This window comes from Marmota monax, unplaced genomic scaffold (assembly GCF_021218885.2).
Source record: "Marmota monax isolate L192 unplaced genomic scaffold, Marmota_monax_Labrador192_F-V1.1 WCK01_AAM20220418_F8-fsc00086, whole genome shotgun sequence".
NCBI classification, from domain to species: Eukaryota; Metazoa; Chordata; class Mammalia; order Rodentia; family Sciuridae; genus Marmota; species Marmota monax.
This window is the reverse complement of record NW_026693086.1, coordinates 2,111,009-2,365,768: the sequence shown is the minus strand read 5'-3', so window position 1 is coordinate 2,365,768 and position 254,760 is coordinate 2,111,009. Positions and strand designations below refer to the sequence as shown.

General features: G+C 41.4%; 2 protein-coding genes and 2 long non-coding RNA genes across 10 annotated transcripts; 2 read left to right on the top strand and 2 right to left on the bottom strand.

The window, feature by feature from the left end:
* Nucleotides 1-13,622: 13,622 nt before the first annotated feature.
* Tnrc6a (trinucleotide repeat containing adaptor 6A) lies at nucleotides 13,623-194,183 on the bottom strand. 6 transcript variants are annotated; one of them, XM_058582631.1, is made up of 25 exons: nucleotides 100,903-101,143; nucleotides 100,408-100,455; nucleotides 80,359-80,449; nucleotides 72,258-72,279; nucleotides 55,939-56,379; nucleotides 43,665-46,250; nucleotides 42,080-42,256; nucleotides 41,060-41,235; nucleotides 39,879-39,911; nucleotides 38,250-38,330; nucleotides 37,887-37,938; nucleotides 31,981-32,123; nucleotides 31,452-31,598; nucleotides 31,155-31,292; nucleotides 30,091-30,219; nucleotides 29,649-29,726; nucleotides 29,165-29,375; nucleotides 26,857-26,988; nucleotides 22,069-22,227; nucleotides 21,305-21,445; nucleotides 19,477-19,584; nucleotides 17,781-18,002; nucleotides 16,769-16,839; nucleotides 16,147-16,286; nucleotides 13,623-15,650 (listed from the first exon to the last, which is right to left on the bottom strand). In XM_058582631.1, the coding sequence occupies exons 1-25, from the start codon at nucleotides 100,905-100,907 to the stop codon at nucleotides 15,275-15,277; spliced, it is 5,907 nt and encodes a 1,968-aa protein (XP_058438614.1). In that variant the 5' UTR covers nucleotides 100,908-101,143; the 3' UTR covers nucleotides 13,623-15,274. The 6 variants fall into 6 exon arrangements, 5 of the variants coding, with proteins under 5 accessions (XP_058438614.1, XP_058438613.1, XP_058438617.1 ...); XM_058582630.1 differs by lacking the exons at nucleotides 39,879-39,911; nucleotides 100,408-100,455; nucleotides 100,903-101,143 and adding exons at nucleotides 164,878-165,003; nucleotides 193,984-194,182 and having other exon boundaries at nucleotides 17,781-18,005; XM_058582634.1 differs by lacking the exons at nucleotides 39,879-39,911; nucleotides 55,939-56,379; nucleotides 72,258-72,279; nucleotides 80,359-80,449 and having other exon boundaries at nucleotides 17,781-18,005; nucleotides 100,903-101,069.
* On the top strand, nucleotides 193,325-196,456 carry LOC124099501 (uncharacterized). Its single transcript, XR_006853969.2, has 2 exons — nucleotides 193,325-194,067; nucleotides 194,448-196,456. It is a non-coding gene; the product is annotated as an uncharacterized LOC124099501 (long non-coding RNA).
* A 17,208-nt stretch (nucleotides 196,457-213,664) lies between these two features.
* On the bottom strand, nucleotides 213,665-245,227 carry Rbbp6 (RB binding protein 6, ubiquitin ligase). Of its 2 annotated transcripts, XM_046454421.2 has the most exons (18): nucleotides 243,967-245,227; nucleotides 239,192-239,291; nucleotides 236,834-236,870; nucleotides 232,444-232,488; nucleotides 230,299-230,387; nucleotides 230,083-230,179; nucleotides 229,561-229,700; nucleotides 226,601-226,773; nucleotides 224,980-225,083; nucleotides 224,528-224,865; nucleotides 222,827-222,923; nucleotides 222,656-222,734; nucleotides 222,464-222,518; nucleotides 220,944-221,012; nucleotides 219,037-219,399; nucleotides 218,641-218,742; nucleotides 216,032-217,789; nucleotides 213,665-215,664 (listed from the first exon to the last, which is right to left on the bottom strand). In XM_046454421.2, the coding sequence occupies exons 1-18, from the start codon at nucleotides 244,130-244,132 to the stop codon at nucleotides 214,080-214,082; spliced, it is 5,397 nt and encodes a 1,798-aa protein (XP_046310377.1). In that variant the 5' UTR covers nucleotides 244,133-245,227; the 3' UTR covers nucleotides 213,665-214,079. The 2 variants fall into 2 exon arrangements, with proteins under 2 accessions (XP_046310377.1, XP_046310378.1); XM_046454422.2 differs by lacking the exon at nucleotides 218,641-218,742.
* A 224-nt stretch (nucleotides 245,228-245,451) lies between these two features.
* Nucleotides 245,452-246,409, top strand: LOC124099574 (uncharacterized). The gene is made up of 2 exons (XR_006853989.1): nucleotides 245,452-245,820; nucleotides 246,178-246,409. It is a non-coding gene; the product is annotated as an uncharacterized LOC124099574 (long non-coding RNA).
* Nucleotides 246,410-254,760: the final 8,351 nt, after the last annotated feature.

Here is a 254,760-nt window from a genome sequence, read left to right as displayed (position 1 = left end):
GGGAAAGTATCGCCAACGTCTTTACCCGATGCTCGGGGCATCCCCAGCATTTTAAATTAGTGACTAGCATCTGCAGACGAAGAGACTTAAAAACGCAATTCCGAATTGCCCACATTTCTTGAACCATCTGAAAATCTGGCCAGACCAGGCCCCCATCACCACTGGGCAGCCGCTGTCTGGAAACGAGTCCTGGCCACTCCCTCTTGCTCCATCACTTGGCCGGTCTGGACCCTGGGGGGTCCTCTGTGCTTCCCTGTGTCCTGGCAAAGATGAGCCCAGAACAACAGGAGAAGACAGCCTGCGTCCATCCTGCCGAGCTCGGTTCCAATGCTCAGTGTGTCTTGACTTGCTTTCCAACAACCTGGTAAGACAGGGCCTGTTATCATCCGCATTTTCCTGATGAGGAAACAGCCTGCTCGTGAGTGCAGCAGACCATGGCGTAGCGCTGCAGCCAGCTGGACAGAGGGGGTTTGGGTGAGCAGAGACCTTCCGCTTAGTTAAACACTAATCCAGGCCCAGGAAAGCCTGCAGGGAGATAAGGAGGTCTCTAAAGAAGGTGGTCAGGAGGGAGGTGGGGGGAGGGCTGGCCACGCCCCTAACTCTAGTCTTGAGAGAGGATCTGCAGGGAGGGCACGCACCCCATCCAAGATCTCCCCCAGTTCGCAGGCCTCTGCCCACAGCCAGTGAGGAGTGTGTCCTAAAATGCCCGAGACCTCTCCACTGTGTGCTGGGGCCTTTGTAGCCGTGGGGTTGACCAGTTGGCTCAGGATCCCAGAGGGCAACTTGTCGGGTTGACTTCATTGTTGGGAAAGGACATGGAGCCTGCAAGGGGTAGACCCCGGGGACTGGCCGCAGCCTTGATGCCAGTTGAAGGTGGCTTCCCAATGGGAGGGGTGGGGACCACCAGTGTGAGCATGGGGGACACCTGGAAAATGCAAAGAGGGGTGCTGCAAGCCTTAGAAGCAGGGTCCAAAGCAGTCCTGGTAAAGCAAAAAGAGACCATGGCACCAGAGTGGCCACAGGGACCCTGCTGTGTGCGTCACCAGGAGCTGCAGACCAGGAGCCAGGCCGTCAGGCTCAGCCCTGCACAGTACAGCAAGAGCCAGCCTCTGGGAGTGCTCACCCTGAGCAACGTCATGGATTTGTGCCAGAGCCACAGGTGAGAGTGTGGGTCCTTGCCTAGGGCTGAAGAGGGTGGCTTTTACTCCTGGGATCACGAATGCAGTATTCCATGCAGCCTCTGTGTCCACTGATGGTGCCTGGTATCAATATCGGTCCCACTGGCTGCGCCCTCCAGCAAGCAGCCCGACTGATCAGATCTAGGGGAGGCAGAAGGCTTGTGGCACAAGGCTTGTGGTATAAAACCTAGCCCAAGGGCTGGGGCTGGGGCTCAGTGGTAGAGAGCTCACCTAGCATGTGTGAGGTACTGGGTTCGAGTCTCAGCACCGCGTATAAAATAAATAAAGAATAAAGGTCCATCAACAACTAAAACAACAACAACAACAACAAAAAAAAAAAAAACCCAGCCCAAACTCTCTGCATTCCTAGTCTCCTGTAGACAGATGCAGGTACACTGAGTTACAACTGAGGTAGGTGAAAGGAAAATAGATAAAAAATTTGATGCCACTCTGGTAGAGTTATGGAAGCAGTTGCCCAAGGACAAAAGGTTTCAGCCACAACATTTCAATAAGAAAACAAAAAAGCAGGCAATCAGAAAATGAGAAACGAACTCAAACTCCAAAAAGAGGCAGAGCCCAGCCAGGCGTGGTGACACACACCTGTGATCCCAGCAGCTTGGGAGGCCGAGGCAGGAGGACCGCAAGCTCAAGGCCAGCCTCAGCAACTTAGCGAGGCCCTGAGGAACTTAGTAAGAGATGGTTTCAAAATAAAAAATAAGAAGGGCTGGGGAGGTGGCTCAGTGGTTAAGCACCCTGGGTTCAATCCCTGGTACCAAAAAAAAGAGGGAGAGACAGAGACAAGACTAGCCTCTCTCATTAGGAGATGTCCTGAAGGCAGGTTCCCCCTCGGAGGAGTCTTTGAGCCCTTGGTTGTGGGACAACCAGGGGAAAGGCCAAGGCTCGGGGTCCAAGCCTGGCTCTGGACCCGAGACTGTGTACGGACTTGGCAACACATTGGTCTTCAAAAGACATTCAGAGAGAAACTGCTATTGGGGCCCACGGGGTGGGGGGAAGAGTGAGAGTCCGAGCCTTAACATTGACTCTGAAGAACCCCGACCCGTGTCCATAGCCTCCGTTTCTGCACACAGAACAGGTGCTGGGGTCTCGCGGGGCCAGTGTCTACAGGGTACCGCAGGAGAGGGCCTGGCCATCAAGCACGGGTCAGCCTAGCACCAAGGGCCAGCTAGACCCCTCCTGATGCTTCACCTGCCGCCTGCTCAACTGTTGCCACCAAACAGGGTCGGCTCCCTGGTAACCACCAAGAGATAACAGCCCTTACACACCTTGGCTAAAGGAAATATAATTGGCCCAACCCACGGTCCTTTTAACTCCCCCGTGTGTGGCCGGTCAGACAGCGGGAGGAACCTGCAGGGATTTAAATAAATTGATACTCTATTCCTCCCATGCATTCTGCTGTCATGCCTTTAAAAAAATAAAATCAATTAGAAAAAAATGAGTTGATACCCCACATCAAGCAGCATGGCCCCCAATGCAGAGGGGCTCAGACCCAGCCCGGAAGACACCACTGCGTGCTGGATCTCGCTGATGCCTTCTTTAGCATAGACCCAGGGTCAAGAACCTCTGGGCTTCATGTGGGAATGGACATTTAAGGTTTAACTTTAAGGACATCTCCAGGGCCACTCTGTGTGACATGGTATAGTGGTGCAAGACTTGGAAAGCTGGTCCTGATCTCCACAGAGAGTTGTTTTGTTATGTTGGTGACATTGGTGACGTCCTCCTCCCTTCTGAGTCTCCTTTGGCGCCCCGGAAGCAGCACCCATGCTCCTACTCACTTGCCGGGGGCCAGGGGAGAAGACGGGCAGGGCCCGGGCTCCTCGGGAAGCTCTTGGTGTCACTGTCTGTCGGATAGGACGAAGGTCACACCCACCCCCAGGCTGTGATGGGAAAGGTCCGGTGATTCCACTTCCAGACACAGTAAATGACACAGGTGCGGGCTCAGGTGGGTCCTGGGATGTCGGAAGGCTGTCCTCCCTCACCTGGCTCCGTTATCACCACCCCTAGATAAGTCGTGGAAGAGGGGGACAGGATGGGACTGGGACAAATGGGACAGGATGGGACTGGGACACATGGGACAGGATGGGGCTACTAAGGCCTTCTTTGACATTCAGGCCCAAACGGAGAGTAAAACAGTCACAAGCGCTTGGGACACTAGACACGTAGAAACCTCCTGTGCTTACTGTCCATGTCATCCAGGTGGCTTTGGAGGGGACTTATGCCAGTGGATTGAGGGACATAGGCCCCCATGGGATTGTGGTCACTGTTAAGGAAAGTGGGGGGCAGAGGAATGTTCTAGCTTGTTGGGAGGACAACATGTGCCACTCACGCTGCTCTTCCCGCCACGGAGCCCGTCACCAGGGAAACAGGTGATGAGGGGCGACAGGAAGGCCTGGCGGAGGAGACTGTCACTTGGCTGCGTCATAGATCAAAGCATGCAGAAGTCTACGTGGGCAGCCGTGGCACACTGGGAACTGCCCAGGCAGATGTCACTGCTGCCCACCATGATGACCAGATGCCACCCAAGGGTGTATCAAGGAAGGGATGGAGACATCCCTCTTGGATGGCAGATAGACGAGTCCATTGGCCCTCTCCAGCTACCAGAAGGGGCCAAATATGCATCGACCTGTGTGGACAGTTCCCAGCCTGATGCAAGCCTTCCCCAGCCAAAGAGTCAATCAAAAGGCTACACAGTGTGTGTGTGTGTGTGGGGGGGGTGCACTGTGGTGCACCCCTGTAATCCCAGCTGCTTGGGAGGCTAAGGCAGGAGGATCAAAAGTTCAAGGCCAGCCTCAGCAACTTAGTGAGACTCTGAGCAACTTAGCGAGACCCTGTCTCAGAATAAGACATAAAAAGGTCTGGGAGGTGGCTCAGTGGTTAAGTGCCCTGGGTTCACTCCCCAGTGCCAATAAATAAACAAATAAATAAGGCAACTATTAAGTAACTCACCACATGCATGACACACCACAGGTGATTAAGAGTGACAGTCATGGGCCATGACATGCCACAGTGGGCTCAAGATTAGGTTATACAATGAATCTTCCACCTGCCATGCGATGTGACAGGAGCTGGCTTGATTGGCAGATGGGCCCACGGGAGCAAGCCCTAAGGACAGAGAGTGGCTCTCAGCAGGGTGGCCGCTCCTCTGCCTGAGGCACTGAGGACAGTAGGTGAGAAATCCAGACATCAGCGAACTACAGACATTTCTATGTCATCTCACCATGGCCACCACGATAAGGTGACAGATAGAGGACACTTGCACTGAACATTTTCTTAAACTGGCCCCGGGGACAAGTCACCGCTTATTGCTGCTGGTTCCTCAAGAGGCCACCTCATCACGTTGAAGACTGTCTGTGAATTTGCAAGTAGAGCCGGCTGCCCGGGATCCTGGCCCCCCCAGGACAGGTGGTGTTACCTGAGGGGTGATAACCCCGAGGGATGACCGTGCTCATACCCTAGGGAAATTTCCACCCGGTTAAAGGAGGAAAGTCCAGACTCACCTGACACCAGGAGTGGATTTCAGAACCGTGCAGAGCCAAAGAAGGCTCAAGGACACACATTCGGGTTCTATCTGTGACCTGTATCTCTGAGTCTCTGTTCTGCAAGTCGCTGTTCAGAGAACCTGTTCTGCAAGTTCCAGGCTGAACCCGACCCCTGGCGGCTGTGATTTCTTCCTGATTATCAGTAGCGCCCCCCCCCAACCTTTTTTTTTTTTTTTTTGGATATCAGGGATTGAACCCAGGAGCACCTTACCACGGAGCCATCTCCCCCAGACCCTTTTTATGTTTTATTTGAAACAATCTCTCTAAGTTGCTGAGGCTGGCTTTGAACTTGTGATCCTCCTGCCTCAGCATCTCAAACTTTTTTAAAGACACCCTTCAGGGCTGGGGTGCAGCTCAGTGATAGGGCCTCTTACCTAGCATGCAGGAGGTCCTGGGTTGCATCCCCAGCACTGCCGCGAATGAAGTAAAATAAAATACAAAACGCCGCCTCCTTACCCAGGCACACTGGCACATCTCCAAACGTGGCTGTTTATTTTAACAACTGAAAAGAGTAAACAAGTGTTGGGACAGAGTCCCAGCTTTGGAGCAAGATGAGACATTTCTTTTCTATTTAAAAAAAAAATTTTTTTTTTTTAGTTGTAGATGGACCCAATCCCTTGACTTCGTAACTGGGAGCCCTGGTGCAAGTCTCTCAACTCCTCTGAGCCTCGTTTTCTTCTATACAAGCAGATGCTCGGAACCCCACTGTGCAAAGGGGGTGCTCCCATAGGGCCCCTCTGCAAACAGGTGCTCAGGACGCCCTCTGCAGGACATGAGATAAAGATTAAGTGAGAGGCGGCAGGTGAAGGACTGTGGTAGGTGCCCAATTATTGGTGGCGCCCTCTCTCGGAGACTCTCAGGTCCTGTTCTTTCTCTTTACGACAGCTTCCAAGAGGCAAAGATGACCTCTCAACTCCCAGCCTGCCACGGAAGCCAGTTTGAATCTCTCTCTCTCTCTCTCTCTCTCTTAGTTTGACCCCATCTTCCCAGAGTCACAGTTGTCACAAAACTTCACCGGCAGCCGTGGGAGGGCAGAGGCGGTGAGAACCTGGAGATGACAGTCAGGTGGGCCCTGGTTCCTGCTTCTCTGCCCCTAGCTGTGCTGTGTGTCTTTGTGCAACTGACTTCAGTGCTCTGAGCCTTGATTCTCATCTGCAGAACAGCCGTGCCCAGCTCTTTTATCAGGAAGATTCAAGGAGATAACACGATGACATTCCCCCGCCCCAATACTAAGAGGCTGTTTTTCTTTCTCCCCTTGTTTGCTCATCACTGTTCAGTGGAATTTTCCAGTGGCTACAGAAGTACATGGGAGAATCCTGCCGTCTTCTGCTAAGCCAAGCAGGAAGGAGAAGATCCGCAAACATGTAGAATGATTGCTATCATTTTTTTTTTTTTTTACAAAAATCGTTTGGGGAAAATGTTATTTATTTAATGAGCAGTGGGGTTGTTATTGCTACTTTAAAATCAGTAAATATTTTAAATGGATTCTTAATTTAAATATCTAATACAGGAACGTCAACTAACAAAAGTTCTTTGGGGTCTTTCTGGGTTAGGGGGTCCTGAGGCAAAATAATTTTTTTTTTTGAGAAATGCTGCTCTTTGCAACCGTGTATGAGCCTGGGCACCCGCCAAAACCCTTGTAAATCAGGAGCAGTGGCACACGCTTGTAATCCCAGTGACTTGGGAAGCTGAGGCAGGAGGATCGCAAGTTCAAGGACAGCCTCAGCAACTTCGTGAGACCCCCGTCTCAAATTTAAAAATAAAGAGATCTGGGCATGTAGCTCAGTGGTTCACTTCTAGCACTAAAACTAAAATAATAACAACCACCTTTTAATGTTCGGTCTAAACCCAGAGTCACATAATGTGTGTCGGAGGTGTCTTCGGATGAAGTGTGCCTTCCCCGGGAGCTCCATTAGAGCAGTAGGGTCTGTCATTACACAGCTGTTTACATCTCCATAAACCTCCTCTAGCAGGCTGCTAATGACTCCGGAAGGACCCTTTAAACTGGTCACTAAACATTTTAACAGCAGGTCACCGTGGCAGACAGGCTGGAGTTTGGAATGAGACTTGAAGACCCGTGGAGGTTATTAGGGAGGACAGCATCCTGCGCAAGCCCGTTGCTGGGTCTCAACGTGTTGGAAACATCACCCCCAAACTCATGTGTTAATGATATTTGGAAGGGGGACCTTTGAGAGGTGATTGGGTGGCGAGGGCTCTGAGTGGGCCAGTGAACGGATTCATGGGTTATCTCGAGATGGTTCTTTGCCAGACCCAGCCCCTCGATCTTGGACCTCCCAGATTCCAGAATCATGAGCTGAATAAACCTTCATGCTTTATAAATCACCCAGTCTGTGTTATTCACTTACAGCAACAGAAAATGGCACAATACACCTATCAACCCTAACTTGTGCCAGCACTGGTTTACACCAGCCCAAGTGGCTTACTGACAACACACTGTCACTGGCGCAGGTGATGAGTTCCAGAATGGCACATGGGTAGGGACCTGGTTTCTGCTTTCAGCATTTGCTTCAGTCTCGTCTCTCCTGGCTTTGTGATTTATGGCAAGTTACTTCACCTCTCTGTGCTTTAACCTGTTGGTCAAATAATTAGGATTGTTGTAAGGATTAAAGATGGGAACTAGCTGGCAAAGTCTCCCTCTCTCCCTCTCTCTCTCTTCCTGGGTTCTATCCCCGACCAGCTCTGCCATGTGACCAGCTCTTGTTTATGGAATGAGATGGGATGTGATCTATGAGATTTCTGTCCCCGTTTGCTTAGAAGGGAGCTGCTGACCTTCACTCTCTCTTTCCACCACCAACATGGTCTTGGAGGCTGTGTAGGGAAGACAGTGGGGCTTTCAGAAGCCTGGGATTCTGAAAGAGCAGAGAAGCCACCAACTTGAAGCCTCCAGACTGGTTGCTGGACACTTGTTACAATGTCACAGGTTTGTCGTGCAAAGCCTTTGCAAGAGCATCTGCCTGCAGAAGCCCTGGGTGAGATTTGCAGTCAGGGTGGAGCAGTTTTGTTCTGGGAGGACCCGGTAACTCCATTCCTTCAGCCTAGGAAGATGCCCACGACCTGCTTGACTTTGCTAGTACCTCCACGACCCAGCGGGTGTGTGACCTGAGAGAGCTCCTCTCCCTCCCCAAACAGCCTGAAGCTCCTCATCTGTTAAACCAGGAGGAAATAAAACCACTCTCTCTCACAGGGTAGTGGCGAGGCTTTGGTGAGAGAATCCATGCAAGCTCTTGAGCTGTATTTTAAAAAATATTTTCCAGTTATCAATGGATCTTTTATTTTATCTATTTATATGTGGAGCTGAGGATCAAACCAGGGCCTCACACATGCCAGGCAAGAGCTCTACCACGGAGCCCCAACTGCAGCCCCTTGAGCTGTATTCTGTAAGTGCTAAATAAATGTGTACCATTGTTTTAATGACCATTTTTAATGTTTCTAGTAGATACTGTCTCATATATATCCAGCTGTGGGTTTTTCCTGATTCTTGTTCCTTGGGCATCTTGCAGGTGTTTTGTCCAACTGGGGGGAATCTTCTGACGATTAAAAACATCTGGTTGCTGGGCGCAGTGATGCACACCTGTCATCCCAGCGGCTCGGGAGGCTGAGGCAGGAGGATGGCGAGGTCAAAGACAGCCTCAGCCAAAGTGAGGCTCTAAGCAACTCAGTGAGACCCTGTCTCTGAATAAAATACAAAATAGGGCTGGGGATGGGGCTCAGGGGTCAAGTGCCCCTGAGTTCAATCCCTGGTACAAGAAAAAACAACAACAACAACAACGACGACAAAACTCTCTGGTTTCCTGTTCCCAGCCCCTTCCTGTCCTCACAGCCACAGTCCAGACCGGAATAAAGTTGAGAAGGCAGATAAATGGGGGACCCCTGGCCACACCTGGGGGATGGTCAGCTGCCACACCCCAGATCTTGGAAGCCAGATCCTACATTTTAACAAAGTGCCCAGACCAGCCCCTGCACGAGGAAGTCTGAGTCTCCTGTCACCTTGGTTTGACCTTGGCCTTGAGCCCCTGGGATCACAGGCGGGCGCCCCCTCGCCAGGTTTCAATTTTAGAGGTTGAAGACCTCAGGGGGTGGGGGAGATCCCGGCCTCCCGAACCTCCTCCAGGAAGGCATCTCGGGCGCCCCCCAGTGGCCGGTTCCTCTACTTACAGGCAAGAGGGTCCGGGGACCCAAAGACCTCGCAGCCCTCAACTTGAACTCCTCAAGGGACAGAAAGCAACGGCTCTGGCCAGGGCTGCCCGGCACCTTTCTGGACGGGAAGCTTCCTGCGTCCTCCCCTTCCCTTTGGCTCCTGGCTTTCAGAAACCTGCCTGCTGCCTCTGCCAAGCCGAGCTCCTTGTCACCAGTTTCCAAGAGATGCCACCTCCTTTCCCTGCCTTCGCTTGTCGGCTTTAAGAGTGGTTCTCAAAGGTGGGCTCAGCTGGGTTCGAGCGGTGAGGGGCTGTGAAGGCCAGCAGGCCATGTGCTGGACGGGGGACTCTCTTCCTCACATTCCCAGCGAGGGATTCAGGCAAGAGGACGAGCAAGGGTCCTGAGGCAGGCGCCAGGGGAGGGGTCCTGGAGATGACGGGGTGACAGCCTCAGGCCTGCCGGCTTCCAGGGTGAGGTAAGGTGATCTGGTTTCCCCTAATGGCTGCAGGGAGCCTCTGGGGGGGTTTGGGATGGAGTCAGAGGGTGAAGTATCCACAGCTGTGTCTCTGTTGGTGGGAGGCCAATGTTGAAGGTCACTCTGGATTGTTTAAGGAGGATGGCTTAAGGGGAAGGCGAGGGAGGGATGTCCAGGCTGAGCACTTGGGGCAGGTGGGCCGGCCATGGGGCAAGGGGCTGGACGTGCAGACGGCCTGAGAACGTCAGGCCAAGCTGCTCTGACTCCAAAGGCCACGCTGACCAGTAACCAGCAGCAGCTCCCAAGGTCAAAGACGGACACGTGGAAGGAGCTTTTCCTTGGCCCTGCTCCCTGACCCTGGGCACCCACAGCTTCTGCGGTTTCTGCGAGTCGCCCACCGTCGTTACGTGGAGGCTGCTTTAAATTCGGTTCCCTTAAAAAGCAGAACTCAAATGTATTCGTTTAAAAGGAAAACTTAGCAGGCAGTATTGTTTGTAGTGTGTAGCAGGGGGTGAGAAAAACTAACCCAATAAAACCAGACAATGTTATTAAATCAGAAATTAAAATCACTCCCAGGGCCGGGGAAACACACCTGTTAACCCCAGCAGCTCTGGAGGCTGAGGCAGGAGGATCACAAGTTTGAGGCTAGGCTTAGCCACTTAGCAAGACCCTGTCTCAAAAGAATCAGATAAAGAAAAAGAAAAAAGGGCTAGGGATGTAGTTCAGCGGTTAAATACCCCTGGTTCAATCCCCAGGACCAAAATTAAGTAATTCAATTTAATCTAAATAAACTTAAATAATTAAATTAAAAGACATCTGTTTATTTAAACACCCCAAATGCCTGAAAAGTAAGTGTCCAAAGAGAAGAGGATTTTTGATGCTTAGGCATGGAGGGCCCACGAGTTGTTAGTACTCAGAATTTTTGAGATAAATGTTTGAAAAAACTCATTTTAATCCTTCACCTGTATTTCAGGGGGAAAAAGTGTTGAAGCAGAGACTGGAGGAAACGGTGACTCTAGGATGGGTGGAAATGGCAGCCAGGGGTCACTACCAAGCCCTGGGGACTAAGGGTCCGGCCCTGGCAACCCCACCACACAAGCTGGTCTAGGAGGACCTTGGGGATCACTGGACCTTTTTACTTTTACTGTCACCTCACTACTCACTCCATTGCCGATCTTCACATTCCTCTAAAACAGCCAGATAATCTGTTTTTAGCCTCAGTTACTTGTTAGGAACCTGGAAATCAGAAGCCTTGGTATTGGGTCCACAGAAGATTCACAAATAGCTACTGTATCAAAGGTTACTTAGTAAGACCTTGCTTTATACTTTCTTTTTTTGGGGAGGTGGGGACCAGGGATGGAACTCGGCGACACTTCACGACTGAGCCACATCCCCAGCCCTGTCTGTTTAAATCTACTTTTAAAAAATATTGTTGAGTTGTCAGTGGATCTTTATTTATTTATATGTGGTGCTGAACTGAATCCAGGGCCTCACACGTGCTAGGCAAGCGCTCTGCCACTGAGCCCCAGCCCCAGCCCCACCCCCACCAGCCCCATTTTGGATTTTATTTAGAGTCAGGGTCTCACTGAGCGGCTTAGCGCCTCGCTTTCGCTGAAGCTGGCTTTGAACTCGAGATCCTCCTGCCTCAGCCTCCTGAGCCTCTGGGATGACAGGCGTGTGCCACGGCGCCCGGCTCTATTCTCCCCTTTTTATCGTTGACAGTTAGGTCTCGATCCAGAAAGCAATGTGTGTATGTTCCATGAGTTTCTTTCTTATTTGTGGAAAGTGATCTTGATTTTCTGTAAAGATTAATGACATCAACTTTCCTTGGAAAATACATTGATCTAAGAAGTTGAATTTAAAGACGATAAAGTCAATTGAAGCACAGTTGGTCTGGGATAAGGTCACACGGTAACAAGGTCCGAGAACCGGATGCAGGTCTGCAGACTGCTCCAGTCCTGGGGTCACTGTTTACAGCTCCCCTCTGCCAGGAGACAGGCCTTGCCCCATCAGTAGGTCGCACACTTCTCTACCTAGAGGGCCACCATCATTATGTGGGACAGGGGCGTCCTGCTCTCTGGGGACTTGGGCAGGGTCCACAAGGCTGGCTCAGCCAGCAGGGAGGTTTCTGGCTCCTTGGCCAGAGCTCAGTAACTCACTCCCTGCCACCCCTCGCTTGTCAGCAGTCCCCATGAAGCTTTTCAGCCCTGCAGGGTCCTGACTGTACCCTGCTGTGGGTGTGGCCCACCTTTCTGAGGCATCAGTTTAACTGTCGACTTAAAAGCAGAACTTTTAGACCCGGGTGCAGTGGTGGCAGCACACGTCTGTAATCCCAGACTCGGGAGACTGAGGCAGGAGGATCACAAGTTTGAGGCCAGCCTCAGCAACTTAGCGAGACCCTAAGCAACTTAGTTGAGATCCTGTCTTGAAATAAAAAATAAAAAGAGCCAGGGATGTGGCTCAGTGGTTAAGTGCCCTGGGTTCAATCCCTGATCCAAAAGAAAAAAAAAAAAAAAATCCGGTATTTTTAGGTAAAGTCAACCTAATATTAGAGTTGAAAACTCTACTTCTAGATCCTGAGGGGATCCACTTCCTCCTTTCTCTACTCAAACTTTGGGGTGATGTTGGTGAACCGTTTGGGAAACGTGGCCAGGCTGGTGTGCTCTCAAAGCGACGTGAGCAGACACCCAAAGCACCTGTCCTGCAGAGAACCCCTCCCTCACACACCGCGACTGCGCTCCTCCCGCAGGAGGTCGCCAACGCCTTTCCAGAGCTCCCTTCCAGAGCTCCCGAAGGACCCAAGACCTGGTCTCTGCAGGGGGTTCAAGGTTCACTTGGGTTCCAGTTCTGGCTCCTGTTCAGAAATGCCACCTCTCACGTCCAAAGTGTAAGGATCAGCAGGAGCAGCCCTGAAGCCCGGCCCCAAGGTGTGCAGTGTCGGCAGCCCAAGGTCATGCTCACCCACTCACCACAGCCTTCGCTGGTCACCTCCGCCCTTCACTGCAACCCCCGCCTTTCTGCCACTGCACCTGACGGTGACCTCCACATCTTTCTCGGCTCATCCACTTGCAGAGCTGCAGCAGGGACAGCTGGGTGAGGAAGGGCCAGGGAAAGCTTGCGCCTCACCTAGGGGCCCAGGCTAGGACCTCGGGCGTGTGATCAGGGGTGATCTGTGGCAAGCCCTGGGAGAGGGGCCCGTGCACAGGAGAGCCCTCTTGTCTCGGGTGGGTCCCCTGGGGGACCAGGGCGGGGCCAGCGGGGCCAAGCAGAGCAACCTGGGATGTCCAGAGCTCAGGGCAGCAGAGCTGCGTGGACAAGGTTTAGACTCTTGCAGGCTGCGAGGGCCTTGAGGTCCAGAGGCGGGTCTGGAGGAGCTGATGGCCCAGATCCAGGTGCAGGCAGTGGGACGAAGTCAGGAAGACCCCGAGGTATCGGTGGCTTGGGGGAAAAGAGCCGCTGTTATTTAAGGACGAAGAAAGAATCAGGACCACTTGAAAGGGTTTTTGTTTTTTTTTTAAATCAAACACTTTATTTCCACATAACAAGCGCAAAAATCTCCCAAACACTTTAACAATACAATGAACGAAGTTATGAAGTCAATTATATACTACTCAAAGCCCCAAAGGTCATCAGCTTAACGTTAGTTCCAAACATCTCCAGACGTGGTTTTTCAAAGCTACCTTTGGTTTTTGGAAAAACCAGTATGGAAGTCAACACACACTGAAAGCACTGAACGACATTTGCTTAGGTTACGTGTCCAACATTAGCTCACCCCTGGCAAGCGGAGCTGATTTGAACCACACACTGAGATACAGACACAGGTTTTGCCCTGGGCTCCTGCAGCGGAGCGCGGGCCGGGAGGGGGAGAGAAGGCCAGTCCAGGCTGCGGCGTTCCTCACTGTGTGACAGAGGTATGGAAGTTTAACACTAGTACACGTCAAGTCATTAAGCTTCATGTTCCAAACGGTCTCTTGCTGAGGCTTGAGATGGGCACAAATGGTGGGGAGATGAAGTCACAGAGGAGGTTTTGAGCAACAAGATCCCAAAGATGCTCAAAGAGGGTAGGAAGGAGCGAGCTACAGTTTCCCATTGTTCTCACATTATTTCAGGGTGAAATTGTGGATAAGTTCAGATAAAATGTTCAAATATTTGCTTAGATTTTTAATCAGTTGCTCTGTGAGAACCCTCACACACAGCAACTCTGCAAATTTCATTATAAAAAAGAGCCTACAAATAAATCCACAAAAAAGACAATTAATGTTGAGCAGCCAAAAAGTCATGGTTTATTATATCTGAAGAAAGTTCATAATTCAACACAACCGAACTGTACATTTACAATCACATTCTATTTGTAAACAGTTAAAAGCCACTGACTTCTTTTGCATCTTAGGACACAAACAGTTAGAATCAAGGCAATGAAATGATGGCAAATTCTGTACTGTTAAAATTTTTACCCTTGTTTAGTCTCTCTTCTTTGACTAAGCAAGCATTATAATACCATTTGTGGGCGAAAAAAGGGGGGGGGGAGAAATTTAAAAATGATGTAACTCGTTAGTTTGCAACAACATTTAAAATTTTCTTTATACAACAAACAACTCTGTAGGCCCAATACCTTGGTTACAGTATGCATAGTTACTGATTTCGGCTTTAAGGTACAACAGTTAAACATTAACACAGTCACAAGAGAGCAGAAACAGAGAGCCACTTGATGGGATTACAAAAATCATTACCTATTGATTATTAGCAAACCATCATCACTAAGAAAAAGACAGCATCTGAAAGCAGAATGTCCAACTCCAGCTTTAAGCATTTTTTTCTTTTTTTTCTTTTTTTGGCAGAGAAAATTCTTTAACAGAGCAATACGTAGTATCAGTGCTAAAAGTTGGGGGGGGGGTCTCTTTTTTTCCTATAAGAAACTACAAGGATTTTTTTTTTTTTTTAAACTGGGGAACTGGTTTTCCTGAGAACCATGCTCTTTGATTTAGGACAGGAATAGAAAAACGAAAGAACATGGCCAAATGCTGCTCCTTTTTTCCCAGAGATAGAAAGCATCTTTTAAATCATCCTCCATTTTTTTTTTGTTTTTTAATTTTTTTTTTTAAATGATGGAAGAGTAAACATTTTTTTTTCTCAAAAAACAAACAAAAAAATCTGTAAACAAGAAGGCTCAGCGTGAGAACCTTCAAAACAAAATGGAAAGCCTATTCAAAGTGCAGGGCCCGTCCTGGGTGGCAGGTGGGCTGCAAGTCACAGCTGTGGCCACAGTTTTTCAAACTGCAGAGCGAAATTCTTTAGTTTTACAACATGAAAAAACTGGTGCAATACTTTCATTAATAATCCTAAGTCAGTATCATAACTTGATCTTTTAAACTCCACGATACCACAACAAGGTAGGCAACATCAAGGCATAGTAGAGAGCGCACACCTTTAAGAACATCCTTGAGTAAACATTTACACTGGAACAGCTGCCCCCCCATATTGCCGATTAGACGGAGAGAACATCATTCAGTGCAAAGGTAAAAGCTCATACATTATCAGCCCAAAAAATGGTTTTGCAAAAAAAGGAAAGGGGGGGGGGTGGGGAGGGAGGAGAAAAAAACAGAAAGAAGAAAGGAAGAATGAATCCAAGGCTAAACATGATGAATATACACAAGTGAGCTCATTCTATATGGTCTAGCATGTATGGCGCTACTTGGGAGTGTAAATAGATAGATACCTTTTCACATTATAATATTGGCCTGCATGATTCAAGTATTCAAACTGATATGTTTTGGGGAAAACAAAGTGGAAAATGTGCAGAGAACAGCTGTTCCCACAGGTGGCCCCTGGCTGCAGGCGGCGAGCCCAACTTAGTGCTCCATCTCTCGCATCTTGAGGTCACAGTTTGTGAGTCTACAACTACACCCTTACATGGACTCCCCACCCCCACCCAGGTGGTCAACAGAAAGGAAAGCGTTAATGGGGGATGGGCTGCTAATTCCCCGGGGGTCGCTGCTGCTTGGGGGACCCCACAGGCTTGTGGAATAATGTGGGGTCCCCCAGAGGGAAGTGCCGTGAAGGTCTCCACAGTTAGTTCCCGACAGCCCAGCACCATTCCAGTGATTGAGATCGGTCCGGCTGGAGAAGGAGTGGGAACAGTCGAGGGAGCCCAGCCGGCTCTGGCTGGACCCGAGGGACTGCCAGCCAGGAGAAGGGGTCAGAGACTGACTTTGTGCAAAGAAACGACTGATCTCCTCTTCACTGGCAAACTCAGCAAGAATAGTCGTGTTCCCCAGGACGCACCTAGAGCAGAAGGCAGAGAGCGTGAGGGCCTCCCGTGGGGGAACTTCCTTGTCACAGTCACGGGGGTGGGGGTGGGGGTGGGGTGGCACACACCACGCGCTGGTGTGCCCTGCCTTCAAGGAGCGCGGGCCCTGGAGGACGGCCGGGCACAGGCTGTGGGGCGACACCTGGCCTGTCTGTCTCTCGTGGGCAGCACAAGGGACTTTCCAGTTGTTTTTTTTTGGAGACAGGGTGTCTCACTATGTTGTCTGGGGCTGTTCTCAAACTCCTGGCCTCCACGAGCCTCCTGCCTTGGCCTCCTGAGTAGGTGCACTGCAGGTGCCTGGCTCCAGGGCCATTGTGACCATGTCGGATTCTCCTCCTCAGGAATCCCGACCTTGGATCCCAGAGAACCGGGAGGCAATTCTGGGGAGAAGCCCCTCAGGAGCGGCACCCAGGACCAGGTTGTGCTTCCGCCAACTCCCAGGCCTCCCCAGCAGGAGCCTGGGGCACTTACATGTGCAGAGACTTTTGTGCCTTCACTACCTCTTCTTTTGAACTGTAGCGGACCAAAGCGTTTCCGTGTGGGAGGTTCAGGTGGAATGTGATCAGCGGGCCATGCTGCATGCACAGGGTACGCAGAGTGGAGCCATCGATCTGGAAGAGTGGGAAGGGCAATGAGAGGGTTGTGGGGCCAGCGGGGAAGACGTCCCAGACCGGCACTCTGTGACCTGTAGCTCCTGGAGGTGCCCCCAGCTCCTCAGGTGGTCATGGTCCCTGCTGAGGCTCCTCTCCTCTCAACCACCTCAAGGAAGGGCTCATCAGGGCGCTGCTTCTGGGCAGCGTGGACCAGGGGCCAAGGAAACTAAAAGGGCAGAACAGCGTTTCTCCACGAGCAGGACAAGGATCGCCTGCACTGATTCACGTGGACACACTCACGGGAGCCCCACTGAACCAGTCCAGGGGACGCCGAGGAATCCCTGTCTTTGGTTGGCTTCCCTGAACCCAAGACCTGTGAAACCAGGGGACCGCGACGGCCTGCCACCAGAGGAGCTGGAGACTGCCTGGCTCTCCTCCGCTAGGCCCTCACTACCTCGCAGGCCCTGCTCGCGCCCTGCCGGCCCTCCACCAAGCCTTACCTGAGGTGTAAGGTTTTTCAGAACAAGCCAATTTGTTATTCTCCCTGAGCTGCTCTCACCCCAGCTGGAACCTAGTGGGGGGCAGGGGCGGAAAAAGGGACAAGTCAGTTTTCCAAGACCATGGCCTCAAACAGCCCAAAGGAGTCACTCAACAGATGACCCGAACACCCAGCCGCCGCCTCTGCCGACTGCTTCCTCCTCGGCCAAACAGGAGCTCTTCCACCCAGTCCAGGCGCTACTCCCGGTGCTGGCGGCTCTGACCTCTGGGAGGTCTGGTCTGATGGCTTTGCAAGTGGGACCCACTCAGGGTGTGAAGGGGAGTGGGTCACTGCAGGAGTCCCAGCTGGCCTTCCCGCCGGGCCCTTGGCAACCAGGCTCCCCGCAGAGGAGCTCCCCACGAGGGTTGAGACCCCCACCCACCTCCTCTGGCTCAGGAAGATGTCCCGGGATGAGCTCGAGCCTCGGGACACAGCCCTGCCCTGTCCCCGCAGAGGCCCCTGCCAGAGTCTCTACAACCCAACAGGGAGCGCAGCTCTCAGGCCTCTCGGCCTCCACGGAGGCTGTCCCCTGCTCTCTCGGCTTCCCTTCAAAGCTTCCTGACTCTACTCAAGTCCACGAACCCTGCAGGGTGGGCTCTGGGGTCATTTTTTCATTTCCCCTCATTGTGTTAATTTGCATTTGGTAACGCAGAATGACCTCAAGTGTGTTTTTTTTTTTTTTAAACATGATCAACACTTTCCCCCCAAAAGCCGAAAGTTTTATTGCAGCCGTTCACCTAAGGATCAGAAATTACAAATCAGATCAGATCAGGAAACATTATGAAGTGTTATTAGTCATGTTCAGCTCAGAGATGAGACTGACTGCTCTGGGTCTCAGGGAGAACGTTAAGGACACTGGATCAAGGCCCCAGAGACGGGCGTCAGAGAGGCTGAGGTCTCGGTAAAGCTGGGCGGCTGAACGGCTGAGTGTTCAGCAAAGAATCCCCGACCCCACCTCACACACTTCCTCCTACCTGGGGTATATCTGGCGTCAGAATTTCCCCATCCTCCACCTACACGAAGGGGAGAATTATCCCACGTAGACAAGGGCGGCTTCTGACCAGTCAGTCCCGGAGGCGGGCGGGACGGAGCAGTGATGTTCTTAGGTGGCAAAGGGACCTTCCACAGCTCATGAGCCAGAGAGGTGTTTGTGACTGAACCAGGAGACCATGTCAATTTGGAATCACTATTTCTGGCTGCTTTCAAAGGGGGTGGGGGAGAGCAGAGAGGGTGGAATAATGTTGGAGAAATAAGAATATTTAAATAACATCTATTGTCCCACAAAAGGCAAATCAAACAAACGCACACAGACATCTAAAACCCCAAATCAGCCAGGTATGGTGGTACCGTGCCGTGAGCCCAGCGACTCAGGCAGCTGAGGCAGAAGGATCCCAGGTTTAAGGACAACCTCAGCAACTTGGTGAGACCCTGTCTCAAAGTAAAACAAAAAAGAACTGGGAACATACAGCTCAGTGGTAGAGCATCTCCCAGGGTTCAATTCCCAGTGCCAGAGAAGAACAAAACAAAACAAAATGCAAAGTCCAAATGAAACTAAGCTGCTAAAGAAAAACAAAAAGCCCAAAGGAAACTGTCCCTCCTCTCAGACACTTACACTGTCATGTGCTGTTAACAGTATAGGACCTAGGAGATTCCACTGTATAAATGAAATTAACACATGAAAGGCTCTGAACTGCTCTAAAGTGGCAACTGTGAACTCCTTACCTTAATAATAACCACAGGCAAGCCCCTCAAGACAGCCACGCAGCCCATTAAACACACTTTAGAACTTTGTCAATAATTTGTGGGGAAAAAACTGCATAAGTGGCCCCAACTCGAGGAGTCATCCAGCAGATATCACCAGCTGCAGCCTTGATGCCAAGCCCAGGCCGCTAGGTGCTTTCAGATGCTACCTCTGACCCTGGCACACCTTCTGAGGACCTGAGAGGGCGAGTGTTTGCCTTTGGGTCCAATGGGGAGCCAAGATCCAAATCTAAGAGTCTGTTTTTACTTAGGGAAAAAAAAAAAAAGTTCCTGATGCATGCTCAGTGCCAAGTGGGTATGTGGGGACCAGGCACACGGTAAGCTGAGGCAGGAATGCAAGTTCAAAGGCAGCCTCAGCAACTTAGCGAGACCCTGTCTCAAAACAAAAAATAGAAAGGGCTGGGGATGTGGCTCGGTAGTTTTTGTGCTTCTGAAAGTATATGGCAGGAAGAGTGGCCATAGTGGCCCAGTTCCTTCCTGGGCTGAAGCAGAAGCAGACTGAGCATCTGTGAACGGTGACAGCAGCTCAACTCTACCCGACTCTCAAGTACATCAACAGCCCTGGGACAAGCTGAAATCCATGTTCACCCTCTCCTACACGAGTACCAGTCTGTGAAGTACCGGAAATTAAAAGGTCCTTCACTGCAGACAGCCCAAGAGCTGCTGTGGAGTGCTGAGAGCCAGGTGCTGCTTGGGGAAGGCCCAGTGTCTCAGGAGGCGACTGCAGTGCACGGTACGGTTAAACAGGGACAAACGCTGCTAAAGACACTGTCCCAGGATCATAAATATAGTCTCCTACCTCCCGAAAATAAGAGACTGGTTAAAAGAAGAAGGCATTAACACAACGGCCTCAGACTGTGACCACAGCACACCCTCCTCCCAAGAGGGGTGCCGGGCCGTGTGGCCCACCTGAAGTGCTTTGTGCTGTACTGCTGAGGGGAACGTTGTAGTTGGAGGCACGAATGGATGACCAGGCACTAGTTGAAGGCAGCGTGGTGTTCAAGGATGAGGATGACCCTAGAGAGGGAGAGTTCCATTAGCGGCCAGAGCAAGGGACAGTGCTTGAACATGAGTAAAGGCACCCAGAGAAGTCCAGGTGCCCCAGCCTGCCCCAGGAACGGAGCAGGGGGCTTGGTGAGCAGGCCAGACCCCAGACTGCGCCTCCTGCCTGCCTTCAGGAGAGCATGCCCAGAGCTTGCTGGCTGTTTTCACCTTGGCTCAGAACAGGCATTCCCCTGCCCATCCCCACCTGACGGGGGGACATGCTCTTGGCAGTGAGCAGCGGCCAGGCAACAGCCGCTCTGCTTCCCAGCAGGCTCTGAATGGAAGGCCATCCTCACTCCTCAGCTCCCGCCCTGAGCTGCGTGACCCCCCGGGGCCGGCCAGCCCACCCAAGCTCCGGCCACTGGCGCTTCCTGAGCCAGTGGGTGTGACCCTCTCCAGCAGGCCCCAGGGGCAGGCTCCAAAACCCAGTCTTTCTTCCCACTTGAGGAAAAAAAAAAGCCCTTTCCTCAAGTTCAGCTTCGACCTCATAAGCACATGGTCACCAGGACAGCCCCTAACTGGCCCCCACGTCCAACCCACGCTGTTCACCACTCAGATCACCCCCTCCAAACCATTGCTGGAGACCTCCTCCACCCCACCTCCGGAACCCTCTGCAAACACACACAAACAGAAGCCCGTTTCTGTGAGCTACAAGCAGCGAGGGCTTCTGCTTGGTTTCATGCCTCCTGATATTTTTTGTGAAAGTACCAACTTTACCTCTGTGAAGGTCTTTTAAATGCAGCCATTCTGGAATGATGAGGATTCTTTTCTGACCACTGTGACGCACAAACACTTGTTATTCTTAACAAATTATATATTGAACGTATTTTTCTTTGTATACTGAAGGAACAGTGTGTGTGCGTGTGTGTGCACGTGCATGCGTTATGTATGTGTGCATACACACATACTTTTTTTCTTGCACATGCTGGTCAAACACTCTACCACTGAGCTACCTCTCGAGCCCTTTTCAATTGTATTCTTTAAGACAGGGTCTCACTAAATTGTCCAGGATAGTCTCGAACTTTCAATCCTCCTGCCTCAGTCTCCTGAGTAGCTGGGATCACAGGTGTGTGCTACCATGTCTGCCTGGGAGACTGTATTTTATAGAAACAAAATATTTTTTGGTCTGGGGAGGCAGCTGGGTAGTAAAGCTTGCCTAGCATGTGCGAGGCCCTGGGTTTAATCCCTGGGGGTGGGGGCGGGGGCAGGTATTAGGGATGTAGCTCGGTGGTGAAGAGGCCTGGATTCAATTCCCAGAACAAAAACCAAAACCAAAACAATTAATTCCATTCACCTTTCCTCATGAATGGGTTACCTGCAGAAGCCCTGAGGTGTGGTAGGTAACCGGGTGATTTTGCGCCTGGGTTACAGTGATCCTGAGTGACTTGTGTTCAAGCCAAGCCTGCTCCCCAGGGCGGCCCTTCAGTATGTGGAGTATACACATCCCACGAGGATGCACCTCCAGCTGCTGGCACTGCTGCTGCAGAGCAAGTGCTGACAAATCCTCATCATCTCAAAAGTGGCCGCGGTCACTCGGGAAACCCGAGAACCCTGTTCCACGTTCACGATCCCCGTGGGTGTCGGGGCTGGGAGCTCAGAGGGGCTTTTGGTGCCCAAAGGTTCACACCCACTCAAAGCCTTCTCAAAACCTGCCTCTGAGCATCACAAGACAAGACTTGTGCCCTGTACGTACCACTGTTCCTGTCCCTGAGGTGGTCAACTTCCCGCACAGTATTAATTGAAAGATTGTTTATGACACTGCCAGGAGTGACGTAAGGGTCAGTTTCGGGGTCAATGTTTGGATAACCTTTCCATGGCTCACCAGGGCGAAATTCTAAAAGCAGAAATGTAAAATTAATTCAAGGCTTAATCATCACTTTATAATACATTACTAAATATCCAAATCTTACTTCTAAATCCTATACAATTGTCAAATATTTTCCAATTTATCCAACACCTTAAAAGATGAGTGTGATAATATAATTATTGTAATATGAGTTATTCTCTATGATTAGCTTGTAAATTTTTTGTGACTGACATAACTTCTCTAGTTTATATATTTTTAAGCTGTAAAATAAAGTGCTTCATGATAAAATGCAAAGCCACAACTCAAGCAGGACCAAGCAGGGAAGGGATTCATTTTTGGTAATTTCTTAGTATAACCGAACACCCTGGCAAGAGTCCCCGACACAGTGAGGAACAATGACTGCAGGCTTCCTCTGGGACTCTTCATGCTGGTCAGAGGCTCATGCCACAGTCACTAGTGGAAGCAGAGGGTTGGGACCACACAGACTGATTCGCTGACTCTACGTCCCCCTTTTCTTCCATCATCTCCGCGCTCCTCGTCAGATGGCAGAGATGGCCCCAACATGCACTGGGCTAGACCACTAGGAAGCCTACATGCAAGGAAACCCCAACAGGAGCACTGTCTCACAGAACGGGCCGTCCGCACTTTACCTGGTGGCCAGTTAACACTGCTAGAGCCGTTGGGCGATTTGGCACGTGGCCAGCCATCTCCTACTGAACCTGGAGGACTGGCTGGTGAAGAACTGCTGTTCATAAAGTCATAGGGAACAAATGGGGATTCCTCCAGCCTGAAACCACTTGAAATAGCACCTAAGAAATGAAAAACAATAGTGAACGTGAGCAAAACATACTACAAAATTTACCTCTTAGAGTTTCTCAAATATGGTAAGAAAAATTCCGACTGGAGTTCTACGTGGGTCCCGAACTGCGTCTTGGAGACTCTGTGGGGAGGCGAAGGTAAGGCCGGCTGTGCGCCGCTGACAGAGGCCGGACCCTTCTAACTCCTACTTACTGAGATGGCAACATCTCACTTGAAGAACGCCTGAAAATGGCCACAGCGGGTTTCATCTCAAGGGCCTGGGGACCACAACCGTCGGTAAGTGACAGAACGGAGCACGGAATCATTCAACACTGGCATTGTTGCCTAGATGAGAACTAGTACAGTGAACCCTTTGTCAGAGAGACTCGTGTTTTTGGAGGTGAGGAGTACAGAGAGTGGAGTAAAAGAATCCTGACAAAGATGAAGGACGGAGGTCAGGAATGCCTACAAGATGACATACAAGCAGGGAAAACAAAGCCACAGCCTTTGCCATTAGGAGGAGTTCCAATGCCACCCTGCACGCCCTGCTGTGACTCACGGCTTCTAAGATACGCTGCTACGATGAGCGTGAAGTCCCATGGCAGCAGAGCTCAGCCTCACCAAGAAATGACTGTTTTTTACGATTTATTCTTCGCACCCATCTTAACATGAGCTCGACTTACAATGACTAAAATCTTACTGCAAGTGGTAAGACACATCATTTCTCACCAGAACAGTGCCAGCAGCTGGGCTGAATGCTGGACATAGAAAGTTAAGTATTCTATTAATTAATGTAAAGGAAAAACATCAGAAAAATTACGTGGTAGACTTAGTTTCAGCATTGGAAGTGAATTTACTGGAGAACTTTCATTCTTTGAGCAGGGAGCCTCATGAGGTAACAGAGAAGGCAGTAATAATGACGCTAAGACCTAACACTCACTCATGGGCCCAACCCTGCTGGAGTGCTCAAGGCTTGAGACTCACCCTCAACACACCCCAACAGGAGCTGCTATGGTTCATGTTTTGCATATGAGAATCCTGAAGTTCAGAAAGGTGAAGTTACTTGCCAGCAGCTAATTAATAGCAGAATTAATTAGTAGCAGATCTAGGTCTAAAACCAGGGTCTATGTTTATTTTGCCATTCACTTCTCCATAGTTTGAACTCTCTATTCTCATCCTTAAGAAAAATTCCAGTGTGATATTCCATAGTGGCAAATCAACCTAGAATCTAGGTCTGTTTGTAATAGAATATTTCTCCTATTATATAATAACTTCTGATAATCATCAACCTGAGAAATAAAAAATCTACAATCTAGGGGCTGGGGTTGTGGCTTAGTAGCAGAGTGCTTGCCTAGCGCGTGCCCTGGGTTCGATCCTCAGTACCACATAATAAATAAATAAAAATATTTTAAAAATTAGACCTGAGGCTGCGTAAGCTGGGACACAAGTGCCTCTCCTGGCTCTGCTGCTCCTGTTATCTTTGGAAGTGACCAGGTCCTATCAGTTCTGTGCTCAGGCAGCTCCTGAGCCATGCCTGTGCTAGGTCAGGCTTCTCTTCATGGGACTCAGCACTGGATTAGGCCAGAGAAATTTCCCAACTGGTCTCCACACGGCAGCCAGGCGAATCTTCTGAGCATGTCACCTCCTAGCTTAAAACTCAAGTTTCCCATCATACAGGAGATAACACTCAAACTGTTCAATAGATTATAATTAAAGTACTTAAAAAGTTCCAGCCTCTCCTACCTGCCACGGTTTCCGTTCCTTTCATTCCCTCCCTGCCTGGGGCCTGGCCAACTCCTGTTTATCTTTCCCATCTTGACTTAAGAAATCATGGACCTCTTGGAAATCTTTCCTTAACTTCTCCCCAAATCCAAGATTAAAATGAAGGGAAAAGGTTTTTTGTTTGTTTGCTTTTTTGGTGCCGGGGATTGAACTCAGGGCCTTGTGCATGCGAGGCAAGCACTCTGCTTTTAAAAAATTTTTTTTTGACAGAATGCCTTTATTTTATTTGTTTATTTTTATGTGGTGCTGAGGATCAAACCCAGTGCCTCACGCATGCGCAGCAAGTGCTCTGCCACTGAGCTACAGCCCCAGCCCAGGAAAGGGGATTTTATAAACTACCAGAAGTCCATCTCTTAGACCCATCCAGTGTCCCAGACATCCTGGTCCAACCCTTCCTTGATGTGGAATTTCCTTCTCAATTGTCCTTGCTTCAATTTCCCTTAATAAATGTGCTCTTTCTCACTGTCATGTACATGAGGGTCAGCACCAGGCCCAGACTGCACATTTCTATGTGCTTTTGGACGCACCCTTATTTGGCTTCTGGGATCTTCTAAGCCCGCAGAATGAAGGGCAGCTCTGTACACCTGAGGTCTGGGTCCTCCCAGACACAGCAAGACAACATGACTTCTGGTGAACACTTGTGTTAGGCCTGGGGCTCAGGGCCAGGCAGTATTTGCCTGGCCTCTGAGGGTCTAGAGATAGGAGCCAAGACTCTGCAGGCCTATATGAACGACCCTGGTGGAAACTCTGGACACCACGGCTGGCGGGGTGGTATCTCTTATTAGCAGTGTTTTGGGCATGTGTCACACGTCCTTGCCGGGAGAATGAAGTGCTCTCTTGCATCTCCTTGGGGGAGGAAGACAGGAAGCCTGCTCTTGCTTTCTCCTGGATTCTAGTCTAGGTGCCCTTTTCCTCTGCTGATTTTAACCTGTGCTCTTTTGTGTAATCAACTGTAACTGTGAGGACAAAAGCTTTTCTGAATTATGTGATTTCTAACAAATCACTGAACCTAATGTGGGTCCCAAGAACGTCCGACAGAGGAGGTCTCTTGGACTTACCCTTTCTTCTCTGATCAACAGTGAATGTACTAGCTGCCTGAGCTTCAATAAAATGGGGGTAAGAAGTGAACCCACTGAAGATGGCGTTGCACATGTGCATGTTAAGGACTGCTGCCTGTAATCAGCTGTTCTCTGACGTGAGCCTCCCCAAGGCTACCAGGTCCCCCCTTCTTACAACTACTCATACTACTCTACTGGGTGGAAAAGCAGCCTATTCTGTGTTCCCACTTCTACCCCAGGGGCACACAGAATTGCCAATGAGATTAATCAGGATAGCTGCCGAAAAAATTCTATGGTCCTTCAGAAATATGAATTAACAGAGATATTTCTCCAACAATTAGAGGAAGAAAGAAGGTTAAGGGGCATAAAAAGAAAAAAGAACATTCCCAAGCAGAGCAAAGCAAAATGGCAAAGGACTGTGGCAGAGAAAGCAAGAGACAGGCGTGGCACTGAGGAAGCAGCCCAGGGAGGGGCCTGGAACATCTCAGCCTCTGAGGACGTGGCTTGGTATCACTAGACCTTCACATTTCAGAGAGAGGACAGAAAGCTCAATTTCAACATGGCATTTTCTGTATGTTTTAATAGATGTTGGTTTAAAAAATTATTTTCAATATGATAAGAGATAACATCGGGGCTGGTAGTTTAAGGATCTCTCTTGGATATACAGTGAGATGCTAGTATTTTTTTTAACAAAAGAGTGAAGGCCATTCCACAATATACACATGTTAAAATGTTGAACACTAAAAATATACAACTTCTGTTGTCAATTAAAAAAAGAGTTAAACATTCATCTACTCTATGGATGTGGTATTTCACTCTTTGGTATTTATGCAAAAGAAACAAAAACATGAAAAAAACCAATAAACTAATAAAATATCCAAGTTCTATTAGGGTACCTCACTCTAGTAAAAAAATAATAGTTTTGTTCAAATGTAAGTAAAATCAACACTTGTGGAAGAACGCTGCCATTTTCCTGCTCACTGGTTGTGCAGGTTGAAATTGCTCGTCGACGGAGGGAATTTCCCAGATTCATGCCGCATCATGCATCAATGTCTACTAAGCAGTGAGGCAAACAAAAATTACTGTATCCTAAAAGAAAAGGGAAGATAGCTGGGCTCCGTGGCACACACCTGTGATCCCGGTGCCTTGGAAGGCTGAGGCAGGAGAACTGCAAAGCCTGCCTCAGTAACTTGGCAAGACCCTAAGCAACTTGGGGACACCTCTCTCAAAATGAAAAATAAAAAGGGCTGGGGTTGGGGCTCAGTGGTTAAATGCCCCTGGGTTCAATCCCCCATATGAAAAATTAACTACTGAAAAGACAATAATACTAAATCTATTACTTTATTCCCATAGCAACATATATAAAGAAAATGTGTCAAAAGAAAATAAACTAGTTCTTATACCCTACTGTGAACATATCAGGGTAAACCCAGTAGATGTTTAAAAAAAGAAAAAAGAAAAAATGTAGAACAATAAATCACTTAGAAAAAAAACCTAAATGATCATCAGAAGGGAAGTAGTTTTTTTTTTTTTAAAAGCACCCATAATCTCTCTCCCTTACAAAACAGCATAGTAGAGGTGAATTTTACTTTTCATTTTAAAGGCTCTTATTTTTTACTAAGACTTAATAAAGCACAGTCTTTTTTGGTTTTAAGTTTTAAAAAAATCTAAGATAATTTGGCTTTGAAATATACAGAAAAATAAAATAAAGGTCTAAATTTAGCTGGTTTACAAATATATATATGTGTGTGTGTGTATATATATATATTTTTAATAAAAGTATAAGAACATAATATATACCATGTTTGCTGGAATTTTGATCCAAAGATGTGTTCACAGAAATGCTGTCCACTGTAGTCCACTTCCTTAGTCTTGACTGTGGCTCTTTAATACTGTTCATATCCATATTTACATTCAAGTTCGAGTTCAAGCCTTAAAAATTAAAAAAAAAATCTTATAAAATATAGCATATTTTCCTTTTGGCAAGACACTATTTTTCTAGAAAAACACACATAACTAATCTAATATTTCAATTCCGTTTAATGCTCCTTAATAAACAGCATTATATAAATGTGGGAGTCAAATAATAAAGGCCCCATAGGCAGAAGAGATGCTCAGGACTCTTGGCCAAGGTCAAGCATACACAAGGCTGGGAGCAAGAGATCAGCTAGGTCAACAGAAAGCACACACAAGTAACTGTGGAGTAGCCCTTCCAACAGCACAGTTCAATGTTTTCAACCCATGAAAATGCTCATACCATGTCATCTATGGAATAACTATTTTCCATATAATTTCGATCATGTTTAAATCTCGGCAAAATGAGAGAGAGAAAAGTTTCAGGGAACTGAATTATAAAATTTCTAAGTTTACCACTGATAGGAGGTAGCTATTCAGTGATTCCCCAGGAGGATCCTGCATGAAGAACATGTCATCACTTTCAGTTGCTATCTTCTAACTCGCAAACTAAACGATTTTCAGCTGGCTAACCAGTCAAAGGATACTGTCATTTAAAAGTAAAATGTCCTACTCTAACATCTAGGGGGAGACTCTCAGGCTGAGACACAATTTACTTGCAACTTGCTGATGAGGCCAGGCCAACTCAGATATTCTCTTGGAATAAGGCCAGAAGTTCATCTTAGGCACTGACCAGTAAGCAGTGTTTTAAAAGATGTGACCCAGGGACCATTAACATCAGAAACTTCTAAAATGCTTGTTAAAAACTGAAGACTTTCCAGCGAGAGTCAAAATCCTTATTTAATACACTACTCCAAGTGGCTCTTATTCTAAAGTTTCAAATTAAATGTCTTTTAATTCTTTGGTTTGATGAGTGTTCTTGTGGTATTGGTTCTTCAATAATCTGAATTCTTTAAAATCATCCCCATTTTTGCAATGACCAAATTTATGCTCTTATACCCAGTGATTAGATCAAGAATTGGCAATTTTTTGAGAATAAAGGTTCATATAGTTCGTGGGTTTTACAGGCCACATGGTACCTGCACTTCAATGTAACTCTGCTATTATAGCCCAAAAGGTGCCAGAGATGTTAGTCACCTAGTCACCATCAAAAGTATCCAACCACAGAGGTAATGGACAGAGGAACGGTTCCTAGAAATGCAAACTGCTAATGATCTTAAGGACTCGGTGCAATTTGTTCCCTGAGAGCCCACAGCAATATCAGTCCAGCCAAAGTGAAGCAGAGGCGGGGCAACAGCATGCCCTAACCTTTGTCCATGGCCCAGACCACACTGATGAACTAACAATTAGGTTTTCAACAGAGTTGGCAAGCAACCAACAAAGACGGTTTAAAAGGAACTGTTGTGGGCTGGGGATGTGGCTCAAGCAGTAATGTGCTCGCCTGGCATGCGCGAGGCGCTGGGTTCGATCCTCAGCACCACATAAAAATAAAGATGTTGTGTCCACCGAAAACTGAAAAATAAATATTAAAAAATCCTCTTTTCTCTTCTCTCTCTCTCTTTAAAAAAAAAAAAAAAAAAGAAACTGTTGTTCAGGTAAAGAGAGAGGAAAAGCAAAACAAACATGGTACGAACAATCACAAGCTGAAATTCAACCAAAGGAATAAAAAACAAAACAAAACAAAAAAACCCACAACCCCGGGGACAAGAAAAAAACGAGGGGGAAGCTGCCGCCTGTGACAAAGGCCTTCTCCACTCCCAGTTCTTATTTACACCACCAAGTACTTACAAATCCCTGGTCTGACAACTAGCAAACCAGGTGACTACTCTCAGTCATTTCCCCAAAGCAGTAAGTGCTCAAAAATTCTCTGGTATGCCGTTTCTAATAACAATTCTTGTCAGCTCTCCACCTCCTCATACCCCACAATTAAGAAAGCTCGACTCCTAAAAGGAAATGTTTGCTTTATTCTAACTCTACATGAGTTCAAACTTTCAAACAGGTGATTTTCTTGAATGGAGAGAGACCTTCCCTGAAGCACCCAGATGGGCTGAACCTTGAAGAGGGCCCGGCAGCCCTGGGAGAGGCACCTACAAGACACAGCCAGCTTCTGTGAAGGGAGGCTATAAAGGTGGAGGAGAAGGACGCATGCTATGGCACTCAGACACCAGCGCACACTGGCCCAGGAGAGACCCACCTATAGGAAAGTTGCTGAAAGCATTTATTGGTGATGGCCCTTTTTGCAGCTCCGGTGTAGTGTGAGGCATGACATTGTCAAGGAAAGACTTCATGGCTGGCTGATGGAGTGACTGCTGCTGAGACGGTGGAGTCGGCTGCTTCACCAACACGTTTGGATCAAGTTGACGAGATTGCTGCATCATTTGCTGCTGTACACTAAGAGGTCGACCCTTAAAATAGCAAGACAATTGGGAAACACTGTGTGGGGGGGGAAGCCTTTGCAGATATATCCATATTCCTTTCATTTTTTAATTCACTTCCTTCTCAGCAGGAAAGGGAAGCATCATGTATAATAATTAACACGACTCATGGGCAAATTGCAGGCTTGACAATATATTTCATTATATTTTAATAAAAGAATTTTCAGATCTCTTGTCATAATGGAAGCGATAGGAGTTCACTGAAACACAGGACAGCATAGCACATGGAAGAATCGGACCTACCTGCTGGTCTTGCTGCTGCCGGTTACCAGAAGGCACGCTTCTCTGACTCTGCGCCCTTTGCTGCTGCGCTAACAATCGCTGGGGGAAAATGGCAAAAAGGTCGTCACTGCCACACCACTCTACAATAGACCCACGACACGCCAATGCCGACGGGCCCCACCCCCCCTCATCTAGTAGAGCCTCTTCCTTGGACTCTGGTTTCCAGCCGCGCTGCTCAAGCTGAGCTTTCAACTCAGAAGGAACTGACTGATCCTACCCCCTACCATCTTAGACGTGGTCAGGTCTCCTCTCAAAGCATCTGTGCAAAACACTCCTCTCTGGTGTTCATCTACATGCAAGCTTACAACTCTGCCCACCTTATTACTGCAGGACTCCCACAAGGAGCCCAGTGGTAGGCAGCACGGCAGACACTCAATAAACGTGTGCCTACTATTCTGCTTACCTGTAACTGGGAGATCTGAGAAAGCTGGTTTAGTTGGGATAGCTGGTTCAGCATGGCTACCTGCTGAGGGCCGAAGAGCGGATTCAGGCCACCGTTGTTTGGTGCATACTTCAGCAATGAAACTGGAACCTTAGGATCACAACGGTAGATTTATAATGTTGATAACATAACTCAGACTAGCTAAATAGACCTTATGTTTTGATTATAACAATTAAATTAGTGAATTATTCACGGAGGGAGGGTGATAGCTTTCTCCCTTTATTTGTCTAATTTATCATTCACATTATGTATAAAGTTTATGTTCTCTTTCCTGTCAAAGTTAAACCTGTAGTTTGAGTTTCCTAATATGTAAAAGCAATGTGTTTGCTGTGATCTAAAACTTAAATTTCGTAGTGGGTAGGTGGGTGGAGCTGATTTTAAGTCACAAAACCATGCAGTTGAAACAGCCATTTTGAGCACTCCCCTCTCCCTTTGTCCTCTGTCTTCCAATCATAATGCTCACATTGTGGGAGGGGATCCAGTCATAACTACAGCTCTTTCCCTTGCCCTCCCCAGTTTTAAATTAGTCACCATGTGGAGACTGAAACCCTGAACTCCTCCTGGCAGAGCAAGGGCAGTGCTCCCTTAGGGGTAAACCCTGGGCGGGCATCCTGCCCAGGGGCGGCCTGCTGGCTTCTTTTTGGTAGCGCAATCTTCCGCAGAAGTCAACTTTGCCCTGCCCAGTAGCTTTTGAGCACGTATCTGATTTCTTGTGACACGCTGGTATTTTTAACACATACTTTTTCTTGGGGTAAGTAAAGATGAGAGATGAATTTTAAATCAGTCAACTTTACTTTGTTGCTATCCTGCTCCCAAGGTGTTCTAAAGAAAAATGGTATTCTAGATTTGAACAAATCTTTGACTCATTTTCTTCATTCTTGTAGTAATAGCTAATCAGAATTTATAGCATGTCAAAGATGCCAATAAATATTATGATGCTTGACTAGTCACCCCATTCACTATCAAATTATTCAAGGTTCTTCTCCAGGTGTAAGTGGAGGAGACTATAATAGAAGTCTACTTACCTGAGGGGAGAGTAATGGAGGAGGCACTTGAGCACGGAGATTAGGCTGAGATGAACTAAGAGGTTGTGCTGGAGGCTGCTGCAGGCCCCGGGGTTGTGCTGCTGTGTTTCCAACACCAAACATACTGGGATTGCCATTCTATGAACACAAAGGGCAAAGCAACAATGGGACTCTTTAGGGATAGGCGTCACATGACCATATTGTACTACTGATTTAAACAGTAACTACATGTAAGAGAGATCTTATCACTAATACAAATCATACAACAGAGAGCCTGAAATACACATCTGGACTTACCTGTCTAACAGAATTCAAGTTTTGCATACCCAGCCCTGCTATGGAGCCAAGGGCCTGGTTAGGTAGTGCACTATTTGAAGGGGGAAGCTTCATGCTTTGACTGGACATAAACTGCATGTTTTGGGATTCATCTGCTACAATGCCATCCTGATTGGACAGACAGAAAGATGTGCACACCAGCCAAGCAAACAAGTGGAAGGGAGAAATCATTGCAGGAACAGAAGAGAAGTCACATGACATCCCAGCACCAACAGGAAACAGGTAGAAAACAGAAGAGATCAGATTAGTGTTGGTTCTAGAGGACATAAAAAGAGCCAAACAATTTTATGGGATTAAGAAGGAAATATAAACACAACCCTATGCTAAATTGAGGCATAACTGGGACAATGAACTATAAATCTACTAACAGATTTGGCATTAAATTATAACATTTCATATCACATTGAATGTTCTAAAATATTAACATAAATATTAGGCTAGTAAGTATATTGGTTATTAGTCACAGAGATAAAATCAAAAACAATCCTACCTTATCAAAATAAGGATTGCGCTCCATGGAAGACTCTTTGGAAATCTGAGGCCGAGAACCAGGGCCTTTCCCGACCGTTCGATTGTAATCACCAATATTCAGGCTATGTTTATCTATCTCCATTCGTTTGTCTTGTAACATTCCTAATAAATGCAGGACACTATGTTATCCACAGGAGGACAGACAACCTAACTGATTTCAGATAAATTTACAACATAAAACAAAACACTTTCCAAACTGAAATGACTTCTACCTTGATAAGGATGTGAGAAATGCAGTATTTATGCATTTCATAAATATTGTACTCCTCACAGGTGAAGCGGAGTTTTAGCAGATACTATTATTATTATTATTTTGGTGCTAGGGACCAAACCCAGGGCCTTGTGCATGCAAGGCAAGCACTCTACCAAGTGAGCTATATCCCCAGACCAGATACTATTATTATGAACTAATTAACTTAAAAGTAAAATTAAAAGTAAATTAGTCAACAGAAGGTGGCTGATAACCTCATTTTAAAAAGAATTCTTAAGAAACATACTTTAAGACACCTTCATTTATCTGCTTAATCTTATTTTTTTAAAGATTTATTTTAGTTGGAGATGGACAGAATACCTTCATTTTACTTATTTACTTTTATGCGGTACTAAGGATCAAACAAGGTAGAGCACCTGCCTGGCAAGTGCTCTACCACTGAGCTACAGCCTCAGCCCCTGCTTAACCTTACAATAAAAACATACTGTCCATTAACAAACAATGAAAATAAAAACTACCCACACTGACAAGCCACCATTTAGTAAGTGCTCACTTCACATTGGGTCCCACTCGGTGTGTACACTAATTTAAATGATTTTAACTCTTTGTTATTATTGCCCCTTTTTGGCAGACGGTGAAACTGGAGACCGGCCAGGGCAACATTCTGCCTTCCCTAAAGCCTTCTCTGTCGATCATCTCCTCGTTATATGACTGTTCCAGAAATAAAGACAATCTTTTCTAATGAAAACTTCTGCAAAATCTTGGCTGGAAATAGCCAGTGCCTAGGCTACCATCCTATTTCAACCAATCTTTTTAAAAGTGGACAATGCTCTCGCTTCCCCAGCTCTCCCTATGCCAGGCTGGACTGGCACTTTTCCACTTCTCTCCACTTCAAGACTCTTCAGCACGGGAACACACTAAGACTTGCTGTCTGCCTTTTCACTACCTTCCTGTAAACTTGCTGCCTTTAGACTTTTCTCACTACCAAGGCATCAAGTCACCCCATTTAAGTGACCCCATGACTCCATGCTGCGGCTCAGCCTCAGCCTTTCACGGCCTGCTCAGCACACCCACATCAGGGCCCCAGTCCCCTCCAACAGATTTCCATTTCCCTCTACTTCATTCTACACATTTTCTCAATCCACAAACCATCCATTCTTTGCAGTTGCTACTTTTTGAGATGTCTTCCACCGTCAGAAAACATACCCTTATTCCTGGCAAGTGGAAAAGACAAAACTTTGAAGAAAGGAAAAAATTCTTAAAATAGGTACATTTTGAAAATGCCGTTAGTGTCTTTTCTTGGTACTGGGAAATGAACCCGGGGCACTTAATCACTGAACCATCTCCCCAGCCCTCCCCACTTTTTTGAGACAGGGTCTCGCTAAGTTACACACTGCATCACTAAGTTGCTGAGGCTGGTCTTGAACTTGTGATCCTCCTGACTCCACCTCTTGAGTACTGAAAATGCTTCTGGTTTCTTGAAGTACTGTTCCAGCTGTGGGTCAGATACCTCAGCAACCCACCGTCAGAGCTCCCCGGAGTGTCAATAATCCTTTGCAATAAACAACTCCTCTGTTTCCTTTCCCCATGAATGGCACCACTATTCACTCACACACTCAGCCCAGTCATTCTGAATTCTTGGCCTAACTCTCTACATCTACTCCTACAACCAAATTCAACCAACTCTTTTTTTTTTTTAAGTCTTCCCAAGTTGTTCCTTCCTGATAATCAACATTATTCTGTGCAAATAATCTTCTAAAATTTTATTAAAAGATTCTCCACAAACCATTCCCCAACACTTCCACATCCCTTTCAGAATCAACTCGGTGCCAAACGTGGTGATTTCCCCTCAGTGCATCACTCCATTAATAAGGCCCTTTAGAAACCAATGATTTACCCTACTGTCAAACTTACTCCATGACAGCCATTTTCTTTTCAAGACTCTATGCTCACTTGGCTTCTCAAAAATTACTCTAACTTCTCCTGCTTCTCTCAGGATCATTCCTTAAATGTTATTTGTTATTACTCAGGATTGCGTCTTTGGTCCATTACTCTACATCTCTCTCTGATCAATCCTGTGGCTTCACTACCATCCATGTCCAGGTAATTACATGTCCTATCTACTCTGGCTTGACATCCAGACTTCTGCTTACTAAACATGGTCTTGACAGTAACTTCAAACTCAATATCTTATTGAACCTGCTATTTCTATTATATTCTTATCTCAAATAATTTCCAGCTATTGGTCTGTTGTCTCTCAGTTCCAGATTCATCCTTTTTGCCTCTTCTATGAACAGACAGACCCCTTGGAATCGTTTTTCCTTTGCCATCTGGCACTGAGGTTTGGTCAGTAGAGGGCGCTGGAGAGAGTGCAGGAAAAAGTGTGGCCTCCTTGGCCCAGCGCTCTCTGGGCAGGCTTCAGCTGCACTCCCAGCTTCTCCAGGGCCTGGGTGGTCAGTAGCACGCAGTGGTCAGCTTCTCCCAGCATTCTTCCAAATCTCCAGTCTCGGAGCAGTGTCTCTGGTGAGCTGTCTCTCCATGAACAGCTTCCCCCAGCACCTCAGAGGACAGATTTCTAGCAAGTTCCATTAGCATGACATCTGAGCTACTTCTGTCATTCAGTGAGCCGTGGAAGAAGTAGAAATTTGTTCTCACAGGGCTACATGCATCTTCTGGATGTGGATTTTTCTAGTCTATAAAGCTTCTGCCATCTAAGGTCTCACAGAGTACCTTGTCCCTTGTCAGAGAACAGTGTCAAATCAAGCCACATTTCAGGTCAAGAATTCTTTTCAGCTGGGTGCGGTGGTGCACACCTGTAACCCCAGCGGCTAGGGAGGCTGAGGCAGGAGGATTTCGAGTTCATATGCCAGCCTCAGTAAAAGCGAGGCATTAAGCAATTCAGTGAGACCCTGTCTCTAAATAAATAAAATATAAAATGGGGCTGGGGGGTGTGGCTCAGTGGGCAAGTACCCCTGAGTTCAAAAACCAAAAACAAAACAAAAAACTAACCCCACAAACAAAAAGATCAAAAAGAATATTTTTTTTTTTCCATAGCAAAGGAAGTACAATAGGGGAATTAACTGGCCTTACTACCTATACCATCATCTGAAGGTGGCTAGCCACGTGATGGGTAGGGTGGCCACTGAAGACTCAATACAAAGCAAGTTAGGGGACAACATGCTCAGCGGAGGGCTTCTGTCTTGCAGGAAACAAGTATGAATCTCTCCCACGGCCAGAATCCACAAACAAAAAGATGAAGGCGGGAGTGGTCTCCCTCACAATCACACCTACGAGGCCACTTACAGAATTCTTGCTTCCTGTCTGATAGCTCCATTTGGAGAACTTAGTCCTTGAGAGAGAAAATGCTTCCTCCAAAAGACACAAAAATGGTTCCACACAACAGAGGACGGCGATGGCCGCCTGGACATGGGGACTCCTATGACGGGCAGAAACAGGCTGGTTCTGACTACCAAGGGGAGAGTGGTTTTCTGACTCAGAATGAAAGCAGTGAAGACTGTGGAACCCAGAGGTTTCTCTGGGCGCTGTGCACAGTCCCTTGCCCAACATTATAGGCAACTAAAAGGGACAGGGAGAAATGCAGCTCCAGTCCTTTGAACATAAAGGTTTGGATCATCCAACCCGTTAAGGGGCCTAGAACAGTCAAGGTTCAACTTGAAAGCAGAGTAAATAAAGGATAACAATGAAAGAAGGAAGACACTGACACTAACGGCAGGTTGTGACCAGCTATTGAATAAGGACGGCACAGGGTAAGTCACCCCAATCTGAAAACCCCAAATCTGAAACTTTTTGCGTATGTGATACTCAAGAAATTTTGGATTTTGAAGCATTTTGGATTAGGGATTACATAAACCAGTAGTTTATGTAAATATTCTAAAATCCAAAACACTCCAATACTTTAAGCACTTCCACCAGAGGAAGGGACCTCAGCCCTGGAGTGGCCTGACATGGTTTCCACTGCTTGTTCCAGGTTTGTGGTAATCTGTTTGGGTCGACCGTTACCTTTCTTCTCTTTCTCATTTTTACCTTACTCAAAAGTTAAATAGAAGAACTTTATAATTTAGTGTTTTTGGCAAGAAACTGTGGCTGAACTCAAGGGGAAATTAATAGGGCCAACACTGGTACAATGACAACTGGGACTGCACAGCTTCTCATCTTCGTCATGTTTAAGAAAGAAAGCTGCATTCTGTTACACAGAAAGAGCAGTTTGCCACTGTGAGCAGAGTTTCCACGTGTACAGAAGGATGCACGTGGAAGGTGAGTGGTCAGAGGGGGGCTGAACTGTACTGATTACTCAACCTTTCTGGCTGCTTTGTGAAAGTATGGATTCAGCCTGTTACATATTTTTTCCTTTGCTAGCTGGCACTGAAGCCACGTCAACAGAGTGTGCAGAAGAGACACTGTAAGAAGACCTGGCTCCCGGGCCTGGTGTGCTCTCTCCGGCCTCACAGGCAGCTCTCCCAAGCTCACCTTGCCAGGAACCCGTGGCTTCCACCAGGCACCCCTCTGGCAGTTTTGTAGTGGAGTGCCACTAGTGAGACGCCTCTCCTAGGCTGTCACTCTCTGTTTGCTATCCTGAAGGGTACACTTCCCACAATTCCTCTGGGGTGGCATCACAATGACTACTCTCTGCTCAGCAGTAAGCCATGGCTGTGCCCAGGAGACGGGAGTTCAGCAGGGGGCAGAATGCATGCCATCTCCATCCCAAGGTTGGTGACTTCTTCTGTGTGCTACTCATAGAATCTTCAGAGTTCTTTCACCTTTTTCTGACCAATTCCTTGCTATGCTAATTCCTCGCTAGAGTTAATAATTCTTAAAGTTCCTCTCTTCTGCCCAGACCACCCACGGCACTGCGCAGGTGAGGAAGCTGAGGCAGCTTTCGTTACAACTCCCCTCACCCTCTGCAACAACATCAGCGACAGCTGATCATCAATTTCTGATGATTCCAGTCCTATATCACCACGGGAGTAGGTTTTTTCCAGGCACTTTCTCAGTTTGGAGCTTGGAAGGCAACACAGCTACCGCAGCAGGGCTCTGCCCAGTGCGTCATCTTGAGGGTCTTCGGCGCACCCTTTTGCTGCTGCTGTTTTCTGTCCTGAGCTACTTTCAATCTATGCCCAGGGTTATTTTTTCTAAAACATAAACCTAAATCATGCAATTCTCTGCTTAAAACTCTTAATCTCATATTTTCAGAAGAAAGGTCAGGCCCCCAAGTTCCCCCCGATTTAGTGCCTGGCTCTCTAGGCATCTCTACCCAAGGGGAGCTGCATTATCTGCCACTCACACCACCCTCTTCTGACCATCACTTTTGTATTTCTGGCCTCATTACAGGGAACTACTTGCCATTTCTCCAGTAAGGTTTAAGACACCCCGGTCACATCTAGGCCATACACGTGGTTCCCTGATTGAGAAAATCCAACTCCCTCTGGGGAAAACCCACTGCTGATAGGACTCTAATAACAGGCTACCATCGCCACTACCTTAGACCCCCACTGACGTGCGTGTGTGCACTCATTGAACCATGCCCAGGGGGTCTCTCCTGGGATGGGTGAGGGCTCCCTGAGGAAGGCCGTATTTTAGATACACTTGTTCATCAGAGATCAACATAAACTCAAACTGATTTAATTTTCTCTCACCTCCAGAAAGGTCCATCTTATTGCTCTGTACATTTTCTTCTGGTGAGTCTCTCTGAAATAAGAAAAAGTAACATGTTAGCAGAACTTAATGTTAATGAAAACAAATAAAAGTGAATTTTAGTGTATTTCACAAAAGCTTCATTTTTCATTATATTTTAATGTAAAAAACTTTCAATGAGATGTGATCTGGGTTTTTAGCTTAAACTATAAAAATTAAGGTTTAAAGGTCAATTTTACTCTAACTGCAATGATATTTTAAGGTCCCAAGGATGAGGAATGACTTTTAAGAAAACAAAAATATGAAATTGGGATAAATTATGGACCACTACCAAAAGGGGAGGGGCTACTGGAAAACACACTTACCGAAAAACTGATATTTGAAAACTGTTTAACAAATGGATTTATCCATGCTTCTTCTTGTTTGTTTCCACCTTTCATCATTCCCTTTGTAAAATAAAAGAGTAGAAAAGATGCCATGGCCATCTCTATTTATCTGGGTATAGCAATGGATTAAATAAAACTTCAAGACAATTCTCAACTCTCATTTTTAGCCAATAATTTCTCCTCCAACCAACTCTTATCAGAGTTGTTGACATTATAAAAGCAACTTATTTGATTTTCAACTTCCTTTGCTCCAGTCCTCTGATATAGCTGTAATGTACAGAGAAATCTCTAAAGGCAGGCAGTCAGAAGGAAAAGACAGAAGCAAAGGCCCTGAGGACCCCCTAAATGAAAAAGGGGCCTCTGAACAATGAGGACCTGTCCACTGGGCAGTTCTCAATCTACAAATGGACTCTGTTCTGTAAGATTTATTATAATTTGGATTTTTAGAATTCTCATACCAAAGTGAAAAATAGTGATTCACTTCTCAAGTTAGTCCAAAAAACATAATTTAACCTTTAATTATGCTATGTGTACTATACTGAAGAAACACCATGTGTTTCCCCATGAAAAGATATTTAAACTTTCTATTTGTGTTGCCAAGAACACAGCATCTCCAGCAGCAGTGGAAGCTGGATCCCTCCCGCTTCCTGTTGGCTCTCTGAGGCTGGCTGGGGTACGGAAGGTACAGACACCACCCTGACACCGGGGCTGAAACAATGAAGGCACATGATCAGCAGCAGCCTGGTAGACAGAGGCCGGAGTCTCAGAAACCGAGGTCTCCAGTCCATGTGAAGACTGCAGACCATCCTCAAGTCTGTGGCCTGAATTTCCCTTTCCCATTGCTACTACCTGTTCCTTCTGACTGTGAAACAGAACCCAGCTTCATAATTAACCCCCTAAATGCAGGTCTCTGAAGCAAGCACCTAACCCTCTCCAAGGCTCTCAAGTAGTCTTTGATTCCTTTTCCTTTCACTCCCGCCCCCTCTAACTAGGTGCCAAGTTTTCTGTCCCTTGAATTCTAAAATGTCTTTCAAATTAGTCCCTTCAACTACACATTTATTCTAATTTCCCAAATCAAACCCTCCTTTCTAACTTGAATTAATGGAAAAGCTTCCTGCGATTCCTAAATCTGGTCTCTCCTGTTCCAATTTATATTTCATACTATCATTGGCTAGTTTTTAAAAAATTCACTGATGTTCTCTTCTATTCTTTTTCATTGGCTCCATATTTTATGTAAAATAAAGTTCAAATTCCTTGGCATGATACTGAGAATACCTTAATAATCTCTCTAATTTAACTACAGAGCCAGATCTCCTACCACTTCTTTCTAGAAAGTTGCCTTTTAGTAATGTCAGGCTTCTATTCTCCTTAATACATCCCACCCCAAGCATCTTCCAAATTCCAGCTGACACTCTTAGGAAGCTCTCCTAATGCCCCATATGAAATCATGAGCTCCTTGAATGCACAGCTCATCTCTTAAGTGAATTTCAATCCCCAGCACCAAGCACAGTACCTGGCACACAGCAGAAGCTAAATAAATGTTTGCAGTTGCTTTCTAAAGAATTTTACTAGTAGAAACAAAGGAGAAAGAGTAAAAAGGCTACACACCCTTTCCCTTCTCCTTTTTTTGCCACTCAGACCCTGTAAGGAAAGACAAAGTCACAAAACAGCATGGTCCAGTGGGAAGAACACAGGGTTTGGAATCGGAAGACCTAAGCTTAAGTCCTTGCTCTGTCACTAGTTATGCAAATTTGGGCAAGTCACCACCTTTTGCAGCCTCAAATTCCTCATCAGTATCCTATCTTAGAAGGTTGTGAGGATCAAATGATTCATGTAGAAGCGTTTCATAAGCCATATGGCAAGGCAATAGGCAAACTCAGCCAAATGAAGAAAGTATGAGGTAAAAAATGGCAGGTCCTAGACTGCGAATCCCAGGATGAAAAGGGGAACTCTGGCAGCCAGCCAGTCCAGCCACCCACTGGATATCTGACTTCTAAGGTCACCCAGAAGTCAAATAGGGTGGGAAGGACATGTTAGAACCACCTGGGAGACTAGGCACATATTTTGAAAGATGTCCCCAGGAGAATCTGACACCAGCCCCAATATCACCTCTTAGAGAACCAGTGCTCTAAATTAGAGGTTCCTAAACCTGGATCTGTATCAGAGACATCTGGGGAACGTTTAGGACAGGACACTTGACCCTATTTCCAAAACTTCAAGAGACCTGGGGTACAGGAAAAGATACTGTTAACAAAAGCCAGATGATTCTGATATAAACCAGGTTTGGGAATACAATCTGTCCACATATTAAAACAAAAATCAAACTCAGCCCATATCTAGGGATTTTTGTCATAGGACCTTCTGGGATGAGGAAGGGCCAAAGGTGGCAGATGAATAGGAGAATGGTGACTTGGGTAAGGGGGATGTCAGGGGCTCTGGTGAAGAGGTGGAATGGGAGGACTGGCAGTGGGATGCCAAGCGTCACCATGGAGATCTGCCTTCTCTCCATCCTCACCACTGGGGGCACCACCCTGGGAGGCAGGGTCGCCCCGGGCAGCGCTAGTGGAGGGGAGTCAGAGAGAGATCCCAAGCTGTAGCAGTGGGGAGAAAGGAAGTTCCTGTGGGCTTTGGTTTTCCTAGGTGGCTGCCCATATAAGAGGCTGTACCTAAGTTGGGGACTGCCTGGACTACACTGATAGCCATAAATGGGCAGGCAGGAGGTTAATTTTCTGTGGGTAAACTACCTTTGGAAATGAAAGTTTCAAGGGCTTTGCCCTTGAAATGTTTACCTTCGATGACATTTTCTTGGTATATGGTGGCCAATTTAAAGATGAGTTAAGCTCTTGAGATGAGTTACTATTCCACATTCCAATCTCTACATCCTCTTCCTCTTCCCAGCCAGTGGGGCGATTTCCAGGCAATGGCATATCATCACCACACCAGCCATCTTGCATAGATTTTGGCCCTGATTATGGATTTGTGATAGAAACAGACTTTTAATAAAACAATTCTTTCTAGAAGAAAGTATACATTAAAGAGTGGAGAGAGGGGACCTAAAACAAAAGAAAACAAAACACTATTTCTTTTGCCAAATTTGCATAATAGGAATGTACATTTTATACTGAGCTAAAAGTCCAATTAAAGAAGAATTTATTTTTATTAAATTTTTTTCATTAAATCTTCCCCTATGCCTTTACCAATTATAGGGTCCCTAAACACAGACAATGGTGGCTTTCATGGGCTCCCAATTAATCTGCATAGCGACACAAATGAAATTTGAAAAGATCAAATTGATAAATATTTTCAAAGAGTTTTAGAACTCAAAGGCAGAAAGCAGTTTCTCCCTATACACGGCCTTTGGGATTCCAATAAGGTCTAATATACACAGTGAGTGGGACAGTGACAGGGTTGATCTGAATCTTAGGTGTCTCTCAAATTAAATGAACTTTTTGAGAAACATGTGGCAGTTTGGAGATGTGTCCCATGTTATATTCTTTCAGCCTCTCAGGTTGGATGGCACGAAAGATGTCAGACTATTTATAGATTGTCCAATTTGGTAAAATATAATTTAAACTTGGTAAGAAGTATGTAAATCATTAATGATTACAATTTGAGGAAAATGAACATAAAAAAAATTTAGACAGGAATCAGAAGAATAAATCATGTTACAAACTCAAAGAGCCAAGTGCTGAGTATCATCTTGTATACCACAGTACACCCACACATCATCAACAATGTACAAATATTATCCAATTATTCAACAGTAGTCAGTGCTACATACTAGCTTCCAGGGATCAAGGGTAACTTACCAGATTTGCTTAACGCTTGTGGACCAACAGAGCTGGAGCCCCAGGTGGATGTGTTGGATGCCGGAGCAATGGGTTCCCCCCAGCTGGGACCACTGTCTATGGGTTTACCCCATGCTGAAGTACCATTATCCACAGTTGTGGCTGGAGTAGAAGGCTCCCCCCAGGGCTCACCCCAGCCTTTAGAAAGTATGGGAAAAAAGTCATCAGCATAGATGTTAAGAAAGTACAGTGGAATAAGGGGCAATAAAGAATACTTGGGAATCAAGGATGAAGAATTTCACATTTACATATAAATAATGATTCTGCGGTAGGCATTTGTTTTATAAAAAGAAGACAAACCACTTCCCAATGACAAATTTAACTTCATGTTTTTTTTTTAAACCTCTTCTTTCAAAATTGCCCTATGGGCCTATAGTAGATCCTTTTGAATAACCTTAATCATGGTACCCCCCCCCCCAAAAAAAAAAAATCCTCCTTTATGGATTAGCTTAATTCCTAGTAAAATATTTCTAAACCAAACCTAGTGAATTTAAGGTGATTAAGTTGGGTAATAGTGTAAAAATTTATACTATTAATTACATGACTATAATTTTTTACCAATGACTAACAATAGCTAAGTATCCTACTTTTATATATGTTGGATAATACTTATTAAATATTACACCGAGGGGCTGGGATTGTGGCTCAGCGGTAGAGCGCTCGCCTAGCACGGGCGGGACCCGAGTTCAATCCTCAGCACCGCATAAAAATAAAGGCATTGTGTTGTGTCCATCTACACCTAAAAAAATAAATATTGAAAAAAAAAATATTACACTGAAGTTGTCCAAAGCCAACAACATCAAAGCCATAAACATTTTGTTAAAAGAACCTCAACAAGGAGAGGCTTTCCCTTAGATAAATAAGTGTTTCTTCTAAGAATTAAACCTAAGACTCAGACTTAAAAAATTAGGTGCTGACTGACAAGTAAGTTCATGAAAACATCCCTATCTCTATGTATGATAAGACTATTCAACAAAAAATCCATTAACAAAGACAGTGCATGTCAATGTTGTCAAAATAACTTGTAGAGATAAGAATTAGACCACTATATGGAAATAGGAATACACAAGAAAGTTATTACCAAAATGTTCAATCATACACACCTGCACCTAAACAGACCTGGACTGCATACCTACCTAAACAAAACCCAAAACCAAACAAAAGAAAACCAGCTGAAGGGCACTTGACTGTCAATCGCCAGCACCCTAAAACATACCAAAAAACCTTTCTTCTTAGGCCAAGTACAATGATGTCTAGAGAGCACAGTATTCAGAAAACTGTTTTACTTCCAAGGTATTCTAGTCAAATAATAAAACCAAATGAAGCCCTGACTCAAAACAATGAGAGAAGTATAGCATACTCCCACCTGACCCCACTTTTCAGATAATACACTCCCAATAGGGAACAATATTGCCAAGGTGGAGCTCAACTACCTGGGTGAACATCACCCCTCATCTCCCCGCCAAGCTTTTCCAGCTTAGAGGAAAGGCCTTTTTGCCGCTATACAGAGCCTTTGTAAAGGAGACTCCACAAAGTGGAAGCTTACCAGAGCCGCTGCTTGCCTCTTTGCTGGAGATGGCACTTGCAGAAGGCAGCAGCTGATGTACCTGTGCTTGCTGGTCTGAACGGCTGCTGCCATTTGGGACGTTTTTGTTCCACATGTTCACATTTTTGTAGTTGTATTTGCTTGGATCTCCCCAGGCAGAAGTTCCATCATCAATCTCCATTTTGCGTCGTATGGATTCTGGGGATGGTTCCTCCCAGCCTGTGGGCTCTTCTTCTTTTGCTGGGGCTGGTATGGGTCCCCCCAGCCAGCCTGTGCCAGGAGGTTTGCCTGTAGCTGGTGGGATTCCCCAGGACCCAACAAGGTCTTGTTGCTTGTTCCAGTCCGGAGAACTGACTGGCTTTGATGAATCTCCCCAACCTAGAGACTGATTAGACTTTGGAGGGTCTCCCCATCCCTGGGAAGGATTAGGTTTAGCAGATTCATCCCATCCTGATGAATTATTTGGATTTATGTTATTTCCCCAAGTAAAAGAACTAGTTTTACCAAGTTCATTCCAACCAGAAACGGACCTATCACTGTCACTACCTCCTGAGCTGGACTTTTTATTAGCCTCCCCCCAATGGTTACTCCTTGAGGTTTCTCCCCAGTTGTCACTGGCAGAAACGGACCAACCTTGGCTTGCCTTCTGTCCATCACCCCATCCCTGTTTGTTCTTTTGCGAATCATTCCACGCGGACTTCTCCTCTTTGCAATTCCCCCACTGATTGCTCTTGATCATTCCTGTAGCAGCAGAATCATCTTCCCACCCCCCCTGGCAGTTTGAGCCTTTGGAATCTCCCCACCTCAGAGCAGGCTTGGGATCGCCCCACCCCGATACAGCTGAGGTATCATTACCGTTAGGGCCAGTCTTCTCCATACATGCCCCTGAGTTAAGAGTCTGTGCTGCAGAGCTTCCCCAGGCCTCGGTCCCATTGTCAGTCTTTCTTTCCCCTCTGGGTGATGTTTCGGTATCCCAGGCAGTATTCTGCTTAATAGGAGTCTGTCCCCAGCCAGAGTTGGACAGGACACGTGGATCTAAGTCAGTTCTGTTCACGATGCTTTGGAGTAATGTGTGCTGATCAAGTTTTCTTCTGTCTCGACTCTGACTGTCCCCAGTTGCTTTTTCCTCTAAGCGTCCAGTGCTTTCTGTGCTACCCTCACTCTCCACTGCACCTCCTGTTTTGGCCCACACGCTGCTTTGCTCATTTGTCTGAGATGTGGCAGAACCCTGATCCTCTTCCTCAGTAGACTTCCATCCATTTGTAAACTTCTTTCCATTGCCGTTTGCACTGTCACTGGAATGCTGATTGCTAGGCAGTTTGTTCCACTCGACGCTGGGTATATTAGTGCCAGTGTTTTGTGCAGGGGTTCCCCATCCTCTTCGACTTCCTCCAGAATTCGCACCATTTCCACTTCCCCATGACGTACTCTGGGAATTTGCTGCCCCAGACTCCCAAACGCTTCCTCCTTTATTTGTGTTAACTTGAAAGTTAGTGCCCACAGGCCCATTGATGCCAGGCTGCATTAGAGTTGCATTCACAGTGTCACCATTAGCTTGGCCATTAGGGCCGGAACACTTGTCTCCAGAGTAATTAGAACCATAGGCACCCCATGTAGTACCATAAGAGCCCCCACTTTTTGACTCTCCATTGCTAAGATGAGAAAGGGAAGTGCCATTCATAACTGATGGAGCCTGTATTTGAGGATGATTCATTGTGCTCACACGCCAGGCCCCTGTATTACTACTAGGCAGTTCATTATTCTGTACTGAACCGGAGTTTGGTAAACTAGAGGTCATAAAGTTAGTAGTGTTATTTGGTCCAGTCATTTCAGTGGTAATATTTTGAGGTTGACCACTGAATGAAACCTTCTGTGTACCACTTACTTCAGATTCACAAGTTTCCTGAAGGTTTCCCCAGGTACCATGGGTAGAAGAACCACTCACTTTAGAGTTAATACTCTGATTGTTAGGCATCTGGCCTATGGTACTGCACTGAATATTGATGCCAGAATTACCACTCCCTACAGGCCCTTTTAGGGCAAGTCCATTGTTCTCTAATACTGGCCAGGCACCATGGTTGCTAGCTGAATTCAAAGTGCTTGGATTTAACCCTCCATTTGATGAAGAACTTACAGTGCCCCAAGCATTCATTCTATTGTTGCTACTTTCTGATTTGCTTTCAGGAGCATCCACAGAGACCTGACATGTGCTTATTATGGCTCCATGGGAAAACCCCCACGGTCCAGTACTGCTTCCATGGCCCACATTATTGCTGCTGCTACCAACCACAAACTTGTTTTGGGAACCAAGTCCAGTGCTATTCCGAAGGCTATCTTTTTCACCACCTGTGCTCCCTGAAGCCATGATAGTGATGTTTCTCTCTGATTCAGAACTGGAGGCAGAATCAGCATCCACACATTCTGAAGCCAATTCTGGGTCACTGCCAGGGACTGAAGGCCATACTTCTTTTTCCAACAAGTCGCTCACAACAGCATTCTTACAGTTTGTGCTGGAGTCACTCGTAGAAGACACAGGTCCCCGCTGGGAATTTTCATAATGGGATCCTGAAGTATTGTGGTTTATATCTAGAATAAAGGAGAAAGGCACAGTTTATAAAGTGCTAGTCATTTTCAAAATGACACAAAACAGTCTCAGAAAAATGGCAAGTATGTCAAAACTACATGTGGTTCCTCAACTTTAATAAGATAAGGCGCCTGGCAGGATGGTTACAAGAACACTGCTTATCTTTTAGCCACCAACTTTCCATATCCAGTAAGTTTACACAGACAGAGGATTTTGCAGCTTTGCTCATTAATATTATCCTACAGCCCTGGAACATAACAGTCCCTCAATAAATGCTGGATGAATGAACTGTTAACACATCAGCCAGAAAAGAATTCTGATGTCAGAGGGACTGGTGGCAGTGATGTGTTATAATAATGGAGCAACCCAGACTCAGAGGCTGGACTTGGGAAAGAGGAGGCTGAGATGAAGGCAGGTAAAGATAAATAACCTAAACTTGATAAAATATATTAGCAATGTATTAGGGAACCTTTTCCCATTCTGCTTCCTAGAATAGCCTGTCCATACAACTCTTTTCAGTTTATAAGAATTCCAAAGTTTTATCCATTATATTTCCATTTCTTCAGTGTTTACATTCAGCTAAAATATTGCACACAAACAAGAATTATTTTTAGTTTGACTCAATAAGATTTTTACCTGCAAAGCCAAGTTTATTAAAAGAGACAACAAAAAAACACAACGATTGACATATGAAAGATCACCAAATCATTATGATAAAAGTCAGCTGCTGACATTAAGAACCACAAATGATCAGCCATATAATCCTACAATCTGAGATTCTCTGCTATGTATTATTATCTAGTTACTTCACCACAGGCTGGGCAATCTGAACATTTCTGATAATTCCCAGGTTCTTTATTGTCATTTGGTTTAAGGCTCTGGAAGGTAGAAATTCCTCAGGGATATTAACTACAAAAGATGTTGGCATTCAGCCCGTCTCGAGGGGGTTGCTTATGTTGTAGTTCTCTACTAGAGTAAGAATCAGAATTACATGTAGAGCTTTTAAATGCACACATCATGTCCCATGGAGGGTTTTTTTTTTTTTTTGGGGGGGGTGGGGGGTGGGTGGATACCGGGGATTAAAACCAGGGTCGCTTAACTAGGGCCACATCCCCAGCCCTTTTTTATATTTTATTTAGAGACAAGGTCTTGCTGGGTTACTCAGGGTCTCACTAAGTTGCTGAGGCTGCAATCCTCCTGCCTCAGCCTCCCCAAGCTGCTGGGATTACAGGCATGCACCCCCATGCCCTGCATGTCCCATACTTCATGGTTATAAAGCCTAGGAAATAAATGTAAATTGCTACTAGGGAGTTTTGCTAATATGGAAAATCAGATTCTGCTTGTATCATTATTTCTCAAAGTATACACTGTTAGGAAGTAACAGATGATAAGCCAGAAAGAGTGGCAGGAAAAGGGACTACAGAGACCAGAAATGTATATGTAATTCACCAAATATATACATTAAAGCTTCATAGGTGACTCTAATCTCTACTCCCTGCTTAGGAATCATTTTGTTAAGTTATCAGATGAAAAGTTTGTTATCTTTCAATGCACATGAAAAGAATTTCTCATGAAATAAAGGGTACTAAAAAGTCAATCTCACGGAGTAAAAACAAATCAGCATACTGACGTCCGCACCAGCCCATCAACAGATGTTCAGCTACATGTCGTGAGCTTTAACACACTTTCATAACCCCACAGGATAGGTATTACCTTTGCTCTCCAGATGAGAAAATCACCATTCAGAAGTTAATTTGTAGAAACCAAGAGAGATCTGTCAGAATCCTTCATGAAGCAAGGTGACTACATGGCTGAGTCTATAGAGGCAACTTGACTCAAGTCTGGATTCTATGCGGTAGACTTGTGACAAAATCTGTGAAGCAGGGGTACTTCCTAACCTAGTTACTTTGCTGACTGTACCATCTTATGCAAAACGTTTAGCTCACACTGTCAGCAAGGTAAGTAGTGATTAAAAGCACAGAGTCTGAGACATTTTACCATCTACTATCTGTATGATCACAAGCAGGATCTCTGCCTTAGTTTCTTCATAGTACCAATCTAATGCAACTGTTATGAGGATTAAATGATTAACAACTATAAGCCATATCTGATTCATATAACACTTAAAAAATGAAGGCCATTATTATCATTAATTAATGCATGCTAAAGATTATTATCATTTTTCATTCTCCAGAACATATTTTTCATTCTACCAGGTCTCCCTGATGAAGAATATGAGAACTCATAGAACTTGCTTACTTAAAATCTCCTCCTTGATATCATGCACAGAATAACTGGACTTTTATTCCCAAGAGATGTCTCCTCCCAAAAAAGGGGAGACAGAACTCTCCTAGCTTTCCTCAACTCAGTGAGTTTCTAAAACCCTTTATCCTTTATTCCTTGCTGTGTACAGAAAATCCCAAACATAACCAAGTCCTGAATCCAGACTTTTCTTCTAAATCTAGAATACTTCCTTCAGCCATCACTTCTGTCCTCTCCTGGATTACTGCAAAAGTATTTCTGCTGCCATTATTTTCCATGTGTGTTGTCACTTTTATAAAGTAAGAAAAAGAGATTGGGCATCTAAAACAAAACGACTCAAGTAAAAATAAAAGAATGACCCAAAATTTAACAATGAAGTGTCAGCAGCATTCCCACAATAATAGGAGAAAGACAAGGACACTTGTCATCAACAGTCTTAAACTCTACCCTGGACATGTGAACCCAGGAAATAGGGTCCAAAATGAGAGATAAATTCATGAAGATCAAAAAGACCAACATGTGAAAAACAATAGTTTTCCAATATCCATTTTCAATGAGAAAATGTGATAGAAAAAAGATCCTAATCAGTACAACTCATAAAATCACTTGAACATACTAATAAAAATATTTAAATTTCATTTTAATTTTTATATATGTAATTTCTAGATGTATGTGGTGCTGAGGATCGAACCCAGAACCTCGCATGTGCTAGGCGAGCGCTCTACTGCTGAGCCACAACCCCAGCCCTCGTTTTAAATTTTATTGTAAGTCACAGAAGACAACTTGATTATGTACAGAAACTTGTTCCTAGATAGGAAGATCTAACAATTTTAACATAATTACAAGGAACTGTTAAAACATATTAACCATGTATGATGATTAAAAGTGATTTTAAGATTCATGTTAAAAAATGGGAGTCTCTACTCCACTTCCCCCAATAAATCTCAAACAGAATTTATGAGGGAGGGAATTCACATTATCAGGCAGTACTGCACTGAGAGAATATGCAAACATACTGAACAGAAAATCCAGGAATAGTCCTAAGCATATGTCAAGGTTAGTGTTTTGGATGTGGGGGAGGTATTCAGTACTTGAAAAATATTTTCGAATGAGACAATATATTCAAAATAATACCAAATGATTAATATTAGAAGTAAGTCATGCCTAAAACCCTGGGTTCAATCATGACCACCATTTAAAAAAAAAAAAGGTGTAATGGCAAATGATGAAACCATGAAGTTATAGAATTTTTTATACACAAATCATAGAAACTACAAAAGGAATGATAGGTTAGACTACTTATTTTTAAAGTGGAACCTTTTAATATCAGAATGAAGAAAAGCAGAAAAACAAACACTAGAATTCACTCTGCAAAAGAGTTCTGTTGCCTTTAACACTAGCAAAAAATGTTCCCACATTCTAGTCTAGTCCTGATTTTGGAACCAGTGGTAGTGATCTAAGACTGTCTTTTGCTATATTTTCTTTTAGGAAAGTAAGGAGAGGTACCATGAATAATTATTAGCTAAAATTCCATTTTAATCTGGACCCTACTTTAGTTTCAACAAAACCTAAATTAAAGACCATTCTAAAAACTGTACATCAAGGATAAGTCACAAGGCATTTTTAGTTATGAAAAGAGTTATAGTTTAGGAAGAAAAATTAAATGGTATGGAGGGGAAACAGACACAATTCCAACTAAAGGAGAGAAAAGAAAACGCATCCTCAGAAATCACAGGTGCAGAAGCTATTTCAGAGTTGAAGAAGTTAAATAATATATTTCCCCTTTCAGACAAGGGGAACACCGGTGTTCAAAATATCTGAGGATAAACATACAGGAATACCATTAAGTAGATTATCACTACTTTTTTTAAAAAAATATTTATTTAGTTGTAGATGAACACACAGTATCTGCTTTTGTTTGTTTTTTATGTGGTGCTGAGGATTGAACCCAGGGCCTCACACATGCGAGGCAAGCACTTTACCACTGAGCTACAGCCTCAGCCCTATCACTACTTTATTCCCCCAGGAAATAGAAACATTAAGGCTGTAAATCTCTGTGGTAATGCAAAGAAAAAGAGCAGGTTTTTTTTTTTTTTTAAATTTAATGCAAATCTTTACAAACCATAATGCTATAAGCAAACTAAGATTTAGAAGGTTGCATGTTACTTAGAAACATCTGGAATCCAGAATGGCATCAGCATCCTATGTTTACACAAAATCATCAAGAGAGAATGGGGGCAGCTCTAGTACTACACCTCAGGAAGAATACAGTCAGCCCTGGTGGTGCACACCTGTACGCCTGGCAACTTGGGAGGCCTAGGATCACAGCCTCAGCAACTTAGTGATAGCCTGTTTCAAAAAATAAAGGACTGGGATGTATATCATTGGTCAAGCACCCCTGGATTCAATCCCCAGCACTGGAAGCAAGCAAACACACACACACACACACACACACACACACACACACACACAATTGCATTACTGTACTTCTATTCAGAGAGATTATGTAGGGAGCAAAGACTGGTGATAATTCAAGTGGCTAATAAACAGCATGTGTGGGAAGAATTTAGACCGTTGTAAGTTCATGAGCAAGTTTTTTCTTACAAAATATATGACACATAACAAAACAGTCGAATTATTTGCTTTTCTACCTTAGACTTAATTTCTATAGAAAGAGAAGAGCTTAATAAATAAGTAATCTTTAGGTTTAACAGTGTTTCCATGGAGTGTGAGATAGACCACCAAGAATATGAGAGAACCTTAAATGCACAATTTCAAATAGCTCTTAAAAGTGACAAAGTCCATGATGTCTCTTTTGGTTATTTCAGCCTTTGGTGCTGGGTCACCAAACATTTTATGTAAAGGTCTAGTTAATAAATATTTTGTGGGCTAGATAGACAGCTTTGGCAACTACTTAAGTCTGGCACTGTAGCTTGAAAGCAGCCACAAACAACATGTAACCCAACAGGCATGGCAGCCTTTCAATAAAACTGGACTAATGGAGGTTTGGTTCTGGAATAAAGACAACAAAGATAACAACACACCAGATGCAACACATGGATCATGATTGGCTTCTGGTCTGACAAATTGGGGTGCGGGTGGTAGAAAAAAAGATATTTGGGGGGATTTTACTTTAGACCAAATGGTGAGTACCTCAACCATGGCAACTGGCAGGAGACAGAAAGGAGTTCAGTCAAACAAAAATAAAAAACCCAGTATTTGAGGTTAAAAATTATACAGCGCAGTGAACCACTAGCTTATGAAACACTAAGAAAGGAAGAGTCTGAGCCTGATTTCAGGATTTTGGAAGGGCTACTGGATGAACGGACAGGCTGGCTTTTTTGAGCAAGGGAATCCAGACAGAGGAAGTGGTATGGGGCAAGGTAATGAGTTTAAGTTTGAACACTCTGAGTCTAAGGGTTCCAACTTCAGTTGAAGACATGCAGGAGAAAGACAGCCAAAATTTGGAAAGATATGCAACAATGATTCGGCAAGTAATAAAATCTGAGAGCTGGTCAAAGAAAAACGGTAAAATACAGAAGAGGAACAGAAAGGTATGAGGAGAACAAGAGCTACATGGTGACAGAGGCCACACAATGAAAGACCTTCACTTAGCAAAGAGGAGGCAGATGGCAGGGGTGGGGCACATTATGATAGAAAAGACTGCTTTTGAACTATGATTGTGATTTTTTAAAAAGTCTTGATTGGAAATTTAGAAGATCAGTGACTTTAATAAGAGCTATTTTAGTCAAGTGAGCAGGAGTTGGATTCCAGAGGATCAATGCAAATGTATGAAAGATTGCAAGCACAGATTTCAAGAACTCGGAAAAAGGAGAGATCCTGCAAGAACTCAAAAGTACAGGACTTACCAGATTGTTTTGTCAAAGAGAACAGAGACGTGAGCATGTTTATAGACCAAATGAAAGGTGAAAACTGAGAGCCAGACATAAGTTACAAGACAGCAAAGATGTTACACTATGCTGAAAAAAAAAACAAAATGGCAGGTGCATGGACAGTATTCTAGTGATTCTCCAAAAACTTTTAAGCTATTCCAACAGATCCCCCCTCATAATTATACACATGTACTTCACTGGTTTTAAAATAATAATAATACATAAAACGCTCATGTATCCCCCCTGAAGAAATACATTGCTAGTCTACAGGAAAAGACTCGCTGCCTCCTCCTCTGATTTATAGCTCCTTCATTCCCTTTAGATCTCCCAGTGGTAATCACTCATGTAAATTTCCGTATTTTATTCATCCCTAAATGACATGTAATATTGTTTTATAGTCTTTGTTTTACAAAGGGATCATACTGTGAACAAACAAACAAAAATACATTCTTGGAACAACCGGCAGGAAGGTGAACATGAACTATTAGGAGACATTGTTGAATTGCTGTTATTCTTTTCCTTTAGGGGTGATTATGATATTGTCATTGCACAGGAAATCATCCTTATACTTAGGGTAGCTACCAGGACATGTTTGCCATGTACCCTCCAATGACTCAACCATAATGAACTTGTGTGGGAGGGGGTCAGGATTTAACCCAGGGGCTATGCCTGAACTACATGCTCCCAGCCCTTTTTTATTTTTGAGACAGGGTCTCACTAAGTTACCAAGGCTATCCTTGAACTTATGATCCTCCTGCCTCAGCCTCACAAGTCACTGGGATTACAGGTGTGCGCCACCACACCAGCACATGTGTGTCTATGACACATATGAAAGAAAAAAGAGACACTGAGTGCCCTGTGTGTGTGATCCAGATGGGACTGTGCTAACAACCACTGGATCTGGGGGGAAGGTGAACTAGTGGTCACTATTCTAGTCTAACTGATTTCTCTATGGATCTTGTTGGATGACAAAAAGTGAAATAGATCATTTTGGCCCAAAAGACTATTGCTACTGTCCAGGTGGCTGAGCATATTAGTCCTCCTGAAATGCCTTATTACATGGCCCCTAATTCAGGGTTATTTGGGCTCGTCAGGGCACTAAGAAGTCAACTGCAAAAAAAGAGGTCTTAAGTCTAAGTTAAAACAATTAGGGGCTGAGCTTGTGGCTCAGCGGTAGAGCGCTTGCCTTGCACGTTTGAGACCCTGGGTTCGAACCTTGGCACCACATAAAAATAAAATAAGCGAAATAAAGGTATTGGGTCCAACTATAACTAAAAAATAAATATTAAAAAAAAAAAAAAAACGATTAATAAGTGTTTCAAGCACAGTTACAAAATGGCAGGTCAGGACTCAACCTGCAGAGCTGTCTATTTGACCACCACAGGGTCTAACAACAATAAAAATGAAAAGGTGTATTTAGCAAGGGTACAAAATCAAAACCCACTGACCACCGTCCCCATCACCCTTTCCACCATTTATTCCACTTACCTGCCAGCCCATGAAGGCATCCATTTGTGACTTCTGATTTACAAACTATCTAATCTCATCTAGGTACAAAACTTGCTCTGCCCACACTGAATAAATGAGAAACATATTAAGGGACGAAAAGGAAGTCTACCTAACACTGCTCCTTTTTAGCATGAAAACCTGAAATAAGTGAATTTCCATGTACCATATTCAGTAATTTAAATGCTAAATCCACTCCATTAACCATCTCTGTTCAAAAAGAGCCAAATACAAACAGACAAAAACAGTGAAGATGGTGTTCTCACAATCCTGAACTGCCTGTAGTTACCGTCAACAGAGTTCTCACCTCTCTGGGCTCACGCTATTTACACTGTTTGTACACTGTTCTCCACGGACCACTTGGCTGCTGTTAGTCTGTAAGATGGCCCCTGGCCTGTGACATGAGAACTAAATAAGCTATCACAGCATTTGGGTTAGAGTAAGCACCCCATGAAAATCAGTCAGGGGATCATCATTATTCGTACTGATGACTCTTCAGCGTGGCCCCTCCGAGGTTCACTGAGTCCTACTGGCCCACTCTGCAGCTAGAGTTTCCACTACCATTGCTAGAAGCACACGTAAGGGTATTTTAATGTAAATATGTGAGATACGCTGATAGACAGGAGGAGAACCACAACCTTTATTAAAAGATAAAACTGCCAATCTGGTTCTTCAGGATGCCTTGGCTTCATCACCTGCATTCTCTAACTGCTTTAGCATTTAATTTCAAACTGATCCCTGCACTCTCCTGACTTCCATCTCAACCTCCACATTAATGCTGTCCACCTTGTAAAGTTCTTTTAGAAATGGGCAGGATGTTTTTCCCTCTAGGGTTTTTTTGAAGACTTTCTCCTATACCCACACCTTAAGTCTTCTCATCTGAACATACGCCTACAATGCTTTCAGGATTTTTTGGATCCATACTCATTTTTGAGAAGTAAGATTCTTATATTTCTGTTATTTCCATTTCAAAAACAGCTTTGCTCTTTCATTTCCCAAACTGAAGAAGCGCACTGGACAAGTTTCTAAATGTACTGCGCCACCTTGCTGTGTGCATTCTTAATTATGCTATCTACCAGCTCTCAGTAAAGCGCACTCCAGCATTTATTGTATAAATCATCTCCCAAGGTTTTAACGACATTTTTTCTTATGCTGATGACCAATATGTTAAACCTGATTTCCCCAATGAAATTCAAATTACTAACTGCCTACTTATTGGCATTACATGTAATATTTAGACCTCAAAGCAATCACAGGATTGGGTACTACTGTCAACCCTAGAGATTAAGAAAGAAGGTCACTATCTGGCCAGTCTCACATAGGTACTGCGTGACCAGGGGAGTGGGGATTAGAGATGAACTCAGGATGATAAGTTTGTATCATTCCCAACGACAATGTGCTGCTGTAAGTACCTACGCTAGAAAATTCACATCTGTGTCCTCTTCCTCTTTACCTAACACTTCCAGTATGTCGCCAAAGCACAGTATGGTGGTCATGAGCAACAGCTCTGGAATCACATCTCGGTATGGGTCCAGAATCTGCTACTTATTATCCGTGAAATGCCATAATATATAGTACAATGTAGAGGGCGACACTTGGTGTATACATAAAGTAGCGTGGAGGCTGAAGTAAATAACTCCTCCTGGGGCAATCAGGAGACAGAGTAGTAAGAAAACAACATCTCACAGGGTTGCTGAAGATTAGATGCAATAATATGCATAACCGCACAGCACATGACTGGGTGGGGGAGAGAGCGCAAGTTTAGCTGGAGTCTTACAAAGTCTACTTTAGCTAAAAGCTTCTTGTTAAAGTGGGCAGAACCTAAAGGGCGAGAAAGTTATTAAAATATTCATTTTCAAGTAGGATGGCAGGTACCTTACAGGAAACATTTTAAGATTCTCCACTTGTAACTCCCTGTACAGGACTTTAAAATTAAAGCCCAGATCTGAGAAACACCAAAACAGCTGTCAATCTGTAAACTTGCTAATGATGCTAACGTTTGAGTCTTGTAAGAAGGGCCTTCTCTCACCTGACTCGGTTCTGCTGTTCTGCACCTCTCCGTTATTTTGTGGCTGCTGATTTATTACAGCACTGCTTTCTGACTGGCTGTTTAACACCTTAACAGCAGATCCCAGGTTTGCTGCTATGACAGGAAAATGCTGACCCCTCTTTAGAAGCTGCTTATGTTCCTGGTGGCGAAATCGTGGAGGTACTTCTCGAGGATACCGAGGCAAGGCCTGTGGCTGCGGCGGCTGCTGCTGCTGCTGCTGCTGCTGCAGTAGTGGTGGTGGCGGCTGCTGCTGCTGCTGCTGTTGCTGCGGCTGCTGCGGCTGCTGCTGTTGCTGCTGCTGCTGCTGATTGTTGGCTGTAGCTCGCTTGGCATTATTATTAGTGCTGGTTGCTGTGGAAGTGCCGTTATTAGAGTTGGCAGGCTGAGGCTGGCTTACACTGGGCTTTATCTGTTCTGGCACTAATCCCAACAAAAGAGAAGGGGTGGAGAAGATTAGCCAGTAAAGTACACCTTCATAGGAAGCCACCTAAATTCAAAGGCACTACAAACAACAATCCTAACAGAACAGAAGCTGTATGTGTGCAGGAATAGCCTCATTCACATGCTTGAGTTTTCTTAGAAGACATCACTGCCAGGAGTCAAATTTTATTTCCACTAACTACTTATTCAATAAGGGTATGGAGACTGTTGGCCTTCCAGACCAGGATAACGAATCATGCTCACCATCTCCTTCTCATATTACTCTGTGATCAGCAAGCAAGTACTCATACATGACCGTGGAATCTTGACTAAAATAATCAATGTGCTGCTGGGCCCAGAGGCGCAGACCTATAAGCCTAGCTACTCACTTGGGAGACTGAGATAGGAGGATCACAAGTTTGAGGCCAACCTTGGAAACTGAGTGAGATCCTGTCTCAAAATACAAAATAAAAAGGGCTGGGGATTCAGCTCAGTGGTAGAGCACTCCTTGGTTCAATCCCCAGTACTAGAAAAACAAAATACACAAAAAAACCAAAAACAGAATAAATGTGCTAAATCAAGTCTGTGTCCTAAAAGAATCATTAATTCTCTGGTAACTATTCTTATTCTGCTTCATTTTTAATGTTTGTCCCTACTGTACATCTGGGGAAGACAAGAACAAAGTTATGAGAAAACCTGCTGGTTTCCATTAAAAAAAAAAAAAAGAGAAAATTTAACAATGTCTTATTGATAAACTATAAAGTCTGAACCAAAGACAAACTCATGATACATACATAAATACAAAGATAACAGAATGAATCTGTAAGACTAATCAAAATTGGAGAAATAATTTGGATACTGTTTTGCAAATCTGAGAAACAAACACTTGTCTATGGAGACAGCGTGGTGTATGAGCTTTGGTGCCAGATGAACCCAGGTTTCAGTCTCACCTCTGCTTCACTAAGCTGTGGGTCTTCAGTTCAAGTTGTACAAACCTGACTGTCTCTAATCCCCACTGTGCAGTGGGGAGGGTGCTATGCCTTACACAGCTCTCCAAAGGCTAAAGGGTTAATGCTTACAAAGCACAGAACATAAGACTATACAAATACTGGTTATTCTTTAAGGACTGGCACAATACAAACTTATACATTTGTAGCAGTTAAATATTTCTGTGAAATCTGCACCTATCTTCTAGACACCAGTCAGGTAAGTGGAGTGAAACAACTCCGTGCTACTGTGAGCATACTTGAAGAAGACTCTCTGTTCCAAGGTTAAGGTTCTAGTCCTGGAAATTCGCTCTACTCTCACTCCCAGGATAACCTCTGTGTCTTCTCTATAAAGTAGGGATAATCTTGGTCAAGCGTCCAGTATACTGTAACCACTCAGTTAATGACAACTACTACTGTGGCCTATGTTATTTACAAATGCCATAATGTACAGGTTGCTGTACAACCTGGTCACCTGTGTTGTTTACCATGGTCACCAACTTGCTCTTGCCCACCCTCAGCTCTACGCCTTCACCTTCATCATGAACAACCTGACCTTCTATCCTCTTCCTTCTCAGAATACCTGGTGGATTCAGTCTACCAACATATTTTTTGAGATGGGATCTTGCTAAGTTACCCAGACAGCACTTAAACCATGATCCCCCTGCCTCAGGCTCCCAAGTAGGTGAGATTATGGGTCTGAGCCACCACACCCAGTTTACTATTTTTAAATATATAATCTTAGCCTCTTATTTGCTTCAATGTGACTTTCATTTTCAAGGAATATAAGCAAACTGCAGTCCAGATTTTTAACAGTAGAAAATTACTAACATTCTTCCTATTGCTTGGAATCCTTTCTATTCTTCCCAATGCTCACTGACAAGCCTCTTATAATGTTCCAAGTGCTTTCTGGTTCTAATAACACTGTGTATGGAAATTGTCACCCAGACAATTTAATGTTCCCAATATATGCAATATGCAATGACTCATATTCTCCTTTGTATCTCACACATGGTAATAAGCAAATATTAGTTATCAAAAACACATTTAATAAGAATAAGGCACTAGGGGCTGGAGCTTTAGTGCAGTGGTAAAGTGCTTGACTCTTATGTGTGAGGCACTGGGACAGATCCTCAGCGCCACATGAAAATAAATAAAGATACTGTGTAAAGATACTAAATAAATATTTTTTAAAAAGAATAAGGCATTAGAATATTCTAAAGTGCCTCAAAAGGAAAGAAAGATGAAGTATATGCAACTATGAAATCATGGGAAACATAAAAGCTGACTCAGGCTTTACATGCTTAGCAGTGGATCTGGCCTGGTTCCAGGCAGTTACATGTAAGTTGAAGGTGGTACAGTTAGCTACTACTGCAACACAGCCTTGTTTGACATTTATTACTGAGAGAATGAAGCATTCTTTAAAACAAAAGCAAAAAACATTGTGACAATAATTTTATACTCCCCAAAATGTGGTACTCAGGAAAGAAGGCAACAAGAAAATGATCTTTAAATATTCTAGGAATGAGAAGACAGACTATTTGCTAGCACTGTGAAGGCATGTATAAGAACCCTAACACGAAATCCAAAGTGACCAGGAACTCAGAGCAATACCTACATCTGTCACTCAGCCACCCCATCCCCACCTCAAACTCAAATAAACGCTGCCCTTTTCAGCAGTAAAGTACCATATGGAAAACTAGGCTGAGAAAGGGACTCATTCCTGAGTCCAGAAAAACTCACTAAAACCAGCAAAGAAATTAAGACAGTGTAACTACTGGTCCTAAATTTTAACTACATATTCTGAAGTAGAATCCCAGATATAAAATGGGATATAATAGTTATGGATAAAGGAGAAGCTAAAAGTAGATAAAGATAGGGGATAGAGTCACTGGGTAACATATAAACAGTGAATAATTCTAGCTATTATATTTTGCACAGTTAATTTTTTAATTATAACAGTAAGCAACTAAATCATTAGTAGGAGAAAAAATGAAAAATCAGAAACTTTTCATTCAATAGACAAAGAAAATGGAATTTAAAAAATTCAAAATTGTGGTTAATTCAAAATACAAAAGATGTTAAGAATTAGCTTCAAAATACCTAAGTCACAATAAACATAAAGGAGTTAAAGTCATTTGGTAAAAGACAAAATTTCTTTAATGGGGTTAAGAAAAGAGAAACATACTTAAAGCAAATACTTTGCAAAAAGTACTTTTAAAATAATGCAGGAAGTGGGGCGGGAAGCACAGAGAAATATATACCACCAAGAAATGCTAAAAAAAAGCTAAATGAAAACAGAATTAACATCAGACAAGAGAAAATTCCAAGGAGAAAAGCATTATAAAAGATACATTTTATATTAACAAAAGGAATAAGTAAAAAAATGAGCAATTAAGAACTTATCAAAGTATCGAAATATGTAAATCAAATGGAGACAAAAAAAGAGAAAACAGTAAAACCATGTACCTCGACAGCAGTTAGTATAATATCTTTTTGACAAGCACACATGAAAATCATAAAAAATTACACACACACACAGTACTAAAGAAAACATCAATATAATGCAAGAGAATAAAAATACAGGTAAAGTTTCTGGATTGCAATACAATGTCATCAGAAATAACAAAATTTGCAAATAAAACTGCCTTAAATAAATCTGAGTTGAAAATAAAATAAATATGAAAACCACGGGATTATTAAAAAAATAACAGTAAAACACTAAATACAGCTAAATCAATGCCCAGAGAAAAATTCATAGCCTAATTATTTCCAACAGACAAAAAACGATAAAGCATCTAACTCAAGAAGGTAGAAAGTGAAGTAAAGAAGAAGAAAGAAGGAATCAGTAAAGATGAAAACAGAAATCAGGTGCTTTAAAGATGAACCTATAAGCCCGAGGCATGGTTATATGGAAAATAGTTAACATTTTTAAATAAAAATGATAAAAAAAATCTGAAATTAAGAAATTTCCTTATGTTCAACTCATTATCTGCTATAAGTCTGAAAAGCTACACAGCAGACAATGATTTTCCTGAAGAGGCAGGAAACCTAAACTGATTAATTAGCATAGAAAAATGGATTTATGAAAGTTCTCATAAGGACCAGAAAATCTTTTCGGTCAATACAATATACTTTTAAATTTACTTTTTACTAGAGTAGTTTTAAGACCCATGTATCTTTCTTTACATATTTAAATTGGTACAGAGCACAGTAAAACACATGGATACCAAGGTAACATTTTACCAGTAAGTCAAATGAAATTTTAGTAATCCCAAGCAATCGGAACAAAAAATATTAAGAGATAAAATAGTACTAGGAATGAAACAGGAAGGCAAAATTTCAAATCTAGACATCATGGAAAGACAAGAAATACTGTGTACAATTTATACAAATAAAGCAGAAAATCCAGCTAAGCTTTATGCATAAAATAAGACAGTAAACAAATATTTTAGGCTTTGTGGACCACACAGTCTCTGTCACAACTACTCCATTCTGCCATCTTAGCACAAAAGCAGCAATGAACAACAGATTAATAAACAAATGCGACTGCGTTCCAATCAAATTTCATATACAAAACCAGGTGTGGCTGTAGTTTTCTAGTCCCTGGTCTACAAAATGTAATTTACCAAAATAGGCTCACAGAAGAATAGAAGGTTTTACACTATAAGACACTGAAAAGGTCCTCCAAGATTTATCCTTCTAAGAGGCACTGGGCTGGATGACTTTGGGGGGTGCGGGAGGTGTTAGGCAGGCAGACATACACAGAAAGAGGAGGGTGGGGGGGAACACCTTTAGGAATCCCTTACACCACAGTAGATATGCACTGTAAAGTGCTGGTTCCTTATTTCTCCTCCACTTCACCACTGGCATCCCTAGTACCACCAAACACAGCAAGTGCACAAGATTCCGCAATGCAGAACTGTCAGCACGTGCGGAGAGCAGTGGAGAGCAGTACTGAGGAGGCACCCTGTGGAGCACCAACCTTCAAGAGGTGGAACACGGAGAGCTAGGAAAGAAGACGGGCACAAGAATGACCAAAAGGAAGAGGATGGTGACAGCGACTGGTCAGCAGACTGCTGAATGAGTCAGTAGCTGTAAATAAATCTCTGCTCCACAGAAAATCTAGCGCCAGCATGTGCGGTACCAGATAAGCTCAGCCAATATGGAAGGACATTCTAAGTAGTCCTAACATTCCATTGTCTAAACACAACAGAAAAATATTTTAAAGGAATTTCATTCAAGTAAAAAACACACATACCAGTAAAAAGTTAAATTTTTACTTTTTTTGTTATGCTATGTCACAACTCACTTATTTCACAGTTTAAAGGAGCTGGGCAAAATTTGAGTTGGCCCAGAAATTTAAAAACAAACTACTCAAAGAATTTAAACCAACATTTCTTCAACTTCAGGACCTGTATGAAACAACAAAATAACCCTATTCTACAATTAAATTATTAACTTTTGCTAAATTTTACTACTTTATGAGTTTTCCAATATTTTGTTAAAATGTCTGTAAACCTAAAATTATTCTAATATATACAGTCCATTAATTGAAAAAATACATAGCAATTGTCTTATATTAAAATGAAAAATCAAGAATACATATATAAGACAATATCCAATTCTAAACATACCAAGTGTTAAATCTGTAAAAACACTTTTTAACCAATATTTACTTCTTTAAGCTTTGAAATAACTCTTGAAATCATGCTTTGATGATACCTTAAGCTATACATTATTGCTATTTTTCAACAATTTAAGGTTTATATAATAGCTTTCAAGCTGGGTGTAGTGGCTCATACCCGTAATCCCAAGAGGGAGCCTGAGGTAGGAGGATGGTAAGTTTGAAGCCAGCACCAGCAACTTAGGGAGACCCTGTCTCAAAATTAATAATAAAAAGGGCTAGAGATGTACCTCAGTGGTAGAGCATACGTGAATTCAATTCCTAACATTAAAAGAAAACAACAACAACAACAACAAAAAAAAAACCCTTCATTTTCACATTGGCTACACTGTAAATCTTCGAAACTACTGAATGAAAAGATGGGCGTAATATACAAAATACCATTTTAACACATGATTACTTTAACAGAATAAAGCCTTAAGTTGATTTCAGAAAATAAAAACTACATGCAGATTTGAATTTCAATTATTGAAAGAACTGAAAAAGTTAAGACTACCAGCTGAAGATGTTTATATCTATATATCTACAGAACATACAGTACCTTTAAGTACTTCTTTTGGCAAACTTTAAATTTAATAGAAGTACTATTTCTAATCTCAATTTGAGTCACTGTCTGGAAAATAAAAACAATCAGGTTAGTCTCTGAAGACAAACTGGCATGAAAGCTCTTAAGAAAATGTTACTCTCACCTAAAATCAACTATTTAGAATTTTCCTAAGTATTTCTCTTTTATTATGTTTAGAAAAAATTTTGTCTTCTCAGCAAATGAAATTAGGCATTATCAACCAAATAAAAAGTATACTAAAACCATTCACTAGGGCTGGCGTTGTGGCTCAGTGGTAGTGTGCTCGACTAGCAAGCACGAGGCCCTGGGTTCGATCCTCAGCACCACATAAAAGCAAATAAAGGTATTGTGTCCAACTACAACTAAAAAATAAATATTTAAAAAAAAAAAAAAACATTCACTAATAATTAGAAATTTAGATATTCAAAAATTATAGGGCTGCGGTTGTGGCTCAGCAGAAGAGCGCTTGCCTAGCATGTGCGAAGCCTGGGTTCGATCCTCAGCACCACATAAAAGCAAATAAAGGTATTGAGTCCAACTACAACTAAAAAAAAAATAAATAAATATTTTAAAAAATTAAAGGACAAAATTTCTACCTGTTAAATAACTAGGCTAAACGCCACAGGCGTGATGCTTAAAAAATTCTTAAAGTACAATTATTCTAATTATATTTTTATAAATGTCATCTACAAACATTCTTTAAAATCTTTATTGTTTTATACTTTTAAGAGCCTCAAAATAAAATCCTTGTAGACACAAGAAAAGTTAACATGCAACAAATTAGCATATTTCAAGTTTAACCGTGTATCAGGCAACATCATCACATCTTTCTGTCTTCTCTGTTAGTATTTCTAAATGTGATTGATAGTTCATTCTTTAATTCTAAACTTCCAAATCAATTATTCTAGCTGCTCCACTAAAATAATAAGGTAGCTTTCAATAATGTGCACATTTAAAAAGCTGTCTAATGACAGAGGAAGAGCAGACAAGTTTGGGTGAGAACGATTCTTACAGCTTTCTGATGAACAGCAGCAACACTATCTTACTGGGGCACAGATTTTCAAGACAGAAACCTGATGAGAACTTCAAAGTAGATTAGAAAATTCTCTATGGTAAGACATTCCAAAGAAAGGTGTTTCCAACTTCTGTTTCTTTCCCACTCTGCAGCTTTCAGTAGGAAATGCAGGAAAAGCACAGTGTCATTGTACTGCTCTATTTCTCCGGTATTTGAGGCCCAATAACTTGAATTCCATCTCCTTCTATTTTAAGGAGAGTCAGAGGGAAAAGCACCAGCTTGTTGAACAATGCAAAAAGCAGTTTTATTTAATTAAGATCAGTTTGTAAATAAAATTTATTTAAACGCAAACAATATACTACTATAAAAATCATCTTCTTGCTCATTCGTAAGCATACTGAGTGACTTATATACACTCCCTGGCACATATTAACTCTAGTCAGTTCTGGAATGCTTAAGGCTCCAGAGGGCAATCTGGTTTTTAAGCTGATACAGCTTAAGATGCAATACTAAAATTTTTACTGAGGATAAATGGCTATAATTTTAAGTCACCAACAGAAAATCTGGAAAAACACTAAATGCCTGACAATCCACTAACTCCCCTTAATTCTTAGTAAGTAGTTTGAATTGAATGGCTCTTTGAAAAATAAGTTTTAAAAACTTATATGAAATGTAACGAACTTTTAAATATAGGCACAAGGAAATCTTATTTCTGTCGAAAAGTTTTGAGGAAAAATACCAAACAGCAAGATAGCATAGAACAATCAGTTCAAAATTAGATATCAAAAGTAAAAATAAATATAAAATTGCATTCACTTAGTTTTAATTCACCTCACAAACTCTACAAAAATATGATGTATACATTTTTCTGTGTTTTAGGAAAACACCGGTTCTGCTCCCTCAAGGGACTCTTATCACCCTATCCAAATCCCCCCACACCCCACTTGAATTACCAACACAAAGAGAAATATCGAATCTGTCTTGATACAATTCTCCAGGTGTAGATCACTCAAGATCTCCCTTAGGGGCTGGGGTTGTGGCTCAGTGGTAGAGCACTGGCCTCGCATGTGCGAGACCCTGGGTTCGATCCTCAACACAATATAAAAATAAATAAATGAAATAAAGGTATTGTGTTAAAAAAAAAAAGGTCACCCTGAGTTTCTTCATTAGTGTAACTCAGGATGAAACCACTGTATTAGTGAATTTTCCTCTTCAGCAAAATGAGCAAGTTGTATCTGTTCCAAAGTATACGATCTTCTTTTAGAGATGGAGGACACCCACAATGTTTATAATATGGTACCTCTAAAACCTGTTTTTAATCTACTCATTGAATCTTATCCAAATCTAAGATTCAGAAAAGTGAGACAAACAAAGATTTGCTAATCTGAATCTATTTTTAAAGCAAATATCACATGGGGGTTTCATCGTCTAAGAAACTTTGGAAAAGTGTCCTAGAAGATAACGTAGCAACATCTAGAAAGCTCTGGCTTCCGTTTGAGACTCAAAAGAAAGTAAATAAAAAAGTGAATAAGTAAATAAAAAAAAAGATAGCACCGAAAAATTCAGCTAGAAGTTAGTAGCAGAACACCATAAAAATCTCAGAGCTGGGACAGGTGCATATGCCTGTAATCCCAGCAGCTGGGGAGGTTGAGATAGCAGATCAAGAGTTCAAAGCCAGCCTCAGCAAAAAGGGAGACACTAAGCAACTCAGTGAGACTCTGTCTCTAAATAAAATGCAAAATTAGGCTGGGGATGTGACTCAGTGGTCGAGTGCCCCTGAGTTCAATCCTTGGTATCCCCCCCACCCCCCAAAAAGCCTCAAACAGAAATATTTTTTTAATTCAAAGGAAAGTCCCAAAGTTAGAGATAATAAAGGAATTATCTTAAATCACTGAAGATCTGAATTATTTAAGAAATACAGGATGGTGCTAGGTAAGCATGTCTATAATCCCAGCAGCTCAGGAGAGTGAAGCAGGAGGGTTTTGAGTTCTACAAAACCTCAGCAAATTATTGAGGCCCGACGCGATTAAGCGAGAATAAAAAGCACTGGAAATGTGGCTCAGTGGTTAAATGCCTTTGGGTTCAAAAGGAAGGAAGGAAGGAAGGAAGGAAGGGAGGGAGGAAGGAAGAAAACAAGTGGTTATTTTTTTAATTATAAAAAATATTCTATATCAATGCATAAATGCATTCTACTGTCATGTATAACTAATTAAAACAAAAAATTATAAATATTCTATATAAAAATAAAATTTGAAACACTGTCTAAAAACGCTTTCAGAAAATAAACATCAGAGTCAAAAGTATTTTCTACATCTGCATAAATGGTGGGATTTTACTCTCATCAAATGAGTTTAGAAAATAAAAATTTAAAAATTGGCAAGACTGGGCTGGGATTGTGGCTCAGTGGTAGAGCACTCGCCTAGCATGGGCGGGACCAGGGTTCGATCCTCAGCACCACATAAAAAAATAAAGGCACTGTGTTGTGTCCATCTACACCTAAAAAAATTGGCAAGATTGACAAAATACAATTATTCTGTGAAGAGATATATATTTTATATTTTCAAATGTGTGTGTATTCCAAATTAAAATGCAAACTTTTGGAAAACATTTGTCTTTTGGAACAAATGAAAGGGATCCATTCTCTTCCCTCACATTTGTCACCTCACTTTCCCTAAACCAAAGGGAAGAGCTCTATACTGTTTAAGAATATCAGCCCTAACTTAGGAAAGCACTCAACACAGTCACTGAAGTTTAGAACTAGAGACCAAGCTATAAGGATAAGTTACACAATTCTCCTTTCTTCCTTTTGAACATGTATTTGCAACTTCTGTGAATGTATTCCCTATAGGGCCTGGCACTGGGCAAAATACAGATATCCTACCTGATACCTCATCCTCGAAACGATTTCAGACATATGATAGTCTATAATGCTGAAAATTCTTGCATCAAAAACACTACATGAAACATTAATGAGATTATACGATGAGCTCATGTAAATAGTGAACAAACACCAGATAAAACACCAGTTTTGCTCTACCAGATTCATAGAGATATTCCACCCTGTTCTCATGCTAAGATGTATTCCTTGTACCAAGGCGGAGACGCTGCACTGTGGTTCACCCTTCCCAGGTTCATTCTACTTCATTTTGTTTGTTTATTTATATGCGGTGCTGAGGGTTGAACCCAGTGCCTCACACATGCCGGACAAGCACTCTACCACTGAGCCACAACCCACCCTGCCCTCTACTTTAATGGGAGGAAAAAGCAAATCCTATTTGGGTGGGAGGGAACCCTGAAGTGGCTGGAGAAACTGAGAGCATGCTGCACAGAGAGCTGTGAGACAGCAAGGACCCGGCAGCTCCACAGGGGGATTAAATCTGCTAAGTGCCAGGCGTTAGATCCCTTATCTCTTCATCCTCACCATAATTCTATGCATTTAAAACATTAACCTTTTATAGACAGGCAACTAAGGCTCAGAAGATGCCTGCCCAGGCACAAACATCTGGCAATCAGAACTAAATCTAAAACCAATCTGACCCCCAAACAAATTCCCTAAAAACAGGGAAATTACTTCACAGCCATTAAAACTGATATTATTAAGACTGAAACATGAATGCATGCTCAATGAGTTATTAAAGGAAAAGATAGTGGGACAGAATGCAACCAAGGTCTATGTGTTGTTCATTTTCCACTGGGCCAGCCTTAGCTGTAGATTTTACCCCAAATGCTGCTGCCTGAAAGCAGCAATTCAAGAATTTCTATCAGTATATATAAAAATGAGATATCTATTACACACTCCAGGTCTATGATTTATTTTTTCTAGATGTCATTTCATTCCCCAAACATTTAGATGGTCTGAATCATCTCCTTTTAAGAGAGACAAACTGAATTTAAAAGTTAAGGAACTTGCCCAAGACACAGAAATAAGCACTGAAAAGGTAACAAACTCAAGTCTATCTAACTCAGAAGCCTGGACTTCTAACAATTATAACTTGTTTGTGTTAAAATTCCAGGATTATCTTTAGTGGTTGATTCAGTGTCTTATGTCTCCAGCCAAATCTGCTGTCTCTAGGCTGTGTTTCATCAAATACATTCTCCTATGGTTACTACACTGGGAAAAGACTCCCGTGGCATACTTTTTCTCATTTTGAGAGATAGACCATACTTTCATTAGAATTAAAAGAATACAAAAATACAAACCAAACACAGATAAACAAATTATGGTTTAGTATTTTGTCCTAGCCTAAAGGATTTGTAAAATTGATTGTAACTGAAAAGGCTACTTCTAACTCTTGCTAATCCATCCTGGATTCTCTACTAAAATTGGAACCAGAAGACTCCCAATTTGTTTTCTTTGAAACAAGGGAAGACCTAATGATTGCCAATGTAGCATCTCAGCCCAGGACACAATTCCTCAGACTCCCACAGATTTCTAATTACCGTGGGCTCTTTACCCTTAGTCCCTAACCCTAAGGAGAAAGTTATGAACAGTTTACGACTTAACTACTTTGTCTTTCTCTTTTTACTTCCTGCTGCTTTGTCTTGCTCAGTCTTAACCCAGACAGCTGAAGTATGAAATCTTTCATTTCTACCAATTTTAAATCTAGTAGTATTATAAGCAAAACCATGTACATTTGCTAGAAACAAAGATTTTTGTCTAAAGCTAAAAGGAATCCTCAGCATTTTCCACAACCTTATTCAGTACACAAATCTAGATTTACATGTATAAATCTATGTATTGTCTTTTCTTAATTAAGAGGAAAGGAAAATGGTGACTTTGATGTACCTAAAAATAATAATTTCACTGACTATTTCCCATGGAAGTAGAAGGATATTTCCCCCCATCATGTTACTATAGGGCTATAAATATTATTTGTTTCATACCTCAAAGACAACTTCTACAGGAAGAAAAACATCTGTTATTAGTAAAGCCCTAGTTAGTCATAACCTCTGCTTCCATTTAAAAAAAAAAATAAGCAATACAAGTTTGTCTTTAAATTATCTCATAAAGTCAAAGTACTATCACGGTATATTAGGGATCAAACCCTAGTCTAACTAATATCACTGAATACCAGCCTACAACACAAACAACATGATTTCTACTATGCAGACAGTAGACAAAAACACTGAACTAAACCCCAGTTCTAACAGGAGACCCTCCCACCTGTGTAACATCAGGTTATGGGTGCTCTGCAGGGAGGAGCATCTCAGAGTCTGAGGTGACCAGGCTTTGTCACTAAGAAACTTAAGATCTAACTGGCTCTCAAAAAATTAAAAAACAGCCAGGTGCAGTGGTACACACTAGTAATCCCAGCAATTCAGGAGGCACAGACGGCAGGATCACAAGTTCAAGGCCAGTCACAGCAACTTCGACCCTGTCTTAAAAAATGAAGAGTTTAGGATCCAGTTCAGTGGTAAAGTGTTTCTGGGTTAAATCCCAAGTACCACCCTTGAATAAATAAATAAAAATAAAAAATAGAACCACCCTCTGACCTAGGAGTCCCTCTTCTGGACATCCACCAAAGAAAGTGAAGTGAACCAGCACCTTATGGAAGCACCTGTGCTCCCAGCTCACTGCAGCATTTCTCCCAGGAGCCACAGTAGGGAGCAACCTGGGGTCTGTTGACAATTAAGAGAAACTGTGGCATACTCATACAGCGGAATCTTTTTCACCATTAAAAAAAGATCTTGCTATTTGCGACAACAGGGATGGACCTGAAGGACATTTAGAATCGAGAGCAGAACAGGTGTGACCATGGGCAGGACGGGGGCACGGGGAGATGCAAGCCGAGGGCACGAAGCTGCGGTTCCTTGGATAAACGAGCGTGCAGCTATCGTACAGTCCAGGGACCAGTGCTAACAATCTTATCATATACGCTGGAAATTTGCTAAAACATAATTTCAGGTTCTCTTAACACCAAAAATATATACAGACAACTATGTGGGATGATGAATCTGTTATCTTGCTTGACTGTAGTATTCATATCAAAAACAGCAGCACTGTGTGGGCCAAAACCCATGGACATCACATAGACACAAACACAGCACAAAAATAAAACAACACATTTTTATGAATTAAAAAAAAAGTGACTAATTATGAAGGGAGCAAAACAACATGATGAATTTGCAAGTGACTTCATATACTCAGCCCAACATTCTCAGAGTTGTGGAGAATCTAAAAACAAGAAGACCTGAATATTGTTCAGATTTTATGTAAGGATGTAAAAGGATGCTTTATATTTGGAAAGATATAAACAGTAGCTACTCAAAAATTATGCTGGAGAAACAGATATACATGGGTCAGCCAACAGTCTAAGATAGGATACAGTCAAGTGCCCAATTTAAGATGTGTCATAAGACCCTAAGAAACTGGAGAGGGAAAGATCAACGGTGGGTGGAGTGACCCATCAGGAGATGAACTTAGAGGTTCAGAAAACCTAAAAGGCATGATGAAGACATCCTTGCTTGAGAAACTGAATCAAAAAGAAAACAAGAATAAACATCAAGGAGATTAAAAATACTCTGAAAAGTACAAAGGAGTGGTAGAGAAACAGGTTTAGACCACAGGAGTTCAGATCAAAAGAAGCCCTTAAAGCCATGAAGGGCGGTTTGGTCTTGAAGCAGGAAAAACTAAGGACAAATTAATATTCCAAAACGGGCAGATGGGCTGAGGAAAGTGGAATTTTAGAAAAATTAATTTGGCAACGTTCCTCCCTGTATTCTCTATCCTTTAAACATCTGGATTCAAAGTTGCAGTCTCAGCTGTAATTCCTCTCCTGATGTCAACAGCTGCCAATTCTGTCAGTCACACTTCACACATCTCTCATCCACCTTTTACTCCCACTGCCAAGATCCCAGTTCAAGCCCACACTGCCCTCTCTATTCCTAGTCTTCCCTCTCTGTTCTTATTTCTATTGGTGAAACTGGGAACTACTGACAAAGACATTCCTAAAGAACAGCTTATGATCATGACACTCTCGATGCAAACACCTCTGCTGGTTCTCTGCTCCTTGAGCAGCATCAAGCCCATGGATCCCTGCCACCTCCAGGCCTACGTGCTGTCACTGCCCTGGATACCTCTATGTTAGAGACTCAAACTGCATGGTCTTTTCCACCTCCCTCTTCTGCCCAGAATGCATTTCTTCTCTCAGCTCTCTCTTTTAAATCCTTACCTACTGACAGGTGAACAGGCTATTTGGAGGTGGGGCCCAATTAGGAAGTAGGTCACTGGAAGTACACATGTGAAGTCTATCTTGTCCCTGATCCCCTCATCCTCGCACGTCTCCTCCCTCTCCCCAACCCAACTCTGTTTCTTGGTTGCCAGAGTTGAGCATCTTTCCTCTGTCACACCCTTCCATCACGATGTCCTGCCCAACAGTGCATCAGAGCAGCTAACCATGGACTGAAACCATAAGGCAAGGTAACTCTTTCCTCCTTTAAGTTGGTATTTTATTACACTGACAAAAAGCTAACACAATATAAACGGTGTTCGAGGCCTTCTTCAACCTGACCCCTATCTGTCTCTTCACCCTCAACTCTCCTGACTACCTGCTAGGTAGTTAATTCTCCAGGAGTACTACCACTGCATATAACATCATAGTATTTTTTTCTCAGTCGTCTGAATGATGCTGATCCCTTTGTCATTTTATTGTGACTAGCCAGTTCATATTATGAGATTCCTAATCTCAAGGAGATCTGCTTTAACCCTTGTGTTAGGTTAATTATCACTACTCTGTGCTTCTGGATAACTTGATTCTTCAGCCAAATCATATTATACACTTAACTATGACTGTACACTGTACCCTTTCTCCAGTAAAGTATAAGCTACATTTGTTTTTATTCACTCTTATACAATTGCACCCAATAAATATTACCTTAACTAATGTTGACCTCAAATAAAGACAGGCAATACTGTGAATGAATATACTAATGAAATGCAGAGACCACATTTCTGATACAGCTAAAGATGACAATTGATAACACTGAGGTCTAACAAGTTCAGTCTCTGTGAGCCTTACACCTTTCATCACCAAGCAGTCAGCTTCTGGGAGGGTGGAGGACTCCTGATTCAGGGTCTGAGGAATTAGGCTCCTGTTTCCTTCTCACCCTCATGTCTTCTGCTTAGGGTGTACTGGGTGCTGCTGGACCTGGTTCAACGACCATAAGGTTAGCAATATTATTGTGTTAATGTAGAGATGAATGTCACTACTGTGTCTTCTAGAAGGAGTAGGGGGCAACATTATAACAGAGAACAAGGAATAAAGCAGGCAGAACCCCAAGGGATGGAGTGGGATCCTAGAGGTAGCTCCATCCCAAAGACCTTTAGATGGAAGACTTAAGGAAAACTACATGTGGCCAAAGACCCAGAACAAGGGAGTATGTTCGAAAGCAGTGTTCATCTAAGAGACAGCTTAAATGGTAGTACATTCTAAAAGTGGTAATATACACCACGATAAAGCATAAAACCCAAAGGATGACTCCACAGTAAAGTCACTGAAGAAGTCTGTTCCCACCCCTGTTTTTTTCACTCTTCTCTCCCATCCTGGAGGTGAATAAAAATGCATATCAACAATCTTGCTTTAGTGGGGGTCAGGGGGGAGAATAAAAAAATAGCTTTAAACGTACCTTTGATTTTTTGTTCAGTGGCCTAAAATAAAAACAAACAAACAAAAAACAATGTAAATATGAAACTGAAAGAAATGGATTGTTATGATAAAATGCTCATATATTAGTTATATAAAACATATACACTTTTATTTAAAAAAGGAATTTGTCACTTAGATGAATTGCACGGGAAAAGATATGCAAAGAAAGCATGCTTTTCCCATAGATGTGCCCCATTGTCCCTGATACTATGTTCATTTAAAAAAAAAAAAAAAGGAAAAAAAAAGTAACATTTCTTTACACATAAAGCATAGACAACATTGTATTACCATATTTAATTTTTAAAATGGGAGCTGCACTTTCCTCATCATTTTGTTTAAAAATGATTTTTATGTAATTTTCACCTTCTCACATAATGGATTTAATAGACCTCTGCATGTTTAAATGGCTTCAAAATTTGTTACAAATGATAAAAGACAAATTAAGTTTTAAGAAAAGCTGCATATAATCACTTTGGCCAAACTAGTAATAAATTTAATTCCTGCAGGGTAAGTTACAATTACAGTTAAACACAGTCAACTTTTAAGTTATTTGTGAGTGGGAAAATCTTCAAAAACTAATGTCACTTCTGACACATCTGACAATTCACTAAAATTACTGTGATCAGAAGCTGAACTGACATGAACTCTGCTCTCACTACTTTCTAACCCTGCTCCTACACCAGGACTAAGGAGGGAGAGCAGGTTGCCTCTGGGTGCCTAGCCCAAACTTCCAAGAGCCTCCAGAACTGTAGACAGAGGGTCCCAGGCAAAAATCAACCTTTTCGTAAGACCAACTGTATAGGAGACACAAGAACAGGCAGGCAGATGAGGAAAGACTGAGTAATTGGTAACTCGATAGCCAGAAATGATTTCTAAATGAAGACAAGCTAGTCATGGGGCATGGCAATTCATTTTGCTTAGTCATATTAAATTATTAAATTACCAAAAATTCCATTTTAATTAATATCATTATTGATATATATATGGTAAAAACTGTAATAATTATTCTAATATTGAAGCCACATTAAATATTAATCTTTCCCTGGGGGCTGACCCTAGACACTGAAGTGCTTTATGAAGTTTTAAAACATCACAGATTCATAAAATAATGGAGGCCCATCTTTTGATCTATGAATAAACATTAAAAGGAAAAAAACTGATGAGAGGACAATTTCAAAAGATCAGTCAACTAGCTTGACAACACTTGATTTATTTCTGGGAAAAGTCATTCTTTAAAACCTGACAATAGGAAAAAACAAATATTCTTAGAATTTAGTAAGAACACTTTTAAGTATTAGAAGTATCATGTCAAATAATATGATACATAATTTTCTGAAGCTAAAGAATTAGTATAAAAATTGTATTGAATGTCAAAAACTTAAAAAACAAACAAACAAAAAAACCTAAACTAGTCTCTTCCAAAGGAAACTAAATTGCAGGACATAAAAACCATGACCACATTGTTAAAGTCCAAGACATACAGTGATGCTCCTCTAAGTCTCACAACATAAAAGTCATGTGCCAGCAACTCCTTTGGAAAAACTCTTCAATGTTGCCACCAGAACAATGGTCAGCCTCTTGTAATAGCCTCTCATCTATGGAGAATGGCACTGAAGAGATGTCCCTCGGACAGTGGCTTAATATAAACAAGGAATGTAAGTAATAGAAACCAACAGCACCTGATTAGGGGAAAGGGAACTGATAAGAGCTCTACTTCTATGAAGTAAATTTTTGTGGGATGATCTATTAAAATGGGAATTTTCCCGAATGGGCTCAGTGAATTTAATAGCAATTTTCTGCACTGTTCAAAACTAACCACCAGTCACATGTGGCTATTGACCACTGAAATGTGGCTAGTCTAAATTGAGACATGCCAAATGCATACCGGATTTCTAATATTTAGATTTTTTTTTTTTTTTTGCAGTGCTAGGATCGAACCCAGGGCCTTGTGCATGTAAGGCTGAAGCACTCTTCCAACTGAGCTATGTCCCCAGCCCCCTAAAATTTAATATTTTTAAAAGAATATAAAATATCTCTTTGGTGGTATTTTGGCTCTTTGGGGTTCCAGAAAATGTTAAAATATCTTCATTTTGTTTTAAAATGACCTTGTCATTTAAACCTCTGGGTCTCAGTTTCCTAGTCCCTCCAATGGAGAAAATAATTGTCCTGTCACAATACCTTTCAGGGCTACTGTGAGGGTTAAACAATAAAGTATGAAAGGTTTTTTTTGGAAAACAAAACACTACATATTATTTAAATGGGAGGCATCATTGTAGATCTTCCTGCACAAGAAAGTTAAAAGGTTCTGGCAAACCTATAAGCAACTGTGATTTCCATTTTTAATATTTTTTTCTTAAGAAAATCTGAGCTGATTCCATAATCAATTATCACAACTGCCCCGATTCATTAAAGGTAGCATCAGACAAGTGGCTGGGTGCTCTGACAAGCTCTGCACTGCTTTCCCATCTCCCCAATCCTAAACATACTTCAGTCGTTAAGAGCCTATGTCTGAAGCCAGATTGCCTGGCTTTGAAACCTGGCTCTACTGCTTTATACTATGTGACCTTAGTCAAGTCAGTTAAGTTCTCTAAAACTTGTTTTCCTCATACACACAACAAGGGCAAAACGGCCCACCTCAAGAGTTGCCTCGAGGCTGAAGGGATGCGACTCAGACAGCGCCTTGCCTACAGAAAACATCTGCTAGAAGCTGCTCCTTCTGTCATCGGCCCTACCTGCCCCTTCTTAGGCTCAGTCTTTCCTCCTGCATTTGGAATAAACTGACCCTACAATCATTACCAGTCCCCCGCTCTTGTCTTCCCATTTTTCTAATCCTTTACAAAGTCTCAGCAGTATGAGGTATTACAGCCTAGGAATAAAGAATTAATCTAGTTCAATTCACATATACTGGATGGGATAATTACTGATGAGCAAGCTTTCCTGTGATTTAGCAGACAGCACCCAGTCAAGGACGCAGGTCTAATGAATAAAATGAGTTTTTAAAAATGAGAGAGAAAAAAAGAGTAATGTGGAATCAGGGGCAGGACTGTAAGAGAGCATTTAACTGCCCCAAGTGAGTGCACAGCTCTAGCCTGGTCATGTCATCACCAAGGTTACCAAGAAAAGGTACTTATTAGACTGCTTAATTGACCCCCCTCCCAAAAGGGGAATGAGGTTTTCTAAAACCTAAGTCTCATTTAAACCTGACTTTAGGTCCACATTAGTCAATAAAGCCTATAAAAATCCCTTTGGATCTTAACACAGTAACAACAAAAAAACCCATGAATGGTGAAACATTCTGACACTAAAAGATCCCAATTTGCACTGTTGCTTCCCCCAGCCCTCAACCATTATGTGCTTTCCAGGAACTACAATTACATGCTTCAAGTAAAGGTTATACTAAATTATCCCTTTGTAATTACCTTATTTTCAACCTCCTTTTTCCACATTACAGTTCCCTTAAGATCCCTCCAAGAATTTTTCTCTAAAGACAGAACTTGGAGGGAGAGGCACAGTAACCTGCTGCTACTGTTCTTGTATCCCTGGCCCCTAAAATATGAAAACTGCATTCCCATGTTCTAGCTGATTACTGTCTAAGAATCAGAAAATAAGAAAATAGCCCTAATTCTTAGACGTGCGGGATAACTTTTTTTAGGAAAAGGTTTTTCAAATATAAAGAAATTATAAAACAAAGTCATACAACCATTGATCTTTATAGTAATTAAGAGATTAGGACTGAAATACAATAAAAATCATCCAATTGTTAATAAAATCTCTTTAGAGAAAAACCAAATATTCAAATTTATATTTAAGTGATAAACAAAAAAAGAAAAATTCTCCTGGTAAAAATACTGTAGTGAGTCTTGTAGGTGTCTAATTATTTATCAAAGAAGTTGTGTTACCTGGTTTTCATTTAAAATAGAAAATAATTGGGCTGGGGATGTGGCTCAAGCGGTAGCGCGCTCGCCTGGCATGCGTGCGGCCCAGGTTCGATACTCAGCACCACATACCAACAAAGATGTTGTGTCCGCCGAGAACTAAAAATAAATAAGTTTAAAAAAAAATAATAATAAAATAAAATAGAAAATAACCCACGGTACGAATTTAAACTTCTTTTAAAAGACCAATAGTGGCTATTAGGAATAGTCAAATCTATGTATTTTCTCTATTCATAGTATAAGGGCCTATTTTATAATGTTATAAAAATTATTGTAATATATTATTTCCCAATTTTAAAGTTTAGGATAATATTCTGCATCAGAAGAATACAGCCATGGCACTGGGTTTTGAAAAAAAGCCCCAGCTGGAGAGATCAGAGGACTTCCATTCTATTCCTGGTTCTGTCACCATTATAAAATCAAGGTCAGCCACTTAATTTTTAGGTTCCTTATATTGAAAGTGAGACTAGACAGATAACATCTAAAGTCTTTTTCAGAAATGAAAGTATGCCTATGTGTATATGTGATATATATATATATATATATATATATATATACACACACACACACACACACACCAAAAAACAAAACAGGCAGACTGTTTATACTGTAATGAGTTTGTGTTCCAACACTTATGTAAATGGACCTGCCCACCTGGCTCAGTCTGACAACTGTCTCCATACACCTGCTGGCTGCTACTAGCTTGTCTTAAAACTCTTGTGACTCACAATCGTTCACATGGGCTGTAAGTGTGTCAATTTGGGAGTTTCTTTTCTCATTTTTTAAAAGAGCTATTTGGTAGCAGTCTATGGAAATACCAGTGTCCTTACGTCATCAACAAGTTGTATTCCAATTCGTTGTAAGCTGGTTTTCTAAAATTTGGAGAATAGTCATATTTACAGTACACCTGTAAATGAACTTAACGTTTATTGATTTTAGGTACTAAACTTTCCTTTATGTTGTGGGGTAGATACCAATATGTGTCTATGGGATTCACAGGAATACTACTGATACTGAAGATACACAAAAATTGTGAAACAGATTTCCTGTCTCTGAAGCCTCTGATGACGGATCTGGAGGACACAGTAGGGCTCAGAGACTGGAGGCATGAAGTAAGGCAGGGTTGAACTAGAAAAAGTGTTGAAAAGTTGTCACTTCAGATTTAATGAGAAGTCAAATGGCACACTAATCACCATTCATGTGCTAGAGAAAAATGTATGCTGGGCACACACAGGGTCTACTTTTACTGAGTTGAGGATTTATAAATTTGATTATGAAAGAATATAAACATGAATTTTTAACAATTAGAGCCACTATTTATGTATGTTACAACTTAACATTATATTCACAAAAATATAATATTTTAATAAACCATTCCAGTGACCTTTCCCTTTCTTGGAATTTCAATGAATTGGGTAAATTCCACACAAATACACTTGGATATGCCTTAGACCTCTTCTCTAGCTCTTTCACATACATTGTGATTTACTAGCTGAATCTTGAAATTGTTAGGTGCTACAACCAACCAGGCCTACTAAGACGCTTGGATGTGCTGGCCAAACTACTGAATTTATATGAAACACAGTCAAGCATCCTCCATCAACTCTTAATTATCTAAGAAGTTCCCACGGGTAAATGACCTTCAAACATGGAACAAGAGTCTGATTAGCCTTCCCCCAACCTTAGGCTTACAGAGGACACAACTTTTTCATAAGTTCTAAGCAAAGACTGATAAAACTGTGAAGAGACTGTCCCATATAAACAAGCCTCTTGAAACAGACTGAATTTGGGGGACCCTCTAAAATTAGGAACAACTTTCTCATGCTGGGCCTAAAGGCTGAAGGGCTGTAACCTGCAGGGCCTGCAGGGCATCAAGCAAGCTGAGAATGGAGACTTACTCTCCCCAGGCCTGTCCAGCACAGGCTAACTAAACCAGCATAGATCTATTTCCTATCTTCTGTTTCACTTTGCCGCTTCTCTTTAAAATCTTTGTTCCCCTCAGAGCTTCCAAAGATAGAATTTTTGAAATGAAAAGTTCCTTCTATCTTTCTTCAAAGCAGGCTTTGAATAGAGCCTGTTTTCCTATCAATTTGACTCTGAATATTTCTAGCGCAATAAGCAGTATACCCTACCTCTTCCTATGTCAGTATTAGTGACTCTCCCTGGTCTCACCCCCAACAGTTTTGGCAAGTTCCAACCAGGAGCAAATATCTTGCCCTGAAGCAACATATCTCAAGTTGGCGGTGATCTCTCAGGAAGATAAGGCTCAGGATTCAAATGCTTGCCACTAGTCAAACACGCAGTTGAAATTTCAGGGAAAAAATTCCAAGCAGCTGCAGGAAATAAATAAATCCTAGAGAACTTATCCCTATCCTTCCTACTGAAGCCTTGTCTGCATAAAATCCTTCACTGGTCAGGAAATAAGGTTAGAGTGTGGCGGATGGGCCATGTTGGTGTCTATGCAGGTGCACACTGAAGATTTTATCTCTGTTGTTTGAGGTTTTGGACTTGAGTACCCTTTTGTGGTATTGGGCAGTGTGAGATAACAAGCTCTATCTAGGCACCATCTAGGGCTTGAGTGAGCCATCTAGGGCTTGACTAAGCCACCATTTGCTTTGGGGGTACCAGTCTGTACAGTGCATTTTAGAGAATGGAAAAACTCCCCAATAATTAATATTGGTTTTGTTTTGGAAAAAGATCACAACGTAGTCTATATATCTAAAAGTGCCTGCTACTTTAAGACAACTGTTCTACATGTTTGCTACCCTGACTGACATTGTCTTACCAGGCAAAAATTCTGATGACTGCAGCAACAGATTTATCTACTAAGGGAGGGAATCATTTCAGAAGAACTATACCAGGTTCCTGGGTTGAAAGGAAAGATGCCACCCAAGTGGAAGGAGCAGTCTCCACTCTCAACAGGCCTGTGGTGGGCAGTAGCGGGGCTGGGGCGCCGCCCTGGAGCTTTACGCTCAGCACGAGGAAGTTGCTCTCCATTTTAGAAGGACCCCCAAATCCAGTCTGTTTCACTGTGACACGTGGCTACAGACCCTTCTGGTCTACTCTGCTCAGGGCCCTTATTATTCCACTCCTTATTCACTAGACTAATTTCTATTCTACGAAACTTTCCCACCCCTTTGCCCCGTTTCAGGTGTCAGACACCCACCTCTCTGTGAATCAACAGTTTCCCATAAATAAACACCTCGTCTACCACAGTCTTGTACCCTGTGCTTTTCCTTTATTAAATAATGTGGAAATGAGTATGTTGCTACAGTATCTACTCAGTTTCCAGCATGGAAGAGATTTATATTATAAATTAAAGAAATCATTTTTCATTAAAATAGAGAAATGGAACAGTAATTTCACTGGATCTTCTAAAGTATTTGGAACCTTGATATGGTAGATACGTGAATTTAATTAACTATCATCAGCCATTAGTATTAATAACTTGTAAATAATTTTATAATTAAAGACATAGTCTTTTATTTCTGCCTGAACTTTTATTGTTTTGGTTATAATTTTCTTAGATTTTACTGGCTACAGTTCTTTTGCAATAAATAATGTTTTAGGCTTATTTTAAAGTATCTTAATATAAACTGCAAATTTAAAAAATCTGCTGAAGTACCAAATACAAAAGAAAAACCAACACTTCATTCCCTATTATGTCTGTTTCCTTAAGTACTGTATTCTTGTATTACTTTATTTCCTACTATGTGTATACACCATGATCTCATTAAATTCAAATCTTATTTTATAAAACATACGGAAACTAAGGCCCAGAGAGGTTAAATAAAAGTTAAGGCCACAACATCCATGTGCTAGGTGGGAAAGTGAAGTTTTGAATTCTCTCTATATGGGTACAAAACTCTATGCTCTTCCCACTTATAAAACTATGTATTAAAAAATATCTAGAAACAGCTAAATATAAAGACCTATGTAATATACTTACCTTTAAAAACCTATTGGCAAGATAAAATAACTATGCGTTAAATTGCATACTCAGCAAACTACTTTATATACATATTCAAAGACATTAAATATTAAGATTAATCTCATTGAAGTTAAAACATTAAATCAAATGCTTTTTAAAGATCAGATCGATTTCTTTTTCGTCTATAAACTGCTTAACATGAAGTGTGTACACACTACCTTCTTTTGAGCAGCTTCCTTCTTTTTCTTGTCGTCTTTTTTCTTTTTCTTTTCTTCCATCAACTGTTCTTCTTCTTGCACTAAATCCCTGAACCACACAGTTGCAATTAACTTTCCCAAAATATATTAAGAAATAAAAATAATGTTGCATACAGGTTCATTTTCACTTATTAGAAATAAAGGCATGGCAAATTTTTCTTTTTCTCTTATCATCCACTGAAATAAAACACCTAAATCTAACTATAAGGTACAATTCACATTTCTTTAATTAATAACAGAGCCTTTTTCCATAATCAAGAGTTTTTATCATAATGTTACATCATGGAACACAATCTAAAATTAGCAAATTTTCCACTGGGAAATAAGCAATTTCCTCCAATTCTAGATTGTAAACAACATCAGGTAAGTTACCTTGCTACTGGCCCCGGTCATCAATCAATAGTTAATGGAGATACCTGGGACCTCTCCTGCCGTGGTATCTGGGAATAGCTTTGGCTTTCCTTGCTCTAAACATGTTTATAAATACTTTAGAGTATATATAATTCACAAACAGGTGACACGTACTTCAGCATTACAATAATTTTGTAATCTACAAACATTTTAAACTATTCTATCAATTCTTGGAAAATAATCAATATGGACTCTGTATATGTTTGTTTAAATTTCTGAATTCAAATCTTCAAAGTTGTGAACAGAATCTTCCATTCAGGATTTCAAAATGACAGACTGGGCAAATGTGTTAGTGTCCTCCTTTACCTCACTGAGATTCAGGGGGAGAAGTCATCACCCTATTCAGAACTGGTGACTGAACAAGAGCAAAGAAAACCACATCCGAGGACAAACCCACGAGAAGTCTTAGATGAACCTGCCCCCTTTTTGGTGGAGCTCTAGACAGGCTCCAAGATCAGAAGAGGGATGGGGCAAAAAGATCACATAAGAAATAGAAAGGCCATGGCTATGCCCCCGCTCCCCACTGCTGACCCCTGTGCCCCCACGGCTACAGGTAGCAACATTTTTAAATCCAGCCAACGAAACCCTCTGAAGAATACATTCCCCCGGAGGCTGGTGGGCTCCTGCAATGGGTTTGGTTGTCTCAAAACAAAGCCCTCTTATTGGAGGATACTGCTACCTGCTCCATGACACCCAAACCGGAGCCTGCCAATCAGCACTCTTCACACACACAGCGCTCGATTGGCATTAACCCTCTCATTCAAGGTAGGAATCCACTGGGTAAAGAAATCTCCGTGGGAGGCTGAGACAGGAGGATCCCAATTTCAAGGCCAGCCTCAGCAATTTAGTGAGGCCCTGTCTCAAAAATTAAACAAACAACAACAAAAAAGAAATCCATGTAAAGGCAGAGGAAATTCACTTCAGATACCTACATTAATTGTCCTGAATTCTTGAACTTAAGAAGTCCATTCATAATACCAACAATCAAAAATCACCAGACACTTGAAGAAAACCATATCCCCCCGCTCTGCCCCCATACATACACACCACTTAACTCCATTCTAAGGAAGCTTCCAGAAGGGACACTACAAATATCAGGCAGACAATGAGAAAGGTTCGGGATGTGAACTAGGCACCTGGAGGTATGAAAATCATCATCAAGGCTGGGACGCACAAGGTAGTGGGGGTGTAACAGAAGATAAAATCAGAAAGAGGCAAGTACGTAAGAAACGGCAAGAGGTGCTACAGGTGCCGTGCAACGAGCACAAACAAAATTAAGTTGGCTTTTCTGATGGAAGAAACTAAAAGGAAATATAAATAGTGAGAGAGGAGACGGGTAGCATTATGCACCACAGATGACGCTTAGTGAAGTTGGCCATGTGGCTGCTAACAGCAGCTAAAAGTTGAAAGAAGAGCAGGAAAACTTGCTAGATTCCTTGTCATTTTGTTATGAGTGGATCTGTCATGTGGTTAATGGATAGTAACACAGACTTATGCCAATGTACTGTGACTCACTCCTGGGATCTGGGAGAGGGAGACAGTAAGAGTGCACAAACTCATTCATGCCCCAATCCCGGGGCAGCCCAGGACTGGGGCAGCCTCCACCTGTGACTGGGGCAGAGTAAAGCAGTGAAGGCAACTAGGTCAAACGAAGAACTCAAGAGCCAAAGCTGATTGTTACCTCTAAGTACTTAACCTTCTTCAGCCTCAGTTTCCTCCTATCAACACTGGGGATAAATAACCATAAATGTCTATTTCATGGTTTTAAAAATAAAGATTAGGTAAGGACCACTACTTAGTACAAAGTTCCTAGTAAGCACGCAAAGGACCTCACTAATTCTCAGTGGTGTCCAAAAGACTGTCTAGCCCTCTGTGTCAAGACGTCACTTCAGCATTTAATCTTCCTGTTCTGTGAATTAGAGACAGGTCCTTTTCTGAACTTCTGCGCCACAGTAATTTGACTCTGTGGGATGTTCTCTATCTGGAATGTTTTCTCCTTTCTCAAACCTTATTTTACAGACTTTTTGAGGAGATTCGCAACTGTTTTCCTGGCCACAAATATTCTTCTTGGTACTTAAAAGGCGTGCCACATTTCCTCTCAAGCAAATACAATAGCAGCTGATATTTTAAGCACAGGAAACAAAATCCAGTTCTTCAACACTGTTCCCAGAGCCAATTAACCATGCTTTCCCCACATCCCCTACCTGAGGAAATCAAGTGGAAAAATACATATATCAATGCAGCAGTTGTTCTCAAATACATCTGCTTCCAGAATTTAAATGCCAGTAGAGATTAAGACATTTAATTATAACACTTATACTACCTATCAAAAGGAATAAAGGGCTGGGCATGGTGATGTACACCTGTAATCCCAGCAGTAAGAATTGGCAGGATAGACCTAAAGGGGTCCATCATATTTGACTTACGCTCTACAAAGACAACTTTCCTGTCAGCAATCGTTTACCCCTTTAAAGGTCAGTGGCAAGAAACCTTAAATCTGTTAGGTTCTGTAAATCTGCCTTATGGCTTTATAAAAATTAAGACTCCCTTTTGATTAGAACTTGATTATTTTTATTTACTTATACCTTGTACCACATGTACAAAGCCTTTGAGGTAGCTATAAGAATCCATCCCTCTGAGGGAACTTTCTAGGAAGAAGGAAATGTTTGCTAACTTTACTGGATTTCAGGAATGCAGTCACATGAGGGTATACATCTTTCAAGTCAATCACCTATACAATAAAAATGTGTGAACTTTGCTGTACAAAAACTATATCTTGAAGTTAATTTTAACACATAGAATGGGGGGATACAATATTTAAATTAGGTAAAATACACATATTAAGATTAAGGTGGTATTCTCCACATAATTCTTCAACTGTTGTCGTTGTAAAGCATGCATCAATTTTTGAATTCATCTTCCAGTGATCAATAAAAATCATTTATTTGTAGGTCTAGGAATGAATTTCCTCAACAAGCAATGACAGTTTTATCTGTGTTGACTGCACCCTGTTCAACAATTACGCAGGCCAATTTTAGAAAATTCTCTCCTCATTAATCCAAAATCTACTTCCCTATAATTCCCACTCACTGGTCCTAGGAACCTAGGAATGAAAACAAACCTGAGTGATTAAAATGTTGCAGTGACTATACAGGGCCTTTTTAATGTTTTCTAATTTAGCTACTCATTTTTTATGATAGGTTAAAAAAAATCTCCCTTTTATAGGTGAAGAAACGAAAGCGCAGAAAAGTGACTTGTTCAAAGTCATATGCTAATACAGGGTGGAGTCAGGACTCATCTCTGTTTTCTAAGTCTCAGTTGTCGTTTTACTATATTCTGCTATCTCCCTAACCCCAAGTAAAGTACAGCCTTACTAGATCTCTTTTCCAGGAGTTACAACACAGGGGTGGGAGTTTGGCTCAGTGATAGAGTGGTTGCTCAGTATGCACAAGGCCCTGATTTTATCTCCAGCAGTGCCTGCATGTGCGCGCGCATGCACATCACAGGGAAAGGTCATCATTTTGTCATTTTGATAGGTTGTAATAAATCTTATTTATGACATAATTTCCCCACAGACAGAATGCCTTCTAATTTCTCTACAACTTTCATAGGAACTCTTTCAACAAAATACACTACAGAAAACACAAACTATTAGCGTTCCATGAACCATGGGTATATAATTAGGAACAAGAACAGCAAATGTACCAAGGAAGAAAGACTAAATTGCCAATGGTTTTAACAAGAAAGGCCCAGGCATTGGTGATCATTAAGAAAGCAACTACAGTATTTTATTCTATGAATGCTTGTGGGAGGGTGATCTGAAGAAGCGAGGCCTCTACTAATGTAGTAAAGTCCCACATTTGAGGTTTTCCATAGTTTAAAGGCGGGGTCGGGCAGGAAGGTAACTAGAAGGCCAGGAGAATTAGCAAAAATTTCTGTTCTTAAAATGTCAAGTATTTTTAGTTTTAAAAAGTGCTAAATGAGGGCTGGGGTTGTAACTCAGTGGTAGAGAGCTTGCCTACCATGCGTAAGGCACTAGGTTCGATTCTCAGCACCACATATAAATAAATAAAATAACAACTAAAAAAAATTAACTAAAAAATTTTTTTTACAAAAAGTATTAAATGAGTGAATGCTAGTTTTTAAAAACAAAAGAACTGGTTGAACACAGTGCTGCATACCTATGAGTCCAGGTACTTGGGAAGCTGAGGCAGAAGGACCCCAAGTTCAAAGTCAACCCCGGGCAACCTGCCCAGTCACAAAATAAAAAAGACTGAGAATGTAGCTTAATGGTAGAGTGCCTCCATAGCATGCATGAGGCCCTGTGTTCTATCCCCAGCACTGCAAAAACAAAAGACAAAACAAAACAAAACAAAAACCAAAAAAACCACCCCCCCAACACACAATAAATAACAACAACAAAAAAACCCAAAAGCACTAAAAGGCTATTCTCCTATTTCTAGGTGTCACGAGTACATGATATATTTGCTAAATCTTTTCTGTATCTACTGAAATGTTTATATGGCCTTTCACTTTTGATCAGTGGACATAATAAATGTGTCAATAAATTTTCTAAAGTTGAACAGAGCTTGCATTTGGAAGTATAAACCCAACTCAATATTTTTAAATAAACTGCTAAATTTTATTTTTCAATAATGAAAAAGTACTGGCAAAAAATGTTCAAGGTAAAAGTTTTGACAAGAATGAAGAGAATTCTTATATTATTGGTGGGAATAAGAACTACTAAAATCTTTAGGGAAGCATGATGGCAGCAGTGTTGTCTTAACAAGTTATATTCTATCCAGCCATCCCACCCCCACCCCCCCCTTGACAGTGTCTTTCTGTAGTATGGTACACAGGCCAAATGTATACGAAAGTTCACAATAAGGTTCTAAAGGCCTGAAAGCAGAAAATGTGAATATTCATCAATAAAGAAATGGCTATGGTACAGCAAAGCATATCAAAAAGGAGCTAGATCTGTTTACTGATCTGAAAGAATGTCTCTAACATGTTAAAGGAAAAAAAAGGCACAGGAATTGCAATGGTACTATTTCATATTGCTTTAAGAAAAAACTGTATGTCTACATATGTTCATATAACTTGTACAAACTCAAAGACATGGGAAAATAGCCTACTGATTTAGAAAATACCCAACTGATTTTAGAAATCAGGGTCACCTCAATCTGAAGAAAATTTAGAAACTTTTTTTTACAAAGTATATTTCTGATTTCTGTTATGATAAGCATGCATTACTTTTGTAATTTAGTACCAAAAAAAATTTTTTTAAGTATCAGAAGTTTAGGGTTTGCTTTCACTACTCTAGGCCCCTCTGTACCTCACAGGAAAAGAAAACAATGAAACAAGATTGTCAGAATGTTGGCAATTGCTGAAACTGGTTAATGGATTCATGTATATTCCTCAGTCTGTTCTATTTTTCTGTGTACTTGACATTTTCCATACAAAACAAAGAACTTCACACACACACACACACACACACACACACACACACGCCTCCACACCAATGACTAAAGACAACAAGATGGGCCAATGGGGAAATGAGAGATTTGAAGTAGATGTGTGTGAGAACCAGAGTCTTGGGAGGCAGAAAGAGAATGGGTATGGCAAAGGCTTCCTATGGCAGCATGATACACCTCATTGCCAGGACTGTCCTCTACTCTTGCACTTCCAAATGCTTGATGGCTAGTTTCTTCCACGTTTCTAGCATGGATATCATTAAAATAATCCCTTCTGAGGGGATGGTAGTGCTAACTCTCTCTGATAAGCAATTTCAAAGTATCTATTCATAATGAATTTGTAAATGTCACCTATTTTATGATCCGCTGATGTCAATCTAAGCTTTTGGAAAGGGAATGATACAAAGGTGGACACTGCAAAATATTAGTCTAAAAGCCAATCTATAGGGAAAGGTTAAACAAATCAGGCAGGAGGGCAGACTTGAGTCAGGAGAGAGGTAACACAGCACGTCTGAGAACGTGGTCTTTGGAAACAACAGCAAGCTTAGTCCTCGGTGGGTGTGAGGGAAGTGGAATTTCTGGATTCATACCACCCCCTAAGGTAAGCTATTAACAAATACCATGGTTTATGCTAAGCATAAACTCTCTTTGAGAGCATGGAATTTTGGTCCAGGACCAGACTGCAAGGGAAACACTGGACTTGAATCTCTAACAGCTCCCAGGCAAACACTGTACTCACAATGTTACAATTTGATGCTGGGAAAATGAAGCATGCCCTCCAAGACTATGGGAAGAGGACTCTGGGAAGCTTACACCTGGGGCTTTGCCCTTAGTATCCTTCAATGGTACTAAGTGGCAGCCACGAACACAGTAGCATGCCAAGTCCTGGAAGTCTTTCTTCACACTGAAGAGACAGAACTTGTAAGACTCAGGAGCAGGTGGGCCTCCTCAGGCAAACCCAGCACAGCAAGGAGACTTGACAGCACCACCATTTCTGGGACTAAGATTGACTGAAACAGCAAAGGGAGGAAAAGTGTTGAGTAAGAATAGGCAATAAACTGGCTATAAAGGTGAGAAGTCAGATGCAGAAATCTGAGTGAACCACAATTATGGTAGTGGAAAAGCAAAAAATAAATCCAAGATAACCCTAACAAATTAGAATCATTATCAGTATTAATAAGATTGACAAAAGAGAGTAAGGTTAATGACAACTCTAGATTTTAAAGCGTTAAATGGCTCTATTTCACTTTAAGAAAGAGAAAACTGGAAGCAAGTTTCCTGAGGCCCAACAAGTTCATCAGTCAAAATTCACCATAAGGCAGACCATCCTCACGGAGAAGTCAACTGCATGCTACAAGCAAGTTACAACAGCCCACTTCACATCTCCTGCCAAAAAATACTTTGCTCTACTTCTTCCCTTACAGATCCTACCTTATTCTATTTTCTCCTGCTTCCCTTTCTAATTACTATCCCTTCATTTTTTTCTCCTTTTGGTCTTTCTATGAAAATTAATGACCAAAGCCAGTCCAGCATACAAAAAAAGGAAGCCAATGGTAAACTTCACCAGACCGTAGAGATGGAAATCCAACTCCAGCAAAAACAGGTAGGGGTTTGAAGTCCCAGGGGGCTGGGTCAGTTTTTTCAAAAACTCTCCCAGTAAAATGAAGAGAACAGAATAAAACGAAGTTTTACAGATTGCTTTCAAAATGAAGAATATTAGTACATATCTGGGAGAGAAAAGGAGTTAAGAAACAAAGGAATCAAAGAAGTAACAACGGAGGAGTTGTGCTAGAAGCTGTAACCACAGGTAGTTAAATATCTGCAAATTCAGAAGTAGCTAAATGATAAAATGGAATACTAACAGTTGCAAAACCAACAAAGCTCTTTGTTTACATCCTGATATGCAATGACTGAGAAGGCATGAAGTTAACTGAAAGCTAAAGTTCAGTGTGCTATCTTTTAGGCTGGGGATAGATAATATGAACATACACCCACATATGACTCTCTAGTAGTATAAAGATTAAATTCTAGAAGTGTGTACGAACAAACTAAAAAAACATTTATATTAAGAGTATGGAGAGGAAAGAGGAATAACACACAGGGTAGTAGCAGTGCTATTTTCATTCAATTACATACATTATATATACCATGTATGTAATTGAACCCAGGGCCTTGCACATGCTAGGCAAGATCTCTACTACTAAGCTGCACCGCCAGTTCCATCAATGCTATTTTCAGAATGCATAGTTTCAGAGGCACAAGTGAAAGTGGTAGTGACAAGTTGGAGTATCTTCTTCTGAAGGAAGGGGCCAGGTGTGGTGCCGCACACCTATAATACCAGTGACTTGGGAGGCTGAGGCAGAAGGATCACAAGTCCAAGGCCGGCCTTAGCAACTTAGCAAGGCCCTTAGCAGTGTGGTGAAACCTTGTCACAAAATAAAAAATAAAAAGGCCTGGGGATGAGCTCAGTGGTAAAGCACCCCTGGGTTAAATTCCCAGTTAAAAAAAAAAAAAAGAATGAATAGTGGGGAAATAGACAAAAGGTAGCAATGAAGATGCAAATAATACCTTGTCTGGATCTTGTAAGAGGGTGAGCTTAAAAGGCTCCCACTAATCCTATAATTTGAACAATAAAATTTAATAAAATATTTTTCAACAAAGATTCTACAAAGAGCACTTGCCTAGCAGGTGTGAGGCCCTGGGTTCAATCCTCAGCACCACATAAAAATAAATAAAATAAAGGTATTGGGTCCATCTACAACTAAAAAAATTTTTAAAAAATCATTTAAAGATCATTAATGAGACAACTAACAAAATTTAATGTTTACAGATCAGCTATAAATATTGTGCCAATATTATTTTCCCAATTTTAAGAATGCTATTGTAATTAAGAAAAATGCCTTTGACTTTAGGAAATACCAACTCATGTTTTTTAGGGGTAAGAGGGTGCCATGTCTGTAAACTAATCTCAAATGGTAAAAACAGTATGTATGTATGTATGTATGCATGCATGCATGCATATGGGTGTGAGTGGGCATGTAAGTGTGTGTGGGGGTACTGATAAAGCAAACAATTAAATGTTAACATCTGAGGAATAAGGGTGATGGATATTTAGGAATTTTTTGCTCAACTATTATAGCTCTTTTCTACATCTGAAATTATTTCAAAACAAAAAGTTCACAATAAAGAAAACTTTTGAGATTAGAAACAGAGAAAATAATCGATACCCTGACATTAGGACAGAAGCACTCTACAGTGCCTGAGATATTATTCATTTTGAACCCTCAACCCTGAAACTCAGAATTAGTATTCCTATTTGACAGTTAAAAAAACTAAGAACCAGAATGTCTAAGTGACTTGTCCAGATGGTACAAGGCTAAGGTAAGGCTGACTCAAATCCCAGTTTGTAAAATCTGCCCACCTCTCTTTTCAGGTTTAATTACTAGTTCCTTTACATTTCTTTCCAACCCAGACAAACCTTACCCTTGACCTTTAATTAAACAACACTCAATTTTCTAATTATTTTAGATGTTAATCTCACGCTTCCAAATAGGACTAATTACTGGTCTGGGAACAAAAACCAGTTCTTCTATCTGATTTGTACTCCTGGCACTGGGCACTCTGAATCAGATGACAATTGTGGCTTCCTTGCCTTTACTAACACCAAAACTGCACTCTTTTCACTCTTACACCTACTCTCTCTCTACTTTTTTAAGGACCAGTTTGATTCCAGTCTATTCAGAAAAGCAGTTCTGTGCAGAAAAGCATTTCCAGGTTCAATGTCAAAGAAAAGTAAACTTAAATCTCAACTGTGCCACCTACTTGTGCAACCTTAGAACAACTTGTTTAATTTCTCTCAAAGACAAACTTATGAAAGATTTAAAATTATACCTCCCTCAAAGGGTTGTTTGTGAAAATTAGTCAATGGAGATAAGACCATACTAAATGGTGGGTGTGGGAGATTAGATGCTGCAACACAGGAGGGAGTGCGGGGGACTGAGCCCATGAACACAGTATTAGCACAATGAGAGGAGGCAGGTGTCAACTAATACTCAAAGCCCCCAGATCCCAAACCAAGAGCAGGCCAGGCACCACGTACTAAAAGCAGGCAAGGATATCGCAGGAAGAGAAAAATATAGATTAATAATCCTTATGAACATGAACACAAAAATCCTCACAAGTCTAACAAATCAAATCCAGCAATATATAGGATCATACAAAATGTGGTTATCCCAAGAATGCAAGGTTGGTTTATCACGTGACAATCAACACAATACATGATTATAGAATATCTCAATAGACAAAAAAAAGCATGACAAAATCCAGCACTCTTTCACAAAAAATAAAACAAAACACCAAACTTAGAACAGAAAACTTCCTTAACCTGACAAACTCCATCTACAGAACTAGGGTTGTGGCTCAGTGATAGAGTGATCACCTCGCATGTGGAAGGCACTGGGTTCGATCAGCAGCACCACATAAAAATAAAACAATAAAAAATAAATGTATTGTGTCCATCTACAACTAAAAAAATTTTTAAACTTACAGCTTATATCACACTTATTGGTAAAGACTGAATGCTTTTTAGAAACTCAATTTTATAACAAAGATGTAGTATCTTTTCACCTGCTATTCCACATTGTGCCAGAAGTTTTGTTGTTTTTTTTTTTTAGAGAGAGAATACTTATTTTTCAGTTTTTGGCGGACACAACATCTTTGTTGGTATGTGGTGCTAAGGATCGAACCTGGGCCGCACGCATGCCAGGTGAGCACTGCTACCGCTTGAGCCACATCCCCAGCCTGTGCCAAAAGTTCTTAAAAAAAAAAAAAAAAAAAAAAAAAAAAAACCTAAGGGGAGAGACAGAGACAGAGCACCTGTGTACCTGCACAAGCAAACATAAAGGACATAAACATCAAGGACAATGTAAACCTATCTCCAGTCAGAGATGACATGGGCTGGGGGGTATAACTCACTCTAAAATTCATACAGAAATGCAAGCAGAACAGCCAATGCAACCCTAAAAGGAACAAAACAGACCATACACTCCCTAATATCCAACTACCACAGGAGATACAGTAATCAAGACAACATGAAGCAGGTATACTGATGAATGGATGTACAGAACAAATGGATCAGAGAATCCAGAGACACTTCATTACATATGATCAATACATGTTCAGCACAGGTGCCAAAATAAAGTCTTTTCAACAAATAGTGTCTGCAGTCAAAAGAAAAGAATGAGATTGGAGTCCTTACATCATATACAAAAATTAACTAAAATTGGATAACAAGCATAAATGTGAGAGCTAAAATTAAAAAGTATTAGAAGACTTAAAAAGTAATCTCAGAATGAGTACCAGAGGCACAAGCAACCAAAGAGATAAAACCAGCTCATCCAGAAAGTGAAGAGAACATACAAATGGGGGAAAAATATACTAGTAAATCATATATCTCATGTGATACTTGTTTTCAAACTGTATTAAGAATTCTTACAACTCAATAATAAAAAATATAACCCAATTTTAAAACGAGCAAAGTATACTCAAACACATTTGTCCAAATCAGATACACAAATGACAAATAAGAACATGAAAAGATGCTCAACATCATTAGTCAAAGGGAAACGCAAATCAAAACCACAATTGAAATAACCAATTATATCCAGTAGGATGGCTATAACCAAAAAGGGCAATAACAAGTATTGGCAAAGATGTGGAGAACAGGAACCCTCTCATATTGCTGGCAGAAATATCAAGCAGCATGGATGCTTTGGAAGACTCCTGCAGTTCCTCAAAGAGTTTCCCCGTAATCCAGCAACCCTAGGCACACACCAAACAGAACTGGAAACATGTCCACACAAACACTTGTACACAAATGTTAATGGTAGCATTACTCCTGATAACCCCAAAGTGAAAACAACAAAGTGGAAAAAAAAATTAAAAACAAATGCCCACCAAAAGATAAATGGGTATAAAATATGGTATGTGGGGCTGAGGATGCAGCTCAGTAGCAGGGTACTGGTTTGGCATTCTGAGGTCCTGGATTTGATTTCCAGCACCACAAAGAAATAAAAAGAAAGGAAATATAGTATAACCACGCAATGGGTTATAAAAAGAAATGAAGTACTGATATATGCTACAAAATGGAAAACCTTGAAAACACTATGCTAAATAAATTAGGCCAGACACAAAAAGATACAAAGAATCATAATGCATGATTCCATTTATATGAAATACCTGGAAGAGGCAAATCCACAGTCAGAAAGTAGATCAGTGGTGGAAGGAGGGACAAACGACTGATTGCTATCAGGTATGAGGTTTTAGGGAGCAGGATGAAAATGTTCTGAAATCAGACAGTGATGAACACACAATTCTGTGAATACATTAGAAACCAATGAGTCACACACTTTGTATACTTTTTAAAAGAGTGAGTTTTATGATATGTGAATTTTACCTCAATAAAGCTGCTATTAAAAACCGGGAAAGTGAGTGGAATGTTCAGAGGTGGTGGCATATGGAGTCAGGGCGAGAAGTGGAAGGACGGCACTAACCAGATAAACTGAAATCTGAAGTGCAGGAGTCTGAGCTTACATTCCTGAGTCACTGGAGAAGCAGCAGGTTTCTAGGAAACAGTGATTGACAAGCTCAAAATTGTGGCTTAAAGATGACTAACCTTCAGCAGTGTAGGGAATGCACGTTTTATGCCCCTTTCCATCTTTATACTTTTAAAATGTACATTTATATGCCTCTCATTGCCTAAGGATTTACAAATAGACTGTATTCTTCTGACATCCTCTGTACAGTCAATTTAAAAAAGTGAAGCCAAGTACATTTAAAATCAGTGCATATTTAAGCACGACACAGAACCATTTCCTTCTGTTGGTTCATACACGTGTTTTGGGAGTATACTTCAAAAGAACAGGAGAAAGACTGGACCCAAGTCAACAAGACACAGATGTCATAACTGTAAAAACATTCAATATCATTGCAGCAGACTGCTCAAAAAATGCTTGCTGACTAAAAACCACTAGGAAGAACAGGAAAAAGTAAGCTCAGTCTTGTTTGTTATTATACAGAATCCAATCAATCATTGTTTGCAGAAAATATCTTGTGAGGTTCAAAGTATAAAATTCCTCAACCAGGTTTCAATCTGTTTTGAACATTCCATTTAAAATGGGAAGTCAGCTGAGTCATCGTCACATAACATACTACTGCTGAAAATTCAAAACGTTTCTCAGTTACAAGAGTGGAAATGCTAAGATTCTGCTTCGCAGCCAACTCAAACACACACAGAGAATGAAAATCATTTTTAAAATACAACATCTTAAATAAGAAATTTAAACTATATTTATGTTTGTTTTTTAAAATTAAAATTATGCCTTAGCTGAATATTACTTTTTCTCTTTTGAATCTCATTTCAGCTCCTCTGACAGATTCCCTACAATGCAATGCTTCTTAATCTTTAAAAAGCAATGACTTTTGAAATTCGACAAATGCTAAGAATCACATCTGGTTTGTTTTGTATTATGCTTTTTTTAAACACACACTTTTTCAAATTAATTTTCTGCAGAACCCAGGATGAACCTCATTCTGTGGGCACAGTGCCATTCTAACCTAAATGGGGCTTTCTTTTAATTAAGAATGCATATTACACCAGTCATGGTGGCACAGGCCTGTAATCTCAGATATTTGGGAGGCTGCAGCAAGAGGACTACAAGTTCGAGGCCAGCCTGGGCAAATTAGCGGTAGGTACCATCTCAAAAATAAAAAATGAAAAGGGATGGGAATGTTGATAAGTGGCACAATGCCCCTGGGTTCAACCTCCCAAAATGTGTGTGTGTGTGTGTGTGTGTGTGTTTTATATGCCCAACTCCTGTATTTCATTTTTTAATCTTAGAGGATTATCAGTTCATCACTGAACAATGCTAAAAACCAGCAACTTTTATGTTCAACTTAAGTAAGGGAGCTACCTTCAAATAACCCTTCAAAAAAGCAGCAATTAGTACAAGTAGTAATTGATTTAAATATGAAGATATAATTACTGTGACTTCAAATGTTTATAATTATCTCAGTTTAGTTGTTTGGCATTTCCTAAAATGAAAGAAACATCCAGTGTGAAAGCATAAATACTGTATAATCATCTGGTTAATTTACTTAAAAATGGTCAAGGACAGTGTCTAATGTGGTATACTGAGAACACACACATCATCACCTCTGGGATATTTCTTTCAAAAAATATGAATCTAATCATACAGAAACTCAGATAAATCCAAGTTGCAGAAACAACTAGTCACAGAAATGGCACCATCATGAAAGGGGCAGAAAAGCGTTCAGGAACTGTTCCTGATACAAGGAAACTTCTGAGACAAGACAATTAAATGCAACCCTGGGTTCAGGAATTGAGGAAAAGAAAAAACATTATTAGGACAACTGAGAAACTTTAGATATGGATCAAACAGTATGTAAAGCTGAACTTGCCAAGTGAGATCCTTTGATTGTCATATGCAGATGCCATGGGGGTGAAATGTCATGGAAAAAACAAATGTAGCAAAATATTAGTAATCAAGAAACCTAGCTAAAGAGAGACCAATTTTCAATGCACTACTTAATGTTAGAATGATTAAAAAACAAAACAAAACAAAAAAAAACCCCTTAAAACAGGAGAGGAACTTTTTCTTCATCTTGAGTGACATTTATTATAAACCAGATTTAACAGAATACATACACCAAATTCAAGAGATCATAAAAATGATACTTTTTATGTTTATGTTCAAATTTTCCAGAGGATTGTTACATTTTTTTAATTAAGCATACAGTTTAGGACTCATTTACTCTATCTACTGATTTATCAGAGTTGCCAAATTGAACTAGAAAGAAACCTATCAAAATGAATTTGCTTAAAAAATAAGGATTTGCTAGCCTGCAAACCAGATCACAGCAAAGCACCAGAAAAACTTAAAATCAGAAGATGAATTGTCTCCCAAATAAAGGTAGATGGATTCCAAGAAGAGGATCCACCTTGGCTAGAGAGAGCTAACACCCTAGTTTACTCTTCTGTCTCAAGTGTCTTCTGATATAGCATTTGTCCCAGTCATAAGTGCCTCACACAAGTGTCCCAGTTTAGATGCTACATTATAGGGTATAAAGAATGTCTGCTGTACAGCAGCATTTAATAGTTGATTTATGGGGGGGTGGAGGGATCAGTACAACGTGAAGCACGTCAGCACCTATTTAGACAATACTCTATATTATAGTAAATACATCACTAGAATGGGCATAAAATATATTGTTACCTTTTCAGAAAGAAAAAAACCAAAGTTATCTATTATGCAATTAAAATAAAATGCTGCATAGTGGGAAAACTAGAGTTCAGAGTGAAAAGGCCTGTTTGAATTCCACCTCTGTCACTTTTTTTTAAATATATTTTTTAGATGTTGATGGATCTTTATTTTATTCATTTATTTATATGTGGTGCTGAGAATTGAACCCAGGGCCTCACACATGCTAGGCAAGTGCTCTACCACTGAGCCACAACTCCAGTCCTACCACCTGTCACTTTTTAAGAGACTACAATAACCTTAGGTAAATTTCTCCACCGAAGCCTTCTCATCTGAAAAATAAATAAGTCAGAATACCAGCTGATCTGTCATAGGTCATGGTCAAGCTCTAAATATTCTATGACTTTGGCCTCCAAAAATACTTTTAAAACTTAGCCTAGTTGAGCTGCACTAGCAGAGATGTTTTTGTTGTTGTTTGTTTTCACAACGGCAAAATTTAACCCATCTTCTCTCCCCAGATAAGACTCCTATTTCTGCTTTGGCTTTACTCTTTCTAAAGGTTGGGTCAATCTCCCTTTACCAAGATGCACACCCCTATTTGACTTTTCGAATACCTAATCAGCTGCCAAATCCCAGGTTCAACCTCCTCAGAATCTCATACTCTTTCACCTCTTTTCTTTTAATTCTTACTTGTTCTTTTCAGTTATATGACAGTAGAATCCATTTTGATATGCTTATACAAACTCGAAATATATCTCATTCCAATTAGGATCCCACTCATGTGGATTCACCTCTTTTCTACCACTTTAATCCCAGTCTTCATCACTCCTTGCCTAGATCACCAATTATCTCCCATAAATACCTGGATCTCCAATCCCAGCCTAGAGTTTTCTATCATATTAGTACTTTGCCAAAAAGCATGCAATGCCTCCCTATACATGAAAATTCATAACAAACTTCTCAACCTGACATTCAAGAAGCCCACATCTCAACCAGTTCGCTATGAATGTCTTATCCAAAAATCCAACTGAACTACTATTTTCTGCTACATCAGATTCCTTTGTACTTACTGGATTTTGTGCCTTTTACTTCTGTGTTGTTCTTACTATACCCCGTTCTCTTTTCAAAATTGATTTTATTATTTTAAGGTCCATTCTAAGGGTGAGCATCTTCATCTAGAAATTACAGCTCCCTCTTCTGAGTGCACAGGATGCTGACATATGACAATTTTAATTGACAGTGAATTTTAAAAGACAGTTTACCTAGGTAGTAAATTCAATTAATCCCTTGTGCTAATTTTGTTTAACTGACATCAGATACCTGGCATACTGTCTTGAGAAAGATTTACTGCTTAGCAGGGGAAAAGGAAAGAGTGACATATCTTTGACATTCAGAAACCAGTTTCCAAACTGGAGCTTCACATAACAGGGTTTGGGTTCCTTGGTATTAAAGATGTTTAAATGAAGTCAACAATTAAAGGTTTGGACTTCTCATGTCAAAAATCCGAAGAAAGTTATACAATAGTGATTCACAATCAGGCTTGATTTCAGCCCACCTCCCAACCCCATGGACCTTTATAAATGTCTGGAAACAGGTGAGCACAGTGGCACACGGCTGTGATCCCAGTGGCTTGGGAGGCTGAGGCAGGAGAATCACAAGTTCAAAACCAGCCTCAATATCTCAGCAAGGCCCTAAGCAACTCAATGAGATTCTGTTTCTAAATAAAATATTTTAAAAAGGGCTGGGAATGAGGCTCAGTAGTTAACACCCCTGGTTGTTCAATCCCCAGTGCCAAAAAAAAGTCTGGAACACCTTTGAGCATCACATACACTGAGCAGGGAGGACTACCAGCAAATGCTGAACATCCTATTACACCCAGAACAGTCCTCACAACGAAGAATTATCTGACCCACAAGGTCAAAAGTGTCCAGGTTGAGAAACTCTGATCTAAACATACTGCATGCATCTATGGGTTTTGCTTCACAAAAGAAATTTTCAAATTTTTCATAGTGAAGAACCATTTCTTCAATCACTAGTGGTTTGGCCTCCTGTAAGTTATTTAATCTCTTTATACCTCAATTTCTTCATCCGTAAAACAGGGATAAAAGCCAGGCACAGCGGTGTACCCTGTGATCCCAGTGACTTAGAAGACTGAAGCAGGAGGATCACAAGTTTGAGGTCAGCTGGCACCAGCAACTTAGCAAGACCACAGCAACTTAACAAGACCCTTTCTCAAAATAGAAAAGACTGTGGACATAACTCAGTGGTAAAGCACCCCTGCATCCATTCCCTAGGAGCAAACAAATAAATAAAAATAATAATAATGATTATTACTATTACCACCTACCTCAAGGGGCTTTTCAAGGAGATGAATCCATGCATGTCAAGTCCTTAGACAAGTACATCAAGCAGAGGGTGAGCATTTAACAAGTCTAGAACTTACATTCTTCCCCTATCTAATGCCCAGTCCAGTGTTTTAAATACAGAAGATGCTCAATAATCGTTCCCTAAGTGAATACAAAAACCTGACTTCCTGGGGAGAGCCCTAAAGGGTAAAGACAGATGTATTCTTTTTTTTTTTTTTTAATGTTTTTAAAGTTGAGCACAGTATCTTAATTATTTATTTTTATGTGATGCTGAGGATCGAACCCAGGGCCTCACACGTGCTAGGCAAGCACTCTACGGCTGAGCCACAACCCCAGCCCTGACAGATGTATTCTTGTTTGGGGAAAAAGGAAGCATTTGCCATCTAATAACATCTCTCCCCACCTGGAACACATTTAACTCAATCTTTTCTCCCCCCTTTTCTTTTTCAATACTGGGGATTAAAGCCAGGGCCTTGCACATACTAGGCAAACACGCTACCACTGAGCATTGCATCCCTAGCCCTCGGAACATCTTTAACCTTTTAAGAATTGGAAGCACTGCCTTAAAAAACATCTCATGGATACTTGTCTTTCCTTTTCACACCTTCTGACCAACTGAGGATCCTCAAACCTGTGAATGGACTGGTATCTCCTGATCCCTATATCTTCTGTCTTGTGTTAGTTATTTATGTACTTATTATAGTTTTCCTACTAGTTTATACATGCCCTGTGGGCATGGACAACATTTGACTCCTTTTTATATAACTCAAGGGGCCTAACAGACCTTAACAACTGGCTGGCCCAAGCCTCTCATTTTTATAGATTAGCCACAGAGAGGACAAGTGACTTGCCAAGAGTCAAGGTCATATTTCAAGTGGCAGAACTCAAATTCGAACTCAGATAGATAGCCAATACAAAGACTCCAAGTTCTGCCCAATTGTAACAGCATATGAAAATTATACCTGTGGTACAATGTTCAACTTAAGTCCTAGGACACTCTTATAGGAACTAAACCTATATACGGTTACCTTGCAAAACAAAAATTAGAAGGGGAAATAGACCCATATCCCAAGCTCCTTTCTGCTGCTGAAATCATACCTTACCAACTCAACCTGTTTTCTTTAATTCTGTATCTTACTATTTAATGACTTTTTGACAACAAAACTTGTTTAAATGTTTGACAACTATTATTTAATCAGTGACATCTGGCTTAATTTCCTCTAAATTATTATTTTGAGTAATAAAATCTCTTAATGGATAAACCAATGATGCCCATCCTCTGCTAACTGAACATTCTTTAACCATCACCTGATCAGATTAATGCTTATAAACCTCAAAAATCTGGAAATTTAGGGTAATTCTATAAGGTGAAATATCCAGATAACTTGAATTGTGAGTGTAAATAATCCCAACATAAGCCTAAAATTTACAATAATCAAGCATAAAGCACACACTAAGACCCAAGATCCGAGAGATTTTATTTTACTATGTTCAAGTGAAAGCTGTTCACATTTTCTCGGTAGATCATGAAATTTCTCTCAATGTCCCAATATGATGCAAAAGAAAAAGGTGAATAAGAAAAGATCATTAAGACAATGTGGATGAGAAAAAGAGTTAAACACAGTGTAATTCCCTGAAGCTGAAGCAATTACAGTTCAATAAAGCCAAACATTACCATAAAGCAATCATTTAAAAAAAAGAACAAGAAAAAAGAAAGAAAAACCTTCCTCTGCGGTGATGCTTTATGTTACCAGTGCAAAAGCATTCAGGCCCAATAGGACCGATTATCACTTACTGAGAACAGATCTTTAATTATTTTACCAGCTGATTAAAAGGAAAAAGAAAAAAAAAAAAAAAGCACACACACACACACACACACGGAACGTGGACACAAAACGTAGTGTCAAAGGAAAACAAACGCAGTTTATGCTTGGTAAAGTTCAAGGGCAAAACTGTTTCCAATGCAACAGAATCCGCCTGACTACAATGTGTTGGAAGAGGGGGAAAAAAAAAAAATGCGAACACATAGTATCTTTTTATAAAGGCAACAATTTGAGCTACAAAGTAATAACGGGGAAGCCAAAACAGTTTGACAGCCCGCCATAAGGGCCGCCTCAATCATGAGTCACACAATGCCTGCAACCATTTACAATAGTAATTAATGCACAAGTCCCCTAATTAAATCCTAAAAGGGTGAGAATGCTTTAACTAAGTTTACAAGAATTGCTTTTTTTTTTAAAAGAAAGGCGCGCGCGCGCGCGCACACACACACTCTCACACACTCACACACGTAATTACGCATCTCCCCGCAATCCTTCCATCCAATATTCCCTCGGGCCGTTTTCTCCCGAATGTCTGTGCTCCTTGCATGCGAAAGAAAAATGACCAGGGGGGGAACTTGTAAACCCAGGAAGGACGAACCCGAGTGGCCAGAGCCGAGTGGAGAGGGGCGGGAGACGGAGAGCTCGCCCATCTTACCTGCTAAGATTTCTTTCTACGTCTTTGGTAGCTTTAGCTTCCAATTCTCTGAAACAGAAAACAAACACACATACACACAAAAAATAAAATAAAATAAAACAACACACACACACACACACAAACAAACACCGAGATGCGCGTGAAAACCGAGCTGCTGCTGCTGCTGCTGCTGCTGCTGCTGCGGCAGAGGCTCGCGCCGGCCGGATGGGGGGAGGGGAGCGGGGGGAGGGGGCTCACAAAGCTGCGGGGCTGCAGCCCAGACTGCGGTCAGGCGGCGCGGGCGAGGCGCAGCCCCGGAGCCGGGCCCAGCGGCGCAGCCAGGCCTCTCCCGGCCGCCCGTCGGGGCTCCGCCACGGCACAGCCCGCGCCCTCCCAGGGAGGCCCCAGATCTCGGGGACGCCCGGCGCCGCCGCTGCCGCCGCCGCCCGCACTTGCGGGCCCCGCAGCAGCACCCGAGGCTCCTCCCGCCCGGAGGGAGGTCCCCGCTCCGCTCACCTCATGTGTGTAAAGTGCACGAGCAAGTGGGGCGCGGTGATGAGGCTCGCGAGCCTCAAGCCCTCCGCAGCGCCGCGGGGAGAGGCCCGAGCCGCTGCACCAGCGCCATTTTCTACACCGACCCGCCGCCGCCGCCGCCGCCGCCGCTGCTGCTGCTGCCGCCGCCGCCGCCGCCGGCCCCAGACCGGAAGTGAATGCCCCACGCGGCAACCCCTTCCGGGGGCGCCGCGGCCACCGGCCCCAAGATGGAGGCCCTAGCAACTAGACCCGCTGACGGGACAGGCCCTTGGCAACCGTCCGGGCGCCTCGCGTGGATCCGGGCCGGACCTCCCCGGAGGACTCAGCCTCCGAGGCGCCCCGCGAGCGGCTGCGGGGCCTCACGAGCCCCGCGCCCAGCCCTTCCCGCCGCGGCCAGTCCCCGTCTGACTCGGCTCCCTCCCCTCCTCCGCCTTCGTTACTGCGACACAAGTTTCCTTCCCCGCCGCCGGCCCCGCCCCCACCGAAACACGCAAAAAAAAAAAAAAAAAGAAATTCCTCTAAACCTCCAATTCCACCCCTGCCGAAGCCGGATGAGGCCGCGCGGCTTTTGAATCCAGCCACTTTTAATTATTGTTGACCTTTGCCAAATATTTAACCTCTGCTTCCCCGACTCCTCCTCAGGTGAAGGGCGCAGACCTGAGAGGGTTGGGAGGTTTGCAAAGGCGATTTTTTTTTAACCACTCGATTTTACGAACCCTTTGGCTGGACAATTGCACTTGCACGCATCTCTGCTCAGGAAATAATCCGAAGTGTCTGTAGACATTGCACCATCGAGATTTCAAGTCATGGCTTTGGTGGTGGTGAAAAGTGGTAAAAGGAACAGTGTGTCCAACCTGGGAAGGTGGCTTTAAAAATTGAACTTGTGGCATGTGTAAGAATAGCGTAAAAATGATGTCTAGGGGAAACGGTTACAATAGGCAGGATCCGTAGCAAATATGTAGACACACTAAGATACTTATGTTTGCAGACCCAGGAAGATACTATGTGTAGATGGAGTCATATATGGACACCGTCGTGTGGATACAATAAGATACGCGCCTACCTACAGGTGGATGCAGCACTGTTAATATGATACATATAGATACAATAGATTTTATAATAAGATTCATATGTTCATGTGCCTGCATTCCCTTCTCTCAATGCTTCTCATCTAAAGAGGAAACCTCCTCTGTACTTAAAATCCATTCCTTTTTACCTTCTCAAAATCCCAATCTGTGGATCATCTCATTTTCCTTTTTTCCTAACCTAAGCCCTTCAACTGGCTTCAAAACATGCTCTCATTAAACACAAGCAACACCTCTCGCACTGTCCAGATCCTATCTCTTCTGAGGTTAGTATATAGGCAAATGAATGAATGCACAGAAATATATATTCATCAAAATGTTAGCTGATGATATCATGCATCTTTCTTCTTTCGGTGTCTCTCTTGTTTTCTTTCTGTATTTACTCTTGAGGGTTCAAATGAGGCTTACAATATGTAAAATGTAGGGCATATCAAATAAATACGAGTGACTTTTCTTTTCCTGCCTTCATCCGTGAAGTCCACTTGCTCAGACACACATTTATTTTTTCTTTCATGATCTTTTCTACTTAAAATGTTAAAAGTTATATTACAGAATTTCTTGAGAAGTTGAAAGGTTGAATATATATGTACGGCACAATATGTTTTCATGCCGGGTTTATGAATAATTTTCCACAATAGCATAAGGCAATGAAAATAGCAATATTTATCAACATTTGCACAGCTGTTAAAATCAGCTGGTTTTCTTATTAAACTTTCTTAGGTTTGAATAACAGCCATTCTCAATTGGGGTGATATTGCTTACCGCCTCTGTTCCTGAGAACATTTAGCAATGTCTAGTTTTTAGTTGTCACACTGGGTATTACAAGTATCTAGTGGTTAGAGCCTAAGGATTCTACTAAATCCTGCAATGTGTAGGATAGACCCCTACAAAGCAAGCAAGAGTATCTCAACCAAAATGCCAATAATTTTCAGCCCTAGAGGAGCCAAGAAAATGTGGTTTCTTTCTTTCTTTCTTTTTCTTTTTCTTTTTTTTTTTTTTTTTTTTTGGTACCAGGGGACTTAACCACTGAGCCACATTCCCAGCCCTTTTAATTATTATTATTATTATTATTATTATTATTATCTTAATTTGAGTCAGGGTCCTGCTAAGTTGCTTACAGCCTAAGTTACTGAGGATGGCTCACTGGGCTTATAGGGATGTCCACACCCGGCCTAGAAGGGGTTTCCTGAAGTTCTGTCCCGAGTGCTTTTTCTTGTAAGATATTTCCTGAGCTGCCGTGTAGTTCACTGTGTGGCACTGCTAGTCAGTTGTTGTTGCTGCTGCACCAGGGATTCAGCCCAGAGGTGCTTAACCTCTGACTCACATCTCCACATCTCTAGCCCTTTTTACTTTTTATTTGGAGACAGGGTCTTGCTAACTTGCTTAGGGCTCTGTTAAGTTGCTGAGGCTGCCTTTGAACTTGGAATCCTCCTGTCTAAGTCTCCTGAGTCCCAGGGATTACAGGCTTGCGCCACTATGCCTGGCTGCTAGTCAGTTTTTAATTATCTTGTACTTAAGCTGGCTACATAGGAGTAGGTCAAGGGAGAATGATATAAGACCAGCACTGATTCCTTTCTGGGGACTCATCAAGGAATCGTTCTTCCCATCCTTTCTCTTTAAAAAAAATAATTAGTCTTTCTGCTGAATAGTTTCCATCATCAAATAAAAAGCAACTGCAAGAACTCCCTTGTGCCTCATTCCTACCATCTCCATTTTTCAGCTCTCCCTAGCAAAGTTTTTTTGGAAAAGTCCTGCACAAGCTGCTTTCAGATAGTCAACTGCTTTCCCCAGCCCACTTTACCCCAAAAGCCCACTCCTTCCTGCAAACCGTTCATATCAAGGTCACAAATGACTTTGAAGCCAAACTCAATGACAGTATCTCTGTCTTCACCTTGATTGACTTTTTACCTGTGTTTGCCACAACTGACCACTCTCTCCTTCTTAAGAGAGCCTTGTTCCTTGGCTATCCTGACAACAGATGCTTCTGGAGTCCTTTTTATCATCATCCTCATCCTCATCACCATGATCATCATCATTTTTTGTATCTCTATCCATTTCTTTTTTGCATTCTTTGCCAGCATCTCCTGCTTTATACCAGACAAATGTTGGAGATTCCAAGACTCTATTCCAGAAGCTCCCTGCCCTTTCTCTTGGGCATGAGCAGTATTATCCACTCTTTTATATTTAACTAGTATCTAAATGCAGATGACACTCAAATTCATAGTCTTAGCCCACATCTCACCCAGGCACCCCAGAATGGCAACATGACAGTCCAACCACCTAACGACTATCTATTGAGCACCTGCTATGTGCCAGGTATGTGCCATGTGTAGATCCTACTACAGTACCTGGCACATAGCAGGTTCCCTGTGATTCATGCAGAACTACTCTGGCAGATTGAGTCTAGCAGGGAAGACAAGGTTTATTTATTTATTTTTTTAATTTTAAAGCAAACTAATAAGTGTTTAATTACAAAACGCAACAAGTGCACAGAAGAAAAGACATAAAATAAAGGAACATAGTAAGAGATGGTGTGCTCTAAAGTTTCTTTGGCAACATAAAACTGCACCCGAGGACTGAAGGATGAAGGGAACGGTGGAGGAAGGGTCTGGGGCTGGAGCTTATGTGTGTACGTTGTCGTTCTGGACAAAACAGGCTTTGCCTTGCAGCTAGATTCTCACTGAGCCACTGCTTTTACTCCTCTTGCATAACCCACTCAGAACCAAACCAGAAACATGGTGCTGTGCAGGAAAACGGGAGCTACAAATTCAGATCTAAATAGGACCTTTTCCCCATTTATCTTCATTCCTTGGAGCCTCTGCTTCCTCAGTTCTTGCAGTTGCCAGAACATAAATGTTCTCTGGCTTCTCTTCCTTCTCTTACTGAGGATTAACGACCGTCCTGATATTTCAGAAATTATGCACTTGAACGAGAGGGATTTCTTTTTTCTTCTAAGGCATTGCCAAATACCATCATGAGATATATATGTATTTTTTTAGGCAAGCCTCACTCAATATTTTTATTTTTATATTTTGCAGTGCTGGGGATTGAATCCAAGGACTTACAGTATTTGATGAGTGCTCTACCACTGAGCTATAGTCTCAGCCCAATATTTTTTAATCTAGAAATTTTCCACAGTCCTGAATAAATGGTCATTGAAAACATAAACATAGATAAGACTTCCTGGAGAAAGTGTATTTGTGACCTTTTGGATACACTTTCTTTGGTACCACTCAGGCACACATTGATTAACTAATCATTAATCGTCCTCACACAGTCCTGTGAGGTGAGAACATTATACCCATTTTGCAAATGAGGGTGATTAACCTTCCCAAAGTCACATAAATAGTAAATGGTTAAACTTTCTTAAAAAGTGTTTTGGCTCCAGAGTTGGGCATGGTGGCGCAGGCCTGTAATCCCAGTGATTCAGGAGGCTGAGTCAGGAGGATTGCAAGTTTGAGGTCAGCCTCAGCAACACAGCAATACCTTGTCTCAAAATAAAAATAAATAAATAAATAAATAAATAAACACTGGGGATGTAGCTCAATGGTGAAGTGCCCCTGGACTCAATCCCCATTACCAAAACAAAACAAAACAAAACCCAGTGTTTTGGCTCCAAAGCTGACCTTTCTAGAAACTACAGTACATTGTACATCTATTTTTCCAAACTGTATTAGACCCTACAGTGGCTTTTGATAACAAGTGTTTTTTAATATCACTCCTTACTTTCCAAAAATGATAATCATAGATAATATAATCTACCTAAGACATAATTTCAAAATGCGTATAAAATGGCATATCTCTGAAATAAGGGAGAAATAAAAGTACATCTAATAAACGTCTTTGGCTATGTAAATGCTTGAGAAGACTCAGGGTAGCCAGAGTACTGGCACCTATGTTTCATATCAGCCCCACACTGACAGAGTGACATGGCTGTGTCTGATGGATTACTCGCACTCTACGAACTGTAGCTATGTCAGATGAATCATTTTTTTCTGGAATGGAGAGCAACTCTCAGTCAAGTTCTGAGCAAATAGAAAACAATTCTGCCTCCATTTATGTGATTATTGTCACCCCTCGTGGTTTTGCTTGTTTTTTTAGTACCAGGGATAGAAGCCAGGGGTGCTTAACCACAGAGCCACATCCTCAGCCCTTTTTATTTTTAGTTTTTAGACAGAGTCTTGCTAAGTTGCTTAGGGCCTCACTAAGTTTCTGAGGCTGGCTTTGAACTTGCCATCCTCCTGCCTCAGCCTCCCAAGCTGCTGGGATTACAGGCGTGCACCACCACGCCCAGCTGTGTCGCCTCTTTTGGTAACACTTGCCTGAGACTCTTTGGACCTCATAGGAATAAGGATGTGCATATCTCATAGGATACTAAATGCAGCATCCCTCTTTCTCCCCTCACCCCAATTATCCAAGTAGAGACCCAACTCTCTGAAAAAGAGCCGTTGGAATATCTTGGGGCTAAAATCTCACATCTTTTTATGAGGGAACTCATTTTATCCAGGCACTGCCAACACGTAAGGCCCCTGAGAGTAGGAACTTGTCTATCGTGTTCAGTGTTGTATTCATGATACCAAGAACAGTGCCTGGGAGCTACTAAGCATGGCATTGATATCTATTCAATGATGAAAATTGAATGTTGCCTTTCTCCCAAGCCGTTCCATAACGTGTGTCAAGGCACATCATTGTTCTCCCAGGATCAGGTTTATCACCCTCATAACTGACAGCAAGAACTGGATTCTCTGAGACTCCTGCCTGCTCTCTTTGGTGCCGCTGGGTTTTGCTTTAGGTTGTCAATGCCAACAACATTCTTTCTGTGATGCTCCGGCTTGCCACCAGATCCGTCAGGTACCTTCGTTATTTAATTAAGGATAAAGTGGGTACTTCCACTTTTACTGGTCTCTCAGATATTCCCTGTTAAAATAATCAGTTGTTTCTCCCACCCACCTCCACTTTTCTGAAAATGACGTCATTCTTTTCCTTACAGGCTACCTCCCTTCAATTTCAGTCTACAAATTTTGGTAGAGAAATGATGTTTTAAGCATTGTTATGTTTAACGATTCTTCTACTTTCTGATTAAGTTGAGGATAATTTGAACATTCAAACACATAATGAGAGTAAAGGATTGTAACACTCAATACAACCGAAAACTGCACGTCTACAAACAAACCGTATTCATTCATTTAATTCATTCATTCCTTCATTCAAAGTTTGATGAGGAACAAGGACTTCTGCTTCCAACCAAGACGAGTAACTAGAACGACATTTACCCTTCCTCCTGAAACAACTCAAAATACAGCTGAAATTCATGAAACGACAATTTTCAAAACATGAGACATTAAAGCAATGGATGGGGACCCCTGAGAGACAGGAAACAAGTGACATGCATTCTATGATGACCTCAGATCTCTGCCTGAGGACAGTTAATTCCCAGGCAGTGGCTCAGGGGTACAGGAAGTGGTACCCAAAAAGAGTGGTCTTCCTTAGAGGGGACAAGTAGCAAAAGTCTTTAAAGACCAGAGTAAGTGGAGTTCCTGGGTTAGAGAGCTAGAGAGGAGAGACCCACGTGGATTGTGGGCTCTGAGATGCTCAGAGAGCCACACTGGCAACTTTTGCTAAGGACTGAGCTATTTATGCATCTCATAAAAACCACTAAGCACTGGAAAGAACCGCCCAGAAGGAGTAGAAGGAATGCTATCTGGGGCTCACAGAGAACTTGTCAAAGTTTCTGTCCCCATTTGCCAGAGGAAAATAGCTTTATTATCTGCAGGGTATTAAGTGGAGTACTTGGGAGGATTTTGCATCCACAATGGGACAAAGTTAGTTTGACTCTTAAACGTACCCTAAAAGCTCAAGTGTTAAAAGTCTGGTCCCACATTGATATTGTAGTTGGGGGGTAGTGCTGGAAGTTTGGGTGGGGGGCTCACTGGGTCATTTGGGACATGCCCTTGAAGGGCATATTGGGGTTCTGGTCCACTTCTCCTTCTCTGATTCCTAGCCAACATCAGGTGAGCAGCCTCCTACACCATGTGCTCCTGCCATAATTTTCTGCCTCAACACAGATCCAAAAGCATCAGGATCAAGCGACTATGAACTAAAACCTCAAAGGCCAAAAGCCAAAATAAACTTTTCCTCCTTTTAAGTTGTTTATCTCAAGTATGTTGTCACAGTGATGGAAAGCAGTAATATACTAACAAACTTTAAAAGAAATCCCTCAAAGGTTCAAACTATTTTCATGAAACTTAACAGTATCCCAGGACAAATCTCAGGAGCATTTATTTGAATGCAAAAATATTCAGTATCCAAGAAGGTAAAATTAGCAATGCCTGGCAGTTAATAAAAACTTACCAGGGTGGGGTGTATAGCTCAGGGGTTGAGTATTTGCCCACCATGTGCAAGGGCTGAGTTTCACCAGCACAGCAAAAAGCAAACAAACAAAAAACAGAAAGCAAACAAACAAAAAATCAGATAGTTGTTTGGGAGTATAGCTGAATGCTTAACTAAAGTGTACAAAACTCTGGGTTTGATCCACAGCATGGCAAAAATAAGTAAATGAACAAACAACAATAATTACCAGATAAGAAAAAAGAAATAGAAAAATATGATTAAGACGAGGAGAAAAATTTTTCAGTTGGAATTGACCCTGGTGCTCATATTAGGAGAAATTGATATTAAAATAGCAATAATTGTATTCCATATGTTGCAAAAATTAAGTAGTGACCTGGAAGATTTGTTTTGTTTGAAGACTGAATCAAACTTTTGGAGATGAGAACTACAATGTTTGAGAAGAAAAAACATACTGTATTGGATTAACAGAAGATTAGACATTGAAGAAGAAATGATTAGTGGACTTGAAGAGAGTAAGAGAAACTATTTAAAATGAAACAGATAAGGAAAAACTTAAAAAAATGAAAAGAATCATCAGTGTTCTGTAGAATAACTTAAAAACCCTTACATATGTTGTTTTGGAGTTCCTGAAGGAACAAAGACATAGATTAAATATTTGTAGAAATAATAGTATTTTTTTCCAAATATGATGGAAAATATCACCACACATCCAGCAATGTCAAAAAGTCTCAAACACACACACATACCCCAAGGCATATCATAATCTTATAATGTTTTTTGTGGGGGAGGGAAGCAGGTACTAGGGATTGAACTCAGGGGCACTCGACCACTGAGCCACATCCCCAGCCCTATTTTGTATTTAGTGACAGGGTCTCACTGAGTTGCTTAGGGCCTCACTTTTGCTGAGGCTGGCTTTGAATTTGTGATCCTTCTGCCCCAGCCTCCCCAGACCCTGGGACTACAGGCATGCACCACCATGCCTGGCTATAATATTATAATTTTAAAACTATGATTTAAGAGAAAATTTTAAAAGCAGCCAGAGAAAAAGACATGTTATAGACCAAGTAGTATAGGTAAGGATGACGGCAGACTTTTCATCAGAGACAGTGCAAGAGAGAAGACAATGGAGAAACATACTTTAGTGGTCAAAAGGTGATTGACATAGACTTCTATTACTCGTAAAAATACTCTCAAAATTAAAGATTAAATAAAGACATCTTAGGCAGAGAAAATATGAAGGAATTACCACCAGCAGATCTTTATTTTAAAAAGTGCTTTAGATAGAAAATGATAAAAAATTAAAATCTAGATATACAAGAAAATGAATACTATAAAATGGTACCAACCTAGAAAAATATGAAAAAAATTTTTATTATTTAGGTGTCATTAAAAGATAATTGGTGGGCTGGGGGTTTGGTTCAGTGGTGGAGTGCTCATAGAGCATGCATTGGGCACTGGGTTCGATCCTCAATACCACATAAGTGTAAAATAAGGATATTGTGTCCACCTAAAACTAAAAAATAATTAAAAAAAAAAAAGATAACTGTCAGCTGGGCATGATGGCGCACACCTGTAATCCCAGTGGCTCGGGAGCCAGAGGTAGGAGGATCTCAAGTTCCAAGTCAGCCTCAGTAACTGAGCAAGGCCCTAAGCAACTTAGTGAGACCCTGTTGCAAAATTTAAAAACTTAGAAAAAAAGGGCTGGGGGATGTGGCTCAGTGGTTAAGTGCCCCTAAGTTCAATCCCTGGTACCAAAAAATATAAAATAATAATAGTAATTTTCTTGCCAGGCACAGTGGAGCGTGCCTGTAATCCTAACTACTTGAGAGGCTGAGACAGGAGGATCATAAATTTGAAGTTAGTCTGAGCAATTCAGGCAAGATCCTCTCTCAAAACGTAAACTAAAAGTGTGCTGGGGATGTAGGTTAATGATGGTAGAGCATCCTTGGGTTCAATTTCCAGCACCAACATAAATAAACAAACAAATAAATAAATAAATAAATGGCTGGGGATGTAACTCAGTGATAGAATGCCCCTGGATTTAATCCTCAGTACCAAAATAAATAAATGAAATTGCCTGTTTAAAATGATGAATATTCCTAAGGGGTTTACAACATTTATAGAAATAAATTGAAAAACAATAATAGCACAAAAACTGGGAAAAGGCAAACAGAAATATTGTTATGCTGTTTAATTCATCAAGACACATACCATGGGCTGGGGTTGTGGCTCAGTGGTAGAGCACTTGCGTAGCATATGTTGAGGCACTGAGTTCGATTCTTAGCACCGCATATAAATGAATGAATAAAATAAAATAAAATAAAGACACATAATATTGTCTAAAAGCAGACCAGGGTAGATCATGAGCATACATGTAAACCAACCCAGTAAAGTAACATGATAAAGAGTTATGGTTAATAAGCCAACATAATTGTTAAGTAAGAGTCCAATGTCATTCTCTCCCAAGTGGATAACTGGTTTTCCACATTTAACAAAAGACTGTTCTTTCCCTCTGTGGATGGTCTTGGCATTCTTCAAAGGAGTAAAATAAAATATAAAAGTTATTCAACTTAAAGTATGCAGAAACAAAAAAGAAAGAAAGAGAAGGAAAAATGGAAATGAAGAATAAATGAGGGGCTGGGGATGTGGCTCAGGCGGTATCGCGCTCGCCTGGCATGCGTGCGGCCCAGGTTCGATCCTCAGCACCACATACCAACAAAGATGTTGTGTCCGCCGAGAACTAAAAAATAAACGTTGAAAAATTCTCTCTCTCTCTTTCTCTCGCTCACTCTCTCTTTAAAAAAAAAAAGAATAAATGAGACGCATAGAAAACAAATTTCCAAGATATAAATTTAATGTCAACCAAGACACAAACAAGATCCACATCAAAGCATATTATTTAGCAATAAAAACAAACAATTGACATTCACAGCATGTTTGAATTTCAAAATAATTATGTTAAATTCAAAAGAATCCAGATCCCCACCATTTAAAAAAGGTGGTGGTAGATGGGATTGGGATTGTGGCTCAGAGGTAGAGTGTTCACCTACCATGCATGAGACACTGGGTTCGATCCTCAGCACCACATAAAAATAAAATAAAGATATAGTGTCCACCTATAACTAAAAAATAAATGTTAAAAAAAAAAAACTAAAAAAAAGGGGGGGTGAAGATGGTGGTGGGAACAAATTGTATGATTTAATTTATATAAAGCTTTAGAAAATGCAAATTATTCTATAGTAATAGGAAGAAAGTCTGTGGTTGCCTGGGGATAGGAAAAGTGCAGGAACAGATGAGAGAGAAAGATTACAAAAAGATGAAGAAGAAAACTTCTGGAGGGGATCGATGTGTTGTTATCTCCGTTGTGGTGACGGTTTCACAGCTGTATACACATGTCAAAACTTATCAGATCATGCGCTTTAAATATGTGAGTCAATAAAGCTGTCTCAAAAAGAGTTTGATGAGAAATGGGCTATTTACATAATTTCAAAACACCTCCCACACAATGCTTATATATTAGAAAGGGAAAAAGAGACACCATCTCAACCCAGTGATTCAAGTTAAAATCGTCAGAATGGAATAAACCAAAATCTGGTATTCCTGGTGGGATGCAGGGAGCAAAATGTACGACTGCTATCAAAGATACACAACTTGAACCTGATCAGGAGGAAACCTCAGAAAAACTCAAACTAAATTGTGAAACAGTCTTCAAAATAGTGAGCCTAAGATTTCTTTTCTTTCTTTTTTTTTTTTTTGTACTGAGGATTGAACTCAGGGGCACTCAACCACTGAGCCCCATCCCCAGCCCTATTTTGAATTTTATTTAGAGACAGGGTCACACTGAGTTGCTTAGCACCTCGCTAAGTTGCTGAGGCTGGCTTTGAACTCGTGATCCTCCTGCCTCAGCCTCCCAAGTTGCTATGATTTCTTAAAGTTATGAATGTACAGAAAAAAAAAAAAAAAATGAAGGAACCAAGCCAGGCGTGGTAGTGCGTATTTGTAATTCTGGCAGCATGGGAGGCTGAGGCAAGAAGATCCCAAGTTGAAGGCCAACCTCAGTAAGGTAGGTAGGCCCTATGCAACTTATCAAGACCCTGTCTCAAAATAAAAAATAAAAAGGGCCGGGGAGGTGGCTCAGTGGTGAAGTCCTCCTGGGTTTAGCCCTTGGTAACCAAAAAAAAAAAAAAAAAAATGACGAAACTTTTCCTATACAAAGGGTATACCAAAGAGATGGAGCAAGTAAAAGCAAGGCTTTATTCTGAACTGGATCCCTTTGCTAAAAAGACATTAATAAAACAATGGGACAGAAAGAGGTGGCAGCAATTTTGATTTCTTGATTTCAGCGGTCTTATCGAGATTACCAAGGAGAACTTCCCAGCTCACAGGAAATTCTCATTAATTTATTCTGGGGTGATGTGGCATGTCTTGGGTCTCTTTCTAGATTGTCCTCAATTTAGTCACAACCGGTTTAGGAAAATATAAAGTTCTTTTTCTGTACTTTGAACTTTCCTGTTAGTTTGTAATTATTCTAAAACTTCTATTTGCACTTTTGTTCATACATTAAAAGCCTTGGTAGCCGAGCTTCCTAGAAATGGAATCACAGAGGGGTGGTTAAAGGATCTAAACATTTTAAAATGCGGTAAAAGTGCTTTCAATTAGTCTTCCAAGGAGACGATTACAATCTTCTCCTGGTTCTCATCTTCCAGTTCCCATCCTCACCAGGGCTGAAGGCACTTGGGTCCACTTATCACTTGGGGCATTAGTAAACACTTGAAGCTTTGCCCATCTCTCATCTCACTTTGATTTGTATTTCTTTAATCACTCATGAGGTTGAGAGACTGTTTATAAGCAATTTGTACTTCTCTGTAAGTTGTGATTCCCCACTTGTTTCCCAATGTTAAAGCTATTAATGTTTCTTCTTTTTAATTATAATGCTCTTTGTTTATTAAAGCAATTAGTTCTTGGTCCACCATCTAGTTGAAATAATAATAATAATGATAATAATAATAATAATAATAATAATAATAATAATAATAAAACTCCTACTTTTCTGTTACCTATCTTTTAACTTATTCTGGGACTTTTTTTTTTTAATACTGAGTAGCTATTTTAAATGTACGTAGCTCTTTTACATTTTTTCTTTTTAGAGTTTAATTTTTGGGTGTTATGCTTTAAAAGATTTTCTTAGCTGGACATGGTGGCACATGCCTTAGGAGGAGCACATATTGGAGTCCAGTTTGGGAACTTAATGAGAACCTGTCTCAGAATAAAAAAAGGCTGGGGAATGTAGTTCAGTGGTGGAGTCCCTGGGTTCAATCCCCAGTAGAGCAAAATAAAAGATTAACAAAGAAAAGAAGGAGGGGGGGGGAGGGAGAGGAGGAGGGGGGAGGGGGAGGGAGAGGGGGAGAGGAAAGAAAAACAAAAAGAAAAAAAATTCTTCAATTACAGATTTGGTGTTGGTGTTTACATGTGTTTTTGTTTGTTTGTTTTCTCCTATTTCATTTATTTGCATTTAAATGGTTTGTTAGTGCTAAAGTTTAGATCTCAGTGTCCCCCATAGGCCTAGTGTTTTAAAGGGTTTCTCCCAGTATTGACCCTATTAGGAGATGGCAGAAACTTCAGGGGATGAGACCTGCTGGGCAATCTTTTGGTCACAGGGGCTGTGCCCTTGAAGGAATAGTGGCACTGCAGTCCCCTCCTCTTCCTCCCTCTTTTGTGTGTTCCGGCCCTGAGATGAGCAGGCCCCAAAACAACAAGGCCAATCCACCATGGACTGAATCCTCTAAAACTGTGAGCCAAAAGATACCTTTTCTCTTTATACATTGATTATTTCAGGTGTCTTGTTACAGTAACGGCAAGCTGACTGTACTAACATAATCAGTCTGGAATATTTTTTTTTTAACATAAGGAATCAGGGCATCCATCTTTAGCTTACATTTTTCCAAATGGCCAGGCCAGTCATCCCAACAACAATTACTGCACTGTGTAATTTTATTTTATTTTTCCCTCTGATTTGGAATAGAATTTTACTATATACTAGTTTCTCGAGGCCCCTGGTTTATTTCTAGATTTAATCTGTCTCATTAATCTGCCCTTCCCCTTATGTACCATACCAAACTCTTTTCATAAGCACGGCTTTATCATATGCTCTAATACTTGCTAGGGTTAATCCTTCTTTATTACTTTCCTTCTTCAGAATTTTTCCTGGCGAGCCTCACTTGTTTATTTTTCCATCTGAACTTTAAACCCAGCGATTTTACTTCTAAAAACTTCATAATTTTTATTGCTATAAAACTTAAGGTCAAGGTCAACATAGGAAGACGAGACACCGTTAAATCTCCTCACTGGTGAATAGGCTATATATTTTCATTTGTTTCTTCTTTCGTTTTCCTTCCTTTCAGTTGCTGATGTTGCAATAGTGGGTATTGGTGCTATTTTAAGTAGCACCATTTTGATTTTTAGGATTTTTTTTTTTTTCACAAATGTGGAACGTAGATTTGGGCTGTTGATGTTATAAGCAACTACCTTCCCGACTTAACTCATTGTTCATAAGAGATTTTCCAGAGGCACAGTTGGATTGTGTACACAATCGCATTACTTACAACTATCAACATCTTGTCTCTACTTTGTAATTCTTAAAATTCTGAATTTTTATCTTGGTACACATAAAACAGTATTCAATAATGATGGTATATTATTTCTCTTGTCTTCCAGGTTTTAATGGAAAATGCTTCTGGTGATCCATATTAAACATGATGGTATATTTATCTTTTTATTTTTCAGTGCTGGGATCCAACCCAGGGTCCTATGCATGCTAGGCAAGTGCTCTCCCACAGAACTACACCCTCAGACCTTGATGCTGTATTTAAAATCAAATGTGTTTTTGTTGTGTGAATAATGGATATTAAATTTTATTAAATATCCTCTTAGTGTCCAAGGAAAGCCATATAGTTATTCTCCTTTCACCAGCATTAAGAGTCCTCCTAGCTGGAGGTAGTGGTACATGCTTATAATCCTCGCTACGTGGAGGCTGAGGCAGTAGGGTTATAAGTTTGAGGCCAACCTCAAGAATTTAGTAAAAAACTGCCTAAAAATTAAAAAATAAAAATAAAGAGTTCCTCTAATATCAACACAGAATCTGTATAACAGAATTCGAGAGATCAGACTGGCTGGTTTCAATTCTAGATGTGCCATTTGTTATGTGTGTGACTATGGGAAGATTTTTTGGCTTTCTGATCCTTGGTTATCTATTCTGTAAAACGAGAGTTGATAGTAGTTCCTACCTCAGAGAATGGTGTGGGATTTAAATGAATAAGTAGATATAAGGTGCTTTGAGCAATGCCTGGTGGATAGCAAATCTTGTTTAAGTATTATTCATCAGTATTGCATTCCTGGAAGAAGCTCACATGTGCTGAGCATTTTTTGTTCTCAATGTTTTCGACAAATGTATTTACTTATTTATTTATTTTGGTACCAGGGATTGAATCCAGGGGCATTTAACCACTGAGCCACATCCCCAGCCCCTTTCTATATTTTATTTAGAGACAGGGTCTTGCTCAATTACTTAAGGCCTTGCTAAGTTGCTGAGGTTGGCTTTGAATTCATGATCCTCCTGCCTCAGCCTCCCAAGACTCTGGAATTACAGGCATGTACCACCGTGCCCAGCTCAATAAATTTATTTATTTATGGAAACATAGCTTGCATCCAGAAATGTGCATAGCTGAATGGAATGCTACAAAATGCAACCCCACCCTAAAAGCTTCCCCACAGACCCCTACCAGAGTATACCTTGTACTTCTCCCCCAAGAAAAACTGCCACCCTTCTGCTTAATAGGTTATGTGGACCATGGTTTGAAGGTGCTAGTTGGTGCGTCAACATTCTGCTAACTTGAAGGAAAAACTTGAGACACTTTCTTTTCTCCATGTAATAGGTTGAATCAGTCCACATCATGCCAAGAGTATGGTGTTTAGGCAGTTTTACCAAAAAATGGCAGTTTCATTACATAAGTTATAAATAAATGGAAGGACATCTGTGCCCAAGGATCCCCAGACTTCATATTGTTAAGACGGCAGGTTCCCCCAAGTTGATGGAGAGGTTCAACTCAATCTATATTGGAATCCCAACTGGATTCCTCATAGAAATTGACAAAGCTAGATGAGAATACGCTATATATGTCTAATGTGTCAAAATACACTCTACGGTTATGTATAGCTAAAAAGTTAAAAGAACAAATTTTTAAGCCGGCCACAGTAGCTGGCGCATATCTGTAATCCCAGGGGCTCAGGAGGCTGAGGCAGGATGATCTCGACTTCAAAGCCGGCCTCAGCCAACGGCAAGGCTCTAAATAACTCAGTGAGACCCTGTCTCTAAGTCGAATACAAAACAGGGCTGGGAGTGTGGCTCAGTGGCCGAGTGCCCCTGAGTTCAATTCCTGGTACCCTCCCACCCACCTCCCAAAAAAGAACAATTTTTAAAAATCACAGGAAAAAAAAAAAGAAATTGACAAGGTAATCTTGAAATTTATATAAAAATGCCATGAATCCAGAATTGCCAAAATCATCTTGAAAAAGAGCCACGTTGAGCCTGGGAGTAGAGGACAGGGTGGGCACTTGTCTAGCAGGTGCAAAGCCTTGGGTTCAATGTCCAGCACAGCAACAACAACAACACAACAAGAAAAGTTGAAGGATTAAAACAAACAATCAAAAAAGTTGGAGAGTTTGTACTCTTCAATTTTAGAAACTACTCTAAGGCACAGTAATTAAGGGGTCTGATACTGTAGAAGGGTAGACATATAGATCAAAGGAATAGAGTTGGGTAATCCAGAAATAAATCTTCACATTCATGACCAACTGATTTGCATTAAGGATGTCAAGACAGCTCAACGGGGAAGGAAAAGGCTTTTTAACCAATGGTGCTGGCCCGGATGTAAAGAATGCAGTGTGGCCCTACCTTATGCCATCGTACAAACCTGACCTCGAGAGGGATCAAGACCTAAGTGGAAGAGCTGAAACCACAAAGCTCTTAGAAGAAAACACAGGAGCACATCTTCACCATTTGGGATTTGGCCATTATCTTGCAGATAGGACACCGAAAGTACAAACAATCATGTCAAGAAGATAAATTGGGTATCATCCAAATCAATTTGGGGCATTCAAAAGAGATCCAACTAAGATGAAAAAGCAACCCATTTAACAGGTGAAAACATTTGCAAATCTCCAATCTGTATCTAGAAAATAAAAATAAACTCTACAATGCAATAATAAAGAGACACAGATTCAAAAAAAAAATAGTACAAAGGATCTATATGACCACGTCTCCAAGGAAGATGCACAAGTATCCAACAGGTACATGAAAAGATGCTCAAATGGGCTCAGGTTGTGGCTCAGAGGGAGAGCACTCGCCTCGCATGCGTGAGACACTGGGTTCGATCCTCGGTACCACATAAAAATAAAATAAACATATTGTGTCCACCTATAGCTAAAAAATAAATATTAAAAAAAAAAGATGCTCAGAGCATTGGTCATCACAGGAATGCAAATCAAAGCCACACGAGAGCTGGCTTCACGGCCACCAGGATGGTTGTAACCAATCAGAGCAACTATCAACAAGTGCTGAAATTGTTGATCCTCGTGAAATTGAGGAATTGAGATCCTCGTGTACTGCCAATAGGAAGGCAGAGGGGTGTCACCCCTCTGGAAAACAGTCTGGAAGTTCCTCAAAAAGTCAAAAAATGTGTTTCCCATATGGCCTACCAACTCTGTTTCTAGGTCCATGCCCAGAGACATGAAAACATATGCCCACTCCTATTCATTCAATGAGATGTTACTATACGGCATTAAAAGGAAGGAAGTATTAATATATGCTACAACATAAATGTGCCTTGAACACATCATGCTACGTGAAAGAATCCAGACACAAAAGATCACATATTATTCTTATTTGATTCCATTGATATGAAATGTCTAGAATAGCAAGTTCATTGAGGCAAGAAGTCTTTTTTTTTTTTTGGTACCGGGCATTGAACCCAGAGGTGCTTAACCACTGAGCCGCATCCCCTGCCCTGTTTTTGTATTTTATTTTGAGACAGGGTCTCACTGAATTGTTTAGGGCCTTGCTAAGTTTCTGAGGCTGGCTTTAAACTTACAATCCTCCTGCCTCAGTCTCCTGAGTCGCTGGGATTAGAGGCATGTACCACGGCACCCGGCAAGCTAGTCACTGTTTAGGGCTATGGTGTATGCTGGAAGATTCATTGGCAATATTTAAAAGATATGGGGCTTCTTGGGGGGGGGGTTTGACAAAAATGTTCTAAAACTGATGGCGATGACTGGTTGTAGAACTCTGTGAATATACTAAAACCCACTGAATTGTAACACACTTCCTAGGTGTGAGTTTTTAGGATGTGTAAATTATATCTCAATAAAGCTGTTACCAAAATTGATGATTTAATATCATTAAATTTAGTATTGTTAAATAGAATTTTCTGAAGTAGTTTAAGTAGCATTCGCATAGTCTGATATGGTTTGATAGACTTGGTGGAGTTTACATAGGAAACTTGGAAGAGGAGAGAAATAATAACAATCACTAGCATTAGACTATAGGAAAGGAAGAAATCAGTGGGGGTTGTGGGAGGCTTGTTAATGAGGATGGAAAATATTTGAGCTTCGTTCTAGGATGAGGAGAAAGAATTAGCAGTGTGGAAGAAATGTTAAAAGAACTAGGAACAAAGGTGATGGATGGGTTCCAAAGGACAGGAGGGAGGAGCCCAGTATCAGCCAGGCACGGTGGTGCATACTATGTCATCCCGGTGACTCTCGAGGCTGAGGCAGGAGGATTGCAAGTTGGAGGCCAGCCTCAGCAATTTAGCAAGAACCTAAGCAACTTAGTGAGACCCCTGTCTCAAAACAAATAATAAAAAGGGCTGGGGATGTGGCTCAGTGGTCAAATGACCCTGGCTTCAATCCCTAGTACAAAAACAACTAAACAAAGAGAGTCCAGTCTCTATTCCATCTGACCAGAAGGAAAGAGGAGATGATAGGTCTCAGATACTAATTAATTCATGACACAAAGAAGTTTGTTTTTTTTTTCTTTCCGGCTCCAATTTTCTCTAAAAAGAAAGCAAAATCATTTGTGCAAATGAGAGCAGAGACAGTGGGCCATGGGTTGAGAAGAGGGGCAAGTGGGAAGAGTTGGTAAGAGGCCAAGGAAGGGAACTCAGAGGGACTCAGAGCCCTGGAGGCCCCAGCTTCCAGCAGAGGACTAACCCTGGAGTGGCCGTGAGCAAGTGTCCCCTAGCAGTCCCAAGTGGCTACATTTGGGAGCAGTCTCTCCTGAGTCACCTCTGCTCCCGGCCAGACAGCCCCAGTTCTCTCCGTGTTACTCATGGACTTTGGCTTTGAGCCTCCTTCTCTCTGGACAGCCTCCCCCGAACTCCCCTGATCCTTTTGGCAACATTCTTCCCAGAACTGAATGTTCTTCCATGGTCAGGGCTGCCCAAGTCCACCTCCCTGGTTCTGCGCCATATGCTTTCATTAACTCGGCCTGGGATGACCACAGCGCATTGGGTAGCTTTCACGGCACTGGATCGGTGGCCGATGCAAAAAAAATAGAGAGAAATCTGTCTGATCATGCATCCCTCTCCTTGCTGGCTGCGGGAGAAACTAGAAAAAGATGTTTAGCCTGTTGGTTAGTGGAGAATGTCCAGAGGTATGAGGTCAGGGATCAGCGGTGGAAAAACATCTGTAGGACATTTCCTGAGAAAACCGCTCACTGGAGAAGGCCGGCCAGCCAGGCACAGCCCCGCCACCCTGGACCCGAGTTACTGAGCATGGCCAGAGCAGCACCTCGGCCCTGAAGATCTGCAGCCCGTCAGGATCCCAGAGTGTGGCAAGAGAAGGGAGAGAGTGGGAGGGAATCTCTGAGGCACCTTTGGACCCCTGCTCTTTCCAGACCCTGAGGTGGCGGCCACTCCAAGTCCCTGCAGCCTGGGGTTCCTGGTTCTGAAGAGGTAGGGGTGACAGGCAGTAGCAGGAACACAGCCTTCGGCCTCAGATCTAGATTTTGAACCTATTCACGAGTGGCTGGGTCGCCGCACGAGCATCTGGAACACGGCTTAGCTTCTTGGAGCCTCAGTTTCCACATCTGCAAAATGGCAATGAATCAAACCCACCCTTCAAGGCTGGCTGTTGGAGAAATGGTATCAAAGGCCATCTAATGTAGTGCTATCTCTCAGGGCTGGGCGTATTGCTTAGTGATAAAGTGCTTGCCTACAGGCACACGCCCTGGGTTCCAACCCAGTACTGGAAAAAAATTTTTTTGCTTTAGATATCATTTGACTTTTTTCTTTCTCCCAGAAGCCTTCCTGGATTAGGTATCCCTCTTCTGTGCTCCCATAATACTTTCTACTTCTCCTTCATCAGACTCACCCACTACATTAGAATTCTTCACCTGTCTCCCGACTAAGTCTGTGGAGACACAAGTAGGATTTTTTTTTTTTGTTTTCTTGGTACCAGAGATTAAACCCAGGGGTGCTTAACCACTGAGCCACATCCCCAGCCTCCCCCTCTTTTTTTTTAAATTTCTTTAGTTGTAGATGGACACAATACCTTTATTTTATATTTATGTGGTGCCAGGGATCGAACCCAGTGCCCCACACATGCTAGGCAAGTGCTCCACCACTGAGCCACAACCCCAGCCCTGTCCCCAGCCCTTTTTATATTTTATTTAGAGACCCAGTCTCTCTGAATTACTTAGGGCCTTGCTGAGTTGCTGAGGCTGGCTTTGAACTCACGATCCTCCTGCCTCAGCCTCCCGAGCCACTGGGATTACAGGCGTGCGCCACCACGCCCGGCCAGAAGTAGGATCTTGCTTGCCACTGTATCCCTGGTCGCTGGCACGTCATGCCAAGTGCTCAAGTATGTTGATGGAGTGAAATGAGATAATGAACGTTGAACCTGTGTTTCCCAAACCACCCAGGCTTGGGGGATAAAAACAGAAACATGAAAGACACTTGTCCACTTTAAATCCTCTCTGCCGGCTCTTGGGCTCCCTTCAAATTCTCCCCAAAGACTCGGGGGAAACCTGAGGGAAGACCGTGCCAACTCTGGAAACCGACTGCCTGGGTTCTGATCTGTTCTGATCTCCATGACAAACCCCATCCATGCTTCGGTTTGCTCGCCCATGGGGTGACTCATAAGGGTGCAGATTAAACAAGCTATTTGCACGGTTTTGGCCACAGTGCCTGGAACAGTAAATACCATATAAGAATTTAACAAATATCTAACAAATGCTGCATGCACCACTCCTGGCTGCTTTACCATTTCCTTCTCTTTTACTCCAGCTGATAATATTGACGCCCCAAATGTCACTTCATCTAAATTTATGGGCTCTATCAGATTGTGTTCAACTACATTCTTACAATGTCTAAAACCATGGCTTCTCATACTTAAATGTGCCTTGAGTTCACTGCGGATCCTGTGCATTCTGATTTGAAATCTGGGAAAGCCCTGAAAGTCTGCATTTCCAACAAGTTTCCAAGCGACACCGATGTTGGAGGTCTACGGATGACACGTGGCTTACAAAGAACCTAAACAATTAGGATTTGCTTTTCCCACAAATCTGTATCCTGAGGCAAAGACAGAAACAAAAGTGTACATGAAGAATTCAAAGAAGATTAGAAAGAAGTCCAAAGGTAACCAGATGTAGGTAGGTGTCTGCCACTGTTTTTGTATTTTGTCAGGGCATATATCTCCGTGATTCTTTTGGCCCCAAAATGAATGTTTCAGCTCCAGCCATCAAGTCTATGACCCAAGGCAGAAAGAAGGGGAATGGGTAAAGGCGTGAGCCAGTGCTGAGGGTACCTTTTTAATATGAAAGCAAAAGGTATTCCAGATCCTTCCAGCAAAGCTCTGGTTATGACCACTGGCAAGAAGGTGTGTCCAGCTGGGCCCAGCCCTGCCCAAAAAGGAGGAAGAATGAGATGAACAGATAGGTTATAAAAGATTGTTAGTATCAGCCACAGTCTGTGCTTAAGCCCAGATCATGCACTCACCACCTCTTGCTATTCTGAAAAGATTATGGGGTGCATAAAGCAGGATCTCCCTGCCTCTGGGGCTCAGGTTTGTGTCCAGGGGCTCAGATTTGTGTCCAGGGTGCTGGTCTCAGAACCACCCCTCACTTCTGAATGAATACTTTTTTTTCCCTAATATTTTTAGTTGTAGATGGACACAATACCTTTATCTTACTTATTTTTATGTGGTGCTGAGGATTGAACCCAGTGTCTCACATGTGCTAGGCAAGCGCTCTACCACGGAGCTACACCCCCAGCCCTGAGCAAATACTTTTAGCATGAATTCTTTCCAGAAGCTTCTGAAACTCTCCTGCAGGACAGCAGCAAGAGAGCTGTGCAAATCTTCCCTCCCCGCCTCCAGCTGTTCCCCTTCTTGAGGCCACAGCAGACCATCCTGCCTTAAGAGAGCTCCTCCACCTCCGCTCCCAGCCAAAAGTTAGGACGAAACTGATTAATTCCAGGCTCAGGGAGGCGGGGCCTAGGAGTGAGCCTGAACCAATCGGCACACGCCTTCTCCCTAGGCAACGAGTGATTGGTTCAGGGATGGTGGCCTGGCCAAATCAATCACCAGGGCTGAAAAGACTCCCTCTACAGCTTTTGCTTGCAACGTGGAGAAGCAATCTTGCTTTTTCAGGGTGAAAGTTCGACTACAGGGGAACCATAGCCGCAGATGCTTCTGGAAGCCCTCTTGAAATTACAAAAAATTTCACAAAAAGTGAATTCAACTGAAAACCCAGCCCACTGAGAGGAGGAATGGAGAAAGAAAAAGGTCACAACATGGGTGACCTGCAGACTCCATGCCTGAACCCTTTAGTTTTGTCGTGTCATAAATGTCCTTACTGAAGCCAGTTTGCCCTGGGCTTCTGTGACTTGCATCAGGTACAGGAGGCACCCTGACTTGGGATGACGGTGGGTGGGCTGCAGAATCAGGCACCTTGGTGTTGAATCCCCCTCCCACGGCTTGCTTGACCTCGGGATCTGATGGGATTAAATGAGACAGCGTCCAGCACGGGGGGGGGGGGGGGCAAGGAATGTCGCATTGCACATGTGTATGTGTGTGCGCGCGTGTGTCTTAATAAAATTAAAGCTGTGGGGGTGTGCTGGAAGCTTCAGCTCAGCCATTAGTGGGCCATGATCCTGGGAGGGCTCTTGGGGGGGTCTATCATTGATCACTGCAGCTCTGAGTCCCTGAGCCGGGTTTGTGTATGTGGTTTCTGTTTTGGGGGTGGGTGGTTACTGGGGATTCAACTCAGGGGCACTCGACCCCTGAGCCCCATCCCACTCAGGGTCTCACTGAGTGGCTTAGGGCTTCACTTTTGCTGAGGCTGGCTTTGAACTCCTGATCCTCCTGCCTCAGCCTTCCCAGCCGCTGGGATGACAGGCACACACCGCACCTGGCTGTGTGTTGGGTTTTTGAAAATAGGTGGTTTGGTTGCTATTGTCCCCATCATGAATGCAGGGTCCTTGGCTAAGCTGGGAGCCCTGGGTTGCAATCCAAATACCTGCACTGAGGTCATATCCTCATGAAGCACTGTCACCTTCCCAGGGTGTTCTAAGAAGTGGGACACTGGTCCTCTGTTCTTGTGGGATCTACCGGATTCTCTGGCCCCTCCCACTCATACTTGGGATTGAACCTAGGACCCAGGGGCTCTTAACCATTGGGCCACATCCCCAGCCTTTATAATTTTTTTTTTTTTTTTAAATTTTGAGACAGGGGCTCGATCAATTGCTGAGGCTGCCTTTGAACTTGTGATCCTCCTGCCATAGCCTCCCTAGTCACTTACAGACATGCCCCATAGCACCTGGCTGGTCCTATACCTCTCTCCCTTTTGGCTCTGACTGCCTCTGTGTCCCCTCCACCAGAGACATTTGCCTCTTTCTCTTCTTAAAATGACCCAACATACATTTCACAGTAAATACTATTTTGAGAGACAAAATCCAGAAATGAGAGTTGTCTAGGGGTGACTTTCACTTTCCGCCATGTTCCTGGAGTCCCTTGGGTGAGAAAACACAAAGCATGGTTTTCTTCTTAGAGTAAGGGAGGGCAAAAAATCTATTGGGAACAAAATAAGAATTAATATCTCAGTTAATGATATTGCCACATTGAGTGTGTTTATTTTTTTATAGTTTTATTAATTTAAAGTAGACTTTAGTTGGGAACGTGCTAACAGTTAACCATGATAAACGAAAACTTTGGCTCAAATTTGAGACCTCTAAGTGCAACGTCTGGCACCTACTGCATCCGTGACAGATATTAATGTTCTCCCTGGATTTTCACTAAGAACAGCTCCTGGCGAGGTATGAGATATCTAAGGGTTGATCACCTCCTAAACCAATACTGAAAATTTTATGATTACATGTATAGTAGAACATCATTGTTTTTTTTTTTTTTTTAAATCAAGCACATAGCCTCCAATCATATGTAGATTCCATAGAAAAAGGAAACATTTAGGAAAACATCTAGAAGGATACACTCCAGACTCACTGAACAGGAGTTGAAAAAGGAAGACAAGAATTGGTGGCAAAGTTGAAAGGGAATTTTAACCTTATTTGTTATTTTTAACTTTTTAAAAAAAAGAGAGAGAATCCTTTATGTGTGCGCATGAAATAAGTTTCTAACAGGTTGACTTACAATTGATAAAAAAGAAAAGTGGATAGGAAAAGAGTCAAGCATCCACAAATAAGGGTATCCAAAAAGCAACCTTTGCTTTGCTTTTTGACTCTGGGGTGTTTAACGTGGGGTTTTGATAACAACATGGTTGCTTTGGCATGAGAAAGAGTCAGGGAGTCCCCTTTAAAACTTAAGTTGAATCCCAGCTTAAATACCAAAGATCTTTACCATAGTGGGTCTACTTCAGCTCTCCAACAAACTCTGGGCGAACCTGAGATTGCAACTTGGAATAAAAAAGGGGAACTATGTGGGCCATGGGGTGAGAGGTGATCAGGAATCTTGATGGAAAGGGTAGCCAGATGTTGGGGGCAGATTCCACTCTCTTTACCTCCAAAGACCTTCAGATTTCCTCTCACGGAGCACATTTGAAAGATTTCATTTATCTAACTGAACATAGCCTTTAAAAGAATTCATCTTCTCTTCCATTGTCTTATCTGACGTTGCTGTTCGTCGTTGCCGGGAAACAGAAAGGTGGAGTTGAGAGGAGCAACCCTACAAAGTTAACTTCCAACAGTAAAAACAGAGCCAAGAGCTCTCCGGGGAACAGACGTGGTCCTGAGTGACTGCCCCTTTGTCTTCTGGAGTAGCTCATTTTACCCCACTAGCTCTTACCTCCCTTATGAATTGGTTGCAGATTAAGGAAGATAGTATTTGTGAACAGATTGGAACACCACTTTTGCTTTTATATAGTAGACACTTGGTGAACCTTAGGGTTATTTTATCATAATAGTTGCTATGATTTCTGTGTACCCGGCCAGATACCATCCATTGAATCACTCAACTTCTTTCTTTCTTTTTTTACCAGGAGCACTTAACTACTGAGCCACATCCCCAGTCCTATTTTGTGTTTTTATTTAGAGACAGGGTCTCGATAAGTTGCTGAGGCTGACTTTGAACTCGTGATCTTCCTGCCTCAGCCTCCTAAGCTGCTGGGATGACAGGCGTGCACCCCAATGTACCCAGCCATGGAATCTTTTTGTGGAGGAAAAAAAAAAAATCCCTCTTTTGAAGACCATGGATCGAGTACTTCTGGCTAAATAATTTCCCTTCCCTGAGACTCCCTATTCATTTTTTCTTTTAGAATGTTTTCTCCATAGCACGTATCCCCATCTAGCCAACTGTGTGTGGGCACTTATCCATTCTGTTGATGATGATCCATCTTCAATCACTTGTCATTGACACCACATGTCCACAGGTAGCCTGGACCCGCCTTCCTCTCAAATCCTGTCCACCCTCTTCACTGCCACCAGGGGGCTCTCTTCATGGTACTGTAGCTGGTCCTTGTCACTCCTCGGTGGAAGAACACATGTGGTCTCTTGATGGCTGATCTCTCTAAGACCTGCTTGGATGCCAACCGTCTGGCCAGCTCACATGTTTATACCAGTTTGGATATTCTTCGCAATTTTTTTTCTTTTTTCTGTGTGTGTGGTACTGGGGATTAAACCCAGGGCGTCACACGTGGTAGGCAAACGCTCTACCACTAAGCCACATCCCCAGCCCTATTCCTGGCAATTTTTAAAATGTCAGAAATATACCTCCATGGAGCTCAACCCATGTAGAAAATCACTGAATCCCATGCAGAGTCGCAGAGACAGAGTCAACTTCAAGTCTGATCCGATCCGGAGGCTCTGGATCAACTTGCCTTGCCTTGGTCCAAGAGAGGTGTCACTCACAGGCTCACAGGGAGAAAGAATCTTACTGTGTTGTCCTCGCTGCTTCTCTCAACAGTGTCGGGAAGAGGAGAGACCAGTGCATCTTGAGGCTCTGTCTGCAAGGTCACCAGCCCACGTCTAATTTCCCTCCAGGCTTTGCAGAACTGATTTGGGTCTTTGCTCAATCTTAAACCCATCTTGTCTGCAGAAGAACGCCACTCTCTGATGGATCCTCGTCTGGATTTCTGAATCAATCTCCAACATAGAGGATGAAATATAATGGACATTTCTCAATTGGGATCCACTCTTGTTCTGCTTTCCTGGAGCTGATGGGCAACACTTCCAGAGGCTCTAGAATGGTGGTGAAGAGGTGGATAGGGCACTGACACAGCTTGCCCTTCACCCTGGACCTCACAGCATCCCTTCAAACGAGTACCACAGTGTTCATCTGAACAAACGTGAATCAATGAGTCAGTAGGGTGTCACCCGCTAAGGAAGGAAGCCAGGTGGAAGTGCCTCTATCGGCATTGCTTCCTGAGGGTTGTTCTGACCTGGGTGGTAGGGTCAGGCAGGATTTTCAGCACTTAGACTAAGGGAGTCTTAAACTGAAGAAGACCTTGAACACCACGATGAGGAGGTCAGCCTTCATCCTTTGGTCCTTCAGTCATTCACACATTCAATGATCTCCACCCCCATGGACTTTGCTCAGAGGGAAGATGTGGTCTATGACATCCAGGAAGCAGGATGGGAAAAAACAGATAATTGGGGTTGGGGAGGTGGCTCCGTGGTGGAGCGCTTGCCTAACCTGCGTGGGGACCTGGGTTGGATCCCCAGCATGGCAAAGCCAAACAAAACCAAACACCCGTACACACAACAGCAACGACCGAAAACCCCAGATAATTATATCAATAGCTAATTATTCAGATGCTGCCTCCTCTGCTAAGGAGGCCCTCGCCAACCATCCTCCAGGGCTCCGAGGAAACCCAAGTCTCTCCCTCTTCTGAGATCCTGGGGGTCCCTTGAGGTAGTGCTAGCAGGAACGCTTGTTCCAAGTGCCATGCATTGGCCCATGTAAGCCTCACACAGCCCTGGGAGGTGGGCCCTGGGCCAGGCTAAAAGCGTAAAAGGATACTTTTAATGGCCAGGATAAGTCCCTTGCCCAAGGACACAGAACTATGGAGTGGGAGAGCTGAGATCAGAACCAGCTGGTCCTACCCACTGCAGAACTCAGACAACTCCACAGGCCACAAGCTGGGCCCATCCCCATCCCCATCCCCATTTTACAGATGAGAAGACTGGGGCTCGGGGCAGGATTTTGCCAAAGGCCACAGGGTTTAGGAGTGCCATCGGAATGCAGGGAAGATGGCAGAGGCTTTGCTTTCCATCAGGACCCCCTACCACCCCCTGCAGAGACCCCTGTCGAGGAATCAGTCATACTGGGTGCAGTTATTAGATGCCTGCCTCTGTTCACGGTGTATACAGGCGCCTGGAGGGAAAAGATCAGGCCCATTTCTGTTTCTTCGCTCCAGCTCTGATCCGCCAGTCGATCTGCTGTGCAAATGTTTGTTGAATGAACCCAACGACTGATAACCGGATGAATAAATGAATGAATTAATAATTATGAGTGAAGCTTCCAGACACAGGGCGTGGCCCGTCATGAGGAGGCTTTAGAAATACTCTTGGCAGATTGAGGTTGCGTGTGAGCCTCTGTCCTCAGCCTCAGGAAGAAACAAAACCCTTGAAAAGGGAGAAAGAAAATGGGGTGTAACAAGGATTCCGGACCGGATTCCATGACGTCACTCTAAGTTGGATGTCTGGCCTGGTAAACAAAAGCTCTTGTGACATGGCCTCTGGCCAGGCTGGCCACTGGGCCCCGTGTGGGGGAGGCTGTTAAAGTGAACCACACAGCCCCGGCCTCCACCCGAGCCTCCGCCCAGGCGCCTCTGCAGTCAGCAGGTATCTCATCCAAGGGAAAACCAGGACAGGAAATCATGTTGCCATGGAGACCAGAGAGGCCCTTCCAGACACAGGGGAAAAATAAACACGTTCTGGTTGGACTTAACCCCCCAAAAGCCAGGGTGGCCTCATCTCCGCGTCTGAGAGGTTCCGGCTTTCACTACAAAGGTTCAGTGGCCTGACCCCCGAGGCCACTCCAGCCCACGCAGAGTCCCCGGGACAGTGTCACTCCAGGGCCCAAAGAAGAAATCATTTTATGCTTCAACTTAAGGTCTTCTCAGGCTCCTTCACAGCAACGATGACGGGGCTAACATTTATCTTGTGCTTGCTGTATACCGAGCACATACTTTAGACGGATAAACTCTCATAACAATCCAATGGGGAAGGCCTCCTTGTTATTATAACGCCCATTTTATTGATGAGGAAACGGAGGCAAGGCAAGATGAAATGAGTCACTCGAGGGCACGGGGTGGTTGGTAGTAGCACCAAAATTTAAGGTACTTTGAGAATATGTGACAACAGATCACTGCACAGCCTGACCCTTGGGCAAGTTAATGAATATCCCCAAGCCTCAGTTTCCCCACTGGTAATATAAACCTCTACCTTGAAAGACTGTTATGGGATTGAATTGGATGTACATTTATGGAGCACTTATTGTATGCGAAGCACTATGTTGGGCCCTAGAATTACAACAGGAAAGAGACAAACGCAGTCCCAGGATCATGCAGCTTAGGGACAAACAGGAGTTTCTGGGACAGAGGAGGTCCCCCTGAGGAGGGAAGGAGTTCTAGCTCCTTAGAAGAAGAGGAAGGAAGACAGATAGGCTGAAATTCCCAGAGAAGCAGGCAGCAGCTGGATGGCCCAGGGGGGAAAGGAAAATTTATTTCTAAATGGAAAAGGTAGATTTTGTTCCCAGACCTGTCTCAGCCTAAGACGAGAAGAAAGTCAGGTTTGTGGACAATTGCTACAGACTCCCTTCTGTGGGCAGGAAACCAGACCAGGTGTGGGCTATTGATACTCTGAGGGTTAAGACTGGCCTGCCACCTGTTTTGGTATGGCCTGGCATTAAGGATGGCTTTTGCATTAAAAAAAAATTTTTAATGTATTTTTTTTAGTTGCTAATTGACCTTTATTTATTTTATATGTGGTGCTGAGAATCGAACCCAGGGCCTCACACATGCTAGGCAAGTGCTCTGCCACTGAGCCCCAGCCCCAGCCCTGGCCTTTACATTTTGAAATCACTAAGAGTCAAAGAATAGTATTTTATGACCTGGGGAAAGTATGTGAAATTCAAATCTCAGTGTCTATCGATAAAGTTTTATTGACACACAGCCACCTCCCCTTCATTTGGGAATCCTCTATGGCAGCTTTTGTGGCACAAGGGCAGAGCTGAATGGTTGCAACAGGCATACCGTCCACAGAGCTGAGAATAATTACTTCCTGGCCCTGAGCTCAAGGTGGCGGGGCCTGGGCAAGATGCCTGGGTTTTAGGGTTCAGAATCTAATTAAGGAGAGATTTTAGGTGAAGACCCTTGGGGGGGAAGCGCATCGAGGAGGCAGGATCTCAGCACTGATACCCATGACACCATCATACCCGAGAGGGTTCACTCTGCCCCGGGTGCTCTGTATATGGGAACTTATGAAGTCCTCATAACAATCATTTTGATGATAATATAGTTATCATCATTTTACAGATGAGGAAACTGAGGATAGAGATAAGGAACTTGCCCCCAAAAGGAAGTGACAGACCCAGGATTTGCACTCAGTGGTCTGTTTGCTTCCAAAATCTGCACTTTGGGCACCGTCCCCGCCACCTCCTGGTGGGGGGGGGGGTGGTGGTGCTGGCTGAAGTTGGAGCTGCCAAGCTGTGACTCTTCGGCTGGCTCTTACCTGAGCTGCCACCTCACGTGGCATAAAAGCCGGAGGAGAGTCTGATCCTGCCTCCAGAACTGTGTTGGGGAATCTCAGAGTCTGATAGAGTGTCTGTGCCAGTCACGTGATGTCCTGCCTGGCCCTCAGATCCAAGCTCCATAGCACTTAAGGGCACAGGGTTCGGAACCTCCAAGATTAGCTGCGTGACTTCAGGCAAATCCATGAAGTCCTCAAGCCTCAGTTTCCATGAAGCTTCAATTGGAGGATGCATTTATTTAGTACTTAGTGTGTTCTGTAAGCCCTGTGCCTTGGGAGGCTGGGTGTGTGGTCTGTCCCTTGCAACTCTGGCTTCCCATAGATTTTTTTGGGGGGGTGGAAGGTACCCGGGATTGAACTCAGGGGCACTTAACCGCTGAGCGCCATCCCCAGCCCTATTTTGAATTTTATTTAGAGGCAGGGTCTCATTGGGTTGCTTAGCGCCTCGCTGTTGCTGAGGCTGGCTTTGAACCTGCAATCCTCCTGCCTCAGCCTCCTGAGCTGTGGAGATGACAGGCCTTTGCCACCGTGTCCGGCTTCCTATAGATTTTGACCAATAAGAAGCCCCAGAAGGCAATTGGGGGAGGGAGGAGAGTGAGGTTGGGGCATTTCTTTTCTGGGGACTCTGAGCACTAGGCGCCTGCCTCGATGGACCTCTTAGGTGGTCCTCCCTGTGTAGGCTTCTTCTCAGTCCTGAGGTTGCAGTGGCCAGGCTGGTAATAGAGCCCATTGTGATTAGTTTGTGGGTCCTTAGAGTTTTCTGTAACCTGCCCTCCCTTAGTAAAGACTCTTTCTACTAAACGCTCCTTCAATGGCCTCATTAGCGAGAACCTTCTCTTTCCTCCTGGAACCCTAACTGATGCACTCTTCATTTAAATTAATTTCCCAGGCACAGCTGGTGGGCTCCATGCATTCCGCTCAATCTCACGGAACTGCTACTTCCCAGTCCCGGAGACAATAATTATAGTTGAAAATCCCACCACAGCTTATGCCCCTCCCATACAATTCTCAAGGCACAGGGACGTGGGTCTTTTCATACACTGATGGGTAGGAATTCAATATCTTCCTGTGTAAATGCAGAGGAATTCGGCAATATTATTTCAAAAATTTAAAATATGCAACCATCTTGACCCAGCAATGTAATCTTTAGGTACTCATCACAAGGAAACAATCATAACAATGTGAAAATGGTTATGCATTGTGTTGGAATCAAAATAATTGTCTAATAGTAGTTGATTAGTTAAATGGATTCACCCAGTGGCTAGTTTTTGAATGCTTCAAGCTCAGCAAGCTCTAAGGATAAAGTCATAAGTAAGTCTAAGGAAGATCTGTTCTCATAGAATTTGCATTTGTGCAGTTGGATTAATTACAACACAGACATACAATGGAATAGCATGCAACTATGCAAAAAATAATAGCTCTATATATGTGATTGCAGAGAGATGGCCATGATGTATTATATGGCAGGAAAAATTTAGGCTCAAGAATAGTAAATACAATAAAATCCCAATTTTACCTACTAGATTTAAAAAAATATGGAAAAATATGAACCCAACTTTTAATAGTGATTAATTGGGGAGGTAGGCTATCACAGACTTTTCTATTTCTTATGGTTCTGTATTGTTTCAGTCTTATAGGAATACACTAATAAAAAAAGGATCTTTTCATTTTGAACCATTAAAACTTGATGCCTGTTTCCTTTCTATTGAAGTAATATTTACCTTTTTAATTACAAAACTTACACATAAATATATTCTTGATATGAAAGTTTCAAGAATTGTAGACAAAGTTTAAATCCTTTTTAAGCATCCTGAGGAAATCATTGCTGTTAGCTGATATGTTTATTTCCAGATTTATTTCCATGCATTCATACACATTTATAAGAAGCTGTAGAAAATACACTGTTAGCCAGGTAGTGCATGCCTGTAATCCCAGCAGGCTGAAGCAGGAAGATTCCAAGTTCAAGGTCATCTTGGAAAACTTAGTGAGACGTCTGTCTCAAAATAAAAGAATAGAAAATAAAAAAGACTGGGGATATAGTTCAGTGGTAGAGCACCTCTGGGTTCAATCCCCAACAACACAAAAATGAATAGTATTTTTTAAAAAATATTACATGAATGGTATTCTAGAATAGGTATTGTTCTCCACTTTGTAAGATCCAGTGTCATAGGGGCTTAGGATGCAGCTTAGCATATGCTAGACCCTGAGTTCAATCCTCAACACCCATCTCCAAAAATTGTCTAATGTTGTTTGTTTGTGGGGGAAGGGGATACTGGGGATTGAACTTTGGGGCACTTGACCACTGAGCCCCATTCCCAGCCCTGTTTTGTATTTTATTTAGAGACAGGGTCTCACTGAGTTGCTTAGCGCCTTGCCATTGCTGAGGCTGGCTTTGAACTCCCGATCCTCCTACCTCAGCCTCCTGAGCCGCTGGAATTACAGGCATGCACCACTGCGTACAGTAATCCAATGTCTTAAAAACCTCTTCACATTAATATTTATAGGTCAAGTTGGTGTCTCTGAAGCACTCCACAGTTAAAGTAGCTTACCACAGGTCACTAGAAGTTTAGGGCTTGCATTATAAACTGAGCCCTAGGCCATGTATTAATTATCTATCTCCCCATAACAAATTATCGCAGAATTTAGCAGCTTCAAACCACACCCATTTATTATATCACGGTTTCTCACAATGCTGCAGTCAAGGTGTTGGCCAGGACCGTGGTCTCATCTGGTAGGTGGAGTCAGGAAGAGTCCACTTCTAAACTCACCCATAGGCTAGTCGGCTGACCTCTGTGCTAGCCGTTGGCTGGAGGTCCCTATCCACATCGGTCTTTCAGAGGACAGCTCCCAGCACGGATTCTATCTCCCCTCCCCTACAGCTTCATATAAATGTGTGTGAATGCATGGAAATAAATCTGGAGATAAACATACCAGCATGCAAGAGAGGGGCACAAAAGATGAAAACCAGTCCTTCGGTGACTTAGTAGAAAAGTGACACTTCATCATTTCTGCAGATTCTATTCATGAGACCTGTTTTACTCTACCCGGCCCATATTCACCAGGAGGAGACATGCGCATCAGAAGGCAAGAATCACCAGGTGGCATCTTGAAGGATAATCCCCCACAGAAAGAGAATCTTGCAGACCTATTCATTAATCCAAGAAATAGGCATGGAATAGTTACTTTGCTCCTCAGGTTACTCTTTCTAGACATTGATGATAAATTTAGCAAACAGGACAGAAAAAGGTCAAGGGCTTACAGAGTTGACGGTCCAGCAGAGACAAGACAAGGCCACCAGACAGATAACAGGCATAAGGAATGAGACGGTGGTCATGCAATTCCTGAACTATGACACAGGCACTCTGCACAGCTGGTGAGTGATTGGATGTGGCAGGTGAGGATCAGCTGCTGTGGGTGTCGGGGTTGGGCCGAGAGTGGATGGTGGTATCTTTCCCTGAGACGAAGAAAAAACTGGAAAGTGGGTAGGATCTGGGGAAGGATCATCAACTTAGTGTTGGGCATATTGAATGTAAGGAATTCATGGACCAGCAGCTGATGGTCAGAAGGTCATTGGCCCGAGAACCAAGGAACTCAGGAGTGAGGCCTAAGTTGGAGGCCAACCTTAAGGAGTCACTAGTGAGATGGTGACATTGAAACCACAGTAGTACATGCAGAGAGAAGGGAAGATTCATAGGAGCAAGAACTTCTAAGAGCCGGGGAAAGAAAATAGAAGGCTACTTTTTCCATTTAGAAATAAACTAAGTCAAACAGAGTCCAGAAATCAGGATATTGCCAAATGGTGCAAAAGGAGGTCATTGGTGGCCTCGATTGGAAGAGTTTGTGAGATGGATGGAGAGAGAGAGAGAGAGAGAGAGAGAGAGAGAGAGAGAGAGAGAGAGAGAGAGAGAGAGCACTAGCTTTTAAATCATTGCAGACTCTTTTTATCCTATTGACACATACATGCATTCGGAGGCATTATCTGAATTAAATGTCCACCGCTGAAGTTATTTTAGTGTCTGGGAAGCTGCCAGCCCTTCCCATTTCCTTCAGCTGGATGCATAGCTCCATTAGGTGAGATGAACAGGATTATTTGGGACAAGTTGGAAAAAAAAAAAAAAGCCAAATAGGTAGAGTTGAGGGCGATGCTCAGTCTCCTGGACTCTGATGGTGAAGTTGAGTCGTCTCCAGTGGACACTGGAATGCAAAAGGTGAGAGGGTGTGCCTTCCTGGATCCCCCGTGGCACTCACATTCTCTTTTAGACACAGGACATCCTCTTTTGAGGCTACAACTGCATCCATATCCATTAGCAACCTGAAATCTTAGGAAATCCAGGCACGCCCTCCCCGAGGGGGAAGCATCGTGGCTCTTCCTCTGTGCAAAACGTCTTTGCATACAACTTTTGCAATCCCTGTGGGTCATCTCTGCCCCATCCGCCCGTGGATTTTCTTTTTCTCCTTGGGATCAGAAATACCCGCCATCGATGTGTTAGTGTTGGTTGGGGAATTTGAGCAGTTTTGACTGTGATGGTGACTCTTCCATCTTTTCCATCAATTTCACACAATTGCTCACATTTAGACCGAGGTACGTGTGTCAGTCAGCTTTTTGCCACTGTGACCGAAATACATGACAAGAAGAACTTAGAGGAGGAAAAGTTTATTTGGGGTTTCGGAGGTTCCGTTCATGGTCGGTGACTGCATTGCTCTGAGCCCAAGATGAGGCAGAACATCATGGCAGAAGGGAGTGGTGAGGAGAGCTACTTGGTTATAGTAGCCAGGGAGCAGAGAGAGAAAGGAGGGTGCCCAGAACAAAATATAAACCCCAAAGGCACACCTCCAGTGCCTCTCCCTCCCTGCCTACGTTACCATCCAGTATAGTCATCCTTTCAAATGATCAAACCATCAAGTGGATTAATCCACTGATGGGGTTACCATTCTCATAATCTAACCATCTCACCTCTGAACATTCCTGCATTGTCTCACACATGAGCTTTTGGGAAACACCCCATATTCAAACCATAAATCTGCATGTTTGCAAACAAATGTATGTGGGGGAGTGGTAGTGTTTTAAAAGAATAAATAATGCTTAAAAGGAAGAATCCATAGAGCTTCCCCGCTCTGTGGCCATACACTGGAGAATCGATCTGCTTTTATTGTGTAATTCTGTTGCAATGCAGAAGGGTGTTCCACTCCATCTGAAGTCCAGGCTCTATTGTTTGTCAAATCCCTGTCTAGTTCATCCCAGATTATTAATGCCATCCTGGAAAACTGCTGATTCGCCATTTGTGAGGCCCCTGAATCATTTAGGAGTATTTAATTTGCTGGGAGCCATTAGCCAAGTAAGTATGACAATTTCCTTGCCAGCGTACCCCATGTTGCAGTGACATTGAATGTACTTAACCTTGCTCAAGGACCAAGGCAGATTAGGGTGTTCCCGGTTTTAAGATAATCTTGTTTAGGGCGTTCCCAGTTTAGGTTCCAGGTTTAAGGTTTAAGATTATTCCTGCTGGGAATAGGGCGTATCCTGCTGCCTGAGTTCCCCTTGAGTTCTCACGGGATTCAGACAATATATTTTGGAGATAGAAGCCCAGTGGAGGTGGATTTGGGCAGAGAACGCGGATTTGGGAAGAGAACGTGGATTTCCCCAGAATGTGATTGTAGACGGCTGGTGTGAGTTCGGGAATAAAGAGTTGCTGTTTGAATCTACAAGCTGTGTGGTGGCTCGTGATTGTGTGCCCAGCCAGACTGCGGCATTTGTGCCCAGCCAGACTGCGGCATTTGGTGGCCCGTACGGTCCGTCCACCAAAAATTCAAATACGAGTAGATCAACTCAAATCACTTAACGACTTTCAAAAGTTATTGGGAGACATAAATTGGATAAGGCCTTATCTAGGTATACCAACAGGAGAGTTGGGACCTTTATTTGATATTCTAAAAGGTCCATCAGATCCAAATTCACCCCGCATGTTAACTCCTAAAGCAAGAAAGGCATTAAAAATTATTGAAACATATATGGAAAACATACATTTGGATAGAATTGATATAAGTTTGCCTTTATTATTTATTGTACTACCAACAAAAAATATTCCTACAGGAGTATTTTGGCAAGAAGGTCCATTATTGTGGATACATTTACCTTATTCTCCTAACACTATTCTTACTAGGTATCCTGAGGCTGTAGGACAATTAATACTCAAAGGAATAAAAGCAGCGAAGGGAGTGTTTGGAATTTCTCCCAATAAAATTATTACTCCATATACTATGGATCAAATTGATGAGTTAGCTAATGAGTTAAATACTTGGGCAATAATCATGTGTAAATCTAATGTTTCATTTGATAATCATTTACCATCTAATCCTTTGTTGTCTTTTTGGTCTAAGCATCCTGTAGTTTTTCCTAAAATGACAAGAAAAACACCTATCATGAATGCTCCAAATATATTCACTGATGGGTCAAATAATGGTACAGCAGCAGTAGTTACCCCTGATCAAACTTTTACATTTTTAGTACCCAAACAATCAGCTCAAAAGGTAGAGCTTAATGCAGTTTTACAAGCTTTTGTGATGTTTAAAGATTCTGTATTTAATTTATTTTCTGATAGTCAGTATGTAGTTAATGCTATAGTATCTCTTGAAGATGCTGGTAGGATTTCCCCTTCTTCTACTGTTTTCTCTTTGTTTTCCACTATACAAAGTCTAATCTGGGACAGAAAAGATCCATTCTTTATAGGACATATTAGGGCACATACAGGATTGCCTGGAGCCCTTAGTTTAGGCAATGATTTAGCAGATAAAACTACACATGACATACATATTTTCTCTACATTTGAAGAAGCTACAAATTTTCATAAAAGGTTTCATGTTAATGCTAATACTTTACAAAAGCGTTTTAAAATAACTAAGGAACAAGCCAGACATATAATAAAACAATGTCAAAATTGTGTGACATTTTTACCACAAGTTAATCTTGGAGTCAATCCTAGAGGACTGATACCTAACCATATTTGGCAGATGGACGTCACACACTTGCCAGAATTTGGAAAATTAAAATATTTACATGTTACAGTCGATACTTCTTCTGGATTTTTGATGGGCTCCCTTCATGCCGGAGAAAAAACTAAAGATGTTATAGCTCATTGCTTACAAAATTTTGCCACTGTGGGCGTTCCTAAACAGTTAAAAACCGATAATGGTCCTGGCTATACCTCTACCTCTTTTAAACAATTTTGCTCATCATTTGGTATTACTCATATAACAGGAATCCCATACAATCCACAGGGACAAGGCATAGTTGAAAGAGCTCATCAAACTATTAAAACATACTTATTAAAGCAAAAAGAGGGAATTGGAAGGGGGTATATATCCCCCAAAGATAAACTTAAAATAACGCTTTTTACTCTAAACTTTTTAAATTTGGATTCATCAGGACTTAGTGCTGCGGAAAGGCATATGTATCCAAAAAATGTACATAAGCCTAAAGTACTTTGGAAAGATATTCTAACAGGACAATGGAAAGGTCCTGACCCAGTGATTGTCTGGAGTCGGGGGTCTGTTTGTGTTTTTCCACAGGGAGAACAGCAGCCCATTTGGATTCCAGAGAGATTAACTAAAACAGTTTCTACAGATCGAAAAGAAGATGATTTGACTCAAATCCATAACAGTTGATATCCAGAACTCCAGCTTGGCCATTCTTACATCTGCGACAGTGATTAACCAGGATGCTTTTTTCAATAGCTATTTTATTATTGCATTTTTCCACATCATAAGGTTCTATTTTTATTTTTTGAGCTCATACAAACCTAGGTTAATGTTTTTCTGATCAGTTTTATTTTTTGACTGTGGAGTTTTTAAACATTGCAATGGAGATTTCACCTAGGTAAAGCTACAAGGCCTTTACTATTTTCTTATGTGTTGTACGTTTGTGTACACTCTTGTGTTTTGTGTTGTATGTCTGCATGTGCGTATGTCCATATTTCTTATATGAGGAGCGCTCATGAAAAAATGGATCCGAATTATTATTATTATTTTTATTCACGTGATTTAAATGGTTTAATTTAAATTATGTAAACAGCTGTTAAGGATTGTTTTTAAAGGTGGTTAACAGATCTGTTTGTTTACTAGTTTAAATTAGGTAAAAGGCTGTTAAGCATTGTTTTTAAAGTAGGTTAACAGATCTGTTTGTTTACTTTCACCTTTCCTTTTCATTATATTTAATAATTCTTTTCAGGATAATGTCTCTTTAGCATCATTGCCAGAATTCCTATCTCCATCCCAGTGCCAGTGAAGAACTCAACAAGTAATGCTCAATCAAAGAGTCAACTTACTTTGGGAGGAGACAGATTTTGGGGAGGAAATGGACATATTGATAGATTCCTCTGCTTTGAACTGCTTGCAGAACTTGCCTGGACTATGTAACTATCGTTTGGTGCAGCGAATTGTGGTAATGCTGGCATATCTTTGCTGATGGTGTCACCAGTGATGCAATTTTTCCCAAGGAGCCGTCAATTGGCTTGGTGTCGTGGCATTTCTGTATCCTCCTCCCTTCTGCTAGTGATGGTCTAAAATTTGGGGGCCAATGGCTTATGCTGGACCGGTAGTCAGTGACGGGTATGATCCAATTGCAGTGGTATCAACCTAAGACAGGAGGCTGACGCCTAAAGGTCAGTTTTCCGATGACGGGTAAGAACCATATGTTGAATTGGACAACCTACCAGGCACGGTCCATAAGCCACATTAACCTCACTCCCCCACTGGCACCAAGGCCAAATTTGGGGGCCAACAGAGGTGAGGCAAAGAACCTCACCCCCCCACTGGTGCATAGACCTATCCACAAGTATGGCTGTATGCTGGACCGGTAGTCAGTGACGGGTATGATTCAATTGCAGTGGTATCAACCTAAGACAGGAGGCTGACGCCTAAAGGTCAGTTTTCCGATGACGGGTAAGAACCATATGTTGAATTGGACAACCTACCAGGCACGGTCCTTAAGCCACATTGCTTGTTGTTTAATTAATCAGAAGGGGGGAGATGCTGGGAGCCATTAGCCAAGTAAGTATGACAATTTCCTTGCCAGCGTACCCCATGTTGCAGTGACATTGAATGTACTTAACCTTGCTCAAGGACCAAGGCAGATTAGGGTGTTCCCGGTTTTAAGATAATCTTGTTTAGGGCGTTCCCAGTTTAGGTTCCAGGTTTAAGGTTTAAGATTATTCCTGCTGGGAATAGGGCGTATCCTGCTGCCTGAGTTCCCCTTGAGTTCTCACGGGATTCAGACAATATATTTTGGAGATAGAAGCCCAGTGGAGGTGGATTTGGGCAGAGAACGCGGATTTGGGAAGAGAACGTGGATTTCCCCAGAATGTGATTGTAGACGGCTGGTGTGAGTTCGGGAATAAAGAGTTGCTGTTTGAATCTACAAGCTGTGTGGTGGCTCGTGATTGTGTGCCCAGCCAGACTGCGGCATTTGTGCCCAGCCAGACTGCGGCATTAATTGATTAACTAATCAATTAATTTGGTGCTGGGGATCGATTCCAGGGTATCGTGCATGCTAAGAATGTGTTCTACCACAGAGTTACACCCCCAGATTGATAAATTTATTTTATTTTTTTGTTACAGGGGATTGAACCTCAGGGAGCTGTACCACTGAGCTGCATCACTAGTCTTTCCTTTTTTTCTTTGAGACAGGGTCTTGGTAAGTTGCTAAGAGTCTCGATAAATTGCTGAGGCTGGCCTCCAACTCGAGATCCTCCTGCCTCAGCCTCCCGAGCTGCTGGGATGACAGACATGGGCCACCACACCTGGCTCTCATGTGACATTTTGGTTTTTCCTGTTCCGCATGAGATTTTTATTAAGTTAATTGTGTTTCCCTTCGAATTCACTTTTTTGTTTTTTCACTCTTGGCCTTTTTCCTCATGAAGCATGGACCATTTTTCAAACAAGCTGCCTTCTTTGCAATAAATCTTTGTTTCAAGAGACCCTTTTTCTTCTGAGACCTTTGGACTTCATCTCATGCTGCTGCATATTTTCATAACACCTATGGTTTTGTTTTCTATTATTGATAATCCATTCGTTTCATGTGTTCACCTACACACGTGCTGATTGATGTTTCAATGTTTGGAGCAGGAGGGCAGAAAGACAATAGGTACAGCTCATCAACCCCGTTTCCATAGTATGTTTCAGACTAGACCCTGACTCATTTTATTCAGAGACCCTTGCAAATTCATGCCTGGGTATCAGCGGTTGTCGAAACTTCCCAGGTGATTCTAACACACAGCCACGTTAGAATCCCTGCTTAGCTCCTGGCTTTTACCAAGGCTTAATTGGAAGATAAGACACCCAACAAAGCTAGCAATACGGCACTCGATTTTGCGCAAAACACTAATAACCTTGAAGATATTTATTAAATTCAAGTCTATTACGATCATATTTCCTTTTTTTTTGTACTGGGATTGAACTCAGGGGCACTCGACCCCTGAGCCGCATCCCCAGCCCTATTTTGTATTTTATTTAGAGACAGGGTCTCCCTGAGCTGCTGAGCTCCTCACGGTTGCTGAGGCTGGCTTTGAACTCCTGATCCTCCTGCTTCAGCCTCCCGAGTGGCTGGGATGACAGGTGTGCGCCACCACCCTTGGCCTCACAAAACAACATCTTTTTGAACTGTTGAAAGGTTGTTTCACCGCTTGAACTGGCCAGATTCTCACACTGCTAGAACCTGCTTGCTTATCTTCGTGTGGGACCTAGGCCCCTGCAAAGACGACCCTGTGGCATCCCTGGGTGAGCAAAGGTCTCTCTCTCTCCCTAGGAGAGTTGTGAAATACTGTTTTCAAACACAGCTCTGAAGCTGGGTGACCCAGGTCTGAGTTTTCACTTCTGAAACTCAATAGCTCTGTGATCTTGAGCCTTGGGGAAGTGACTTAACCTTTCTTTTCTACTTTCCCTCATGACTCTTCTGAAAGTTTTCAAAAAGCCAGAAAAGTTGAAGGGGTATAGGGCTGGCTCCAATGATCCAGATGATATAGTACTGGTGGCCCAGTAGTGAAGCATCTAGATTCAAGAACTGTAGCTATTTTGCTTTATTTGCTGCATGCATGTGCTAAGTTTATGCATGTGCCTGTTATTATATATATAATATATATTATATATGTACATAAACATTATATATATATATATATATATATATATATATATATATATAAAATTACATGTACCAGTAAGTTATAGGCATTATGACACTTCTCCCCTAAATACTTTGCCCTGAATCGCCTAAAAAGAACATTCTCCTACATAAACACAACACCAGAATCACACTTAAAAGAAAAGTAACAAGCCAGGCATCGTGGTACACGCCTGTAATTCCAGCTAGTCAGGAGGCTGAGGCAGGAGGATGGCAAGTTTGAGGCCAGCCTTAGTAACTTAGCAAGGCCCTAAGCAACTCAGTGAGACCCTGTCTCAAAATAAAAATTAAAAAAATAAGAAGGACTGGGAAAGTGGTCCAGTGGTTAAGCACCCCTGGGTTCAATCCCTGGTACCTAAAGGAAAAAAAAATGCAAAAAAATATTACAAATCTTCCTAATGCTACTCATGAGCAGTGCACATTCTTTTTTCTTAAATTTTTAAACCAATTGTCACTTAAATATCTCTTATGACTATTTTTAATTTTTTTGGTCAGCATTCATTTTAGGATCACAAATGGCATTTGGGTGTCCTCTTCATTCTTTTTTTTTCAAATTGGTGCGTGATAACTATAGGTTAACAGGGGAATTCAGTAGGCCATATTTGCATATGCAAATGACATAACTTGATCCATCTCATTACCCATCCCCTTTCCTTTTCCTCCTGGGTGCCCCCTCCTCCATCCCCACCGTCTATTCTATGGGTCTCCCTACTATTTTCGTCTTGGCTCCATTTTCCTAGCAAAATTCCCTAGGTGTTTACAAAAGGCATGCATATTGTTGAAGAGGCTGGGCCGAGCGTCTTGTAGAACGTCACACATTTCGGGTTTGTGCGACAGCTCCCTCAGGGTGCGATGATGCTGAACTGACATACCCATCTGTGCAATGGGCCGAGGGACCACCCTGACCACAGGGCCACTACCTACTCGGCTGCGTCCGGGGGAGGTTTCTGTGCAGCGAGGCCTCTTGTCCGGCTACCACCACCATCATGTCCCCTACGGCCCATCATGTCCTCTGCGCTCTAGGCCTCATTGATGCAGGGACTTCTCTGATGCTTTCCCCACCCTCTTGGGGAGCGTCCTGCCTGTCTCTGCTCTCTCTCTCTCTCTCTCCCCCCCAGGAGAAGCTAATGGATGAACCTTTAGCCAAATGAACCTCTCAGCCCCTCCAAGAGCTGGATCCATCCTCCTGGGGACAACCTGTCTTTTCCAGAATCCTCATCTCCTAAGCCCGAATGGCCCAAGCAACAGGGAGGCATTGACTGGTGCAATGTCCACCGGGGTGGGGGAGGGCGGGCTGCTTGGTCACTGGGAGGAGCTGGTGGTGACCTTGGGGTTGAGCTGTTGGTACTGCAGTAGCTGTGGCTGGCAAGGGAGGTGAGGGATGTGCTGCCAGAAGACTGGGCTCCCAGCCAGATGCTCATTACTGTGGCCTGGGGGAACCAGAGCCCCCAGGAGCGTCAGCCTCCCCGTCATCCAAGGAAGTGTGGGGGCTGGAGGGAGTGGGGGAGATGAGAGGAGCGGGAGAGGTGAGAGGGACTGACAGGTTGGAGAAATCCACTTGTTCCCCTAGGGTCCTCCCTCCCTTCAGACCCAAGCTGTCTGGGAGAAATTGTGGCTGTCACCATAGCAACAGAAGCAGCTGATGCGTGATGCACAGTGTCTTTATTAGAGAACCTCGGTCAAGCTTGTGCCAGTATTTTTCCATCTGAATCTCATTTCTTCAGTGAAAAGAGAGACCAGAGGCTGGGGAATGGCCCGGGTGGGGAGGTCTGGGGAGTTTGGAGGTGGGAGAGTTCTCAGATATTCGATTGAATTTCTGGGGAATGTAGATGGAAGAGAAGCCGCCATTTACACAGGGAAGACATACTTTAAATATTGAAGTGGCTTCACAATTCCCTTAAATCATACATGAATCCTTGAAGCAGCTTTCTCATCGCCCTTGGAAAGGTATAGAGCATTGCATTCTGGAGAACCTCATGGAAGGGGCTGTCTCTGATGGTGAAAGACCATGAACTTGGGAGTCAGACTGACCTTGGAGTCCCAGTTCTGTGAACTTCCAGATGTGCAACTTTGCCTCCTCACTCATAAGCCTCAGCGTCCTCATCTATCAAATGGGGGCAGTAAGAATAGCTGCTTCATAGGACCATGATGGGATCTAAACAGGGGGATGCATGTGGAGTTGACTGGATTCCTGATCCCCACCTGATCCCACATCCCCAGCCCCTTTTTATTTTTTTTTTTATTTTTTTATTTTTTTTTTTTAATTTTTTATTGTGGGTTGTTCAAAACATTACAAATTTCTTGACATATCATATTCCACACTTTGATTCTAGTGGGTTATGAACTCGCACCTTCACCCCCCTTTTTATTTTTTTATTTAGAGACAGGGTCTTGCTAAGTTGTTGAGGGCCTCACTAAGTTGCCGAGGCTGGCCTCTAACTTGCGATCCTCCTGCCTCAGCCTCCTGAGTTGCTGGGATGACAGATGTGCCCCACCGTGCCTGGCCTAAAAATCATTGTTGACTTTAACGATGCTCCATAAACGTGCTCAATAAACGTTCACGGCTTTCATCACTGTGAACATTTGTAGTATTCCTACAACAACTACTCTTGGTAGACGACGGCTATTCCTAATTACCACTCTTACTACGACTACTCTCACTCCACCCCCTCCTCCCCACCCTCTCGCCAGTGATCATGGGGATAACACAATTTGGTGAGTGCAAGGTGATGAATCACTGGCAACTCAGTCCTCTCCCACGAATATAGAGTGTGTCTGAATTTGCCAGTGCTTTTGTGAAGAGCTGGGGTTCAAGACAGGGTGGGGTGGGGTGGAGACATGGTTACTGCACTCGCAGACCTAGTGGTACACAAAGGTGTGACTCATCACACAGAGAGGGAATCCTACACAAGCTACAAGATTTTTCTTAGAAGAGTTTGGATCACGGATCTATTTCAAGGGTTTATTTTTTATTTAGAGATTCGGTCTCACCGAGTTGCTTAAGTCCTCGCTAAGTTGCTGAGGCTGGCCTTGAACTTGCGATCCTCCTGCCTCAGCCTCCCAAGCCCCCCTGGAATTATAGGCATGCGCCACGACACCCAGCCTTAATGCGTTTTTCCAAATGTGTCACTCAATTACCCCCTCTCTGTTTTTTTACTGTGTACCACCCACATGGTTATTTATTTAAGGGCTTTTTTCTTTGTTTTGATTCCCTTTATAGTGGTCAAATAAATGTGGCTTTAATGGAAATTATATAGTACTATGAACAACGTGGAGCTAGTAGCACTTGCATGAAAGAAGCTATAAAAATAAAAGTGATAGAAATAATTCAGTGTTGTTGAATTCTAGCTAATACCTTCTTCTGGTAGAAATTTCCTGTGACTTTGCTAAAAAGGAAGGCTAGCACGTCTTAGAGAGGTGTTAAGGACCAAAATAAAAAAGACTAGCATCAAAATGTAACTTTCTTGATGAATCAGATGGGCTGAAAGACAGATGAAGGGAAATGACTTTCTTAGGATATAATTCGGTGATTTCTAATCTCCATATGTGGCCCCACCCAAAAATCATAATTATTTTTGTTTTTTTGTTTTTGTGCTGGGGATTGAACCCAGGGGCATTTAACCATGGAGCCACATCCCCAGCCCCTTTTAATTTTTTATTTAGAGACAGGATCTTGCTAAGTTGTTTAGGGCCTCACTAAGTTGCTGAGGCTGGCCTTGAACTTGAGATCCTCCTGCTTCAGCCTCCCGAGTTGCTGGGATGGCAGACATGTCCCACCGTGCCTAAGAGTGAATAATAACTTCTGCTCAGAGCGGGAGGCGGGAGACGGGGCAAGAAACAGCTCCTAGCGCAGACTGCAGCTCATCTGCATCTGACAATGTAGGTGGCCAAGGAGACCGGTGAACCCTCCAGCAGAGGTGGGTTTGGTGTGACCTTCAGGCCACTTCAAGTGGTTCAGAGTCCCTGAAACCAGAGAGGAAGAGAAGACCCAGATCATGAGGGCTTTCTTAGCTGCATAAAGAATTCCAATGTTATTCACCGCATGAAGCACAAAGCCCTGAAATGTACTGAGGGGCAGAATGACTAGAGATCGAGAATACAAGCATTTTAGAAGCAGTAGCTTCTAATGCACAGTCATGGACTCTTCCCAGCTCTGAGGTAGGGAATATCATGCCTGTTTGGGGATGATGGGAAAATGAGGCCATAGGAGGGTCAATAGCTTGCCCAGATGTGGCGGAATCCTCCAAGACCAGCCCAACGAGATCACTCTGCAAACAGACTTTGCAATTCCTGCTGTTAAAAGAGGAATCTGTTTTCCCACCCAAGGGGCCTTGCGATCTGCTTGGACCAAAGGGCTGCAGTGGAGGGATGATGGGGCACTTCCAAGTGGTTCTTTTGGAACCTTGTCATTGCCATGTCCAAGGCCAGGTCAGCCTTCTGCAGGATGAGCATGCATGTGGCAGGAAGTCCAGGTGTTCCAGCGGCACACCTGGAGGGCCAGCGGAGGGCCAGCGGAGGGCCAGACAGAGGACAGAGCCCAGCCAACATCAGCAGAGCCACCTCTCCAGCCTGTCATGATCACAGATACATGGATGAGCCCCGGAAAGTCGCCTTGCTGACCCAGAGACTCATGAGCGATCAAGAATGGCATTCTTTTAAGCCGTTAGTTTTTGGAGTGGCTTTGGTGAGTAAAAAATAACTGAAAAACCAAGGTAGGCCAGGGAGCCAATTTTGGAGTTTGGATTTGTTCCAGGTGGGCCCTGCCCCAAGGCGATTTACTCTCCTATACATCACTTCTCAGCAAGACCCAGGTGTCCACTTGAGTCTAAATCTTGTCTTGGGTGCGCTGTGCATGACTTTCCACCCAGGATGAATCATACATGGGCTGCCGAGTACCACCATCTTTCAAAGATTTGATGGAGGTATCAGCAGAGACAGAGCAGGAACAGGGAACGAAATATTGTCCCTGCAAGTCCATTTTACACAAGTGCCACTCTCAATAGTTTGTTTTTTTTTAAGGTTGTAGTTCTCAACCAGATGTGATTTTGACCCTCGGGGGAACATCAGCAATGTCTGGAGACATTTTTTAATTGTTATAACTAGAGGGGTGATCTAGGCCACTCTGCCAATAGAGGTCAGGTATAATGCTATATGAATGTCCTATAGGGCTTGGGGTGCCGCTGCATGATGGGGTGCTCACCTACCCTGTGGAAGGCCTGGGTTTAATCCCAGCACTGCAGAACAAAACAAGAAAATCCTACATTGCCCAGGATGGCCCAGAGCAGCGAATGATCCAATCAGAGTATCAACAGTGAAGATGATGTCTAATCCCAACTATTGTTCTTTGGTATGGAAACATCTTTGAATCACGGCTTTCAACCCTGGCTAACATGTTAGGTTCCCTCAGGGAATTAAAAAATAATAATAATACCAACGCCCAGCTCAGATTCTCTAGGATTCTGAGTCATTTGGGGTGGAACCATTAAAAAAAGAAATCCCTCTAGGTGATTGTAATGCCCAACCAGGGTTGAAAAATTACTTTAGAAAAATTATTTTGAAATTGAGTCTTACCACGATGGTAGCAAAATGATGGTTTAAAAAAAAATATGTGGGTCCCTTGTCCCCATCGGAATGGCTTCCTCACACCAAGTCCTGTTTGGCTGGCCTTAGGGTGTGACAGCCACCCTCTCCAGGTGCGATTTCAGCGGGTCAGGGGCTTACTTCCCCCGGCTCCTTTCTGTCTCTCTTTACCCCGTTCCTCCACCACCATGGCCCCCATCACCTTCTCTGAAATGTTCTCTCTGATGTGCAGGTGCCGAAGCACAATAAGTGGGGGAAGAAGAGAAGTTGATTGGATTAGACAGAGAGGAAGGAAGGGAAGGGAGGGGGAGGGGAGTAGGAAGGACAGTGGAATGAATGGGACACCACTCTCCTATGTTCACATGTGGATCCACGACCAGTTAACTCCACACCCCGTACAACCGCAGAACGGGATGCCAATTAGGATAAGTTATACTCTATGTATGTATATTATGTCAGAATACACTCTGCTGTCATGTATAATGTATATCTAAAAAGAACAAACATGATTTTTTTTAAAAAAAGAAAAAGAGGCGCAGTGGTGCACGCCTGTCATCCCAGCGGCTCAGGAGGCTGAGGCAGGAGGATCGCAAGTTCAAAGCCAGCCTCAGCAACTGTGAGGCACTAAGCAACTCAGGGAGACCCTGTCTCTAAATAAAATCCAAAACAGGGCTGGGGATGTGACTCAGTGGTCAAGTGCCCCTGAGTTCAATCCCTGGTACCAAAAAAGAAAGAAAGCAAGGATACGGCTTGTGGATTTCCATAAGACCTTTAGTTTTCAGTATTCCCTGGAGGCTTTTTCTGGAGATTTGAGGACAAATGGCAGGGCACTCTGTATACAAGTCTTCTGACATCTCCTGTCCTTCATTTACCCTTCTCTTCTGTTCCCTAAAGGGTTAGCTCTGCAGATTTGGGGTGGTCAAACCCTGCACATCTCAAAGAAAGAAATTGCCCTTGACCTGTTCCTGGGAGATAACCTCTGAGCCACTGTAATATCCTATCTGATAAGAGAGTTCCATACACCTGGAGCCTGGGGCCATACCAGATAATTTATGCTAAAAATGTGATTTATGGTGGTGACCTTGGGCCATGCTGGAGGGACTGCAGGCTGGGTGACTGACCCCCAGTAAAAGCCGTCAGTACTAAGGCTCAAGTGAACTTCCTGATGGCCTTACTCTGTGTGTGTTGTCATATGTCATTGCTGGAAAAATTAAGCACTGTCTCTGACCCTCCTTGGAGGGTGTAACTGTAACAGGGATGCACTTGATGCTTTGACTATATCCCCTGTGGCCTTGAAACTTATGGTTTTTTTTTTTTCTTTTTCTCAAACTTCTTTTCAAACTTCTCCTCCCTAACCTTCCTGATCTCTCCTCCCTAATCTCATTTTTCTCTGAATCACCTCTGTAAAAGCCCCCTGTTCCTGAGGATAGGCAGAATCATAGCCTTTGGGACAGGAGTCCCCTGTGTTTCTTCTTTGCTAGCAAAGCAATAAACCTTCTTTTTCCTTTTTCTGAAGACCTTGTCTTTGTGGATTGGCATCAAGGACGAGGACAGAGCTTTCGGTTACATAACTGGAATCTTGCGCCTGGACTCTGCCCTGTGCATCTTTGTCCCTTTTGGTTTTCATCTGCGTCTTTTCGATGTAATAAACTGTTAACTATGAATACAATAGTTCTGAGAGTCCTCCTAGCATGTCGTCCAAACTTAGGGTTTCCTGGGGACTCTCTGACACATCTTCCCACTCCCTTCTTTCTCTTCACTTCTCGGGCATCAACGAAAAGATTCTTTCTGCTGTTCTGACCATACTCATTTATGGTCTTACACAATCTTCTAAGAAGCTCATCAAGAAATTTATTTCACATAAATTCAGTCTCTCCATGGAAGCGATGCTTGGGAGAAATTTTCTCCAGCCGATTAGGGTACTTTTGCAAACACTCCTGTGTAAGCATGCTCACAACTGTCACGTACTCACTCAAACCAGACTAGGATACTGCTAGCATCTAGGAACCATCTGCACATATCATAAGGCCATTGAGACTGGAATAAGAACTGGCAGCCTACTGTGCTTGGCCTCCCTGCAGGTAAGGAGCACGTCCTTTACCTGATGCCTCAGACTGTGAATGGCCCCATGGATTCCAGCAGATGGAGGTGCGTTCATTTTCTTAAGTCCTTAGCTGCTTGGATTCTTTCCAACTTTTTTGCTCTTCCAAATGATGCACCAATAACGATTCTTGCAAACGAATCATTAGGCTGTTCTATAATGATTATCTGAAGATACACGTCTACACACGGAATCTCTGAATTCAAGAGTACAGGTGTCTTAAAGATCTTTGATAGATGATACCTTTGGGGAACTGTATCAATTAAAAACTCCATTGGTTTTGCATACACATGCATTTTCCTGTTTCCTTGCCAACACCGAACATTAATTACTTGTTCTACTAACAAATAAATTGCTCCATCTAACTGCGTGATTAGAAAAATCACAGTGCATTAATATTACAGAATATTTTGCTATAAAGAATTAGGGAAGTTTCTGGAATATAAAGGTAGGAGAGATGCAAACAGATGGATTTTCTGTACCCCAATGTAACAGAATGAACAGAAAACTGACAAAGTCCAGGTGAACAAGCAAGAGGCATTTAGAGAAAGACAGGAATGTTGGTGTCTGCGTAATGCTTTAAAGTGTCAATCAAAGAAATTCAAATACAGAGGTTTCAAGCAATGGACAGGCAGTCTCTCTCCTGTGGCCCCAAAAGAGACAAGGGAATGAGGAATGGGTAGAAAGTAAGGCCAAAATTCCTAAAAATCATAGCCATATCCCCCCCCCCCCCTTCGAAGGGACATGCTGACTTCCTGGAAGGAAAGATGCCCCTCGCCTGGAGCAGCCCCTTGCTGAAGAATACAGGATCGGTTAAAAAAAAAAAAAAAGTCTTATCCTATGAAAGATTTGGAAAAAAAACAAACAAACAACAACAACAAAAAAAAAAAAAACAGTGAGGGTCTCAGCTCCCAGATGGCAGGAAAGCTGTCGATGGATCTTAACCCACCCACTGCGCTTGCCATGTCTTGCCACAGAAGCAATCAGACAGGCGACAATAAGAAAAACCCAATGACGTCCATCCAGCACCTATGCCGCAGGTGGAGCCCAGTGCGCATGCACCATCCTCCCACGCTTGGCCAAGGGCGAAGGGGCAGGGAAGGGTGGGGGCAGCGCAGCCCTGCGAGGGGCGTCCAGCACCCGGGCAGAGGACGGAAACCAGCTGCCCGCAGCCCCGGGCTCTGAGGCTCGGTTTAGCACTTTTCCCTCCCCCTTTTTTTGCTGCTTGCCCCACCCAAGCACCAATGGAAAAACTGACCGAACAGAAACTCAGCAAGCGCACCCAATTTCTGTTATTTCAGTGAGTCAATGCATATTTTCTACAGACGACAGCGCTGAAAATAGAGTTTTAAAATAATAGCGAACAGCAGAAAGCCTACCCCAAGCATAAAAAGCTAAAATGACCATAAATAGAGGAACACAAAGCAATGCAAAACAGGGCCCATGTCAGATTCTGGAAAAATTAAAGGTGGAAAATATAAGAGATTTAAAGCAGATCTCGTGGATGATTTTCAATTAATGTAGGTGGAGTGAGTTTTTTTTTTTTTTTTAACAAAGAAGCCATTTAAATAGAAAGACTTCAAGATTGCACCCAGGACCTGTAAAAATCTGGCCTTGGATTGAAAGCCAAAGCTGCTTATTATATTTCTTAGGGAGATTGAAATTAAAGGTGCAGATAAAAACATAGCAGGGAAAGGTTAATACAAAGAAAGCGGGGTTCATGGTTTTCATATGAGATGGAATCGAATCCAAGGTTCCAGGAGGCCACCAAGACCCATGGGGACGTTTTATAAATGACACGGGGACATGCCTTCTAAAGGGAGGTTAAAACTTCAGGGATAGGTGTGCAGACTGAGATGGATCAAAACCCATCCAAGCGCCCACCCGGGCACAAAACCGAGCACTGACACACCCTCCCAGGCCCAGGGTATATGGGAATGAGACATAAAGACTTGGAGGGTCTGATGTATATTTAGTAAGGTGCCCTTGGTAGTTTGGGATCAAATGCTATTCACTGAATATAGAGGATACATCTTTTATGGTCTTGTGGGGTTTTTTTACAGGGTGATCTGTCAGGCTGCAAAGAAAACCTTAACAAGATTCAAAAAGTAGAAATAGTACAGAGTATTTTCTAATCGCAGTTCAAAAAACCTAGAAATGTGTAACCTGGTAAGGGGCGCCATCAGGGGAGGGAGGGAGGGGCGGAAGGAAGGAGGAAGAAGAGGGTGAGAATTAACCCCCAATTCTTTTTTTGGGGGGGTGGGTGGGTACTGGATATTGAACTCAGAGGCACTCAACCACTGAGCCACATCCCCAGCCCTATTTTGTATTTCAGAGGACATGAAAAGACTTATCACCTTGCAAAACTTTGTGCAATTAAATGTGAACACCTGAAGGAAATAGACGATTTTTCTAAGAAAAAGCAAATAACAACAAAAATAATCAGCCTCACAAATCTTAAATAAAACAGGAAGCAGGAGCAAAATTGAAAATTTTACCCCAAGTCTCCATCTAAAATCTACCAGGAGGTGGAGAAATTCTTCCAAATAATTAAGAAATAAATCACCCTGCTTCAATATCAATTCCATTTTGTGTGTGTGTGTGAAAAACACACCCAAACCCAGAAATCCTGTAATTTAACAAACATGTTTATAAGAATCATGTTCATGTTTGATACATAGCAAGACTGTATCAAACTCACTTATAAATATCATACGTTAAATAAGCTATGACCTCTGGGCATGGTGATATAGGCCTGTAATCTCAAGGGCTCGGGAGGCTGAAACAGGAGGATCATGAATTCAAAGCCAGCCTCAGCAAAAGCGAGGCACTAAGCAACTCAGTGTGACCCTGTCTCTAAATAAAAATATATAGGATTGGGGTTGTATCTTAGTGGTAGAGCACTTGCCTAGCATGTGCAAGGCCCTGGGTTTGATCCACAGCACTACATGAAACTAAATAAACAAAATAAATATATATATATTTTAAAAAGGGCTGGGGATGAAGCTCAGTGGTTAAACACCCCTGGGTTCAATTCTTGGTACAAAAAAAAAAAAAGTTATTACCAAGAAAATCTAATATAGTTCAGGAATGAAAAAAATGCTTAGCATTAGGTAATGTTAGAAAGCATTGTGGACCATATATCTCAGTTTAAAAAAATAAATTTCGATTTTACTAGCAGAGAATGGGCAAAACATTCTCTTATGGCTTTCTAAAGAGCCACTGTATTTATGGCTAAACTTCCCTTTTTATTTCCAAAATTTGAAATATGTACTGTATTCTCCTTGAAGGGAAAAAAAAATCTCTCTAGAGATTTTTTGTTTTATTGATCTTATCAAAGACCCAGATCATGGTTTTATTTAACACTTATTTTTGGTTTAATTCAGTAGTGTCTATATCATGACTGATTTGATTTACCTGCTATTTTGGTCCATTAGGTTATTTTTTTTCAAACCTCTTTTATGAGAAACTTGTTTCATCCCTTTTCATTCTTTCTTAATAAAAACATTTGAAATAATGTTTCAAGTGGTTTTGTCTTTTGATTACAGGGTTGTCTACTTCCCATCAGTTTTGAAAGGTATTTGTTCTTTTTGTTATTTTATACATAAACAGAAATTGCAGGTTTAATTTCCTCTTTTCCTCAAATCATTTTATATGAATGGTTATCATTTTATAACATTTTTAAATGTTCTAAATATGTTAAATTTTTTGCCAACCTGGTGTTATTACTTATTTACAAGGTTTTTTTTTTTTTTTTGGGGGGGGGTGCAGGGGGATTGAACTCAGGGGCACTCAACCCCTGAGCCCCATCCCCAGCCCTGTTTTGTATTTTAGTTAGAGACAGCGTCTCACTGAGTTGCTTAGTGCCTCGATGTTGCCAAGGCTGGCTTTGAACTCGAGATCCTCCTGCCTCAGCCTCCCAAGATTCTGGGATTACAGGCATGTGCCACCGTGCTTGGCTTATTTACAAGTTGTTTTTATTAAACAATTTGACTTCTATAATTTCTGCCTTTGGAAGTCATTTAGGTTTTATTTGGCCTGACACATTTCTGTTTTCTGTTTTTGTTTTTTGGTACCAGTGACTGAACCCAGGGTCACTTTACCATTGAGCCACATCTTCAGCCTTTTTATTTTTTTGAGACAGGGTCACCCTAAGTTGCTTAGGGCCTTGCTAAGTTGCTGAGGCTGGTCTTGAACTTGTTATCCTCCTGCCTCAGCTTCCCAGGTTGCTGGAATTACAGGCACATACCACCTTACCCTACTACATTATTATTTTAAAATATATGTTCTATATATGTTTGAAAAGCATATGTATTTCTTGATATGTATGTATTATTATATTGCTGATTCCATTATTTAAATCCTGATGTTTTTGTATGTTTTTCTATTAGGAGGAGAATGGTTTATGAATCTCTTACTCAGTTTTATTCTTGTCAACATTTCTCATACTTCTATGGAAACAATTATTTTGAAACTCCGTGATCTTTGTTTCAACCTTGCTTTAAATTTGAGGCAATAAATTCAACTGTACTTAAGCACAAGCTCTAAGTTAAAAAGCTGTGAACTCTGAGCTTTTTGGAGGAGTGTGAGGGTTACCAGAGATTAAACTCAGGAGCACTCAACTATTGAGTCACATTCCTAGCCATATATATATTTGTATTTTATTTAGAGGGTCTCACTGAGTTGCTTAGCACCTCGCTTTTGCTGAGGCTGGCTTTGAACTCTCCATCCTTCTGCCTCAACCTCCTGAGTAGCAGGGCTTACACTCATGCGCCACTGCTCCCAACAAACATGAGCTTTTATCAAAATAAATTTCTATCTAAAAACATGGTAGAGAGGCTGGGGTTGTGGCTCAGTGGTAGAGCACTTGCCTAGCATGTGTGAGGCACTGGGTTCGAGTCTCAGCACCGCATATAAATAAATAAAATAAAGGTCCATTGACCACTAAAAAAATATTTTTAAAAAAACATGGTAGAAATGTCTAGAACAGTGCAAATATTTTAAAAGCATGCTAGGAGCCAGTAATTATAAAATTGTTACATGTGTACATCTGTGGCTTCCTGTCATCCTAGCATTAAATTTTGTCTGACAACTGAGACAGGCAAGGGATGCTCTTAAATGCGGAGACTGGTTTAATGGCATCAAGCTTAGATCTGTAAACACTGGACACAGGAAATGGCATTTGCTGGAGTGTTTGTTGTGGAAAATGTTGTTTTCCTCCTCAATATTGTCGACTCTGTTTGCCAAAAAAAAAGTGAATGCTTTTTACTGGTCTAGTTACAATTGAATCAGCTGACACAGAAACCACATATATTCTCTTGAACTCAGGAATAGCTCTGAGGGACTTTTTCATGCAATCGAAATGCATAATGAGGATAATGGGAATATTTCAAACCACGGGGCGGAATCTCACTCTCTTGGACAATGTTATTTTTTTTTCTTCACATCCGTGTTTTGCTCTTTCGATTCATAGACGCTCATCAATGTCATTATCTTTTTGGGGGGGTGATTGGATCATCTACCAAGAAAGAATACTCTATCTAAAATGCTTTGATTCTATGTCCTCTAAAATTAATATTGCTGTTTTCTTCACGTTTGCATTAGGGCTTGCTTCTTGGAAATTCGAGAGAGCTGGATGTAAAAGCTCCCGTCTAGAGGGCTTTGTTTTCCACGGGGTTGGTTAAGTCTGTCTAGCTCTGTCATTCCAGATCTCATCCTTGTCCTTTTGAAGGTGGATGTCCCTGTGTTGACTTTTTCTGCCTGTCATCTGCAATATGAATCATGCTCTTTTTTTTTTTTTTTGGTGGTATTTTTCTACTTTTATATATATATATATATGTTCTACTTTTCTACTCTAATGGATAGGTTCCTCTCGGTTTTATTCTCAGACGCACACACACACATCTTGTGCTTCTGGGGTTGAAAGTCTCCCCATGATCCTGTCTAGTTGAAAGGCTGTGGTCTGAGGGGAAGCAGAATGTGATTTCCATTTAGGAAATGGCCCCAATCGAAGGCTCCCGAGACGCTCCCATTTCAGGGCGCTTTGAAACCAAGTTCAAGAAGATTCTCTGGACTCTCTTCTGATTTAATGGTCTTTCTTGACTCATCTGGGAGCTCAGCCAACATCGGGTAGGGCAACGGTCATTTCCAGATTGGGATGAGGATCACACCCAACCCATGTCCTGGGGACCCTATGAGATGTCCTCCTCTCTGTCCCCTAAGAAAGCCCGTGTTGTTTGGATCCAGTTACCCGATGACCCCTTAATCAACGTATCTATTTAAGAAACAAACACAGAAAGCCAGAGAAAAAGAGCATGAGAACTTTGGAGAACAATTGCTGTGTGCGAAGACGGTGGAGCTCAGCAGGCTGGGTGCCAGTTGGTGGCGTGGTCTGGAGACGTCTGAAGCAATAGCCGCTTGGAACCGTGTTCCCTGGACAGGGGCCAAAACGCGGGTGCAGAAAAGTCTCATAAATTAGTTTTGATCCCTGTCTGGCATTTCCCGTTTTCAGTTTACAGAAAGGCCTCCATACAACCCGCGGATCTTCTTTTCCAAAGAATTGCTTTTGACATTTGCATTCAATATTCTACCGGGCGATAACTTATTTAGCCACCGTATCATGGGCACCGCAGTTAATTCGACTTAATTGGCTCCTTTGTTCATCTTTACACTTCTGTCAAGATGTCCCCTTACCTTAGCATTTTCTAAATCAATTTTAATTATATGAGTCATACACAAATGCTTTCTTCAATTTAAATGCAAGTTGAATATAGGTTCCCTCTCTCCCTCCACAGCACAGAGGTAGGTGGCCACTTTTGGATGCCCTCTGTCTAACGTGATCATAATTTTGGGGGAGCATGTGACCCCTGAGCCCCATCCCCAGCCCTATTTTGTATTTTATTTAGAGACAGGGTCTCACTGAGTTGCTTAGCACCTTGCTTTGGCGGAGGCTGGCTTTGAACTCCATCCTCCTGCCTCAGCCTCCTGAGCCACTGGGATGATAGACATGTACCATTCCCAGCATGATCATCAATTTTAAAATATGATATTTAAAAGAAAATAATACCTCTAGAATGTTTCCTTCCCGTCTAGCAACTTGTCTTAGAGATCTAGCTACATGTCTGTTTTAAACTGTGGCATAAAATTCCTTAGAAAAGATATAACAACGTTTTTTTTTTTTTTTTTTAATATACCCAGGTGATGGACATTTTGGTTAGTGGCTATTGTAAACAATGCTGGAAGAAAGTGCCCCCTACAGACCTCCTACCACATATACAGAGGGTCTTTCCTTTTTCTTTCCCCCCTTCCTCCCTCTTCTTTGATACTGGAGATTGAACCCAAAGTTGCTGTACCACTGAGATACATCCCCAGCCTTTAATTTTTTTTTTTTTTAAATTTCGAGACAGTCTCACTAAGTTGCCCAGGCCCATCTCACAACTGACATCTTCCTGCTCCAGCTTCCCAAGTCCCTGGGATCATAGGTGTGTGCCACCACGCCCTGTTAATGCAGAATTTCTTTTTCTTTCTTTCTTACTTGTTTTTTTTTGTACCAAGGATTGAACCCAGAAGCACATAAGCACTGAGCCACGTCCCCAGCCTTTTTCTATATTTTCTCAGGGTCTCACTGAGTTGCTTAGGGCCTCACTGTTGCTGAGGCTGGCTTTGAACTCGAGATCCTCCTGCCTCAGCCTCCTGAGCTGCTGGGAGGCTGGGATGACAGGTGTGCGCCACCGTGCCCTGCCAGTGCAGAATTTCTTTATGAAAAAAAAAAAATGCATACTGGAAACGCTGAGTTTATGGCTACTTTATATTACTGGAACTGCACTGTCTGTCAGAGTTGTCACTAGCTGCATGTGGCTTTTGAATACTTGAAATGTGGCTGCTGAGGGCAGAACTGCCTTCACTAGAATAAATTTTGAGAATTTCAAAACTGAATTGGTATAAAATACTTTTCTGTTAGATTCTATTTTGTTTTGGTAGGGCTATTCTACTCTCTCAAAAGTGTGTCACATTAAATATTACATCATTCTCGCTCGTGCCAGATGTGTGTGTTTTCTAGGTTTACGTGTGAATGTAACACCGATCTAATTGGCATCCTCAGATTGACTCTGCTCTAAGGATTTTTCTCTGTGCGTTGATAGAACATTATAATGTGTTTACTTGAGGATTTTATGCAGATGGTATGAATTTCCTAACCCCTATGTATTGCAACAGGTAAGTAAATCAAAATACAGATTATTTTAATCATCTAGTTATCTTTCTATTATGCACAAAATTTGAAATGAAGTCATACAGCTGATGCTGAATCATCGAGTCCTTGATAAGAATAATGAATTAAAAAAGAGCCGGGGGGCTGGGCATCTAGCTCAGTTGGTAGAGTGCTTGACTCGCATGTACAAGGCCCTGGGTTCAATCCCCTGCCCGCCCCCACCCACACACACACAAAAGGGCCTGGGGCTGGGGGTGGAGGAACGGATTGGGGAGATGTTGGCCAAAGAACGCAACATTTCAGTTGGAAATAAGTTCAAGATGTGTCGGGCAGTTAATAACAATATGTATTTGGAAGTTGCTTAAAGAGCACTGGGGGTTTGGCTCAGTGGTAGCGTGCTTGCCTAGCATGCGTCAGGCTCTGGGTTCAATCCCCAGTAGTACCCCCCAAAATTGCTTAAAAAGAGTAGATTGTGCCGGGTGCGGTGGTGCATGCCTGTAATCCAGCGGCTCGGGAGGCTGAGGCAGGAGGATCGTGAGTTTAAAGCCAGCCTCAGCAAAAGCAAGGCACTAAGCAACTCAGTGAGACCCTGTCTCTAAATAAAATACAAAATAGGGCTGGGGATGGGGCTCAGTGGTTGAGTTCAATCCCCAGTACCAAAAAATTAAAAAATTAAAACAAAACATTAGATTGTAAGTCTTCTAGCCACAAGAAATAAGTAGTGGTAGTGCTTATGTTAAATAGCTTAGCCATTCCAGAATGCTCATGTGCATCAGAACATCACATTACACAACATAAATATAAACAATTTTGACTTGTCCATTAAAAAAAGGAAAAACCCCACAAGAGACCAGAAGAAGAAATGCCACAGATTTCATGATGAACGCCATGAACAATGTGTTCTGTCAGAGCCAAAGGAAAAAGCTGTATGTTTGTTGTGAAAAAAAAAAATTATTTATTAATCTGAAAAGTGTTGAGATGTTTTTAGCAAATATGTGAACTTAATAAGAAGTTGTCTCTTGACATTCAAACCAAGAACCAAGGAAGTTCCTGAAAAGATGCTCCGCTTCACTAATCCTTGGGAAGATGCAAATCAAAACCACGAGACACCACGTCACGCCCATTAAGGTGGCGATTTCCACAAAACAAAATAATCTAGAAAATAACAAGGGTTGGCAAGGATACAGACAAACTAGGACCCCTGCACCTTGGTGCATTGCTTATGGATATGTAAAACAGTATAATTGCTGTGGAAGATGGTACGGCAACTCCTCAAAAATTAAACAGAAATATCACATGGTCTAGCAGTTCTGCTTCTCAGTGAAAAGAAATGAGAGCAGGCCGTTGAATAGGTGTTGATACACTCGAGTTTTTCTTAACACCATTATTCACAAAAGCCAGAGGCAAAATAACCCACATGTCCATCAACAGATGAATGGGGAAACCAAAGAGCAAGTGCCCACGATGGAATATTACGCAGCCTCGACAAAGAAGGAAATTCTGACCCATGCTTCAACATGGACGGACCTTGATGACAGTATGCCAACTGAAATAAGGCCATCCCAAAAGGATGAATATGGGATGATTCCTCATATATAAAGCTCCTAGAATAGCGAAGCTCATAGACATAGATGACAGAATGGTGGTTGCCATGGGCCGAGGGAAGGGGGAAATTGGGGTGTTAGTGTTGGGTAGATTCAGAGTTTCAGTTAGGAAAGACTTTTAACATCCTGGTGCTAGATGGTGGTGACAGTCTCACAACCGCATGAATGTACTCAATGCCGTGGAACTGTACACTTACCCGTGGTCAAAATGGTAAATTTATGTTATGTATAATTTATCATCATTTAAAAAAATTACCTAAAGTCCGAAGAAAATGTTGAACAAAAAAATTTAAATACATTTTAATTAGGATCAGAGATTCTGATTTGGGCCAGTTATAAAATGAATTGGATTCTTTTTTTTGGGGGGGGTGGGGAGGATGTACTAGGGATTGAACTCAGAGGGCCCTGGACTACTGAGCTCCATCCCCAGCCCTGTTTTGTATTTTATTTAGAGACAGAGTCTTGCTGAGTTGCTTAGCACCTCACTTTTTGCTGAGGCTGGCTTTGACCTCCCAATCCTCCTGCCTCAGCCTCCCGAGCTGCTGGGATTACAGGCGTGCACCACCATGCCCGGCTGAATTGGATTCATGAATGTGGAGTGTGTGTGTGTGTGTGTGTGTGCGCTCACACACATAACCAATATTTAATGGAAAGATGGTAAAACAAATTATTTCAGTTATGAAAATTTTGTCATGAAGTTATGAGAAAAGTGAACAATCATCACTTAAGCCACCCGTTTCCCATGGAATCAATGAACACATCAAAGGTAAAAATAATTCAAATTTTGCAAAACAGCGAATTTTAGGTGAATCACACCACAGGATGCTGACCAACGAATAGGTGGGTATATTTAATCCTAAAGCTCTTCCAAACTTATAAAAAAAAAAAAAACAGTGCCAATTTACAAATGTGGTATAGACTTTTTGAATCTTTTACATCTGATAGAGAAGAATTTCAGTTAGATACGAAAAAAAAAATTAGTTTCTATCCTGCCAGATGGTGTTCCAAAAATATGGATTTATTGGAACTTCAAAACAAGGGACTGATGTTTCCCGTCTTGCTGCCTTCCACCGTATGAAATATATTGAAAATATTTATGCTGCTTGCAGAAGTAGACTCTTTGGGAAGTGCCATGGATACAGTTGCTAACACTGCTCCCTGTGTGTATATACAAACGCTGTGAATCATCACCAACATGTGGAGCTTCTTTTGTGTGAGGAGGTGGGGATTTGAACCCAGGACCTTATGCATGGAAGACAAGCACCCGACCAACTGAGCTGTCTCCCCCACATGGAACTTCTGAAAGGAACAGAAGGCCATGAACATAATGATTCGGGGTCTTTGCCCAACGTCACTGGCTGAATTGTGCAAGAATTTTGGAAGGATTTACTGGACGGTCAATTCCAGATCAAGATTTTCTTGAAACTAAAGGAATGCTTGCCCAGAACCTAATAATCAGAGACAAGACGAACAACAATGCCAGTGTGACCTGTTTTCTCACCAACATGACAATATATATATGAATGAGATGACCCTGAAAATCGAAGGAAAGAAGAACTTCCCTTTGGCCTGGCTGGAGAGTTATTAGAATTTACATTGAAATTTCAGCCAGGCCGGTGGTGCACGCCTGTGATCCCAGCAGCTCAGGAGGCTGAGGCAGGAGGATCTAAAGTTCAAGGCCAGCCTCAGCAATTTAGCAACGCCCTAAGCAACTTAGTGAGACCCTGTCTCTGGATGAAAAAATTTAAAAGGCTGGGGATGTGGCTCAGTGGTTAAGTGCCCCTGAGTTCAATCCCTGGTACCAAAAAAAAAAAAAAAGAAATGAAAGACATTGAAACTTTTCATAATCCAAATCCATGACAATGAGCTTACCCACTTTCTGACATGAACTGATACGGCGAATATTCTTAACTGTGATCCCAGCATCATGTAAATCATGTGCAGAGTTTACCAGGGAAATCTGAAGAATATATTACTGATATTGATAAACTTAAGAGTTGCTTTTCAATTTATAGAATATACCTTTACCTGCCACATGAATAATATTAAATTGACATAATTTAGACAGAAGCAGTTTTAAAACTCATATATTTTTGCTTCAAAGTGAAATAGTTCTTCCAATAAAGATGAGCTGGTTTGGGGCTGGGTGCGGTGGCACACGCCTATAATCCCAGCAGCTCAGGAGGCAGAGGCAGGAGGATCACAAGTTCAAAGCCAGCCTCAGCAATTTACCAAGGCCCTAAGCAACTCAGTGAGACCTTGTCTCTAATAAAATACAAAACAGGGCTGGGAAGTGGCTCAGTGGTCGAGTGCCCCCGAGTTCAATTCCTGGTACCTCCCCCCCCTCAAAGATAAAATAAAATAAAGATGAGCTAGTTTTGGAACTGTGGAAATGAATATTAAAGAAAAATGATTTTAGGGGACTAATTGGAAAATGTTTAAATGTCTAAGACAACGTGGGTATGATTCTGCTTTGGGGGCTATAAAAATAAATATGATCAAATATCTCCAATACAATTTTAGTTCATTGAGCTAGGCTATGTTTAAAAAAAAAAAAAATACCCTTGCTGGGAATGACGGCCCAGGCCTGTGATCCCAGTGACCCAGGTGGCTGAGGAAGGAGGATCACAAGTTCAAGGGCAGCCTGGGCAACTTGACAAGACTCTGTCTTGAAATAAAAATAGAAAGGGCTGGGGATGTAGCTCAGTGGTAGAGCACCCTGGGATCAGTCTGGGGTGTCACAAAATATAAATAAAAAAGAGTCTGGGCTTGTAGCTTAGGGTAGAGCACTTGCCTGGCATGAGTGAGGCACTGGGTTTGATTCTCAGCACTGCAAATAAATGAATAAAATAAAGTTGTTGTGTCCATCTACAACTAAAAATATTTTTTTTTCAATTGAGCTATTTTGTAAGTGTACAAAAAAATCACGCTGGATGTCAAAGCCTTACATCAGCAACAACAAAAAAGGATCATACCACCTTGATCGTTTTTATACTGATGACATATAGACATGATGGTATTTTTAGAAATAGAGGGTTAAATTAAATATAATACTGAAATTATTTTGACCTTCTTCATACCTTTTTTCCTAATGAAACATGAAAAATTAGAACATGTAAAAATTACCTCTGTGGGGCTGGGATGTAGCTTAGTAGTAGAGGGTTTGCCTAGCAAGCATGAGGCCCTGGGTTCCATCCAGGGCCCAACCAACCAATCAATCACAGGTGGCTTATGTTTTCATGCCATTCCATAGTTGAGGTCTAGAATCACCTCCCTTCTCGTTAGCACCTCTGGGAGAATTCTCCATTGAACTCTGAAAAGAGGATCATAAGAGGCAACGGGCTCCATCCTCAGCTCCCTCTACGGAAACCAAAGGAGTCCGCCAGACCCAAGGAGCTGGCTGTGAACTTGAGCAACTCAGCACTGTGACTCCTGAAAACTTTGAATCTGGAGTCAGTAGTGCAAAGACAGAATTCTGCAGAAGCCCAATTCAACATTGCGTCAGTGTCAGGTACATGGACCAGGCTTTGAAAGACCCCCCAACTACTAATGGGAGTGGGGGTAGCATAGAGAGCCGAGAAGCGGTGACCACCCATCACAGAGACGTGGCTGGAGATGGGTGCAGGGGAAGATGGGGACGCTCCCCGGGACTGATGGGCTGGGTGAGCCTCCCAGCAGAAGAATAAGTGACAACATTGGAACTTTAGAAGGCGGAAGGAGAAGAAGAACATAGAGAAAGAGCTGGAATAAGAGGTTGGAACTTAGAATGAATGGCGGGTAGGAGAAGGGAACCACCGTCAAGCAGAAGATGCAGACCTAGGTTAGGACTCTCTCCCTGCCCTCATCAGGGGTCCGGAGAAAACCACCCTGGAGCTTTGGCGAGAATGTCCAGGCTAATTCAAGAGAAAGGACGCTCTGCAGCCACCAAGTCACAGCAAGCATCAAGTGCTAGTGGGATTCCTGAGGGCAGGGAGAAAGAGGCAGCCGTCGGGCGCCCTTCCTCTCTTCTTTCCTTCTGCATCAGGGATGAATGGATGTGGCTTGGCCCAAGGTCCAGTCCCCTCATCCTGCCTCATCTATAGCCAAGGTCATGTGACTTCCATGAATGGGCTGGGTTCTGTTCTTGATCCAGAGGGACTTACAAGTTCAGGAGCTCAGCCCCTCGGACTTAAAGTGCCAGGTTTGACTAAAGGTGCCAGGCTGACAACTGGGCTCCTCTGGCCAAGTGCATGCCTTCTGCCTGGTGCTAAGGTCATGTCCCTTCTTCCCTTCTGGGCCAGACTCCCTGTCTCAGTGCCGTGTCTGGGATGGAGCTTACTCCTCCCAGAGGCTAGGGATGCTTGTCCAACACCAGCTCAGCGATGACCACAGCCCCTCCTACTGCCCACTGACTGTCACCATGTTGGAGCAAAATGGCTATATGATCTTCGGAGCCCCTTTGGACCTTCCGTTCTGTCTGCAGACCTGAACCTTCCCCACGGTGCCTCCTTTACTGTGGCCTATGCCCTGCTGTCTGCTCTGTTAACAGACCCAGGATCACAGACAGCAATTCAAGTAGATCCTCTGGGGTGAGCATCCTGTTATCTCAGCTCTCCCTGCCTGAAAAAAAAAAAAAATCATTCTCCCAAGGTACGTAGTCACACTCAGCCTATCAATATATATTCCAGCTTTTGCTTGGAAGAATGCTATTTCGATTCAGTCATTTTCTCCTTAACTTTCTCTCCCATTGATTTTTCCCAAGAGTCTACCATCTCAGATTGCCTCCTCCTGATTGAATTCTAGGGGGATTATGGGTTTAGTGCACTTGGTGTATTTCAAATGTCCAGAAATGGACCTGGCACACAGTAGATGCTCAAGAGTAACCATTTTGAAGGAACGGAAAAGTAAACATCTCAGGCTCTTTGGAGAGTCAGCACACAAGATCAATGATTAGTACCTGTGTTTGCATAGAACACAGAGGTTACCTATAGGAGCTCAGCTAGTTTTTATGTTACCAATGCTGGGCTGAAGAAAATCCCTTAATATACACAACAAAGTGGCTATATGCAACAGCCAGGACTCTTTTCCTTTCTATCTGGGTGAGTTTTATTTTCAGTCTATCTTTTGCATTACCACCACTGACCAGTGTTAACAGCCACCGGCTCGGGTGACGTTAAGGAATCTCGCAGATCCCACCCACCAGAGCTTCTTCTTTAATCCCCTCCTGCATTTGTACACAAGTCTTTTTTCCATGATGCCCCCAAACCTGCCCCTGCATCCTCTCCAAGTGGCCGCTGATTTTCCCAATGCCGTGAATTACACTGGACAGAGCCCAGCAGCAGAGTGGCCGGCAGAGGACCCACCACCATGCAAGCCATTTGGACGTGGACATGATACTGCCAGAAGTATCACACCACCTTCAGAGGATGACAGGTACACTGGCCCCTGCTGTGGGATCTGAGGTCCGAGTTTCAGAGCCTTCCCCTCTTTCTCCTGCCCAGCTTTGATTTCAACCCCCTTTAACTCAGAGTTCGGGGCGGTTGTTTTCTCTGTTCCCTTAGTTGGAACCTCAGGCAGCCCTGGGCTGAGTGGACCGACCCGTGGCCCCCAGGTGAGTCATACTACCTGTTCCATTCCTCGGGCAGCGGAATGTCTTGAGAGCCAGGGCACCTGGCTTCTAGGCCTGGCTCTGCCACGAGGTGCATGACTTTAGGCAAATCACATCACCTCTCTGGGCCTCAGTGGTCACACCTGAGAAATGAAGGGGTTGCATTCAATTAGTGAATCTCCACTGTTTACTTTTGTCCCCTCCCAAACACAACCAGCTGTGTATATTTACCTACGAGACCCATGTCCCTGGGAAGCTCCTAGGTGCACCCTAGAATTGCATCCCTTTCTTTCCCACTCAAGAATGCCTATCAGCCTGTAATCCCAGCGGCTAAGGAGGCTGAAGCAGGAGGATCACCAGTCAAAGGTCAGCCTCAACAACTTAGGAAGGCCCTAACTAAGCAACTTAGCGAGACCCTGTCTCTAAATAAAATCCAAAAAAAGGCTGGGTGTGCGCTTCAAGCGTTAAGTGCCTCTGAGTTCAATCCTTGGTACCAAAAAAAAAAAAAATGCCTATCAGAACAAAATAAAATGGAAGGATAAAGAAAACGTGCGTGATTTTATTCATATTTTTAAAATCATCTTGGGGCTGGGGATGTAGTGCTCAGTAGTAGATCACTTTCCTAGCATGTGCGAGGCCTTCCCCTGTACTGCAGAACAAACAAAAACTCCTTCAAGATTGGTATTTTGACTGCAAGAGAATTACACTTACCGAAGATTTAATTGTGCGCTTTCAGAATAAAAAAGAGAGAGAGCAAGAAAGAAAAGCACATCACCTGAATGGCATGGAATGAGTGTGTGAGGTGGGGAGTGAATATCCAAAGCTCCTCCATTGGTTCTGGTTCTTGCAAAAAAACACGTTCGAGGTGGGGTTCTCATTAAGTGCAGGTTTACACTAATATTTAAAGACAAATCTTGCACACAAGGTCCCTGAATACAAACCAATGACATCAGCTCCTGTTCAAATAAAGGATCATCAATCCGCACCTATGCTGGGGGCGGGGAGGGGAACCTGAGAGGCGGCTTCTCCAGCCTGGCCTTTGCCTCGGGAGTTATGTGGGTAACCCTGGCTCTGTGTGGGATTCCCCTTTTCCCTGGCTTATGCATCCCCAGGCAAGGTGTGGCTCTGCAGGTCCATTTACAGGGCTCTTGGGTCACCCTGCACAACTGCCCCTTTTATGAACCGAGGTTGCAAAGCTGCAAAATGCGATGATGGCTAAGGCCCTTTGCATCACCCAGGGCACTGGCTTATGCCTGCGGTCCCCCTCTGGCTTCACCTAACTAGTGTTCTTTTCTTCTCTCTTGCCTAAGAAGAATGCCACTCTGCTCTCTTAACAACTGTTCTTTCCAAGATCGAGATCTGTCTTTTCATTGTAAACCCTTTGAAGAAAGGACCCCTCTTGACCACATTCATTCTTCCCCTAGAACTTGGATTCGGCTTCTCCCACCCAACTTTCATTCTTTCCATCGCCTGTGCCTGCAAGGTCTCTCTGATAGCCTGCAAGCTGCCTGAGGGCAAAGACTGGGCCAGCCTTATTCACTACCATCAAACACAACGAGGGATACAACAGGAAATTAATAATCAGGTGGTGAACAAATGGACGACCAGAAGATTGAGTGCAGAAATCCACAAATGAAACTAGTCTTGTCTACTGATTCCCTCCCTGAGCACGTAAACACACGCTCTTGTTTGATAAATGCTCACACGAACACGCACACACACACACACACACAATCGTCAACCCCTTGCACAATCTCTCCTGATGTTAGAAGTCAAGAGAACTTAAAATCTCTGTCAGCATTCAGTCTTCTTCACCTCTCATTTCTTCCCAAATCTTGTGAGCTGACCTCTGTTGCCTCCATTCAGGGACAATGTTCCCAATAACTGCACCAAGACCCAACACACCACCAGATTCAATAAAGTTTCTGTCCTCATTTTATTTGGTGCCCTGATTCTAAGTTGTAAAAGTATTTGGATGGCTCCTGGGTTTATTATTCTTATAGAAGCAGAGGGGAGACAGATGACTTTGTTATTGTTTTGTTTTAGTTATACATGACACTAGAGTGTATTTTGGCAGAATATACATACATAAAGTATAACTTATTCTATTAGGTTCCCACTCCAATGGTCGTAAATGATGTGGAGTTACCCTGGTCATGCATATAAATACAAGGCTAGGAAGGTTATGACCAATTAATTCTCTTTCCTATTCCCCTCCTGAGACAGATGACTTCTTAATTATTCTTTTAGTTGTAAATGGATACAATATCTATTTATTCATTTATTTTTACGTGGTGCTGAGGATCGAACCCAGTGCCTCACACATGTGAGGCAAGTGCTCTACCGATGAGCCACAACCCCAGCCTGACAGATGACTTTTAAAATAGGGGAATGAGAGCATAAATAGGTATTGGGTTATGTTTTCCCAAGATGATGAGTTCAAGGGACACTAATTACAATACCATTTAGAGATTATAAAAATTCATTTATTTGGGCTGGGCTTGTGGCTCAGTGGTAGAGCACTCGCATAGCATGCGTGAGGCACTGGGTTCGATCCTCCACACCACATAAAAATGAAATAAAGATATTGTGTGTCCACCTACAACTAAAAAATAAAAATATTTTTAAAAAATTCATTTATTTAATCACTTATTCATTCAAACACACACATAATAAACCCCTTTAATGTAGTAGGCATTAAGCTAGGTGTTGAGGATGCACAGGTAAATAAGACCAGGTAATATATCTCAGGGAGTATCCCATCTATCAACAAGGCAGTTAATTTTGAAATTAAAAAAATCTTTGAATTAAAAAAAGTATTGATGTACAGCCAGGTGTGGTGGTCTGCACCTGTAATCCCAGCAGCTCGGGAGGCTGAGGCAGGAGGAACGCAAGTTCAAAGTCAGCCTCAGCAAAAGCGAGGCACTAAGCAACTCGGTGAGACCCTGTCTCTAAGTAAAGTACACAATAGGGCTGGGGATGTGGCTCAGTGGTCGAGTGCCCCTGAGTTCAATTCCCAGTACCTCCCCCTACAAAATGTGCAATGCTCCTATAGAAAATGCACATATTATAAGTGCCTAGTTTGCTGAATTTTCACAAACTGAACATACACACCGAGGTGGATAGTGCCTGGATGAAAAGACACCGTGACCAGCACCCCAGAATCCCTGCTGGTCTCCTCCTAGACATAGCTCCTCTCCATAGGAAGTGCTCTCTGGTTTTCACAGCATAGATGAATATCGCCTGCTCTTGTGCTGCATATTGGAAGCCTGCAGAATGTTCTCTATGTGTTTCTGTTCTTTTGCTCAGCATATTGGTGAGGTTCACTGATGTTGGGGCACGTGGATGTGGGCCATTCATTCTCATTGATGTTGAATTCTCCTTTAGCCACACCCCCTGCCTGCCCACATGGGAACTTCCTTTGCACAGTGATTATGATCTCCTCTTCAGTAATATTTCTGCTCCTTCCTCCTTGCTTTCCTGCATAACTCTTATGACCAACTTGTATTTTATGCCTTTTGTTTGTTTGTGTTATTATTTGTCCCGTGCCTAGAATTTAAGTTCCATAGAACTGAGAAGTGCTCAATAAATACTCTTGGAACAATGAACGTCAGCTACTTCCACAGGATACCCAGCAGGCCCAGGGCTGGAGGGTAGGTCATGCTGCCCAGAGAGAACAGATGGATCAAGAACTACAGCACCGTGTCACTGAGCAGGAGAGCCCAACCTGATGTGGGGTCAGAGGTCTCCTTCTGTGACATCTCTACCACGAATATCAATGTGAAAATCTCACATCAAATGCTTGCAAATGCATTTTTAAAGTCGATGAATATCGAAAGGAAAAGAATCAGAAATATCTATTAACAGGGAATAGGCCTATTGTTATTTATTATTATTATTATTATTATTATTATTGTTGTTGGAATTTGAAGTGGATTTTCTGGCTTTTACATCTTTTGAATTTTTCCAGTCGTTCAAATTTTTAATAATAAGCATCTTGATTAAATTCTTAAAAAAGAAAGATTAACATGCCATTATTAAGTAAAGTCCTGGTGCTTCAAAAATGGTTTAATAGTAACGAACTGATGCTAAAAATATCCCGAAGCCCTAGGACATTTTATTTTATTAAAATCGCAGATTGAACATTCATGACCTGAGAGTAGACAAATGTTCCTTGAATGAATGAATGAACTACATTAATATGCAACGCCATCCCAATGGGTCAGATAACAACAACAACAACAACAAAATGCCGTCACTTTACTAATAAGCGCTGAAAAGGCAATAAAAAGCAATCTAGCATTCATTCTCGGTGAAAATTCTTGGCAAGCAGGAAAGAAGAAGGCTTCTATCATCCGCCTGTCTGCAAACCTCTGCAATCTGGCTCCTGCTGGCATCATGCCACCGACACTACCTTCCCCAAGGCTACCAGTGTCCTACATATCACCAAACGCAGTGCACTTGGATGGGTACCAATAAATATGTAACAAATTAAGAAATGGATGATAAAAAGAATCTCAGATCAACAGTCAACACCAATGTTGAACAATAAGACATCAGCATCCTCTCTTTAAAGTCAGAAATAAAAACAGGGTGTGAGCTGCCACTGTCCTTAGATGGGGTTTTTAGAAGCTCAAACAAAAAGAAAAAGAAACAAAAAAACCATGGAAACACAAAGATATAGATAGCTATTGGCAATAAAGAGACAAACATTATCGGTTCCTTGCATAACACCTAAGAGAATCATCCCCAAACTACTACCAGAAAGAAAGAGAGTTCTGGAAGTTCACAAAATACATACACAAAGAGTTAATCGTTTTCCCCAAATACCAGCAAATGTCACGTCTTGCAGAATGATGGGTCATGAGACAACTGAGAAAGTGACATCTTCAGAAGGCATAGAATCTCACAGATGAGAAGTCAGACGGGGACAGAATTCCAGTATTACAAATTAGGAGAGAATAAAGCTGTAGCGAGATTTCTGTTTTTTTTTTTTTCCCAACTAACTGTGAAGTGTAACTGACACTTGGCTGTGAAATTTACATTCAATTCTAGTGGATGACACACTCGCTATCTTCCCTGGGGGGCGGGGGTGGGTGGGGGTGGGTGGGGATCAGGTGCAGCTGAACTATTAGGAGGCATCAAAATGAGGGGGGGGGGCTGATTCTGCCCCACCCTGGAAAGCACAATCCAGTTCCCTTCTTGTATGGTGTTGTCTCCAAAGGAAGTTCCTGAATTTGTAACCCTACCTCGCCTGAGATTATAATTACCTGTGCTTAGTAAGGAACTGACTTTACAAACTCGGCCAAGTGTAAAAACAGACGTAGCTTTTTAAAAAATTGGTTCTAATTAGGTATACGTGGCAGCAGAATGCGTTTGGATTCGTTGCCCACAAATGGAGCACAACTTTTCATTTCTCTGGTTGTACACGATGTGGAGTCGCGCCATGGGTGCAGTCATACATGTACCTAGGGTAAGGATGCCCCTCACATTCCACATGGCCCCTCCTCTTTGCCCAAAGTTCCTCCATTCTTCCCACAACCCCACACCCCCCCATTAGCAATGATAGGTAAGTGATGCCTGTGGGGTTCATATTCTCACGCTAAGTTCAGCAAGACATTTTTAGAGTCCTTGCACAGAAAATGAACAAATAAGCAAATACACAACTAATACGATTTTATTTACTTATTTAGGGGACAGAATCCAGAACTTCATGCAGGTGAGGCAAGTGCTTTACCACTAAGCTACACCCCCAGCTTTCTAATATGATATATTTTTTTTCTCCTTTTTTTTTTTTGTGATACTGGGGATTGAACCCAGAAGAATTCTACCACTGAGCTACATTCCCAACCCTTTTTACTTCATTTCGAGACAGGGTCTCTCCAAGTTACCCAGGATGACCTTGACTGGTGATCCTCAGCCTCCTCAGCCCACTCACAGGTGTGGAGTATCATATTTGGCTCTCATATGATTTTTTTTTTTAAAAGTAACTTTATTTTCTGGAAAATAAACCTGGTGAAAGTGATAAGACATGAAAGGAGGGTTTGCTTCAGCTTGAAGACCTCTGGGAGAGAGAAAAGTTTGAGCTGCCACCTAAAATGTAGCAAACCCACAAATAAAGAGGTTGGAGAGCAGAGCAGGTGGCAGGTCATGCGGAGCCTCGCAGACCACATGCCACAGTCTGGATTCTACTTTTAATGCAAAGGGAAGTCATGGAAAGGGCGGGAGCTGGGTCCCCTAGCATCTGATGGATGATTTTCAATGCCCATGGGGGCGGCTGTAAAATTGATAGTCTGCAGTACAGAGGGGCTTGGGGACCTGCTGAGAGGCCACTTAACTAGTCCAGGTGAACATGGTACCAGGTTGGGAGAGGATGATGGCAGAGTGGTTAGGAGATATGCTATGAAGGGAGGGCCATTCTGGAACATTCTAACACTTATGGTAAGTGGGAAGAGGAATGGGAGCAAGAAACAGGACAGAGAAGGAGGAGGCGGCCAACCAAGAGTGGGGTTTCATGGAACCAAACACTGTGGAGAGGTTGAAAAAGGAGGTGCCTCAGACTTGGTCACTGGATGGGCAAATGCAGGGTCCTCAGTGATCTATGCTAGAAAGATTTCCCAAGAGTTGTCAAAATCCAATCAGGGTAGACAGTGTGGGGCCTGGGCCAAAAGTACACCTGGAGGTCTACACACAGTGAATCTAAATATTGTCATCGATCAAGCAAACCGCCAGGTAAGTGTTAGCCGCTTACCTTGACGGATGTATATCCATCGTGTGTATTTCTAATTCTCTGATTCCCAGAGCTCCTCACTGACTGGATCCGCACAGGGAGGGCAGGTGCCCTGAAGGCACCCTCTTTTTCTTCTTTCATTTGAGCTCTCCCTACACACCCTGGCCCACCACCAGCTCAGCAGCCTTCTCTTAGGTGCCAAGATACAGGTACCCACAGCCCCAGGATCTGGGCAACAGTCCCTCAGAAGCCCTGGAAGCTGGCTGGGCACAGGGAATTCCAGAGTCCCAGCCACCCTGAGTGAGGAGGAGGAGGGACCAACTCTGAGTGGGCAAGTTTGCTTGACCCTGTCAATCACCTGCGGGTTTGAAGGAGCCCTACAGGAGGGTGGCCAGCAGGGGGCCCTCTGCAGCACCCTCGCCCAAGGGTCGAATAAGACGGGGTTAAAGAGAGAGAGGGAAAATGCGAGGGAGGCGGTGGAGAGAGCAAAGCCGACTCTCCAGAGGAATTTGGCCTCTCAAGAGGCAGCAGCTGGAGGAGGAGAGCTCAAGGAGGCTTGGCCCTGTGTCTTCACTTCTGAACGCTGAAGTAACCCCTCCAGGGACAGGAAAAGGTGACAAGAGAATGGGGAGATACTAAGAGCAGAGCCCTTGATCAAATGCCCCTGAGAGGATGCGTCCTGGGGTTGAGCGGAGGGATTGGCCTGTAGAGGTCAAGGGCAATTCTTCCACCATTAAGAGGGGGGGAAGCAGATGAAATGGGCCCAGGGGTAGCTCTGGCAGTGGGAAGAAAAACAAGACCATTCTTTTCGAATATTTACAGTTAAGCAGTGAATGAGGAGCAGGGAGAGAGGAGCTCTGAGAAGTTATCTGGGAGATTTAAAAATGGTCACAATGGTGAAGCTGACGCGATGTGCATTTTATCACAATTAAAAATAATACATTTTCCCAGGGACTTGGGAGGCTGAGGCAGGAGGATCGCAAGTGAAGGTCATCCTGGGTAACTTGGCCAGACCCTGTCTCAAATTAAACATAAAAAATGCTGGGAGTGTAGCTCAGGGCAGAGAGCACCCATGGGTTCAGTCCCCAGGACTACTTACAAAAAAAAAAAAAAAAAAAAGAAAAGAAAAATTAAAAAAAAAATAATAAAGGACCATCCTCCTCCTTGTTTTAATTAGCTTTTTACACTGCTGTGACTGAAAGATCTGACCCGAACAATTGCAGAGGAGGAAAGCTGATTTGAGGGCTCACAGTTGCAGACGTCTTAGTCCATAGATGCCTGGCTGCATTCCTCAAGGCTGAACATCATGGCGGGAGGGTGTGGGGGAGGGAGGCAGCTCACATCATCAGGAAGCAGAGAGACTCCACCCACCAGATGCAAATATACACCCCCCCAAACCACGCCCACCTCCTCCAGCCACGCCCACGGCTGCAATTGCCACTCAGTCAATCCCATGAGGGAGATTAAGACTCTCACAACCCAGTCATTTCTCCTGCGTTGTCTCACACATGAGCTTCTGGGGTGACATCTCATCTCTAAACCAGAACACTCCTTCTCCTTAAAACAAATTATCTTGGAAAACAGGAAAGTAAATATATTAGGGGAATGCAGTATAAGAGGTCAGTACTAAGGGCTCACTGGAGATCTGTGGACATACATTTATTTTATTTTATTTTATTTTGGTACTGGGAATTGAACCAAGGGGTGCTTAACCACTGAACCACATCCCCAGCCCATTTTTATATTTTATTTAGAGACAGGATCTCACTGAGTTGCTTAGGGCCTCGCAAAGTGGCTGAGGCTGGCTTTGAACTTGCAATCCTCCTGCCTCAGCCTCCTGAGCCTCTGAGATTACAGGTGGACACCACCACACAGGACTTGGACATAAATTTAAAGCTCATTCAGCACAACTGTGTGTGGGGGTTGTCTGGGTACAGACAGGGGCAGTAGGCAGAAAGTTGTGTTAGGAGAGTTTGGTTGAGGTAAGATCTGTGACTTTAATTTAAAATATTTAAGAGAATTTGATTGATTTAGACTGAAACTGAATGTTTTAAAACTTCTAGATTAGTAAATAATTACAGACTTCTTAGGTTTGTAAATAGTGTTTAAGCACTTAGCAATTCTGTTTGTCGAATTATAAGTGGGCCTTGTCAGATGTACGAAGCACTTAAGAGATTCAAATTTGTAATTGTAGTTAAAAATGCCAAAGCTACGGGAATATTTATTCGTCAAGTTTGTAAAGGATGTTAAATATTTAGGAGAATTCACTGTGTCAAATTTACAAGCTCATTCAACACTGACAGGAGAACAAATAAAAATTAGTAACTTTAGACAAAATATACTAGATTTATGAAGAAAGAAATATGATCTGTGGATTATGTGAAAGCCCTGGGAAAGTCTAGGTTTTTAGATTTATAATTTCAATAAACTGAGCATTAGTTAAAATACACATAACTGTAAGTATAGTCTTCTATACTCAAAGGCTCAACATGAAGTGCTAAAAACATAGCTGTTGTCTGTGAGATGCCATCTTATCCCATCTCACAGTTTTATTTATTTATTTATTGGTACTGGAAAGTGAACCCAGGGGCCCTTTACCACTGAGCTACATCCCCAGCCCTATTTATTTATTTATTTATTTTGAGGCAGGATCTTGCTAAGTTGCTGAGGCTGGCCTCAACCTTGAGATCCTCCTGCCTCAGCCCCTTGATCCTGGGATCCCAGGCGCGTGCCATTGTTCCTGGCTACACAATTTTATTTTCTGAAGATTGGTGCCTAATCCCCATGATCCTCCAAAATTCCACCAAAATGATGGGCGTTGGGAGGCTGAGGCAGGAGGATCGCAAGTTCCAGACCAGCCAGCCTCAGCAACTTAGCGAGAGACCCTAAGAAACTTAGCAAGGCCCTGTCTCAAAATTTAAAAAAAATGAAAAAAATATGATGTGGCTCAGTGGTTAAGCATTACCGAGTTCAATCCCCAGTACCAGCAGCAACAACAACTTTTTAACATGTAAATCCAGAATTAATAAGCAACACACAGATTGTGAGGACAAAATACTTAAGGGTTTGAATCAAGGGCAAAACAGGGCAGAGAAACAGGACATTAAACACCCCTGAGGGTGATTATTCTTTCCAAGGATGCCTCTGGGAAATCCAAGAGGCAGAGTAAACAAACAGGAAGAGGGAGAGGCCTCCCAAGGCAGTCCTTAAGATAATTAATTGCTTCTGGCCTGGCTGGGTCAGACATTGACTTCTCTCTGCTAGATCCAGGAGGTTAAAGCACTCAAAGACCAGATTGAACCCAGGGGCGCTTAACCACTGAGCCACATCCCCAGCCCTTTTTAGATTTTACTTAGAGAAAGGGCCTCACTAAATTGCTGAGGCTGGCTTTGAACTCACAATCCTCCTGCCTCAGCCTCCCGAGCTGCTGGGATTACAGGCATGCACCACTATGCCCGACTCCCAGAACTACATTCTGAACAGAGAATAAATAATTTGCCTGGGGAAGACGTTGAACTTGAAGGTTGAAACAGATCTGGAGGGAAAGTCCTTCTAATAGAGCTTCTGAAATAATGGGGAGGGGGCGCCCCCCCCCAGGTAGGGCCACGCCTGCCCCAGTGTATCTCTCCATGGTAGGAACAGCCCCAGGGTCTGCAGAGAGTCCGCAGTGTGCTGGATGACATTGAACTACCAAGAAAGCAAGAAAGATGCAGAGTCCCATCTCCAAGACACAGGCTGCGTGGTGCCTTGCACATTGACCCCCACCCCTTCAAAATCCCAGGGATGGGCCCCTGATGCGAGAAAAGGGATGCTCATTTGGACCGATATCCCAGCTTCCAACACTGCAGATTCTACAGAAAGGAAGTTATGGGCAAAAAAAAAAAAAAAACTATGTAAAGTTATTAAAAATCTGGAATGAGAATTTCATTGGGTTTCAATGTTGGAGTAAGATCAAGAAAAGGCCTGAAAGTAGACCGTGGTTTGGATCATTCCAGGAAAGGATATAGAAGCAGAATTAGTCCAGATACCGACAGGAAGATGTCTACTAGGAAACTGAAGATAAATTGGGGTGACCGTGTCGGCATCTCTTGGGGTGCAGGTGATAGTTCATTTCTGAGTGGGTGTGGTGGCATCTGGGGGTGATGTAATCCCAGCTACTTGGGAGCCCAAAGCAGAGGGATCTTAAGTTCAAGGTCAGTCTAGCAACATAGGAGACCCCTCTACCATCTCAAAAAAAAAAAAAATGTTTTTCATTTCTCGACATAAAATTGTGAAGTTCTGTTTGCTTTTGTTTACTATGCATTTTATTAGTAAAACATTTTTAAAAAACAAATAAAAGGCAAGAGTGAGCACTAGATTTGTGATTCTCATATAAACAACCTGGGAAGGGTTTAAAAAATACTGAGGCCCAGAGCACAAACCAGATTAAATAAATCAGAATCCAGATTTCTTCATTTCTTAGTTTTCCTACCTTAATATGGGTGCCCTTCTTAAATTCCTTGTAACTGCAAGATTTCTGTGGCCAACAGTATCCCTCTGTTCTCTTAGGTTCAGATTAAGAGGGAAAGAACTGGGCACTGTGAAACATGTCTGTAATCTCAGTGACCAAGGAGGCTGAGGCAGGAGGATCACAAGTTTGAGGCCAGCCTCAGCAACTTAGTGAGACTCTGTCTCAAAATAAAAAATAAATAAATAAAAAGAGCTAGGGGTGTGACTCAGTGGTAGAGCATCTTTAGGTTCAAACACCAGTACCAAAAAAAAAAAAAAAAAAAGAAAAAGAAAAAGCAAAAACAAAACTAAAAACACAAAACACCTCCAATCATGAAGATACAGTCACCCTGGATATCCGTGCGGCGGTCGGTTCCAGAACCCCCTTGGACATAGCAAATTGGATGCCTCAGTAGAGCAGTGTTTGCATGAAACTTGTGCACAACCTCCTACCTACTTCAAACCATCTCCAGATTTACTTAAAATACCGATCACACTCTAAGTGTTGTGTAAATAGTGGCGGTACCGAATTCTTTAAAGAACAGTGGCAAAAAAATTCCAATTCTGTACATGCTCAGGATCCGTGCAATTTTTCTTGGAAATATTTTTGATGTGATCGATTGAATCTGTAGATGCCAAACATATAGATGAGCAATGTAGAGATCAAGGTGTCCCAAAGAAATGCAAAGTTAGCCAAAGTGGGTAGGCTGGGAGTGGGGTTAGTATGAAGACTGGTTAAAGAGCTATTCCTGCCCTGCTGGGACCATTGCTGGGGACCTCAGCTGTGACCGGGGAAGGGGCAGTGGAGGGCAGTGGGCCAGCTGAATGGGTGTCCCCAGCTCTTAGTTTATCCCAGATACTCGGGTAAGTATCTGAAGCTCTGCTCTCCCTCTCCACCTTTAGCCTCGCTCCTGCCTCTGGGACATCCATCCTGTGTGTCTACAGCCGGTCAACGTCGTCACATCCCTAACGTCATGATCAGCACACTCCAGATCTGCTCTTGCAATCGAATTCCTACTCTTTGCCTATAACCCCGTTCTCTAAGCCAGACCCTGGAGTCCTCTGGAATTCCTGCCTCCTCACCTTCACCTTGAACCTTCCTCTGAGCCTGGTGACTTGCATCCCGGTCCACTCCCGGGTCTCCATGAGCACCTAACGCCACCATGATCCAGTCCCCTGGGTCATCTGTCTGAATACTCTCACTTCTGGAACAACTGGACCCATGAGAGGAAGGCCCACCGCAGGCCTTTGGGTTTCCTGGTCCCCTCAAATCTGATCCCAGCGATGGGCAGCCGACACTGAGATATTTGTGGAAAGATTCAAATAAATGAAAGGCGGACCAGCATGGAGTTTGATGTACCATCTTCCAAGCCCAGCATGTGACAACCACCCGATCTGTCATTTGAAAATGAAAATCTGACCGTATTTTCCCCCTCTGTTTACAATCTTTGCTTTTTTAATTTTTTCAATGATTTCCCGTCACCTAGAGCAAAGCAACGTTTCTCAAATTTTCAGGATTCAATAACCACAAAATTGGTTGTTTTGGAGAATAGGAAGATCTCCAATTTTAGGTAAAGAGTCATCGATTTTTTTAAAAAATAAAACTAAGATATGATTTTTTAAATGAGCAATATTCAAATGTCTCTTATTATCCTTCCATTTGTCTTCTGAGTTTGAATTTCCAGGTTTGTAAATTGAGTTCAGATAGTTCTCATATACTTGATGCGTGAAGTTTGGATAAGTAGAAATAATTTAGATAGTGCCATATGCCAGCCTTAGAAAAAGAAGTATTTACCGGGTACGGTGACGCACACACACCTGTAATCCCAGCGGCTGGGGAGGCTGAGACAGGAGGATTGCGAGTTCAAAGCCAGCCTCAGTAACTTAGGGAGCCCCTAAGCAACTTAGTGAGATTTTAAATAAAATATTTAGAAAGGGCTGAGGGGGGCTGTGGCTGTGGCTCAGTGGTAGAGCACTTGCCTAGCACAGGAGAGGCCCTGGGTTCGATCCTCAGCATCACATAAAAACAAATAAATAAAATATATTGTGTCCATCTACAACTAAAAAAAAAAATTTTAAAGGCTATTTGTACTAGCATCAAAGTCAAAGGTCATACGTCATTCAAGAGCTGAGATGTTCGATGTTTTCACTTGGCAGGTGAATTTCTAGCTTTTTCTTTTCTTCTGGTTTGGGTTCAGCCCTGGAAAGAATATCTTCATATTTTCTGGTACGGTGTATGGTTTTAAATATGCCCCAGGATATGTCCAACAGTGTTATGCCTTTTCTTCACCAATCAAGTGTCGGGAGAGTCAGCGCCCGTGGATGCCTCTATTTCAATTTCCTGAGCGCTGACTCTCCCGTTGCGTCTGAAATGAGAGGTTCAAGCTCCCCAAGCCTCTGGCCGCACTGGGCTGACTCACCACTTGAAAAATCACGGCGGTAAGGATTCTTCCCAACTCTGATAATGACGACAAGGACCAGATCTGTGTCATTATTAGTGTCGTAAAGAAATCACGATGCCCCCTTCATCTCAGTGATTCACCCGAGCGCCTCCCCCTTACACAGCTAGCTTGCATGAAAAAGCAGTCTGAGAACCCCCACCCCTTCCTACGGAAAACCCAGAAAAGACATGCTCAGCAGCTGAGGCCAGACGGTGCTGACAAGGCCCGTGACTTGGGCCATGCTTGCTTCAGATCAGGGGGCAGGCTGCTGAATGGCACCCCATCTTAGCAAGAGAAGGAGGAGGCAGTTTAGCCCTCAGATCCAGCTGATTTGAGTTGCTGGAGAAAGGACAGGTGGCGAGAAGGGCCTCAATTCTTCCCGGCTCCTTACATCCACACTGATCTGAGTTGCTATGTGATTTGCTGTGGCCCAGTGGGATGTCAATCAATGTCACATGAGAAGAGATTTGAAAAGCGCTCGTACATTTGGACTTGCCCATGTTTTCCTTCTCTGCCTTTGCCATATGAGCATGCTCGGGCTGGCCTGTAGCTGGACGTGATCCGTGGAGGGAGTGGGGTTCAGTTACCCCAGTTGTCCCAGCTAAGTCTATTCCAGATTAGCCAACAGCCAACTGATACCCAGACGTGTGGAAGAACCCAGCCAAGAGCAGCAGAGCTGTTCACAGGATCCATGACCAGGGCCAGCTTCGTGACCATGTGGCCTTTGCCATCGCATAGGCCCCTTGTGAAGACAGGCCGCAGGCTTCAATTCATGTTCTGTGGCCATCCTCTTGAAATTCTTTCTTTTTGGTACTGGGGATTGAATTCAGGGACACTCGACCACTGAGCCCCATCCCCAGCCCTATTTTGTATTTTATTTAGAGACAGGGTCTCCCTGAGTTGCTTAGGGCCTTGCTTTGGCTGAGGCTGGCTTTGAACTTGCGATCCTCCAGCCTCAGCCTCCCAAGCTGCTGGGATTGCAGGTGTGCACCACTGCACCTGATTTTGAAATTTTTAATAATTTTTGAATAACAGGGACTCGCTTTCACTTTGCACTGGATTCTCTAAAGTATGTAGTGGGTCCTGCACCCCTCTGAGCCCTGACACCTGAATGAGACTACCTGAGACTCAAAGAACCACCTGGCGAGTCCACAGACTCATGTGATAAATGCATTCTTGTTTCTTAAGTGACTGTTATGCGGTTGCTTTGAAGCACTGTGACAATCAAACCTTTCTTTACTGGGCATCTACTTGGTCCTCCATTAGCACTATCTTCAAATATGCCTCTAATTTGCATCATGTCTCACAAAATAATATTAGATTAAATGAAAAATAGTATTAGATTCAATAAAAAAACAGCTTTTGAACTTTGATTTCTGGAATCAACAAATATCTCTTTCTCATTAAATATGTACCACACAGATGCAAAGAGCTGGTTCAATTTTTTTTTTCCATCAGTGGCTTCCCTGAACTATAAAACAAACCATTGGCTCTCATCAGGACGACAGGAAGTTCCACCATATTTGAATGCCAATTGCATGCACAGCCTATGACCCTATCACTACATTTGCCAATGGTTAGTTTTGCCTTCTCTCCTGGCATCTCCATTTAGGGCTGGCTTTATACACATGTTGATAATACAATGTTTTGCACTTGAATTGGCTATTGTTGTCTTGGCCTGTCTGCATTTCAAAATCAAATTCATCAATTTCATACTAGAAAATATTATTTTTCTGGGCGAGGTGGTGCATGCCTGTCATCCCAGCGGCTCAAGAGGCTGAGGCAGGAGGATCTCAAGTTCAAAGCCAGCCTCAGCAATTTAGTGAGACCCTCAGCAATTTAGCAAGACTCTGTCTTAAAATAAATAAATTTTTTTTTTAAAAAGGGCTGGGAATGTTGCTCAGTGGTTAAGCACCCCTGGGTTCAATCCCTGATACCAAAAAAGAAAAAAAAAAAAAAGAGAGAAAATATTATTTTATACTTGGTTCAGAAAACACACAATGGACCATAGAGTAATTCTACTTTGGAAATGACATGGACTCTCTCCCGGGATCTTGAAGCTATCTGACAAAGTTCTCTGACAGAGTCCACATTGGAGACAAGAGGGGGGGTAAATCTCTTGTTCAATTAAATGCGATTTTTGGATATCGCAGCCACATTTCCCATTCACACTTCCTCTTTCAGCCACTTGGGTGAAATCGACACACGCACAAATGCTTTTGTCCCAACGGAGCCTGAAGTCCCCCTCACCAATTATGCTTCCGAGTTGCACGGTTTGTGCTGCTATTTTTACCGTCACTTCTACACATCCATGAGTCACTTTTTAGTCATTAATCTATTTTTGTTAATCAGGGCCACCACACAACAAGATAGTAACAGGGAAAAGCAAATTTTACATGGGTAAACAATAGCATGCAAATGCTCGAAGATAAACCATCTCATGGGAAGTGGGTTTTAGTTGCACCCTGATCATGTGACCAACCTGAACCATTCTTCAGAACATAACAGGATTCAGTCATTTTTTTGACCATTTAAAACTTATGAAACACTTAAGCACATATTTTTTCCATAGCTTATGCCTCAGAAGCTGCCAAATTATATGAGAACTATTTTATAGACAAATTGATCACATTTTAGAAACGCCCGAACTCCTTATTATTAACTATTAATTTTATTAATAGCTGTTTGTTATTATTATATAAGCCATTCTGTCATCTATTTCTTTCGGAGTATATGTACTTTCTTTTCAAATAGATTCTCTTATTTCACAATGACCCTAAAGAGCAGTGTTGCTACTAGGACTTTATAGAGAGGGAAACTGAGGCTTGCAGAACTTCTCGCTCAAGGTCACAGAGCTAGGAAAGGGTCAGGCAAGGGTCTGCCTCTCCCAGTCGCCTGCCTGTGCTCTCTCTCACTCACCCATTCCCCCACCCACTGTAGGCCCTGGCCACGTTGCATGACCCACTGCTCCCCAGAGAGCTGACCTTCCTTCTTTCTGGGCCCATCTTCTTCCTCCTGTCTGGAACATTCTCTGCCATTTTCTCTCTTGTCCTGGGAACTTCAATCCTCCCTTCCACACCCAGTTTAAGGAACTTCTCTGGGCAGTCAGTCCTTCTACCCACCTCTTGGGACTTTTAACCTTGCCTGCTGTATCAGCCTGAATTGGATTTTTGTTCTTCAGACAAAAATGTGCCCTCGTCTGGAGGGACAGCCGAGTTATTAAGAGTTACAAGGCGACAGGAGAGAATTTACTGCATTGTAGCTGATGGTTCCCTGGTCTATCATTAGTCGACTCTACTTATTGACTGGTGCCTCAATGAATAGTCATTTCCTTACCTGCTAATGTGAGTCTCAGGCCGTGGGAGAACAGAATTAATTTTTATGGCATCCATAACAGCAGCTAGTTAACTTCATGAGACAAAGCGAACATATCCTGTTTTATCCTCTCGAATTTATTCTCTGAGAGTGAGACCTATCCTAGCAGGTAGTTTCCAAATTCGCTAACTCCGAGAGATGGCTGGATATGGCTTCTGGGTTTTCAGAGGACATGGCTGTGTATCAAGGTTGCAAGACTGGATCTTTCAGGTCTGATGGTAATGATGAAAATGATAAATCAATTGGTTACATTATCTCAGAAGAGAAAGGGGAGTGTAGTGGTTAACACAAGGGTTTCTAAATTCACTGGAAAACTCACTTGGGCACCGTACATTTGAGCCTCATTCCCCACAAGTGTGTGTGTTGGTGGCTTACATATGATTACTATTGTAGTCATGTTCAGGATATTACAAACCCATCCATGAGATGGAAACGAAAAAGAATGATGTAAAGCACCTGCATAAATATTAGTTCCATTATTTCCCTTCCTAACCCCAAGGGATCATCCATATATCAGCTGGACTATATTTACACCACTCTTGTCTATACAGTACTCATTGGCAAGCCATTTAACCCCTTGGGAGCCTCAGTTGCTTCACTAGTAAAATGGGAATTATATCAAATATAAAGTTCAACATATTTTGGCTTATTTTTGTTTTGTTGTTTTGTATCCTCTACTGTGTAGCTACATCCCCAGCCCTTTTTATTTTTATTTTTATTATTATTTTTTTATTTTGAGACAGAATCTCACTAAGTTGCTGAGGCCGGCCTCAAATTCTTGATCCTCCTACTTCAGCCTCCCTAGTAGCTGGAATTTATAGATATGTGCCACTATGTCCAACCATGTTGTTCAATATTTATTTGTGGAATAAATATAATGTAATATAATGTCAATGCTATGTAAACGGTTATTGTGGGCCTACTGGGACTAGACCACTATTTAGGACAGGATACACACATCTTGGTAAAGCACCTGTCTTGTGATTGGCCCATGCAAAGTGCTTGGTGAGCAGAGAACAGCTCAGTCAGAGCCTTTAAAAAGCACAGGCAAAATCAAATGCCTTTTCCCCACCCTCCAGAGCTGGCCAGAGGATACCGTGTCCTCCTCACCTGTGGCCATGAATAATTCATCTTCCCAGTGGGAGTAGCTGAAGAAAACAGAGATCATGCAGCATAGCGAGGGTCAGACAGACGCTACAATCCGGCATCCTCAATCCAGACCCTAGCTCTACCACTTACTGGGCAGGTGACCTGGGTAAGTTATATACTCTCCCCTGCCTTACTTTCTCCATCTGTGCAATGGATGTGAATATTAGCACCAACTTCACAGGGGTATTACACAAGTTTCTCATTGTAGCATGCCTGGTAGGTCAGAATTGTTGTATAAGTTTATTATATAAATAGAGTTGTTTCCTGGTATCAGAGGGGGGATTGGCTCCAGACCCCACCAGTCCCCCTCCTGGGGTACAAAATCCATGGATACTCAAGTTCCTTGTGTAAATTGGCACTCTACCTGCAGATAAGCTACAAATATCCTTCCATAAACTATAAAACATCTCCAGGTTATTTACAAAAACTAACACGCTACAAACACTAGGTAAATAGTGGTTATGCTGCAATGTTTGGAGGATAGTGATAAGGGGAAAAAGTCTACACCTTTTCAGTGTAGATGCAAAAACTTTTTTTTCATATATATTCAATCTCTGCTTGGTTAAGCCTGTGGGTGTGGGCCCTAAAGATACCGAGGGCCCACTGTATTCCAACTAATAAAAGAAGTGTTATTTCTTCTTCACGTTAGCCATTAAAATGATTAAACTATCTTTTTTTCCTGTGTGTGTGTGTGTTTCTAACAGGATGAGCTAATTAGCCAGCACAAATCACCAGGTTCTCTATAAATATGTATTTCTCACTCACAATTCATTCATGACAATTTGGTTTATATCTCAGTGTCTGGTGATTTGAGTTAATATGAATTTATCCTGTTGAGGTTCCAGGGACACTGACACAGTGTAATTTGAGGGTCAGTACCTTAAAAAGCTCCTCCTTGCCCCTTCTGGTCAGTATCCCCCAGATAAACCACCAATCTGAATTCAGCTACGTTTGTTTTTTCCTAGTCTGAACCTCATGTAAGTAAACTGAGGCAGAATGGGCTAGGTGCTCTTTTTGCACCTGGCTTCTTTCATTTAACATTACACCTGTGAGGCTCATCCTTGTGGCTGTGTGCAGTATTAGGCTGCTTTTCTTCACTGCCATGTAGTACTCCCTTTATGACTTCTGTCTCTTTAAAATTTCTAAAATTTCAAAAACCATTGTGAGGGCTAGCAGACAGCTTCATGGTAGCGTGCATGCCTAGCATGCAAGAGGCCCTGGATTCCATCCCCAGTGCTGCCAATAAAACAAAACAAAACCAAACCCAATGTGAAGGCTGGGGTTTGGCTCAGGGGTACAGCACTTGCCTAGCACTTGTGAGGCACTGGGTTCGATTCTCAGCATCGAATATAAATAAATGAAGGCTCATCAACAACTAAAAAAAAAAAAGTTAGAGTATGTAAGTGTGATCTCACTTATGCAAAAATTCAAAAACAGGCGATCGGAGTGCTTCACAAGTGTACATTACATTCATAATTCGTGCATTTTCTGTGCATGCTGAATAAATTTTAGCCGAAAGGCGATACACTGTTCTAAATTCTTTCAGATTAATTCTCCATTGAGAAGCATAGAAAAGTTGGTTTATCACACACACACACACGCACACACCCCTGTTTGAAAGGCAAGAAATGGCAGAGTCAAGTTCAGGGCCAGACAGGAAGTCCACAGAGGGAAGGGAGGTATTGGCAGAGTTTCCCCTCTAGAGGCAGGATGGGGCAAAAAGCTTTGGTCAAATTCATAAGACGGGGAGTGGAGGACAGCAATTGGGACTCAGGGCTCTGGTCAACACTGGAGGCTTCCGGGGGCTTCGAAAGGCCCATAGATTGGGCACAAGAGTAAACAGAAAACAGGGCACCCCTCACAAGAACAGAAACCTAGCTTTCAGTCATCTCTGTCTCCCACGGGATTGCCACAGGGGTTCTTACCCTGTGCTCTTGGGTATACCTCAGGGGTCCGTGAACTTGGGTCAGAAAAAACACTACAGCTTTGGGCTGGGGATACAGCTCAGTGGTAGAATGCTTGCCTAGCATGCATGAGGCCCTGGGTTTGGTCGCCCCAAAATAACAATAATTATACAAATTACAGCTTTGACTCTATGTCCTCTAAAAAAATGTACTATTTCCTTAAACTGTGAAAGTAGGCAACAAATCACAGTAGTATGAGCAGTACTGTGGCTTATCGCCAAGAAGAACCACAAATATTTTCATATCATTCTGCAGTTGTTGTAGGTGTTTAAAAATATCATTTATAGTGATTCAAAAATATGGTAGCATTAAACCTGTCACTAGATTTTGTTATTGAAAACATGCATAAGCAGATTGATGTGTATATCGCCAATTTGTTTTTAAAATATTTTGATGAGCCAGGCATAGTGGTACCTGCTTGCAATTTCAGTGGCTCTAGAGGCTGAGGCAGGAGGATCTCAAAGCCAGACTCAAACTTTGCAAGGCCCTAAGCAATTTAGCAATTTAGCAAGACCCTGTCTCTAAATAAAATTTATATATATATATATATATATATATTTTTTTTTTTTTTTTTTTTTTTTTTGAGAGAGAGAGAGAGAGAGAGAGAGACTGGGGATGTGGCTCAATGGTTAAGCACCCCTGAGTTCAATTCCTGATTTCAAAAAAATATTTTTTTTTTGATAAGTACATTTCAGTAAAATTTATTTTCATTATGCATTTATCTACTTTGTTCTAAGAAGGGATATATAGATTTTAAAAGACTACTTAAGTGAATTCTAGCATAAAACATGTTAGGAATCCCTGAGTTAAGACACTCAAAGGACTAAGTAGATGAATCTACTATTATACTTACAGATTTTAGCACATTTATTTTTTTGTTGTTGTTCAAAAATATATCATTCGTTCTTTTTATTGAGACATAATGTTTGCACATTTTTATGGGATACATTATGGTGATTTGAAACATATAGACAATGTATAATAATCAAGGAAGTAAGCACTTCCATCTCTTCTAATGTTAATAATTTTTATGTGCTAGGAACTTCTTGTAATAATTTTGAATATGTCATAGATTGTTTTAATCAACAGTTACCCTACTGTGCTGTGGAAAACTAGAATTAATTCCTCCTCTGTGTTTTGGTACCCCTTGTTTAACTTTCTTTCCATTATATCCACCCTTCCCAGTCTCTAGTAACTACTATTCCACTCTGTTTGTCTACTAAATTGACTTTTTTTTTTTTGAGTACTGGGGATTGAATTTAGGGGTACTCAACCACTGAGCTACGTCCCCAGCCCAGCACATTTCTATTACTAAGAAAACAAACATAAAAGAAAAAAATATAACAGACTTGTATAATGTGATTAAAAAATATGTCCCAACAAGTATAGGTATCCCCAAATCTCAGAATATATATTCTTTTCAAGTACACATGGAAAATTTGCCCAAACTGACCATATGCTGGGTTAAAAAGAAGTTAACAAATACCCAAGGACGAAATCATAAGTATAACCAAATTAGGATATAAATTCTTTAAAATATGTATATATTTTTTAGATGTAGACGGACACAATACCTTATTTTATTTATTTTTTATGTGGTGCTGGGAGTTGAACCCAGGGCCTCACATGCACTAGGCAAAAGCTCTCTACTACTGAGCCACAACCCCAGCCCAGGATATAAATTCATACTGAAAAGAGAGGTATCCCACTCTGTTTTAGGAGCTAAGCAATATGTTTTATACTCTCTTTTCCTACTGGAAATTATAAAACATTCTAAACCAATGGCAATAAAAATATCACATGCCAAATTAAGGAACCAGTTTTTTATAACTTCACATTCATCTATTAGTAAAGAAAGGCTGAAAGAATCAATGTTCTAAGCACCTATATCAAGAGGTTTTAGAAGATGATAATAAATTAAACTCAAAGAAACTAGAAGGGAGAAAATGATGCAGCTAAGAAATTAACAGAACAAAAAGCAAACATATAATAAAGAGGATTAACAGAGACAAGAGTTGGGTCTTTGAAAAAAAAAATTTTGAAAGAATGGCTAAATCCCTGATAAAATCTAATCAAGAAAAAAAATCAGGATAGGTAAAAGGGACATCACTACAAAGCCAACAGATATTGAAGATTCATCAGGTTCTGAGTAACTATGTGTAAGTTAAATTTGAAATTTTAGATGTAATGGGTAAATACCTAGGGGAAAAATACGTATTAAACGATACAATACAGAACCAGGAGAAATTCTTCACATCTATTAAAGAGAATAAACCCATATTCACAATTTTTCCATAAAGAAAACTTTAAACTTGGATGGCCTCATCAGTGAATTCTGTCTCACATGGAAGGAAAAAATTATGCCAATTTTACACAAACTCTTCCAGGACAACTACAAAACAATAACAAAATATTTCCTCATTTTATGACTATAACCCAAGTTCATTACCAAAATCTGATAAGATCATTATGGGAGGGCTGGGGTTGTGGCTCAGTTGTAGAGCACTTGCTTAGCATGTGGGAGGCCCTGGGTTCCATCCTCAGCACCACATAAAAATAAATAAACAAAATAAAGGTATTGTGTCCAACTACAACTAAAAAATAAACGTTTAAAAAAATCATTATGGGAAAAAACACAGAGGTAAAAATCATCAATACATATAAGCCAACTTCAATCTAGATGTAAATATAAAAATATAAACAAATTTAAATCTACTTCTATGAAAAAGATACTGTATCTTCGTGGCTAAATTGGAATTATTTCAAGAAAACAAGATTTGGTTTAACATTTGAAAATTCAACAATATAATTCACTATCCTAAAAGAATGAAGTAGAAAAATCATTTCAGTGTCTCAAAAAAAAAAAAAAAAAAAAAAAACAAACCCAGAAACTGGTAAAATTTATAATTAAAAAAAAAAAAAGTAAAACCAACTCTGAGCAAAGAAGAAATACAGAGGGATTTTCTTAATCTGACCAAAAAACTAAACTCTAAAAAAAAAAAAAAAGAAAAAAGAAACCCTTTTGGCAAACATGTCACCTAATTGCATAATGTGGAAATTGTGTCCTCTGCGATCAGAATGAGAAAGAGGAGAATTGTTTTCACGATTTCTATTATATTGCATTAGAAGCCTTTGCTGGTAAAATTGGGCAAGAAAAAAAAGACATTAAAGGATGTAAGAACTGGAAAGAAACAAAAACAACTTGTAGGAAACGATTTGACTTATGCATACTCTAGGATCCAGATACAGCCTGGAGGAATTCATTCCCAAGTTCATGACCAGACTTGCCCATGAATGTTCGCAGAGGCATTATTCATAACACCTGGAAACTGGAAAAAAAATTTCCAAATGCCAATCAAGAGCAGAATGGACTAAAGTGTGGTATGTGCACATAAAGGATTACTATGTACTGGTGAAAGTGAGCAAACATATATAAACATGGATGAGCTTCAAAAATAAAGCAGTGAGCATGTACAACTGTGATGCTCTCATTAGAAGAATAAAATCGTGAGCAAAAGAAGTCATAGAAGAATATCTACGGTACGATTACACTAACACCTCAAATGGTCAGAGTTAAATAGTACACTGCTTAAAAAATGTCTGCATATGTGATAAAACTATAGAAAGCAGAAAAATTCTTATTGCAAAAGTTAAGATAGAGGTAGCTACTAGGGAGGGTAAAGAAAGATGCTATTGGAGGACTTCAAAGGTAATGGGTGGTTTTAACAATTCTTTGGGCTGTACATATATACTTTGCTCATTTTATGAAGGATGCATCTCATTTAAAAAGCTTTTCCAAGGGGGCTGGGGCTGTAGCTCAGTGGTAGAATGCTTGCCTAGCATGTGTGAGGCACTGGGTTCGATTCTCAGCACCATATATAAATAAATAAAATCAAGGTCCATCAACAACTAAAAAATATTAAAAATAAAAATAAAATAAAAAGCTTTTCCAAAAGCAATTTGTTTTAGATCTAATTACCAGTTTACAGAAAATACAAAGGACAGATGAATGTATTCAATTATACCAAGAGTAAGTAATCCGCAAAGTTCCAACTTTTGGAAAACCTGGAGGACAAACGATTGTGTTTCTGTAACACAAAATTTCAAGGGGAAAAATAAAACGAAAAGAAGAAACCAATAAATTACAAAATATTTAAAATATATATTAGCAAATCGCCATGTATAGGTTTGTTCAAATACTCAGACTCAAATTATCATATGACAATTGCCAGGGGGTAATTGACTGGTTATTTCATGATAAATATTTACTCTTGATTAGGGATGGTGGTGATGGTATAGCTATGTTTAAAAAGGGTTCCTTGAGGCTGAGGGTGTAGCTCAGTAGTAGAGAACATTCCTAGCGGGTACACAGTCCTGGGTTTGATTTCCCAGCCCTGAAGACATTTTTTAAAATTTTTTTAAATTTATTTATTTATAATATTTATTTATTTTTTAGTTTTTGTCGGACACACATTTTTGTTTGTATGTGGTGCTGAGGATTGAACCCGGGCCGCATGCATGCCAGGTGAGCGCGCTTCCGCTTGAGCCAATCCCCAGCCCACATTTTTTTTAAACAATTAAAAAGGGGTCCTTTTCTTTTAGAGATAGTCAGTAAAAAAATAAAATAAAATAAAAATAAAATTATATATGAAATTATAGCATGTCCAATATTTGATTCAAAATAAAACTGGGAAGGAGGGATGATATAGAGAAAACAAGATAGGCTATAAGTTGAAAATTATTGAAGTTAATGATGTCATACTAGGCTTCATTAAACTATATTTGTATATGTTTGAAATTTTGCATAATAAAAAAATAAAGACCAGGAACCCAGGAGATTGGACTTTGCCTTATCAAGATCTGTTTGGAAAGGGAGGGGGAAGAAGTGAGCATGATATTTGGGGGTTGATTATCTCCTTATTTTGCCCAGAAAAGCTTCATAAAACAATGTAGATGCATATTTTTCAAAATTTAGTGTGCATATAAATCACCCTGGGTGTTATTTAAAGTGCAGACTTGGGCCGGGCATAGTGGCACATGCCTGTAATTCCAGTGGTTCTGGAGGCTAAGATAGGAGGATCATGAGTTCAAAGCCAGCCTCAGCAAAATCGAGGTGCTCAGCAACTCAGTGAGACCCTGTCTCTAAATAAAATACTAAACAGGGCTGGGGATGTGGCTCAATGGTCCAGTGCCCCTGAGTTCAATCCCAGATACCAAAATAATAATAATAATAATAATAATAATAATAATAAGAAGAAGAAGAAGAAGAAGAAGAAGAAGAAGGAGAAGAAGCAAATTTGGATTCAGAAGGTCTGGGGCAGGGGCCTATCGTCTGCATTTCTGCCTTCAAGGATGAAGTTCTTTCCCTGCAGTCTAACCCCGATTCCCCTGAGCACACCCTCCACCCATTCTTCCATTCCCACTCTGGTCCAGCCGGGAGTCTGTGGCTCGCCTTTCCAATCACTCTGTTACCACCCTTTACATACACTGCCTTCTTCTCTATGGAATTTTACTCAAAAAGACCTGCTATCCTCAGATGCTTCAGCCCAAGCACTTCACTGGGGAAAGCGACACCATTTGGAGTGCATGCTCTGCTCTCAAGAAGCTCCCGGCTTGGCCCGGCAACCCTGCCCCTTGCTGCATCTGTCCTCATTTCCCTCTCTCCGGGATGATCACTGAGCTCCAGAGGGTTGATCACGTCTTCATCCTGAAACACGCCCAGTCTTGGCTTGGCGAGACTGTTTGGTTTCCCTCCTTCTCTTTTGGTCTCCTTTATCTGGGTGTCTCCTTCATCTGATTTTTAAATGTTGGGGCAGCCTGGGGTTCCAGATTAGCCCCTCTTTGGTTTCTCTCTTTATCTTTACACTCCAAGTGACCCTAACTCGTCTTCCAAGTTTACATATCACCTCTAAATCTCTGAGTCCGATTCCCATTGTCTATTGCCTATCTTGTTAGCAATCTCACAGGGAAGGAAAATATAATGGGTCCAATATGGAAGGCGTGATTTCCTCCTGTCTTCTTGACCTCCAAAGTCAAATCTTCCCTGTCTTTCAACCTTAGTAAATAGCATCATCAATGTGGGGATCTCCTATAATAGGTCTTTCTCTTCAGCTCCTGTACCTAATCCATCAGCAAGATTTTTTGTTTTGATCTCTTAAATATTTTATTAATCTTCCCATTTCCTTTCTATTGACATGACAATTACACTAAATTAAACTGACTCTTGTTTATTTCTCAAAACAGCCACATATTTCTTTGCCCCAGGGCCTTTACACATGCTATTGCCTTGCCTAGAAAATTTCAGCACACTGAATTCCGTATGGCCCAAATTTCATTAAAGAGTAACAATCTCAAAGGTCTTCCTGAACTCCAGAACCTTCCCAAATAATCCTGTGAGAAAAGGAGACCTTACTGCACCACATCCACCCTATTCTAGACACTTCTTTGATCTGCATCCAAATCAAACGCTCAGACTTCTGCTGTTGTAAGTCAGCTACACAACCAGGGAGAAGTACGTCTCTACTCACAAAACTGGCTCCAAATTTCCTGTTGGCTTTCAGTCCCCCCCCCCACCCCGAGTATTAGAGGGACACAGACTCCAGCTTATCTTTTGAAGCCATGTAGTCACTTTGGGGAAAAACAGACACAATATTTTGTACCAAGAGGTACGTTTCTCCATGAGCGAGTATGGGCTTGAGGTTGTAGCTTGTCTTGGCCAACAGAGCAAAAGTGACACAATCCAAATAGATGTCTGAAAAGCATGTGTGCTGGGGTTTCCCCTCTCTTGGTGCTTTTGGAACCCAGCTGTCCCATGAATAAGGCTGGACCAGCCCACTAGACATAGAGAGGCGAGGCCCCCTTGATTTTAGCTGCCCCTGCCAATCATCAGACACCTGTGCAGGACCATCTTGAGAACAGCTCTCAAACAGCCCATCAGCCGACTCGCTTGACAAATGAACCCAGGCAAGAATGGGACTGCCCAGATGATCCCAGTGGCAATTGCCAGTTTGCAGAATAAGGAGCCAAGCAGAAGTGGATTTAAGCCTCTACCTTTGAAGCAGTGTGTAATGTAACACAAATAGACACACTTTTTTTTTTTTTGGTGCCAGGGATTGAACCCAGGGTCATTTAACCACTGAGCTACACACTCAGCCCTTTTAAATTTTTATTTAGTTCCCGGGTCTCACTAAGTTGCTTAGAGCCTCACTAAGTTGCTGAGGCTGGCCTCAAACTTGCAATCCTCCTGCCTCAGCCTTCCAAGACGCTGAGATTACAGGTGCGCACCACTGCGCCTAGCATAGACACAGTTCTTAAAGAATTCTTTTCATGCTGCAAACCCTGTTCTGCTGCTTTCCTGCTTAAAATGCTTTTGTTGATCCTGGGATGAAACTAAAGTCACCGAGCAAGGCCGACAGAGTCCCATGCCATCTGGAATGTCTGCCTGGCATGGGCCCCCTTGCACCCCTGCCCAGCCCACCACCTTCCTCGCTGCCCAAGTCATCCCAGGCTCCAGGCCTTCCCCCAGGCCCTTCCCTCAGTCTGGAAAGCTCTTTCTGACTCCACCTGCTCTCTCAGATCCCAACTTACACATCACATCACCAGAGAGGTCTTCCTCTTGCAACCCCTTTGGTCTCCCCCAGCTGAACTCTGCCTTCCGGGATACATTCCCCTGGTACCCTATTGTTTTCCTCCTTAGCAAATATCCCGGTTTGAAACGTGTTGTCTCATGTGACATGTTTAATAGTTGCCACTCCCAATGGATTGCGAATGCCACCAGAACAGATGTCCCTGTTTCGTTCACCAGTGTAGCCCCCAAATCTGCACAGTAGCTGCCCTGTAGGAACTGTTGATGGCTATTCTGCGGGAAAGACTACCATGGTGGTTAACTGTGTAGGCTCTGGATCCAAGTCCTACCTCTGTCCCTGACTGGCTGAGTGACCTTAGGCAAGTGAACTAACTGCTCTGTGCCTCAGTTTCCCCATCTCTAAAAATAAGGCTAAACATAGCACCCTCCCCTTGAGCTGTGGATGGGTTGTTAACTGGGGGGCTGGACAGATGTTGGCATGCCCGGATAACAGTGAACCAGCAGCTTCGGGCCTGGCCCTCATCCCCTGTGCCTGTGGCTACAGACCAGCCATGACTGAATTTACATCCGGCTTGCCCATGGCTAGTTTCTCAGCCAGTGCTCTGCGTTGTTCTGCACAGGTGTGGCCTGCGACACCTGAATGTCCCCTGAGCACCCAGCTCTGGAGTTCAGCTGCTGCCTTTGGGCCTGTTTTTCCTACAGAGAGTCAAATGTGTGGTGTCAGAGATCCTCGTCTCTGGGCTGTCACTGTGTGTCCTGTCACTGGGGGAGCCCCTAGCTGCGCCGGCCTCGGGAGCCCACAGACAACCTCCTGGGAGACAGCAGGGATGGTCACAAGCAATGCGCTCAGGTCCCTTAACACCTAGGTGCGCACAGCACCGCGACAGGAAGTGGGCAATCCACCTGGTCTTGGTGAAGACAATGATTTTGAAGGGACAGTCAGTACATTTCCAATCATCAAGTCATTTAATGGACGAAGCTGGTCCCTTTCTTTTTGGACAGAAAGAATAACAACAACAACAAAAACCCTAGGCATCTAATTTTTTTTTCTCATTTTTTTGGAAAGCGGGGTGAGAGGAACTCCCAAGAAAACCCCTGGGGAGACAGCGAGTGGGGTGAGTGGAAAGGAGATCGGAGGGCTGCAGAGGGCGGAGGTGAGAGGTGGACTCGGGGAGGCCGAGAGCGACACAGGCTGGGGACCGAGGGCGAGCGGCAGGCTCTCCTCCGCCCCAGCGGGACCGCGCGACGCCCGCCGCTGCTCCCGGGGACCGCGGTGGCTGGGCAGGGCCGCGGGCTGCGGCGGGCGCTGCCTTCCAACGTGCCCGGGGACGTCCCCGGTGCCAGCCGATGAGGCGCGGAGGACGGCTTCCCGGATAATCGCCCCAACTTACCAGGCGCGGAGTCCGCGGCTGCAAAAGGACGGGCGGGCGCCGGGGCCAGCGAGGGCCCGGCCTCCAGGTGCCCGGAGCGCACAGGTTAGTGGCCGCACGGCGACGGGCTGCCCATTCGGTCAGGCACCAGCGCAAAGGCAGGGAGAGCCAGACCAAAAGGCAAAGGAGAGGAGGGACCTGCTTGTGTTTTTGTATTTAAATTGTTTTCGAGCCCACGTAGCCCCGGGAGTCACATGCCGCCTCCAACATCACCGGAGCCATCACATGATACAGGTCCTCCATCATGTGATGCGACGATTCGGCCTAACTTCAGTCCCCAACCCCCACCCCTGCTCCCAGACTGACAGATAAAAGTGCCCAAATCAGTGACAGGGAGGGACGCAGATGGAGGATCCTCAGAGTCCCCGCGACGCGACGCTAAGATCTTGATGAATAGTTAATACGCCTCCCTCTCTCCTCCTCAGCTACTGCCACTTGGAGCGGTGCCAGCCTCATTTGAATCCCAGCCTTTGTGAATAACTCAAGTGTCGCCACCGTTGCTCCAGCAATCGCAGGGCGTCTGGGCTCACACCACCCTGCCTCGCCCCGGGGAGCCCAACGGGGCTGCCTCCCTCCCCGCAGCCTCCAAGCCTCGAAGGGCGGTGGGGAGGCTGCCCTGGCTGAACCTTCTAGGCCTGTTCCCACCCCGCAGCCGCAGCAGGAGGCCGGTGGGACCCGGTCTGGCTTTCTGCCAAGTCTGTCGCCTTTCTACCTGGGAATCTATCTGGAGCCCTGGCTGTGTGCAGAGGCGTCTCTGGTGTGCCAGCGCATCTTCTCTCTTCATCAGGAGACAATTAAATAGGTTTGGTTTAAACGTCTGCTAGGTGTGTCCTCCCGCTGGGGGGCCTCTCTTCCTCACTCAGACCTTCTGTTAGACGTTTTGGGTAGAGTGCCTCCTGTGCTGCAGGTCCTGTGCTGGGCACGCAAAGAGCCCAGAGGGAGGGGGAGACGTTGCAGCAACGCATACAACCAGCCTCTGCCTCGAGGTGCAACTTGTCTACTCGAGGAAGGGGTGCAAACAGATGGGACAGATGCAAATTTCACCTTCACACACACTCTGGTATGCAAAAACGGTAAGTCCTCCGTTTGTCCACACCCAAACTTCTGTCTCCGCCCCCATTATGCTCAAGATAGGAAAATCAATCTAATCATCTCCAAATAGATTCAACTGGGTGAATTTTTCTTTGCTTCAGATTTACAATAGGTCAAATGAGTGGTTTGTCTCAAGTCACCCTCCTCCCTAGGATTGACAGTCAGCTCTGATGCTCAAACACCAGACATTGTGCTCATTGTGTGGAATGCTTTCTTTAGGAGAGAGTGTGATTTGCTGTTGCTTTACTATTTGGGCCTTGTTGAAGCAGAGGAGGATGATATTTAAGACCAACTGGGCAGCCGTGTTAAATGCCCCTCAGAGGAAGAGGCCTGCTCCAAACCACAAGTTTTGATCTCTTAGGTTCTATCCGGTGAGAGCAGAGAAGGGGTCTGTGGCAGACATAGTACAGGATTAAATTTCCCATGGGACAGAGAAAGTTCCAGGTAGAAATGAGGTCTGGGTGAACAGAGGACTTGGCGTTATACACCTGAGTTTGTGTGACCATGAACTTTGCATTTCTGTTGCCTCCCCCAGAAAATGTGTGCCTCAGACAGGAATCTTGTGCACATTCCTCGTTGGCGAGGCATAGTGCTTTGTCTGCTGAGCCCCACTTCTGCTCCAACAGCTGGAGAGGACTCCTTTCTCCCGCTACAAGTACTCCTCCAGGGATAGGTACAGGAGTGTAGAGGGGTGAAAAGCGTTGTCTGTGTGGAAATTCTGGATCCTCCAGAGGCCTGTGAGAAGAAATGCTCTTCTTCTTGCCACCTTTTGTACTTTGATGCAGTTATAGGAGAGAATCATTATGTGAGGAGGTTAAAAAAAAATTGACAAACTGGAGATGTCAGAGTGGAAGGAAGGGGAAAAGAGGTTCTTGATGGAACTGATTTGGCAAACTGACTCTGGGACTGTCTGTCTTAGACAAATCACAGATCTTTATGGTTTGAACCACCTTTAGTAAAGTATTTTATTATGTATGGTTGGAACACATTCCTACTGAAACCGCATCTGGGGGATTTGACAGTTGTCCCCCGGTCATCAGTGGTGTTTGAAAAAGAGAGAAGTTGTGGAGATGCAAGTCTGATGCAAGATTAAGAAGTAAATGGGAAAATTCTGTTTCTGGCAATATGGAGGACCAAATATGGAGGACCAAATAGTCACAGAGAAATTCTGGAAAAATGTAACAACATTCTTGTAAGTGCATAACTGAGCTCATTTAGAAAGAAGAAAAAACCGTCAGAGCTAATCTACCTTGGGGACTGCCGTGGCTAGGAACATGGTAGCCTTGGTAGAATGGGCTGTAACTCCAACCAGATATAAAACTTAAATAAAGTCTTGTATTGAGAGCTGAAACTTCCATGGCTACTTAAGAACCTTGAAGCTGTATATCCTTGGTGAAAATGTGTGTGTCATAGCTAATTTTATGCTCCAACTTGAGCTCCCATGGGGTGCCCAGATTAAACATTATTTCAAGGGGTGTCTATAAGGGTGTTTCTGGTTGAGATTTAGTTTTTAAATTGTTACATTACAATTATACATAAGTTGGATATATTTGTACATAAACATAATTTGGTCAATTTCATTTAATTGGTAGACTCAGTAAAGCACCTTGCCCTCCCCACAGTAGGTCCTTCACCCAGTCCTTTGAGGGCCTGAGAGAACACAAGGTGGAGGGAGGAGTTCTTCCCTCTGGCTTTCTGCCTGCTTGAACAGGAGAGCTCATCCCAGCTCCTCCAGCCTCAGAATGAGATCCACACCATCACCTCCCCTGGCTCTTAGGCCTTCAAACTCAGACTGACTCATGACAGGGGTCTGCCTGGGCCTCCAGCTTGGGGCAGCAGACTGGGGCTTCTCAGCTCCCGCAATGGCATGAACTGGTGCCTCATAATACATCCATCTTTGCTACTGAGTCAGTTTCTTTGGAGAACACCGATAAATACATGTGCAACAGGGAAAAAGTCCACTTTTAAGCCCAGAAAAACACTGAAGCTTATATGTGTTGACCTGAATTATGGGTCAAGGAAAAAAATTCTTTAATGATAATTAATCACTTGAACATACACTACTTTTACAACCCAGTAATACAAAAAAAAAAAAAAATCAAATCTCAGGCAAACATAAAACTGATCTTAAGGTAAATTCCTTAAATCCAGGTTTCACAGAATTCTCACTGTTCAAGTGCCCACAGCAATGAGTTTAGAATCCAAAATTGTAAAAGTTATAAATTATAAAATGTTAGTAGATCAAGACAGCAGCTCACTAAGTTATGCAGGCTGGCCTTGAACTTGCAATCTTACTGCCTCAACCTCCCCAGTAGCTGGGATTACAGGTACTGCACTCAGCATCAATAATTTATACCTATTAAGAAAATTAAATATGGCCAGGCGTAGTGGTGCATGTCTATAATCCTAGCAACTCAGGAGGCTGAGACAGGAGAATCATGAGTTCAAACCCAGCCTCAGCAAAAGCGAGGCAATAAACAACTTAGTGAGACCCTAAATAAATAAAATCACAAAATAGGGCTGTGGATGTGGCTTAGTGGTCAAGTGCCCCTGAATTCAATCCGCGGTACCCTCCCAAAAAAATAAAATATGAGGTGAGTACAGTGGCCCATGCCTATAATCCCAGTGACTGGGGAGGTTGAGACAGGAGGATTGTAAATTCAAAGCCAACCACAGCAACTTAGTGAGGCCCTAAGCATCTTAGCAATTGTATTTTGAGACTTTGTCTCAAAATAAAAATTTAAAAAGGGCTGGGGTTGTAGCTCGGTGGTTAAGTGCCGCTAGATTCAATCCCTGGTACCAAAAATAAATAAATAAAAAAATCAAGTGTGGCTAAAATCTTTCTTCTGCTGGAGATTGAACCTCGGGCCTCATGCATGCTAGGTAAGCACTCTACCACTGAGCATATCCCAGCCCACCTGAAATCTTTTCAACAAAGGAAACTCCAGAGCCAAATGACTTCACAGAGGAATCTGACCAAATTCTTAAGAAATAATCCCAATTCTACACAAGCTTTTCCAAACAATTAAAGAAACAAGAATATTTCTCAACTTATTGAGGCCAGTATTATTCTGACATGAAATCCAGATGAAGACAGTCCAAGGAATGTAACTACAAATCAATATCCCTATTGAACTTTGAAAAAAATCATTAATTCAATTTTAGCAAATTAAATTTAACAGTACATGAAGAGGCTATCACATAACGACCAAGTGGGATTTACCCCCAGCAAAAGAGGGTTGGTTTCACATTCAATTAATATAATCTATGCAATAACAAACTAGAAAAAGAAAAACCACTGAAAAATGCTTTTTTCTTTTGCAAGAACCAATATCCATTTTGGATAATTACTCTCAGCAAACTAGGAGTAGAAGGGAACTTCTTCAACCTGATAAAGGGCATTTATTTTAAAAATTTACAGCCAACAGCACACAAATGGTGCAAGACTGAACACTTTTCTCTTTAAGTCAGGAGTGTGGTCAGGCGTCTGCTCGGCCATGGCTGCTAAACAGCACGCAGGTCCTGGCGAGGACTGATAGGCAGAGAAAAGAACAGAAACACATAAAAGGCCTCCAGGTCAGAAGACATAAATAAAACTGTCTTAATTTGTAGGTAACATGACAATTTAAACAGAAAGTCCCAGGGAAAAAGATAATAACTCACATAAAAAGTTAATATGTGAGTTTGGTGAGGTTTCAGGGAGCAGGAACGACTTCTAGAATGTATGGTACCTGCCCATGCTAGTGACCACAGGAAATAAAAACATTAATAAACAGCACTTGGAAAGAACGTGAGCATAAACCTGGTGAAAAATGTCAGTGACTTTTACTCCAAAAACTATAAAACACTGTTGAGAGATAAAAGATGAAACAAAAATGAAACAGGCCCGGGTGTGCGGGTGGGAAAGCTCAGGGTTAAGATGTCAGTTCTTCCCTGAGCTCCTCTGTTGACTCAGTGCAATACCTTAGTTGGCTTTCTTCTTTTTATTTATTTAAAATATTTTTTTGTTGTTGATGTACCTTTATTTTTTATTTATTTATATGTGGTGCTGAGGATCGAACTCAGTGCCTCACACATGTCAGGCTAGTGCTCTACCACTGAGTCACAACCCCAGCCTTCTTCTTTTTAATTGGAAAGTTGAGTACACAAATGTTGACAGCAGCATTATTCACAATAACCCAAAGGTAGAAATAACCCACCTGTCCATCAACAGATGAATGGATAAACAAAATGTGTCCCCCATGCGTACACACACGCTATTTAGCCTTAAAAAAAGAGGAAATTCTGGCATATGCTATAACATAGATGAAACTCAAAGACATTATTCAATGTGAAATGAGCCAGTCATAAAGACACAAATATTTATGATTCCACTCACATGAGGCACCTATAGTAGTCAAATTCAGAGAGAGAAAACAGAAGGGTGATTGCCAGGAGCTAGGAGGTAGGGATGACAGGATGTGTTATTTCATCAGTACAGAGTTCCAGTTTGGGATGAAGAGCAAAGTTGTAGACACAGATGATGGTGATGCCTGTCTATCAGTGAGAATGAACTCGACGCTATGAACAATCTCTCTAAATGCCAATGTTACTTCTATTTTACTACAATAAAAAAATTTTGAAAAAGTGATTATAAAATTCACAGAAATGCAAGGGTATACAGTAGCAGGGAAGAAACTTTAATAAAGATGTCAGAGGATAAACCTATAGTAATCAAGAGAATGTGGTATTGATGTAAAGACAGATGCAAAATAAGTGGAACAGAATATAAAGCACACAATGTGGTCAGCTGATTTCCAACAATAAAAAACAGCAATTCAGTGGGGAAAGTAGTCTTTTTAACAAATGTATTAACTTGGCTAATGTACATATGCCAAAAAAGAACTTTGATCCATACCTTGCATTATACAAAAGAATTAACTCAAAATGGATCAAAGGCACTTCCGAATTCATTTTATGAGATCAGTATTGTTCTGATATCAAAAGCAGACAAAGACGCTACAAGAAAACCATAGACTAGTATCCCTTATAAATTAAAAAGTCCTAAATAAAACATTAGCAAACTGCATCTTGTAATACATAAAAAGGAATTATACACCATGACCAAGTGGGATTTATCCCAGGAATGTAGAGTTGGATTGACATATGAAAATAAATCAATGCAATACATTATGTTAACAAAATAAAGGATGAAACCCACCTCAATAGATGCAGAAAAAGCTTTTGACCCAATTCAATGCCTGCTCATGATAAAAATTCTAAACAAACTAGGAATAAAAGGAAGCTTTCTTGACATGATAAAAATAATTTATAACAATGTAGCACTGCTTAATCATGAAAAACCAAAGGCATTTCACCTACAATCAGGTAGAAAACAACTCTTGCTTTTGCCACTTCTATTCAAGACTGCATTGGGGGGTTCTGGCCAGAAAAATTGGGCAGTTTTTTTTTTTTAAAGGTATCCAGTTTGGAAAGGAGAGTACAACTTTCACTATTCCCAGATGATGTGACCATACTTCAGAAACCCCAATAAATCCTCAGAAACCATCAGACACAGTAAGAAAGTTCAACAAGGCTGTAGACTGCAAGGTCAATATATAAAAATCCATTATTTTTATTTAATAAAGAAAGCCCTTAAATTTATAATAGAATTTTAAAAATAAAATACTTGGTTTAGGCAAAGATGTGTAAAACTTGTACAATGAAATGTATAAAACTTGTGCAAAGATGTATAAAACTTGTATCTAGCTGAGATCATAAGAAAGAATAATTTAACTAAATACCCATTTCTAAGAGAAGGTACTTTGTATAATAAAAAAATACCAAATTTAGTGAATATTACAAACTTTAAATCTAGTCTGAGTTCCTTTTGTAGCTGGATGATGTTAAATTTTTAACTCCCATAGCTTCATTTAAGAGTTTATAAATTATATTAGTATGAAGTTCAGGAAGGAATGTGTGTGTAAGAAGTGTCAGGTAAGTAGCATTTCTGAAATAATTAATACTTACACTTGGCTTTCTTATCTTAAATCATGTCCCCTGAGACTTGATAGTTACATATAGAGAACAGTTTTCTTCTCTCTACACATAAATACCACCAATAAAACTGCTTTTTAAAGGCCCTGAACTAATAATTAAGTGGCATATATTCTATATCACTCCACAGTTTCAAATAAATTATAACAGAGTAGTTGAACTATGTATGTAATATGGATGTGTCATGCCATTTATATATCTTTATTGTCTTTCCCATGTTCTAGAGAACAAGATTTTCATTCTTTTTAAACTGTGTACCTAATATGTATACAATAAAATATCTGTATAATAAAAAGAACTATAAAACATCCCTGAAATAAATTAAAGAGGATTTAAATAAAGGGAAAGAAATCCTAGATTGAAAGATTCAGTATTAAAATGGTAATACTATGCAAAGCAAGGTAAAGACTCAATGTAATCCCTACAAAAATCTTGACTGTGTGTGTGTGTGTGTTTTCCTTCAGAAATGGACAAACTGATCCTAAAATTTGTATGGAAATGCAAGGGACCTAGAATAGCCAAGACAATCTTAAAAAAGAACGGAGTTGGAGACTTGCACTTCCTAGTTTCTAAACTTACTATAAAAGAAGCAGTGTGATACTGGCATATGGATGTATATATTTGTCTCTATATATTATAGAGATGCAGATACATGTATATATACACACACAGAAATACTTACATATATACATCTATCTATCGTTCTATCTAAATCAACAGACTAAAATTGAGAATCCAGACATAGATCCTCACATCTATAGTCAACTGATTTTGGAGAAGGTTCCAAGATTTGATGCGGAAATAAGTCTTCCAACAAATGGTCCTGGGACACACAAACATCCTCATGCAAAAAAAAAGTGAAGTCGGGCTTCTTTTTCATACCACATGCAAAAATTAACTTTAAATTCATCACATACCTGAATGTAAGAGCTAAAACTATATACACTACAGTGTTGGAATAAAATGTAGATCTTTATGACCTTGATTAAGCAATGGTATTTTCTATGTGACACCAAAAGCACATGACAAATAAAAAATAAATAAGTTGGACATCATCAAAACAAAAACTTTTGTGCTTCAAAAGATACCACACAGGAAGTAAAAAGAACTTATAGAATGGCTGAAAATATTTGCATATCATGTCTCTGATAAGGGACTTGTATCTAGACTATTTAAAGAAGATTTAAAACCCAACAATAAGACAAATGGCCCAATTAAAATATGGGCAGAGGGGCTGGGGATCTAGCTCAGTTGGTAGAGTGCTTGCCTTGCATGCACAAGGCCCGAGTTCAATCCCCAGCCCCACAAAAATTAAAAATTAAAAATAAAAGAGGGGGCTGGGGATGTGGTTCAAGTGGTAGCGTGCTCGCCTGGCATGTGTGCGGCCCGGGTTCGATCCTCAGCACCACATACAAACAAAAGATGTTGTGTCTGCCGAAAACTAAAAAATATTTAAAAAATTAAAAAAAAAAAAGAGAGAGGTGGAAGAAACTGGGTACAGTGGTGTGTAAACTTAGCAACACTGAAAATAAAACAGAGGATTACTTGGGCCCAAGAGTTTGAGGCCAGCCTGGGCAACACAGTAAGCCTCCATCTCAAAGAAAGGTGAGTGTGTGGGGGGGGGAAGAAAATCTGAATAGATGTTTCTCCAAAAACAATCATCAACAACAAAAAAGCAGATGAAAATGGATAATAAGCACATGAAAACATGCTCACAATCATTATTCACTATGGAAATGCAAATCAAAACCACAGTGTGATACCTCTTTATGCCACTAGGGGGTCTGTGATTAAAAAAGATGGACAATGACCAGTGCTGGAGTGTGTGCAGAAATTGGAATTTCCATCCCCTGCTGGTGAGAACCTACTGACTAGGCAAATTTAGAAATAAGAAAAAGATTAGAATATACATTTCATCAAATAAAAGATATGAGTGGCAAATAGAAAAAGAAACAACTGGACATAAGAACAAGCAATCCCACTCACAGACCGATAACTGAAAACATCTGTCCACATAAAAACATGTGCGCAAAATGTTGAAGCCATGTTGCTCCTCGTAGCCAGAAGTAGACAACACCCGGATGCTTTCAACTGATGAGCAAAATGGGGTAGACCCATGGCTTGGTTATTATTCAGTCATGGAAAGGAAGCAAGCAGTTATGGCACATCTATACACAACAGAATATTATACAGCTATAACAGAAAACTTTTCCTATGCATTAATCAAGAATAATGTCCAGGTATACAGTGAAAAAGGCAAAGGGCAAAACGCCACAACCCAAATGGATCTTGCAAACATGCCTGTGAGGGAAGCCAGACACTAAGGTCAATGTGAAAAGTGCAGAGCAGGCCGATCCACAAAGACCAAGAGAAAACTAGCAGGTGCCAGGATCTGAAGTGAGAAAAGAATGGAAAGTGACTGCTAATGGCTGTGGGGTTTCTTCTTGGGGTGGTGAGTGTGTTCCAAAATTAATGGTAATGAGAACACAACTTGCAACATACTTAAACCCACTCAGTGGTACAGATCAAATAAAATAATTTTATAGCATGTGAAATACATTTTAATGAAGCTGTATTAAAAATGGATCAGGGCTAAGGGTGTCGTTTGGTGGCAGATGGCATGCTTATTAGTATGTGCAAGGCCCTGGGTGCCACTGACAGCAAAACAAGACACAAACAAAATCAAAAAACAAAAAAATCCCCCCAAAAAACATTAATTTAAGTGCAGAACCTAAAGTCATACAATTATATAGAAAAGAAAAATGAGCAATCTTTTTTGAGCCTGAGTTGGATAACAGTTTCTTAACACCAAAAGCACATTTCTTAACATCAAAAAACCAAATCTATAAATAAGTTGGACCTCATCAAAATAAGCAATTTCTGTTTTTCAAAAGACAATGTTGAGGGGCTGGTAAAGCACTTGCCTAGCATGTGAGAAGCCCTAGGTTTGATCCTTAGCACCACATAAAAATAAATAAATAAAAATAAAGGTATTATGTCCATCTACAACTAAAAGAAAAAAATTTTTTTAAAAACACAATGTTGAGTAAACCAAGTCACAGACCAGAACATGTGTATAACACATATTTGATAAAGGACATGTATCTTAAATATATAAAGGACCCTCAAAATGTATTGACTATGCAATTTACAAATAAGCAAAAGATTAGAATATACACTTCATTAAATAAAAGAGATGAGTGGCAAATAGCACCTAAGAAAAGCACTCCCCAGGAAACGATGAAAACACAATGAGATACTACTCATTATTAGAATGCTCAAACTAAAAAGACTGGCCACGGCATGCATTGACGAGAATGTGGGCAGCATGAACTCACTGCTGATGGACATGTGAAATAGTCATCCACTTTAGAAAAAACAGTTTGGCAGTTACTTAAAATGTTAAACAGACTCCTACTGTGTGACCCAGTAATTCTACTCCTGGAAATTCACCTATACGACATGAAATAGCATATCCCTCAAAAGAATTGTCCATCCATGTTTCTAGTGGCTTTATTTCTAATATTCCCAAACTAGAAACAAGCTGAATCCCCACCCATGAGTGGATGGTTAAACAGACAGAAACAACAAAATCTACTCAGGAACAAAAGAAATGAAGCATGCCACAGCAGGGATGGCTTTCCAAATAATTATGTTGAGAGAAGAAAGTAAACAAACAAACAAACAGAGTACTGTTACACGAGTCCATGCATATTATGGTCTAGAAAATTCAAACAAATTTGTAGTATCATATTAATTTAGAGCACATCAAGAGTTGCTTGGGGGTGAGAGAATGTGGAGGGGTGGAATAGAAGGCTTACAGAGAGACACAAGAAAATATTTAGGGAGAAAGATGGGTTTATCTTGATTGTGGGTGATTGGTCAATGGTTTCACAAGTGTACACAGATCAAAACAATGTAAACATGCAGAGTCTAATATATGGTAATTAATAAATTAAAAAATAAAAATGGCCTGTTATGTACTGATATTTGAAATAGATATCAGTACAATAATTAGACCAAGAGAAAAATGCTACCAAATTTGGTATTAGTGTACTTGACATTATATGTAATAGAAAAAGTTGATAATCTAAATTATCAAGAGACCAATGAAGTTATGGCACATCTATACACAACAGAATATTATACAGCTATAACAGAAAACTTTTCCTATGTATTAATCAAGAATAATGTCCAGGTATACAGTGAAAAAGGCAAAGGGCAAAACAGTATACTTAATAATATATTGTTTATATAAAAAGGGCAATAAAAGTGAGTGTGGATGCTTGAAAATGTATAAAAACAACTTTGGAAAAACATATACGAACCTAATAATAGCAGTCAGCTGGGGAAGAGCTGTGCAAACAGCTGTTCAAAGGAGGCTTCTTCATCTGTACACAAATAAGTACATATGTGATTTCTGAACCATGCGAGGGTATTACATATTCATAAAATAAAGATACAAACAACCCTAAAATATTTAAAAAGATCAGGATAATTACACATAAACTTAAGAAAAACTGAAAGTAAAATGTCTTTATGTTGTGGAATTAATTTTAATTGTCTTCTTTTTGATTCCTATAATTTCCAAATTGCCTAAAACTAATGCATGCTACTTCTGAAGTTGTAGAGCAAAAATCAACGTTTCAGTAAAGAAAGAAGAAAAGGAAAGACAAGTCAGAATAAAGGGATCGGAAATCATTTGGTTAAAAAAAAAGTTTATCCTATGCATGGGTGAATAAATTGGGTGTGAAAAAGTAATTTAAAAAATGAAACAAAGTATATAGAGACTAAGAGTTGTTTCCTTCAGAAACAACAAAAAGATTAGAATTTTTAAAAAATTTCATATTCTCATCAAGTAGATTCTGCATTTATTTAACTTGACCAAGTTGTCACAGAAAAATTACAGCAAAGGAGGACTGAAGGGAGGTCAGAAATGTTGTTTGGAATTAACCACCACAAGGGAGGAAGTAAATGACAGATTATACACAAGCAGTTATTGGAATTAGCAAGTCAAACTGATTTTTCCCCACAGAAAAAGATTAAAAATAACTTTCTAAAAAAGTTTGTGGAAAAACATGTATGGAAGACAAATCCCTTAGTTACATTATATCCTACAGACACAACTCCTAAAAGAATGAAAGAAAAAAAAAGTGATGGAGGAAGAGGAAGATGTGGAGGAGGAAAAAGAGAAATAAGGAAATGGAAGAAAATGTTCTTGATCTAAAGAAAGAGGTTATTGATATACTGACCAAAGAGCCAGAAATCAGAAATCTAGAAAGATCTTGAAAAGATGAACAGCCCAGATCTGTAGTGTCTTGGGGGAAATCTTTAATATTTAATCAGGTCTAGTTTTTGCTCAATCTGACTTGGCAAGCACAGCTGACATTTTGACACACTATTGATGACAGAGCAGGACTAAGGAATTCCAGTGAAGTGTGATGAACTGAATATTCATATGTACCTCTGTCCATCCCCAAAGTGTACCACGGTGGTAAAACAGGCACAAATTAGAACAAAAGAGCAGGAAAGGAAATCGCCAATACGTTTTTGAATGGTGAAATTCATGTGGACAAACGGTAACTGACCTATCAGACCAGAAAGCAGAAGTGTAAATCAAAAGCCCAAAGCCAGACGCTTCATGACATAGAAGCCCAGAAAAAATCAGAATATCAGATAAGGGATAACTCCGAGAGCAGGAATGCACATGGGGCCACGAGGTGAATACTGAGCAACTCAGCCTGGCAGGAGACAAGTCCTTTTGGAGCAGCGCTTTTCAATCTTGGATGCATACCGGAATCTACTGGGAGATTAAAAGTCCAGTGTTCAGGCCACATCCCAGATGTGTCAAATCAGAAACCCCCAGCCTTCAGTATTTTTTGAAGTTCCCCAGATAATCTCATATGCATTTCTCTTGAGCACCACTGACAGGTCGACTCTGGACCTGACATCAGGCTCGGCCTGAGCAGGGGTGCTGTGCTGAAGGCTGGGTTGAGTCCAAGTCTGTATATTCTGAATGAAGCGTACATTTCTGGTAGCTAGGTTTGTGACAGAGTTGCACCTTGTCCTCCCCCTTCTGAAGAGTGGAGGGTTCCTCCCTGGGAAATGATGAGCAAGAAAAATGTCTAGAGGAGGCTGGGGTTGTGCTCAGTGTAGAGCACTTGCTAGCATGTGTTTGATTCTCAGTACAGCATATAAATAAATAAAAATAAAGCTCCATGAACAAAAAATATGTATATACATATTTTTTTAGAAAAAGAAAAACACCTCGAGATCCCCAATGAAATGATCCAACCAGATCACCTTACTGAATGTACTTCATAAATCTCACAAATTTCTAATTCAAGGAGCTATCTTCCTAAGTCATAATATATCCATGAGAAAAGAACAATAAGCATCAAGGAAAAAAAAAGAACTCTGAGAAAATTATAAATATTTCAGAAGACATAAAAATATTGGAAAATGCTGAGGAAATTTCACAACAAAAATATACATGAAAAATAGGAAATCTAACATCCAAATGAGTTCCCAAAAATACAGAAAAAAAATCAGAAAATTTTATCCCATAAGTAATAAAAGAATGTGTCCTACAGCGAAAGATACAATTTTCCAGTTTGAAAGCGGTCATATGGCATTTGAACAGAAACTTCTCAAAGAAGAAACACAAGTGTCCAACAAGTATATGAAAAAATATTAAACATCTCTAACAATGAGGGAAATGTAAATCGAAACTAAGATTTCATCTCCTTCTAGTCAGAAAAGCAAGGACCAAGAATACAAACAAACAATAAATGCTGGCGAGGCTGTGGGAAGAGATACGCTTGTTGGTGGGACTGCAGACTAGTTCAACCATTCTGGAAAGCACTATGGAGACTCCTCACAAAAACAGGGATGGAACCATCACATGACCCAGCTATCCCACTCCTTTGGATTTATAGAAGCACAATTCACAATAGCTAAATTATGGAATCAATCTAGATGCCCATCAACTGATGAAAGGATTAATAAAGTATGAGATAAATAAATAAAGATAATAAAGTATGAGAGTTCTACTAAGCCATCAAAAAGAATGAAATTATGGCATTTGCCAGCAAATAGATGGAAATGGAAGAATTGGATAATATAATGAACCTATCAAATGTAAATTAATAGATGAGGGGATACATATATAGCTCAGTTGGTAGAGTGTTTGGTTCCCACGCACAAGGCCTTAGGTTCAATTCCCAGCACCACACACACTCAAAAAAAAAAAAATTAATAGAGGAGGGCTGGGTTGTGGCTCAGTGGTAGAGCACTTGCCTCACATGTGTGAGGCACTGGGTTCGATCCCCAGCACCACACAACAAAATAAAGGTATTCATAAAAATAAAGGTCCATGTATGTGTGTATAAATTATTAGACGAGTGAAAGGAAGTCTAATAGAGGAACAAGAATTGGAGAGGGGAGAGAGGACGTGGTGGGGGAAGAGGGGATCATGAACTGAAATGAACTGAAATCGAATTCCATGCATGTATGAATTTGCCGGGATAACCCAACTACTATGTCTAAAGAACTCAAGAAAATTGACTTCCTATGAACTCTTCCTCAGGAATTTACAAGAGCATGTGTCAGAAAAAATAAAAACAAAAACTATGTGTCCTCCACCACTGAGTGAGAAAGCAATCAAAAAAGACAGAATGGAAGGCACAGGCCCACTGCAGAAGGCACGGTTAACTCCCGGGAGCTGGCAGCACTGAGCTCTGTGGCAGGCCTAGCAGGCAACCAGTGGTTTTTTTTTTTTGGATAGGAAGAAGAAAGATTCTAGGAGGAATATGCCAAGAAAAAAGATAAAACTGATGAAATATTTCATTAATTTGAATATACTAAGAGGAGGTTTATGCTTCTGATAACCTAGAAAAATGAAACACTTAAAAAGTTTTCATAATTTCAGAAAAGTTCCCAGAAAGGCGTTTTACTATTCCAAATGATTCAATTAATTCAATTATGAACTCTGTATATATATTCAGATTTATGCATATGTATACAATTTTTAAAAGCTTTGTTATTCTATATCTGTAATATATGTAATAATGTACTCCATTATGATTTACCCTAAATGACAAAACTTTTATCTGGAGGATGGAAGAGGGGAGATGTGTATGCGTGCCAAGGTGGTGGGAAGATGGAGAATGATGTAATTTTGGACTTAGGGTTTAGTCTGAAAGCCTAAAGGCAATGAAATTGCTTTATTGACATTTTTGCTTTACTACTTGTGAGGGGTTAACTTTTTTCAGATAAAATGGCCATTTGTATTTCTGTATAAAAATTGAAATAATTTTTAAATACTGGACTGGAGAAAAAGTTGCAATTTTGGAAAACAGCAGCTTCTTCTGCTCTCCAATGGCACAATCCATATCTCAGGGAAACTGTTTCTTGGTTCAAAAAAAAAAAACAAACCTTAATGACTAATTTCAGCTTAAAAGTGGAAGAGCCTACAGTGTGGAAACAAAAGGAAGAAAAAGTGAGAGAACATGGCCATGTTCTGAGAAGATAGAAATATCATAGTTTGTGAAGATTGAGACTTAGTGAGAGATGAGAAAAATCAGCACCAGGAATATATCTCAAGGAACCAAGAAGGAACAAACCAAGATAAACCAGGTTTCATACAATAATTGTTAAAACTGTTGGGGAAGATCCCTGGTTTCCAGTTGACTGACTGAACAGTTTGGAAAAAATGACCTAAGCTATTAAAGGTGATCCCAGAAGACTGGGGAAATACAGGCTAACCCTTGGGTCATGTAATTATAAAAAATATTTAATCCAGCTGGGCACAGTGGCACATTCCTGTTATTACACCTACCACAGAGGCTGAGGCTGAGGCAGGTGGATCTCACTAAGGCTAGCTTGGGCAATTTACTGAGACCCTGTCTCAAAATAAAAATTAAAAAAGAGCTGGGGTGTAGTAGCTCAGAGGTAGCCTCTGGGTTCAATCCCCAGTACCACACCCATCCCCCACCAAATCCCTTCTAGAATCCTAAGAAACTTTTTTTCAAAGCTGCTTACAGGGTGGGGGTGGGGCGGGAATCTATCTTTTTCACATGCTCAAAGTTTTATATTTAGTCCAACTTCTGATGTTACATTCAATTCCACTAACTTGTCTATTCTAGCACCAATACCATAATGCTTTGAGAATTCTGTCTCCCTTCCCACCCAACAGCAGCCAGGTTAATAAGATCTGTGTGGCCTGCCCTCCTTCCTAGCCGGGATCAGCTGTAACCAATGTTTTGTTGATGGACTCTTCCTCCATCTCCATCAATACATCAATACAGTAGCTTACTCTTCCTGATCCACTTGTGCAATTGTTACATTTAAAGTGACTTCTAAGTGAACATTCGGAACACGGGGTGTTCATGATGCCCACGATCTACTTAAGCTTCCCAAGAGTACATCTGCTTTCTAAGGCAGAGAGCTCTGTCAGTAGATGGGTGTCTGCATTTCTTCTTTCTTAAACATCGTTTAAGATGTGGTAATATGGCAGAAGTCCCCCACATTTGTGGCTCTCTACCATCCCATTTTTCCCCTGGTTTTTAGCCTTACCCTATCTTTTAATTTTCGTATTTGTTTTTATTAGTTTCTAAGACATGGAAACACCTACCAGCTTTGGGCATCATTAAATTTGTGTTAAAATATATTTAGTCAATTATTACAATTTTATTAAGGTGTCAAATGTTTCTGCAAGAGAACACTTTATTTGGAATCCTAAATACATGTCCATGCTCTAATTGCCACTAAAGACTTTAAAATGGAAAACTGAATTGAAAGAGATTCATACTGCCCAAGCCAACTTCATGGCGATTCAAAGGCAGGCACATTGCCAAGAGAGGAGGAGCAAGCTCTGGGCTAGGCGGAGAACACTGTTCGCCTCCCATTAAGTTTTTAAAAAGTGCATAAAGGAATTAGCCTGTCACTTTAAAAAATTCCGTTGACATAATCATAAAAATAATTTCAAAGGCTAATAAAAAGGAGTTTTGATAAACTGTTTAGATTACTACAAAGAATTCTTTGAAATATTCCCTTTAACCCTTTCTTACTAGTATTTCAAATTGTTCTTCACAGATAGCAGCTCCATGTTACTCTTTATCAAGGATTTAAGTGGCTTACTTAATTCTATACTTTCCTAACAGAAAATTTAAAATCTAAGAGCTGGTGAGGATGTAGAGAAAAGGGAACCCTTGCACACTGTTGGAGGGAATGTACATTATTAGTATGTCCATTATCGAAAACTGAATGGAGTTCCTCAAAAAATTAAAACTAGAGTTGCCACATGATCCAGCAATCCTACTACTTTATATATATGGAGTGCTATACGTATGCATACATAGATAAATCACTAAATAGCTTCCGATGCGATCAGAAGAACACTTGCACAAATCGGGAATAAATCGTCAAACATATGGCACTCCTATGTTCACTGAAGCATTGTTCACCGTTACCCGCCCCCCCAATGGAAATACCCAAAGTACCCATCAAATGATGAAGAAGGAAAATGTAGTAAAAATACACAGTGAAACAGCATTCAATCAGAGAGGGTAGAATCCTGTCACTTGTGACATGAATGAAACTTGAGATCTTTGCTAAATGAAATAGGCCAAAGATCATGTACTTCATGATCTTACACATATGTGGAATATAGGAAGTTGAGAGTTGGATGGTGGTTACCAGGAACCAGGGAGAACTGGTAGGTGGTGGGGTGGGGAGAGGTGGATTGATGGGTAGGAGGACACCAGTTAGTGGGGGAGTCAGAGGTTCTGGTATGCTGTTGCACAGTAGGGGGACTACAGGTAACAGTAATGTCCTGTGTTTCTTAAAGCTACAGAAAAGATTTCTGAAAGTTTTCACCACAAAGAAATGATATATGATCAGTTAAAAAAATGATTTTAAAAATGTGAAAAACTGATGCCAAAGGGGTGTTTATGACCTACAAAGCAGTACACTCAAAACACACATATTTATATACTCACCTGAGGCTTTGTTATTGTTGTTGTTAAAAAACAAGTGCTGAAGCTAAAGCAAACTGGCAATAGTAAAAAGAAGGTCTTAGAGCACATTCCAGAGGTTTTCTTCTATAGAGTTGGGCAAAATAATAGCATTTGTTAAATGAACTAAACAGGTAAAAGGGGACAACACATACCTGGGAACACTTGCACAAATTGGGAAGAATAAATCATTACGTCGCTTTCCACCTGATACCACTGGCTTAAATATTCTGGAGGGGGTTCAGCTCCCTTCATCTGCTGACACTAGCAAGGCAACTATTTTAGGCACCTGATTTTAACAGTTTGGAATACTGAAACATGGTTTCCTGGTTACTGGGAGAATACTATTTCTCAAATCTACAGTAGCTCAAAAATGAATTTCTTCCCTTGGGGTGTAGGGGGAAGCTGACATATTGCAGTGAAGTATGCTTTTACTGGCCCCTAGGCATATTTCAACCACTATGTAGGGAAGAATTTGCCTGGTAAAATTACCTTAAAGTTAAAAAAATTATGTCATCTTATTGTTTAAAACATTTATTGATTACTAGGTGCATAGAATGGTTTTTGGAACAAAAACCAGACACATACCTTTTGAGCTCACACTTGTTGCTGTGAAGGAGACACATACACAGTCCATTTAAAGAAATCTGATTGCTACTAGAGTATACTTTCCAAATTTCTCAGTCCTAAATGGCTTTCATGATTACAGTGCTTGTGTACAAATTTTAAGTCAATATGTTAAAATGCTGCACTAAATGCACACTCACAGTCAGAAAAGTTTATCAGTATGCCATTTAAAATCACGCATCAACAGCAGCAGACAGTGTGGTGTACCTGGCAGAGTCTGGAAATGCTTTTAATCAGAGCTAGGCAGCAGCTTGTTGCTCATATAAAGCCTTGTCTTCAACCACCAAAGCCCTCCAGGATCACCACCAGACCACAAGTGTTCTCCATTTTTTCTAAATGAAGATGAACATAATCCCCATTTACGTGTTTCTTAAGTGCAACTCCTATGTACATTTCCTAGATCCTTTTCGTTGTTCACAGTATTCTTCCTGAACCACAGCAATAAAGCAATAACCCACCACAGTCTTATCTAGTACTTACTGTTTGCTCTTATCAACTGGGTAGACGGGGCAGGCCACGGATGCTCACAGGTTTACCTGCATTCTCCTTTACAAGAGATTTAATACTAACTTATCAAAATTTCAAGACAAGTCTTCCGGTCATAAATCACACTTCCTTGTCTCCAAGTTGTAAACCCAAACCTTTTAAGAAATGAAGCTTCTATTTACTGTAGTCAAGATCCCCTAGATTTATTCAACCATATCGCCAACTGACCTATTTCCAGCCACCTATCTCCAGCACACCTTTGTATCTCCAACGTGCCAAATTAAATTTTAAACATCCAATTCAGCCTAAAGGCTCAAAAGATGTTTTGAATAGGGAAAGGGAAGAGATACCATACTGTTTTCTTTAAATAATGCGAATATTCAACATTTGAAAAGTTTACTGAAAACTTTTATTGTAATCAAAAAGTGACATAACGGGGTTGTAATGAATTCAGCAAATCATTCTGCTGATATTTAGAACTTATATCAGCGTTTGCCAGGCAATTAAAAAAATTCAAATGTGAAAATTTCACAGTAAACTCCACCCCAACTAATTAATGGTGGTTAAAAATAATAGGCCCTAGCAAAACCTCTCATGTTACATGGTCACACACTCACAGTTCTGTACAAAAGTTCGTGTTATAAAGCTCTGATGTAAAAATCAAATAATCAAGCAGCAATATTTTAAGTGCAGCACAGGGTCTTCCATGTCATTATTTACAAGGCTTGAATCTCTTTACATTATAACAAAATTTAATACAGATGACTTAGTAATTAAGTCAGTTAAAAATAATCTGTCCTCCTACACAGTGACAGATTTCACTTTTTGGTCATCTTTCTCCTTCTCCTTTTCTTTGTCCTTGCTTTTCTTTGACTTCTTTTTCTTGTGTTTGTGTTTCTGGCTTTTTTCCAACTCTAATTCAGTGCCTGCATGTTTCTTATGCTTCTTATGCTTTTTATGTTTCTTGTGCTTTTTCTTTTCCTTCTTTTTCTTCTTCTTCTTGCTATCCTGACTTTCAGCTGAGCTGGCACTGCTACTGTGGCTTCGGGTCTGGCTTCCAGAAGGGCTGTGACTTCTACTTGGACTAATACTAGGGCTACTTTGACTCTGGCTCCTGCTTACACCCACCTGGGGGACTGCTGCTGTGTCCAGGCTCTCTTTTGCTTTCTCCATCATTTTATCTTTCAGCTCCTTAGAAATGTTTCCAGAAGAAATGTTTCCAGAAGTTTCTTCTTCTTTCACAGATACATTACTTTCACTGTCACTTTCATTATAGTCTGGTTCAAAAGCAGCTTCATCAGTCTCTCTAGTTAAGTCAGAGGACAGTCTGGAGGAATGACTTAACTGGGGTTTAGGCTTGATAGCATTCTTGTCAATCTGTCCAGTAACTGGTTCTTTTTCAATCTGTGGGTCTGGTGGGTTAAGTACATAAAGTAATTTACTATTATTTGACTCTTTATTGTTCCGTGCCTCTAACACATGCTTCTCTCGATCCTTACCAGGATTTTTATCTACAGATTTTGTCTCTTCACTTGGGCGCTTAGCATCATAGGGGGTTTTCTGATCATGAGGCTTTTTCTCTCTTGGTGGACTAGAATTACTTTTTTTGGAATCTCCTGTTCCTTTTTTAGGCAACTCTCTCTCCTCCCTTGGCTTATTTTTCTGCCCAGATGCAGAATCTTTACTCCGAGGAGGAGAGTCTTTTCTTCTTGTTAATTCATTTCTTTCATCTCTACGTTTGGAACTTGAGTACTCTCTGTTGTCATAGTCAGTTTTTTTGTCTCTGTTGGGAGTGAAGTCTTTATTTGAGGAACCACGAATGGAATCATGCTTTTCTGAAGCTCTAGTCTCTTTGGAAGATTGAGACAGATTTTTAAAATTTCCTTGTTCATTCAGACGGTCCAAATTACTATCTTTGTCTGGTTGAGTGCTGTTCTTCCTTTTTTCAGGGTTTTCTTTTTCTAACACTGAATGATCTCGATCTTTGGTTTTCCCCTTTTCACTAGATGAAGAGTTTTTTGAACTTTTGACTTCATGCTGTGTAATCTCATGGCTCACCTCTTTGGTGAGTTTCTGAATTTTCTCTGATGGCTCACTTTCTTTCTCTGTGTATTTGACTGTATTTGATGGCTTAGTACTAACATTCTTTATAACACTGGCAGGTTTTCCTACACTTGGTACAGGCTGTGTGGATTTAACATCTTCTTCTTCAGATTCAAAGTCATCTTTATCCCATTTGGACTGAGGAACCTGGATCATAATAATAACATCTTCAGCAGGAGTAGTATTGTCATTATTATATTCTTCCATGGTTTTAATGACAGTTCTCTTTGTATCTGTTTTCTCTTCAGATTTCCGCACAGGACTGCCTCCAGTTGAGCTCGTACTAAAAAGAAAAGAAACAATTTTAATTAAGGAAGGATGTTCTACCAATTATAAAATTGATAAATACCAAAATGCTAACCTGAACTAATGATAAACGTCCTTTAAAACTTTAAAAAGCTAAATTATTTTGCTCGAATACACAAATGTTTAAAAACAAATGTGGTTCAACCACCCAAATCTTCTTGAAACCTTATCTTTAATAATATGCCGCCCCCCCCACCCCCCACCCCCGTTTAAATATAACAAAAGAGTAAGCCAGCCTAATTCCCATTTTAGGCACACGTTGTTACCAAACACACTTTTAAGCATGGATAAAATTCCAGGGTGATTTCCTGAGATGGACAGCTGCTCCCGCCTTCCCATAATACCTGGCATAATCCACAAGAGTTGAGCTGGATCCTTCAGTTCCAGTTACTTTTCGTTTGACCTTTCCTTTGCCCTTTTCCTGTTTAACTTTGCTAGATGTGGACTCCAACTTTTCGGAGGGCTCTTTTGTACTAGCTATATTTTCTGTGCTTCCAATTTTCTTCCCGGTTTCTCGGTTGAGCTTGATTTTTTTGGCTGGGGCAGCTGATGAAGACGTTTTGTCCTTTTCTGGGGTCCTATCCAATTTTTCAATATCAGGTTCCATTTTGCGCTTTGGTGATGGTTTCACTATTTCGGTTACTTCGAGTTTAGAGATTTTCACAGAAGAAGATTCAAAATCTTTCTCTGCTCCTTTTTCTTCAGTCTTTCTTTTCCTTTTCTCTCCCTTACTATCAGGTGGTTTGTTTTTCTCAGTAGGTTTCTTGGCCTTTTCTTCCTTATTGGTTAGTTTTTCTGACTTGACATCTTTGGAATAGTCCTTTTTCACCTTTTCCTCTTTGACTGGTTTTGTTTCCTGGTGTTCTTTAGTTGATTTTGAGTGAGCTTTTCTGGGGGTACCAATGATCTTTTCATCTTTCTGAGAGGAAGATGATGACTTAGTACTGTCAGTCTTTGGAGTCTCCTCTTTGGCTTTTTTAAGTGGAGGTTCAGACCGAGGAGATTTTTCACGCTCTCCATCTATTTTATCTTGGGGTCCTTTAGCAGGCTTTGTGACATTTTCTTTTTTGGACACAGCAGATCCATCATTTTTCCGTTTGGTCTTGTCACCTTTTGTTTTTGGTTTATCTTTTTCCCTCTTGTCTTTTTCAGACACTGATTTGAAAGTGATGGATTCTGCATCCATTGGTTCATCCCTAACAGGTGTAGCATCATCTCTACTTGGGAGAACAAACAATGAGTCTGTTTTATTTTCTTCAACACCTGAAGGTTCTCTTGATTTCCTAGAAGTCTCTAATAATTCTGGGTTCAGAAAACCTTCACTCTCTTCCCCCTTCCTTCTTTTTCGATGTTTCTTATGCTTATTTCCTTTGCCATCTCCTGGAGCATTTTCACCCTCCTTCTCTTTTGACTTTGTATTATCCTTTTGATTGTGAGTGTCTCTTGCTGAGAGCTTTTCTGGATAGTTGCCACCTATATTTCGACTTCTATGACTCTGTCCACCAACGTAATCTTCTCTGCGACCTCTTGTGAAGGGTGAATTCCTGATATTAAGTGGTAAAAATCTCTCTGGGGAAAAATTCTCTCTATTTGCTGAGGGTCTAGGCTGTGCTCCAGCAGCATAACCTTTGTAGTATTTTTCATACCACTCTCTGTATTTTCTCTCCCATTCTCGGTAACGTTCTTTTTCAAATGGGTCTCTAAAATCAACATTCCTCCCATAATATGCTTTTATGTCATAAGGTGGTGGAACTTCTCTGTATCTATTAAAATATTCACGTTCTGTTTCTCCTTGAGGTACATTGCGCTTATTGGGAGACTGTCCCCTAAATGCTTGAGGAGATCTTGATCTTGAGTGATAGCGTCTATATGGGGGTGACCTTGACCTAGACCGATGATAGCCATGAGATCTAGACCGTGAACGGTAATTGCGACTCTTGCCTCTGCCTCTTCTAGGATATGGAGGTGATCGTGAATAGGATCGAGAATGTGAGCGGCTGAATGAACGAGAGTAAGAGCGCGAACGTGTTGAGCCAGATCTTGATTTAGAATACGTATATGAACTTCTTGAATATGATGAACCACTATAGGGAGATTTAGACCTAAAAACAAAAACAAAACAATAATTGATAGTTGAGAAATATATTCAAAATAGAATACAGACTCTAATATTCTAGCATTCTCTTCTCACGGTTTCATCTTTGTTAATACCAAGTTTCACCTTAGGTGATTAAAGAGGCACAGTGACCTCTATTGGAATGGAATAAAATACACAAAGCAGAGCAATCATTTGTTATAAAACAAAAGTGAAATCTTAACAACTAGAGTGGAGTGCATTAATGTACCGTGAGTTATATGAGCTTATTAACATTAAACAAAATGCCAATCATATTTGAATTTCACTTCCTATCTAATTATTTAAAAGTAGGAGTCCATCTTTTGTCCTATACTAGCCAACAATCTAACTTTAAAGGAACCACATTTTAAGTGTGAGGCTAAGAAAAATCTTTAAAGCAAACTTATATGGAATTTTTCTAATTCAGTTTTTCTATCAATACAGCACTTTGTGTTCTACTACTACTTTACAATCACACAGGTTAATGTTCCAGCAAGAAGCTGTAGCCTTATGATAAAAGGGTCCTCAGATATATTCTTTGGTTATTTCCCTAATTCTTTCCTTCCATAAACATTTCCCAATTATTTTACACTGCAAATAACTTCAAGGGACAAGGGCAATTTAATCCCCATAACTGCTAGTTCTACACAATAGAATTTACATTGAGACATTATTTCAATAAACAGATATTGGGAAATAGGTTACATCTCCATTTCTATAGACCTAGACCGAATCAGAAAAAATTCATAAGTGCAATGTTGTTTATATCCATAGCTAATCCCTGGATATTCAAAGTCCCATTTGTAATTCTGTTGTGAAGGCTTGCAAAACACTAACCTGGAAAATGAGCGCCTACGCTCCTTTTGAATCTTTTTGTATTCCATCAATTCCTTAGCAAAATCATTTGTAAACTCATCTAGCTTGGACTTTTTCTTTTCCCTAGTAAAATAAAGTTAAAGAGTGAAAGTTAACAAAAACCATTTAAGAAAACTAACAAGACAAATGTAATTAGATCATGAATGAAATGAATGAAATTGCCATTAGTTTTCTACTTTAAAACTACAAATAACTAGGAATCCCTGAGAAAGTTGCTTGTATGGTTTGGTTTAAACTTTAGGTGAATTTTCTTGTACTAACTGGAAACACTGGAAAATGTTTCCAAAGACACCTATTTAATGTTATATAAGAAAATGGAAAAAAGTTTATATAATAATTTCAAATTAAAATACTTACTCTTCTTTTAGTCGGCGTTGTTCTCTATAGAACTCCTCCCTGGACAAAGGTGGTGCTTGTGTTGTTGGGATGGTATTTGAATGAGCTGTCTGAACTCCTGATGATACCCAAGGTGTAGATAAATTGGCAGGAGCTGGAGGAAACCCTGGAGGAGGGACACTATACCCAGCAGGTGGTGGCTGGCCAGGAGGAAATTGAGGAGAAAACTGTGGGGGAGGAACACCTGGAGGGAGAGGAAGTGTGTGGGGAGGAGGTGGATACAAAGGAGGTGGTGGAACAGGTACAAAGACTGGAGTTGCTGGTAATGATGGGCCTTGAGTTCTCTGTGATCTTTCGCTGTGATGCCGCCCACGGTTTATACTTCTGGAGAAATAAATTCCAAGATATTATTCCTTTAAATTCATCTGATAAGTAAAGATAAACTTATCTTTTCCTAGCCATAATCATTTTCAAATGTACAAACAACTGAATAGAATTAACTGTTCAAATACCATAGAAACAGTAATACCACTTATTTGTTATAACTCTATAAAAGCAGGTGCAATGGTTTTAGTCCCAGCTACCTGGGAGGCTGAGGTGGGAGGATCGCTTAGCCCAGAATATGAGAACAGCCTGGGCAACATAGCAAGACCCCATTTCCCCATCTCAAAAAAAAAAGCAACTCTAAACAAAATCATGATTTTTAAGGCTACTTAGGAATTTCAATGGAAAGTTTATGGGACATTGTTTATATGGAGATATATTTAAAATTACCTTTTGTGAAGTTTAGATTGGTTATTACTTCACTAATTATCACCTATTACTTCCTAATGTATCTTTTGAATAACTAATTAGCTATGACCCAGTTTTCGACATAATGTCTTCCAAGATCAAAAGTATAAATGAAAAACAAAAACAAAAACAAAACAAAACAAAAAAACACTTTTTCTGCAACCTCTTTGAGGGAAGATGGGGGTCAAGGCCATATAAAGTAGAATAAATATCAGCTCTAACACTTATAATTAAGAACTGAAAAAAAATCCCATCAACAACTGAAAATCCCACCGTTTTCTCTCAAAGGATTAAGTACAAATAGTGCTAGCTAAAGTTTCTAAATTGTGCCTCATCAAAGAAACCGAGTGGGCTTTTGTAAAACTAAAAGTTCTTTACATTATGGCAACACAAGCAGAAGGGGTTTAGATTTTAAGCCTTTTGTCACAATCAGGAATTAGTAACTATTACCTTCTCTTAACTTGTGATCTAGTAAAAAAACAGTAACTTTCATAAGTGTAACAGTTCTCAGTGAAGCACTAGAAAATACCTTTAGCGTTTTTTTTTTTTTTTTAGTTGTAGATGGACATCTTTATTTTTATTTATTTATTTTTATGTGGTGCTGAGGACTGAACCCAGTGCCTCACGATTTTGAGGCAAGTGCTCTACCACTGAACAACAACTCCAGCCCCCTTTTGATAAAATTTTGAAGACTCTTTTCTCCTGGGCAACTATGACCTAGGTGGAAGATCTATGGCTTACTTAGAAAAACACTACTTGTGAACTGTTCGGGACAAGAGCCTATAAAAAGTTCCTTACCCTATTTGTTGGAAAAGAGAAGGGCAGGTGAGTTTAAAAGACAAACAATGTAATTCATTACACTTGAGAGCTGAGTAAGTTAACTTTCATTACCAGCATTCTGTTGTGCTGACAGGGAAAAGTAATCACTGGGAAGGAGAATAAAGGATATACCCTTAAAAGCCATCATTTAAAATACTAAATGTAAATCTGTGCTTTTCTAGGTTTCTTAAGGACAACTACTGAAGATTTAAAAAAGAGAAGAGCATAAAACAAATGACCACCCCTCCTTTCTCCTGCTGTTGCTGAGGCTTAATGTCTTATAAGATTACTATTATTCTAATATTTAGCATGCCTACCTGTAGCAGCTTCTCTCTCCTCTTCTAATTTGCTGTGGTGGGGAAACTAGATATCCAAGCTTATTGGAACTGTATGTAAAGGAAAGATAAAAAAAGGCTCGAGATTTTTCCATGAAGATAATACACAACCTTTTAGTGCATATATTTTAAGGCATCTATTTTAACTATTCTAAAAAAGATTTTTCTTACTCCCTGATTTTTAAACTTGTTCCAGAGATCTGAGCAAATATTACATTTACTTAAAATTAACTTATTTTTCTGATTAATTAAAACAATATAGAATACATTATATATCTTAATATTCTACAAATTACTCTATAAACTTTTTATAGAAAAGGAAAAGAACCCTTATGCCTGCAACACACTATGCAGGCACTTCATGTTAAACTCTACAAACGAGGAAGTTGAGACTTGAGGAGTAAAACCACATGCTCATGATCAAGTAATTGGCAATAGAGGAACTAGGACTTAAACCTAGGCTTACCTGACTCTAAAATCCTATGTTCTTTCTACTGATAAACTCTGCTAGTTTCTCAAACAGAATATTTTCACTAAGAGAAATCTGGTTTATCTTTCAAACAAAGATCAAAGATCTAGAATTTAAGTCTCACAAAATGAAATTATAAAGATTAAATAAATGTGATTTTTAATGCCATAGAACAGTCCACAAACATCAAAGGTCTGTGCCTTTCAGGACAGGGGAAAAAAAAAATCACATTTTGTAGATTTTAATCTGTAGTAAGATTTTTTTTTTTTTAACACAGATGCTATTAAAAAAAAAAACAACGAATTTTTTGCTTGGTAGGCTTTAATCTTAATATGTATTTATTTACTTAAATTTTTATCAAGTTTAGAAACAAAAAAATAGACAAAGAACAGTTTGAATTTTTAGAGAAACAAGTGATTCCATATTTAAAATAGGTTTTCAAGTAATTTTTATCTACTCACTGAGTAGTGACCACCATTTGTTAAGCCATGAAAGCAAAAAGAATTTGATTTTGTATTTTACTATTGTGGAAAAATTACAGGTGACCCTTGAATAACTTGGGTTTGAAATGCATGAGTCCATTTATATATGGATTTTTTTTGGGGGGGGAGGGGAAATTTGCAACAATTTGAAAAAAACTTGCAGACAACTTGCATTGCCCAAGAAGAAATTTTAAAAAGTGAGTCCTAAATGCATAATACTATATGTAAACAATGTCTCTTATATCATTTACCATAAAACATATACGAATCTTATAAGAAGTTTTTTTAAAAGTTATGTGTGGATTTTCAACTATGTGAAGGTCAGGTCAGTGCCCCACAACTGCAAGTTGTTCAAGGATCACTATACATTCTTTTGGAAAATAATTCCTCATGTAAGCTTGAATTTGTGACACCTGACATAAAACCTATTTGAATCTTCCATATAAAAGGGTAGTTTACAATAAAAAGTATGCAGCAACATAACGCTTAGTTGTAGTTTCCATTATTTAATTCAAGAGCCATTATCTTGTTTAATTTTTACATATACTTACTGTTCCCAGCCTGGACGGCCACCACCTGGTCGAGCAGCATTTATTCTTACCGGACCTTGGAAACAAACAACAAACAAAAACAAACAATCAAACAAAAGAATCCAGTGAGTAAATATAAAATTGTATGTTAAGTAAAACTAAAATCATTTTTTAAAGGGGAAAAAAAGTCCAAATTAAAATAATTTTACTCACCAGTTGTGGGGATCAACTGTCCGTGTAGTAGTGACTGTCCAAGCAAAGATGGGGTTCCAAGGACAGGCACCTGGTAACCCTTTAAAATAAAGAAAAAGTTTAAAAAGAAAGGATTGGCTAAAACAAAAAACCCTACTGTAAAGACTAAATTTAAAAGCCAGTAAAATTTACCTTTTCTTCCATAAGAGCAGTAATTGCAATTGAGGAGGTGCCCTTTGGGTGTTCTGATGCAAGGGCTGCAGCTGGCAATATTTTATTATCAGAATCCCTAGAAAACAAATATAATTCATAATACATTAAAAGGTCTTCAGGGGGCTGGGGCTGGGGCTCAGTGGCAGAGCACTTGCCTGGCATGTGTGAGGCACCAGGTTCGATCCTTAGCACCACATATAAATAAATAAAAAATAAAGGCACATCAACAATCAAAAAATATTTTTAAAAAGTTTCAGATATGAAGGAATAAGAATAAAGATAACAAGTGTCATTGTTTATCTACCACCTGCCTTACAATGAATTAAGTCAAACATGAGGAAAAACTCTGAAGAAAGTGAGAATGAGGACTGAGCCTCTGGAGAGTTGTTCATACATTAAGTGAAGGCAAAAAAAGAGGAGCTTCCTTAAGACAAGATACGGTATGAAAGAAAGTGACTGCAAGAGGAAAACTGCCGCCAGGCACAGTGGCCCATGCCAGTAATCCCAGTGGCTTGGGAATGAGGCAGGAGGATGGAAAAGTTCAAAGCCAGCCTCAGCAACTTGGTAAGACCCTGTCTCAAAATTAAAAAAAAAAAAGGCTGAGTATGTGGCTTAGTGGTTAAGTGCCCCTGGCTTCAATCTCTAGTACAAAAAAAGAGGAGTCAAACTTATAAAGAACGTCAAAGTGTGGGCTATGAGGACAAAAAAGAAAATGGTACTTAAATAGCAGGCTTTAGTTCTAGTTCTGCTACTAAACTGAAGGGGTATCCAGAACTCTCTGGGCTTTATTACCACTATTCAAGCAAAGAAAAGGCCAAAAAAGAAACCAGATCAGTGGAATTCCTTAAATATACATGTACGAGAGACTCCCTAAAGATTGCTTCAGTATATCTGAAATAGACCCCTGACACATTTTTAAAAAGCTGTTTTTCAGGGAAAAAAAAAAAAATCTTTTTAAAAACTGAGGATTAAATCCAGGGGTGCTGGATTTTTACCACTGAGCTACATCCCCAGCCCTTTTGGAGACAGGGTCTCACTAGGTTGCTAGGGCTGGCTCTGAACTTACAATCCTCCTGCCTTAGATTCCAAGGTAACTAGGATTACAGCATGTACCCCTTCACCCAACATTTTCCCTCTATTGCTGGCTGGTTTTTTTCTAAAAGAATGCTATGGAGCTATTAGACTACATGGTCACAGTCCTTTACATTTTTGAAATAGTAGGATTTAAATCAGTTTTCACTAATTTGCTATATAATTATGCTCCAAAATAATTATTATTCCTGACCTCTCTATTTCCATCAGTGGGCCTTAAGTCCTCTTTTCTACTACCTGCATGGTAAAAAGTTCCGCTCAAATCTACTCTTTCTTAATATCATCATTATGACCATTATGAAGTGACTTCTTCTCTTACTTCTGAAGTACAGAACTGTTCTATGAGCCAACATTTAAAGGGGTTATTGGCAACTTGTGTGGTGGTATTTGACTATGGGATGCTTAATTATCATTTGCCAAATGAATCACCTTCATTTGCCTCTTGCTCCATAAGACTCAAGTCATTTCTTACAAGTCATCTAAACTTACTGAACACAGTGGACCTCTAGAATGATTAAAGCCATACAACAAAACACTACATCATTTATCTCATTCGTTTTCTAACAATGAGAAATCCATAAAACTTACCGGAAAGGTCCATCTGATTTTTCTGAATGGACTGATATGGATACTGTTGCAGTTATATCAGGTACAGGAGCTGGGGTAGAAGATGGATTTCCAGGCACAGGAGGGGCCAAGGAAGACGGATTAGCAGTTAATGAAGATATAGAGGGAGCTGGGTGAGTTGATGATGATGTCACTGGAATCATCAGAGGATCTTGCTGTCTTGATATTGGAGATCTCATCAAAGGTTGCAGGTTCCGCTGAATGAGGGGTCTTGGAGGTGGAATTGGAGGTGGTGGTGGAGGTAATTGCTTTCTTAATCTTTTGGTATAGCCAGTTTCATTTTTGAAATTATTAACAGCCTATCAATATCAAACATAAAAATATGAAAATATGTAATGTGGTATTCACTCGGGAAATAGTTAAATTATTAGAAACTTTTTAAAAAATCTCTTTTCATAAAAAATTTAACTTACCTGTCGTAAAAACTTATTGGCAATCAAAGCATCGGGAGAGACATCGTTTTGATGGCATGTTGGACATGTATGTTCATCTGACTCTAGGAGTGCTGTTCTTATACCTGTGTATAAGATTTTAAATATTAATAAAGGTATAGCAGGAACTTTGTGTTTAGAGAATGACTTACAAAAAAGAGGGCTTACATCTGCTCAGTTAATTACTGTTTTTCAAACATACAAAATCAATCACTTCTTAGATTAAGAAACAAGTAAAATCTCTCATTCTCACAGCACTCTTCTGCTATGTTTTTCTCTCACCTGACTTACTTTTAAAAAAGTCAGAGAGACATTTAAAGTAAAGCCTGAATAGGGATAAAGGGCATTATTTCCTAAATACTATTCTTTGTTTGGTAATTAGAATATTGTAGGAAAAAAAAGAAATGAGTCCCGAGGGATAAAAACTATACATGGTTGGTGGGAGCAGTGGGCACATGCCATAATCCCAGCAACTCAGGAGGCTGAGGCAGGAAAATCACAAGTTTGAGGCTTGCCTCTAAGCCACTTAGCGGGACCCATTCTCAAAATAAAAAATAAAAAGGGCAGGGGATGTAGCTCAGTGGTAAAGCACCCCTGGGTTCAATCCCCAGTACCAAAAGAAATAATAAATAAATTAATTAAAAAACCCACTTTATATGGTTTAATTTTTGAAAACGCATCATAAAAATACAGAGTTTTAAAAAACAAGTATTATTCAAGCAGGAAGAGACACCTACAACACAGCAGGTAGGAGCAACACTAAGCTGTAGATTCTCTATGCTTCAAAAAGTAGTTTACTGATTTATTCTCAAACCTATCTGAGTGACCTCTTCTTTTTCTCTTTCAAAGTACTGGGAATTGAAACCAGGACACACTACCTCTGAGCTAAATCCTTTTTAGTTTTAATTTTAAGACAGAGTCTCAAATTCATGATCTCCTGTCTCAGTCTCCAAATTTCAGTTAAGCGACTTCTTCTTGATCTTAGTCTTTAATGAAAAGGCTTGAAAATAGATTTGTATTCCAAAACTATTTCTAGAAATGGAAAAACCTACAGCAGGACTGATCAGTGAACTTTCCAGATAACACCATCTTCTCTGGTTAAGAAGGAATAAACTTAGGGTAAGTACAGAAAAAAGTAGGTGCTAATAAGTGATTGGGGGGCGGGGGACGACAAAAAAAAAAAAAAACCCAATCACAATTGCAATTTTGGGTAATAAGTTTACAGGAAGAAGGTCAAATTACACTTTTCAGAAAAAGAACAGAATATTATTCACAAATCTAGTAAAGGGATTTTGGTTCCATTTAAAAATACTTGCAGAATTACCTAAAGTTGAAAAGGTTTTATAGATTCTATACACCATGTAAAATGTACAACAAAAATTCTATAATTAAAGAAATCTCAGTATAGGAGGTGGCCAATTCTAATATTTAAAAGGGCAAAGAAAAAAAAACTTTCTATTAAATGCTTGTTGGTCAACCCTTGTTATCTACATTTCACTTATTAAAATACACGAAATGTAGATAACAAGGTTATCTACATTATCTTTCAAAGTATATACAAATACTCTAAAACCTATGTCCTCAAGGGTTCAGCAGTTCTTACATTCATCACAATAACTATTTCCACAGCACGGAATGACAACGGCATCAGTCATAATATCTTTGCAGATGAGACACAACAACTCATCTGGGATAGGATCATCTTCTTCTGAGGAAGAAGATGGTTCCTCTGGTAAGAACGGTGGTTTTTCTTTCTTCCCAATTGCATATGCTTCTCTGTAAAAGAAGGTTTTAGTGTCTTAACATTGTTTAAAAGGCAAAATTATTCATGTTACATGTTTTACTGTAATATAATGGGAACATATAATTCAGTACAATGCCAATTAGTTTAGACAAGTGTATCTTCCAAAATAAGAAAGCAGTTAATGCACACCCTCTTCCTAAACAAGAAACACTGAACTCTAATAAGCCCAACAAAATGAAATTTAAAAATGCTGTAAAAGCAGCTAAAATGATTTTAGAATCCTTAACTCTAAAAACTAACCACCAAAGAGGTAAAGCAACACTTTCAGTGCCATAAAGTTCTATTTACGTAACAGAGAATTTGAGAATACTCAAATCACTAATTTTCCCTACCCCACCATTGTTTCTTGAAAAACAAGTAACAAAAACTTTCCATATTCCAACAGTCTCCAAAACCTGTGAAGGTATTAGAGTGAATGCTACAAGGTGTGAAATTAAAATTAGAACTGTCATTATACAAATCAGGGGAAATAGTTAAAGAAAAATATATCATCACCACACATTTAATTGTCAGAATGAAATTTCAGACCAATGATCTACCTATAATTATTATCTTAAGAGATTACAATCAATTAAGAAACATGATTTTAAATGATCAGAATATGTGTTACAAAAATATGAAGTAACACCTTGTCAGATATTCTGGATCCATTTTTTTTTTTTGTAGAAATGCATTTTTACAGAAATGTTGAGTATAAAATACATTAAAAAAAAGAGAGAGGTAATCTCAGACTTGTCACTACCTGCTTCCACAACCCCATTCTCTCTGCAATTAAATTTGTAAAACATTGGAATTTCTAGAGAAATCTTTTCTATTTTCAATTAGGAACAGAGTGTGTTTATCTCAATGCTGAAAATGAAAGAATCTCAGCTGTATGGAGTAGGGTACCTTAGGTGTGTTATTTGTGTTGCAGTTGCTCCATAGACATCACCACGATTCCAGAAATAAGTATCAATTTGCTTATGCCCCATTGTTCCCAATTTGTGAAAGAGGAGTCTCCCACTGCCCAAAGAGAGAAAAGAAAAGACAAAAAAAAAAAAAAAAAGAGGAGAACAGAGGATAGAAAAAGAAACAGAAGAAGAATCTGAGTTGCTTATCAGTGGTGTTAGTGGAGAGGGTGAAAGTTTCATTTAAAATATTTGGGCTCCCATCTCTCCCCAGTAGTTGCCGTGTGTCTGACACAAATGGGCTTTTATATTTCCGCACTCAAAAAGCAATGAAATTAATTATTAAAGGTTCACAGGCGATGTTAACTTCTCTAACACAAACTTCTATTCTTTAAGAAATTTTACATATAGCAGTCTGCTCTTCATTGACTATAAAAATCGTCAATTTCAACCTATCACTGCTTGGAAGCATCTATGGAATGTGTCTGGATTATAAACAGCGTAACAACAGACTGCTCTAAGATGAACCACAACAACACAGGATGGTGACTAAGAAAAAATAGATGGGGGTGAAGTTGAGAAAGTGAGCAGGGTTGAGAGAGTATAAGAATATAAAAAATATTATTTTAAAAAATTGTTTGTAGTTGTAGATAGACAACATGTCTTTATTTTATTTGTTTATTTTATGTGGTGCTAAGGACAAAATCCAGTGCCTCACATGTGCCAGGTAAGCACTCTGCTACTGAGCTACAGCCCCAGGCCAACATTAATTCTTATTTGTGAACTATAACACTGTATTTATCTTGAAGCATGTTAAAAAACACTTACACGTCTTCTCAGTATCATTCTCTAGCATAACCATTCTCCTCATCACCACCTGCTCACTACACTACACTTCAACAATATTTATGGCATGAAACTTGAGAAAACTGTGTTGCTCCTGAGGTTTTTTTAATTTTCCTTTTGTCATTGAGAGAACATGGACACATATTCTATGAACTAATGTTTCTCAAAGTATGTCCTAAAGATCTTTCTCTTAATTTCCTAATCTTCTGGAAGGAAGACTTGTTACAAATACAGAATCAAGATCTTATTACATAACCTTAAATCCAAAACTGGGGGCTCAGGGCATAATACCTAGATCCACTGTCCAGAGGAACACTTAATATAATATATATTATGTGAGTTCACAACTACTGAAGGTAATCAAAAAGGTGATTAAAATAATTAAGAGAGATAAAATGGAAAGTCATCTAGTTGAACCATATCACTAGATTTTCACATCTGTTCCTTTCATTAAAAACTGGTCCATAAAATAAAACCGAAAAATGCATTAAAAGTAAGCATGAGGGTGCTTTATAAAGCTATTGCTGGTTTGAACTAATGGTTTATAAAATAAACCTACTTTAGAATCTTAAGACTACAAGGTGTATCCACGCTTATTAGTCAATATTTTGTTGATGCTTGGCAGTTAATACATTTGCCTCAGTATTCTGCAGAACTTTCTTATGCTTATTTTTCAAAATAATTTCAGAATGCAAATAGTATATATAAGATAATGTGGGAATATGTATGTGAATGAGGAAGAAAGCAGGGAATGAAAGAAAAAGAAAAAATTAGAAGACTACAAGGGAAGTGGCACTCACTGATGACAAAAATCCCCCAATCATTTGAAATTTGCTTTAAATGGAGCAGACTGCAGTGTTTCAATCTTAAAACACAGAAACGCAACATGTGGAGACTAATGATCTTGGTATACAAAGTTCCCAAGGAATCCAAGTAGCTAATTTACAAGCCCAAGATTCAAACATTATGCCCTAGGACTGACTGTGCTCTCTTTCTCCACAGGTCATACCTAATGTGTATACTTACGCATCTATGGTTGGTATTGCATATTTTCCAGTGTTGGTAAGCATCGCGCCTTTCATGTTAGGATCTTTCACTTCCATCATAAAACTTCTGGGAATTCCAGTGCTTTTTTTAATCCTAGGACCAGATTCAAAGTTCTTATCCTATTTGGATGGAAAAGAGAAAGGAGAAAAAGCAGACATCCTTATTTAACAATTAGCTAACATTATGCAGTGCTTACTACTTCTTTTTATTTGAAATACTTCATACTTGTGCTCTTATTTAATCCTCACAATTGCCGTGTGAGGTAAGTACTGTTATCTCCATTTAGAAGAAAAAAAAATAGGCTTGGAGAGATCAAGGAACTTGCCTAAGCTCACTCACCTACTAAATGGCAGAACCCAGACTTGAAGACTGGCAAATCTGGCTCCAGAGGTTATGCTCATTTGCCATTTTATTAGAGAAAGCAATTTTACCAAGAAAATAAAGATGACTAAGCAATACTTCTAAGAAAAAGATGAATTATAATTTCTACTTTGGACTTACCCCATTGGTTGGGCAATTCTTAATATAATGGCCAGGTTTACCACAACGGAAACAGGTATAAGATGGAGGTGGTGGACCTAGAGGTTTCTTCATGTAACTGAAAGGAAAAAAAAAATGATTACATGTACAAAAGGTCTTTTAGAAAATAATGTTTTTGACTGGGGGGAAAAATTCACCCCCAAAGTTCCAATTAGTATAAAGTATTTATGAACTTACTTGATTGGGTCGTATTCATGGCCAGATTGCGACATCATTGCTTTTATTTTATCTTCTTCAGAAGCATTGGCTTCAGCCAGATTGGCAGTCTGTTTAACAGGTAATTATTTGACACACACATTAGAAACACATTTAAGACCACACAGCCAAAGACAACACCACTCATCCTGTAAAGAGCAGTATCTAAACTAACCTTGCATAAAAACAGCTATTTACACATATAACCTGGAAGAGGCAATGGGAATTCCTTAAGTCATTCTACGATGTATGGGTGTCTGGGAGCTGAAGAAAGTCTTTCTGGAGACACTCAAACCTTAGACCCTGTTTGTACCTTACATTAAGATTTACATACTACTGCTCTATGAGGTAAAGACTAAATTAGAAGAGAAACACTTGATGTTCTTAAATTAAAAATATTTCAAGTGTCACAACATTAAGGCATACAACTTGGAGGTAGGGAGGGGGTACATGGCTGAGCATATTATGCAGCAATTAAAAGCCAGAGGCTCTTTAGGTAGTGGTGTCAGTTTCAAATTAAGTATGAAGGATGTGCATTAAGCATTTATTATAATTTTTAATTCAACTCTCCAGATAAATTTTATGAACTTCACCTTTAAGGAATTATTATATAATAGTCTAGATATAAGCAGGGTCTAAGGGAGTGATTTCTAATAACTTCAATCTTCAAGCATCTAGCACTCATATATCAGCCACTCATGGATTTCTTTACATTCATCCACAAAACAAGCAACCAGTTTTAACATTTTATTGTAATTTTATATACAAAGAATGCTTAACATTAACAGAGCTTAGAACAACAGCAACATTTACAGAAAACTGGATTACAGATGTTTAACAACTAATTTGTTTGAACCCAAACATTATTTTACAAATAGAATTTAAAAGAAAGAAAGCAAGAAAGGAAAGAATCCCCCAAACCTCCCCAACTCCTCCCCACAAAGAAACAATGGTAGGAATAGACCCAAACTCAAATATGGTCCTTGTAGTACATAAGAATAAAAACAGGAAACTATTACCTGCTAAAGATGTCAACTATTCTAAGCCACTTTGCATTAGAAAATGATAAAATAGATGGTTTTAGAATCATTCATTTTAATGTTTAATTTTCCTAGGAGCTTAAAAAGCAATTATTTGTACTTGGACATTTGTGGGGGGGATATATCCTAGGGGAAAAAGATATAACCTATAACAAAGGGACAAGCACTAATGGAAAATTCATCTTTTCTTTAATCTTGGTTGCCAAATTTGGTTTCACATTTCTGACAGCAGGGCAAAAAGGATTTCTGGAAAACCGGACAACTTCCTTTTGGCCCTAAAAAGTCTACCTATTCCTTTTTAAGGCACAATTTGCAATCTAAATGTGTTGTTTAAAAAAAAAAAAATCCATCACTAGTGCTTTTCCAAACAAAAGATATACATTGTTGAGCAGAAAATGCAAGCAATCTTATCGCAAAACATGGCATATACAATGATTTCAGGAGGTAACAATTTGTCCCTCTGCCACACATACACAGTGGTATATTCCTACAAACATCTTTATACACTTACACAACTCATGTAGTCTGCGTTCAAACAAATTAGGTTGTTTAAAACTTTTTCTAATGCAGACAGACTACAAGCCTATAGCATAAAAAAAAAAAAAAAAACACCAACTGTAACATTTATAATATTGACCTTCATGTATGACATTTAAAATATTGACCTTCACGGGTTTGATTCAAATATTCAAGAAATAGCCACGCAATCGTCCATGTAAAGGAAATCTTCTGTTTTGGCTGCTTAGAGAAAGTCCACATAATTTACAGCCAAATCCAGGGAATTCCTCCAGAACTTTGTTAGTTTCCAATGTATAATTAAACAATATATGTGTGTGGGGGGGCATGATTTAGTGTAGCTTCGTGTGCTTCTTCTGTCTTGAAGATGAACAATATTCCAACATTACGCTGAGGCTCATATAGAACTCCCCTATCTTCTCAAAACAGCAACTACTCTTTACAGGATAGCAAAATGTACAATGCTTTCGCAAAATACATCCTCCCCCCCAACCCATAAAAAAAATTGTTCCACATAAAAGAATACGATGATAGAAAAAAGACTTATATTTTCAAGAATATATATATATACCTTTGTAAGCTGGGCCAGAGAAATAGATGCAGAAGAGTCATCAATCTGTTCACAAAAAATTAAACACACATTCAAGTTCCACACTGAAAACATCTGAAAGTGATCAGTCAGCCCCCAATGTCACTTAATGTTTAAATATTGGGCATTTTCTTAGTTTTCTAAAGAATGTTATCTTTTAAGCTTGAAAGTGTAGTTCAACCTATTTCACCTTTCTCTATACATTTCATACCCAGGGAACAAAGGCTCACAGTTGAAGGAGACTCAACTACAATTTGAAAGTATATCACATAGGAAATCTGTTCAGAGTGGTGACTAAATACTAAATTAGAGTCCCGTGTCTCTCAATGGTCTCTAAATTTGATAATGCTCAAGACAATGTACACTGGAGAATAAGAAATCTTTCTAATCCTCCTCTATGCCATTATACAACATTGTAAAAACAAGCAGCTCTTTAATGGCTCAGATAATTGCTTTAATAAATAACAGCTCCCACATAATTGCTACTTTTTTTCTCCTCTTTGAGCATGCACTGTTCAGTCTGAATAAGTTTGTTTATTCTTCCACATAAAGAGTAACAATAGCTTCTTGCCAAAGAAACCACAGCTTTATCAGGGCAAAGATGATAAGGGGGAGAAAAAAGGAAAATTGAAGGTGCCCTGGAGAAAGGGTGAACAGCTGTCAAGTATGATGATGGATTCTAATATTTGGAGAAAAGAAAGTTAATTTAATCAAACAGGAAGCATATGAATATATATGAAGGATATGAGGGCTTTAAAAAATGTTATTTTAAAATGTAACCTTCAGACTTTTTTCATTTGATCTATGAAATGATTTTAATTAGTTAAAACCTGGAAGACATGGCTTCCCTATAGCTCCCTATTTAGCAAGTGGGTTGCTTATTCCAAGTTATAAGCTCCTCATGCATTATTGGTCGGAACTCTTGCCTAAAATGGAGAGAATGTAACAAGATGTTTGGATCAAAGGAAGTCTTCATTGGATATTTTTTCTAAGATTATTAAAATAAAAGCAGCATGACTCAAGACCTCAAAAAGAAATGTAACCAGTTTCAGTATGAAGTTCTTCGCCAAAGCCCACCACAGAAGAGACCAAATAAATGTAAATAAAAAATAATGTTGTCTAATTTTAAGATACATCTTACAAATATCTTAGGATTCTAAATTAGTTTGATGGGTATTATTACTGTGGTGTTTGTTCAGACAAAAGATTTTTTTGCTCCACACTGAAGGACTGTAAAGAGTTCTCATAATGCACAAATCCCACATTCCTAATGTGTATCAACCACATAATCCACGAGTAGGTTCTCTCTTCCTTGCTCAGCTTTGAAGTAGCATAATCTTTAAGAACTAATCTCAAGGATAAGCAGAACAATGAAATGAAATATATAACTTTCCTATTTTATCCAGAATTCAGACCCACTCATTCTATTTTAAAAAGATTACATTTTACATTAACCAGGAATTATTTGAATTTAACTACCAAGGACTGAAAAAAAATCGCTATCAACCCAATCAACTATACAATGTTTCTATCCAATGAAACAAATTAATAGCCTTTAAAAATAGTTCATTACTATCTATAATAGGAATGCTGAGAATTTCCTGAGAAAGCAATCCATTATATTCTTACCATTGAAACTGAAAAAATGTTTTAAAATATCTTCCCACTCTTAACACTTAAAATCTAACTTTTTTGTTTTTATGCTGGGTTTTCTTTTTTTTTTCCAGCTTTCTGCCACTACCATATATTTAATGAGTTGAAAGTGGTTTCACACATGCAACTGCACCTCAATCAAGTTTTTCCATCAAATAATTCCTACAGTCTGCAAAAAGTCAAATTTACCACAAATTTAGAAAGGCATCCAATTTTGTTTTCTATATAATAGCAAGGTGATAAGAAATGAGTGAAGAATGTTAACAAAGAATGGTTTAAAAATGATTAGAAATTTATATGTACTAAAATGTCAACATAGTGACTTTTCTGTAACATTCTACCAAGATACTAATGTTTAAAAAAAAAAAAAACAAAAAAAAAAACCTACCACATTTAAAAAAAAAAAAAAAAAAAAGTCCTCACACAAAACTAACTGATGGGCATTGTAGTCATCATGAAAATTAACCCACCTCCCTGCATCTAACCAGGAGGTCTTACTTCTGGGAGCAAGGATCTGAAACTTTTTATGTGGTTATACTTGTCTGAAACTAAAGGATCCTAAATGTAATTCTTATATTTAGTTAGCAAGAACAACACCCAGCTTTGAAGGACTAACATGGAAGGATGACTGACTAAAACAAGGCTGGGGAGTACGGAAATGACTACCTCTGATTATGACTTGCCTTACATTACCAAAAAGAGTGCATACATTTACTAATGAGAATAAAAAATTTAGACCTGTACCTCTATTTACTTTTGTGAATGAATATAATCCACACAATTAAGTCTCCTAAGATGAGCACAGATTATGTTTGAATATACTCTCGCATCCTAAATGTCAGCATATGCACCCCAAGCAGGTAAAGAATGGGGATAACAAGTTGTCCATTTCAGATAATCCTAGCTAAAAACTAAAACCACTTTGAAAGTATTAAAAAATAAATAAAAAGAAAAGCCTAAATAAGCTTAAAATAAACTGCTTCTTATAAATGTAATACAGACATGCCAGGGAACACACAAGGCTAAAAGAATGTTAACTTTATTTATGAACATGTGATTTTGTGCTTATACACATGCTAATAAACAAAAAGGAAATAATTGTTTTCAAGAAATAAAACTTCATCTGAATTAGCTTAAATACTATATAAAAATGTACTTTATACAAAACGTGTTACATTTACTACTACAGTCACCAGGAGAGTCAATCTAATTTGTGCTAGCATTTGGATACATAAAAATCATTTTAAACCAATCACCAGCAAAACAGAAACTTGGACAGTTTTTACAGCATTATGCTTTAAAAAAAAAAAAAAGAAAGAAAAAAGAAAAAAAAAAAAAACAAAAAACCCATATATCCAAAATGAAGGAAAAAAAAAAAAAAAACAACCCAAAACTCTAAGACTTTTGATCTTTGAATAACTATATTTAGTTCCATCAGAACTAAAGGCCATATACTTTAGAGAACAAGTCCAGAGTTCAGATATTCTACGTTATGTTTAAGATCCAGTGATCCAAGGTTAGTGAAATGCCTCATACACAAAATCAGTAGTACTTTGAAAGTATAAAATGAAATAGCAAGCAAAACCCTTGAATTCTAAATGAAGATTTCAGACATCTTGCATTGTGTACAATATCAAGCCTGAGCAGTAAAATGTTTAGAGAACCATCAAGTTTACAGAACTCAATTAAGATAGACCTGTATTCTGAAACAGATGTTTCACTTCACAATTTAGGAATGCTGCTACCTTTTACTTAAGAGCTTAAAGTCAAAGAAGTGTCACACTTAAGGTTAATCTGGGATTATAAAAATTAAGACGTTACCCTGGTCAAGAGGAGTTACCTTTGATAACCTATAGCTTTAATAGCCTACAATTAATGCAGCATTTTAGAATCTCATGAAAGAGCAATATTTTCAATTGGACTTTTGAATAAGCTAGATAGAAGTGCAAGGCCTTGTATTAAATTTTGAAAACAATATACCCAACTGTATGAAATCATCAAAATCATTGAGACTTTTATGTACTTATGGGGAGAAGGGTGTAGTTTTTACGTTATAATGCACTGTAAAGAAAGAATAGGAGCTCAAAATTGCCAAATAAAGCAAGAATAAATAATAAAGCTGCATCAATGGTCTCTGGAAAGCTCTTTTCTATGACGTGCTTCAACTTAGAGAAAGCATCAAACTTTGATGTAAGCTTTGCATGTTGCTAATGCATTTTTGAAAGCCATCAATCAGCCAGGGGGTGGGGTGGGGAACTAACAAAAACTAAGTGATACAACGTGAAAATGGCAAAATATACAACTCCAAACATTTTTTTATTGCAAGAAACAAAAAGCACACAACAGCCTGTACATACATACAAAATACTAACTATAGACAGACAGATGTAGAACATGTTATCATGTTCATTAGTGTAAAACCTATACGATCTAAAAAGGATCATACATTACTGTACAACACAGTGTCATACAGGGAGAATTCTATCATATTTAATATGAAACAGTGTTATGGGCACAAATTTCCCATTTCTACAGAATAAGTGTGCAAATTATGCCACATATATCCATATTCGACTGAGCTGTCATCAAAATACATTTTATTTACAATATGTATTATGATCAGTTGAATATTAAGTACTAAAAATGATTTACTTCACTGCAACAATATAAAAAGGTAAAGCAATGTGTAGAAAAAGTGTGAGATTGTGTTTTTACATACTGCTTTTGTAGTTCCCATCACTGGTTCAGTTCGACTTCTAAAAAACAAAAAACAACAAAGACTAACATTAGTTTTTACAAATCTTAACTAACCTTAGTATTTTTGATTTTTTTGTGCTAATAAATATTAATTCATATCACCAATCACGTTTTTAGTAACACAATTTTCCTTTCATACAAAAATTTTATATTTACCCCCTTTCAAAAGGGTTAAAAAAATTTCCACAGTGGGGAACTCTAGAATAGGTGTACCTTGCCATTTATAATAAATGTTTTCTGAAAGGTAGTATGGGGACTTTATTATGTTGAGAAACTCTGTGGTGCATTTTTTTTTTTTAAATTTTTTTTTAGTTGTAGGACACAATACTTTTATTTTATTTATTTATGTGGTGTTGAGGATAGAACCCAGTGCCCCATGCACACAAGGCAAGAGCTCTACCACTGGGCCACAATCCCAGCCCCTGTGGTTCATTCTTAAGAGACTGAAAGATCATTCTATAGTTTTTTAAGAGTCACCTAATGAATTTCCACACATATTTTCTCAAAGCAAGATTATTGCCATTAGCATTTGATTTGGATCCACGAGAAACTACCGTCCTCCAAAAACTAACTTTCAAATAGACAGGTTGACAGTTATTTTCATTTTTTAAAAGTTTCAAAACAATGGCCAATAATTGAATAAGAACCCAAACTCTCAGGAAGATACAACTTAGTCTGAGAGTATTTTAGTTAAAAAGAATGAGTTAAATGGTTATGTAGAATTGGACAACACGATTTTTAAAAGAACATACAAATAAATCTAAAAAGAAATTTCCTTAGCTCACACAGGAAATAAACAGGGGTTGAGTTTCTAAGTATAACTTTTAAATGCTCAGCTTTTATGCATTATTTGGAAGTTCTGAGATTAAAAAAATGGGTGTGGGGGCTCATTTTCTAGTATTTGCTCAACAAACACAGAGATATTTTCAGGCAAATTTATTATAAACAAAACCCTATGTGTTGATAATTAACATGCAATTTGTGTTAAGAGGCAACTTGTTTTGCCATTTACTTCAAATTATTCTTTTCTCAATCAAAAAAAAGAAAGAGAAAAGAAATCCAGAGAAAGGGATGTTTGCTATTTTTCTAAAAAACACATGATAAAAAGTGTAATTTCATACTAGGTTACAGAAATTAATTCTTAAAATCATCATCTTAATTCATAATCCTTAATATCATTTACAGTTAAAAGCATGTACTACAAAGTTTACTTGGTAATCACAACAAAAAGGTATTCACCTTTTTAAAGCCGATACTATTCTGCAGCTATTACACAAGAGACCTTCAAATGTTAAGATATAGAATGTAACTTTACAACTAACTAGTGAGAAAAATTTCACAACACTTGCCCACATGAGGTAAAACTCCAAGAAACGACTATTTTACCTTATTTCCAAGAACACATTGCAATTCTTAGGACCAACAAATTCCATAATTTTTCTTTGACCCAAAGCAGAATTTGCCAAATTTAAAACAAAGCTATGTAAATTCTCAGTAAAAACCACTACTCTTTAAATAGCCCAAATTGCTGCCTTCTTCACATATTTTTAGTTCTGCTATCAGTATAAAAAGTTGCAAGAAAGCAGAGAAGTTGAAGTTTTAATTATACCCTTCTAGTAAATATAAACTCTTAGACTAGTCCTGAGAGAATCTGTTTCTTATTTCAATATTGGGCATTTACCATATGGCTAGCACTATCTAATTTTTAGAATCTGTAAGTTAGTTGAACCTAGGTATTCATGAGATTGGATCTAGGACCCTCAAGTCCTTTATATGAAATGGCATATCTGAATATAATGTATATGTGACTTATATAGTAACTTTTTTTTTCCTTTTTCTAATCTTTTCAATCTGCACTTACAGACACAGAACCCAAGGATATAAAGTGCAAACTATATATCATATCCCTTTCTGTTTTAGAGAAATCTGAGGCAACAAACACTTTAGGAAAATCACCCAAAGTAACACAATTGGTAGGCATAAAGCAATAAACAAAGTCAAACCTAAGCCCGATTCCAGTGTTATGCTCATATATCCTATATATATGGCCTCCTAACTGAAGTCTCTTTTGATAAAGAACGTAAGTCAGCATTACTGAATACTCTCAATGCTGTCAAAATATATAAGATCTATGTCACATATATTTTTTATGGTGAGAAAATAGCAGAAATTTTCCCTAAGAATAGTTCTTGCTTATAAATGACAGGCTAAGTCAGCTTAACCAGGGAAAGAAATCAGAACAAACAAAAAGATATAAATAGGATTCAAAAATTTAAAAAGGTCTATTTTGAGAAATCCATAAAAATTCAAAAATACTTACATAACATATGTCTTGCTTGTAGATTTAACACCTCCTATGGGAATTCTTCTAACAATTACAGATGAATTCTTAGGAATTAGAGCATTATCATCAGTATATTCTGTAAATAAAGGAAAAAAAGAGTCAAATTTCTATTTGGGGATTTGGGTAAATACTCAAGAATTAGACAACTTCAACCAAATATAAGTGTCGTGGGAAATGAACACAATCACAAAAGGGCACTAACAACTGCATGTTCCTTGCATCATTTCTAATATTGTTAGATAATATATCCAAAGCCATAGGGGGCTTCTGTTCCAAGGACACCAAATAACAAAAGCAAATGCTTAGCTCTGGTACCTCTACTTCGTGGAACTCCCAATCTCATTAAGACTATGCCATTCCCTAGTGTATTTAGCCAGAAATGTTCAACATACATGGCAAAACTTATTTAGAATGAAGATTAGTTCTGCCTCCTCAAGCTCTAAAAATGAACTGAATATTACAAACCCTGCACCCATGGAGCTTATTACTACTGGAGAAAACAGCCTATGCATTAAATTATGACATTATGAACAGAGTTTCTTTTTATATAATAAAAGATTGTGGATGTAACTTTGGATAGAATCAACATTCTATCCAAAGAAAGCCCCTCTAAGGAACCTACATTTGCAACTCTGAAGACTGATACAGCTGGCCTGGTGGCAGAGGACTGCAATACCAGCTATTCAGAAGGCTGAGACAGGAGGATCATCAAGTGCCAGGCCAGCCTGGACAACTTAACTAGACTTTGTCTCAAAATAAAAAGTAAAAAATAAAAAGGGTTTGGGGATGTAGCTCAATGGCAGAATGAGTTCATCACCACAGAACAAAACAACAACAAAACACAACTGAGAAGCCAGCAAGGTACACAAAAAAGCTAGATGAAAAGTATTTTAGACAGAGGGAAAAACATGAAAAAATGACACAAAGAACTAAAGAGCTGAAAAAAAAAAACAAACAAACAAGAGAATGACATACACAACAGATAAAAAGGCGTGGGACATATACTGATTTATATTTTGTTTTTAAGTACAAGAAAGTCTCTGGAGGATTTTATATGAAATGACAACAATTTATGTTATAAAAGAAAAAGATTCTGGGCATGTAGCACATGTCTATAATTCCACCTATTAGATTGAGGCAGGAGGATATGAGACCCTGACTCAAAATAAAAAATAGAAAGTACTGGGGACTTAGCTTAGTGGTTTAAACTCCAGTACTACAAAAATAAGTAAATAAATCAAACAAGTTAATTTAAAAAAATAAAATTATGTCACCTATGTAAAGAATAAGTTGTAGGGGAAGAGGAGAAACGGGGTGACTAAGAGGCTGCTGCCTCTTAGTCCTGGTAGAGATAATGAAGATGATACCAGACAGGGATAATGTGTGGGGATGTGGCAGAAAGAAATGGAGAGCCAGAATGTTATGGGGACAGGGCTGGGGCTGAGTGGCAGAGCACTTGCCTAGTGAGTGTAAGGCACTGGGTTCAATCCTCAGCACCACATAAATACATAAAATAAAGAATGTTATTGGGACAGAAATGACACAGCTTGCTGATGGGCTGAATAATGGGAAGATAAAGGAAAAAGAGGCATGAATTCCTAGGTTCCTAGTTTTAGTAAATGGTGCTACTTTTTGAGAAAACCGAGAGAGGATGAATTGGTGCTATTTCCCTTCTTGGACTGTCTATAACTTATACTAGTAACAAAAAAACTGAACCCACCCTTAACTACAATAACAAGATTTACCAAGGCATCTCAGTATCAAAAAGAAAAAATAACTCATTAGAGATGCAAAAATGTATCCATCTCTCTTAATCCCACAACCAGATATTAGGGTTCACTTTTAATGGTATTAAGCTTATGTGCTTCTCTTAAATTACTTAGCACAAAGTGGCTATCTCTCTTTCAATTATTTCAAGCTTATTACATGTGTGGAATTTTTAGGTTTTTAAATGTATGTCAGCTTTATTATTTTTAGTCATAATGCTATTAGTATTCCCTGTTATAAAATAAATTGTTCAGGCAAGGGTTCTTATCAATATATTTCAACTACTTGGTGATACCTTACAAGTATCCAATTAGAGTGACGCAATCTCCCAGAATTAGGCATGCCAATGTAAGACTCTGGACATTATGCTGGATAGCTTGTTACAGTCCCAAATTCCAATCAATCTGAGTCAGGAAAATTGGAAGTGGGAAAGGATGAGGGATTTTTAATAAGCTTAAAAAGTTAATTTGAAAGTCAAAATAAGTCAACTATCTGACAGGAAGTTTCTGAATATGTAACAATTTTCAAATGCATTCATAATAGCTTCCAAAACCAATTTATTAATTTGATCTGCACAATACTATGTTAAATAGTATTAAAGAGTCAGGTGTCCTGATGCCCTTCAAACAGATATTCTAACTGACCACTTTACTTGAATTACAATGGTTTTCTAACTCCCAAAATAGCTTACATTTAAAATAACTCCTTAATAAGTAGTCTTTTAGCTTCTAAGGACCTGCCAGCATAAGTTTTGATCCAAAAACATGAATGGCATAGATGGAATGAAAAATGTTGAATTTGAGAAATGGAGAGATTCAGAAAGGGTCTAAAAGTAAACAGGATACTTAAAATCTAAAACAAAATTCTGATTCAAGCATTTTAGTATTACCAGGATTTAGGGGTCCTAAACAGACAGATTTCAAAAACTATAAGAAATGTTTAATAGAAACACAGCAGAAACTGAAATGATCCAGCTCAACCTTCTTTCTTAGGCAATCTCTTATACTACAAACACTTATTTTGCAACTTTACTAACAGTGCTAAAACCAAGTGGCATCTTTATTCAAGGGTCTTGAAACAGCGGATGCTGTTTTTCACAAAACTCATGAAGCTGCTACCCTCTACGCTGCTATCAATGGTATCTTTTCATCCCCTAAAATGACGACTACACGAAATAGACATTTGTCTTCCACTCTTTTCTTAACCAGCCTAACCTTTCTCCACTGAAGTTCAGCTTACACTATAAATGAAAGAAAACATGCTGCTGGGCAAAGCACTTTCCTAGATTATGTTATCATGTATTTATATTTCCTGGACTAGGGAAAAAATAACACATAGTCACAAAACTCTCCCATTTGTGGACAAGATTCCTTCAACCATAACTTCCTCCAGTCTAAAAGCTGCTTTTAATTGCTATGTAGACAAGATGGATAAAGCCTAGCCCTACCACATAACTCAAAATGGCAAAAATGAAAACTGCATAGTATGTAACAAAATTGCTTTTTTTTTTTTTTTTTTTGGTGCCAAAACTCGGGACAAAATTGCCTTAATATCCTCAAATTTCACCTATATTGCTTTACCTTTCATTCATAAATATGCATTAATGTAGCAATATGGCCTAAAATCATTAAAAATCCATTTGTTTTGTGAACTATAACTGCAGTATTAAGGGATACTTCTGGTGAACTTCAAAAAAAATCTACTTCCTATCTGTCCCTTTCCCTAAGCAGAGGGACATTACAGATGATGACAATTTTTAAAGGGTATGACCCTTGTTAAAAAAATAAGGGGGGGCAATTTGTTTTTTGCATGTTATGTGAGTAAATATAGTTTTTCCTTAATGAATGTTTTTTTCTGGTCTTCTATATGATAAAACTTACTCATCTACCAAACTCCAGGTGAGGTGGGAACCTTCATTTCCAAATATAAAAAGCTCATGCCACACTTTACCAGGAATTTGGTGATCAAAAATTACCCTAACCATATTAGAACTTCATTCCCATTTCTTTGCATCCCCCATCAATAAATCTCTGAAGACTGATCTATTTGAAAACTACACATCAGCATTACTACACTGAGAAAAAGAAACCAAAACGAGTTCAGATTCAGACAGGACTCCTGGGTCACATATTTACTGTTAAATTCCAAATATTACAAAATATCTTTAAAATAGAGAAAGAACTCAAAAGATTCTAATCAGTGGTTTACCTGTACTCACAAGACAGAAGAGTTCACTATTTTTCAGAGCCAAAGAAAGTCTAGCAATTACCACTTTAAAGAAGAAATGTCAGTATTCTGGAGCTTGACTGAATTGCTAAATTTTAAGAGTCATACTATAAACTAAGAGGTCAACCACTCAATTACTGTATTGCAAATTCTGGAATTTACACAAAAGACAAGAGTGATGACATCAGAACATTTCAAATTCCAAAAACAATCCCGACACTGATTAAAATCTTTAAAAAATATTAAAGCAAGGATCCCTTCTCTACAACACAGGCAACTCCAAAATAAACAAATAAATAAGGGGGGGGGGGAAGGTACACACAATTTGCTATTAACCTCCAAAAGGTTCTTGGGTAAAAAATTCATGTTATGTCTACTACTCCCTTAACAAGAAAGAAACATTGCCTAGACTCTGCTCCTATTCTGATTTCAAACAAGTTAGAAAACGCCACAGATAACAGCCAGGTCCCCTTCTCTCGACCCACCCTCCCCATTTAAAAAAAAAAAAAAATCGGGAATAACCAGATCTCCACGTTTTCGGATTAGCCTGTTCCAGAAGACCCCAGCATTGCAGAAATCACCCAGGGCTGGGAAACTGCAAGGTCGGCTGCTGCAACCCCCTGGCCATCAATGAAAAGTTGGATCGGAAGTATTAGAACGAACCAGAATGGCGGTTAGTCCCCTGCCAGGCACCTTACAACCAGGGCTCGGCCACCCACCTCCACCCAGCAGACACCTGGGGCCCTGGTGGCCCTTACCTTCTTTCGTCTGCGCGTTGGTGATCTGCAGGTCGCAGTCGGCAGCTTTCAGCTTCTCTCTCCCCATAATCTGCTTCTTTAAGTCGCAGAGGGAGATGTGGAGCCCATCAAAGGTGACGGTATCATAGTTGAGTTTAGAGGAAAATTTATAATGCACACAGGACATTGTGCCAAAGGGTTCCTACGGTTCAGCGAGGAGACGTGGACACTCTGAATATATGTATATTTATAAAACGGAAGAGCAAAATATGTACACACAGAAAACACTCAAAAGAGACACCGAAGGACCCTGAGGCCTCAGATTAAACACCCCCCAACCACAAGCAGGGGTGCGTGAGAACAATAATCCAGAACCCCCCCCCCCGGCACTCAGAAGCGCTTCATGTGGGAGGAGGAGGACGAAGACCGGGAAGGGGGGAAATCGAGAATCCTCCAACGGGCACAATGTCACCCGGCTGGGTCCCCCTCGCTCATGCTAAGGGCCGGCAGTGCAGTCAGTAGCGGTCAGTCCACACGTTAGAGTCCGGGTGCCCCCGCGGGGTCAGGGGTCCATAGCGCGGCTGCACCTCCCGGCTGGTCTCTCTCCGTGGATGGGGGTGACCCAGGCCCCGGGAGAAGGTTGCGGGGAGAGGGCCTAGGCCCGGAGTCCTCGAGCGGCCTCTCGCCTCCGGCTGGCTTCCGGACGACCGGCGTCAGCTTCCCCAGGCCCAGGCCCCCACCACACACACACCCTGGCGCCTGCTCCCCGGCGGCCACGAGCGGCCCGCGGCCTAGGCCGAGGACGCGCGGTCGGCGGAGGAGAGGCCTTCCGCAGGCCGCCCCCGGCTCGGGCTCCGCCTCCCCCCCGCCGCCGCCGCCGCCTCGACACAAAGCCGGCGCTGGGCCTCCGCGAGGCCTCGGAGCACTTCCTCACCACCCCGGGCCCCAGCCAGCGGCCGGGTGGCTTCGGCGGACCCAGGGGACACCGCCGAGGCTTCCCTGACGCTTCCTCTCGCCGGATCCTCCTCCGCGCTTCTCTCGCCTTTCGCTCCCGTCGCCTTTAGGCCCAGAACCGCGACCAGTTGAGCCCGGAAACGGCCGGGCGGCGATGAGGGCTTCGCTGGCTCCCTTTTTTGTTTTGCCCCCCTGCCGCTCTCGGGCCCTCACCCAGCGACGGCGACACCTCCAAGCCAGGCACTATGGCGGACGCGGCCTGGCTTCGGGCGAGCGCCCCACTCCGGGGTCTCTAAGCAGGGATTGCACGGGCGGCGCGCGCAAGGCGGAGCCGGTGTGCGCGGATAGGCGGGCCGAGGGGCGGGGCCGTGGCGTCACAAAGCGCACCGGCCCGCCCACGTGACCCTGCGCTTTGTGACTCGGAGCGCGGAACCTGAACTAGCCCGAGAACGGGCCAGACCATCTGCCTCCCGTAGGGGGGGGGGTGAGGCTGAGGCTCTGGGAGGACCGGCTCACGGGGCGGTTCCGGGAGGGGAGCTCACTTGGCAGCTGCTGCCCGGGGTGGCTTCCCCGCGGCTGATTGGCGTTCCCTGGGGGTGGCGGGCTGCCTTCCCCTGTCCCACAGTCCCCAGCCACTACCGAAGCCTCCTCCCATTTAAATAAGTTTTATGTCCCTGGGCAGTACACGACCGTGGCTACGCAAGCACTCCCCAACTTCCCTTTCGGACAAACTGGCTACCCTGGATTCTTCGTAAGCAGAATTTCCGGAGCTGCCTCTGCCCACAGTTGATAACGCAATTGAATGGGGGCAATTTATTGCATTTAGAGCTGACAGGCTGTTGGTTTACTTTTTAGATGAGAACAGGGGTTTTATCTCGGTGTGTGCTGCATTCCCTCTCTGCAGAACAATGCCTGGACAGAGTAGGTACTCAGGTATCACTGCAAGGAGCCACAGCTCCACATAGATTTACGCACAGGGCGAACCGCGTTAACAGCGCCGCCAGGAGCTGGAGCCAAGTCGTCTGGGTTGGCGCCCTGGTTGAGGGCTTCTGGGTTCAACTCCTCTCTGCCTGACTTTCCTTGGCTGTAAAACGCGGTTAAAAATAGTCCTTGGTTGACTGAGTTGTCATGGATTAAATGAATGAATACATTTCCAGGCTTTGAGGCCATGCCTCACAAATGATTCAATGTGTCTCAGTAGAGGTGACTCCATAGATGTCAATGTAGCAACATGAAACTCCCGAAATTGTTCATATTCCCATTATCTCCCGTTTACAGATGAGAGAACTGAAGCGAACCGTCATGCACTTCCTGAATTTGCAGAAGAGGAACGCCTGCTCCTTTGTAGGGTCCCAGTCCCATTTTTAATTAGGATTGCCAGGAACTGTGCCATGAAGTCCCCCCCTCCCGCCGGGAGTTTGGAATATTTTTTTTCTTACATGGGGAAGTTATTGCCTTATAAAATTCATAATGTTATACAATTATTATAATAAACTGATACTCACTATCATTTACAATGCATGTTCCTCATCCCCTCTGAATTTTACGAAGAAGTTGGGCAACTAAGAACAAATCAATCAAGAGGTAGCAGTTTCCCCAAGAACTTCCTGAATGTCACACCCCAAACTCTGAATTTGTCAGAGAAACCTTCCTGCAGTCATCTTAGTTAAATAGGATGGCAATTACTTTTGATTCCTCTTTTCTTTATTTTCTTCTTAGTATATTCATCAGTAGCTGACATGGTATATATTTACTGTTTAATTATGTCCCCCAGATGAGAACAGGGATTTTATCTTTAGTTTTGCTGAATTCCCTGTCTTTAGAACCATGCCTGGACATAGTAGGTGTTCAATGCTTGATACATTGAATAACTATATACATTTTTATGTGATCTATAGAAATATCACAGCTGGTACGATCTATTCCAGCTAGATCTTTTAGTTGTTGATGTACCTTTATTTTTTATTTATTTATATGTGGTACTGAGTATCGAACCCAGTGCCTCACACATGCTAGGCAAGCACTCTGCCACTGAGCCACAACCCCAGCCCTTCCCTTTTGTTATCTTTGATAACAAAATTTCCCTGTCATCTGGCCCAGGATGGCTGATTTTCTTAAAAATCTGTGTAAACGAAAGGAAAAAAATTATATCTAATGAAAGAAACTGGAAAAGAAAATGATAAATCATCACTGCCAAATCCTTTCACTATCCACTCTTTAGTTAATCCCTTTATATCCAAAATGCCTACTTGAAACAGCTGATGGATAAGTGGGTCACACCCTCAAGATAGGATAGAAAGGATAAGAACATAACCAAAGAAACAGTTTGTGTCCTTGGAAAGAATGTAGTCAATATTATAATTTGACCACACCAGGTCAAAAGCCCATCACCAACCTTTATTCACCTGAATACTGTAATTTTCACCTGAATTCTGTAATTCACCTGAATACTGTAATACTGTAATCCCATCAAACAGCTCCAAATGCACTCACAATCATCATAAATATACTTGGGAGATTTAAGTTGATTTAAGATTTAAGTTCTTTTGGCTATTCTTTTTTTCATGATGATGCTGGGAATCCAAATTGGGGCCCACATCTGCTAGGCAAGTTCTCTACCACTGAGCTATTAGACTAATTGATGATGATACATTTGGCTCATTTCTTGAAATTTCTTTACTAATTTCAGTTTTGTAGTTCTCATTCAGGAAGATGAAGATGTTTTCCAGGACACTTTTTCCAATCCCTACCAAAAATGTTATTATCCCTTGAAAAGTATTTTTAAACTATATCTACAATGAGAGATTCTAAGATCCCAGGATTTCGAACTTGCCACTTTCAAACTCTCTATATTCTCACACCAGAAACAGTGAGCAGATGCTCTATCTTATACCTTGTGTGTGTGTGGGGGTGGGTGGGGGGTTCCAGGGATTGAACTCAGGGAAATTTGACCACTGAGCCACATCCCCAGCCCTATTTTGTATTTTGTTTAGAGACAGGGTCTCACTGAGTTGCTTTGTGTCTTGCTATTGCTGAGGCTGGCTTTGAACTTGCGATCCTCCTGCCTCAACCTCCCAAGCCACTGGGATTACAGGCCTGCGCCACTGCACCCAGCCTCTATCTTATATCTTGGTGCCCAAATTTCAGTTTCAGAGAACAGAATTGGGAGGCCCAAGAAGCTCCTCTGCATGTTGGCTGTCCCCTGGTGCACTATCTAGGCTCAGGAAGTTAGAAGTTAGGTCTACTCCAAACAGGTGGTAATTCCTTACAAAAGGGTGGTGCCCTTTTGTAAGCCCAGCGGCTCAGGAGGCTGAGACAGGAGGATTGTAAGTAAAAAGCCACCCTCAGCAACTTAAGGAGGACCTAAACAACTTAGTGAGACTCTGTCTCAAAATAAAATATTAAAAAATATAAAAAAAACTGGGGATGTGGTTCAGTAGTTAACCACCCCTGAGTTCAATCCCTGGTACCAATTAAAAAAAAAAAAAAAGAGGCTGTTATAACATTTAATTTAATCAGTTGTTGTGAATATAAGTCTATTCTTGCCCTCTTCCAAATTCACAAAAGCCAGATGCATCTCAACATTGCCTAGTATCTTCCTCTCCCCAGATGTCGATTGCCCTTATATTGTCTTTTATTTTATTATTTAATATTTCAGCATACAGGACCTTTTGCATTTTTATGAAATAAAATCCACCCACTTTTTTTTCTTTCATGGTTTTTGCCTTTACTCATATGCTTGGAAAAGTAATTCCTAGCCACTTAGCTCTCGTGTTAGGCACTTATTTGCTTATATTTCCCTCTAGTTGATGTATGACTTTGTGTTTTTAAATTAAACGTTGTAATGCACTTGAATTTTTCATTGTATCAAGTATATTATAGAACAAAGATAATTTTATCCTCTTTTAGTTGTAAAGAATATTGTTAATGAGGAAAAGCACACTCTAAATATTACAGTTTAATGCAAACTGCACATGTTTTACAAAGGACTTATCCATATACTTACCACCTGGGTTAATGCACAAAATATTATGAGCAACATTTCCCCTTTTAAAGACTAAAAAACACTGAAACAAAACTCTGTGAGTCCTTTGTCTTCTCACATCCTTAGAAATAGCAACCGTCCTGATACCTTTCTTTCTGGTGAGTCTATGTGTATGTGTACTCTAAAATCATTTTTTAACTTTATATGGATGGATGATTCCTATGGTCTATCTTCTCATGTCACATTTCTTTCATTGAACCTTCTGCTTTTAAGAACCATCCATATCGTGAGTAGTTGTTTGCTCATTTTCAGTTTTCTAGATTATTTCGTTGTGGGAATATATTGTCTCATTGCTATGGTTTGGATATGAGGTGTCTCCCCAAAGCTCAGGTGTGAGACAACACAAAAAGGTTTAGAGGTGAAACAATTGGATTAGGAGACCCTTAAACCAGTCAGTGGATTAATCCCCTGATAGGGATTAACCGAGTGGTGACTGTAGGCAGGTGGGGTGTGGCTGGAGGAGGCGGGTCCCTGGGGGCCTCCCTTGGGGGTTTACATTCTGTCTGTGTTGAGCAGAGCTCTCTCTGCATCCTGGTGTGAAGTCTTGAACTGCTTTCCTCCCCTACAATCTTCTGCCCCATGTCCTCCTGCCTCACCTTGAGCCCCGAGGAATGGAGTCAGCTGAAGTCCCTGAACAAACGTTTCCTCCTCTACAATTGTTCTTGTCAGGTCTTTTGGTCACAGCAGCAAAAAAGCTGACTAGAACAATGGTAATTTACTTATCAGTCCTATTGTAAGTTCTATTGCTCTGCTGAACTACCTCTTGGGATTACTCTGCACACGTTCCTCCAGTTCAGAGAAATGCAGTCTTGTGGGAATTTACTTAGGAGTGCCATGCCATGGCATTTTCCAAAGCGACTGTACCTGTTGGCACTTCCACAGTGATGCCCATTCCTCTGTCCCACACCCTTGACAAGCTTGGGATGGTGAGGCCTGGTGTTCGACAGTTTTCTTTCCAAACATATAACACTACAGTATTTATTAAGTCATACATGCTAAGAGACCTTCTTCAATTTATATGAATTCCATCGTATATTTACCATAGATTCTTTTCCCTACAATTTCCAGATGACATTTTTAATGAGAAACAATTAAAATGCTATATAAAACGCCTCATCTATAAGATAGGATCATTCAGCTCATATATTCTCATCTCCAATTTTTTGCTCTACTCTTGTGATGCTTCCGAAGGTGTGTCTCCACTTCTTAGTCGATCCCAGGATAGAAGCCCTGAAGTTCTAGATTCAAGCTCAGCAGCCATTTGCGGTCAGGGTTGTGCCATTTGTCCTTGTCAGGACAGGGGGTGTGGCTTATGACCACTGAGCTCTAGGCTTACCATACACCTTCTGCCCAGTAGGGACCTGCCAGGACCGTTTCCAGTGGAAGGGTGGTCTAGGGCAGGCCTTGATGGAATGCGGTCAGTGAGGTCAGATTCTGCTCTTCCTCTGTGACAAGTCCAGCACTGACCTCCGCCAGCCTCTCCTTTGTCGTGTGAAGTTCATCTGACAAGGATATTTATTCCAGTGTCCATTTCTTCTCAAGAGAGCTGCTCTGACTTTTCCATCTCTCTTATGAAAGAAGCTTGAATGGTCGTTTCACGGATTGGGGGCTCCATGTCTTGAATTCTCGGCTTCATTTTCCTTCTCCTTGAAGCCCCGTGATGCTCTCCTAAATTATGTAAATAGCTTTGTGCCTGTGAAAATCGCACCATCTCCTCCAAGGCGTCCTCTCTTGCTCTCTGTTCAGTGATCCTTTCATCCTGTTCTATCAGATCAACTTCTACCATAGTATTCTCCCTAGGTCTTTGGAGGGTATTTCTTCTTCCAAATGCTTTTTCTTCTCGTCCAGTTTGTTTTTATTATTATTTTTTTTGTTTTGTTTTGCATCTTCTTTTCATTCCTTCCCCAGGTAGAACCTCCTGCCTCAGGAATGGATTTTCTATATCTAGACACGCACAGTGTGAAGATGAAGTTTCCAGTTGTTTCTTAAGATCATCCAACTCCTTTTCATAGCAAAGTTGATTGTCCAGAATCTCATGAACTGTATTTCTCATTCTGTTCATGATAGAGTTGCCTCTGGGCTTCATTTCTTTCCTCCACAACCTCAGTCAAAGAATTTCTGACAGCCCCCAATTCCATGTCCACTATCCCAAAAGAGTTGGAGACTCTCTTCAACTTCTCTGTCATATTGTTCTTATCTTTTTCTTAGGTCTTCCTGAACTTTCTCACACAATAGATCAGCCTGTCTTATGTTCTCTTCCTCTTTCAAGGCAGATCATCCAACCTGTGAAAGAAGATGCCTCTAGGAGATTCCACACTTCCAGCTGTCAAGTCACCCCAGCCCCCGGCTCTTCCAGCTAAGTCTTCCGTGTGGGGCAGAGAAAAGCCATGACCACTGTGCCCTGTTGGAACTCATCAGAAGAGTGTCCAGAGGATAGTAGGTGCTCAATGAATGTATGTTGAATGAATTATGTTCGTGAGACATAATCATCACCAGGCTGAGAGCATTCTCCGGCACCAGCTGAGCTGCCATGATCTCTGATTCTGATTCTCAGGCACAAATGCTCCTCCTGAGTCATTCTGCCTGGGCCAGGCAGCTGCAGAGCATCCGCAAACACCTTTGAAACTGGAGTTCCGAGATGCAACTCAATCCACTGCTTCTTCTGGCAGGTGGGGGTCTGCACAAGCTGCAGGCCTCTGCAGCCAAGAAGTGTTGCAGCTCTAAAGTCCAAGAACAGTCCCCTGAACCTTGCCTAATGGGATTTATGGAGGAACAGGAATAGACTCTTCCACTGCAGGGCGGGCCGCCCTAGCAGGTTTTCTTCTCAGGCCTCATTTTTTTTTTTTTTTTGGTCAATTGAGCAAGTAGGTAATTGCTTCTCTTTGTTGTAACACAAATTTCCTTGACTATGAAAAAGTTGAGCACATCTTTATTGGCTATTTGGGTTTTCTCTTATGGAAGATACCTATTTACATCCTTGGTCCATTTTTTCCTATTGAGATGTTATGGGAAAAAAATCTGTGTAGTGTCTGCCCCATATCCAAGGGCTCTGAATCCATGGATTCAACCAACTCCAATTGAAAATGCCGGGGAAAGCATTGCACATGCGCAGAACCTGTGCTGCCCTCCCACCTTGCTATCATTCCCTAAAAAATACAGTATAACAACTATCTGCAGAATGTTTATTTTGTATTAAGTATGACAATTTATCTAAAGATTACTTAAAGGACATGGGAGTATATATGTAGGTTATATACTTTTTTTTTTTTTTTTGGTACTGGGGTTTGAACCCAGGGCACTGAACCACTGAGCCACATCCCAGCCGTTTTTTAATATTTTATTTAGAGACAGGATCTTGCTGAGTTGCTTAGGGCCTTGCTAAATTGCTAATGCTGGCTTTGAACTTGAGATCCTTCTGCCTCAGGCTCCCAAGCCGCTGGGATTTCAGGCGTGTGCCACCATGCAGGGAGGTAACACACCATTTTATGAAGGGCCTGGAGCATCCTGGGATTTTGATATCTGTGGGGGAGCCCTGGAATCAGTCCCCCATGGATACCCAGGGACCACTGTATTCTGGTCATCAGTCCTTTGACAATTGCATGTTGCAAATTCATTTTCCAATACTCTGGATTTGACGTTGTGATCCTCCTGCCTCAGCCTCCTGAGCTGCTGGGAGGACAGGTATATGCCACCATGCCCAGCTCTTCTAGAGGTCTTGACAAATGTAGGGTGACATCGTCTACCGTGACAGCTCCGAAAGTCTCCTGTGCTCTGCCTGTGTGTCCCTCCTCTCCCCCGTCACACTCAGATTGGAATATCACTGGGCGATTTTTAAATCTGTAATAATTTTACATTCATCGAAAAATGGCGAGAACAACACGAGCACATTTATTTATCCTTTCCTCGGATTCACCAAGTATTAATATTTTGTCCCACTCTCTGTATCATTTGTTCTTTCTTTGTCTGTCTCCGTATATCTATTTCCAAACCACGTGAGAGGATTTTGAAGACTTCAGGTCCCTTTATCTCTAAAAATATCCATGTGTGATTCTGGAGAACAAAGACTTTCTCTTCCAAACTTAAAACTTATCAAAGCAGAAAATGGAACACCAATACCCAGCAATTATCTAATCCTCGGTTCAGATTCCGAGTTTGCCACCCACTAATGTCATTCATCTCTTTTTTTTTCTGGTCTTTGGTCCCATCCTGGATCACACATTGCAGTTAGTTGTCATGTCTCTGAAATCTCTTTTAATCTGAAACAGTTTCTTAGCTCCTTACGGTTTTTATTGTTGTTTTTGTTTTGTTTTCTGCCCCTGGTGAACAAACCTAGGGGGACTTAACCACTGAGCCACATCCCAGCCCTTTTAATTTTTTATTTAGTGACAAGGTCTCCCTAAGTTGCTGAGGGCCTCACTCAATTGCTGAAGCTGGTCTTGAACTTGCAATCCTCCTGCCTCAGCCTCCCCCAGCCGTGGGGGTGGGGTGGGGATCACAGGCATGAGCCACCACACCCAGCCCTCCTTGGTCTTTCGCTAGTTTTAGAAAGCACAGGGTCATTCATTTGAGTTTGGTCCCTCAATTTGGGTTCTTTTAATGTTTCCTCAGAGCTTCACTCAGGCTATGCAATTTTGGTAGGAAAAAAACATAGAATTGATGTGTCCTTGGGACACCTTTCTAGTGGGAAGCATGTGACAGTTGCTCATTATTGGGAATGTGATTTTTAATTATTATTATTTTCATTTTCGTAGTGCTGGGGGTGGAGCCCAGGGCCTTGCATAGGCTAGGCAAGTGCTCTACCACTGAGCCACCCACCCCAGCCCTGATTTTTTTAAAAAATATTTTATTTTTTTTCAGTTGTAGTTGGACCCAATATCTTTATTTCATTCACTTATTTTTGTGTGGTGCTGAGGATCGAACCCAGGGCCCTGAGCATGCTAGGCAAGCGCTCTACCGCTGAGCCACAATCCCAGCCCCCAGCCCTGATTTTTTAAAATAAGGTTGTATTTGCTAGTTTTATCCATTATAAGGATTCATTTGAGACTTTGAATACCTTGTTCCTCATCGACATTTTACCCACTAGTTTTGGCATCCATTGAAGATTCCTACCTGAAACAATGATTACTATGACATTTGCAAAATTGTGATTTTTTTCTAAGATCATCCTTTCTTCTTAATGTTTTAGTTGTTAGTCTAGATTTTTTTTTCTTTTTCTTTTGAGTCCTGGAGATTAAATGCAGGGCCTTGCGTATGCTGGGCAAACGCTCTACCATTGAGATATACCCTCAGCCCCAGTCTAGATATATTTTAGCAAATAGAAATTTACAAATAAATATTGTAAATTCCCTTATGGTTAAGGTACTTTATGTACTGTTTAAAAATCCCTCCGTCCAGCTGGGTACCATGGCTCAGGTTGTAAACTCCGCAATGCAACTCAGGAGGCCGAGGCAGGAGGATCGTAAATTCAAGGCAGCCTCAGCAATTTAGCCAGGCCCTAGGTAATTTTGTGAGACTCTGTTTCAAGATTAAAAAAATAAAAAGGACTGCAGTGCAGCTCAGTAGAGTGCCCCTGGATTCAATCCCAGTGCAAAACAAAAACAAAACCAAACTAACCCTTCCCCAAACTGGTGACATGAGATAATCTTGTATCATCTACAGATTTTTAGTTTGCCCCTCACATTTAATTCCTTGACCTGTGTGAATTGGTTTTTGTGTATGTTGAGAAGTATGGTTCCATTTCATTTTATGGTCCACAGAGGGACACCCAATGTATTTTGATAAGTCTGTTTTCTCATTGATACTTTCCTCCAAGTAGT

Excerpts from the sequence above, each read along its gene's own strand:
- Tnrc6a (XM_058582631.1), bottom strand. Across the intron at positions 29,727-30,090 it reads CTCAGATCTCCCAGTTACAG|CGATTGTTAGCGCAGCAGCA; the intron begins GTAAGCAGAATA and ends ATTTTCCCCCAG. Across the intron at positions 16,840-17,780 it reads TGACGCCAGATATACCCCAG|GTTCCAGCTGGGGTGAGAGC; the intron begins GTAGGAGGAAGT and ends GCCCCCCACTAG.
- Rbbp6 (XM_046454421.2), bottom strand. The coding sequence starts at position 244,132 with ATGTCCTGTGTGCATTATAAATTTTCCTCTAAACTCAACTATGATACC. Across the intron at positions 236,871-239,191 it reads ACAAGCAAGACATATGTTAT|AAGTCGAACTGAACCAGTGA; the intron begins GTAAGTATTTTT and ends TTTGTTTTTTAG. Across the intron at positions 225,084-226,600 it reads AAATAGTTATTGTGATGAAT|GTATAAGAACAGCACTCCTA; the intron begins GTAAGAACTGCT and ends TCTTATACACAG.